Here is a 288,358-nt window from a genome sequence, read left to right as displayed (position 1 = left end):
TGCCTTTCCAAATGCATGTACATCCTGTCCCTCAGGATTCCCTCCAACAACTTGCCCACCACTGAGGTCAGGCTCATACTAATACTATTATCATATAATACTAATATCCTCAATTTTTATTTTTCAGCCAACTTCAAAGACGGTGATATGTTTAGCTTTGAAGGGTTTACTTCTTTAATGCAATTTATTTATACATACTTGGCTGAGACCCACAATGGATTTAATCCAACAGAGTTTGTTGACACAGCTGTCAAGTGGATTATGTACTTTGTTTGATTGGCAGTTTTATGATTATTCTGTAGAATCAGTTTGCTTTTAACAAGATTTCAAATGGCTGCGTGTTTATTTTAACAGATTAATGAGTAGCTTAGAAGAGTGAGTTTTTACCGGTGGAGGCTACATAACTGTGATTTATTGACAGTCTTATGTATTCCTAGAAGAACAATTTTTTCAAGTGTTTTTGGATAGGATGATTTTTATTTATTTTGAAAATATATGACATATCAAAGATCTCTTTATGTGCTTATGGAGTTTTATTCATTGTGAATAATGTGTGCATGGGTATAGAAGATGCATGGGAGTATAATAAAGGCAAGAGAAACGGGTGAAATAGGAGATTTTAACTGGCAGGAAAATATGAAGGAAATATAGGAGATAGGTGGCCATGATGGTGGATGAGGTTAGCAAGCTTAAAGGTCAAGATTAGAACTTGGCCAATGTTCCCGTGAATGAGCCTTTCAGCCTGCGGGGCTCGACATCTGCCTGCCTAAGTTCCCAAGTTCTGGCCTAACTTCAGACCAACCTCAAACCATTAGGAGAAAATAATGTGTACATTTGGATTTATAACGAGCTGAAAACGCGATGCAGGTACACAATCTTTTATCTGAAATCATCAGGGCCAGCTGCTTCTCGGAATTTGGAATTTTTCAGATTTCGGAACAAATGTAGCATTCCCTGTAGGGTCCAGGGTAGCACCCCATAATCAAACATCAATACTACAGCAAAAATGTATGAATACTGATATTACATGGGATAAATAAAGATTAGAAATACTACTTTAGTTTATTTATAGAGTAATATACTGATAAATGAAATACATAGACCATAAGTACTCAAGGACATTTTATTTCCAGAAAAAAAAATTACCAAAATTTGCTAAAACTTAAACCTACACAGCTTCAGCAGTATGGCAGACATTGTTTTTAAAGATGTCTTCAATTGTCATCTGTCTCATTAACATAGGCTTCTGTCTAAGCAATCTCTCTTTAATTGAGTAAATTGCCATAATCTCTTGCTCACTGATAACTGAACATTGTTCAATGCCAGCAATTAACTGAGCACACATTTTTGCCATATTATCTATGGGGATTTTTTCAACTGTGATCATAAAGTCATCATCATCCCTGCTATCTTCATGCTTTTCTGTAATGAACACCATTTCAGCACTTTTCCCATCACTCAACAAATGCATGACAGGTGCATCATTGTCAATGTTCAGTATTTTTTCGATGACAGCTTCCCGTAATTTATTCACACTTTCGTTCAATAAGTTTTGTGTGTAAGTTACAAGGTTTGCTATCATCTTTTTCTGACATGAAATACTTCAAAATCTTCATCTGTAAATTCATTTACATCAAACATCGTTGTAGGCCACAGTCCGTGCCAAGCATTTATTAATGTTGATTTATCAACATCCTTCCAAGCGTTAGCAACTGCACAAATGACATCCTTAACACTAAACTCTTTCAGGAAGCCTTGGATTCCTACCTCTCTGTTGACTGTAGCAAGCATACAGTTTAAAAAATAGTCTTTATACTTGCTCTTCACGGAGCGTAAAATTCCTTGGTCACAAGGCTGCAAAACAGATGTCACATTAGGCGGCAAGTAACTGCTGAAAGCATGACGTTTCACAAGAAGTTCGGCAGGGGGATGTACAGAGCTGTTGTCAAGGAACAATAAAATTTTATCGTGTTCTTCCAGTCCAGCTTGCCTGCAATGAACCCATGCTGCTGGTACAAAGTGGTTACTGAACCAGTCGAAAAACATTTCTCAGGTTACCCTTGCTTTCTTGTTAGCACAATAATGCACAGGTAAATTGTGCACACCTTTCTTGGATGTTTGCTTTTTCCGATCACAACCAACCCCACCTTGTGTGCACCTGCGGCATTGGCACACCCAAAAATAGTTAACCTGTCCTTAGTATCCTTAAAATCAATTGGTGCTCTCTCATCAGCCATTGTTAATGTTTTTCTAGGGACATAGCGCTAGTAGAGAACTGTTTCATCAGCATTGTAAATTTGTTCAGGACTAAGGCTTTCATCAGATATTATCTTGGCAAATTCATCAATATAATTTTCAGCTGCTTCATGGTTAGCAGAAGCCTTTTCACCACAGATTTTCAGTTATTTCACACCATTACACTTCTTAAATTTCTGCAGCCAACCTTCTGAACATTGACACTCGCCTTCAATGTTCAGTTCTTTATGATCTATTCTAGCTTGTTTCATGACCAACAAACCAATCAGTGGCATACGTTCGTTTCTTCATTGTCAACTCCTCTCTATCAACACACGGTTAAGATCTTCATTTTTTGCTCTATGCAGTGTTTTCCCATTTTTCATTAGTTTATGGTCATCATTGTTACCATAAAACTTCAGTAACTTGTCTTTCTGTTTCTTTAAATCATATACAGTACATACTTCAGTAAGATGCCGCACAGACACACCACGGTCAAGCTTCTGCAATAACTCCACTTTCTGCATTATTGATAATGTCAGATGCTTCCTTTTCTTTTTATTATTGTTACGCACAAGTGTATCTATAGCTCTTTTCGGCAATTTCACAGTGTAATTAAACACAGTGAAGAAAATATACAATTAATGCCTGCCAGTGCTGGGCGATTGAGTGGGTATGGACTTCAATCCAAAAAAACCTTGTTATGCAGGCAAGACTGACACTCCACATTCCACGAAAGAAACTTTGGATTTCGGAGCTTTTCAGATTTTGGAATTTCGGATAAAGGATTGTGTCCCTGTATTGGGAAATGGCTGACTTGCTGAATTCCTGACATTAATATGAACATTTTGGATGAATTTAATTTTGTAGCATTGCACTTATCACACCCTGAAATGCAGACTTCAGGCTATATACAATTTCAATCTAATTCGCAATTGACTAGCTAAATAAATGCAAAGGAAAACTTTTAGCAACACATCATTATAATGATTTGCAAATAGCAGAGTACATTTTGTGAATGAAAAGTGCAGAGCACGATAACAAGTAAAATGGCGATTGTTGTGTTATTATTTTCAGAGAGGCCGGGGATAATGGCCACTTTTACCTGGGTTGCAGTTGGAGGAGGGGTCACTCACTTCTGGTAGAACCTAACAAGTTGTAACCTAGTGAGTTGCATTAAAAATGAATGTTTTCATGAAAAATGTTTATGGGAAAGCAAGTATGCCAATGAAACCAAAAGAGTACTTTTTCCTACTTTTGTCTTGCTGGTGGAGAGTCTCTATGGCCAGTGACACAGATCTGAAATTCAGGCATAAGTGACACAATGACTTTCTGACGTTTTTTATCTACAAAGCTTCCCATCAGTAATCATAAATGAAAAATTACCCCTTGTAACTTGATGCAAATCATAATGATAATAGTATGATAGGTTTTCTTTCTCCCAAACAAAGAATTACAAACTTTTCTTTTCATAAAGACATTAGGCTTTAAAGTCAGAGAGGTAAACATCAATAATTGCAGCCTCCATCTTCTATATAAAAGGGGCAACAATTTTTGGTGTTACACCAAAGGATATCTTATAATGCCCAATACTAAATGACTTCAGAAAACCTCTGGATGCATCTTGTAAACAGCTAAAAGACTTTTAGCCTATTACCAGTGCTATAATAACATACCTAAAGAATGTGTAAAGTTTTTCCAGGTAAATAAGGCTGCCCTGAGTACAGCAGGTATGAATACAGCCAAACAGGTTTCTAGCATGAAAAAATGAAGCATATTAGTTTTAAATGTTATTGTGGAACTAGAAGAAACAAGATTCCTCCTTTCACCCTCAATATACTCTTGACTGGCAATCCATGCTAAAAGCTTCTTCAGCTTTCCTGTCCACTCCAACCCTACTCAGGCTGCTGCTGAAGAGGGAAATGGCTTAACATTTAATCTTATTGAAGGCAGCTGACTGTGGAGGCTGACAGACATCTGCAGCTCAATTAAATTATTTTGGCATGGTTGGGGACAAACTTTAAAATGGATCTGCTTTTTTTTACATATTTCTCCCCATAGTGTTTGATTTTCATTGATTGTCCAACAACATAACAAACCATCACTTCATTGCGGGAGTTAGTTAGCTTTGCTGGCTAGATGGCTAGATGGCATGACTCTGAAACAGAATGACTTCAATGGTAGGAGTTCAGTCTCTATCCTGGCTATGTTAATTCAAGGAAGACTGCCTTTCTTATTTGGCTCTGTTGTTGTGGATTGGTGTCCCTCAAGCTGAATAAAACCAATCATCTCTCTCTATAGTTGTAACTGTTGATATATAGACTATGGCTAAATAATCATTTCACTGGAAATGTATTTTTGCTGTGTGCCAATAATGGGTCTGTGATAGCTATTAATTGCTTTTCTATCCAGTTGTGAGAATTTAATAATTGCATTTAGCATTACAAGTCAAGAATTGGTGCTGGAAAAGCACAGCAGGTCAGGCAGCATCTGAGGAGCAGGAGAATTGATGTTTCAGGCATAAACCCTTCATCAGATGCTGCCTGACCTGCTATGCTTTTCCAGTACCACACTATTGAGTCTGATCTCCAGCATCTGCAGTCTGCACTTTCTCCCATTTAGCATTACAAGTGCACCAACAGTTTTTAACTCAAATGTTCCTAACCGAAGCCTAAATTGTATTGAATTTACATATTTAGCATTAAGTGTTGCTGGATTGCTGAAAAGTTACTGGAAAGGGTGTGTCTCTTAAAAGATATACTCTGGAATGCTCACTCACCACTTTTTATATGAATGACTATGTCATTGAATGTTTCTGTTTAATATACAGAGGGACAAGGTTCACCTTTCCTAATGGAATCGCCTTCTGTCCTGTATGATATCTGCTATTCAATCCTTTAGATTATTTTATCGCTAAATTTATAAACAAATAGAAATTAGACAATTTCTCATTGTGATCTATGTTATTTAACACTGTCAATATGGTAACTCTTGTCCATTTTTAGTTAATTCAATTCTGTATGTTTGTGAGTGCATGTATGCACATGACAAAGATATTTATCTTCTTTCAAAGCACTAACCAGGTGATAAGCAATATCCATACAATCTCTCTTATTGTTACCTGATTTTCATTCTCAGACGGAATCAAAACACTTCAGTACTGCTCACTTTCCTCCAGTTCACAAGATATTCTAAAATAGTTTCGCAGAGAGTCCAAAACTAATGCATATTAGGTTCCACAGTAACGTAGTACAGTATGCCTCTGCCCGCCTCATACACATTGCACAAAGTTGCTGCAGTGAGAGAAACTGTTGCACAGCAGGACAATTTACATTCTAACATATTGTAGCAATTACAGAAACATGGCTCAAGGATGGACAGAACTGGCAGTTTAATGTTCCAGGATGCAAATGCTACAGGTAGGACAGAAAGGGAGGCAAGAGAGGAAGAGGAGTGGCACAAATAGGATGAATAGACAAAGTCTTTTCCCTGGGGTGGGGGAGTCCAGAACTAGAGGGCATAGGTTTAGGGTGAGACAGGAAAGATATAAAAGAGACTTAAGAGGTAACATTTTCACACAGAGGGTGGTACGTATATGGAATGAGCTGCCAGAGGAAGTGGTGGAGGCTGGTACAATTGCAACATTTAAAAGGCATCTGGATGGTTATTTGAATAGGAAGGGCTTGGAGGAATATGGGCAGGTGGAACTAGATTGCGTTGGGATATCTGGTCGGATGAGTTGGATTGAAGGGTCTGTTTCCGTGCTATAAATTAGATTAGATTACTTACAGTGTGGAAACAGGCCCTTTGGCCCAACCAGTCCACACCAATTCTCCAGAGAACAACCCACCCAGATCCATTCCCCTACTTTTACTCCTTCACCTATCACTACGGGCAATTTAGCATGGCCAATTCACCTCACATGCATAATCTTTGGACTGTGGGAGGAAACCGGAGCACCCGGAGGAAACCCACGCAGACACGGGGAGAATGTGCAAACTCCACAGTTGCCCAAGGCAGGAGTTGAACCTGGGTCTCTGGCGCTGTGAGGCAGCATGCTAACCGCTGTGCCACCGTGCCGTACATCTCCATGACTCTATCTCTGACAGAACCTTTACTGCCTGAAAAGCAATGGGGTTAGTGGTGCGAAATGAAGCTAATCTGGTGGCTTTTCATTGGGAAGTTACCTGCCATCTTCCTGCCACCACAGGAACAACTCCAAGGCAAGAAGACCCAAGCTCAACCTATGTTTTGTTTTAAATCTAGAAATGTTGTCACACACAACTGGGTAACTTTCCAAATCACTGTGACATTTTTCTCTTTTTATTTTTAATTACCACCAGTCATAACCCGTGTCCCCAATCAAATATTTATAAGCAAAGCTCGTTATGGACAATGCAAACCATCAACCGTGAGGGGGAAGGTAGGGAGAGAGGAAGTGGCTAAATCAAAATGGAGTTCGAGGGGAAGATAAAGCAGTGTATTCCCGCAGTGCCCACATTTCTCCAAGGAGACCTGCGCACAAATTAAACTGTGGAATAGGGCCAGACAATTAGCAGGCATAAGCTCAACCTTTAAACCTTGGTGTCAAATGAGGCCTTTACTGGACAATTAACAACAATAAGGGCCTCATTTCATCTGCAATTCCTCCAGTACTAGGTGGCATGAAAAAGTGTCAGCCTATACAGCTGGTTAAACTGGGTAGGCAATTTGAGGAAGGAGTGTCCATCAATCTGCACTGATATGTACAAGATCGATGCAATTACAGCAGGGAGTTTTCTTTCACCACCACCTCTCTGGCCTCACTTCTAACTTTTAAGCTCACTTCTCTCTACAACCTCCAAATTCAGAAACCTCCCACTCCCAGAGAACACCTCCCTTCGGGCCAAGAAGTCCACACCGACCTTCCAAAGAGTAACCCACCCAGACCCATTTCCTCTGACTAACATACCTAACACTATGGGCAATTCACCCGATCTGCACATATTCGAGCTGTGGGAGGAAACCCACACAGACACGGGGAGAACATGCAAACTCCACACAGTCGTCCAAGGCTGGAATCGAACCTGGGACCTTGGTGCTGTGAGGCAGCAGTGCTAACCACTGAGCCACTGTGCCACCTCTAGGATGATCCTTCATCCTAGATGTACAGGGTCTGGTTTTCCAGATACAGCCACGGCCCAGCTGTGACAATCCCACGTTCTGAAGCTGCCTGTCTCTGATTGGCCAGCAGATTCATGTGGGTGGGGCTTGCTAACCCAGAGTCCTGATTCTGGCAGAAAGCTTGTGGACAGCCTTATTGTTGGAAAGCATGGCAGTTTCAGTTTGTTCTCGGTTTCCTTTTGGAAACTTTCCTATTTTGGAGTGTATCCAAAAATGGGAAAAAGCTGGCCCTTAGCATTTGTGCTAAGGATAAATATAATAAAGTATTTGGGTTTCTTTTTACTTGGAAGAAACACATGTATGATTCTATATAGATAGCTGATTGACCTAGTTATTGCACTTTGACCCTACTTTGCATATGATTGTACAATGCTATTTATTCTGTTTACTAAACATTGAACCCTTGGCATAAAATACTCAATAGTATATGTGATCCTTGCAATTAACAGAAAAGAAAAAGCAGGGCAAATTCCAACCATTAAGGAAACTGTTCGGTAAAAAGAGAAGGAAGGCACTTTCTGAGAAAATAAATCTAAAATCCAGTCAATCCACTGAGGATGTTCGAAATGGCTTTGAGCCAGGTGTTGAGGAGTCTGAAGATGAATTAAGGTAAAACCTCCTTCAACTTTTTATAATTAAGGATTAAACAAAATCAAGAAGTCTTGCAGAGCTTTTAAGTCATGAACCAAAAACTCTGATTTATTTACATTCAGCAATAGTCTAGAGCAGTCAGCTTGACTCAAAATAATTTAGTTTGATTCAAACTAAATGGCAAAGGTAATTTGAGGAAAACAGCTTCAGTCAGTAAAGCTAACCGCATTAACTGGAGTTGAATACTATCATTTCTGAAAACCGGAACAGAACATAGAAGTTGCAAGGAAGGTGCAATCTGAACTTGCCATCTGAAATGTACACATTGTGTTCATATGTGATCAGAACATGCCATTTTAGATATTACAATTCTGGAACTAATATTTTGAATAACTTGATCAGATAAAGCTTGCATTCATTTGCTAGCTTTTTGGATTTCCAGTTTGCACACTGAATCATAATGTACTGGTGTTTATTCTTGTTTCTCTTTAAAACCAATTCCTCATTTTGATCTTCGAAAGCCCCCAGCCTTCTACACCAGAAGATGATTTAGATTAGCTGAACTTCAGCTAGCATCCGACTTGCAACATAGAGCTATTTAACTATAACCTGATGAGTGACATCTGCACAATGAGTAATTTCAATTTAGTGGAGGCATTCCTGCAAATACGAGAAACATCTCTGTAATATAGAGTGGAGTTTTAGCAGCACTGCCGTTCTAGCTAAAACGTTTGAGGGAGCCCAGCCCAGTCAACTGCCCATTTAATGGCTGATTGACCATGCATTGGCTGAAGACAGGACTTCCACCCTTAGGGATGGGATGCCCTGCTTCAGAGAGCTACTGGTTTGTCAGCAGCGCCACTGAGACAGAGGTCAGTGCTGGTACCACACTCTGGGTTTAAGGACTTGTTCAGCATTGCATCCAGGCCAGCAAATGAGGCTGAGGTCTTCTCCGGGACCCAGAGTTTGAGATGCCATGGGGATACACTTGGAAGGGCCCTCCCATCAGCCCAAGGGCCATTCTAAGAAGAAACATTTTGGAGCTGCCTCCATCAGGCACAGGGAAATATGCCAATCTGGTTGCAGGTCATGGGCCTCTCCTTTTGCTAGTAAACCAGCACAGCTCCAGGATAAGGCCCATCTGACACCAGCCCTGCCACTGATACAATGTGAGCAGGGTTGGGCAGGTGGGTGGCAGGCAAGCAACCTGCTACTTTTTGCCCTGTCTCTATCTTCAAATCCATTGGCTGTGAAGTGTATAATCCAACTCATAAGGAATGAGTGAGAAAGCTTACTCTCCAGTTTTCTCTTGTACACTTTCCATTAACCATAGCTGAATCCCCAAATCGAAGAGTGTGAAGTTATGCTGGGCCAGGATGTCACACATTCTGGAGGAATACAATTCTGCAGTTGCTGATAGCCTCCTTTGGCACTGCTAAAGTTTTTGATATGGCCCACATAGCACTGTCTAGAGCCAAATTGAATGATCCACATTGTGAAGATGAGAGTATGATCAAAGATTCGGAACATGTGAGCTGGCTGGCCCATAATTGGTATAATTCCCATGTCAGATCAAACAGTCCCAAGCGATACCTCTGATGCAAGGCCTCAGGCCTCATTTCAATGAAGTTGATTGCTTACAGATACATGTGTGTGTCCTCAGTCAGTTTTGCACTGAATCAGTTTTGAATTTTGGACCAGTGCATCAGCACTTCTCAAAGACATTGTGAGGGACAGCGGTTTGGAATGAGAGGAAATCAAAAAAGTGATGAAAAGTACTATCAAGTACTATCAAGTGGCACCTACTCAGCAATAACCAGCTCATTAATGCTCAATTCAGGTTCCGCCAGGGCCACTCAGCTTCTGACCTCATTACAGGCTTAGTTCAAACATGGACAAAAGAGCTGAATTCAAGAGATAAAGTGGGCATGATTACCTTTGGCACCAAGTAGACATTTAGCTGAGTATGGCCTTAAGGAGCCCTGACAAATCTGGAATCATTGGTTTCGGAGAAAATTCCCTAGTGCTTTGGAGTCATGCCTGGCATATCGAAAGATGCTTGTAGTTATCGGAGGTCAGTCATCTTGGCTCCAGGATATCTCTGCAGGAGTTTCTCAGGGTAATATCCTAGGGCCAACCATCTTCAGCTACTTCATCAACGACCTTCCCTCCCTCATAAGGTCAGAAATGGGGATGCTCACTGTTCAGCATCATTTGTAACTCCTAGGTATGGAAGCAGTCCATGTCTAGATGCAGCAAGACCTGGTCTATATCCAGGCATAGGCTGAAAAGTGGCACATGTTAACACCAGACACATGCCAGTCACTGACTATCTCCAGCAAGAAGCAATTAAACCACCGTTCCTTGATATTCAGTGGCATTACTGTCAGTGAATCTCCCATTATCCAAATCCTGGAGGTTACCGTTGAACAGAAACTGAACTGGACTCACTATATAAACACAATTGTTACAAGAGCTAGTCTGAACCTAGGATCCTGTAGCAAGTAACTCATCTCCTGCCTCCCAAAGCCTGTCCACCATAAAGCACAAGTCAGGAATGTGATGGAATGCTCCACATTTGCCTGGATGTTTACAGCTCCAGCAACAGTCAAGAAGGTTGACACCATCCAGGATAAAACAGCCTAGTTCATTGGCACCGCATCCAAAAACATCCACTCCCTCCACCACTGAGGCCCAGGAGAAGCAGTGTGTACTATCTACAAGATGCATTACAGAAATTCACCAAAGATCCTTAGATATCCTTCCACAACCACTTCCATCTGGAATGAGAAGGGCAGCAGATATATGGGAACCACCACTTCACCCAATTCTCCTCCAAGACACAGTGGATGCTGTAATTCGGAAACAAAAACAAAAGTTCTTGAAAGCTCAGCGGGTCTGGAGGCATCTGTGAAGAGAAATCAAGGTTAATGTTTTAGATCCGGTGACCCTTGCTCAGAAATGTTAACTTTGATTTCTCTGCACAGATGCTGTGAGACCTGCTGAGTTTTTTTCTCGAATTCCCTCCCTTACAACCATGAGGGTCAACCTATGACACATGATCTGCAGCCGTTCAAGAAGGCAACTGAATAGAAATAATTATTAGAAACATTATAAGTCAATTTACACCTGAAAGCCATTGAAACTTTTGGTATATTTTAGCAAAGTTAATGCATTTTTGTAAGATTGCAAGACATGCTCAACAGTTAGTAAGTGACCAGATTTCAAGCTGAGTTTGATTAACAAAAAAATAAAATTCAAATCTCAAGACCTGGATACATTCGGGTACACAAAAAACTAATCTGAACACAGTCAAGGGAAATAAAATATTTAAAGGAAGCACTGATTGACAGTTGATCCTATTAATTATGTAAAGTTTTATATTTAATTGCGGATCAACTTCGAATATTTCAAATTTTATAGTTCCATCTATATCCATCAGAATTAGTATAACATACTTACAATGGTGATAATAAATTGAAAATATATTAAAATTCTGTTGTCACTAGTCAATTGGTATCATTATAACTTTAAATCAATATTTGACTTTCCAGGTTTTTGGAAAGGTGGTTAATTATATTTGGACTTTTTGGTTTCTATACAATTTTGAATTCAGAGGAACACCTTTGTTGTCAACCTATGTGTTTAGGCTGTGCAGAGACATTCTGTTGAAAGGTGGAGGAGGAGATTTCTGCTCTACAGAAAGACCCTAGAATATTTAGGGTGTAAAGTGAAGACACTAGATTACAGCTATGTAAGCATCAGCAGATAATGCGAGAAGAAATTTACCAGAATGTATAATGCATGGAGAATTCAGTATTTTTTGTTTTGACTCATAAAGATCATTTTCAGCTTCCCTGACTGCATAGTCAATGGAAGGCTATGATAAGGGGAATGTTAAGCCTTTATATTTGTAATCTATTATAATATTAGGGATCTAATATGGAACATTCCTCTTAACTGATTATTTCCAAAACTCCATAGATACTAAACTGGTTATATCTGTAATTTAATAACATTAAATGACTTCAGCGAAATTTATTATGTCAACAATTGACTACTTTAGAAAGAAAGATAATATTTTAAAATATACATAGATATAACGGATTATTTCAGGACATTAATATGTTTTACTTTTGTAACTGATGCTTATGTTGTTATGTATTAGAAAACTATTGCAGTGTATAGTTACTGTAGTGTTGTTACTGTAAAGTCAGATTTTGTTCAACCTGATTGCATTAGTTGTCCAGTTTCTATTTGAAATAAAACTTTTATTTGTTTATTTCCTAATTGTGTGAAAATTTTTAATTCATATTTTATCAGAAAGTCGAAAGTGAAGTCATATTTACCTTCATTTTATTTGTATATTGTAATGTATTTCTGATTACATTTCTGACTATAGGATGCAGTCTTCAAAAGCTCCCAGACACATTTAGTTCATGTGTCCCTGTTTAAGTCAGTTGATCTTGTCATGATCTGTACCTTCACACGGCACTTAATCTGCATTTCAAAATTGCATAACTAGTAGATTCATAGCCATGCTATCAACAAATTTTGCAAATATATCCCTTTGATTTTTTATAGTCTATGTATTTTAACAAAAAATGAACACAATTCTTAAATAATCTCTTGTAATTTTTATGCCATGTATAATTTGGTCTAAATTCTTCAGACAATTTGTTATTGTTCTGGTTGTCTGAGCTGAAGCAGTTGTTAATTTTAAATCTGAGATAGAAACATTTTTTGTTAAGCAATAGTATTAATGGAGATGGGCCAAAGAAAGGAATACGGTGGTAGGCCACAGATCAGTCATGATCTTATTGAATGGCGGAACAGGCTTGAGGGGATGAATGGTCTAGGCCTGTTCCTATGACTCCAAAGTAAATTGGTCTGTTGTCTGATTAGTAGATTTTCTAATTCTGATGAAAGCCTTGTCCTCCCATTTTAATATCAAGATGTCAATAAGACAAGATGTATTCAGTTTAAAATTTAGTTTTCAACCTAAATAAGGGTTTTCTCAAAGAATTTACTCATTGGATGACCCTATGTGTTTATTCAATTTTGGCTGATACCTCTTATATAAAAAAAGATAGAACTGCTTGTATTGCGAATTTAGGAAAAACAACTGGCAAATTTCAAACAATATAAAATGTACGTAGCTGTTAAAGGAGGCATTCTCTCCATCACTAATGGCTGAGTGATGTTTTGGAAATGTAAGGTAGAAGATTTCTGTTGGGCAGAAAATCTAAAAGTTCCTTCTCTTTAAATGAAAAAGAAGTTATTTCTGACTATATCTTCATTTGTGTGGTAATCTCCTTAGACTTCACTACAACTTTTAAGATTAGCTATTGCATCTACAAAATAATTGCCCTTCATTTACAAGAGGCACTCACTTGTAACATACAGCATCAGGTCACATGTAGATGGAATTGCTATGCAAAAAAAAACCCCAAGGCCTGCCTCCAAAGTGGCTTTTACAAAACTTGGGGTAAATGTTCAAAAATTAGTCTCATAGAGACAACTGACAAAGAATTGTAATGGGGAACCACAGTTCGACTGTTAATAAACTATTTGTTCAATCTTATTTTTGCAATATGTTTTATGGGTTAATGTTTAAATAGGTAGATATAGAGCATAGTTCTATTTCTGACAGTAGCAATTCTTAAAAATAGTCAAAATTTATAGAGAAATAATGCATTGTATAATGCTTTGCTTTATCAACTTGAATTTTCATAGAAACATAGAAAATAGGTGCAGGAGTAGGCCATTCGGCCTTTGAACCTGCACCACCATTCAAAATGATCATGGCTGATCATGTAATCTCAGTATCCCATTCCTACCCTCTCCCCATACCCTTTGATTCCTTCAATCACAAGGCCCACATCCAGCTCCCTCTTGAAGATATCTAGTGAACTGGCCCCAACTGCGTCCTGTGGGAGAGAATTTCGCAGGTTCACAACTCTCTGAGTGAAGAAATTCTTCCTCATCTCAGTCCTGAATGGCTTAGCCCTTATTCTTACATTGTGAGTCCGAGCTCTGGAGTTCCCCAACATCGGGAATATTTTTCCCCTATCTGGCCTGTGCAGTCCCATAAGGATTTTATATGTTTCTATGACCCAGCATTCTTCTAAATTCTAGCAAGTACAAGCATGGTCAATCCAGTCTTTCCTCATATGGCAGTCCTGCCATCTTCGGAATCAGTCTGGCGAATCATCACTGGACTCCTTCAATAGCAAGAATGTAGCGCGAGTCAGGAGAATTCCAGGCTCAGACCGCCTACCTCAATCGAAATTTCAGGAAAAACGGGATCTTCATTGTTAGGCTGCAGTTGGGATAGATTAGTGCAGGAAAGAGATCAGAGGTCTCTCTGAGGCAGACTTGGTGCTGTGGGATTTTGTCCTGGTAATAAAAAAAGTAAGGCCCTCTTGTCCTCACCACTCAAACATCCACACCTCTACCCATTCTCCATGCCATTCCATTACCTCTCAATCCACCCACACATCGTCCATTCATTCACTGTGAGGCAGGTTTTGACAATCTAGCCACCTCTATGCAAGCTTTAGCTGATGCATACCTATCCAGACATCACACATTGTATAGAAGCAGCGACAAACCTTATTGAGACTGTAGGCTGCATAAAAAAAAGCTTTAAAAAATGATTCATTTCTTACTTTCCTTAAGCAAAACATCTTTGGGCAGCATGGTGGCACAGTGGTTAGCACTGTTGCCTCACAGCGCCAGAGACCCGGGTTCAATTCCCGCCTCGGGCAACTGTCTGTGTGGAGTTTGCACTTTGTCTGTGTGGGTTTCCTCCCACAGTCCAAAAACTTGCAGGTTAGGTGAATTGGCCATGCTAAATTGCCCGTAGTGTTAGGTCCAGGAAAATGGTGAGTTGCTCTTCGAAGGGTCGGTGTGAACATGTTGGGCTGAAGAGCCTGTTTCCACACTATAAGTAATCTAATCTAATCTTTTTACTGCAAGTCAATAGAAGTGACAATCATTCAGACCCTTTGAAGTATCAAGAACAGGAACCAAAAAAGCTTGAAATATTTTAACCTGGCACAAGAAAATTGTGAAACCGACAGAAGTTGATTGATTGGTACGATGTCCTCCAAGGTCCACTGAACTCATTACATCACCTTACCTTCCCATAAAGTGCTATAATTTGGATTAAAAATCTCCACTATATTAATCTCAGGCAATATATACAGAATTGATACACACTATTGACATCTCACACCCTAAACCCAGGCTGAAAGACCCCACTTGTGATATTTCAGAAAGGGATTGTTTCACATTTATGATTTATATATGACTTTTGGAAAAGTAAGTTCTTCAATGATGGGAATTATTTCAAGCAACATGAAACCACTACCACAATTCCTTTCCTAGCAAATGGTAGTCTTTAGGGTTAAAGGGATAAAGGGGTTTGGGGAGAAAACTGGAACTGGATAATGGACAATGATCATGAAAAATGGTGAAGTAGGCTCAAAGAGCTGAATGTCCTACTGTAGCTCATATTTTCTCTGTTTCTATGTACCCAAACCTCTGATACTTTTTTCTGGAGGCAGTACAATTTCAGAAGTGGTGGTAATCTTCCAGTGCTACATTTAAGTTACCTTTCTTAAACTACATGTTCAGAAAGGGGATTGATTCGGAGCTGGTTCATATTTGCACAATAGTGGTAATTTTGGTGATCAAGGCAATACAAAAAGTCTAAAGAAAACTAATAATGAATTTAACCTGGCCAGTCCATTCATGCAGTGGCTTAAAAATATATAAATGTGGTTTTAATCTTCCCATAAAAATGTATACTTTCACAACATATGTGGGTAAAAGCACTGACAAAATAGCTATATAAATACTTTTCAGAATTAATTTTAAGAAGTGGGATCTCATCTTAAAAAAATATATTAACAATGAAAATGTCAAAACCAAATATGACAGGATTTTATTGCTCTGTTTTAATACGAATAAAGTTAAGCTAGGTATTAGTGCAATTTATACTTTGTAACCTATTTATAAAATGTTGACAGGTCCGCTAGCACTAACATGGGAACCAGGGCATTATCACATGACAGTATTTTTATCCCAGAGGGCTCAACAGGCGATGGAGCAATGGCAGAAGTGACATCCCAGGAAAACTTCCCAGGAAAAGTGCGAACCCTTCAGGTGAGAGGTGCTGCAAGACAGGCTGATCCCAACATTGTATTGAGTGGAAGGTTGTAATGTGGGTTGTATGGCAGTGACGAGAGCCAGCGCATGCAGCTATTATTACCTCTGTAGTAATAATGATGGCCACAAGCCAACTCCAGTTTGAGTTAGCTCAGACTCTTATTCATGAGAAATGTTTTTAATTCTCCCTTTTAGAAAGTATCTGTAAATAATAGCATGGAGTGAAATAACATTGTAAGGTGGAAATTGCTGTTCCATTGAGATTCTCACTTTCAATCTAACATTTGCGGATTACTTTTACAAATTATGCACATGAGATCACATTCTTTCTTAATTGCTTTGCTACTGCTGGCAATTGGCAAAGTGGAGAAATGAATTACTTCCTCTCTGAACCTTGGCATGAATCAGGCAGAAACTATAGCCTCTATACGTGTGGCTATAAAAATCTTGTATAAACACATGTCTCAGCTTAGTTTGAGAGTGCAGGTTTTTAAAGTATTTTCAATAATGACCATCACTGCTGTATTTCAAAGAATACCTAAGGCAGACACAAAACATGGAGCCAGAGCAAGAATTTACTACTTAGAGTCAACACATGTCCTTCTGTGGCCTTGGGTTTTAAGTGGCTTGGTGGCTCAGTGGTTAGCACTGCTGCTTCATGGCATCAGGGACTCTGGTTCGATTCCAGCCTCAGGCAACCGTATGTGTGGAGATTGCACATTCTCCCTGTGTCTGCATGGGTTTCCTTCGGATGCTCTGGTTTCCTCCCACAGTCCAAAGGTGTGCAGGTTAGGTGAATTGGCCATGCTAAATTGCCCGTGGTGTCTAGGGATGTGTGAACTAGATGGGTTAGGCATGGGAATGGCATGGTTACAGGGATGGGTCTGGTTGGGTTGCAGTACGGAGGGTTGTGTGGGCTGAAAGGCCTGTTTCCACACTGTAGGGATTCTTTGTAACAGTGTGGAGGATTCCACAATTTGTATCATTGCAGCTATGTAGCACTGTATGTGTAACTTGCAGTCTCCCATGAACTGCAGAGGTATCGGTACATGAGCGTGGATGTTCATTTTTCTACCTTTATCACCATTTGAATAAAATGTTTATTTCCTAGGCCATCCATACAGAATCTGACCTTGTAATAATCTAGGTTAAGCTGATCTTTCAATGACATGAAATATTTTTAATGTTTATATGTTGAATTAAGACAACTTGAGGATAATTTTCTGTTTAATGCTCTAACAGGCCTTGCAAGTAGGCACCCATTGTAGAAATCCCCTCTCCACTTCATCAAAATCAGCATGCAATGCCTGTCATCACAACATCAGTGTTATACACATTACAGGGTTGAAAATGACAATCTCCCACTTTACCCACCCTTACATTTATTTTGGAATTGGAACTTCATTGTTACAGCTTTTCTAGCCCCAGTCTTCCAAGTATCACAACCCATGTTGGAGATATGGCCAGTCATATAGGCCTTGGACTGTGTCAGATTCAGATTTCTGTACGCAATAATGAATAGCTGGATTATTACCAAAACTAAACTTTGTCCAGCAAAGATGTGAAGCCTATTGACAACAGTTTGAATTTTGTAAAGGTATGCAAACTTCTTACAAGCATACACAAACATGAAGAGAAACCAGTATGGCCAAGGAGAATTGTAAAAAAAAAGCTGAGAACACGCTGGGCTGTTTTTTTTCTCGAACAGGTCTCAAATTCTCTCTTAGTTAAAAATGAGTGAGAGTTATTCTGCTCGCAAACTGGGTCATGTGACCTCTCTCTGGCCATTCTCCTGGTTGTGTGACACCATCCAAGCTCCCTAATCTTTGTAGGTGCAACATGTTGTTGTTATATCAGTACCATTTCCTTAACAAAGTGTCCTTTGTTTTAAATTTCACAATATATTTATATGGGTCCATATTTTACAGATATTATTTGTATCACAGCTCTTCATAATACCTCCGCTCTTGGGAGAAATGAAATGTGGCTCAGACGCACTTTACTATAAAATCAAAATATAGGAAACATTTTCTTAAAAATCATGCCTGCATCTGTTCAATCTTGAAGTCTAAGTAATACGCCTTTGCTTGTTTTGATGCTCAGGTCATTTGGAATGAAGTTAAATTCTGGACAAAGTATCAGCTATCACCTTGTTTCACTTTGCAATATAAGCATCGCTAGGAAGTGTGTAATTCCAGAGGCAGATTGACTCTCCTTGAGTGGAGGGTCTGTAGAGCTCTGGAGGGAAACTGACAGCATTCCTGTGTGGGTGGTTTCACTAGCTAACTGTCTCCTAGCACTGCTCTATCGCCTTGTGAGAAGGACCTGGACTGGGTTGAAGATTTCCCTTGCCTTGGTTGCATGCCTTCGGTCCTGGGAACCAAGGCTGAGGCAATGGGGTACACATCAGCAGCAGCTTCTGAGGCTGCTAGTCCTCTCTCTCCATGGCAACCGCTAATCTGCCTATGGATGCAGACAGATGTGATTCACTGCAATGACAAAGAAGTTCATCACGTCGCAGATGCTGCTGATTCTTTTGCATTTGGTACATACTTATTTGGCTGGACTTGGATGTCTCTGCATCCCTGCAGGAGTGATCCTGCAAGAGGCAGGATTCTGTACTCAGAACGGGCGAAAACACTGATGTTGAGCACTGATCCACCTTACGCCTATTTATGGGTAGTCTCCTGTAATGGGAAACAAAGAGGGAGTGAGATGAAATGACAGTGAGTGTCATGGCTGTTAACATTGTTGCATGTTGGGGGGAGGTGGTTAGGTGTCCCAAAAGACTAAATGTGGTGGGCATGCAGAGTTAGTGGTGCAGGAAGCTGAGGGGTAAGAGCAGGTATGGCAACAGTGAGAGTGATGAGGCATGAGCCTTGGTGGGAGGTGTATGTATGGCGCTGACAGAGGCATCAGAGAGAACAATGTGGCACTTAACCTGGCAGGTAGGAGAAGGTCATTAACCTTTTTGTAACACAGCTGACCATTCCTCCACACTCTGGGGAACATGTTAAAGAAGCCATTCCGTACGGACAAGCCCTGTGTACACATAGGATCTGCTTATATGAGGAAGAACGTGATGGACACCTACAGACTCTGAAAGATACCCTCCTAGGAATGGGCTATGATGCTCAACTCATTGATCGACAGTTCCAACATGCCACAGCGAAAAACCACAATGATCTCCGCAGAAGACAGACAAGGGACTTGACTGATAGAGTACACTTCATCATCCCAGGAGCAGAGAAATTATGGCATGTCCCAGCTTTCAGCATACCACTGATGATAATGAACATCTCACCAAAGTCTTCCAACAGCCTCAAAGAGACCATCATTCATAGTAAACTACCCAGTGTCAGGAGAACTGTGACCACAATGCTACACAACCCTGTCACGGCACCCTCTGCAAGGCATGTCAGATCACCGACGTAGATACTGTCATTACACGTGGGAATACCATCCACCATGTACATGGCAGATAGTCATGTGACTCCGCCAATGTTGTCTACCTCATACGCTGCAGGCAAGGATACCACGAGATATGATATATTGGTGAGACCATGGAGACGCTACAGCAATGCATGAAAGCACACCACGCAACAATTGCCAGACAGGGATGTTCCCTCCCAGTCGGGGAACACTTCAGCGGTCAGGGTCATTCAGCCTCAGATCTTCAGGTAAGTGTCCTCCAAGGTGGCCTTTGAGGTACACAACAATGCAGAATCACCGAGCAGAAATCAATTGCCAATTCTGTACTCATGAGGATGGCCTCAATCGGGATCTTGTATCATGTCGCACTACATTTAACCCCCAACGTACTGTTCTGTGTTTGTAAAATCTTCCTTACTGTTCTGACACCACTACCTTGATTACTTGTTATTATCTCTATACCTTAATAGATTTGTACAGCTTTTGATTATTTGTTAGTTTGGTTAGACTAGTTTGGTGCAACTCTGATAACAATCACGTTGTTCCAGCCATTTGCTTTGTCTCAGAGCACCATCTTAATTTTAATTATTATTAATTACCGCTCTGCCTTAGTTAATCAGTTGATAGGTCATCCCTTGTTATTCAGCTGTTGACACTTTATTCATAGCCTTTGACACTTTTGATCATCTGCAGAGACTTGTTATTCAGTCTGGCGACACTCCACTCACACTATTTGTACTTATCGGTTGATGCTCTTAATTACCAGGAATTATCTTGCCATTATCTCTCCGCCAATATATTCTGTGCCTGTGTGCTTCCCTCCACTTCACTTAATTAAGATGTAGTGCTCCAAAAGTTTGTGATTTCAAATAAACCTGTTGGACTATAACCTGGCTTTGTGTGAAAGTGGAGAAGATGCTGATCCAGGTGGTGACCTCTGCTCATGTTGTCCTAGTCTGGAGATGTGATGTCCTCTGCTAGGAAGAGGATGCCTTTTCTCTGGATCTTCCCATCCACCAGGAGTGCAGGATCCCTATCAGAGAAGCTTCTTCAAGATGTTCAGATTCCAGCTTTGACCATGCAGGGCAGCTTCAATGGGTTTTTAACAGTGGTGCATGTGCAAGGAATGCCCATATTCCAGGGATATTCAGTGAAAGGTGTGGAATAAGGTGTCAGAATGGGGCACACTAACAGTAAATGAGATGAGTTTGGTAAGATATCTCAGTTCAAAAAACAATAAGAATATTTTGTATCTGTTCATTATTTCCTTTATTGAGGAAGAAGTATATATACTGAAGATCACTGTAATTATATTTTCCTTTGCAACTGCTTATGTGGTTTTATTCATTAATTTGCTCCATAGCTTGTCAATAATATTATATAATTTATAATCCTATAGCTTTTTGAAGTCTAGGAGACCCCATGAGTGTTCAGAATATATTCAGTAAACCAAATGCAATGGTTTTGTTAATACCGATATTGAGAATGACTGAGAATATTATAAAAAATTCATCAAGATACATACTCCAGTTCAGCAAGGAGCAAGAATTTGAGAATGAACATGGGAGAAATATCTAAGTCCCGAAAAAGTAATAACATGCTTCTACATTATGGCATCTTTAAAATAGAGTATATCTCAGAGCCTGTTGGCCAGTTGCCTGGCTGTTCCACAGTTCAATTATCAGGGAAAGTTTTTGAATTTATAGTTATGTAACCCTGCAACTTATTGGTCTTGTTAACCTTTCATTCAGAGTAATTAGAGATTGAATTATTGCCTACACTTATTGCCTCATGGGAACTTTCTCAAAGAATCCTGGATATCTCTTAATTGGTTTTGTAACCATTATCCCAGCAGCAACATATTAATGGCTTTTAGACACAAGAAGATACATCTTCAACTTGCACCTTGTGTATTGAACTGGCAAACTTGAACAGATGCCCAGTAAAGAAACAGCCCAGTTTATGTTTCATTGATTTCTGTTCTGGTTAACTGATCTACAACACAGGTGATAGATTTTTCTTTGATCTTTCCAATCCCTAGCCTTGCAAGTACTAGATGGGAGCGAGGTGGTTTGAAGGCAACATCAGATGTGTTTATGTTTGTAATTTGGCACATCTTATGCATTGATGTAAGGACCGTTCAATTTGAATCCTTAGCAACATTGCTTGGCCTGGTACAACCCCCTCCTCCCCAACCCCTCCACTATTGAGAAAGTTCTCTGAAAAGGATGTTTTTCACACTGGATGAAGGTGTGAGATGGAATCAGACTCCCCCACCTCAAACACAAGTTGCAAATGGCCACAGAGACCACTTGGTGCCAGGGCAGGCCGTTTGATAAAGGTTTGCTTTAGTTCTACGAGATATCATTCCCACTGCTTTGTGAGAATGATGGCACTTTCTAGTGCTCATCCCCCATATCATTTGATCTTCCACCCACTCTCAAATCCATGTTTTCCCACCTATCTCCTTGTTACTTTAGAGACCTTTTGCCAACTCAATGTCAACTCATAACAATCCATATCACACACCACCTTTGCCTTCTACCTCTCATGTCAACTCACTCAATAGCCACCCTAGGCAGACCACAGGCCCACACTGAGAGGAAATGAAATAAAGTCCTAAATATCTAAAATAGACATCACTGCATTTAAAAAAACCATGTATTCACAACCCTGCCTTAAAGGCAACTAATCTATTAATAATGTTATAATGAAAGCATTTAGGATTATGTCAACAAACAACTATTGAAATTGCTAGAACAGACTTTTTAATTCCACAAAAAATAGGCTGTTATCAATTTTTTAAGGGGCAACCCATTCAAGTATCTTCATGCTTGACAGTTCTTATAGACCTTATCTGCCTGAAAAAGCATTGAAACTTCTTTAAAGATCGAGAATTTCCACACTACTCCAGTGAAAATGTGATCTGAACACTGAGTTCAAATGGCCCTGCTGATATTGAATTTTCCACATGAGTAATGTCCTAACCCCTCCCCTTGCCCCTCCATCTGTTGTGAGTGAAAATAGGATTTGTCAGAAATGGAGACAGAACTTCCAGAGCTGCTATTTTAAAGGCCCACACAGTCTCCATGACTTAGCACAAATTTTAAACTTCAAGTTATGTTTTACTGTATTCTTTGTATGTTGATTTAAACTATACACTGAACTATGGGGATTTAGACAGTGCTGATTATAAGGAACTCATTAGTTCCATCTCATCTTATAACATGGACATTCTTGTGCAACTTGGTGTCCAGATACAAGCAAACTTGTGTACAGATGGTGATTACACTGACCAATGGCACAGCTGAGATGACCAAATTGTTATTTTAAATGTAAAGTGGTTCCACTGAACATAGTGGAGGAGCTGCATCTGCTGCAGCTTTGGCTCCTGCTTTCTACAAATGTATGAAACCTACAGAAAATTGATTAACCAAATAATTTTGATATTGTACAAGAATAGTCCTTCATTTTCTATTTAAATGTACAGCTGTTCAGTTGTATGTGCAAGATTCTATTCTGAAATAACTTTGTGTTTAACAATAATATATATACAACTTACACATATTTGTACCAAAATACAGTATTCCATGTTTTCAACTCTCCATTTTAGAACTTTCCAGGTAAGCTTCTATAGTGCAATGCTAGCTGAAGAAGGAGGATCTATTTACTTGACTGTACAATTGTTTATAATTTTGATTGTATCCTTCAGGGAAATAAGGTGGCATACAGTAGGGGATCTTGAGTATCTAAGGAGGCTTTTTGAGCTGCTGCAGTACCATCTTGTAGGTGGTACACACTGTTGTCCCCCTTGAGTCAGCTGGAGCAATTAAATGTTTAAGGTGGTGAATTGAGTGCAAATCAAACAGGCTGCATTGTCCTAGATGGTGTTGAACTTCCTGAGTGTTGCTGGAGCTGCACCAGTCTGTGCAAGTGGAGAGTATACCATCACAGTCCAGACACATACTTTGTAGATGGGTAGGATCTGGGGTGTGAGGATCTGGGTTCCTTGCTGCAGACTTCCTAGCCTACTCTCATAGTTATAATTATTATACAGCCTTTCCAATTCAGTTTCTGATCGATGTTAACCTCCAAGATGTTGACAGTGTGAATCCACATGATAGTGTTGTTGAATGTCAAGGAAAAATGATTCAATTCTCTGTTGTTGGAGATGATCACTTGTGTGGCCCTTGCTACTTACTAACCTAGCCTGAATGCTATCCAGATCTTACTGCGTGTGGTGGCACATACTTCAAACCTCTAAGACAGCATTAGTTTCTTTTCATTTGTTGATTTGCAACTGTTCACCTCTCTGAAAATTGATTCTTTAAGTCCAAAAAAAATTGAAAATCTAGAATTTCTCTTCCTGGGTAGAACAAAAAAACTGTAAATTATCAAAGTGTTTGATTTATGGTTTCAGGTAAATTTATCAAAAGGGCTGTGTACATATTGCTACAAGCAGTCTATCTGGTATATATTCCACCAAAACATCAATATTTTTATGTATAACAAGGTGAATCTGTTAAATGTATTTTGTCACATATAGTATGATACTTTAAGGGATTGATGATTGAGAAGAGTGTATCTAGGTCAAGGGCTCACCTAGCAGGTTAGGAACAGAATAATAAACATACATTGTGTGACGTTATTGAGATGAATTCTTATTTTTTAATGAATTAACAACAAGCAATTTGAAAAAGCCAAAGATTAGAAACTTATTTACTTTTTCTTCTATTTCTTAGCATCAACTAGCAAAAGATATTAAATTTGGCCAGCACCCCTTGACTCTTATTGGGAAAAGAATGGAAGATACTGGAGCTAATTCAGAGGTTGATCAATTTCTCCGCAGTCCATTGGAACAAGCTGCTCTGCAGGATACCAAATTACCAGCCTCAACACCTAAGGTGAGTTTTCAGTCATCACTAGATTTTGTCTGTAAATCTAGTGCTTTGTATAAAATTTGCTCTTTTTCTTTTGAAATTGACAGTTTCTGATAATGTGTTGGCAGAGTTTTGTCATTAAAACCCACAATAAAAGTTCTAATTAGAAAGTTTTGCATTGTTTGATTGGAGCAATGAAGCAACACTCAGGAGATGTATATTGCAGGAGGGGTAGCTGTTTAAAGTTCTGATATTAGACCTTTCCTGATTAAGGGGCCATTTGCTTCATGAGAAATAGTTTGTGATTTTTTTTCCCATTGTTTTCAAACATGGAGTGGAATTCTCCCTTCCTGGAGCAGTATGGGAAATGGAGAGAAAGTTGACAAAAGATACTGAGAATGAAAAAAGTCTCAATCACAACATTGAAAAAGATGTTTACGATTTCGCCTTTAATTTTTAAATGGCAACTTCAGCATTTTGCTACTGAACGATGACTACATTACACGTTGCTAATTGCTGAGCTTACCTTGTTTATACCTTGTCACGAGAAACTAGACAGTGCAAATTCCAAACAGGTAAGTCAGAGCAGGTAGCTAGTGGCTGCAGCTCACTGATATCTTGTCCTAACCATCATTCAGCTACGTCTTCGGCACAAATTCCATCCTTGCTCCTTGGCCACCAACCTCCTTCGGCCTTTGTCCATATAAGGTGGCAGTGGCAAACCACCAGCCTCATCATACCAGATGCACATTTACAAAAACACAGAGCTTAGGGGGAACATTCACACACGCATACCTTATGTATCCACATCTTATGGTTCTTGGCTTCCTTTCTTAGCCCTTGTACATTTTGTGTTTACTAGGAAGCAGTCAGACTCTGTGCCTTGCCCTGCTTTTTATTATACAGTCTTTAGTGCTAAGTTACAGAATGGCAGCCTCTGTAGCTTGCATCGCTTCTCAGTGTAGATAGAACGCAGCTTATCTGTGGCAGGGAACATTGAACAGTCAAGGGGATGGGCACGTCATTGTATGGTACTGGGCTATATCAGTATCACACCTGCAACACATGGCAACAGCTTATGTGGCAAATACACTGTTTATGTTTCAAGCAAATGGCCAATCAAAGAGGAGCAGACCTTACTGGGGTCAAGGGGTCTATTGTCAGCCAGTGCGTGTTGCCACAGTCAACTCCAGTCCAGGGCTGCCATAGTCAGACAGGAGCTTGGTCTTACAATCTGTGTCCTTGCAGTCCACTGATTGAGCCACTGTCACAATGGCAGGTCAAGTGCAACCAATCTGAGGATTACAAGTTGGTCTGTTGGGGTGTTGTAGAGGCATCAGTTTGGGGAGCAGTGGGCTAATTTTTCCAGCAATGAGACAACAGAGTGGATTGAGTATTATGGGAGTTGATAAAAAGTGGAGTTGGAAAGGCACAGCAGGTCTGGCAGTATTGGAGGAGTAGGAAAGTTGACGTTTCAGGTTGAGCCCCTTCATCAGGATTGGGTAATGTATAATGGATGAGTATGGAGCAGCAGTTAGTGGCAATGCATGTGGACAGTGGTGAGGTGTCTAGCATGAATTAATAGGAATGTCACAGGGCAGGAAATGTTAGTAGTTTTGGAGAATTTGGTGGCTGAGATCTGTTGAGTAGGCATTGTGATGTAAGATTTATTGTGATTTTTATATATATATATATATATCATTTATGTTTGGATTTTGAACTAGTGGTATGTGGGTTTGTTCTGTATTTCTGAAATGTCTGACCTTTTAGGTATTTCTGTAGCCACAGTGATTTTTTTTGTTGAAACAGCCTGACAAAGATAGTTCAGGGAGGCTAATGGGACTTTGTTTACATTGGGAGAATTGACAAGCAAACAAAATAAATAAGGTGGTACGTTAGGCTTTCAAGTAGAAGATTCTGGAATTGATGCTTTAGGTGTAGGAGAAGCACTCATAATTTTGGGACAGGAGGAAAACTTTTTTAGTTTCAGTAAGGCAGTTTGCAGAAGTCTTAGCTGAAACAGCATGTGTAAACAAAATGTAGTGGTCAATTTAGCAAAGTTGACTGATGGTTGGTTTGTAATAGAGAGTGACACCAACAATTTGGGCGCCATTCCCACACCAGCTGAGGTTACCATGAAGGATCCTCCTTAAGCTTTCCCTTGTCTGAGGGCTGATGACCCTCAGGTTAAATCGCTACTAATCCTCTCTCTCTCAAATGAGAGAGCAGCCTGTGATCTGGTAAGACTATAGTGACTTTACCTTTACATTTACCTAAGAAACAAAGGTAATTTTAGTACTATTAAGAAAAGGATTATGTCAGCTTAGTTTAAAAATTTCAGACCATTAATATTTCGGTAATATTGGGTTAAACCCCTGAAGCTGGGACAATCTGAGTTCAGTTCCATGAAGGCTCCAGGAAGAGGACATCAGTCTTAAATACAATAATTTATGTCACAGTTAAATTAAGTTAAATTAATGTAATCTGTACAGATATGGAAGAGAAGAGAATTCTATCTGGTGTGAGTACTGTAAAGCAGTGGATGAAAATGGAATAGTGTAGGATAGATGGGCTTCAGATTGGTTCCACAGGTCAGCGCAACATCAAGGGTTGAAGGGCCAATGCTGTGCTGTAATGTTCTATGTTCTACGTCAGTGCTTTTGGGATTAATGTAATAGCATTTACCGTGTGTTTTGAAATTTTAAAAGTGTGTTATATACAAATAATTTGGTTTATGTTATTTTATCTTCATCTCTTTTGCATACTTCTCCATTTTTTTGTTCAGGCCAAATCTTCAGCATTGTGTGTCTGTGTTACGATAAAAACAAATCAAAAACTCATCATGCCAGATTTCAGTCTGAGATCGGACTTGTTTGGTAATAACATCACCTGGGATGATAACGACATGTAGTATGTAATAGTGAGAACTGTAGTTCATGAGCTTTAGTGAGAAATGTGTGGTGACCTGGTGAAGTAGCAGAGAGAGGATGGTGACACTTATCCTTGCACAGAGCAAAGGATCGTTGACCTACTTCCTGATCTTCTCTTTAACCCATGACACAACACTGACCTGGGCCACTATCTGGGTCCAGGTTGTCTGTGTCTGATGGCATGGCTTCCTATGGCAGTCAGTCAGGAAAGGCACTGTGGTCTTTTCCAAACTAACTCCCCTGACCCCATCTCCCGGCTCCAGGTACCTGACCCTGACTTTGATGCGTCTGTGTTTTCTCCTCCCTGGGTCATGTCCTCAATAATGACAACCACAGCGTGAGGGTCAGTTTATATCTTGGATGGTGTGCAGTGGGGCTTTGTGTACGGTGCTAGCTGGGACCCCTACGGTGACCTGCACTGCCGTCTCTCCTGCTGTGAGACTCTATCAGAAGGGAGCTGAAGGGGCCATCTACATTAATGAGGTGAAGAGCGGAAGATTACGTGAGAAAATCCACTCCAGTCCATGAATCTCATTTGACAAAGCTTAACTGAAAATGGGAAAATTCCACATGTTGTATCAATACTTTGTTTTGTTGATTACATGTGGCTTCATATTGTCATGGAGTCAAAGCACTTATGCGAAATAGGAATGGGACAATTACATTGCCATTGCACATTGACTACTTTATCCAAACACTGTTGATGATTGCCATAATAAGTAAAATATCAGCCTAAATTTTAGAAAGTTAACCTCTTTATCTCAGAAAGTAAGTTTGATTTATTCTACTTGCTTGCAGCAATTTACCTTGGTTTGAAACTAAAATGGATTATTGTATGGATGGAAAGCACAAGGGGCTGGTGGGAAAGTAAATTGAGTATTACATGTGCCTGGTTGGTGCATTTTTGGCAGAGGGGCACATAAAATAGGGAAGGTGTTCAGCCCACCACTTTCCCACCCAATCCTGACCCACCCACATGATAAAGGATATGGTCAGGCACCAAAATTAGCACACTGCCCAACATATGTAAATAAATAATTAAATAATCTTGTTATGCTGACTGAAATAAGTCTTTAGTAGCTGGCATCCCATCACCAATCACCCTTTATTTACAAATGCATAGCCTTTGACAAGAGCACTGCCTCTTGCTGAGTCAGACATTCCAGGGCTCAATATCCCAGACCTTCACCTTTTTATGTCAGTCGGGTCTCCCTGATTGGACCAGATTAACAGCTCCTCTCAGAGAACCCATATTGTATGAGGTCTAGCTGGCTGACATTGCTACAAACACTACACTGACTCAATAATACTGCAGGTTTGGTTAGGCAGGCAGAAGTGAGCATATTTTAAAAGTATGTGGGAATTATGGAGGTGTACTTTCGGAGGGTGCCTCCAGTGCATGGGGGATATCCCACCAGAAGCTCATACTCTCCTTTCCAAGTCACACAGACCTTAAAAGATATCCTCCTTACCATCACCTCCCTAAGATCTCCAAGCCTTCCCCAACCTGTACCTCTGGCTCCAGTGTCCTTTCTCTTGGGACTGATTATAGTTCCATGACTCTCCATTATGGACCTCTAGCACTGTTGGCACTGTGGGAGATGGTAGCCAACGTTAGACTTTTGCTTTGCTCAGATGGCTGGTCTTCATCCCGCTCAAGGGCAGAGGTTCCAATCTGTGTTAAGTTAGCCCATTAACACCCTGTCATGGCTATGAGGAAGGCTTGTTTTGAGTCTGTCGACTGGCTGCTTATTTGCCATCAAATGAAGATGAGTCACTCACTCCCCCACTAGTCCCCCTGTGATTTCCATCCATACACTCATAGAGTCATACAGCATGGAAATTGGCTCTTCTGCCCAACTTGTTCATGCCGACCAAATTTCCTAAACTGAACTCATCCCAATTGCCTGCATATGGACCCTGAATCCCACTAAACCTTTACTATCTATGTACTTGTCCAGATGCCTTATAAATGTTGTAATTGTACCCGCCTCCACCACTTCCTCTGGCAGCTCATTCTATACATGCACTCCCTTCTGCGTGAAAAAGTTGCTCTTCAGGTCCCTTTTAATTCTTTCCCCTCTCATTTAAACCTGTGCCCTCTAGTTTTGGGCTCCCCTACCTTGGCTATTCATCTTGTCTATGCCCTTCATGAGTTTATGAACCGTTAGCCTCCTCCACCTTCTACTCTCCAGGGAAAAAGTCCCAGTCTGTCCAACTTCTCCTTATAACTCGGTACCATTCTCAGTAAATCTGTTTTTCATCCTTTCTAGTTCAATAACATCCTTCTTATAGCAGGGCGACCAGAATTGTACTCCAAATGGGGCCTTACCAATGTCTCATACAGCTGTAACATGTCCAAATCCAATGCTTTGAATGATGCAGGCACGTGTGCCAAATGCCTTCTTCACCACCTTACCTACCTTAGGGATAACAACATTCTAAGATTCTGATGTTTCCATTTGTTGTAGCTAACAGAAGAAAATCTTTAAGGTGATAATTAGAAACTAATAATTTGGAGGGAAATTACATGAGAACAGACAATTGGGTACATTTTGCAACAAATTCACACTACACAACAGTGACAAATAGGTTTAGAAAGTGGACTCTGCAGTGAAGCCTTTTACTGCACTGCAGGTGGAAATTTGTGTCCAAAATTGCAGCCACAATATGAACAATACTGAGTTTTCCAGACAGGATGTTATAAAGGCCAAATAGAGCATGTCCTTTTTGCCAATAAAATATGAGAGTTGGGGGCTTTATATATAAAATATATCTCTTGCACTTGCAGTTTTTGCCTGAGTGATCAGCGATAGTACTGATTAGCTTGATGAAAACCAACACCACACAACGTGTAGTTCAGACATGTCAAGTACTGATCATCTCAACTTCTGGTTCTGAGACCTTTGACCATGGTCCAAACCCCAAAATCTAAGAGACCACTTTTCCCAAATCCAGATCTGATGCTCAGACCTAATCCAAAAGACCTAAACCATGCCAACAACACTTCCTAACCCCAACTTGAATCTCCCAACACTTTTTCTCTGAACCACAATAAACCCTGGATCATGCATCTGAGGCCCAACCTTTCCTTATCGACATGTTTGTGATCTTATTTCATTTCTTTCCTGAGTATTGATAGACAAATCTGTGTGGTTCCTACCTGCGTGCTATCTCTCTTATATTCAGGTCTGATGTCCAAAATTCCAGGCTCCTTCGATCTCCTCATGTTCCTCCTGGTTGTTTATACTCCAGGGCAGCTGTCCAAACATGAGCAGTACTAAATTTCTAGGCTCCAATACATGTTGATATAGATTTTAAAACTGACATTGTAAATAATAATCAGTACACTAAACATTGTTTGAGTCTTTATTTCTATAGTGCATTCTTCAAATTAATTCCATATCAGTCATTCAATGTATTCTGTTCAACAGAGGTCAATTTTGAGACCACAACTATTCCCATTATGCATTAATGATCTGGAAGAAGGAACTGAAGTCATTGTTGCTAATTTTGCGGTGACAGAGAGTTAGCTGGAGGGACAGGTAGTGTTGAGGAAGCAGAAAGGCTGCGGAAGGACTTGGACAGGCCAGGAGAGTGGGCAAAGAAGTGGAATGTAATGTGGGAAAGTATGAGGTTATGTACTTTGGTAGGAAGACTAGATGCATTGACTACTTTCTAAATGTGGAAGGGCTGCAGAAATCTGAAGTACAAAAAGGAGTTAAGCGATCTAGTTCAGGAGTCTCTTAATGTTAATGTGCAGGTTCAGTTGTCAGTTAGGAAAATAAATGCAGTCTTGCAGAGGGCTAAAATAGAAGAGCAGAAATGCAGTGCTGAAGCTGTATGATGCTCTGGTCAGACCATATTTGAAATATTATGAGCAATTTTGGACCATGTATCTAAGGAAGGATAAGCTTGTATTGGAGGGGGTCCAAAGGAGGTTTACAAGAATGATCTGGGGATGAAGGGCTTGTCATATGAGGAGAATTGAGGACTCTGGAACTGGACTTGGTGGAGTTTAGAAGGAAGACGGGTAGAATCAAATTGAAACTTACAGAATACTGAGAGGCCTGGATAAAGTGGACATGGAGAAGATGTTTTCACTAGGTGGAGAGAATAAACCTCAAGGGCATAGCCTCAAAGTAAAGGAATGACCCTTTAGAACTGAGATGAGGAGACATTTCTTTGGTCAGAAGTTGGTGAATCTGTGGAACTCCTTGCCATGGAAGGCTGTGGTGGACAAGTCATTGAGTGTATTTGATACAAAGATAGGTTCTTGATTAGTAAGGGGATCCAGGACCATGGGGAGAGGGCAGGATAATGGGGTTGAGAAACCTATTAGCCATAATTGAATGGTGGAATAGACTTTTTTTAGATTACTTACAGTGTGGAAACAGGTCCTTTGGCCCAACAAGTCCACACCAATACTAACCCCCTGAAGCACAACCCACCCAGACCCATTCCGCTACATTTACCCCTTCACCTAACACTACAGGCAATTTACCATGGCCAATTCACCTAACCTGCACATATTTGGATTGTGGGAGGAAACCGGAGCACACGGAGGAAACCCACGCAGACACAGGGATAATGTGCAAACTCCACACAGAGTCGCCTGAGGCGGGAATTGAACCTGGGTCTCTTACGCTGTGCCACCGTGCCATCCATTGATGGGCAAAATGGCCTTATTCTATGTGTGTATGTTATGGACTGTATGGAATGATGGAAGGATCAGCTGAACTGAATATTGCTGCACCTTTACACATTTAACCTTAGATGTGAAGTTAGTATGTATTTCAAAGGTACAAAGGGCTTTTTGTTATATTGTTTAATGTCAACACTTTCCATTATCTTCCATAATTATTTTCACTTTTATAATCATCAACATTTTTTAATCCATCCTTCCATTTCATTTTCCCTTCTCAGTCCAATGACCCATCCAATCGGCTTAGTTCCTTGAGTTTAGATGAAACAAGAGTTGAAGCAGAAGAGCAGGTAACAAAATTTTACATCACTAAAAAAAATGGTTGGTCAGTTTATTTACAAATTGCAAGCTGAGAACTGAATGTGTAAATGAACAGTAATGACAAAATTGTCACCATTTTACAACACACATACAGTCTGTAGTCTGATATTCCAGCTAGCACTAGGATTAGTTATGTCATAATCTAGTACTGTATACCAATTCTTAATCATAAACAGTAAGTTTATGGAAACACACAGAAACTTAAACACAACAGCCTACATTTACACTGCTGTATTAGGGTAGCAGGCAACAGAAAATTTCTCAGTTTGGTACGCTCATCTTGGAAGAAAGTGTTCAAATGGCAGGCTGAATGAATTTTTGTTCTATATTCAATCACAGGGTTGTGAGTTTCTCTGACTAGGCCAGCAGTTATTGCTTATCCTTAATTGTTCAGTTAAGGAGACAGTCAAGAGTTAACCACTAATCAAAAAGAAGAGTCCACCCCATTGGATTCACATATGGGGCCAGACAAAGTAGTTTCATTCCCTAAAGAACATTGGTGAACCAGATAGTTTTTTCTGACAATTGCCGGTGGTTTTGTGGTTATCATTAGACTTCTAATTCCATATTTTATTGATTTCAAATTCCACCATCTGCCAAGCCAGGATTTGAAGCTGAGTCCCCAGAATGTTACCTGGGTTTTTGGATTAATAGTGCCATCGTACCACTGCTTAATTTCAGTGTTCATATATGTAGGATGAAGGTGTGCCCACTGTCCCCCAGACAATCTAGGAGGCCACAGTGACTGCCAAGTGCTGAGGTGGACTGTTAAAAAGGCCTTGTTTCTCTGAAAGTTTGCTCCCATTGTTCCTTGATTCTTGGCCCTTCTGTACCTCTTGAACAATCCCAGCCTTGTGCCAAGCCCATATGTGTCAAACATCCCAACATAGGTCAATCTAAGAAGCTATGCTCAGATAGCCATGGGGTCAGATAGCACGGAAACAGACCCTTCAGTCCAGTTCATCCTTGCCGTTCAGATATCCAATCTGACCTAGTCCCATTTGCCAGCATTTGGCCCATATCCCTCTAGACCCTTCCTATTCATAATTCTCATCCAGATGCCTTTTAAATGTTGTAATTGTACCAGCCTCCACCACTTCCTCTGCCAGCTTGTTCCACACATGCATCACCCTCTGTGTGAAAAAGTTACCCCTTCAGTCCTTTTTAAATCATTTCCCTTCAAACCAATGCTCTCTTGTTATGGATTCCCCCATCCCAGGAAAAAGACCTTGGCTATTCACCCTATCTATTCACCTCATGATTTTATAAATCTCCATAAGGTTAACCCTCAATCTCCAACACTCTTCAGTTTTTCCCTATAGCTCAAACTCTCCAGTCCCAGCAACATCCTTGTAAGTATTTTTTGAACCCTCTCATCTTTAACAACACCCTTCCTATAGAAGAATGACCAGAACTGTATGCAGTATTCCAAATGTGGCCTCGCCAATATCCTGTACAGCTGCAACATGACATCCCAACTCCTGTACTCAGTGCGCTGACTAATGAAGGCAAGTGTACCAAACACCTTCTTCACACCCTGTCCACCTGCTAGTCCACTTTCAAGGAATTGTGCACCTGCACCCCTAGGTCTCTTTGTTTGGCAACACTCACCAGAGCCCTACCAGTAAATGTATAAGACCTGCTCTGGTCTGCTTTACAAAAATGCAACACCTCACAATTATCTAAACTAAAATCTCTCTGCCAGTCCTTGAGGAGATGAAGTTCTAAATATCTCTGATAAAGTTCACTATTATTAAGAAAAAACTCCCATTCATCAATGCCCATTTAAACTTTTTAAATCCTCAAAAGTACGGAACCCCATTTTGAAATATCAGATGTGTATTCATAACCACACATTGGAGACATCCAATGTTTTAATAACCTCTTTGAACCTTAAACAAAACAGCAAAACAGTGCACCTGCACACTCACTACCTCCACACTCCCCACCACCAGTAGTAACTCAACTGTGAGATTTTCTTCTATTTCGTGATTGTATTTTGTAACTCTTCTCATTTTTAAAATTTAAGGTGTTCGTAATGATGACAGCTGTGTTTTTTTTAGGTTTCAACTGTTCGATCTCTGTGGCCCAGTAGATCCCTATCATTAGTGACTTCTGGTGGGACCATTGAATCGATTAACTTGGATGCTGTTCCACAGTCTGTGAGACGCCTGGACAACACAGCAGCGAAACATAAACTCTCTGTCAAGCCAAGAAATCAAAGAATCTCAAAGAAACATGGGAGACTTGCACAGGTACATGTACTGTTAACATTCATTGTGAGAATTTTGTATGTTTTTGTTCTTCAATTGGAACAGTTTTCAAATACCATGTGACCCGTGTGACATAATATCAGTGAGATAACAGTTGGGGCTCCAAAGGAAGATCACATACATTTTAGATATGCTCTGAAATATTTTATGAACTGGACAATTAAATTATTAATTCTTACAGTACTTGTATGTTAATCAGTAGCATAGAACCACAACAGGAATGGCTGAAAAAACTCAGCAAGTCTGGCAACATTTGTGAAGAGAAATCAGAGTTAACATTTCAGGTCCAATCACCCTTCCTCAGAACTGATGGTCGATAGGAAAATGTGGGTTTTTATGCAGAAGAGAGGTTAGTGAGGGGGGCAAGGAGTAAGGAGTAGACGATAGGTGGGTATAGAGCCCAAGAGAGAGAAACACAGTTAGACAGACAAAGGAGTGGATAATGATCTGGCTAGGAGGGTGAATAGCTGTTAATGGAGACTACTCGTGGCTAACAATGGCTTGGTGTAATAACAGACTATGCGATTACAAAGCCTGGTGTGTGGAAGTGGGGGCTAGGGCTTAGAAGAGTTCAAGCCCTAAAGTTATTGAAATTGATATTAAGTCCAGAAGGCTGCAAGATCCTCAAGCAAAAATGAGGTGTTGTTCTTCCAGCTTACATTGAGCTTCGCTGGAACAGTGCAGCAAGCCTGAGACAGAGATATTGGCCAGGGAACAGGCGGTGTGTTGAAGTGGCAGGCCGCTGGAAGCTCAAAGTCACTTCTGCAGGCAGAACATTGATGTTCTGTGAAGTGATCATCCAAATTACACTTTGTTTCCCCAATGTCGAGGAGACCGCATTGTGAGCAGCGAATGCAGTAGGTTAGATTGTGTGAAGTGCAGCATAGAACCATAGACACTTGTAGCACAGAAAGTAATAATTTGGCCCATCTGTGTCTACTAGCTTTATGAGAGGATTATGCAAAACTTATCCCAAGGTTGCCTTACACCAGAATCCTGTACCCTCCTTTGCTCGTTTCCCTTAACACAACTGTTTCTGCCTCATCCATTCCCAGTGGCAAAGTATTACAATCTCCAATAGCCATGCGATTTTCCTTTGGAGCCCCAACTGTTACCTCACTGCATTCTCTCCTATTCTATATCCTTGCCGTCTTACTGCTAACTCAATGAATAATTCAATATTAATAATTCACCAACAAGAGGAAATAATCTTTCCCTCTTTGCCCTATCAATATCTTTATAGTTTACATTGTTTTTCTTATCCTTGCTGCTGTTGCATTTGTCCTCAAACGTAGACATAGAAACATAGAAAATAGAAGTAGGAGCAGCCTGTTCCACCCTTCAGTATGATCATGGCTGATCATCCAACTCAGTACCATTTTCCTGCTCCCACCCCATATCCTTTGATCATTTTAGTCCTAGGAATTATATGTATGGCCTTCTTGAAAACATTCAACATTTTGGCCTCATCCATTTTCTGTGGCAGAGAATTCTAGGTGAAGAAATTTCTCCCCACCTCAGACTTAAATAGTCAACCCTGTATCCATAGACTGTGGCCTCTGGTTCTGGACTCCCTGGTCCTCGTGAGCATCCTGTCTGTCTGTCCAGTCTTGCTAGAATTTACATGCTCGTCTCGCACTCTTCACAAGGCTTGACCACCCCAGTGTCAGGCTTCACCACATCCCCACCGCCTGGGCTGCCTGCTCTCAATGCCTTGTAGCCTGTTCCTGTTCCCGCTGCTGCCTCAGGCTGCCTGCTTCTGCTCTCACACTGGCCACCTCGGGCTGCCTGACCCTGCCAATGCTGCCTTCTTTTGCTTTTTTCACTGAAAAGAAGGAAAAGATGAAGATGAAAGAGAAAAGAAGAAAGAAATGAGAAAGAAGGATGCGGTGACTTGGTGCTGGGGAGTGGATGTGCTCAGGAGCCAGAATGCTACCTTCCCCTGCCACTGCCACCATCTTATATCTAGCAGGATGACATATGACCAGGGTGAGTGCAGTGAGCAGGATGAAATGTGAGTGCAGTGAGCAGGATAAAATGTGAGTGCAGCGACATGTGTTGAGCCTCTGCTTGAGGGTTGATCTATCACTAAATGATCACTGTTGTTGAATGAAATACCGAACAATCACATTGGTGCAGACAGCCTCATCTTTTGAGGCTAAGATTAAGATAACTTTTATTTAAATTATTACTACTGTTATGTACAAACTATTTTAAAATGTTTGAAATGAATTTACATATTTGCAACTTTTAGGAAATGCGGAGTGTGACGATCCATGAATTTGACTTTGCGCTGGAAGAGAAGGAGACGATTTTTGTGGCGAAGGACCTAAAATATTACAAAAAAGAAGAGAATGAAGGACAAGGAGAGACAAGCCATCTTAAATTTGGGAGGGAAAGATGCAGAAGTGAAATAATGGTGCACAATAGGCAGGAAGCAGAATTGGAGGGCCAAAAGAGATGGGAAGAAGAACAAGAGGAAACTGAAGAACAAGTAATACAAGAGGAAGATCGGATACATTATGAAATGGAAAAACCGAAACTAAATGAGGAAGAATTAAGTGGGGAAGAACAGAAATGTGTTGAATTCGAGGAGCAGAAAGCACATGAGAAGGAACAAAAATATTATGAAATGGAACAGCAAGAAATACACGAGGAGGAGCAAAGATGTGATGAAATGGAGAAACAAAAGTTGTACACGGAAAATCAGAAAGATCACGAATTGGAAGACCAGAAATTACATGAAGAAGCAATAGGTGAAACAGAAGAGTACACACTATTTGAGGAAGAGCAAAACAATGAAGTCAAAGAACAAAGGCTGGGTGAGGAAGAAGAAAAATGTGAACTGAAGGAGAACAGATTATATCAAGGTGAAAAAAGATATGATGAAATGGACAAACCAAAAAGTGACACAGAAAAGCAAGATCATGAGTTGATGGAGTTGGAAATGAAGAAAGAGGAACAAAAGTGCTTTGAGGTAGAAGGCCTGAGGAAAGAAGATTTACATTTCCATGCTGCTGAAAACAACCAACCGAATGAAGAGCCAAGAAAACACAATTTGGAAGAACAGAAAGAAATAGAAAGACAGCATGATTTGAAGAAACAACAAAGGGAAGAACAGAGTCAAAAGGATGCTGAGCCGTTAAATCAAGAAAAGCAACAATTCCTTGAGGCACAGGAAGAGGAGCAACGTAGAGGGGAACTTAGATGGAAAGAGGTAGATCAAAGACAAACATCGTCAACTCCCTTTTCATTCCAAGTTTCTTCAGGAGAAAAGCAAATCATTTTTCAGAAAGTTAATCTGACCCCTGTGACCCATCCAAGAGAAGCTGTTCCTTCTTCAGATGTGAATGAGCTACAGGCCTTTACAAAGTCAAATAACGGCCTTTCATCTTCAATTTACGTTCCCCATACAGCCATTTTGGTCACAGGAGCGCAGCTTTGTGGTACAGCTGTTGATCTGAAACAGATCAAAGACACAGCTTGTAAGACTTTGCTTGGCTTTTCAGAGGAGAGAAAAACGATTGATTTACCACCAGTTGAAAAGCCAACTAAATCCAATCAGGGTGCCAGAAGTAGAATTGGCAAATCCAAATTCAATCCAGAACCATCAGTTGAGCAGGCAAGATCGACAGCTTTAACTGAGTGGGCTGCCATTAGGGCGAAAATTCTTAAAAGTTCGGATGAAAGGTTTCAAGAAAGAAGAGTACATGGGAGATTTAGTGATGACTGGACTACCTTCAGATCTTCCAGTATGCATAGCAGCTTGAGAAAAACTTTATCTGCGAATGCAAAATTCTCCATAACACCTGCATGGCAGAAATGGGCAGATGGCAATAAAATCAGCAATTCTGAGAAAATGAGTATCTCCCACAAAGCAGAGAAACAAACTACACCTGAGGAAACTGTATTTGCACATATTTGCGCTTTGGAGTCTTCTGAACCTTGTGGGCTATTGACGTCTGAAAACATTGGACAAGATGCAGCCAAAGACACACAAGATGACTCACACTTGGATAATCATAATATTAGGACAGGAGATGCTGCTGAAGGTTACAAATTTGCCAAAGATCTTCCATCGTTTCTAGTTCCAAGTCTTCCTGCTGTGCAAAGGAAAGAGCATTCACTCCTGCAAGCTCAACCTCCCGTTACTAACCAAACTGCTACAAATGTGATCACACAAACTGAAGGGGCAATGGATACATCCCCATTTGGTATAAAATTACGGAGGACCCACTATTCCCTTCGGTTCCACTATGAACAGCAAGGAGAACAAAAACGGAAGAAACGGTATAGTGCTGGAGATAGTATGGAAGGAATTCCAGCATTCCTGGCCTCAAAAGAAAAAGAAGGTGAATCATACACGGTTTCTGGTAAGCAATTCTCTTATAACAAAGATAATAAGGTTGGTAACATTTTGAAAGACAGCTCAAATAGCATTTCAGACATTTCACAGACTGGGATTACGCATCTAAGTAGCATTGATGTGGCAAAACATGTTAAAAATAAACTTGCTGCACGTTCAAATGAGAAAGTTTCATCAAGGCCACAACCATCTCAGAAACCTGCTTTAGCACCCAAGCCTACACGGTTCACTCCACCTCCGTCCCCCCACAATACCTTAAACAAGAGTGCAGATCACAAAAACACAAAGAATCTACTTGATTCAAATGTGAGAAAAGAAGATGAGAAGAATGACACCTCAGTTCAAACATACAGAGTAAAGAATGAAGAAGTGGAAACAAAGGATAGAAAATCTTTTTTCCCATCCATCAACATTCCATGGAGAGAGAGGGCAGACAAAAAGTCAGACTCCATTAAGAAAGGTAGGCAAAGTGTGAAGTATCTATAGGTATTTTGGTTTCAGTGTGCTTCGCTGTATATTGGTCATGCACTTTTTTGTCAATTCACTGGTGGGATTGGGCATCATTGACTTGTCCAGTTCCTGGCTGCCCTTCAGAAGGTGGTGGTGAGCTGCCTTCTTGAACCGCTGCAGTTCATGTGCTATGGGTAGACTCACAGTGTCCTTTGGGAGGAAATTCTAGGATTTTATCCCAATGATGCTGAAGAAATAGTGATATATTTCCAAGTCAGGTTGTTGAATGGCATGATGGGGAATGGTGGTGGTGTTCCCATGTATTTGCTGCATTTATTGTTCAAAATGGAAGTGGTTGTGGGTTTGGAAGGTGCTGTCTTAAGAATCTTGATGAATTTCAGATGAACTTCAATTCTTCAGGAGCAATATGAAGTTAAAAGAAATTAAAGTTTTACATTTATGTAGCACCTCTTGCATCTGTACAAAGTGCTTCCACCCAATAGAATATTACTGGAATGCAGTCACAATTGTCAGAAACTGCAATATGCACACAACTCTTATCAACATACATGTGATAATGACCAAATGGTGTCTTTATAGATGTTGGTTGATGGTTGTCTTGAAATAGGGTCATAAGTCTTGATATCAAAGGGAGTGACGTATGGACTTTTTGCTAAAACTATTCAAGACAGGAGCCTAACTACAGGCCAGCACTGAAAACAGTTTTGGGCCCCTATTTCAGAAAAGACATATTGGCATTGGAGGCAGTCCAGAGAAGGTTCACTTGGCTGATCCCGGAGGTGAAGGAGTTATCTTATGAAGAAACATTAGATTAGATAGATAGATAGATTACTTACAGTGTGGAAACAGGCCCTTCGGCCCAACAAGTCCACACCGACCCGCCGAAGCGCAACCCACCCATACCCCTACATTTACCCCTTACCTAACACTACGGGCAATTTAGCATGGCCAGTTCACCTGACCCGCACATCTTTGGACAGTGGGAGAAAACCGGAGCACCCGGAGGAAACCCACGCAGACACAGGGAGAACGTGCAAACTCCTCATAGTCAGTCGCCTGAGTCGGGAGTTGAACCCGGGTCTCTGGCGCTGTGAGGCAGTAGTGCTAACCACTGTGCCACCGTGCCGCCCATTGAGTACGTTTGACCTGTACTCACTGGAGTTTAAAAAGATGAGAGACTTATTGAAACCTATAAGATTCTTTGGGGGCTTGATAGGAGGGGTCCTGAGGGTTTCTTCCACCTTGAGGGAGAGTCTAGGTCCAGAGGGCATAACCAAAAGGGGGTTGTCCATTTAGGATAGAGCTGAGGTTAAATTTCTTCTTCAGGGGTAGTGAATGTGTGGCATTCATTACCTCAAAGGACTGCCCTTCACTAAATTGAAAGCTGAGACTGACAGATTTTAAATCAGTTGCAGAATCAAAGATTATGGTGAAAAGGCAAGAAAGTGGAATTGAGGATTATCAGATCAACCACAATTTCATCGAATGGCAGAGTAGACTCAATAGACTGAATGGCTTATTTCTGTTCCTACATCCCATCACCCAACAATCTTTCACATCCATCTAAAACACAAATGGGACCTTGGTTTAACATCACTTCCAACAGATGGCACCACTGATTGTATAGCATTCCCTCAGTACCACTGGAATATGAGCCGAGATATTGTGTTCAACTTCCTGGATTCATAAACCTAAGTGCTACCAATGTAAGACGACTGATTTTCTCACTGTAATTTCTTATTCAGCAATCCCTAACAGACATTCTGCACAAAATTCATGGGAGTAAACTTAAAATGTTTTCTAAAACTTTTGGGCAGCACGGTGGCACAGTGGTTAGCACTGCTGCCTCACAGCGCCAGAGACCCAGGTTCAATTCCCACCTCAGGCAACTGTCTGTGTGGAGTTTGCACATGCCCCCCATGTCTGTGTGGGTCTCCTCCGGGTGTTCCAGTTTCCTCCCACAGTCCAAAAAATATGCAGGTTTGGCCATGCTAAATTGCCCGTAGTGTTAGGTGAAGGGGTAAATGTCGGGGAATGGGTTGCTTTTCGGAGGGTCAGTGTGGAGTTGTTGGGCTGAAGGGCCTGTTTCCACACTGTAAGTAATCTAATCAAAATAAAGACTAAAGAACGAGTATCGATCTTAGAAAAACTATTCATTAATAATATTCATGGTGAGATACAGCCCATGATGCTATCATTCTGACAAATCGCTACTGAACAGTTAATTGTGGTAACGCAGCAGATTAACCAAGTTGTTATTGTCGGAGTTCTGTATTGGCTTGTACAGCTTTTCCCAGAGATAATCTGTGTAGATGCTTGGAACCTACTGTGGTCTTTTTATTCAGGGCTTGTCGAATATACTGATGATTAATGAAGGGGTGTGGAGAAGAAAAATCGGATATTTAGCCTTCTTACGTATCCAGAAGACCTAAGTATTTTGGATTAATCATAAAGTTAACAGAAAATAAAATCTATTAAATTAAATGATCTTATTTGGACTGTTCAGATCTTCATGTTCCATCACAGAAAAAATATATCAATCTAAGTGGAGTTCAGTCACATTTCACCAAGATGATCTCAGGATACATATGAAATGATGTCAGGAAGTTAAAAATGACACAACACCAGGTTATAGTCCTGGTTTATTTGGAAGTACTAGCTTTTGGAGTGCTGCTCCTTTGTTAGGGAGGTGGTGGGGCAGGATCCTTTCCCCCTTGCTACCTGACAAAGGGCCGGGGTTCTGAAAGCTTGTACTTCCAAATAAATCTGTTGGACTATAACCTGGTGTTGTGTCATTTTTAACCATGTTCGCCCCAGTCCGACACCAGCACCTCCACATCATTAGGAAGTTAGTTGGTGAATTGATAAAGGTGTTTCTAGAGAAACCGCTACAATGCTTCACTGTATTTTAAATGATCAACATGCCCCAAAATAATTTCCCTTATCGTGCTTAATATTACAGCAAATGTGGTAGAAAGGAGAAGTTAATTGTTTGAATTATAAAAGCAAGGATACAACGGTGAAGCATTGGTGTCAAGGGAAAGGTCCATATCCTGATAAGAGACTTGTTTCTTAAACATTACATACCACTGATAACAATTGACCTATGAACTAACACCATAACAAACAAATCTTGTAGAACTGAAACATTAGGCATAAACTTAATATTATTATTAGATAGAAATCCAAAAATGGTCTGCATTTTCCAATGTTCATTTCCGCACCTTGTATGGGAGTTGTTTGTGAAGACCCTGTGGAATCAAGAAGATTCCGATAGAATTGCCCAGGAAATTAAAGATTCAATTGGATGTTCCCCTATACCTCAAGCCTTCTGAAGGTCTGCTGCCAACCCAAAATGCCATGGTCAGTACATCAGACCTGTCCACAGAAAGTAAAGGGGTTTGGGCTCAGGGGTTTCCTCTGCCAAAGGGAGGGAATGTTCGAACATTTTTTTTGGAATTGGGGACTGCAGGCTGGAAGGAAGTAGAAATCACTGATAAGGTAAAGGGGGAGAAGGAGGATTTGCAAGAGGAGTGGATACAGTAAAGCATGGATGGGAAGGGAGTCACGTGGGAGGAGGATTCATCCACAGTCAGGAGCACCCTGGCTTCTGGGAGAACTTGGCAAGGTTACCTCATATGCCAGGATCTCGGGGGAAGGAGGGCAGTTTGAGGATCATGTTGGTGGGATGCAGAGAGAGATCCTGAGGGGTGCGACGTTTATGGGGCTCATGGGTCTTTGAATATGTGCAGAACCCAGAAGGTTCCAATAGTAGTGAGAGGTTCTACTCACCAGCCACGTAAATTCACCATTTTTAATCATTATAGAAACCAGTTAATTATGATTATGATTATGAAATAACATGAAGGAGTGGTAATGGACCAATGTGGATTGGTGCCATCTAAGACATCCACTGGCCTATTTAGACACCAAAATAGAAAATTTCAGTCCACATGTAGAGTCAGGGTTTTGAGTCATTTCAGTACGGAGACAGTCCTGTTGGCCCAAACAGGTCCCTGCCGACCAAAATGTCTGTCCACACTAACCGCATGTCCCTGCACTTGGCTAATATCCTTATAATCCTTTTCTGTCCATATATTTGTCCAAATGCCTTTTAAATGTTGTTAATGTACCCACTTCAATCACTTCCACTGGCAGCTCATTCCATATGCGTACCACCCTCTGTGGAAAAACGTTGCCCCTCAGGTTCCCTTTTAATTTTTCTCCTCTAACCTTAAACTGACACCCTCTAGTCCTTGATTCCGAACCCAGGGGAAAAGACTGAGTGCATTCACTATATCCATGCCTCTCATGATGCTATACATTTCTATAAGTCCCCCCTCGGCCTCCTATGCTCTAAGGAGAAAAGTTCTAGCCTGTCCAACTCTCCCTATAGCTCAGACTATTGAGTCCAGGCAACATCCTTGCAGCCTGTATCATCTTGTAAGTTTCTATTAAATCTCCCCTTAATCTTCTAAACTCCAATGAAAACAATCCCAGGATCCTCAGCCGTTCCTCGTATGTTAGACCAACCATTCCAGGGATCATCCCTGTGAATCTCCGCTGGACACGCTCCAGTGCCAGTATGTCCTTCCTGAGGTGTGGGGATCAAAACTGGACACAGTACTCAAAATGGGGCCTAACCAGAGCTTTATAAAGTCTCAGTAGCACAACGGTGCTTTTATATTCCAACCCTCTTGAGACAAATGACAACATTGCATTCGCTTTCTTAATCACGGACTCAACCTACATGTTTACCTTTAGAGAATCCTCAACTAGCACTCCCAGATCCCTTTGTACTTTGATTTTATGAATTTTCTCACCATTTAGAAAGTGCTTTTATTCTTTTTTCCAAAGTGCAAGATTTTGCATTTGCTCACGTTGAATTCCATCAGCCATTTCCTGGACCACTCTCCCAAACTGTCTAGATCCTTCTGCAGTCTCCCCAATTCCTCAGTACTACCTGCCTGTCCACCTAACTTCGTATCATCGGCAAACTTCGCTAGAATGCCCCCAGTCCCTTCATCCAGATCATTAATATATAATGTGAACAGTTGCGGCTCCAACACTGAACCCTGCGGGACATTGCTTGTCACCGGCTGCCATTCCGAAAAAGAACGTTTTATCCCAACTCTCTGCCTTCTGTCAGACAGCCAATCCTCAATCCATACCAGTAGCTCACCTCAAAACACCATGGCCCTCACCTTGCTCAGCAGCCTCCCGTGTGGCACCTTATCAAAGGCCTTTTGGAAGTCTAGATAGACCACATCCACTGGGTTTCCCTGGTCTAACCTACTTTTCACCTCTTCAAAGAATTCCAACAGGTTTGTCAGACACGACCTCCCCTTACTAAATCCAAGTTGACTTGTTCTAATCAGCCTCTACTCTTCCAAGAATTTAGAAACCTCATCCTTAATGATGGATTCTAGAATTTTACCAACAACCGAGGTTAGGCTAATTGGCCTATAATTTTCCATCTTTTGTCTTGATCCTTTCTTGAACCAGGGGGTTACAACAGCAATCTTCCAATCATCCAGGACTTTCCCTGACTTCAGTGACTTTTGAAAGATCTCAACCAATGCCTCTGCTATTTCCTCAGCCACCTCTCTCAGAACTCAAGGATATATCCCATCGGAGCCAGGAGATTTATCAATTTTTAGACCTTTTAGCTTTTTTTTAGATTACTTACAGTGTGGAAACAGGCCCTTCGGCCCAACAAGTCCACACCAACCCGGCAAGGCGCAACCCACCCATACCCCTATATTTACCCCTTACCTAACACTACGGGCAATTTAGCATGGCCAATTCACCTGACCTGCACATCTTTGGAATGTGGGAGGAAACCGGAGCACCCGGAGGAAACCCACGCAGACACGGGGAGAACGTGCAAACTCCACACAGTCAGTCGCCTGAGTCGGGAGTTGAACCCGGGTCTCAGGCGCTGTGAGGCAGCAGTGCTAACCACTGTGCCTTTCTCTTTTGTAGCACTTTCTCTTTTGTAATGACAACCATACTCTACTCAGCCCCCTGATTCTCTTTAATTGTTGGGATATTACTCATGTCTTCCACTGTGAAGACTGATGCAAAGTACTTATTAAGTTCTCCTGCTATTTCCTTATCTCCCATCACTAGGCTTCCAGCATCACTTTGAAGTGGCCCAATGTCTACTTTTGCCTGTCATTTATTTCTTATGTATTGAAAGAAACTTTTACTATCATTTCCAATATTACTGGCTAGCCTACCTTCATATTTGATCCTCTCCTTCCTTATTTCTCTCTTTGTTATCCTCTGTTTGTTTTTGTAGCCTTCCCAACCTTTTGATTTCCCACTTCTCTTGGCCACTTTATAGGATCTCTCTTTTTCTTTAATACTCTTTCTCTTTTTCTTTTTCTTCTAAATGAGTGAAACAAATCAAAAGCACAGGGAATATAACTTTGTTAATATTTGTTGTAGAATTTTCTTGACAATCTTTCTCTTTAATTATTAAAAATTTTATTTTACAGCCAGCATTCCAAAAGCCAATAACTTGGTTGCATTTTTTAACACTTTCAGGAAATTGCAAATATTACTTGTATAACTGAGTATTTGTAATTTCTAGAATTCCCTCTCATAGCTTATTAGAATAACTGAATTATGCATGTGCAAGTTGTATCCATAATTGAGACATCTTCTATTTGTTCAAATTGATTTGAAAAGTGAAATTTTCAAACATTACTGTCAGCTAACCTTTCGCACTTAATGCCATTTTTTAATGTATCAGATGCAAAATATGGCAGGATATGGAATCGACAATGTGAAATATTTCAGTTGGTTCTCAATTGCATCACACATTCTATTTTTCTGAAGTTTGGTTCTACAACAGATAAACAAAATTATCATATTAAGTACACAAATTTGCAAACTGGAAAAGGAAATTGAGTTATAGAGATGTAGTGCATGTAAACAGACCCTTCGAACCAACTTGTTCATGCTGATCAGATATCCAAATTAAATCTATTCCCATTTGCCAGCACTTGGACCCTCTAAATTCTTCATATTCATATACCCATCCTGATGCCTTTTAAATGTTGTTGTTATTATCTAGAGACATAGAAACATAGAACATTACAGTGCAGTACAGGCCCTTCGGCCCTCGATGACCTCTGAAACCAATGTGAAGTCCATCGAACCTACACTATTCCACTATCATTCATAAGATTATCCAATGACCAGTTAAATGCCAATAAAGTTGGTGAATCTACGACTGTTGCAGGCAGGGCGTTCCACGCCCTTACTACTCTCTGAGTAAAGAAACTATCTCTAACATCTGACCTATATCTATCACCAATCAATTCAAAGCTAAGTCCCCTTGTGCTAGCCATCACTATCTGAGGAAAAACGCTCTCACTGTCCACCCTATCTAACCCTCTGATCATCTTGTATGTCCCTATTAAGTCACCTCTCAATCTTTTTCTCTCTAATGAAAACAGCCTCAAGTTTCTCAGCCTTTTCTCATTAGACCTTCTCTCCATACCAGGCAACAATCTGGTAAATCTCCGCTGCACCCTTTCCAAAGCTTCCACATCCTTTCTATAATGCGACGGCCAGAAATGTATGCAATACTTCAAGTGTGACAGCACCAGAGTTTTGTCCAGCTGCAACATGACCTCATGGCTCCAAAACTCAATTCCTCTACCAACAAAAGCTAACACACCGTATACCTTCTTAACAATGCTATCAACCTGGGTGGCAACTTTCAGGGATCTACGTATGTGGACACTGAGATCTCTCTGCTCATCCACACTGCCAAGAATCTTACCATTAGCCCAGTACTTAGTATCTCTGTTACTCCTTCCAAAATGGAAGGAGTATAATCATCTATTCCTCACTCGTTTCTGGATTAAATTCCATTTGCTACCTCTCAGCCCAGCTCTGCAGCTTATCTATGTCCCTCTGTAACCTGCAACATCCTTTGGCACTGTCCAAAACTCCACCAATCTTAGTGCCAACTGCAAAATTACTAACTCATCCTTCTATTACCTCATCACCAGCCTCCACCACTTTCTCTGGCAGTGCATTCCATACATGCACCACCCATGGCATGAAAAGGTTGCCACTTAAATCAATTTTAAATTTTTCCCCTGTCACCTTAAACCTATGCCCTCTACTTCTGGACTCCCCCACCCCAGGGAAAGACTTTGTCTATTTACTCTAGCCATGCCCATCATGATTTTATAAACCTCTATAAACTCACCTCTCAGCCTCTGACACTCCAGGGAAAACAGTCCACCGCATTCAGCGTCTCCCCATAACTCAAACCTTCCAACCTGGCAACATCCTTGTAAATCTTTTCTGAACCCTTTCAAGTTTCACAACATCCTTCCTACAGCAGGGAGACCAGAATTGTATGCAGTATTCCAATTGTGGCCTAACCAATGTCTTGTACAGCCATAACATGACCTCCCAGCTCCTACACTCAGTAAAGGCAAGCATGCCAAACATCATCTTCACTTTCCTAACAGTCATTTCTTCTATAACATGATAGTTGTATTCTGGTGCGACCTTGGTCTATGTAAAAATGTCACCATAAGAATAGCACTTAAAGTGTTGGCAATGTAATCATGTTATAGCCGACACATGTTTTAAAAGTTTGTGTTTCACAAACTGCAACCCTTATTTATCATTCCGGTTACAGGCAATTCGTATTGATGAAATGTATGTCATAGCAGAACAACCTGTACTAGTGGCTTCACATTCAAGAAGCTGTGAACCTACACTCCAAGCTCTCTTTGTTCAGAAACACTCTTCGCAACCTTACCATTAAGTATATAAGTCCTGCCCTGATTTGCCTTTAAAAAGTGCAGCACGTCACATTTATCTAAATTATTCCTCAGCCCATTGGCCCAGCTGATCAAGATCCCATTTTACACTGAGGTAACCTTTTTTGCTGTCCACTATACTTCCAATTTTGGTGGCATCTACAAATTTACTAACCATACCTCCTGTGTTCAGTTCCAAATTATTGATATAAACAATGAAAAGCAGTGATCTCAGCACTGATCCATGCGGCACACCACTGGCCACAGGCCTTCAGTCTGAAAAGGAATCCTCCACTACCCTCTGTTTTCTACCTTCAAGCCATTTCTGTGTTCAAATGGCTAGTTTTCCCTGTATTCCATGTGATGTAACCTTGCTAACCAGCTTACTATGTGGAACCTTGTTGAGTGCCTTATTCAAGTCCTTACAGACCATATCTACTGCTCTGCCCTCATCAATCCTATTTTCTACTTCTTCAAAAAATTCAATCAAGTTAGTGAGATATGATTTTCCACGCACAAAGCCATGTTGATTATTCCTAATCAGTCCTTGGCTTTCCAAATACATGTAAATCCTGTCCTTCAGAATTCCCTCCAACAACTTGCCTACTGCGGGTGTCAGGCTCACCAGTCTACAGTTCCTTGGCTTTTCCTTACCACCTTTCTTAAATAGTGGCACACATTAGCCAACCCCCAGTCTTCCGGCATATCGCCTGTGACTATTGATGATACAAATATCTCAGCAAGGGGCCTAGCAATCACTTCCCTAGCTTCCCACAGAGTTCGAGGATACACCTGATCAGGTCCCAGGGATTTATCCCCCTTTATGCATTTTAAGACATCTAGCAATGGAATATGGAATTTTTTCGAGATGTCGCTCTTTATTTCTCCACATTCTCTATCCTCAATATCCTTCCACAATAAACGCTGATGCAAAATACTTGTTTAGTATCTGCCCCATCTCCTGTGGTTCCACAGATAGATGGCCTTGCTGATCTCTAAGGGTGTTTTATTTTTGTTATTGGTGTTCACATGAATTCTTCTTCTGGGTATATAAAAATCTCCAGCCTGCTGCTAACTCCTCTGAGCCACATCACCCTTCTGCATATCCATCCTCCACTTTCCAGGTGTGCTGTTCCGGGAGCTGTTGATTTGCTATCCTCCTTTTGGAAAAAAAGCAAGCTCTGGTGCTGACCTTTTTGAACAACGCTGCCTCTAGTTGGGTGGTGCCTGTATGTGGTTCAAATGGAAATTGAATTCCACTCTCCCCCTCTCATCATTATGCTATCATGATGTAGTTGCTAGTGTCAAATCAGAAGATGTGCTGTTTTATAAAATCGAAAGTTTTACACCATGCAAAGCATAAGTTTTCCCTCTTGAGACTTTAAATACTGATTGCTGCTCTGTGAACACTGGGTCCAAGTGGATGTTAATTGACAACTTGCTTCTGGCAACTTAGATGTGTTCATACTGATGTCAATAAACAAGAATATTAATCTCAGGATATTAATGCACACTTTATTTGCCCAGCAGGCAATTACAATGATTTCATTTATTTTGAATCTTTGCATACAGACAAAAAGCACTCATTTCAGAGAGATCATGGGATTAATTCTGGGCCCAATTGATGGTTCTAAAGCACTGAATCTTTCCTACTGTCAGATGTATCCCATTAATTGAATCCCTTGTTTGAATTACAGTGTTATGATCACCCTGGGTATCCGTTGTTCCATAATCCTTCCATTTATCTTGTACTGGAAAGGTTAACATCGAAAATGTCATTATTAACAGTACATATAAATCTGAACTAAATACATGCCCAGTATCAAAATGAGGCCCTGGAGGGATTGTAATTACATACTATCCTGAGCCATGATGCCCACGTGTCATGAACGAATAAGAAAAAAGTCCACCCACTATTGTATTAAACATTTGAAAACAAAATCAAAACACTGAAATGATCACTTATTCAAATTTGGCCATACAAAATGTGGGTTGATAATCCATATTTTGTTTGCGAAGTATGTTCTATAAATTACTTTTCTATTAGGGCCCAATCAGCTATTAAAAGAAATTAAACATGTATGATAAGAGCATAGGTGAACGAGGAACAGGCCATTCAGCCCCTCAGTCTTCCCCTACTGCTCAATAAGATCATGGCTGATCTGCCCGGGCCTCAGCTCCTCTTTTATGCCTCCTCATAGTCTTCAACTCCCCAATATTTCAAAAATCTTTCTATCTTCTCTTTAAGTATCTAAGCCCCCTCAACTCTCTGGAATAGAGAGTTCCAGACACTTATTATCCTCAGAGAGGAGAAATTTAACATTCAATGAGTGAGCCTTTTTTCTATAACTATATCCTCTTGTTAGAGATTCCCCCACTAGAGGAGAGATGTTCTCAACATCTATCCAGTCAACCTGGTCAGAATCTTGTATGCTTCAGTAAGATCGCCCCTCATTCTTCAAAACTCTAATGTGTAAAGGCCTAATCTATTTGACTATTCTTGATTAAACAACCCCAACAACCCAGGCATCCATCTCATGAATCTCTTTTGAAAAGCCTTAAGTATTAATAAAGCCTTTTTTAAAATATCTGGACCAAAACTTTACACACTAGCTCCGAGTACAGTTGTAACAAGACATCCCTATTTTTAAAGCTGAAAATGTGTTGCTGGAAAAGCACAGCAGGTCAGGCAGCATCCAAGGAACAGGAAATTCAATGTTTCGGGCATAAGCCCTTCATCAGGAATGGGGCTTATGCCCAAACGTCGAATTTCCTGTTCCTTGGATGCTGCCTGACCTGCTGCGCTTTTCCAGCAACACATTTTCAGCTCTGATCTCCAGCATCTGCAGACCTCACTTATCCCTATTTTTAAACTCCACCCTTAAGCAGTAAAGGCTAGAATTCCATTTGTTTTTTTTTACTACTTGCTACACCAGCACGCTAACTCTTTCTGTTTCATGCGCACGAACACCCAGAGCCCTCAATTTTTTGTAGTCTCACTCCATTTAAATAATAGTCTGCCTTTTGATACTTCCTACCAAAGTGCATGACCTCATAGTTTCCTAAGTTAAATTCCATCTTCAAGTTTTTGCCATTAACTCAACCAATCGATATTGCTGGGCTGATTCCTATATCCTCATCACAACATACCCTCCTCCCTATTTTTGAATCATCAGCAAATGTGGATGTGTTACACACCATCCCTGCTTCAGTGAGATATAGATAGTAAATAACTGAGGATTGATCGTTTTGGATTTCACTTTCCAACATGAAAAAAGACCCATTAATCCTAACTCTCTGTCTTATGTGTGCTAACTTATCTTCGATCCATGCTAAAATATTACCCCAAATATTGTGAGCTCCTATCTAGTGCATTAATGTTTTTATATAGTATAATATTGAATGCCTTCTGGAAATCTAAATACACTATTTGGGCAGAACAGTGGCTCAATTAGCACTGCTGACTCAACAGCGCCAGGGACATGGGTTTGATTCCAGCCTCAGGTGACTGTCTGTGTGGAGTTTGCACATTCTCCCCGTGTCTGCATGGATTTCCTCCGGGTGCTCTGGTTCCCTCCCACACTCCAATATGTACAGGTTAGGTGAATTTATCATGCTAAATTGCTCATAGTGTCCAGGGATGTGTAGGTTAGGTGCATTAGTCAAGGGCAAGTGTAGAGTAATAGGGTAGGGGAATGGGTCTGGCTGGATTACTCTTTGGAAGGTTGGTGTGGACTTGGTTAGGCCAAATGGCCTGTTCCCACACTGGAGGGATTCTATGATTCTATATCTATTTGTGCCCTTTGATCCATTCTGCTTGTTATATCATCAAAGAACTCTAGGTAATTTGTCAAACATGATTTCCCCTTCATAAAATCATGTTGATTCTTTAATAGCATTAAGCTTTTTTAAATGTCCTGTTATTGCTTCCTAGCATTTGGACTCTAACATTTCCCTAACAATAGATGTTAGGCTAACTGGACTATTCGTTTTCTGCTTTCTGTCAACTTCCTTTCTTGAACAGGAGTGTCATATTGGCAGTTTTCCAATTCACTGACTTCCTCTCAAAATGCAGTGAGTTCTGGAACATTTTGACTGATGCCTTCACTATGTCTACAGCCACTTCCTTTCAAAGCCTTAGATGTAAGCCATCAGATGACTTGTCTGCATTTAGTCCCATGACTTTGTCAAATAGTTTGTCCCTTGAACCATCATAGATTGACTTGAAACTTATTTTAGTCTGTTGTAAAAACACTTTGAGTATTTAAAACCATAATGTGATTAGAACAGCTCAACATTAGGAATTCAGCTCCTAGTTAGCAGGTGTGGATAGCATGATAAATTCTGAAATAAAATACTTGCAGCTACCACTGTTAACATAGGGTAGTGTTCATCTTAATTTAACGTTTTTATAATACTCAGTTGACCAGTTGGATGTTTATTATTTAAAAAATAGTGCCAATCAAACTCATTTTGTGTAGTGCATCAGGTCAATAGTGGTACTGCCTCTGAAACTCTCAATACAGATGCTTTCAGTAGCTTTGGGTGGAGATGAGATACTTTCCTCAGGTAGGTAGAGAAGTGGGGGGGGGGTGCGGGGGTGTGTGTGGGGAGACAGGGAAATTGAAAAGCCTGATGGCATTGCTGAACTGTGTCATTTATTGTCCACTTTATAACGATACCAGCAGCATTTTGTCAGTAGACTGCAGAATTACTCTTTAAGTTGTATATTCTCAAGATGGAGGAGTAAACTTACCCATGGAGCTGTTGTAATTGTTGTAACAGGCAATCATTGCTATTCAGCTAGCAAACGTATTACTTTTCTGACATCAAGTTGAAGGGAATTCTGAGGAACAGGATTTACATGTATTTGGAAAGGCAAGGACTGATTAGGGATAGTCAGCATGGCTTTGTGCGTGGAAAATCATGCCTCACGAACTTGATTGAGTGTTTTGAAGAAGTAGCGAAGAGGATTGATAAGGGCAGAATGGTGGATGTGATCCATATGGACTTCAGCAAGGCATTCGACAAGTTTCCCCATGGGAGACTGGTTAGCAAGGTTAGATCTCGTGGAATACAGGGAGAACTAGCCATTTGGATACAGTACTAGCTCGAAGGTAGAAGACAGAGGGTGGTGGAGGGTTGCTTTTCAGACTGGAGGCTTGTGACCAGTGGAGTGCAACAAGGAACAGAGCTGGATCCACTACTTTCGGTCATTTATATAAATGATTTGGATGTGAACATAGGAGGTATAGTTAGTAAGATTGCAGATGACACCAAAATTGCAGGTGTAATGGACAGTGAAGAAGGTTACCTGAGATTACAACAGGATCTTGATCAAATGGGCTAGTGGGCTGATGAGTGGCAGAGGGAGTTTAATTTAGATAAATGTGAGGCGCTGCATTTTGGAAAAGCAAATCAGAACAGAACCTGTACACTTAATGGTGAAGTCCTGGGGAGTGTTGCTGAACAAAGAGACCTTGGAGTGCAGGTTCATAGCTCCTTGAAAGTAGAGTCACAGGTAAATAGGATAGTGAAGAAGGCATTAGGTATTCTATCCTTTATTGGTCAGGGTATTGAGTACAGAATAGTTGGGAGGTCATGTTGCGGCCATACAGGATGTTGATTAGGTCACTTTTGGAATATTGTGTGCAGTTCTGGTCTCCTTCCTATCAGAAGGATGTCGTGAAACTTGAAAGGGATCAGAAGATATTTACAAGGATGTTGCCAGGGTTGGAGGATTTGAGCTAAAGGGCAAGGCTGAATAGACTGGGGCTGTTTTCCCTGGAGCGTTGCAGGCTGAGGAGTGACTTTTTAGAGGTTTATAAGATCATGAGGGGCATGGATAGGGTAAATAGACAAAGTCTTTTCCCTGGGGTGGGCGAGTCCAGAACTAGAGGGCATAAGTTTAGGGGGAGAGGGGAAAGATATAAAAGGGATCCAAGGGGCAACTTTTTCACACAGAGGGTGGTGCATGTATGAAATGAGCTGGCAGAAGAAGCTGGTACAATTGCCACATTTAAAAGGCATCTGGATGGGTATATGAATAGGAAGGATTTGGAGGGATATGGGCCAAGTGCTGGCAAATGGGACTTCATTAGGTTGGGATATCTGGTCGGTGTGGACAGGTTGGACCAAAAGGTCTGTTTCTGTGCTGTACTATGACTCCATGTAAAATCTTGGGCTGAATATTCCCAATTTCTGGGAGTTTCTTGGAGACTTTCCTTCGGTGAGTACGAGCAACAATTTTAATGCCGTTCACCTCATTAAGTATGTACCCCACCTCTACAGCACCACTCTGACCCTTCTTGTACTGGACCACGTTGGATGTGCTGGCTGATCTCACAGCATTCACGGTGCAAGTACTTTTTAAAACTCTAGCTGCACACCCTTTTAAACCCTGCCAGCCTGGTCTGAAATGGTCACCCGGGTCAGACAGTTGCTGCTAAGGTGTATGCCCTCAGACATTGGGGAATGTTAGCCAATAGGGATGCCTGGAGAAGAAGCTGGTGAGTGGCAGGTTATCTATTCGATTTTAAAGTTGGGAATTGGCTGGTTTCTCACCAGTACTTGGGGAAAATAGTAAACTGCATGTAACTGAGATAGGTAATAAGGAGATGTTAATAATGCAAATAATATCACTCAGTAGTGAGAGCCTCATCTAGCCAATAAAATCTTATGTGGAAAGTCCAATTTATTTTCCTCAACATCAAGAATCCATTATTTTCACTCTGGCTGTATTTTCCCAATTTTTCTGTGATTTCCTATGTCATTTAGAGACTGGAAAGATTTAACCCATCTCATTGTTCATATCTGTTCTTCGTTAAAATTGCTAGCATGTCAACATTTTAATCCTTCATGTTTTTGTTACTTGGAATTACATAGGGTAATTTCTGGATTTAGTCTTTGAACATGGAGTTTTCAAAATTTACTATTTAATACCAAAATTATTTTCATTGATATCATCTCACCCCCAAACACTAAATAGGTAAAAACAGTGACTGCAGATGCTGGAAACCAGACTCTAGATTAGAGTGGTGTGGAAAAGCACAGCAGTTCAGGCAGCATCCGAGGAGCAGGAAAATTGATGTTTCGGGCAAAAACCCTTCATCAGGAATACAGGCAGAGAGCCTGAAGGGTGGAGAGATAAGTGAGAGGAGGGTGGGGGTGGGGAGAAAGTAGCATAGAGTACAATAGGGGAGTGCGGGAGGGGATGAAGGTGATAGGTTAGGGGGGAGGGTGGAATGGATAGGTGGATAAGAAGATAAAGTCAAAAATGAGGTCTGCAGATGCTGGAGATCACAGCTGAAAATGTGTTGCTGGTCAAAGCACAGCAGGTCAGGCAGCATCTCAGGAATAGAGAATTCAACGTTTCGAGCATAAGCCCTTCATCTCGAAACATTGAATTCTCTATTCCTGAGATGCTGCCTGACCTGCTGTGCTTTGACCAGCAACACATTTTCAGCGGATAAGAAGATAAAGTCTAGTTGAAGATTTGTAGCTCGGGTGTCCGTTGTTGTGGTTCTGTTCGCCGAGCTGGAAGTTTTTGCTGCAAATGTTTCGTTCCCTGGCTAGGGAACATCATCAGTGCTATTGGAGCCTCCTGTGAGGCTCCAATAGCACTGATGATGTTCCCTAGCCAGGGAACAAAACTTTTGCAGCAAAAACTTCCAGCTCGGCGAACGGAAAAGAAGATAGGCAGGTAGGACAAGTCACGGGGACAGTATTGAGCTGGAAGTTTGGAACTGGGGTGAGGTGGGAGAAGGGGAAATGAGGAAACTGTTGAAGTCCACATTGATGCCCTGGGGTTGAAGTGTTCCGAGGTGGAAGATTAGGCGTTCTTCCTCCAGGCGTCTGGTGGTGAGGGAGCGGTGGTGAAGGAGGCCCAGGACCTCCATGTCCTTGGCAGAGTGGGAGAGGGAGTTGAAATGTTGGGCCACAGAGTGGTGTGGTTGATTGGTGCGGGTGTCCCAGAGATGTTCCCTAAAGCGCTCTGCTAGGAAGCGTCCAGTTTTCCAAATGTAGAGGAGACCGCATCGGGAGCAACGGATACAACAAATGATATTGGTGGATGTGCAGGTAAAACTTTGATGGATGTGGAAGGCTCCTTTAGGGTCTTGGTTGGAGGTGTGGGCGCAGGTTTATTTATTTTGTTACAGCTTGAGGTGAAGTGTCTATTCATTCCCAATTTCTACTTAGTTTTCACTGTGAAGTGCAATGAACAGTTTGCTGTTCATTTAAACAGAACATGGGAACAGGAACAGACCACTCAATCTGTTTGAGCCTGTTCCAACATTTGATGAGAAAATGGCTATATATCTGCCTCTGGCCTATATCCCTTAATACCTTTGTTGAACAAAAATGTATCCATCTCAGATATAAATGATCTGGCATCAACTGCCATTTGTGAAAGAGAGTTCCAAATCTAGACCAATCTTTTGTGTGTGGAAGTGCTTCCCAATATTTCTCCTGAACAGTCTGGTCCTAACTCGCAGACTGCGTACCTAATTCTAGAATTTCCAATAGTGGAATAGTTTATCTTTATCTAACCTTTCTTATCCTGTTAAAATCTCAAAAACTTCAATCAGATCGCCCCTTAACCATCTAAATTCCAGATAATCTGATTATGTATGCATTGATTTTGGTTCACCAACATCCTTTTGGAGGAAATTAAGCAGCGTTCTAATTTATTTCCAGAGAAACCTGTTCTTCAGAGCAGACATTCTCTGGACAGCTCAAGGCTTGTGGACAGGGTGGAATCTTCCCAGCCTCTGTGGATCACCCTGGCCATGCAGAAGCAGAAAGGATTCCGTGAGCAGCAGGCCAGCCGAGAAGAAAGAAGACAAGCCAGAGAAGCAAAGCTAGCGGAGAAACAGACTAAAGAAAATGTATGTAGCCACTATTATTTCACTCTTTAATATGTAGTCCATTTAATTCAGCCTAATATCTAATATGAAATTTGTGGGGGGTTTGGTACAATTTCATGATAAAGCTGTTAAGCTTGTTACTTTTGGTAGAAATTGGCAGTATTGATGGTGGCAATACTTGCTTCTTTTAATACAACTATTATTTCCACAGTGTAATTATTGAGTTTCTACTGCCAAAATCACTGGGGCTACAATGTTTGTGTTGTTTTGCCAATTCACCTTCGAAAGTCTGGCAGCATTGAGTGAATTTAAAGAAGTTAGTTTGCCAATGTGTAAATATGTTAAAGTTTTGTGACAATCTCATCTAACATAGATACTTTGCAGCTATATTTTACGAATTTTCAGTTTAAGTATACTTCACTTGCATGTTGTAGGATATTTATAACGCAAGAAAAGAAGCTGATAATCATCAGCATTACTTGCACATGTATACTGTCAGCAGAGTTGAATGAAAAGTCATAAAACATAGCAATTTGTTTCAAATCTGGAAAATCTGCGACCATCTAAACCTGTTACAGACTCCTTAAGACCTGTCCTCTACTGGAACTGACACTCCCACACACCTTAACCCTCTGCAACTGTCTATTTTACCACCTACCCCTGTACAAATGCTCTCCCAACATTAGCCACTCATAGTTTACTCATAAACATAGCACTTGCAATTAGCAACTACATTGTGGATGAGCCAAATGCAGGTAAATAGGACTAGTCTATTTTGAGAAACTTGGTTGGCGTGGGCAGGTTGAATCGAAGGGTCTGTTTCTATGCTGGTTGATTCTATGTCTCTATTACAGCTGCTGTATAAATGCAAATCTTTCCTTTTAGTTTTTTCCTCTGACTCTATACCAAGCAATATTTTGCCTTGCTTAGCATCTTCCAGTATGTAAACTCTCCTACCCCTATTTGCATCACCCTCTCAGCCATCTATCTGGACAGATCTGGTTCACCTATTTGTAGTTCTGAAATCTACAGGTCTTCAGACTACAAGTTGTCAAGTGGGATTCAGTTGGCTTGCTCTTTTTAGCCTGCCATGGATTTTCAGTGGGAAGACTTTGACCTGAAGTGGTCTTTAATATCCTTTCACCCTATGTGTTTCTCCTAATGCCAGCTGCTCCTTAGCATGAACTGGCTGGAGGTGAGACTGCCGATTCAGTTTGGGAGGAAGTCCCACCTTGGAGAATTGCTGGCAAGCGAGGGCTTTATTGCAATGACAAGGTCCTAATGCTCTCTGACAAAATTCAGCCATCAGTTCCAGTCATCTTAAATTAATATTCACTGCCCCTCCATCAATGGAAGTTACTTTCTCTTTATCTACTCTGCCAAGACCTTCCATGATTTTAAATGATTCTCTCAAATGTCTTTCAACCTTCTTTTCTCTGAAGGCAAACAATATCAGCTTCTGTGGTTATCTATGTAACAGAAGTCCTTCTCTCTCTAAACTATGCTGATATTTCTGCATCTGCTCTAAAGCCTCCAGTTTAGTATTAGATTCCCAACAGTGTGGAAACAGGGCCTTTCGGCCCAACCAGTCCACACCGACCCTCCGAAGAGTAACCCACCCAGACCCATTTCCCTCTGACTAAAGCACCTAACACTACAGGCAATTTAGCATGGTCAATTCACCTAACCTGCACATCTTTGGACTGTGGGAGGAAACCGGAGCAAACCCACGCAGACACGAGGAAAATGTGCAAACTCCGAACAGACAGTTAACCGAGGAATCGAACCTGGGACCCTTTTGCTGTGAGGCATCAGTGCTAACCACTAAGCCACTGTGCCATCCAAGTCTTTTCTGAGGCTTCAGTGCCCAAATTTGAGACAATACTCCAGTCTGATACAATAGTCCTGTGGAACCCCTGTACACATTGGGTCAATAGGGTGCAAGTTAGGTACATACTAAGGATATTAATGAGAAAATATGGAAGAATTGGGAGACTTATGATGCCTATTGGAATAATAACTGCAATAGAAATCAGGAAGAATATCTCAAATTCAGGAAAGAGGCTAGAAAAAGGAAAGCTAAGAGGAACCATGAGGAAAGGTTGGCAGGCTATGCTAAAACAAGTAGTAAAATGTTCTTTGAATTTATATCTAAACAGTTAAATTCTTCAAATTTCATTTTAACAGTGAAATATCAGTGAAGGATAGAATGGGGCCCATAAGGAACAAGCAGGGTCGGCTGCTCACTGAAGTAAAGGATATGGCAGAGTTACTAAATGAATATTGTGCTTCTGTTTTTATCAAATTAGAAAATGGTGACAATGGCCCAGTTAAAAACGTGGCTAATGAGCAACTGAGCACAATTTGTGATAACTAAAGAAGCAATGCTAAAAAGGCTGACAGCATTCCAGGTAGACAACTCACCAGGTCCGGATGGGTCCTAGATTGCTGAAAGTGTAAGAAAACAGAGTAAGAGAACAAACATTGACAGAAATTTTCCATGCCTCTCTGAACAAAGGATTTGTCCCAGGGAACTGGAGGATTGCAAATGTTTAATAAAGGGGCAAAGGAGAAGCTTGGACAGTTCAAACCTGTCAGCTTGAGATCAATAGCGGGAAAGCTGGTGGAGGCCATAATATGGGATAAAATAAATATACACTTAGAAAAAAATAAGTCAATACTAAACCATGTAGCTTTGTGAGGGGCAGGTTGTATCTGGCAAATTTAATTGAATCCTTTGATGAGGTGACAGAGACAGCGAATATTGTATATTTGGACTTTCAGAAGACATTTGATACAATGCCACATGGCAGGTTGGTCAGCAAATTAGCAATGCCTGGGATTGATGGTTCCTTGGCAGCATGGATTAGAAGTTGGCTACAAGATGGTAAACGGGTAGGTACAGATGGGTATTTCTAAGATTGGAGATGAGTTGAAAGTGGTGTTGCCAGGTATCAGTGTCGGACCCTTCTTTATCTGATTTATATAAGTGACTTGGAGATGAGTGTTGAGGGCAAATCACTAAATTTGCAGATGGTACTAAGCTGGGAGAATAGTAAATTGTGAGGATAATGTTGAACGACTTCAGAGAAACATTGACCGTATGGGCAGATACCTGATAGATGAATTACTGTGCAGAGAAATATGTGGCACTGCATTGTGGTAGAAGAAATTAGGAGAGACAAAACAGGATTAATGGTACAACTTAGGGGGGGTTAAGAAGCAGACGGACCTTGAAGTTCAGGTGCATAATTCTCTGAAAGTGGCCAAGCAAGCTGAAATAGTTAACGAAGCTTATGGGATCCTTGGGTTTATAAGTGGATAGAGTATAAAACTAAAGAAGTGATGTTATACCTTTATAAATCATTGGTCAGAGCACATTTGGTTTATTGTGTTCAGTTCCGGCACCTTATTTAAGGAAAGATGTTAAATCCCTGAACATAATGCGAAGGAGATTTCCCAAATGATACCAGGTATGACGAATATCAGATACAGAGAAAGATTAGAGAAATTGGGCTTATTCTCCTTGGAGCAGGGAAGATTCAGAGGTGACCGTATTGAGGTGTTTAAAACTATGACCAATTTGCCATGGTAAAGAAGGATATTCTTTTCCCACTAGTTGTTATGTCAGTAACTTGGGGTCACAATTTCAAGATTGTCAGCAAGACAGCTAGGAGTGAAATGTGGAGAAACTTCTTTACTCAGAGAGTTGTTAGGATCCGGAAGGTGTTACCTGAGTGGTAGAGTCAGATTCCATACAATATTTCAAAATATGGATAGATATTTGAAATTGATGATATTTTAATTTAACCTATTTTTTCTTAATCAACCTGCTCAGAGATGTTATTACACACCCCTGGAGCAGGTGGGACTTGAACCTGGGCCTTCAGGGCCAGGGGTGCCTTGGACTTTGAAGATGTCTTCAATCAAGAACACAATCATTCATTTCTACTCTCTATTTCCTGTTACTCAGTCAATTTCATATCCAGATTGTCATTCTTCTTTTTATCCTATGGGCTTCAACTTTGCTGACAAGGTATAAACAATGACTGCAGATGCTGGGAAACCAGATTCTGGATTAGTGGTGCTGGGAGAGCACAGCAGTTCAGGCAGCATCCAAGGAGCAGTAAAATCGACGTTTCAGGCAAAAGCCCTTCATCAGGAATACAGGCAGAGAGCCTGAAGGGTGGAGAGATAAGTGAGAGAGAGGAGGAAAGCTTCTTCAAGGCAGGCATCCTTGCAAGAGGATTCGCAGTAGGGTTAAAATCAACGAGGTAAAAACAATGACTGCAGATGCTGGAAATCAGATTCTGGATTAGTGGTGCGGGAAGAGCACAGCAGTTCAGGCAAGCCTGTGTCTATCCTTATGTCCTTCTTTCACAAGGGTGTGTTGTTTGCAATTTTCCAGTTCTGAGATTAACTCTATATCTAAGAAAGATTGCAACCTTACCCACTAGATTTTGATAGCACTAAACCCTCTGCTGCCAGTCATTGGGGCAGACTCCAGGGGGTCGATATTAAGTCATCCTTCCAGATGTGTTCTCAGTGGATGCGCTCATAACCTAGGCCAGATTGCCAGATCACCACCTTCACACCCACTCCCAAGCTCACCTCAATAATACAGAGGGGTGGGCAATCTGCTCACCATATGTAAATAAATAGCTAAAGTTCAATTGAGCTTCTTAATCTGCTGCCTCTGCCATAGTATAATTGACAAAGGCAATGGAAATCATCAAGATCTTCATTTAAAGATATTTGTAAATAACAGGAAGAAAATAGATGAGGGAATGGAGGGGTGCACTTTAAACATTTGAAACACCCTCCCCTTTAAAGTAGTATCTCCCCTTTACCCACTAACAAGCATAAGTTTCCAACCATCCCCACCCCAGTGGTCCAGACTTGCCTCAGTCCATAGTCCATCAAATTGGTCAGCAGCTCCAAAGTGCAAAGGGCAGACTCCCACAGTTAGGCAATATAGCCCTTGTGTGACATATGATAGTATAGACTATGCTTCCTTTTAATCCAACAACTCACCATCACCTTTTCTGCAGAGGATGGTGAGCTATCTGATCCTCCATCATCCCACTCCCTTTACTGGGCTCCAATACCCCATGCAATCGAGAACTGCCACCTACCCAGCCATAGCACCCTCTGAGGAAAGGGTATAACACCACTGCACCACTGATGAAAAGATGCCATCACTTTTTCTGACCCGTACAGCCAGGAGCTCAGATATTGACACTGCGTGAACTTCACAGGGTGTTATACGTCATTAGGATCTGCACTTAGCAAGTCAACAGCAGCCGAGATTACTGATAAACTATGGTGGGTTGGGGGGATATATGGGGTTAAATGGGCATGCTACTGAGCTGCATGCTCTCCAACTCTCACCCCCCTCCCCAATCACTGAACTCCCCAGCACTGCAGCTAGGGACTCACTGTCTTCCCTCGGTGTTCACTTGTTCAGCTTCTACCTATAGCCCATTATACTGCAGGCAGCAGTAGGCTTGCATGTAGTTTGTGAAACTCTGCTGTAAGAGAGGCAGGTTGCTTTTTAGAGCTGAAGACTAGTGAGTACACAACTCTGCCACACACAGCAGAGTTTCACAAAATACATGCAAGCCTACTGTTGCCTACAGTATAATTGGCTATAGGTAGAAGCTGAACAAATGAACATCTAGGGGAGACAGCATCTCTGTTATGCCTCCAGCCAATCAGCAGCCCAGTTACACATGGATGCATCCTACTATCATGAGAGAAAAAAGGCTTTTGTGTTGCCTGTCTCAACAGAACCTGGCATGACCATATCACTCTCACGGTCACCAAGCCCAATAATGGGACAAAATGAATTTTTATAGCAAGGAATCAAACATCAAGTCAAACCCACTAAAAATGTTACTCAGTAACCTTTCTTTTGCGTGACTCGTGATCCTGCAAACATCTGAGACATTCATGGAAGGGAAATAAAATGAAGCAATTCTCAGCCAGTACAGACAAGTCAGGTTCTCAGTGAAGGAGAATAACACAAATGGACACAATCAGGTGCCACTTACTGTCACATACCAGAAGAAAGAAGAAAAATAGCAGGAAATAATTTAAATCAAAATAAAACTGCTGGAAAACTAGCTGTTGCTCTTTCCAACAGTTTAGGAATTTGATGGTGAGTCTTACTCTTTAAAGACTAGCTGGCTGAGAATTGTTTCATTTTATTTCCCTTGCATGAATGTCTCAGATGTTTGCAGGATCATGAGTCACCAGAGTAACATTTTTAATGGGTTTGACTTAATGTTTGATTCCTTGCACTAAAAATTCATTTTGTCCCATTATTGGGCTTGGTGACCATGAGAGTGATATGGTCATGCCAGGTTCTGTTGAGACAGGCGACACAAAAACCGTTTTTCCTCATGATAGTAGGATGCATCCATGTGTAATTGTGCTGCTGATTGGCTGGAGGCATAACAGAGATGCTGTCTCCCCTAGATGTTCATTTGTTCAGCTTCTACCTATAGCCAATTATACTGTAGGCAACAGTAGGCTTGCATGTATTTTGTGAAACTCTGCTGTGTTTGACAGAGTTGTGTACTCACTAGTCTTCAGCTCTGAAAAGCAATCTGCCTCTTACAGCAGAGTTTCACAAATTCCTTCAGCACCAAAATAAAGACATTCAAGAGGTCATTTCCAAAATATGACAAAAAGTGATGCGGGTTGCAAACCTCCAAGTGTTTCCAGGAATTAACATATATCAACAGGGCACTGACTGGAGAAGTTCGGGGGAAAAAATTATAGAGGTATTAAAAAGAATGAGTATTTTTCAGCTTCTTCAAACAATTAATTATAAATATCTTGGAGATGGTGGGAAAAAAGATGTGATGAAACCTCCAGGAATACAGCTAACAGGATTGCCAATCCTAAATGAAATTCTTCCCACAACTGGACTTTTCAGCAAAAGGATTATTGTTTGATTTGATTGGGATTATCTTGAATTAGGAATAAACAAATGGAAGATGCATCAGTGAATATGATGTAGAGATGGGTTCTCATTTATACTGGTCTGTATTTTCCATTACAGACAATTGTGTCCAGCTCTGTGGACAATAAAGGAGGCAATCATTACATGAGTACACTGCAGAAATCCAGTCAGGATGAAGAAAAGAAAATTGGGAACAATATTGTGTCTAAAGTGGAACGCCGTGAACTCCTGAAAAAATCTTCCACACTTCCAAATTCTGTCACAGGTACTTGTTAATGTTCTTTAAGAGGTAAAATGACTGATGCTGTTGTTGAAATTGTTAGAATCCATCACTAAGGAAATAGTAAAGAATTGGAAGTCAAAACGCAATCCATCAGAGGCAGTGTGGTTTTATAAAGAGTGCATCATGTTTCATTAATTTCCAAGAGCTCTTCAAAGATGTAACAGATGAAGTAGATAATGGGAATCCTATAGATGTTGTATATCTGGACTTCCAGAATGCAAATGATAAAGTGCAGGGATCGAAAGGTTAATAGACAAGATAAAATGATCTGAGGTTGGGGTAATAGCTTGGATAGAGGATTAATGAACCAACAGAAAGCAGAGTCCTCATAAACGTATTTGTTCTGGTTAGCAAAGTTTAATTATTGGAGTATCACAGGGTTCAGTCCTCAACTGTTGGCAATCTATATTAATGACTTGGATGTGGTGATGAAGTGTACTTTAGCTTGGTTTGACACTGGGAAGATGTGGGTGGGAAGGTAAGTTGAGGTGAGGAGATAAGAAGTTTATAAATTGATCTGGGTCAGTTAGATTAATGGGTCAAAATTTGGCAGATGGAGTTTGACTTGGATAAGTGTGTGGTTATCCATTTTGGTTGGAAGAATAAGAAGCCAACTTATTATCTAATTGGAGAGAAAGTACAAAATGCTTCAGTTTAGAGACATCTGGGTGACTACGAGAACTAGTATGCAGATAAAAGAGGTAACAAGGAATGCATATGGAATGTTGGCATTTATTGCAAAAGAAATATACGAGAGAAGTATGGAAGTGTAGGCACAGAATTTACTCTGAGAGAGCGGGGTTATTCTCAATGCCCACTAAACCAAGAATTATCCATGGCTCAATAAACAATGAGAGTGGACATGCCAGAAGCAGCACCAGACATACCTAAAAGACAGGTGCCAACCTAGTGAAGCTACAATATAGGACTACTGGCATGCCAAACAGGAGAAAGTGTGGACTGCAGATATTGGAGAATCAGAGCCAAAAAGGGTGGTGTTGGAAAAGCACAGCAGGTCAGGCATCATCCGAGGAGCAGGAGAGTTGACTCAGCACTGCCCTCTTGACATGTCCTACCTATCCACCTTCCTTCAGATTTATATGCTCCGCTCGCCCCCAACGACCTATCAAAATTACCCCCACCTGCATCCACCTATCGCCTTACTGTCTACTTTCCCTCAGCCCCACCCCCACCCCCACCCCCTTATTTATCTCCAACCCCCTTCCCCCTCCACATTCCTGATGAAGGGCTTATGCTCGATAAATCGACTCTCCTGCTCCTCAGATGCTGCCTGACTTGCTGTACTTTTCCAGCGCCACCCTTTTCGACTCTGGCATGCCAAACAGCAGAGCGGCATGTGATGAGCTAAGTGATCTCACAATTAATGGATCAGATCTATACACTGCCTTCCCGCCACATCCAGTCGTGAATGGTGGTGACAGTTAAAGAACTCACTGGAGGAGGAGGAGGAGGCTCCACAAAAATCTCCATCCTTACTAGCTGCGGGTGGGTTAGAAGTCGGGGGGAGATACAGGGCATGAGTGCAAAAGGCTGAGGTTGCTGTGGAACTCTGTATGCAACTTCCTGACTTCCATGTTGAATTGTGTATGATCAGACTAAAAAAAACTTGCTGTCTTACTTACTGCTTAAAAAAGTGACCATCGATAGCTCACCAATATTCTTACGTAAAATCCAGGCTACTACCTTCCTGGAAACATTTGTTTTTAAACTGATATCAACTTCCTTACTTCGAGTTTTCTTTTAATTAACACAAATTCTGACACTTCCCTGGTTCCTTTAGTTAGTAATCCAGGATTGAGTTACAAATGTAGCAACTTACCAAAATTATTACATTTCCATAAGAATTCAATAAGTATTAGAGGAAGACAATTCAAAATCAAAATGACTATTATCCTCCTATTTGAAGTCATGGATTTATTCATCAAGCTGGTGTGTTTTTCTGCAAACATATCATCACCTCACTGGGTGGCATTATCAGTGCATCTTTGATAAGGTGTTGCTGGTCTGTCCCACCTGGTATTTATATGTCTCTATTTGTTGGTACTTCTGGTTCAGTGTCTGAGTGGTTTGTATATTGGGTCCAGTTCAATGTGTCTATTGATTGAGTTCCAACTGGAGTGCCAGGCTCCATGGAATTCTCTGGCGTGTCTCCATTTTGCCTGTGCTAGGACAGTTACATTGTTCCAGTTAAAATTGTGTCCTTCGTTGTCTGTGTGAGTGGAAATGAGAATGTGCTGGCAGTAGCGAGCTGATGTTCGTGTACTCGTATGGTCAGTTTTCTTCCTGTTTGTCCTGTGTTGTTTTTTTTTCACAGTCTTTGCACAAATTCAACTGGGACAATCTAACTGTCCTAGCACAGGCAAAATGGAGACACGCCAGAGAATTCCACGAAGCCTGGCGCTCCAACCAGAATTCAATCAATAGACACATTGAACCGGATCCCGAGTACAAACCACTCAGATACTGAACTGGAAGTACCAACAAACAGAGACATATAAAAACTAGGTGGGACAGACCACCAACACCTTATCAAAGACAGGCCACCTAGAGAGGTGAAAAAACATGTGCAGAAAAAACATACTGGCTCGGTGAACAAATGCACTACTTCATCCACAACATGAGCTACAAATCTTCACAAAATCCTCCTGTTTCTTAATATGCTTCAAAATCCTGATACACTCACTGGCACAGTAAACACAACGTAGTATCCAAACAAGGAGTCAACACTAAGTTGATGAGGAAAGAGAGAAGATAATGGCAGAATATGGAATCAGATTGGTAATGCATCGTTCTTTATAAAAAGAAACGCTTTCCCATTTCTTATCGTAATATTTTCTTGATACCTTATTGTTTAATAAACTCCAATTTTGGTATTTTTGTTTTTTTTTTACGAATTCCCCTTCTATAGTTGAAATATGTGATTCAGTGGGATCAAGTCCACAAGTGAAGGAATTACCGAAGAGATTCTCAACTCCTGATGCTGCACCAGTGTCTGTGGAACCTGCCTGGCTTGCACTTGCCAAAAGAAAAGCTAAAGCTTGGAGCGACTGTCCTCAGATAATTAAATGAACTCAAATGGTTTGGGAACTGCCACTATATGTTGTATAGCTTTCACTAAACAAGAAGTGCTAAAGTGTATTTTTTTCAAAATAGATTAAAATCATAAAAAAGCACTATGTTGTGCTGCATACATCACATTTCTCAGTATATCAAGAATGCAAATGACATGTAGCTTGTAATTGTAAATCTTGATCAACATTCTCTGTAGTTCCCCAATATTGTTTGTAAATTGAACATACATGAAAAGAAATTGCCACTGCATAATTTAACTATCTCAGTCCTCAACTGTGTATGGTATTGTCTCCTCCTGTTCCTACCACTTCAAACCCCAACTTGCTTTCAAACCTTATGAGAGAATATTCTTCTTACTCTAAAATAGCTCAAATTTTGACTTGTATTATAGGGTCGACTAAATGTTGTCCTAATATCCTTCAATAAAATACTAAATATTTTCATAACTTGACTGTAAATTAAACTCGATTTTAATTTTAGCATTTAGTTAAATTATATTTTTGGATTGGACTTTGGCATGATGCACATGCTTGTGATTCTAGTACAAGAAAAAGTTGTTTTTTTCAAGTAATGCTAAAAAACAAGAAACGATTATTTATTTTGAATTGTTGGTTAATATAGCCAACATTTAAAACAGGAAATATAGTAATATAGATTAAAAGACAAAATTAAAATTCCTTGGTGAAAGTTAAACCAGCTTCCATACAGTAGTTAACGAGTCATGGAAAAATAGTGTCCCACTCCATTCCACCCTAACCACTGCCCCAATCTTCTAATTTATTTTGTTTAGTTAATGTGTTTTATCTACCCTGTTGGACAGAATTTGGGTAAGACATGATATATGTACATTACCTGACATTTTCCACATTAAATGCTGTGTGAATATTTCCTCCGCCCATTGGTGGGCTGGATACTTTAATCTGTCTCAGATTGTTTGAAAATATGCTTTTCTTACTCTGTGGGACAGTCTCCTTTGAAGGAACATGATTGAAAAAGGATACAAGGGATGAATTTCTGCGGGGCTTCTTTTATAAATTTGAGTTGATAAGCCAGGAAAATCCTGTAAAAATTGCAGAAATACCAGTTGTGGATTTCCACCTCTGCTTTGCTTAGATTTCTCACTAATCAGCGGGAACTTATGTAAATTTGCTCTCATTTGTCCAAACAGTCCACTCGTCACTGTCTTGTTGTAGCTGGTGTGTTAGCCTTCAAGTTGCAGCAAAATCTGGATAAAATCTGACAAGCGGCAAGTAACATTTGTGCCACATAAGTGCTAGTAAATGATCATCTCCAACAAGGAACATTACTGTTGACCATCAGCTGATTTACTAAATTAACATCTTGGGGTTTACTATCGAGTAAGACCATAAGACATAGGAGTGGAAGTAAGGCCATTCGGCCCATCGAGTCCACTCTGCCATTCAATCATGGCTGATGGGCATTTCAACTCCACAGCCATGGAGTAGAAACTGAACTGAACTAGCCATAAAAATACTGTGATTACAAGGGGCAGGTCAGAGGCCAGGAAGCCCATATCGGATAACTCACCGCCTGACTCCCCAAATTCTGCGCAGCATCTAGAGGGCACAAGTCAAGAGTGTGGTGAAATATTCCCTATTTGCCTGATTTGAGTGTAGGTCCAACAAAAGTCAAGAAGCTGACACCATCTAGCATAGATCACTTGACTAGATCACATGTACAAACATTCACTCCTTCCACCACCAATACTTAGTAGGAACAGTGTATACCATCTACGAGATGCAATAAAGAAATTTAGCACCTTCCAAGCACTTGACAATGTGCATTTAAAAGGCTATTGGGCAGCAGATACATTGGAGCAACAGCCCTTGAAGGTTTCCCTCCAAGCCACTCACCATCCTGACTTGGAAATATATCATTTTTCCTTCAGTATTGCTAGTCAAAATCCTGGAACTCACTATTTAAGGGCAGTGTGGGTCTATCGACGCCAAATGGACAGATCGTTTGATGAGTTCTCTTTTGAATACTGACAAGAGGAAGAAGCAGCTTCAGGGCGTTTTGTCTTTTTATCTCATATTCCCATAACATTTCATCAAAGCAAATTTGTTTCTTAATCTGAATGCAGTTAAATTGGAGATTTGTAAATTGATTCATTTTTATGTGTTATATCAATTCTTAGTGGTTCTTTACCAATATCCCATCATGTTTTGGGACTTCCTGAAACATCCATAGTCCAAGTAAATTGAAATTCAATATCTATAAAATATAAACGTTAAACTGACATTAAAGTCCGCTAAACCTATATTTCTGCAGGCACAAATCAGCATAAAGTAATAATCTAATGGAAAATAACAGACATTGGAAAAATCTACATTTATAACATCTAGTGTATTATTATCCTCTGGTAGCCTTTAAGATGCCATGGAGCCATTAAAAAGAACTCTTGAAATAGGTTTGATAATAATACCATAAGACATAGGAATGAAAGTAAGACCATTCGGCCCATCAAGTCCACTCCGCCATTCAATCATGGCTGATGGGCATTTCAACTCCACTTACCCGCAATTTCCCCGTAGCCCTTAATTCCTTGTGACATCAAGAATTTATCAATCTCTGCCTTGAAGACATTTAGCATCCCAGCCTCCACTGCACTCTGCGGCAATGAATACCACAGGTCCACCACTCTCTGGCTGAAGAAATGTCTCCGCATTTCTGTTCTGAATTTACCCCCTCTAATTCTAAGGCTTCGTCCACGGGTCATAGTCTCCTCGCCTAACGGAAACAATTTCCTAGCATCCACCCTTTCCAAGCCATGTATTATCTTGTAAGTTTCTATTAGATCTCCCCTTAATCTTCTAAACTCCAATGAATACAATCCCAGGATCCTCAGCCGTTCCTCGTATGTTAGACCTACCATTCCAGGGATCATCCGTGTGAATCTCCGCTGGACATGCTCCAGTGCCAGTATGTCTTTCCTGAGGTGTGGGGACCAAAACTGGACACAATACTCCAAATGGGGCCTAACCAGAGCTTTATAAAGTCTCAGTAGCACAACGTTGCTTTAATATTCGAATCCCCTTGAGATAAGTGACAACATTGCATTCGCTTTCTTAATCACAGACTCGACCTGCATGTTTACCTTTAGAGAATCCTCGACTAGCATTCCCAGATCCCTTTGTACTTTGGCTTTCCGAATTTTCTCACCATTTAGAAAGTAGTCCATGCTTGTACTCTTTTTTCCAAAGTGCTAGTGTATAATTATTATTATTCAATTTTACTTAAACAACTATTAAGATTACAAGATTTCCCAGTCCTATTTAGGAACTGATTTACTAATTAAGGAACTGTTTACTGATTGGAACTTTTATTCTAAGTTGATTTGAGCTTTTGTGATCACTTATAACCTATCTAAGTAATTTATGCATGCCCTTAATTTATGCATAAAACTCAATGCTTTTGTTCTTACAAGCATTTTTCTTACTTTTATGTAAGCGAGGCACTTCTGCAGATTATTTTATTAGAAACAAAGCATCAATCCATAGCATTATAGTGTAACATTCTGTGTAGTAAATTTAAACATTCCTAAGCTTTGGAGCTTCTGACATGTAAATAATGTCAGCTCCTCAGCATGTTTGTAAAAAAAATCAATTTTAATCCAAATGCAAATTTCATGACAAGCATAAAAAGTTATCATGTCTGAAACTGTAATAGGAGAAAGTGAGGACTGCAGATGCTGGAGATCAGAGTCGAGAGTGTGGCGCTGAAATTCATCAGGCTTATGCACGAAACGTCGATTCTCCTGCCCCCGGATGCTGTCTGAACTGCTGGGCTTTTCCAGCACCACACTCTTGATTCTGAAACTGTAATAGCAATAGCAGTAATATTGCTCAGACTGCATTTTGGAACAGAAAATGGCAGGATGTTATAAATCCTTTGATCTGTTGTGTAATAGAAGCAGGTAACCACTTATTTGAACAATATGTGATTTTATTTAAGTTATCAATTTATGCACTTTATTTACTATAGTGTTCTTACATTTCATGAAACTGTAGGAACGAGTCAATATTTGGGAATATACTTCGTTGATTTAGGCCACCAACTTCTGACATAAAATCATGATGAATTTTGATTACTAACAGTATTAAATAATGGATGCAACATTTTCTATGGGAATTGCTTATATCTCCTGGAAGTAAAGAGTAATTGATGCTTTAACGCTGTGTGACATAATAAAAAAAACTAATGAGGCAATATGAAGATCACAGCTTTTATGTAACATATCTAAATAAAAATGAACCATTCTAATCCAATCTGTAAGCTATTGCAGTCTTCAATTATTGAAAATATTACTGTAACTCTGGGTAATATTTTGGTTTAGTTATCTTTTGAGTCATCATAATTACTTGTTCAATATGTAAAATAGTACTGAATGGATTTAAAATAATCAAATCATTCAAAGTGCAACGTTATTCAATTTCTGTAAATTTGCTGCTTCCATCAGTTCAATTTTTTTCTTAAAAAGCTAAATTATTGATGTGTCCAAGCAGTGATTTTTATATTACCTGTTTCAGGGACTGTAGGATGTTTTCAGGAGCACAGTTGTCATTGTTTCTTTCCATTTTTAATTTCCATCAAATGTTAATAAATTTGGAACTTCAATAAATTTATGTACTTTCTTTATGTTTCTTATATTTTAAATTTGTCTGGGATGGAACATATGGACAAAAAAAATGTGAACCACTTTATCAGAACAAAAAGACTCTAAAAATGTCAGTCTGTAAAAAAATTTCCACTTTAAATTCTATTCTTTTTAAACATTTACACATGACAATACCAAAAACGTGACAATAAACATTCTAATTTATATTGGGACTATTCTTTGAAATTTTAGTTTTCAGAGTTCAACAAAGTAGAACTTTGATTTGTTCTTAATAATAATTTGTCAAATTCTGATGTGTAACTAAGATTTAAAAAGGCTTAAAACACAAACAGGTTTGTCTGAATCTAGAAGGTAAACTAAAGTCATACTTATAATCCTTTGTCAAGAATGGATGCGATTATGTGTCACAATTTTCTGTATCTGCAGTCTTTACATTTCAGATTTTAACCATAAAGTTTTTTGGGCATTTGATCTATCTAACCATTAATGTTTTATTATATAGTTGTTCATTTTTAAAAAATAATGGTTTACCAGCCTTTTTTACATAGTTGTTCATTTTTAGAATTAATTGTTTATTAGTTACCAATGTGGAAGTCCTAGGACTAAATTTCTGACTTCTTTCCATCCCCACTGTATTCATCCCCCCTCTATCTCCAAGCAGTCTCTTACACAGTCTCAAATACGTTCTGTTTCCAAAACTGGGGTAAAATTGTTTTTTGTTTATTAAATCTTGGGATAGTGAAATATTAAAGGAAAGCATTCATTGTAAATAAACAAAATGCTTTCTTTTTAGGGCCGACAAATATGGGAACTTAATACATAAGCTTGTCCTAAAATGAAAATTTATTAAGAAAAATATTTTGTACAGTCTGCTAGTTCGCTTGAAGATGTTGCGCACTATTTCTTACAAATAAATCCAAACAAAATATATCTTAGAATGAGGCCTTAAAATTAACAATCTTACACTCAATGAGCAGCATTTTAACATGGAAGTAATTTTAAGTTTATGATTGAAGTAAATTTTCACAGTACTGCTCCAGGTGTGTCTCTCAAGCATCACCAAAATCTTCCAGATTTACTGATCTTTATTTGGTGATAAACATTTTTTTCTGATTTCCCACAGATTTTTAGGGAGAAGCAATTCATTGTGTATTAATAAGAGAACTACATAAAGACAGTGGTAATTTAATTGTTGCATACTGTGAACAGAATTTTATTTAAATACCTGGATTTTGATTGTGAGACCCACAACGATTTAAGTGAGCATATCTGGAGATCTGTACTTGTAGATACCATGCTGTACATCAAGTTAACATATTATCTAAATATTGTCAATATGCAGTATTTCATACATTTGATTGGCATTCTCCTGAGATACATTGATATTTATAAAAGGTGAGGATTACAAGTGTTAAAACATGACAACCAATTTATGTGCTGAGTTTGTAGGTATTTAATATGCAGACAAACCTGACACTGGAAAACTGATCAATCCCATTACTCCAATAAATAATTCTATTTGGAGTTGCAATTTATACTGATTAAAATGGAATTATGATACATGTATATTATCCATCATTTGCGCAAGATACTTTGCACTAACAAACATCAAGTACAATGATGCTGTCACTTTACTTAATCCTAAGCATTCACTCATAAAATTTGTTGAATTACACGGTGTTTCCATATATTCAGCACTGAAGGGAACAAGCAATGAGTAGTTAATGTTGACATAGAATTTATAAAAGATCAAAATGTTTACTTGAGGGCACATTTCCTAATCTTTTTGGCATACATACGTCTTTTTTATCATTGCTGAACATATTGTGTTTGTAATTTTACATTTTCTGTTATAATTTGTAAATACAAAATGTAAACAAATTCCTTCCTATAACTATATAAGTGGCTAAAAGTGACATTTAACCAAAATCCTGGTTTCTAATATGACTCTCAATGTCCAAAAGTGGTTGAGATACAATATTATTGTAACTTAGTTTAATTTTATTTTTAAAAGTGTTGCAAATTGCAATTGTTTTCTCATTTTCTTTTCAGGTTTGTATGACTTTGGAATCCAACACTGCATTTGGTCCTTTAGTGTGTAATGATAAAAAATGTTGTATGTAATAAATCCCTTTTATTAACTGGTGGAATACATGGACATGGTGCATGGGCTGGAAAATTTATTTGATTTTCAGGTTTGTCTCTTTATAATGCCTCAAGTAATTCATGCATGATAAGTCTTCACTTGTTGAATACTCACATACAGTAAATAGTCATAACATTGCCTCATCTCCTGTAAGTCTTAACAAATATGACTACGATCATAGTTCATGCAAAGACAGAGATACACTGATTTATTTTCAGCGTATGCTTGAGGTTCATGGTAGTTTCAAAGCGCAGTTAGGATTATAGCTCCCACATTACTGGAGCAATAAAAGTTTAGTTTTAATTATGCAAGGACAGGACAGGGTTAACTGAAGGATTCAAATTACAGTGGTGTAAGGGTCAAGAGTAAGGAACCATAGTTATGTTAAATGTCAGATATTAACAATGGGGGACAGGAAAGCAACGTCTTCAATGAAAGTTGTGAAGCTATGGATTGCACTTCCAGGATTAGTGATTACTTCAAAAGCTATGATGTGGAGGTGCCAGTGTTGGACTGGGCTGGACAAAGTCAGAAATCACACAGCACCAGTTGAAAGTCCAACAGGTTTATTTGAAATCAAACTTTCGGAGCGATACTTTCTGTATCCTTTATCAGGTTCAGCTGGTGTCACGTGTCTTCTGACTTTGTCTAAACAATGTCAGCATTGAAGAATGATTTGACTGGTTGTAACTAAAGAGGTTGAAGAGATATGAAATTACCATGGGTATTTAAATTAAAAATAATGTTTTCATGATGAGTTAACATTTGGTAGAATCTTATATGGGCCTGAATGATGTGGGCTATGGTGAGAAAGGTGACACAATCATGTGAAAAGCTCAGTGAAGTTTCTGTTGACACAGAGAACAACTTGGTGCATCTTTTAACCAAGTTCTGGCATTGAAGCAATATTCTAACTAGGGAGCAGTGAGTTACCTATTAAGGGGATAATTGTCTGGTTAATGATCTTAATGAACATTTAACCTCAGTAATGTGCAGATTTCTATCCCACTGTCCACTGTGAGCAACCTAGATGTTGTGAATTCTCAATACAAATTTCGGAGTGTTACCTGGCAACTTCAGCTGCCACCAGCTCCAAAGAACCTCTGTGTTTGGTACCATCATCTCACAGTACACTTCATGAGCACCAGCCATACACACCACACATCCACAAACACTGGCATCTGATATGAAACAGTCTCTTAGAAGCCCACATGGCATATCTCCAGATAACTTACAGGACGCTTCTGCACTTTAATACTGCACCTTGGGACAAAACAGCAAATCTTATAACTAAAACAAAGAACTGTGGATGCTGGAAATATGAAACAAAATCAGAAATTGCTGGAGAAACTCAGCAAGTCGGCAGTATCTGTGGAGAGAAAGCAGAATCAAAGTTTTGGTTCCAGTGACTGTTCTTCTGAATGGCCAATAAAGATCACTGAACCTGAAATGTTGACTCTGCTTTCTCTCCACAGATGCTGCCAGACCTGCTGAGTTTCTCCAGTAATTTCTGCTTTTGTAACTATAAGTATAATGCTGCTGCTGTGACACCTTGTGCTCAGGGATATGCACTCGGCTTTAAGAGCTGGACAGGGCCATTGAGGACAAAATGGATGAATTTCACGTTAGACTCACTTCCAAAAGAAATTGAGACTGCTGTGTGCTTGGTTTTACAGAGACATGGCTCACTCCTTGTGCACCTGGCTGTGCCTTACAACCAGATGGATTTTCAGTTCACCAAATGGATCAGTGTCCTCGGGTAAGGCAAGGGGCAATGGAGTTTGTTTCCCAATCACCACTTCCTGGTGTTCAGATGTGGCAACCCTGGTGAGGTTATCGCTCTCCAGACCTAGATTATCTTACAGTAAAAAGCTGTCCCCACTAGCTGCCATGTGAGCTCACTTCTGCTATCCTGACAGCACTCGACATTCCACTTCCCTGTGAATTTTTTTTTAAGTGAAGCATGCACTTAAAGTATACAATGCTAAAAACAATCTTGAGACAGGAATATCCTGAGACCTTGTTCATCATAGCCAGTGACTTCAGCCAGGCTAACCTCAAGAATGTGTTACCAAACTATCATCAACAAATCTGTCTCACCAGAAGTCAGAACATCCTCAACGATTGCCAAACAACCGAAGATGCCTACTGCTCCATCCCCACCTGCACTTTGGAAAATCGGATTCCAACACTGCTTCTCCTCCTCCTCCCAATCTGCAAACAGAAATTGAAGTGCGAGCACCCAGAAAGAAGCACAGTGTTGGTCTGAGGCAGTGGAAGGGTGAATATGTTGCAGGCTTGAGAGAGAGTGGTAGAGCATGAGCCTTGGGAGGGGAGTTCAGTAGCAGAGATAGAGTGAGGGTGAGGTATCAGAGAGATGCTGATGATAGCACTTAGGCTGGTAGTGTGGAGTATATTGACCTATTTCCTGTACATTGCTGTGCATTCCTCTAGGCAGCTGTGACTGCATTGGCCTGGGTGGCATGGTCTCGAGTCATGACTTCTGCTGGTTCTGGGGCGGGGTTGAAGAGGACCTCCTGCCTTTAGCAACACCCTGTCCATATGCTCCTCCAACTGGCTGCCATAAAGTAAGGTGCCGGATTTCCTTCCTGTGTCATATCCAAGATAAATGTCAGCAAATATGCAAGACAGCTCCCTATATGTAGTGTACATCCAGACACAAAATGGCATTTAAAAAATGACGCTTGTGCCAGGAACACCAGTCAACTCTGAGGCATCCCGCCAATGTTGAGTTTGCTCCGGGTGAGGTGAACGGCAGAAAGGGATGAGAACAAGGGCAGGAAGGGCACACCGATCGTTTAGTTAGTTAACAAAGTGATTTTGTTAAGATGCGATGAGATATTTCACTGGGTCTCTTGTTAAGATACCCTTCAAATCACCAGTGCAACTCAAACATCACCAAACCAATGCAAAATTCAGCCCACAAATACAATTGGTCTGCAGTATTTGAATAATCCCATGTTTAACTGGATTACTTTGAGCATATTAAAAAGGTTCTGTATATTCATGCGGGAGACACAAATATCATCCCATCTGCTCCAGACATGTGTGTTTATATCTTTGAACAGGTTGATTACAAATCTGTCTATGACAGCCTCAAATTTATTTAACAATGTGTCATCCTCATCACTGTGGGATGTAGAATTGTATAAATTCACAACCCTCCTTTTCCCAACTTCAGGAAAAATGTTTTATCAAATCATGAGGGGCATGGAATGGGTAAATACACAAGGTCTTTTCCTCAGGTTGGAGAGTTTAAAACTAGAAGGCATAGTTTAAGATGAGAGGGGAAAGATTTAAAAGGGACCCAAGAGGCAACTATTCCACGCAGAGGGTAGTGTTTGTATGGAATGAGGTGTCAGAGGAAGTGGTGGAGGCTGGTACAATTACAACATTTAAGAGGCATCTGGATGGATATAGGAATAGGAAGGGTTGAGAGGGATTTGGGTCAAATGCTGGCAAATGGGACTAAATTTATTTAGGATATCTGGCTGACATGAACAAATTGGACTAACAGCTCTTTGACCCTATGCGTGAACATGGAGTCTAGATTGCCATGATATTCAGCAACTTTTCAAACAAAATTATCCCCATATCACCTTATTAATTCCACAATCAGGCTCTATCATGTGTATTTCATGTGTTCTATTCCAGGAAAGGTGTAAGTACTTGTCACTGTTAATTATGCAGCATACTTAAAGCCCAGTTGCACTTCAGACACTACAAGCCAGGAACCACCCAGCACACTGTGGCATTGCACCACTAACCCCAAGGAAGTTAACACCTAAACTTGCCAACACAAATCTATAAACCTCATATCTGGTACTGGCAGTTCAAAAATTCTGGTTTGGAACCATTGGGGTCAATTTTGAGGGTCACCGAGTATTTGAATTCTACTGCATTGCGAGTACAGACATAATTTGCCTGATTTGATTTGGATTTCTGTTTCTGTCATAAATTTAGTTGTATGCTACTCCACAGACAGACAGGATAGACTGAATTTCAGCAGGAAGGAGATAAGAGCCACAGATAAAGGTTAACTAGTAGAGAATCATCTAAGGCAAGGTGGTTCAGGATCTCAGCAGGTCAATGCTGACATCTAGGAAGTCTTGGTGACTGGGCCCAGATAGCCTGTGGCCATTAAAGTGTCTGTCATTGGAGGGCTACCCACCACCCTGTCTAAACAGAGAAACAGTGTGCATGGAATCAATGTGTGCAAGGTAACTGAGGAGCATTTGTATAAGACAGCACTAAGATTATGGCAAGAATAAACATTAACTGCTCAGATTGGGAGAAGGTACCTGAAGATGGAGAAGAATGAATGGAGTTCTAAGATATGATAGGATCCATGGAATGCTACACAATTCATAATGCTGTTATACCTCTGTGTAATGCTGTGAATGTTATGCCACTCACCTTCCCCACTTTCCCCAAGTCCTGGATTCTGACTTTAGTTTGGAATGATCACACATCTGATTTCCATATATACCTGCTTAATCGAAGAGCTATTCTCTTTTCTAGTCCTTGCAAAAAAGTCAGGTTTGCAGATGTTGGAGATCAGAGTCAAGAGTACGATGCTGGAAAAGCACTGCAGGTCAGGCAGCATCCGAGGAGCAGGAGAATCGACATTTCATGCATAAGCCTTCCTGGTGAAGGGCTTAATATTGATTCTCCTGCTCCTCGGATGCTGCCTGACCTGCTGTGCTTTTCCAGCACCACACTCTTGACCCTAGTATTGCAAGAGCTCACCTCACTGAAGGCTCTCAGATGTCACAGCAAGGCTTCCAGACAAAAGAACCAGGAAGCAGCTTTGCCATATCTCCTCTATAATCCTATGATTTCTGTAGCCTCAGAAAACTAAGTGCTGGTGAGTAATTGCAGTTCACACTGTGGTCCTTTTTAATTAGAAACCCTTCCTTTGACAGGATCAAATATTTATCCTGCCCACTCTCCCTTATCAGTAGAGGACCTGAAAAGGAGGATACTAATACCATGACTCAGCTAATGCAGGCAGGCTGAAGATGTAAACAGGCTTTCAGTTCAGAAATGATATTTCACTAAGTTGGGTAAGTTTTTTTTTAAAGCATCACAATGGTTTGATCTATCACATTTTGTATGCATCATGATGTACATCCAATGAGATAGTCACATGATCATTGTTACTGACTAACAATTAAATTAGCACAAGTGTAATTCCCATCATAGTAGTTGAGGAATTTAAATTAATTAAACATGAATTTTTCAAGAAGTCACCAGGAAATCAACTATTATCCAGTTCTTAAGAGGAACAAGAGTAGATCACTTAACCCCTTGATCTTGATCTGCTATTTAATAAAATCATGGCTAGTCTGATTATGCCCTAAACACCATTTTCCAGCATTCCTCCTTCTCGTCAATCAAATATTAGTATTTTCAGCTTTGAATACGTATGATGACTGAGTCTCAGTTTCTCTCTGGGATAATAAGATTGAAGGGTCAAGTTTAAAGAAGTAATTCCATCTATTTCCATCTTAAATTCTGAAGAAGGGTCACTTGACCCGCAATGTTAACTCTGATTTCACTCCATAGATGCTGATAGACCTGCTGAGATTTTCCAGCAATTTTTGTTTCAGATTTCCAGCATTTGCAGTTCTTCCAGTATTTTTTTTTAACTGGAAGACACCTTATTTTGAAATTCTCCCCTCTAGTTCTAGATCCTCCCAAAATGAAAAACATCTCAGCATTTACCCTGTCAAGACACCACAGAATGTAGCATATTTCAACAAGTTCACCTCTCGTCATTCTCAATTTTAATGAATACAAACTTTACTTGTTTAACTTTCTTCATAAGGCTCTCCCTTCATCCTGCAGGTTAACCGAGAGAACCTTCCCTGGACTGATGCAGATGCAAGTGTAGCTCTCCTAGAGTAGGGAAACAGAAATACACATCGTGCTTTCGGTGCAGTCTCAATGTACAGTTGCAGCAAAGAGTCATACAGCATGGAAACAGACCCTTTGGTGAAATAGTCTGTATTGACCATGTTCCCAAACGATACTAGCCCCGCCTGTCTCTGCTTGGCCCATATCTCTCCAAACCTTTCCTTTTCATGTACTTATCTAAATGTCTTTTAAACGTTGTAACTGTATCTGCCTCCACCACTTCCTCTGGCAGGGAGAAGGTGAGGACTGCAGATGCTGGAGACCAGAGTTGAAAAGTGTGGTGCTGGAAAAGTGCAGCAGACCAGGCAGCATCTGAGGAGCAGGAGAATTGATGTTTCGGGCACAAGCCCTTCTTCAGGAATGAGGCTGGTGTGCCAAGCAGGCTAAGATAAAAGGTGGGGGGTGGGGTGGGGGATTTTGGGGGAAGGGTGCTGGGAATACGATAGGTGGAAGGAGGTGAGGGTGAGGGTGGTAGGCCGGAAAGAAGATTGCAGGTCAAGAGGGCGGTGCTGGGTCTGGGGGTTGGGACTGAGATAAAGTGGGCGGAGGGGAAATGAGGAAGCTGGAGAAATCTACAATCATCCCGTGTGGTTGGAGGGTTCCTAGGCGGAAGATGAGGCGCTGTTGCTCCAGACGTTGTGTGGCCAGGCGAGGGAGGAAGCCAAGGACCTGCATGTCCTGGGTGGAGTTAAAAGTGTTCAGCCACAGGGCGGTTGGGTTGGTTGGTACGGGTGTCCCAGAGGTGTTCCCTGAAACGTTCCGCAAGTAGGCGGCCAGTCTCCCCAATGTAGAGGAGACCACATCGGGTGCAGCGGATACAGTAAATGATGTGTGTGGAGGTGCAGGTGAATTTGCGACGGATATGGAAGAATCCATTGGGGCCTTGGAGGGAGGTAAGGGCGCAAGTTTTGCACTTCTGGCGGTTGCAGGGGAAGGTGCCGAGAGTGGAGATTGGGTTGGTGGGGGTAGAGTGTGTGGACCTGACGAGGGAGTCGCGGAGGGAGTGGTCTCTCTGGAACGCTGATAGGGGTGTGGAGGGAAATATATCCCTGGTGATGGGGTCTGTTTGGAGGTGACGGAAATGACGAAGGATGATACGATGTATCTGGAGGTTGGTGGGGTGGTAGGTGAGGACCAGTGGGGTTCTGTCCTGGTGGCGATTGGAGGAGCGGGGTTCAAAGGCGGAGGTGCGGGAAGTGGAGGAGATGCTGTGGAGAGCAAATGCCCTTTTTCTTCAAAAACCACAATTTCCCCTCCGACATGGTCGACGATACTCTCCACGGCATCTCCTCCACCCTCCCCACACCTTGGATGTTGCCTGGCCTGCTGCGCTTTTCCAGCACCACACTTTTCAACACTTCCTCTGGATGTTCATTTCACACATGAACCACTTTTGGTGTGAGAAATTGCCCGCGTTCTTGCTAAATCTTTCTCCTTTCACCTTAAAAAAAAAGTGTCCCATTTTTGGACTCCTCCACCTTAAGGAAATGGCGTTTGCTATTCACCTTATCTATGCCTCTCATGATTTTATAAACTTCTATAAGGTTACCCCTTAACCTCGTCCACTCCAGTAAAAAGTCCTCCCTGCTTATCCAGCCTGTTTTTATAACTAAACACTCCATTCTAAGCAACATCCTGGTAATTATTTTTCTGAACTCTCTCTAGTTTAGTATCTTTTCTATAATAGGGCAACCAGAATTGCACACACTACTCCAGACCTCATCAACATCCTGTACAACCTCAACATGACATCCCAACTCTTACACCCAAAGGGCTGAACAATGAAGACAAGTGTGCTAAATGCCTTCTTAACCACCCTGTCTACCTGTGATGCAAAATTTCAAAGAATTATGCACCTGAACTCCTAAATCTTGCTGTTTGATAATACCCCCCAGGGCCCTACCAGTAGGGGAGGCGATGGCCTCGTGGTATTATCACTCGACTGTTGATTCAGAAATCCACAATAATTTTCTGGGAACCTGGGCTCAAATCTGGGACCTGGACTCATCTGGGGAACTGGTGGAATTTGAATTCAATTAAAAAGAAATCTAGAATTAAGGGCTGACTGATGACCATAAAACCATTGTCATTTGTCAGAAAAACCCATCTGATTCACTAATGTCCTTTAGGGAAGGAAAGTGCCATCCATACCTGGTCTGGTGTACATGTGACTCCAGACTCCACAGCAATGTGGTTGACTCTCGACTGCCCTCTGAAATGGCCTAGCAAGCTTCTCAGTTGTATCAATTGCTAGAAAGTCACAACAAAGAAATGAAACCGGATGGACCACCTGGTATCGACCTTGGAACCAGAAAAGACAATGGCAAAAACAGCCCTGTTGACCATGCAAAGTTCTTCTTACCAACATCTGGGGGCTAGTGCTGAAATTAAGAGAGCTGTCTCACGGACTAGTCATGCAACAATCTGACATAGTCATTCTTAAGAGAATCATACCTTACATATAACACCCAGACACCACCATTGCCATGCCCGGATATGTCCTGTTCCACCAGCAGGACAGACCCAGCAGAGGTGGGGCACAGTGGTACACAGTCAGGAGGGAGTTGCCCTGGGAGTCCTTGACATCGACTCTGGACCCCATGACGTCTCATGGCTTCAGGTTAAACATGGGCTAGGAAACCTCTTACCGGTTACTACACACTGTCCTCTTCTGTCTGATGAATCAGTACTCCTTCGTTTTGAACAACACTTGGAGGAAACACTGAGGGTGGCAAGGGTGCAAAGTGTACCCTAGTGGGGGATTTCAATGACCATCACCAAGAATGGCTCAGCAGCAGCTTTACTGATTGAGCTGGTCAGGTCCTAAAGGATATAACTGCCAGATTGGGTCTGTGGCAGGTGGTGAAGGAATCAACAATAGGAAAAAGCTACCCGATCTCATCCTTACTAATCTGCTGGCTGCAGGCATATCTGTCCGTGATAGCAGAGGTAAAAGTGACCACCGCACTGTCTTTGTGGAGATGAAGTCCCGCCTTCACATTGAGAATAATCTCCACTGTGCTGTGTGGCATCATCACCATGCTAAATGGGACAGACTTCAAAATGATCTAGCAAGTCGAGACTGGCCATCCTTGAGGCACTGTGGGCCATCAACAGCTGAACTGTACTCCAGCACAATCTGCAACCTCATGCCCTGGCATATCCCCTGCTCAACCATTACCATCAAGCCTGGGCATCAATCTTGGTTCAATGGAGAATGCAGGAGGGCATGCCAGGAGCAGCATCAGGCATAACTAAAGATGTCAACCTTGTGAAGCTATCAAACAGGATTATATGCAAGCCAAACAGCAAGTGATAGACAGAGCTAAGCAATCTCACAACCAATGGATCAGATCTAAGCTCTGCAGTCCTTCCACATCCAGTTGTGAAGGGTGGTGGACAATTAAACAATTCACGGGAGGAGGCGGCTCCACAAGTATCTCCATCCTCAATGATGCAAGCCCCAGCTCATCAGTACAGAAGATAAGGTTGATGCATTCAGTCAGAAATGCCGAGTGGATGATCCAGCTCTGGCTCTTCAGTGGTCCCCAGCATCACAGACACCAGTCTCCAGCCAATTTAATTCACTCCACATGATATCAAGAAACTGGAAACTGCAAAGGCAATGGGCCCTGATAACATTCCAGCGATAGTACTGAAGATGTGTGCTCCAGAACTTGCCACCCCCCTAGCCAAGCTCTTCCAGTACAGTTACAACACTGGCATCTACCTGACAATGTGGAAAATTGCCCAGGTATGTCCTGTACACAAAATGCAGGACAAATCCAACCCGGAGAATTATCGCCCTATCACACTACTCTCCATCATCAGTAAAGTGATGGAAGGGGTCATCAACAGTGCTATCAAGCAGCACCTGCTCAGCAACAACCTGCTCAGTGACGCCCAGTTTGGGTTTTGCCAGGGCCACTCGGCTCCTGATCTCATTACAGCCTTGGTTCAAACATGGATAATAGAGCTGAATTCCAGATGTGAGGTGAGTGTGACAACCCTTGACATCAAGGCCATATTTGACTGAATATGGCATGAAGGAGCCCTGGCAAAACTGGAATCAGTGTGTGTCAGGGGCAAACACTCAGCTCCAGGATATCTCTGCAGGAGTCCCTCAGGGCAGTGTCCTAGGCCCAGCAATCTTCAGCTGTTTCATCAATGACCTTCCCTCTGTCATAAGGTCAGAAATGAGGATGTTTGCCGATGATTGCACAGTGCTCAGCACCATTTGCGACTCCTCAGATACTGAAGCAGTCTGTGCTTAAACGCAACAAGAGCTGGACAATATTCAGGCATGGGCCGACAAGTGGTAAGTAACATTTGCGCCACACAAATGCCAGACAATGACCATCACCAATAAAAGACATTCTACCACCGCCCCATGACATTCAACACTTTTACCATCACTGAATTCCCCCACTGTCAACATCCTTAGGTTTACCAGAAACTCAACTGGACTCACCACGTAAACACAGTGGCTATAAGAGGTCAGAGACTTAGGGATACCGTGACGAGTAACTCACCTCCTGATACCCAAAAGTCTATCTACCATCTACAAGGCACAAGTCAGGAGTGTGATGGAATACTCCCCATTTGCCCAGATGGGTGCAGCTCCAACAACACTCAAGAAGCTTGACACCATCCAGGACAAAGCAACCTGCTTGATTGGCACATCTACAAACATTCAATCCCTCCAACACTGGTGGTCGGTAGCAGCAGTGTGTATTATTTACAAGATGCACTGCAGAAATTCAAAGATCCTTAGATAGCACATTCCAAACCCACAATCACGTCCATCTAGAAGGACAAGGGCAGTAGGTACTTGGGAACATCACCACCTGCAAGTTCCCCTCCAAGCCACTCACCACCCTGAGGTGGAAATATACTGCCAGTCGTTGGGTCAAAATCCTGGAATTCCCCGCAGCCAGCATTATGAGTCAACCCACAGCAAGTGGACTGCAGTGATTCAAGAAGGTAGCACACCACCACCTTCTCAAGGACAAATAGGGATGGACTATCAATGCTGGCCAGCCAGTGATGCTCAAGTCCCACAAATGAATAACAAAAAAATTGCGTAAATCCTGCCCTTGCTTGTTTTACCAAAATGCAATACCTCACATTTATCCAAATTAAACTCTATTTGCCACTCCTCAGTCCATTGTCCCAATTAATCAAGACCTCTAATGTTAGCTAACTTCCTTCATTGTCCTGTCACTATACCACCAATTTTGATGTCATCTACAAACCTACTGACCATGCCTCCTATATTCTCATCTAAATCATTTATATCATTGACAAAGCTTTCTTATTTGCATCCTCTGCCCCCTTGCAATAAAGGCCAATATTTCATGAGGAAGACAAATTACTGCTAACTTATGTTTAACACCTAGAGTCATCTGAACTACAGCATTCTGTATTTGCCTCTATTTAACTAATATTTTGCTTTTCGTACATTTTTTATGCCAAAGTGAACTTCACATTATACACCACTTGCCCAATTTTTGTTCACTTAGTTAACATAAGTACATTCCTTTGCAGACACTTTGGTGGCTTCCTCTCAACTTGCTTTCCCACCTACCTATTGTATTATCAGCAAATCTGACTACAATACTTTTTGCATCTTTATCCAGTCTGGTCTATTTGAGGACAAGAGAATTGAAGTGTTCTGTCTTTATCCAAAAATGTTAAAACCAGCAACAGTGAGGGAGACATTTACAGAAATGATAATTTGGGACAAAATTAAAAATGAATAATTTAAAGTAAATTTTAACATGGAGTATGAAAGATATTGGCTAAAACTTTAGGAAAACAGTTGAGGAGGCATACAGAATCCTGCAAACTAAATTGAGCCAGACTACAAAAGCAAGGAAGTAATAAGACACAGTTCAGTCACAACTAGCATTTTATCTCCAATTCTGTGTACCATATTTTGGAAAGGTTGTGTCTGCTGTGCTCAGAGGCTGCAGTATTTGGCAGATTTTAATAAGGACTTAGTTTGTGAATTGAAGATATCTGACACACCGTAACTCATCAAAGTTACGAGTGAAAAGTTGCTCCTTGAACACCCTGGGCATATCTTATCCCTCTCCTCTTCTAGCTGCTGTGTGTCACCTCTACTCATTGTCCCTGGTATAATTCACAGGAATTCAGGTTTGTGTACCCATATTCATTGCTTTAAATTAGGATAAAGTCCTTTAGCACATGCCACACCTCTTCAGAACATTTAAAAAATCTTGAAACCACCAAACCAGTTCCAATGCAAGAACAGCTAATATAAAAATTAACTACCAATTGACCTTAAAGTCCCTGATGATACCTTTAAATAGTGGTAGGTGCTGCTTTCTACTACTGTATAAGCTAGTTGTAAAAGCTTTGATGGCAAAATGGTTCCGCTTTAAAATAGTATCACTGGCATCAAACCAACTTCCAGAGACCATTCTTTGGAGGTTAATTTCCTCAGCAAAATGGCCCTTGCCATGCCTAGGTGCACAGATTTGCACCACAGATCCCACTCTGAAGCCAAAGTTTGCAGCTAGTTTCTGCCACCAACAAGAGCAGGCAGCAGACCTGATATTTCTCTATGCCAATTCCTGGGAAATTCTGATCATGCTCAATTTCTTGTGAGGATTTGCCTTAACCACACAACAGTGCAACTTAAATAATCTACTCCAAGGAATATTAATATACTTATGCTACTCTCTACTGCCATCCAGTGGCATTCCACCATTGTTCTGAACACCATGCCAGTTTTTTTTCAAAGTATTGAAGTTGGAATTAACCTAAGCAGCCAAGAAGCAAGCTCTCTATCACACAGTTTTTTAAATTATTCATTTCTGGATTGTGCACATCATTAGCATTAACATTTATTGCTGGTTCCTAACTGCTCTTCAAATGGCGTGATGTGTGGGGTTGCTTCTGGAATGACTGCTGTCCATGTGGTGAACATACTCAATGCTGTTAAATAGGGACCTCTAAAATTGACAGAAGGAATTATGATCCACATCAAATTTTGGATAGTGTAACTGAGTGGAAATCAGAAAGATAGTATCTCATGCACACACTGTATGTATTCTTTGAAGCAGTGCAAGATCACCTGTTTGGAACATGCTGTTGAGGAAATCATACCAAGTTACAACAGTGCGTTCTTTAGACATCATACATTACAACTGCGCACTGCTGGAATTGGTGGATGATCTGCCAATCAAACAAACTGATTTGAACTAAGTGACTTGAATACTGTTGATTTTTTTGAGTATTGATGTAGCTGTACACATGTAGGCAAATAGAAATACCTTATTTTGATATGTTGCCCTGCACATACTGGAAAGACTTTGGGAACCTTCATGCTACAGATTATCAGCTTCTAAACACTAGTAGGTATGAAGAGTTTTCCACTGTATTTTCCTAAAATTATACATGGTATGTGTTTTAAGTTCATGATGACTATTTTAACCCACTAAGAAATCAGCAATACTCTAAATTGCTGGGCCTCTTGCTGAGATATTTGTATCATCGATAGTCACAGGTGAGGTGCTGGAAGACTGGAGGTTGGCTAACGTGGTGCCACAGTTTAAGAAGAATGGTAAGGAAAAGACAGGGAACTATAGACCAGTGAGCCTGACGTCGGTGGTGGGCAAGTTGTTGGAGGGAATCCCAAGGGACAGGATGTACATGTATTTGGAAAGGCAATAATTGATTAAAGGATAGTCAACACGGCTTTGTACGTGGGAAATCATGACTCACAAACTTGATTGAGTTTTTTGAGGAAGTAACAAAGAGGATTGATGAGGGCAGAGCGGTAGATGTGATCTATATGGACTTCGGTAAGGTGTTTAAAGGGGCGGCACGGTGGCACAGTGGTTAGCACTGCTGCCTCACAGCGCCAGGGACCTGGGTTTGATTCCCTCCTCAGGCGACTGACTGTGTGGAGTTTGCACGTTCTCCCAGTGTCTGCGTGGGTTTCCTCCGGGTGCTCCGGTTTCCTCCCACAGTCCAAAGATGTGTGGGCCAGGTGAATTGGCCGTGCTAAATTGCCCGTAGTGTTAGGTAAGGGGTATACATATGTATGTATGGGTGGGTTGCGCTTCGGCGGGTCGGTGTGGACTTGTTGGGCCGAAGGGCCTGTTTCCACACTGTAAGTAATCTAAGTGTTCGACAAGTTTCCGCATGGGAGACTGATTAACAAGGTTAGATCTCACGGAATACAGGGAGAAGTAGCCATTTGGATATAGAACTGGCTCAAAGGTAGAAGACAGAGGGTGGTGGTGGAGGGTTGTTTTTCAGACTGGAGGCCTGTGACCAGTGGAGTGCCACAAGGATCCTCTACTTTTTGTCATTTACATTTGGACGTGAGCATAAGAGGTACAGTTAGTAAGTTTGCAGATGACACCAAAATTGGAGGTGTAGTGGATAGTGAAGAGGGTTACCTCAGATTATAACAGGATCTTGAAAATTTGGAACAATGGACTGAGAAGTGTCAGATGAAGTTTAATTCAGATAAATGCGAGGTGCTGCATTTTGGGAAAGCAAATCTTAGCATGACCTATACACTTAATGGTAAGGTCCTAGGGAGTGTTGCTGAACAAAGAGACCTTGGAGCGCAGGTTCATAGCTCCTTGAAAGTGGAGTCGCAGGCAGATAAGACAGTGAAGAAGGCGTTTGGTATGCTTTCCTTTATTCGTCAGAGTTCTGAATACAGGAGTTGGGAGGTCATGTTGTGGCTGTACAGGACATTGATTGGAATATTGCGTGCAATTCTGGTCTCCTTCCTATCGGAAAGATGTTGTGAAACTTGAAAGGGTTCAGAAAAGGTTTCCAAGGATGTTGCCAGGGTTGGAGGATTTAAGCTATAGGGTGAGGCTAAACAGGCTGAGGCTGTTTTCCCTGGAGCGTCAGAGGCTGAGGGGTGACCTTACAGCGGTTTACAAGATTATGAAGGGCATGGATCGGGTAAATAGGCAAAGTCTTTTCCCTGGGGTCAGGGAGTCCAGAACTAGAGGGCATAGGTTTAGGGTGAGAGGGGAAAGATATAAAAGAGACCTACAGGGCAACATTTTCACGCTGATGGTGGTACATGTATGGAATGAGCTGCCAGAGGAAGTGATGAAGGCTAGTACAATTACAACATTTAAGAGGCAGTTGGATGGGTATATGAATAGGAGGGGTTTGGAGGGATATGGGCCGGGTGCTGGCAGGTGGGACTAGATTGTGTTGGAATATCTGGTCGGCATGGATGAGCTGAACCAAAGGGTCTGTATCCATGCTGTACATCTCTATGTCTCAATGTGAATGATCATTATTCTATAAAAATTTTCCAGTAAAACCATTGATATGATTCAATATGAATTAAAAGTGCAGAATAACTCATTTATTTGCATTCAAATAGTTTAATATCTTACTAGATTATGATGGTGATTAAAAATGATAAAATGCTGAATTCTGCCTTGTTTCAATTTAAAAACTATTCCACATTTTGTTTTTGCATTAAAATGAGCTTTGTTTCATAGTTCACTAATTACTTTACCAGTCAGATTTTTACTTGAATTTTAGGAGAGGCTATACAAAATAAGGGTGTTTCAACTGCATCAGCCTTATAACTTAATATGATCATAATAACTTGACAGATAAAGACCGGCTTCACATCTGCCTTACATTCATGACTGCTGGAACTTCAGGATTATAATCAACAATGATGGAGCTGAACAGCCTGATTGTTAAAAATGAAAGACAAAACCAGTAACCATTAAGATCTCAAAGAATCTCTTACAGCCACAAACAGTTCCAGAGTGAATAGACTTGTGCAATTCTCAGGTAGAAAATGTGGAGCCAGTTCACTTTTCAAAAGCTGATGATTAGTTGGAAATGTTTACTCTCAGATCCCATTTTTGGCAATGGTGTTCCATCCTGAATTCACCATCTACACACAATTTAACATTGCATCACTGTTACAAAACAATGGCATCATCAATTAAGATCTTATCCTAACCAAAGTTTCAAGCTGGGATTAATAAAACACACTAGGGCTAGATGAAATAATTCTTATAATTAAAAAATAACAGCACGGGAAATTAAGCTCAATAGGTCTACTGGAATTCTTCAAGAATGTACCCTGTGCAGTTAATGAGGGGGAACCAATGAAGGTTGGTCCATATGCTTTCAACAAAGTCCCTGGATAGATTAGTGCATACAACTAAAGCAAATGGAATTTGAGGTGGTGTACATAGTTGGATAGAAAAGTGGTTGACAGGCAGGAAACGAAGAATGAGAAAAAAGTTATTTTCCTGAACAACTAGTGACTAGTGGGGTACCACAGGGATTAGGGCTAGGACCTCAGCTACTCAAAAGATACATTCATGACTTGGATGAGGAGATTAAATGTAATATCTCCAAATTTGCAGATGACACAAAGATGAATGGGGAAGGTATATTGCGAGGGGGATACACATTTAAGTTTCAGTGCAATTTGGACAAGTCAGTGGGAAAATACATGATGCAGTATGATGCAATGTGGTTAAATGAGAGATTTTCCACGTTGGGAGCAAAAACAGGAAGGTGGAATATTGTCTGAATAGTTATAAATTGATGGAGGTGAATATACAAACAAATCAGAGTTTCCTTGGACACCAGTCACTGAAGATAAGCTTGTAGTTACAGCAGGCAGTGAACAAGGTGAATTGTACATCAGCCTTCAATTAGAGGATTTGAATACAGGAGCAGGAATACCTTGCTGCAATTATACAGGGCCTTGTTGTTACAACACTCAGATTAATACGCGCAGTTTTGGTCTCCTTAACTGAAAAAGGATGTTCTTGTATGGAGGAAATGCAGCAAAAATTTACCAGACTGATTCTTGGGAAGGCAGGACTGATATAGGAGGACAAGTTGAATCGATTAGGATTATGCTCGCTGGAGTTCAGAAGAATAATGGCGGATCTCAGGGAACCAATAAAATTCTAACTTGACTAGATAACCTAAATGCAGGATGTTGTTCCTGATGACAGGGGAGTCCAGTACTAAGGCACAGCCTCAAGACAAGGCTATACTATTTAAGATTGAGATTTCTTCACCCAGAAAGTGGTGAACCCCTGTGGAATTCACTACCATAAAAAGCAGTTGAAACAAATGTTGTATGATTTCAAGGAGGAGTTGGATGTAGCACCTGGGGCTAACAGGGTCAAAGGATGGGGTCCTGGGGTTGGGTTACAAAGAAGGAACAAGTTACTGAGTTGGTGGATCACCTATGATCATATTGAACAGCAGAACAGGCTCAAAGGGCCACACAACCTACTCATGCTCCTATTTCCAACATTTCTATGCAACCTTCTCTGTACAATGACTTAATATAGATGTTGTTTCTTTTACTGATAACATTTCATTTTGTTATGTTTGAAAAGTCAAAGATCCTTGGAGTTAACAATGTTACCCAAATAATCAAAACAATTGCTCCAGATAATTCAAATAATAATGTGTTTCATCAATGAAACCCTTTCCAATGGCGATTCAGGCTGAGTATTTGCAGTACCTTCATAAGCGATATTAGTTTCGACTGGAACTGCCTGGTGCCTGAATGATTATAATGAACAAATATCCAAAATTAATCAAGCATGTGATTCATAAATATGAAATTAATTATTCAGGAAAAATAATCACTTTCACTCAAGGCTATTTGTATTTGCTTGTTTTGATACAAACATCTCCAAACAATACACAAAATTATTTCTACAACCTACAACAAGTGCTTCTTTCCACAATACTGGTGAAGAGAATATCTCTCCTGGAAGGGAATACGAAGTAACCAATTCCCCTGTTGCAGCAGCTAAGATCCATAGGTTGCCATCTGTGGAGACCACAGCCACTAATGTTTGGTTATCAAGATTAGAGTTTGTGAAAACAAATGGAACTGCGTACACTTGTTTGCTGGTTTCAAATTTCCACACTAAACGTCCGACTTCATCCAAGCAGTAAACAAAACAGTCATGAGATCCACATATTATTTTTCGATTTGTTGGAGAAAAGTGGCAAACACTCGGTGAAGTAAAGATCGGGCCACCAGTTGAGAACCGCCAAAGCTAAAAAAAAACAGCCAAGTTAAAAAGAAAGAACAAGCTTGCATTAACATAATACAGATCCTTCTCGGGGCATTTTGTAGTGCTTTGGAGATCATTAACTACATTTTAGATGTATTCACTTGCACTCTGTCATCAAATGCAGCACAAGGTTTCACAAACACCAATAAAATAAGCATTTAATGTTTCAGTTAGGTTGACTGAGGGAAAACCATTGACCAGGATACAACCTTAGAACTGCACTGAAGTGCCAGCTCAGGTTATATGCTGAGATCTTTAAATCTTGAATTCTCAACCTTCCAATTTCGTGCTGCAAATATTACTACTGAATCAAAAGCGGACACCTGATCGAGTTAATTTTACATGCTTTAAAAATCCATCCAAAAATACTTCTGACAATGTGAACCGAGATAGTTTAAAATGATTGTATAAATCATACATAGCTGGCATGAAATTTGTTCACATCTTGAAGGATTATTAAAATGTTAGATAAAGCATAAAAGGTGACAAAGTTTATATAAATATGAGGCCAAGACATTTTGAGGTACTTAAATGTCAATTCAAACTGTACCTGATCACCACTGTGGCTGAAACATTGCAGACTTCCATCAACACAACCAACGTACACATTCTGTACAGTACACTGAGGTGAAGAAAATAAAGGTTTGCCGCAGAAGTGTTTCCAAACTATACTCCTTGTGTCCTGTAATAATGAAAATAAGACTAAATGCTGCTGGCTTTCTTCCACGTTCTTTAAACTCTTATGAAACAGATCTGTTATATCTAAATACATATTCAGTTTTAAAACATGTAAACATGAAAAGCATCTCATATCCTTTGTATATGTCCCTTTGTCACGCTTCGAGGATCCAAGTACAGTAACTACATAAACAAAGCTAAATACTGTAGATGCTGCATATCTCTTGTCCTCTCTCCACAGATGCTGCTGGATTTGCTGAGCTTCTCCAGCACCTCGTTTTTAAAAAAAAACAAATTATTTGGCTCTGGGACCAAATGCAACATTTCTAAATTTACAGATGATACCAAATATGATGGAAATAAAAGCTAAGAGGAAGATGCAAGGAGCCTTCAAGGGAACTTGGACAGTTGGATGGTTGAGAACATGAGAATGGAATACAATGTGAATAAGTGTGAAGTTATCCACTTTGGTTTAAAAAAAGGCAGAATATTTCTTAAATAATGAGGGGCTTGGACATGCAGGTGTCAAAAGGATCTGGATATCCTTATTCATGAGAAGGTGAGGACTGCAGATGCTGGAGATCAGAGTTGAAGAGTGTGGCGCTGGAAAAGCACAGCTGGTCAGGGAGCATCCCAGGAGCAGGAGAATCAATGTTTCGGGCATAAGCCCTTCATCAGGAATGAGGCTTGTGGGCCAAGGGGGCTGGGAGATAAATGGGAGGGGGAGTGGAGCTGGGGGGAAAGATAGCTGGGAATGCGATAGGTAGATGAAGGTGGGGGTGAAAGTGATAGGTCAGGGAGAAAGGTGGAGCGCATGGAAGATGGACACGTAGGACAGTTCAAGAGGGTGGTGCCAAGTTGGAGGATTGGGACTGGGATAAGGTGGGGCGGGGGGTAGGGGAAATGAGGAAACTGATGAAATCACATTGATCCTGTGTGTTGTATATCCTTGTTCATGAGTCTCTAAAAAGTTAGCATGCAGATGCAGCAAACAACTAGGAAGGCAAATGGTATGCTAACTCCAGTGCAAGGGAAATTTGAGGATAAAAATTACATTGTCTTGCTACAGTTTGATAGAGCCTTGGTGACACCTCATTTGGAATACTGTGTACAATTCTGGTCTCCTTATTGAAGGAAGGATATACTTGACAGTTAGGAAGTGCAACAGAGAGGCAAAGATTAATCCTTACAATGGTGGAATTGTCTGGAGGAGATGACGTGTGTATTTTTAAAGTTTCAAAAATAATGAGGGGTAATCTCACTGAAAATTAGAAAATTCTTACAGGGTGTGACACTGTGAATGTAGATAAAATGTTTCCCTGGCTGCTGAGTCCAAATTCTTCATGACCAAGGTGATAAAAGATTAAAGATTAATCAGGGGTATGCAAAAGTGTACAGTTGAAGATTAAAATCAGACAAACCACAATCTTACTGACCAGTAGAGCAGGGTCAAAAAAGGAACGTAGCCTACTCTTGATCCATGTTCATATGGATAGAAACAAAAGACATAATCTTTGGATAAGGGTCAGGTTATTTAAGTCTTCACTTCTTAGGAACCTTTAAATCAGAGAGATGTGGAAACTGAATCACTGAGCATGTTCAAGTTAGAGAGTGGCAACTGAGGTTAATCATCAGTCATGATCTTATTGATTGATGGACCAGCCTTGACAGATTGAATGGCCCACCCCTACCCTGTGTTTCTATTTATGAGAGCTGAATTTTGATACATTTGGTTATTTCTGTTCTGTTCTTTACTTTGCAAGCATAAAACATTCAATATTTACAAACAAATATAGGTCATTGTTTATACTTGTGTGGAGCCGCAGTAGATGGTGGAGATACTAAATGAGTATTTTGCATCAGTATTTACTGTGGAAAAGGGCATGGAAGATATAGAATGTAGGGAAATAGACGGTGACATCTTGCAAAATGTCCATATTACAGAGGAGAAAGTGATGGATGTCTTGAAATGCATAAAAGGGGATAAATCCCCAAGACTTGATGCGGTGTACTCTAGAACTCTATGGGAAGCTAGGTAAGTGTTTGCTGGGCCTCTTACTGAAATATGTCTAGCATTGATAGACACAGGTGAGGTGCTGGAAGACTGGAAGTTGGTTAACATAGTGCCACTGTTTAAGAAAGTTGGGAAGGACAATCCAGGGAACTAAAGACCAATGCGCCTGGTGGGCAAGTTGCTGGTGGGAATTCTGAGGGACAGGATGTACATGTACTTGGAAAGGCAAGGACTGATTAGGGATAGTCAACATGGCTTTGTGCGTGGGAAATCATGCCTCACAAACTTCATTGAGTTTTTTGAAAAGTAACAAAGAGGATTGATGAGGGCAGAATGGTGGACGTGATCTATATGGATTTTAGAAAGGCATCTGACAAGGTTCCCCACGGGAAACTGGTTAGCAAGGTTAGAGCTCATGGATTACAGGGAGAACTAGCCATTTGGATACAGAACCAGCTCAAGAGTAGAAGACAGAGGGTGATGGTGGAGGGTTGTTTGTGACCAGTGGATTACCACAAGCATCGGTGCTGGGTCCACTGCTTTTCATCATTTATATAAATTATTTGGATGTGAGCATAAGAGGCATAGTTAGTAAGTTTGCAGATGACACCAAAACTGGAGGTGTAGTGGACAGTGAAGATTATCTCAGATTACAAAGGGATTTTGACCAGATGGGCCAATGGGCTGAGAAGTGATAGTTGGAGTTTAATTTAGATAAATATGAGGTGCTGCATTTTGGGAAAGCAAATCATAGCAGGACTTATACACTTAATGGCAAGGTCCTAGTGAGTGTTGCTGAACAAAGAGACCTTGGAGTGTAGGTCAATAGCTCCTTGAAAGTGGAGTCGCAGGTAGATAGGATAGTGAAGAAGGCGTTTGGTATGCTTTCCTTTATTGGTCAGAGTATTGAGTACAGGAGCTAGGAGGTCATGTTTTGGCTGTACAGGACATTGGTTAGCCCACTGTTGGAATATTGCATGCAATACTGGTCTCCTTCCTATCAGAAATATGTTGTGAAACTTGAAAGGGTTCAGAAAAGATCTACAAGATGTCACCAGGGTTGGAGGATTTGAGCTATAGGGAGGAGGTTGAATAGGCTAGGGCAGTTTTCCCTGGAGCGTCAGAGGCTGAGGGGTGACCTTATAGGGGTCTATAAAATCATGAGGGGCATGGATAGGAGAAATAGTCAAAGTCATATCCCTAGGGTCGGGGAGTCCAGAACTAGAGGGCATAGGTTTAGGGTGAGAGGAGAAAGATATAAAAGAGACCTAAGGGGCAACTTTTTCACGCAGAGGGTGGTACGTGTATGAAATGAGCTGTCAGAAGAAGTGGTGGAGGCTGGTACAATTGCAACATTTAAAAGGGCCAGCTGCTGGCAGTTGGGATCAGATTGGGTTGGGATCTCTGGTCCACATGGACGGGTTGGACCGAAGGGTCTGTACATGTTTATGACTCATCTGTATCGTACTTTATTATAAATGGCCAATTATTTACAATGTTTACAATAATCGAAGATGAATTTATACCGAATGCATTTTACAGAATGTGTACCATTTGATAATGAATAATGATATATAGACAGACCATGGTCTTATGTTGCACATTTCCATCATCTACTGATTATTTATTACCCACTCACTGGATTGACAGCTACTAACGATTCTCCAAGGGTTGCAATATAAAGTCTTCGCGGTGATTTGTTTAAACAAGGAGTTGAGAACACAGCACCTCCTCCACAGTGCAATTTCCAGACACACACTTTACTCTGTGCGCAGAAAATAAACAATTATTAAAGTGAAGAATTCTGAGTATAATACAAAGTGATTTTTGCAACTTTAGAGTAACAACTAATTACTTATAACGGATTACATAAATTACATAATAACAATTCAGTTGAGAATTCTAATATGGTTGTCCATTGAAATCCACCATCTCAAACAGATTTTTTTTTCTGCTCATGATCCAAAGAACTGCAGATACTGGAAGTAAGAAACAAAGACTGGCAGTTCTGAAGCAGGGTCACTTTAACTGAAATATCAACTCTGCTTTGTCTCCACATTGCTGCCAGACCTGCTCAGTCTGTCCAGCAATTTCTATTTTTGTTTCTGAATCATGTGCAAATTTAGTAAACAAAACTTTATGAATCTCTCTAATCACAACTTAATCCTAAAGCCACTGATTTAAACTTAAGCTAAATGCAACAGATAATATGGAAGTTCCATCATTTACTGGAATAATGTAGTCCAAGAATAGATATTGTGCACATAGTTCCACTTCTAGTTGTACTTAATTTTGCTGCCCATGTCCTAGCTCAGCCTATCTGCTGCTGAAACCTGCCTGCAAAATCAATTACTCTAATGCTCTCATGGCTGACCTCCCACCTTCTAGCCTCTGTAAACTTCATCTCATCCAGTATTCTTATTTGCCCTAAATCTCCTTCATCTTTCTCCCTATAGGTGCTCCTGCTTCAACATGCCATAATTTTAAAATTCACATTCTTGAATTCAAGTCTCTTCATGGCCTCTAACATTACAAACAAGTGCTCCCTCCAGGCTGTGTACAGTAGCCAAAAAATGTCCCATGCAGGTCACACATGTCATCCTTAAGTTGCCACAAAAAGAAAATTCAAGGAGCTGCACAGTTAATATTACCTGTGACCTCAAAAGGCTCTACAACTCCACTAAAAAAAACACTTACAGGAAGTGTTATCTATAACCCTCAAAACTCCACATTCCTCCAATTCTTGTGCATTCCCCACACTTACAGCCCAATCTTCAGCTGTCCACACACCCGGAGCTCTGGAATTCACTCCCATAAATCTATTTGCTTTTCCCCTCTCATTTAAGATACTCCAAAGCTCTCTTGGAGCACGTACTGGCTGTGTACTTTAATATTCCCCTATATAGCAGGGTTTCAAATATTCTTTGATAAGGCTGTCCTAAATTGACTTGCTAACACATTAAAGGTGATACACTGTAGTAGCATGGGAGGATGCATTGCAATTACCATGCATCATAATAAACTGGCTTGTGGAAATTAAATTCAGTTAAATACTGGAATACAAGATTAGTCACAATAATAGTGACCAGAAAACTACCACAGAATGTCACTAAACATGTCTGCCTCATTTATGGCCAAATTTTCCACGTGTTGCACTCTCATGCAGATTACTACACAGTCCCTTTGTTTTTACAAAAAAAATGACTCCGCATTTCTGAAAGGAGATTCCAGTCTGTGCCCTTTCAAAAATGTGGAGCCAAATTTCCATTCTGACAACTCCCTTGTCACGTAGAACTGTCAGGCTAAGACAAACCATGCCTCACTTTCACAGCAGTCAGAATTCTGAAACTTAAAGGGCTAGGCTCTCAGTCCACAGCTGCTGTACAACTGTAAGTACATAAGGCAAGTTGGAGGTTCAGACGCCAGATGGGTAGAGGTTTAGGGTCAGACGCAGAAATCATGTCTGGAGCAGGGGATAAAGGAAGTAGGTCTGAAATGGGATAAGAGGTGACTGTGGTGAATCCGGAGTGGGGAGAAAGGTTGCTGGGTCTGGCGTGGGATAGGGGTGCTGGGCCCTGTGGGCAGATAGAGGCAAAAACCGGTCAGGTCAGAGTCTGGAGAGGCAGTGGTGGAAGTGTGAGAAATAAGTATGGTGCCTGCTGAATAATTACTCGGGAGTTAGACTATATATTTAATAATCTAGTTTTCCTCAGTGATTATTACTAAATTTCACTGGAACCCTCCCAATTATCTACTGTAAACAGAGTTTGAGGATTCAAAGCATGTGGAATCTTCAATTATCCAAGCATTGGAGACTATGATATTGGGCGTTTCGCAGGGTTCCAATGCACAGTTCCCATTTATGCTGAACCAATGACCGGTCATCAGGAAATGCAGGCCAATGTTCTTTAGGAAATGAAATCTGCTGACCTTACCTGGTCTGGCCTGTATATAGAGCCTAGATTCACAGTAATGTGGCTGACTCTTCTGTACAAAATGATCCAATGATTCAAGGAGAATTATGAACATGCAGAAATGCTGGCCTTGTCAGCGAAGTCCATATCCCAGAAGAGAATAAATTATGAGGGAAACTTGTAGCAAAAAAAAATTCTACATTGTTTCCCAAAATAATCTCACAATCAGCAATCTGCAGAAGAACATGGGGCCCACTGTCTCTCCACTGGCTCTTTCTCCCTATTCTAACTCTACTCATTGTCTAATCCCCTATCAAATGCCATGATCGAACTTGCTTCTACCACACCCCACTATTCATTGAGAACATTTTTCCCCATTTTCATCTCATTTGCTTTTTGTAGGAAAATTATTTTAAATCTGTCATTTTTTCTTGATTCTTTTACAAGTGGAACCTGTTTTGCCTAAACCACTTTGTCTAGACCAACCTGATTTTGAAAACTTCTATCAATTCTCCTCAAACTTTCTTTTTTAATTCATTCATGAGATTAGGGCATCGCTGGATACACCAGGATTTATTGCCCATTCTTAACTTCTCCTCAAGAGTCTCAACATCTGGTTTCTTATACATGGAATTTCAGGTCGTGAAGTGTGACACCTCGAGTACTCTTGCTGAAATTTATTTTGAAATTCATTCATGGGATGAGGATGTAGCTGGCTCAGTCGGAATTTATTGGCCATTCCTAATTGCTCAGAGGGCAGTTAAGATTCAACCAGATTGCAATGAGTTTGGAGTCACACATAGGTCAGACCAGGTAATGATTTTCCTTCTTTAAGTGACATTAGTGAACCAGAGGGTTTTTTTCCTGGCACTGATGATGGATTCTTGGACATCATTAGATGACTCTTATGTCAAATATTTTTTATGGAATTTAAATTAATAATCCCTGGCAGGATTTGAACCTGGGTCTCCAGGCGACTCTCTGTGTGGAGTTTGCACATTCTCCCCGTGTCTGCGTGGGTTTCCTCCGGGTGCTCCGGTTTCCTCCCACAGTCCAAAAATGTGCAGGTTAGGTGAACTGGCCAAGTTAAATTGCCCATAGTGTTAGGTGAAGGGGAATGGGTTTGGGTGGTTTGCGCTTCGGTGGGTTGGTGTGGACTTGTTGGGCCGAAGGGCCTGTTTCCACACTAAGCAATCTAATATTACCTGGGTTTTTGGATTAATAGTCCACTGATAGTAACACTAGGCCATCATCTCCATCATGCCCAACTAGTATCATACATGAGATTAACATAACATCCTTACTCTTTTACTCTATGCTCTTATTATTGAAGCTCAGATTATTACGTTTTTTTTAATGCGCTCTCAATCTGTCCTGCCACTTGTGGTGACTAATACAGATATAAACTCAGGCCTATCTGTGCCTACACACCCTTTAGAATAGTATCTCTTTTTTAAATGGAAAAATTCTATGTTCTACCAAAATATCATCACTTCACACTCATCCATCCACTCCACCAACTTGCCTACAGTGAAGCCTGAAAACATCTTTTAAGTATTAAATGGTTTCCTTTCCCTCGCCAATTTTAGATCTCATGGGTCAGCTGTCCCTTTCATTTCACAAGTTCCATCTTTACTCGAAAGTCTGTTGTGCAGTACTATATCAAACATCATTTGGAAGTTGAAGTTGATGTTCATCACATTAAACAGCATTACCTTAATCAATTGTTACTCTTCAAAAAAAAAGGTAGTTAAACATAATTTTCTCTTCAGAAATCCATGCAGGATCTGCTTAAATAATCAATATTTGTCCATGTGCTAATTCTACTGAGTTGAACAATTTATCAATTAAAGATATTTTAACCCAAAAACAGAAGTTTAAATTCTTACATGAATGTCTAAAGCGTAGATGTGATGGTCATGCGATCCAACAAAGACCAGTCCTAGGTCTGGATCCATAATTGGAGAACTTTTAACTGAATCCTCTGTCCAAAAAATCCAATATGTTTGCCCATCACTGACCCTTAGCACACAGATTGAACCATCATAACAACCTGAATAATAAATCACAATATGATTATCTCTAAAACTTTAAGAAAAATTCATATATGGAGAACTGAAAATTAAAAGAACCGTGCTATTAAAACAATGTTTTAAATCCCTAAATATAGCATTTTACATCAATTTGCATTCATATACCTCCAGCAATGCAGCAAAATTAAGCTGCTTCTCACGAAAGTAGTTATTGAACAAAATTTAACACCAAGTCACATGAGGTGCTTTTAGGGTGTTTTTGGGATGTGAAAGGTGCTTTTTCCAGAGATAATTTGACGATCTCCCATGGGGTCGTTTGTATTTAATGGTGACAATAGCAGCTGAGAAACAAGCGAAAAGTCACAGTTTAAACCTGTCGCAGCCATTCCCAGGAGCCCTGACACGGCTCTAAGCCTGGAAGACAATTAGCTGCCTGGTATCAGGGTTTTGAGTTACTTTAGGGCAAAAAATTGCAATTCCAGCAGCTGCCACCTAGAGGCACAGTACCCCTTCTGTTCCAGCAGTGTTATTAAGAGCAATGGTCACTGCAGGTACTGCAGCCAGCCAGGCCCAGCAATAATTTGAAATTCTTTGCACCTGCAATATCTTGCAGTTTCCCCATCCAATATTATATTGGCCGGTTTTTTTTTGGGGGGGGGGGGGGTTTGCTGGGTCACTGAAACCTTGTCTGCAAACAGAATGAAAGAAATTGCACTTTCATCTTTAAAGAAGAGCAGGTGGAGCCAGTATGTGGCTCCAGCAGAATTTCAATATCCCACAGCGCAGGTCATTTTGTGGATATGCCAATTCTAAGGTTTAATATAAAAGCAAAGATTGCCACTATTTAATATCCAGCTATTGTGTACTTTCACTGAACCCCTCAAGTCTGCTCTGCCACTCAATACAATCATGGCTCATATGATAAGGTTTCATACCTACAATAATAAAGTTGCCACATCTGGATATACATGCAGATGATTCAATCCGATCTCCAAGAATCTTCTCCCATTTTATCTTTCCAGACAGCAGGTCAATTGCCTGCATTCTGTGTGAGTGAGAGCCAATGTACACGGTCCCATCTGAGTCATTATGCCCTGATAGTACCACCAGAGGAGAAGCATCAACACATTTTGCAGTATCAGATTTCCATCTGATCTTAAATGTTACCATTCTGGAATTATCAGCATGTTCTTTTGGAATGAACATGCCCTCATTATGTGATGACTCTATAACTTGGTTTGCAATTGATTCCAAATAGCTATTTTTATCTGACATTTTCTTCTCATTTTCTAAGATTTTTGCATTCACATTTTCAGACACTGTAGAAGAATCTTTTTCTTTCCTTCTTTTTCCATTTGACTCAGTGTCCATCAACTCTTTGCCTTCTCGTAAGCCAGGACTATTTTCACAATGTTTAGCAAATTCTATCTTCATGATCTGATTCCCTCTGCTTATGGTTGTAATGTTTGAAATTGATGCAAATGGCTGATTTTCATTCCACTTTGGCAAAGATCCTTCACTTTCATCTTTAATTCTTTTCCTTTTCACTTTCCTATAATTTTTATCAATATCCTCTTTATTCCTATCTTCAAAGAACATGCTATTGGCAATATGATTGTAAATGTCCAAAACAGAACCATTTAAAATAACTTCAGTCAGTCCAAATACTGTTTGCCCTAAAAATGTTTCAATTTCTTCAGCAAGCCTCAAAGCTTTTAGGGAGTCCCCTCCATTATACAGAAACATACAATTTTCAGAAACATCCGGCTGGTCCTCTGGAAGATTGAGCACAACCTGCAAACATACATCTGCACAAATTACATCGGCCACTTTTTTAACCTACTTAGTTTGCATACTTATGACAGAAAGCAGAAGTAATACAATTTAATTTCACGTTATGCCACACAGTCTGTATCAGTTCCACTTTCAGAATTTATTGAAGAAATAATAAAAAGTGCATTTCCTTTATCTTTTCTGCAGTATTTTATTTGCCTACTTGTGTTCCTTTAGAAAAATATATCTAGTTATATACATCCCAAAATGATCAACAAAACTATTAAGACAAATATTGGTGGATTTATATATATCACCTTCTGTCTTTATTTATGCATTCAAAAAAGGTTTCAGGAATGTGGCCCAACACTTGGGGAGGGAGGGTGGGAAAGTGCCACAATGCCATAATGAGGAATGGCCAGGGTGGAGTGTGGAAAGTCCCAGTCACTGAACACTGTTTCAAGAGCATTGCCTTTCTTCCCTGCAGTATGGCCTTTGCATATGATATACATGCAAACTATATGCGGTGGCATACTGGGCCTAGATTTGTGCGCACGTGTGTTTCCACATAAGCATGCAGCTGCAGTCACTTGCAATTGTCGGTGTCAGCAAGCACCGTCAAGTATACAACTATACAAGTTTAGAACGCTAGCCAGCCCATGATATAGTAATGTAGATATTTCAAAAATAAATAATAGATTTATTACTGTTAAATATTTCTAATAAAGGCAAGATATTTTTCATAACATTGATAAATTCAAATGTCAGAACTACAGAAACTTTTTCGTGTTCTGATGATCAGTCAATTGGTACACATGACATTCTTGGTGCAGGTGAAAATTTGTAGTTATGTTTCTTTTATTACACTTATTAAATATATAATTGGTTGCCTCTCATTCTGAAGATTTATTTATCATAACTCTTGAACCAACTTGCAACAGAAACACATGTAACTACACATCTCTCGAGTTCTTCAGATTTATTAAATTCTTTATATTAACCTTCCTTAATTATTCTATTTAATAATAAAGTTGTTTTAGGGATTTGTTTTCAATTGTTTATTCAGATGGACATGGAGACAGACTTTCTATACTCCATGAAATGTTTATCAAAGTAATGCAGAATTTAGTGAATTGTTCTTCAGGTGATTTCATAATATCCTTTGAACTAATCAATGAACCGTTTTCACTGTATTTCTAGGATACCTAATGGCAACATTTCTATCTGCACTATTACTTGAAATGTTTAAAATCTCTAACTATTTTAGTGTTACATTTACCTTTAATGCATCAACACTGTATAACAAAGTAGTGCTATTCTCTACTTGCCTAAAATACAGTAGATGTCACTAAATTATACCAAAAATATCACAAAAGGCAGCATTAAAATTATTTAAATCATGTTCTCCTTAATTTGTGAGTATATTGCTCAGATAAAGTGAAGGTTAAAGAGAAAGAACGTAGGATATCCAATTTAACTTAAGTATTAATCTGTACAGCCCTTTGCTAGCTAGGAATATCCAAAGATCAACAGTCAAGGTAGCTTGAGGAGTTTAAGTCACACGTGAGCCATGATCTAATTTAATGGTGCAACAGGCTTGGAAGGCTGAATGGCCTAATCTTGTTACTCGGACAACACATGATTAAAACGTCTGAAGACTACCAATTCTTTAGTCCAATGCGGGTGTTGTTCATAAATATGATCCAGCAATAATAAAACAGAATGAAGTTACCTTCCAAAGCCGGTGAATACCTTCCCGAAGTTCTTTTGCTCCCACAAAGCAGTTTGACGTCTTTGCCTTAGCCTGTTCTTGGTATGTCTGAATCAAAGTAGCACGATCTACTTTGCCTAGTTATAGTAGGTAATGCAAATGAATATAAATACCAACTTAATGGTCCATAAAGTCCTAAAGAAAAAAGTTATTGCAGTGAGATAGTTGGTAAACATTATGTTTTTTAAGGGGTTGATGCTGGGAGGGAGGTGATTAGCTCAATTAACTGGATGGCTGATTTGTGAAGCATAATAATGCCAGTCAGAGTTCATTTCCCACTTCAGCTGATGTTACCAGGAAGGGCTCTCCTTCTCAAACTCTCTCCTCATTTGAGGTGTGGTGATCTCCAGCTTAAATCACCACTAGTCATCTCTCTTTAATGCGAGAGCAACAGACGGTCTGGTAGAACTATGCACTATGGCATTACTTTGAAATATCTCATTTGTATAAGTTTGCTACAGATAGAACCCAAGTGAAGCTCAAGTCAAACCCAGTCACATTAGCAGCGGGAGGGAAGTGGATTGAGTACAGTTGGAGCAGCAGTGGGAGATGGACAAATTGGGTAGAACCTTCAATAAACCTAGAGACAGAACTCTTGTAGTTACGCAGGATTCAAAAAGTGACGCAGGACACAAGGATTGGGTGCTTAGGAACTAGCTTTCGGGACTGACTGAGTAGTACTGGGAGGGAGACAGGGTAAAGTCCTTATACCAGTGGTCTGTAGTTTATTAAAGATAGAGAGAGATGGTGAATAGTAGGTATGGTTGATTTGCTCCTAGTTTGTTGTTTAGTGTTATAATTGGTAAGATATACAATGACTTGAGAATGCAGCTCCTTTTGAAAGGTGTGCGAAAGCAGGGACACTTCCACTGTCCATGGTAACAATATATACTTAAAGCATATTTAGCTGCAAACCCTGATTGACCACATGGAAACCCTACAGCTGCGGATGGACTCACTGTCAAGCACCCAAGATGCTGAGGACTTAGTGGATAGCACATTTAGCAAACTGGTCATGCCACAATTAAGAATTATACAGATAGAAAAGATGTGAGAAAGGTGAGAGCAATGCATTTACTGATAAATGAAACCATTACTAGGGAGGATTTCCTAGAAGAGTGTTCAAATGAGGCCGCTGACTAGTGCTCAAAAATAAAAAAGGTGCACTTATTTTGCTGGGATTACACCAAAGGCCTCCCAACAGTGAGGGAGATTGAGGAGCAGACATGTAGACAAATCATAGAAAAGTACTAGAGAAACAGGGTCATGGTTGTATGGGACTTCAACTTTGCTAACATTAACTGGGATTCCCTTCGTGTGAAAGGATTACAAGGGGCAAAACTTTTAAAGAGCATCCAGGAGAGCCTTTTGTGCCAGTTCGTAGATAGTTATACTAGAGATGGGGCCATGCTAGACCTAACCTTAGGGAATAAAGCCTGTTAAGTCGGTCAAGTTTCAGTGGGCAAGCATTTTAGGAATAGTAATCGTAACTCTGCAAGTTTCAGTCATTATGGAAAGGGGTAAATGTAGTACAGAATTTAAGTGTCAAAACAGAGGGAAGGCCAATTTCATTATCATTAGACAGGATCTGGTAAACAGACTGGGAGCTGATACTTAGAGTTATAGAAATGTACAGCGTGAAAACAGAGCCTTCAGTCCAACCTGTCCATGCCGACCAGATATCCCAACCCAATCTAGTCCCAGCTGCCAGCACCCGGCCCATATCCCTCCAAACCCTTCCTATTCATATACACATCCAAATGTTGCAATTGTACCAGCCTCCACCACTTCCTCTGGCAGCTCATTCTATACACGTACCATCCTCTGCATGAAAACGTTGCCCCTTAGGTCTCTTTTATATCTTTCCCCTCTCACCCTAAACCTATGCCCTCTAGTTCTGGACTCCCCGGCTCCAGGGAAAAGACTTTGTCTATTTACTCGATTCATGCCCCTCATAATTTTGTAAACCTCGATAAGGTCACCCCTCAGCCTCTGATGCTCCAGGGAAAACAGCCCCAGCCTGTTCAGCCTCTCCCTATAGGTCAAATCCACCAACCCTGGCAACGTCGTTGTAAATCTTTTCTGAACCCTTTCAAGTTTCACAACATCTTTCCAATAGGAAGGAGACCATAATTTCTCGCAATATTCCAACAGTAGCTTAACCAATGTCCTGTACAGCCGCAACATGACCTCCCAACTCCTGTACTCAATACTCTGACCAACGAAGGAAAGCATACCAAACGCCTTCTTCACTATTCTATCTACCTGCAACTCCACTTTCAAGGAGCTATGAACCTGCACTCCAAGGTCTCTTTGTTCAGCAACACTCCTTAGGACCTTACCATTAAGCGTATAGGTCCTGCTAGGATTTGCTTTCCCAAAATGCAGTGCCTCGCATTTATCTGAATTAAACTCCATCTGAAACTTCTAGCCCATTGGCCCATCAGGTCCAGATCCTGTTGTAATCTGAGGTAACCCTTTTCGCTGTCCACTACACCTCCAATTTTGGTGTCATCTGCAAACTTACTAACTGTACTTCTTATGGCCATTTCGTAATCCAAATCATTCATGTAAATAACAAAAAGTAGAGGGCCCAGCACCAATCCTTGTGGCACTCCACTGGTCACAGGTCTCCAATATGAAAAACAATCTTCCACCACCACCCTCTGTCTTCTATCTTTGAGCCCTTTCTGTATCCAAATGGCTGGTTCTCCCTGTATTCCATGAGATCTAACCTTGCTAATCAGTCTCCCATGGCGAACCTTGTCGAACGCCATACTGAAGTCCATATTTCCTCCTCTGTAATTTGGACATTTTGCAAGGTGTCACCCGCTTTTTCCTACAGTCTATATCTTCCATATCCTTGTTACATTTGGAAAGTGGGAGAGCTTTAAAAGTAGCACACTTAGAATTCAAGGCCAGCATGTTCCTCTAAGAGTGAACTGCAAAGGCAACAAGATTAGGGAATCTTGAATGCCAAGGAATATCCAGAGTTTGATAAAGAGAAAGGAAGCATATGTCAGGTACAGCTCATTAAAAATGGGAGACTCTTCAAAAACAGTGCATGTAGGGGATAGCTTAAAAAAGACATTAGGAGAGCAAAGAGGCACCACAAAATATCTTTGGCAGACAGGATTACAGAAAACCCCCAGGCATTTTATAATCATATTAAGAATAAGATGACGACTGGGAATGAGTCGGGCCTACTCGAGACCAAAGGGGCAATCTGTGTGTGAAGCAGGAAGACGTGGGTGAGGTCTTAAATCAATATTTCTCATCTGTATTTGGAGAAAGACATTGCAACCAGAGATTTCAGTTGGGAAGCGGAGGTTCCAAAACATGTAAAGATCAATGGGGAGGGGTGGAGTGGAATGAGGAGAGCCTAGCAGAGACATTTAATACTTGGCTTGCCACAGGTGAAATGTCAGATGACTGGAAGATAGTTATTGTGATTCCTTTGTTCAAAGAGGACAGCAGCGATAGGCCAGATAACTATAGAACAGTTAATCTGATGTCAGTGGTAGGGCAAAAATTGGAAAACATTCTGAGGGACAGTATTAATCAACACTTGGAAAATGGGATTGATCAAGGATAATCACAGATTTGTTTCAAGGAAATCCTCCATTGATTAATTTAATTATGCTTTTTGAAAAGGTAACTAAATATGTTGGTAAGGTTAGTGCAATTGATGTGATTTACCCAGAGGTCTGACAAGGCTCCAAGTGGAAAGCTGGTCAAAAGAGTAAGTGCCTATGGAATCAAAAAGGCAGTTGTGTGTTGATTGGGAGGATGGTCTCAGCCTACAGTCTGATATTAATCTGCTATTAAATTGGACAGAACAATGGCAGATTGAATTTAATCCTGATAATTACTTGGTGATGAATTTTGAGATGGCTAATAAGAGAAGAATATGCCTAATAAATGGCAGATTCCTAGGGAATTTTGAGGAACAAAGGGACCTTGGTGTATAAGTCCATAGATCCCTGAAGGTATCAAGTACAGGTAGACAGGGTGGTGAAAGCTGCATAAGGGATGTTTACCTTCATTAGCCGGGTGCAGAATACAGGAGCAAGGAAGTCTTGTTACAACTTTATAAAACATTGGTTAGGCCACAGGTAGAATCCTCTGTGCAGTTCTGATCACCACATTAATTAGAAGGACATGATTACACTGAAGAGCGTGCAGAGGAGAGTAACCAGGATGTTGCTTGGGAAGAAAACACTCAAGTTATGAAGAAATACAGGATAGGCTATATGTGTCTATCTTGGAGCAAAAGAGGCTGAGGGTTTCTGACTGAGACACACAATCATGAGAGGCATTGACTTTTCCACCCATTGCAGATGGATCTAAGATCAGACAGCATAAGTTTAAGGTGAGGAACAAATATAATATGCTGCTTGACAGGTTAATGGAGGCAGGTACTTCCACAACTTTTAAGAAACATTTGGGTGAGCAGGGCATAGTAAACGATGTACAGATAAATTAGTGTAGCCTGGTGCTTGTTGGCTGGCATAGACAAAATGGGCTGAAAGCCCTGTATCAATGTTGCATGACTGTATGACTAAGTTTAACACAAAAATATAAAATATGCAAATTTACTGATATCACATTTTAATACAAAACTAAGAGACATAATCATAAAAGGAGGAAGCCACCAACCAGATTTAGCAGAAGAAATAGTTTCATATTTGCCTCAGTTCATATACAAACAACATCTAGTTAAGTACTGAAGAAATGAACAATCCCATGAAGTGAAATGCACAACACTTAAGCAAAAATTGTCAAAAACTCTACCTAAGGGGAAAACTTTTTAAGTGGAAAATACAACGTAGGTTCTATCCTGGGTTTTGTTTTGCAGGAAATACAGTGATGCAAACATTTGGGTGGAAGGTATGTTAGAGACAAATTTGAAATGAGAACTACAAAGATACAATAGACAAAACAAAAACTGGTTTTGATTGTTGTGAAGGAGACCAAAACTCAATATCCACACGGTGGCAAAAAATGTTAATATAAAGGAAGATCAATGTTAGAATATCATATCAATGCAAATTAGAACTTTTGTCACATTTGCAACAGCAAGTACGGTACCTAAATTAAATAGAAGATTCAGAATTTTTCACTGATACTTCATGCTTACTTACCATGAGTTGTAAATGGTATTGAATTGATTTGGAAAACATGATCTGGAATTTCATGGGAAGAGAGGTACTTTTCAAGTTCAAGAAGGATATCCCTGCAGAAATTTGTGGTCTCTCCTTTACGTAACTTAGGAATGCCTTTGGGCACTACAAACAACATTAGCTTGTCTTGGTCATATTTGGCCACTACACAGGCTTCCACTTGCTTCAAACTTTCAGTTACCTAAAAATATACATAATTCACCATTTAGCTATTACTTTTTGTTTTAATTATTCATTCGCAGGATGTGGCTGTCACTGGCCAGGCCAGTATTTATCACCAATCTCCAATTCCCAGAAGGCAGTTAAGATTCAACCACATTGTTATAGGTCTGGATTCAAATCTGGGCAGTTTCCTTCCAGAAAGAACATTTTTCTGACGATTAATGATGGTTTCACAGTTAGCAATTCAGATTTTTACTGAATTCAAACTCCATCATCCAATTGAACCCAGGTCCCAAGAATGTTACCTGGGGTCCTGAGTTAATAATCTAGCAATAAAACACGAGGCCATCACCTTCCCCTAATTTGATAAACTAATTTGTCAATTCACAACAAAAGGAATCTGAATTTAGTGAAGGATCATAGTGTGTTGATGTTGTCATAGTATTTTTAATTTTTGTTTCTGACTTATTTGTAATTTCCATTGCTATAATTCTAATACTGCTCCTTAAAAAAAATCAAATAATAGATTACAGAGACATTATTTTTTATTATCCTTTATATCTCTTCCTAGAGACACAAACAGATTAATTGAGGGCTAAAGTTAAATGATTACAGTATCAGGGTTTTGGAGAAAATATCTAAGACATCAGCATAAAAAAATTATTTTCTGGCTCTTAATCATTGTCAGTGGCTGCTTTGTAATGCCTTGCTCGAGGTCTTGCATTTACGTGCCTGGGCACCTCCCTTCATCTAGCATTAATGTTTGCAGATGCCTTAGATAACTGCATTCCTGAGCAGCCAATAAATAAGAACTGCCCCACACTGCTTGTGCACTAGATGGTGTGACCTGCAGATGCACAAGCTGGTCACTTTATTTTTCTAGGTGGCAAGAGATTTTCTCAGTAGTGTCAAAGAATCTTAATAAGCTACCGCATTTTCTCTTCTAGGTTTACATACTATAGTCACTGCGCATCAGTGACAGAAAAGGTTGTTGTTTAAAGTGGTGGCCAGATTATCAGTCAAGCAGGCTGCTCTGCTCTGGATTATTTGAAAGGTTGAGTGTTTGAGCTGTACTCTTATGGACAAGTTGAAATGATTCAAACAAGCTCTTGACTTGCAACTTGTCGTTAGCGCCCCAGCATCTGCAGTACACGTTTTCACCTTGTAATTAGTGGACTGGATTTGGAGAGTCACAAGCAAAGTTGCTATTGAACTGCCAGCTCTAACCTGCTTGTGCCAGACAAGGAAGCTAATATGTGCTGTGGATAAAGGGGAACTGGTACATGTACTTAAAGTATATTGCCAGAAGGCATCAGACACAGTGTCACATCAAAAGGTTACTTGGAAAATAAAAGCTCATGCCTTAGAAGTTAGCATAATGGTAGAGAGTGGGAATTGGTTGCGTAACAGACAGCAGACAATAGAGGATGGTGGTCATTTTTCTGCTTGAAAAGATACAATAAGTAGTGTGATACAGGGAATAGTGCCAAGGCCTGAACTCCACTCAAAGAAGGTTTAGCTGCCAAATTTACTGATGATGCAAAGATAGTCAGTATGGCAGGTTTTGAAAAGGATATGAAGTTACAAAAAGATACTGATACATTTAGCAAATAGGTAAAAACCTGGCAATTGGAATAAAATCTGGGTAAATGCTAATTTACTTACTTTGTCAGGAAGATTTTTAAGAAAGCAGATTACTCGAATGGTGAGAGATTGCAGAGCTCTGAAATTCAGAGGCATCTAGGTATCCTTTGCAAGAATTGCTAAAGGTTAATAAGTTCATATAAGTAGCAATTAGGAAAGCTAATGGAATGTTAGCATTTATTACAGAAATAATGCAATATAGAAGTAGGGGCTTATGTTTCAGTTATATAGGGCATTAGTGAAACTACATGTATAATACTACAGAGACAAAAAAAACCTGCAGATGCTGGAATCCAAAACAGACCAGCAGGGGCTGCAAGAACACAGCAAACCAGGCAGCATCAGGAGGTGGAGAAGTCAATGTTTCAGGAATAACCCTTCTTTAGGACCGGGGATGGAGGTGAGGGGTGCTGCAGATAAAGAGGAGATGGGAGAGGGTTTTACTTGGGAAGAGGGGCAGAGTGGTGAGGTAGCAATAGGTGAACACAGGTAGAGGGAACAGCCTGGTTGGTCAATGGGAGGAATGAATCTGCTTGGTGGCTGGAAGGGAGGGTCAGTAAGTGGAATGGAAGGGAGTAGGAGGGACTGGAAAGGGAAATGGGGAATGGAAAGGGAGATTATTTGAAATTGTAGAACTCACTATTGAGTCCTCTGGACTGTTGGGAAATAAGGTGTTATTCCTCTAATTTACTGTCTAATTCATTGTGACAATGGAGGAGGCCGAAGATGGTCATGTCGGAGAGGGAATGGGAAGGGGAACTGAAATGGGAGGTGACTGTGAGGTCAGGTCAGCCCTTGTGGGCCCGGCTGAGATGCTCAGTGAAATGTGCCCTTAGTTTACGTTTGGTCTCGCCGATGTAGAGAAGACCACATCGGGAGCACAGGATACAGTAAACTCGGTTGGAGGAGAGGCAGGTAAATCTCTGAATCACCTAGGAGGACTGTTTGGGGCACTGGGTGGAGGAAAGCAGGGTAGTGTGCTCGAAGGTTTGAATTTTATATGGTTGCAGAGGAAGGTACTGGAGGTTCAGGGTGGGCAAGGATTGGTGGGGAGTGTGGTGTGAACTTGTGTGTGGAGTGACAAAGGGAGCGGTCCTTGCGGAAGGCAGGCAGGAATGGGGAAGGGAAGATGTTCTTTATGGTGAGGTCTAGTTAGAGTTGGCAGAAGTGATTAAGGATGATCTGTTAGATGCAGAGACTGATGGGGTGAAAGGTGAGGATAAGAAGGACCCTTCTTTATTATGATTGGATGGGGTTTATAGCAATGGAGCAGAGAATGGAGGAGGTGTGTTGAAGGACTGTTTGGATGACAGGAGGGAACGTATGCTGTTCAAAATAGGCGGACATCTGGGAGGCTTGAGAGTGGAATGTCTTCTCGTCCAAGCAGATGCAACGAAGACGGAGGAATTAGGAAAATGGGATGGAGTTCTTACAGGAAACTGAGTAGGAGGAGGTGTAGTCCAGGTAGTTATGGGCGTTTGTGTGTTTATAGCAGACATCCATCCGTAGACTATTGCCAGAGATGGAATTGAAGAGGTCAAGAAAAGGGAGGGAGTGTCCGAGAATTTAAGAGCAGGGTGGAAGTTGTTGGTGAAGTCGATAACTGCTCCATTTCAACCTGGGTGCAGGATGCAGCACCGATGCAGTCACCACTGTAATGGTGGAAGAGGTGGGGAATAGTGCCCGTTTATGTACTGAAGAGGGATTATTTGGCATAGCCGGCAAGCAGGCAGACATAGCTGGGGCTGAAGTCAGCATAAGCTACTTTATTTAAGGAAGGACATAAATGCATTTGAGGTAGTTTAGATAAGATTTACTAGACTAATACCAGGGTTAGACAGGTCATGAGGAAAGGCTGAAAGACTAGGGTTGTGTCCGCTGGAGCTTTTAAGAGTGTTATGGACCAGACCAGACCCCCTCAGAACATGTCCAGAAAGTAGCCCAGACCATAACTTTGCTAGTTGTTTTAAGCAGGTGTAGAATGGATATTCCTGGAGCAATGCAGCTGGCCCAACCACTTCATTTTAAACAAAACAGAATTGATTTGCGAGATTACTGAATGAAACACAAATAAAAAGATAACAGAACATAGAATAACTTAACCTATCTGAAAACCCAACAGATTATTCCAACTTAATGACACTGTTCCAAATTCCTGCAACAATCCCCATAAACACCCCTTGGCACAAAAGGTAAAATCAAACATAGGGTCTTACAGAAGAGATGTCAGAGGGATTTAGCATAGAACATCTTCCATGTAGTTGTTTTTTTGACCAGCAGCCTCAAAAAACCAACTGTTGCTCTGAACAACCAGACTGCCAAAACCCAAACAAAACCAGTGAGAAGTTGAGCTGGGAGAACTGGTCACTCTCCCTTCATTGTACAAGTGTTTTTTAAAAAAAACTTGAAAGCCTTTTTCCTGAGGCAGTATCTGTTCGCTATAATCAAACTGGCCCTAAAACCCATAAAAACCAGATCTCCTCTGCATTTACGACCCGCCTGACAACACAACCTTGCTAAAGGAGCAGCATCATCACAAGACTAAAAGGCAACTTGACAGAAACTTATAAAATACCCTGTCAAGACCCTTCATGATGAAGAATGAATATTTCTTACATGAGAATCTAAAACTAGGGGTTCTGAAAATCTAGAGTCACCCATTTAAAAAAGAGATGAGGTGAATTTTGTTTCCTCCTAAGTCTTTAGGACACCTGAAAAAGTAATTAAAGCAGAATATTTTTAAGGCAGAGGTAGGCTCTTATTAAGGAAAGATTGAAAGCTTTTTGGGGATAGGCAAGAATGTAGATTTAAGATTACGAGCATCTAGCCATGAAATTATTGAATGGTGGAGCAGGCTCGAGGGGCTATCCTTTTAATTATGACACATTTCTAACTTATACAATGAATCACTGTAAAGTAATGCAACTACATTTCTTTTCATTCCTCTTTTGTATCTAAGATTTATACCTGGGTACTCTGTACGATAAGAGCTGACACCATAAAACTTTTCACTGTTCTTCTGTAGTTCAGTACACGTGACTTTAAAGGATATTCTAATTCTAGTCTACGTCTGCTTTCGGGTCATATGTTTCCACCAAGACAGGACTTTAGAATAAAGACAGAAAGAACTGTGATTGCTGCAAATTAGATTCAAAAACAGAAATTGCTGTGAAAGCTCAGCAGGTCTAACAGCATATGTGGAAAGAAATCAGAGTCAATGTTTTGGGTTACGTGACCCTTCCTTTGAACTCAGGATTTTAAAATGTTGTGTGAATGGTGATAACTGTTTGCCATCAAAGCAAATACCTATTTGAAATACATGACCCATTCAATGAGATAAATAAAATTTCTCTTTAGATTGAGTTTTGATAGAAAATCAAAGAAGAAAACTAGATAATTCTGAATAGATGCCATCATGTTTTGCCAGATCTCTAATGCTGTTAAATATGAAAAAGCCCACTTCTCATACTACCTACTGATTTTAATTTTAAAAATGCATAGCTTAGTCCTAACCCAGTCCCACGTTTGTGCTCAATAAATAAGTCAGACAGATGCTTTAATTTAATGGCTTCTTCATATTCCAAATTGAATTTGTGACCTACAATTTCAGCAACTATTATTAGTTACTTTTATTACATTCATTATAATTGGGATTTAACTGCAGAATTACCTGCTGGATTCTTTCAAGATTCGCACGTTTCCCATGACGTTTAATCTGGTTGTCCTGACGTCCTAAGTAATACATGTGTCCATCTTTAATGATTACCCAGTCCCCAGTGGCTCTCATTGTACCTGGACACACAGCTTTTTCATCATCAAGAAAACATACACGCTCTTTACCACCTGTTAATGAATATTGCATATATAATAGATAATTAGTTAAAATATCTCTGTCCTATAATTATAATGGATACCAAGTGAATGGGTGAGGCAAATGTGCTCTACTCAACAATGACAGCTTTGATCTGATCAAAATTGTGAATCTGAAACTGAATTCTGTGGTCTCCTGGGGTTTACCCACAGATGTACGTCTCCCGTAACACTAATGATAACAGTTAAGTTGTTTAAAATACTTTTGGTCTATTATAAAACAGAGACTGCCATTCTGCTGACACATTCTCACTTTAGCCACTGCAGTGTTGCAACCAAAGCAAAGAAGAACCAGAAAGCCCCCTCTATTGACATAGTCATATACAGTTATAACACTCTAGATCCTATTCCACTGTTGAAGCCTGATCCTCAGAGCTTCATTTTGTCACAGCTAATAAATAAATACCTATGTGAACTAAATTTATTTTTTGTCGTCTCACTTATGAACACATCAAATACAACTTATGTCACATTTAGTAGCACTTGCTGTTCTTCAAATTTATAAGCTATTTAATGATTTGAAAAGTTGTAGTTACCTCTTTGGTTAAAAATTCAGTTAGAATTCTGAGTGCAAATTGAAACAAGGCAGCGACAGAATTGTAGCTACCTGAAACCATTCCATATATTAGTAAACCAGTTTCATCTAATGTTTCTTAATTTAGTTCATAATTTTCTATTTTTGTTGCATTTACTATTGTGGTGGCTGTTACTTCAGAAATATAAACATCAGAAGACTAAATAAACTTGCAATGTTATTTTTAAAATCAAAGCAGGAAAGTGTGTTCTCCATGAAACAGTGGGATTTCTTACAGGAGAATTCTAGATTTTGATAAACCTGGGGAACATGGAGTCAATTTACCCAAGTTTGAAAATAGATGTCTTCAGCCAGGTTAAAAAAAATACTTCTCATTCTTAAAAAGATCTTAGTCAAAGCTAGTAAACATGAAAATATAATCAAATAGGATGTTTAATTATTTAGATTTTTCAGAATTTTATTTAAAACCTCTAGCCTCCCAAAGGAAACAAAGTCAAGAACATTTTTTCTGGTGTTATGAAGCTATAAAGGAAAAATCATTACCTATGAAAACTTGTCCTTTTCCTTCTTGGATTACCTGACCAGAGTTATCCACAACATCCAAAACAGTTCCCAAAAGTGGGAGACCCAAAGGTACACACTCTTCATGTCTAAAACGTAAACATAGGTAACAGTTCATTCTCACACCAGTTAAGCTGCTAGCTATTTCCAGAATTTACCAACATTACTGACTCTTATGGATTAAACCTAGATGCAGGACTGCTTCCTCCAAAGTACAACTGATATTTGCAGTCACAATGGTGAGATAACTACTGATGCAACTGAGCAATATACAACACCCAACCAATACAACCAGAACAAATTAAGAGATTATTCACCTTTTTGCACAAAAGACAATCCTGTTTTCACAAATTGCTATGTAAGTGAAATTAGTAATGACAGCCTGAAATAAATTAGTTCACTATGAATCACAGTGAAGATTCATGAGTTTTCTTTTCATGAAGAGATTAAACAGACTTACAACTGAGTGGCATCACGCAGACATTCTTCAGGAATTTTGTAAAATGTAGCCCAACTTGATACTTCTGTAATCCCATAAATATTGAAAATTTCAGTTTTGTTGCCTTCTCCTCGCCAACTTTTGAGTACACTCAGTGAAGGAAACGCTTCACCCCCTAGTGCTAATACACGTAGTGAAGTACTGGCTGAAAGTACAACTGATGTTAAAATTTCTGATCCAAAACATTTGATCAATGTTGGGGTGGCCTAGGGAAAGAAATTAAACTGTCATATTAATCCAAGATTGACAACAAAAAGATTGAACTCTAAAATATATTTAGTTTATTTACTTATAATTATATATTTAGCCTATTTACACATAAATTCCCATAATTTTCTGTCCTTTCTTGAAAATGCAGGGTCCTGCTGAGCTTCAGCTCCAAAACTTGTAGCAACCTTCTCTTTCCTAAGTGGTTATTCCTTATGTAATCTTTGGTAATATCAGTGCACTATTTGACTGGAGTGGACATCACAGCTCAGCCTACCCTCACACTATCACTAGTTGCAAATATTATTCAATGTAGATTGAATGAGCAAATAGATTTCAAACAGCAATTGGTCAGAGATATAGAAGATAAATGATTGTAGTTTGCAGGACACAACACAGAAAGAATCTAGAGTCAGATGGATTACTGAGACCATCATCACGTAAAAGTAATAAGGACAAGCAATATCCTGAAATGCATATCCAGAGGAGAGATCACAGGTACCAGGTAGTAATTTTGAGATAACAGAGCAGTAGTGGAAGCATCTTAGTTTTAGAAAGGGTACAGGGAAGTGTTGTGAATACATCATTACAAGTTACCTTTAATTTAGCTATTTATTAAGAAATCGAACAACCAAAATAAGACCCCTCAAATAAGCAAGTTAAGGCTCCCATCTCAACTTGGTTATTACCAAATTAATGTTGGAACTTAACTATATTTCCACCAACATTGTCTGTCACTGTAAGTCTCCAGGGTTTGATCTAGTTGTTCACTGTTGTTCTTCAAAGTTCTGCTACTGAACAGATTCTTATAATTTTCTTCCTTTCAAATTTGTGCTGTGACATTATTGATGATTCAATAGATTCTTTCTTCCCAATATTTATTACAGTTCTGGAGCCCTCAAATTTGTAGCTTGCCTTCTAGTAGCTCCTATGTTCCTTATTACATTCAGCCTTAACTGTGTTTGAAACATAATTTACTTCAGGACATTAAAGCTGCCTGCAGAAATAATTGCCCATTCATCATGAAGAAGCAGGTTATGAAGGAATGTTATCTCCTCTCTCCCAGGAACCAACTTGTTCATGTTCCTGTAACTCCATCTTCCCAGAGATGGTCAATTCGCACCTGCTTTTAATTCCTTTAAAACAGCTTCTCCTTCTCCCTTTAATCTTGGGAAACAGTTCACTTTAAAAACTTTTTTTGCTATTGTTTCAATCCATTAAGTTCTGAAATCTACATTGTCATAGAAGGATAATAGGTAAGTAAAACATGCCATCTGAACCACCTTGAAATATTTTGAAAACTGCGAATTTCTAAAATTAACAGAAACATTCTGAAAGAATAGCTTTTTGAATTATGGAAAGCAGCAAAATCAAAAGACAAACTGAAGTATAATACGTTTTACATCAAACTCTGAAACCAAAGGCAACATGTGTTTAAGATCAGAAGAGGAATGGCAGCCAGATAATTTACATTCAAAATAAATTTATTTAAGGCTTAGGAATATGTTGAAAATTATCCAGAATGTAACAAGACCATTCAATGAAGGTTGTTAGCAATCGATTCAAGGGAACTGAACAGACTTCTAGCAAATAAATACTTGAAGGGTAGAAGAGAGGAATGTTATTTCATTTTCTAGACTTATGAACGTAATGGAACTTAAATGGTTTTATGACCACATTGTCCTTTAGAATCTTTAGGTCAACAATTGCATGTTCTCTTTTCCTGTCCTTAGCTCAAAACCATGATGAGGTCCTTCTCCTCTAGTACCTTTGGTCCAGAAGCCAGTGGATTCACCTTTGATGTGAATCCATTCCACTGCACCATATTATAAAGTACACATCAAAGAATAACTATCCTTAGCACCTCTGAATGCACGTACGACAATGTCCTGTCCAATTATGACACTTGCCTGCAAACAGCTGTTGTTAATATAAATGTTGGGAAACAGCCTTCAGTCAACTTCTTAATGGTTACACTTATCCCCCAAAAGCCAAGTAAAGACCTAAGGTTTGGACTAGACAAGGTGCAGTAGGTGTGAGTACCTCAGAATGAAATGACCATGGCAGCTGCTGGGGAAATATGCATGTTTATGGTCACACACTAGCTAGACATTAATTGGAGTGGAATGTTTTTCTGTTCACAGATGTTTGCAGCTGCTGCAGTGGTATCCTTATAGCCATTTGGGTTAAATCTCATATTTCTTGAATTTGTGAGAAGCTGACTATAAGAGGTAATGCTCATGGTCTTCTGCTGCCATGACATCCACCTTCTCATAAGTATGATCTGTTCTCCCACCCAAACAACAAATACATCAGCACCAGCGTGTTTCATTGTTGGGCAGCTAATTGAAATTCTCCTGCAAGGATAGGCCATATAGAAATTGATGGCAACAACGAAATTCATTACAATAGGCAGCGGCCACAAATCAGTTCAAGTGTGATACAAAATCGTCCTCCATTATGGCACACATATCTCCAATCATTCCTCTTGAAACTTGGAGCTTTCGCTAATGCTCAGGTATGTCGAGATAACTGCTTTGGAGATGGTACACCATTCCTTCAGGTTAATATTGCCTCTTCCAGGTGTTCCTTTCTGTTATGCACTGTAGTGGCTTGAAAACTACTAGCTGGTTCCCCTTCTTCTGGCCACATTTTTCTGCCACTGCTCTTTCGCAATCATTCATTTGTAGGATGATACAATATCAATTGTTTTCCCACTTTGTTCCGTCACTGCACAATTTGCAGTAAATGCTGCAGTAAAAGTAAGCCTAACAATCTGCTTCATGTCTCACTTGGTTGGGAGAAGACAAGAATAATCCAAGGCATCAAAAGTATGCCCTTCCAATTTGTAACTCAAACTTCACCTCCTACCTTAGCCTTATTTTTTAAATCATTCATGAGATGTTGATGTCACTGGCTAGGTCAACATTAATTGCCCAGTGGGATGTTTAAAACTCAACTACAGTGCAAATGTAGATCAGATCAGGTAAGGGCAACAGATTTCCTTTCTTCAAGGACATTAGTGAGGCAGATGGATGACTACGATAATTGACACCGGTTACATAGTCACCACTGGGCTAGATTTTAATTCCAGATTTTTACTGAATTCAAATTTCACATTGACCTGGCACTGTGGATTACTAATCCAGTGACTGTACCACTACTCCACCGCCTCTCTTTCTAGCCTGGCACAAACTTTCATTTGCGAAGTAAAGCTTCTGATTTTAAAACTTGCTCTAGCTGAACTCTGCACATGGAAAACAAACCTTTTGGAGCCATTCATAAGCTTTTACAACTTGCTCATAAAGTCATCACTGCCGATTCTATCCATTCGCAGCAATGAAAACTCACCTATTTAATCTTTGCAGTATTTGTCAATGTCCTAGCAGGTTACTATTCTACGTATGCATATTGAATCAGACTATACCCTATTTCTTCTACCACTGAGGATGGCTTCATCGGACGGGTGGTCAGACATCCAAATCTGGGTCCTTGCCACCATTTTAAAGACTCATGGAGTCCCCTAGTTCAGTCAAAATCTGGCCTCATGGTTCAGTTCTACACTCGGTATATGCATTACCACCTGGCAGTATTCTATTGACCTTTCTGTTTTGGTCAGCCATAAAATCTCAACTCCTTAGACAGAAAACAATTACTTTGGGAAACAGTTTATATAACTAATGGAACATTACTTTTGAAAACAATGTGCAAATCTCTAAATTGACCTTTAGCACCATACCTGCATAATAGAAACTTTGTGATGGTTAAAAAGTATGTTGGCTAATGTCTTTGGCATCCTTTTAATCACTGGGGGAACAATGAGCAGAGTAGCTCCACTGCTCAGTGCAACAAACATTTCGACAACAGAGGGGTCAAAAGTCAGAGGGGAAGCCATAAAAATTATATCATCTGATGAAACCTTGAAAATAGTCCTGTAAAGTAAAAAGAAACTTTAAATAGTACAAAAAAGCAAAGGAACAATTAGAAGTTTGCAATTCTGAAGGCATTGGCTATACAGTATTATAAGTAAAAAGGTCACAGTGAACGTTGTGAAAGTAAGTTAGGGTCGGAACAATGATTTGACTACGTAATTTGGAAGACGAAATAAATTATTAATAAAACACTGTGAATATAATTGAGCTCTTGTTCCAAACTGGTCTTATGTACCCACTTATCCAAACTATAAGCTGCTTTAGCTGCACCCATGATTTGATAAAGCTCTTCCAAACAGAAGATGAAATCTCTTAAAACTAGCAGCTTAATAATAATACAGTGACAAGATAACAAGGCAGATGAAAAAAACACCTTCAACTTGACAGTGCTCATCTTCCCAAATTCTCAAACCTACCATTTTCTTAATTCAATAGTTAACTGCACTTTAAATACACTCAATATGTTGGGCCCAACCACCTTTCCTAGCAATTCATTCAACAAGCAGGTCACCTGATGTTAGTCCGGATTATAAATATAAAACTAGGACTCAGTACCCTTTAGACCAATTCTCTTTGCATAACTGAAAATTTTGTTTGGGATTACTTTCTGTGTCTGTTAAGTATTATATACATTGTAAGGCATTCTCTAATGTGGAGGCAGACGAGCTTTACTTTACAATAAATTGTCCTGCTTGAGTCTTCCCTCGAGCAATGGAGAACTGCAGGGTAAAGAACTTCCCTCTCTCCACCAGTGACCCCAGGTCTAGACTTTGGAACATTTGAAAATGGCAACTGGTACCTGGTGGTCTCAACTGTAATTGGCACAGGGCAAGGGTGAGAACCAGAATCATGCACTTCTGACCTGGCTGGTTCTGTTGGGAGGATAGGCATCTCCAGCCCTCTAAAATTTAATGGAGTCTGGACCATGACTCATGGTTCCTCATCTCTCAAAAGCATTTGAAACATAGCCTACATGTGGGACATTTTAAAAGGCAAGTTCAAAATAGTATAATCCAATCTCTCCATACTCTCTTTTATTCCAATTCAATGTCACCTCATGATTCCCATAATCTCCAGTGCAGGGCACAAACTATTTTCTTCTAAAAGTTTTTATCATATTTACAAGGGCTACTTTTTCAACCTTGCCAGCTCACTTGTTATGTGATGAAGTCACATAATAACAAGATCTGTGCTTGTATTTACACGTGAGGTCTATGGACGCACATAACCACAATTAAAATGTTTCACCAATGTCTTCAATTCCTTCAAAGCTTAATCAAATGAGAGCGCCACAACACAAAAGTGTTAATTTACTAGATACAAAATCAAATTGGCACAACACAACAGGCGTAAATTGGAAAAGATTTTTTTAAGTAACTGACACCTCCACATCTTCCACATATTTAGAAGGTCACAACTAAATGTGTTTCTGTTGCAAATACACAAATTTTGAAGATGTTAACCTGCTAATTACTGCCCTTTTCACTGTGTGCCAGATTTAAATTTAACAATTCACAGTGTTCATTACAATAGAATTCACCACTTTTCCACATATTGGAATTCAACATATGCAGTCTTATGCTAGAGACCCAATTTGCAAGGAATGTAACTCAGAGACTGCACGCTTTTCTGGCTCCCAATTAGTTTATTTTAATTCACTTACGGGATGTAGGTATCGCTGGCTGGCCAGCAGTACTGCCCATCTCCTTCTTCAAGAGTTGAGGTCCAGAAATGCCCTTAAGAAGGGAATTCCAGAATTTTGATGCAGTGACAGTGAAGGAATGGCAAAATACTTCTACATAAGGATGCTGAACAGCTTGGAGGGGAACTTGTAAATGGTGGTTTTCCCATGATTCTGCTGTCCATGTCCTTCCAGATGGAAGTGCTCATGCATTTGGAAAGTGCTAAGAATCTTCAGCAAATTTCTGCAGAGCATCTTGTAGATAGTAACATTACTGTTACTGAGTGGTGGTGGAGTGGATATGGTACCAATCGAGCAGGCTGCTTTGTCCTAGATGGTGTTCAGAGTGCTGTTGGCACAGCACTCATCCAGGTAAGTGGGAAGTATTCCATTATGTTCCTAATTTGTGCCTTATACATGATGAAAGGATTTGGAAGTCAAGTGGTTAGTTAACTACCACTGTATTCCTTGCCTCTGACCTGCTGTGTTTATATGGCAAGTACAATTGAGTTTCTGGTCAATGGTAACTCACAGGATGTCTAGTAGGGTTGGTTGTCAGATTTAAAACTGTTCCTCAATCTTTTGTAATCATCTTCCCTTGCCAGTAACCCAAATTGGTTTGGCATGGCAGTTGATCAGCCCAACATAGTCTCAGCATGGACTTCCAGTCTTGAGATGATTTCTCGAAGTGCACTTCTGCCAATGGCCAAGCGCTTAAGAAAGACTAATGTTTGAACTTGAAACTAAGAAGGTCTGCAATATGTAACTTCTAATTTTACTTTGTATGTTTCACACTTTATTACAATTACTGTAATGCTTAACTTTTAACTTTGTTCTTTATTTCTACCTTGTTATGATGCATATACACAAAATGGCACCTTGCGTGGTAACATTCACTTTCCACTGTACTCTTGTATTTTTGTATTTGAGGACACATGACAATAAAATCAAATTGCAGCTCCCAACCTTGCAACCTGCCTCCCACTCACCTCCCAACCTTAATCACCATAAAAATGGCCATTCCTCTATACATCTTATTAGTATAGTGAGCTTTCTCCAGTGTGACTTTTGAAGAATGATCACTGCACCTGAAATGTTAACTCGGCTTTCTCTCTACAGATGTTGCCAGTCCTATTGAATTTCTCCAATTTCAGTTCTTGCTCCCTACTTTTACATTCCATTCCCAAGTGAAGGCCAACAATCCATTTGGCTTCCCTTTAAATGCTGAAGTTGGATGAACTTTTTATGATTCATGGACTAGCACTACCAAATCCTTCTGTTCCCTGTCTTCTATAGTCTTTCCCCACATAAATAAATACTCAGGCTTATACTCATCCTGCCAAAGTGCATACAGACAGTCCCCAGTTTATGAACATCTGACCTATGAACGAGATCCCATAGAGAGGTTTGTCTATCTCAAACACTGCAGCCAAGAATGTCCCAAGGCATAGTCCAATGGGGAGACCAAGCAGACGCCTCAATAATGGATGCCCGTACAACAATCAGCGGACAGCGATGCTCCCTCCCAGTTGGGAACAGTTCAGCATTCAAGGACATTCGGCCTCAGATCTTTGGGTGACCATCCTCCAAGGCGGACTTCAAAATACGCAACAACGCAGGGTTGCCAAGCAGAGGCTGAAAGCCAAGTTGGGAATGGCTCCAGTTTCCTCCCACAGTCCAAAGATGTACAAGTCAGGTGAATTGGCCATGCTAAATTGCCCATAGTGTTAGGTGAAGGGATAATTGTATGGTGGGTTGCGCTTCGGCTGGTCAGTGTGGACTTATTGGGCCGAAGGGCCTGTTTCCACACTAAGTAATCTAATCTAATCAACCGGGATCTTGGACTCATGTCACATGACAGGTGACCCCACTATTCCATAAACACACACACACACATACACCCTCTCTCATACACATGCTCTCTCTCAGATACACACGCACACCCTCTCAGACAGATACACTGTCACAATTGCGCACACATGCATACACGTTCACTCTCTCTCTCTCACACACTCACACACACTCAAATCCATGGGGTGAATTTGTATTTGCAGTTACGTTGTATTTTGTTCAAAAAGCACACGCTCTGTAGGTAGTCAGTCAGTAGTCAGGTGGTTTTATAAATTTCTACTTTGGAAACAGATATGGTCTGGTTCAAGGTTGAAATACAGAGTCCAACCTTACACCTTCAATGCATTGCCTGAGTTGAGCTGTCACTTTTTATTTTAAAATATTTGGATTTATATATTAATGAATTGAAACCTGCAAACCATTCTAAGTGGTTAGAGACTTAACAGCAATCTGTTTTTTTCAATACATTGCATCAGTTGTATGACACTTTGATGTTTTACTATAAATTGTGTCCTATGATCCTGCCTCACTAGCTACATGACAAAGGAGCAGTGCTCTGAAAACTTACACTTTTAAATAAACCTGTTCGACTATAACCTGGTGTTGTGTGATCTTTAATTTTGTCCACCCCAGTCCAACACTGGCACATGCACATCTTAATTTTAAATACCAGACATGTGAATGTTTCCTCATATTTACAAACAGCTATTTTACGTTATCCTGCACTCTGTTTTGACTTACATACAAATAGAATTGCAAATATACTCAAGGACAGAATCAGTTCACAACCTATCAACTGCCCATTAACTCATATTTCTCTATATCATAATGCATCTGATAATGTTTTTGCTCACTAACTTAATATGTCTACATCCCTCTGCAAACACTGTCATCCTCACACTTCTCTTCCCCCTTATATTTGTGTCTTTGCAAACTTGGCACCAGTACATTCATTTTCCTCAACCAAGTCATTAATTTCTATGAAACGTTTGCAGCCTCTCTCTCGCCCACCCATCATGTATGCTCCCAGTCTTGTTTCTCTGCCCCACTCCATTCCTCTTGCAGCCCAATTGTGTTCTTCCACTCCCAATATCTAATGCACTCCTGCCCATTGCACTTCTGTTGCAGACGCCTTTTCCACCCACAGCCCTCTTTAGTTCTTTCGTCCCTGAACCCCACTGCAATCTCCTGTACCCCCAACCCTTTGGTGCCAATTTGCCCCACTAACAGTAGTCATATTCAGCCTTGACAAAAAAAATGGAGTCACTGGACTTGAAACATTAACTTTGGTTCTCTCTCCAGAGGTGCTGCCAGACCAGAGTTTCTCTGGAAATTTCTGCTGGTTTCTGGAAACATGCTCATCTTCTGCAAAAGTATTCCTTGATGATTCACTCGCTTGAGTGTCCAGTAGTAGGTACAGGAATACCAGCCCATGATTCGTTGGACAATTCATGATAATTCTATACATTCAACTTAAAAGTGCTTGCTTTCTTTGACAGGTTTCCTCCTGATTGCCTTTTCACAGATGTTGATTTTTGGTGGGGGTAGGTTCCAGGAACAAATTCATCTACTGCCCCCACCTCAAATATATTTTGAATATGGGCATGATGGGCCAACTTCCCCCCTTCTGTACTGTAACAATTCTGTGATTCTGCTCCATACCTCCTTATATTCTCCAATTAAACCCATTCCCACACAGCCCTGCATACTGTCCAGGCATTGTATACATACAAAACAAATTCTTCATATGACAATATAACAACAAATATGGAACATCAGGAAGGGACTAAAACATCAATGCATAAACCTTACTTTAAAAATTAAATTATTGCAAGTACAACCTTATATTAAAAAAATCTAGTAAGATTGAACAGTGGCTTCAAATACTTCACATTTCTTAATCTTGTCCAAATAATCACAGACTTTTGACAAAAGAGGTTGCAATTAACAATTTCTATAACTGCTTAAAAAGGCAGAAAGCCAACAATTCATTTCAGTTGTCAAAACAGAAGCCCATACTAAACAGATTCTTGTATCAGTATGGGCTGATAGCAAAGCCTGCAATCTTTAGCAATAATTAATTGTAACTAAACTTACCTGAGATGCTGTATGTTTGGAACAATGCACTGATGTGGCACTCGAACAATTTTTGGAGTTCCTGTCGTACCTGATGTTTGCAATATATATGCCAAAAATCCATGCCTCTGGATATCTGTATATTTGTGCGCTTGTTTCCTATCCTCCTCAGCAGCTTCTGAGCTGCCTGGTCTTAAATCTCCTATTTTTCTGCAAATTACATATTCTTTATTTTTGGGTTCTAAATCCACATTAGTCAACCGCCACTGAATCTTCACAAGTACCACATTTAGTGTTGGTACATCATGTTCAACTTCAATATACAACCACTTTGACAGAGTCTCCTTAAATTTCTGAAATATAAAATTTTAGTATGCATTATTTATCAGCTTATAAAAATTAGTTTCTTTAAGAATTAAAAGTCAAAAATGATTACACAAATATAGGGCATGCATGGTTGCAAAAATGCAGGTACTGTAAAATATGAATAAATAAAATCTGATGTGACATTACCAAGAACACACTCCAGTTGGAATCACATTTAGAATTTGAATTTCAGTCAAAGCTCTTGATCGAAGTCATCCTGACGCTGAGTGAGAAAATTAAAATTATGTTTCTATTGAAAACAAATCTAACTGGGGTTTCTGGTATGGTCAATGTGTTAAAAGAAAGTTTCTGCCTAACCAAATATGAATACTATTATTCTTTTAAAAACATAATTTGCAATGTGAGCATACAGAATTATAGAACGGTTATAGCACTGAAGCAGGCTGTTTGAATCATCCTATCGAGGCTAGTTTTCTGTAAAAGCAACTCACTAAGTTCCACTCCTTTTCCTGTAGCCCTGAAAATGTTTTCTTTGTCAGATAACGATCTAACTCTTTCAAAGGCCTTGACTTGATTTGTTTCCTGCGATATACACTCAGGCAGCACATTCAAGATACAAACAACTTGCTGTGCTAAAAAGGTTTTTCTTCATTTGCCAGTTTATTTAACCAATTGGCTTAAATCGGTATCCTCTTACTCCTGATCCTTCAACAAGAAGAGTTTCTCACTATCCATTCTGACCTACCAATATCAATAGCTATTCTCTTATCAGGAACTGATTTTTCAATTGATTGGTTATGGATGTCATAATGTGAATTTATCCTGTGTTTAATGCAGAACAATACCATTCAACTTCAAGATATTCAAATTGTAGAGTTTACCACTTTCATTTAGAATAATATGTTCACATTCACTGAAGGTTTTCCTTTCTAAAAAGGAGAAAGACTTACATTCACACTGCTTTTCACAATCTTAGGACTTTCCTAAGGTTCAATAGTCACATGTGATCAAGTTCCACAAAATAGGTTTCTCAGACAAGTTAAAGTTCATGGAATAAAAGGAACAGTGGCTGTTAGAATCAAGAAACAAGTCCTTTTCAGATGGGAGAGAGCACATACTATGGGGAGGCAGAGGCATATTGGTATAATCTAGAATGAAAGGCCATAGGGACATGGGTTCAAATCTCATCATGGCAGTGAAATTGGAATACAGTTTTGTTTTTACAAGTCTGGAAAGAGATTTCAGAAACTAGCCTGGTGGTGACTATGAAACCATTGTCAATTGCCACAAAAACTCATCTGGTTCACTAATTTCCTTTCAGAAAGGAAACCTACTACTGTCAAGTGTGGCTGAATGCCATGTGACTTCTACAACCCAAAGCAATGCAGTTAAAACTTAGCTACCCACTGAAATGGCCTAGCAAATCTTCATATACTTCAAGAGCAATTTGGGACAGGCAACAAATGCTAGCCTAACCAGTGACACCCTCAACCCACAAACAAATAAAATAAATTCAGGTTCCCTAGGGGTTAGCATTCCGATCACTGCTTACAATTTAAATTAGTGACACGATTTGCCTACAAAGTATAATTTCAAAGTCTGCAAATTACAAATCTTAGAAGTATGTGAAATAGCAGGAGGATCGTGATAGGCTGGTAGAGTGGGTCCAAAGGGCTGAATGGCCTACTGTGCTCCCATTTTCTGTCATAGACTTCAAGATGGTAGACAGTGATATCTGATAGCATGATCAGACATATGATAGGTGAAATTTGATGCAAAGCAGTACGTTTTGGTAGGAAGAATAAGGAGACGCAATATAAAAAAAAGGTTCCATTCTAACAGAGCAGAGGTTGGCTGAAGTTATGCTGCACAATTTGTTGAAATCACAGAGCAGGTTGAGACGTGTACTGGATTTTATGAATGACAGCATAGAGTACAAAAGCAAAGAAACAGAACATAGAACAGTACAGCGCACTACAGGCCCTTCGGCCCTCGATGTTGAGCCGACCTGTCATATCAATCTGAAGCCCATCTAACCTACACTATTCCATGTACGTCCATATGCTTGTCCAATGACGACTTAAATGTACTTAAAGTTGGCGAATCTACTACTGTTGCAGGCAAAGCATTCCATACCCTTACTACTCTATAATAGTGAACCTTTATAAATCAATGGTTTAATTCTGAACCCCATGCTTTAGGAAGGTGTGAAGGCACTGAACAGTGTAAAAAGAGAGTTAAGAATACTCTGGTGGTGACAGACTCCAATTACACTATAGAATTGAGATGAAACTTTGGCAAGAAAAGGTTGGAGGCTAAGATTTCTGTGGCAAGCCATGCCCTTTCTTGACTGAATATATAGACGTTCCTTTACTATCATTTAATTAAAATCACGGCTTGTGTGTGTACTTTCACCATAAAGGACTTCAATGGCTCAAGGCAGGAATCACCATTACCATGTGAAAGGCAATTAGAAATGGGCAATAAATGCTGACCTAGCCAGTGACAGCCTCATCCCATTAATGAATAAAAGAATGAGAGTTTGGAAAAATAAAATCAAATAATTAAATGAAGCTAATAATGAATATAGTAATTTTGAAACAATTATGAAACAACTTTATTGTAGGAAAAATATATATGGCACACTAATACCCTTTTAAGGAAGGGAATCTGCTGGCATTGGCATATATATCACTTCAAGCACATAAATGTGAATGATTTATAACTGCCCTCTGCAATGGCCTGACAAACCAGCAGTATTCAAGAACGTGGTTCATCATCTTCTGAAGAGAAATAGGGATCAGCAAAAAAAACACTGGTCTGATCAGCAACGGAAAATAAAATCACATGAATTAGTAAAGGTGATCACGGCCTAAAATAAATAGTGCCAGCTTCAGCAAAATAAATTCATTTAACAACAGAGATAGCACAGAATACATAGCTTGCCACTTGGTTCATTTTTGTGGGATCTTTCCTGGATCATACTGTAATAATCCCATTTGCTTTCCCCAAATAGACCTGTACTTTATTCTGCTTGAAAGATTTATCCCATTTCTGCTTGAAAGATGCAATACCTCAACCATTCACTGTGACAGTCTGAACTCCAACAAGCATATCTAATGAAACATCTGTCTGTACAGATATTTATTTTAATGTTGCTTCTAATCCTTAACTGAACAGTTTAAATAGATGACTTATTGGTAACATAAACTAGAGGAAATGGCATAAAAACAGACTGTACAAATACTCAGCAGGTGTGTCAGCATTTGTCGACAAAGAAATAAAGCTCATGTTTAGAATTAAAATGACTCCTCTTCAAAACTTGATGACATCAAAATCTCTTTTTTTTTGGATAATTTCAAGGCTGAGACTTTTAAAAAAAGGGTGCAGTGATATCTGCTAATAGGAGAATGCTCACTTAGTGACGGCTATTATTTGATCTTTCACAGTGTAAGGGAAGGGGAAGTCCATGAGGAAACAATTATTTATATGCTTTAAATGGAGCAGCTTTGATAGGATTTCATGCACTTAATTAACTATACAAACAATATTGCATTAATAATTAAATAATTTTATCAATTTATTTTAAAACAGAAAAAATAGACTTCTTACAAAGTTAAAATACAGGAAATGTAAAATATGTCAATGTATTCGTTTTTAAGCATTAGTTCTTCATAGCTGTTACTCACCTGTATCATATCTTTCTGAATAAGGATATACATCAGTTTACACCTTTGAATAAAATTTGCTGATAAGTGAGGTGCATTTTCTGGATCAATTGGGCAAAAGGCTGCCCCAATTTGAAGAATTCTGAAAGTGTACAAAAACAGTAACACTAAACATTATTGCTGAAAAAATAACTGTCCTCTTTATATATAATAAACAGAAGGTTGAAAACGGAAATCACTCACTCTTCCAGTGTTTGTTACACACTGTTCAAATGTGGCTTTTCCTCCACATTTAAGTAATTGAACCTCATACTTAAGGCATTGAAATTGGATTAAAAGGACTGTGACAGCTTGGGAACAAAATTAGCCAAGAGACACTGAACAAAGGTTAATGAAAAATGTTTGTTAAATAATTAGGAGTTAGTATATAGTGGTGACTCCAGAAATTGGGACAAGGGCTATCTAGATTTTGGTATAAAAAGGCATGATTTTAAAATTGGCAGGTAGTACAAAACGTGGACGTGTTTTAAAATAAAGGAATGAAGTAGCAGACATCAGCAGGGCATATCCAGATTGCAGAAATGGACAAACACACAGCAGGCCAACTTAAGTGGGAAAAAAAGTGCGGTGGTGCAATTTGTAAAGAAAATGAACAGAACAAATTTAAAAAAACTGTTCACAATATAATTTTTGAAGCTGATTGTCCAAGTTGACAGGACCATGGAAAAAACATATTGGCTTTACTGGCAAACTTGTTGGCTTTACACAGACAGCCATAGTAAAGAGCAAGAACATTGCACTTAAACAAACATAAATCATTGCTTAGGCCTCAGATCCTCTAATGTGTTCAAGTATTGGCTCCATATCGCATAAAAGATGTCCAAGGCTTGGATAAAGTGCAGAAATAATTTATTAGAACCAGTTACTTCAGATTAGAAATTCCCTCAACAAAGCTTTTCTCTAATCATACCAAATCGTTGAAACACATAAATTGAATTACCTGCAAGCTTTTGAATTAAAAGGGGCACAACCCTCATCTTCTTAATTTAACATTTAAAGTCAGAGAGTCACAGAGAGGTCCAGCACAGAAACAGACCCTTCGGTCCAACTTGTCGATGCTGACCACATATCCCAACCCAATCTAGTCCCACCTGCCAGCACCCAGCCCATATCCCTCCAAACCTTTCCTATTCATATACGCATCCAAATGCCTTAAATATTGCAATTGTACCAGCCTCCATCACATCCTATGGCAGCTCATTCCATACAGGTACCACCCTCTGCGTGAAAAAGTTGCCCCTTAGATCTCTTTTATATCTTTCCCCTCTCATCCTAAACCTATGCCCTCTAGTTCTGGACTCCCCGATCCCAGGGAAAAGACTTTGTCTATTTATCCTATCCATGCCCCTCATAATTTTGTCAACCTCTATAAAGTCACCCCTCAGCCTCCGATGCTCCAGGGAAAACAGCCCCAGCCTGTTCAGCCTCTTCCTATAGCTCAAATCCTCCAACCCTGGCAACATCCTTGAAATCTTTTCTGAACCCTTTCTAGTTTCACAACATTTTTCTGATAGGAAGGAGACCAGAATTGCACACAATATTCCAACAGTGGTCTAACCAATGTCCTGTACAGCCAAAACATGACCTCCCAACTCCTGTACTCAATACTCTGACCAATAAAGGAAAGCATACCAAAAGCCTTCTTCACTATCCTATCTCTCTGCGACTCCACTTTCAAGGTGCTATGAACCTGCACTCCAAAGTCTCTTTCAGGAATAAGAGAGAGAGAGCCAAGCCGGCTGAGATAAAAGGTAGGGAGGAGGGACTAGGGGGAGGGGCGATGGAGGTGGGATAGGTGGAAGGAGGTCAAGGTGAGGGTGATAGGCCGGAGTGGGGTGGGGGCGGAGAGGTCAGGAAGAGGATTGCAGGTTAGGAGGGCGGTGCTGAGTTGAGGGAACCGACTGAGACAAGGTGGGGGGAGGGGAAATGAGGAAGCTGGAGAAATCTGAATTCATACCTTGTGGTTGGAGGGTTCCCAGGCGGAAGATGAGGCGCTCCTCCTCCAGCCGTCGTGTAGTTGTGTTCTGCCGGTGGAGGAGTCCAAGGACCTACATGTCCTCGGTGGAGTGGGAGGGGGAGTTAAAGTGTTGAGCCACGGGGTGATTGGGTTGGTTGGTTCGGGCGGCCCAGAGGTGTTCTCTGAAGCGTTCCGCAAGTAAGCGGCCTGTCTCACCAATATAGAGGAGGCCACATCGGGTGCAGCGGATGCAATAGATGATGTGTGTGGAGGTACAGGTGAACTTGTGGCGGATATGGAAGGATCCCTTGGGGCCTTGGAGGGAAGTGAGTGTGGAGGTGTGGGCGCAAGTTTTACATTTCCTGCGGTTGCAGGGGAAGGTGCCGGGGGTGGAGGTTGGGTTGGTGGGGGGTGTGGATCTGACAAGGGAGTCACGAAGGGAGTGGTCCTTGCAGAACGCTGATCGGGGAGGGGAGGGAAATATATCCTTGGTGGTGGGGTCCGTTTGGAGGTGGCGGAAATGGCGGCGGATAATACGTTGTATGCGCAGGTTGGTGGGGTGGTAGGTGAGAACCAGTGGGGTTCTGTCTTGGTGGCGGTTGGAGGAGCGGGGCTCAAGGGCGGAGGAGCGGGAAGTGGAGGAGATGCGGTGGAGGGCATCGTCGATCACGTCTGGGGGGAATCTGCGGTCCTTGAAGAAGGAGGCCATCTGGGTTGTGCGGTGTTGGAATTGGTCCTCCTGGGAGCAGATGCGGCGGAGACGAAGGAATTGGGAATATGGGATGGCGTTTTTAACGCCATCCCATATTCCCAATTCCTTCGTCTCCGCCGCATCTGCTCCCAGGAGGACCAATTCCAACACCGCACAACCCAGATGGCCTCCTTCTTCAAGGACCGCAGATTCCCCCCAGACGTGATCGACGATGCCCTCCACCGCATCTCCTCCACTTCCCGCTCCTCCGCCCTTGAGCCCCGCTCCTCCAACCGCCACCAAGACAGAACCCCACTGGTTCTCACCTACCACCCCACCAACCTGCGCATACAACGTATTATCCGCCGCCATTTCCGCCACCTCCAAACGGACCCCACCACCAAGGATATATTTCCCTCCCCTCCCCTATCAGCGTTCTGCAAGGACCACTCCCTTCGTGACTCCCTTGTCAGATCCACACCCCCCACCAACCCAACCTCCACCCCCGGCACCTTCCCCTGCAACCGCAGGAAATGTAAAACTTGCGCCCACACCTCCACACTCACTTCCCTCCAAGGCCCCAAGGGATCCTTCCATATCCGCCACAAGTTCACCTGTACCTCCACACACATCATCTATTGCATCCGCTGCACCCGATGTGGCCTCCTCTATATTGGTGAGACAGGCCGCTTACTTGCGGAACGCTTCAGAGAACACCTCTGGGCCGCCCGAACCAACCAACCCAATCACCCCGTGGCTCAACACTTTAACTCCCCCTCCCACTCCACCGAGGACATGCAGGTCCTTGGACTCCTCCACCGGCAGAACACAACTACACGACGGCTGGAGGAGGAGCGCCTCATCTTCCGCCTGGGAACCCTCCAACCACAAGGTATGAATTCAGATTTCTCCAGCTTCCTCATTTCCCCTCCCCCCACCTTGTCTCAGTCGGTTCCCTCAACTCAGCACCGCCCTCCTAACCTGCAATCCTCTTCCTGACCTCTCCGCCCCCACCCCACTCCGGCCTATCACCCTCACCTTGACCTCCTTCCACCTATCCCACCTCCATCGCCCCTCCCCCTAGTCCCTCCTCCCTACCTTTTATCTCAGCCGGCTTGGCTCTCTCTCTCTTATTCCTGATGAAGGGCTTATGCTCGAAACGTCGAATTCTCTATTCCTGAGATGCTGCCTAACCTGCTGTGCTTTGACCAGCAACACATTTGCAGCTGTGATCTCCAGCATCTGCAGACCTCATTTTTTACTCCAAAGTCTCTTTGTTCAGCAACACTCCTAGGACCTTACCATTAAGTGTATAAGTCCTGTTAAGATTTGCTTTCCCAAAATGCAGCACCTCATGTTTATCTGAATTAAACTCCATCTGCCACTTCTCAGCCCATTGGCCCATGTGATCCAGATCCTGTTGTAATCTGAGGTAACGTTGTCTCAGTTAATATTGGGAAACCTGCACTGGACACTCTAAATTCAACAAATTCTTTACAATGCATAGTGTCCTGACCCAGGTATGTTGCAACTAAAGCATCACTTGCTTCACTTTTGCATTACACGTTGCAAGAATTAAAGCTAAAATAACCTTTAGTTTTATTCAATTTAATAGTGCACATACATGGACATCTAAATATCTTTTCTCCTCTGTTACTGGTCTCCTGCTGCTTAAAAAAAATCCATTATTTTTTAACAGAACTAACAGTCTTCAGGGCTGTTGCCCAAAACATTGATTCTCCTGCTCCTTGGATGCTGGAGCTGTGGAATTCATGGTCACGGAGCGCAGTGGAGGCCAGGCCGTTGGGTGTCTTCAAGGCAGACTTTAATAAGTTCTTGATGTCTCAAAGAATTAATGACTATGGTGAGCATGCGGGTGAATTGAAATGCCCGTCAGCCATAATTTAAATGGCGGAGTGGACTCCATGGGCCAAATGGCCTTGTTTCCACTCCTATGTCTTATGCTGCCTGACCTGCTGTGCTTTTCCAGCAATGCATTCTTGGACTCTGATCTCCAGCATCTGCAGACCTCACTTTCTCCTAGTCTTTAAATATTGACATTTCAAAAAAAAACTTTGAAACAGACATCAACTCATCATAAAACTGGATAGTGGCCCAATAAACTGGAGGAAAGGGGGTGGCAACACCAAAAGAGAGTTGAGTACGATTTACCCTAAAATGCAGCTGGGCAGGTTTACTGTCGGCTGGCAGTATAAACCAATCATGTAACCGTGGGTAAAGTCACAGTGTGAGTGGAGTACTTGTTGCAGCCTATTCCCCAGGGCGAGGACCTGGCTGTAGCTGTAAGACAAGGAGCCTCCGTGCGCCTCGCGCTCACTACAAACCGCCGGCCGCGCGCCCTGCACCGCGGCTGCGCACAACACCAGCTCGTGCAGGCGGCGCGAGCTCGCCTCCTCCACCGGGATCGCTTCAGACATCACTGAACACGGCTCTGGGTCACAGACAACGGCACGGCGCCATAAACTCAGTATCCGTTGATATCCACCGCCATGACGAACGGCCGCCTTCAACCGACAAGGGGCGGTGTCATGACGTGAGTTCACGTTCGGTGGTTGGGCGCCACGTGACCGGAAGGTCTCTGTTCCTGAAGTGTTGCTGCGTCAAAGCTGATCATGAACTGTATGGCAACAGCAAAACTGTTAGCAATTAGGTTAGATAAAACTACAGCGAAGTGAGAACAGTGACGAGGACTGCAGCCGTATATAACAGCAATTATGATAATATACAAGATTTGGAGGTGCGCGTGTAGGACTGGGGTGTACATTTTCTTTTTTAAAAAAAATCACACAACACCAGGTTGTAGGAGACAGTGAGCACTAAATCAAAGTCGGGAGTGTGGCGCTGAAAAAACACAGCAGGTCAGGCAGCATCCAAGAAGCAGGAGGATCTAAGTATCAGACATGAGGCCTTAATCAGGAATGAGGCTTGTGGGCCCGGGGGTGGTGAGAGATAAGTGGGGGCTGGGCTCGGGCAAAGGTAGTTGAGAGTGCGATAGGTGGGTAGATGAAGGTAGGGGGGCTATAATTTGGAGATGCTGGTGTTGGACTGGGGTGTATAAAAGTAAAATCACACAACACCAAGTTATAGACCAACAGGTTTATTTGGAAGTACTGGATTTCGGAGAGCTTTTCCTTCATCTGATGGGTGTGAAGTATAAGATCGTAAGATACAAAATTTATAGTAAAAGTTTACAGTGTGATGTAACTGAAAGTATATATTGAAAAAGTCCTGGATTGTTTGTTAAGTCTCTCATCTTTTAGAATGAGCATCTTCTGGATCAGTGGTGCTGGAAGAGCACAGCAGTTCAGGCAGCATCCAACGAGCAGCGAAATCGACGTTTCGGGCAAAAGCCCTTCATCATGTTGGTTTCAGTTCTTTCATATGTATATCGCAGAACATTTAAAAGTTACATTCAAAACTGAACTTTAACAATTGGTGTCATGTTGGCCCAGATAATGTATTGAGGTTGTGAGCTGCCCTGTGTGAGACTGTGCCACAATGGTCAGACTTATTTTAATCAGAAAAAATGGATTTACAGAATTTTACATGGATTCATGCAGTTTTTGAGCAAAGTAAAATGTAATTCTGCAAGTACAAATTCACCCCACAAATTTATGTGTATGTGTGCATGTGGAGTATGTGTGTGGTGGGGGTGGGGGTGGGGGTGGGGGGGGGTGTTGGGAGGGGTTATGAGTGTCTGTAAGAGAGTGTGTGTATGTGTGTGAGTGTAAAGGGGTATAAATCTGTGAGGGTGCATGTGAGAGTGTGGGAGTCTATGTGTGAGCATATGTAAAAGGGTTATATGAGTGTATGGCTCTCTAGGAAGAGTGTGTGTAGGAGCGTCTGTGTCTATGTCTGTCTGATGCGTGTGCGTCTGTCTGTGAGTGTATAGTGCAATGGGAACACCTGTAGTGTGACATGAATCCAAGATCTCGGTTGAGGCCATCCCCATAGGTACTGAACTTTGCTATCAGCTTCTGCTTGGCCATTTTTTGTTGTTTTAGATTAGAGTGGTGCTGAAAAAGCACAGCAGGTCAGGCAGCATCCGAAGAGCAGGAAAATCGACATTTCAGGCAAAAGCCCTTCAGGAATGAAGGCAGGGAGCCCCCAGGGTAGAGAGATAAATGAGAGGGGTGTGGAGCTGGGGAGAAGCGAGCCAAGAGTACAATGGGTGGATGGGGGTGGGGATGAAGATGATAGGTCAGAGAGGAGGTTGGAGCGGAAAGGAAAAGAAGATTAGCAGGTAAGACAGGTCATGAGGATGGTGCTGAGCTGGAAGGTTGGAACTGGGGTGAGATGGGGATTGGGGAAATGAGGAATCTGGTGAAATCCACATTGATGCCCTGGGTTTGAAGTGTTCGGAGGCGGAAGATGAGACATTCGTCCTCCAGGTGTCGGGTTGTGAGGGAGTGGTGGTGGAGGAGGCCCAGGACCTGCATGTCCTCGGCAGAGTGGGAGGGGGAGTTGAAATGTTGGACCACGGGGCGGTGGGGTTGATTGGTGCGGGTGTCCCAGAGATGTTCCCTAAAGCGCTCTGCGAGAAGGTGTCCAGTCTCCCCAATGTAGAGAAGACTGCATCATGAGCAACGGATACAATAAATGGCATTGGATGTACAGGTGAAACATTGATGGATGTGGAAGGCTCCTTTGGGGCTTTGGTTGGAGGTGAGGGGGGTGGTGTGGGCGCAGGTTTTGCAAATCCTGCAGTGGCCTGGCAAGGTGTCAGGATGGGAGGGTGGGTTGTTGGGGGATGTGGACCTGACCAGGTAGTCACGGAGCTAACGGTCTTTGCGAAAACGGAAAGGGATGGGGAGGGAAATATACCCCTGGTGGTGGGGTCCGTCTGGAGGTGGCGGCAATGTCGGTGGATGATGCAGTTTATGCAAAGGTTGGTAGGGAGGACCAGGGGGTGTTCTGTCCTTGTTATAGTTGGAGGGGTGGGGTTTGAGGGCAGAAGTGCGGGATGTGGATGAGATGCATTGGAGGGCAACTTTAACCACGTGGGAAGAGAATTTGTGGTCTTTAAAGAAGGAGGCCATCTGGTGTGTTCTGTGGTGGAACTGGTCCTCCTGGGAGCAGATAAGGCGGAGGAATTGTCAATATAGGATAGCATTTTTGCAGGAGGTAGGGTGGAAAGAGGTGTAATCCAGGTAGCTGTGGGAGTCAGTGGGTTTGTAAAAAATGTCAGTGTCAAGTTGGTCATCATTGATGGAGATGGGAAGGGAGGGCTCAGTGTTGGGTTTGAGGCAGGATCAACAGATCCATGATGGAAAAGTCAGTGAAGGCAAGATTGAGCAGAAGAATGGCAACATTGTTCCATCTGTGGTGGCACGGCTGCGGGACATGGATACTGGGTACCTGATGGCGGAGGTTATACTTATCCTGATGCCGAAGCGTATGGGAACCCAGGGCAGCTGAATGTTCACAGACTGAGGAAAGGATTTTGTGGCTTTTTTTTGGCAGCGAGGGCTGATGGCAGCGGTAAGGGGAGTGGGAGGTGGGGGCGGAGTGATCTGGATGTTTCCTTTTGGCTGTTTCTTTTTATTTCTGCTTCTGTTTTTAATCCTATCTCTTGTATACCAAGGTGGAGCCAGAAGATGTTGACTTTGTAAAATTTTCACTGTACTCCTGTACTAAAGTACATGTGACAATAAAATCTAATCTAACATTCAGTTTCCTTTCCAATTAAAAAAAAATCTATTTGCTTTCCTTGTTGTACCTATACTCTAACATTCTGTCATCCAGACAATAACCCGCTCAGATTCCTTTGCATTTCAGGGCTTTGCAATATCTCATCATTTAGATGATTTTTAAAAACCTTTTCTGTTGAAATAGACAATTTCAAGAATGCTTTATCCTCAACATATGACTTACTCAAAGAACCCCAGTAAATTGTTTAATATGATTTTCCTTTTTAAAAACTATGCTGAATTTGCTAGTGACCTGTTGTAATGCTTCAATAATAGCTTCTAACCTTTTCCCCGTGACAGATGTTAAGCTAACCAACTTGTGGTGTCTGGCTGTCTGTCACCCTTTTTGAATAAATGAATTGTATTTGCTACTTTCATCTAATGAAATGTTCCTCAAATCTTGAGAATTTTGGAAAAATAAAGACAAATGCATCAATTATCTCTGAAGCCACTCAAGACCATAGACTAAAGTCCATTAAACCCAAGGATTTATCAGCCAACAGCTCTAGCAATTTGCTGGAAACTACTTCCCAGATGATATTAATTCTCTTGAGTTTCTCTATTCCTGACTTACAGCAACTTTTGGGGTGTTACCCATATCTTCTAAAGTGACAATCAATGCACAATACTTTTTCAATTCATTCTGCTATATGCTTATTTTTCAAAGTCAATTTAATGGACTCACTTTTTATAGGACTAATGTTCACTTGGCTAACTGCCCTCTCCTTTAAATATCTACATACACATTTAATATTTCTCACTACTTTTTTATGTTTTTTCCTTGTTAATCTTTTAGTCATTCTTTTGATTTTTAAATTATTCTAATCAATTTTCTAACCTGTCACCCACGTTTGTGCTTTTTTTCCTTCTCAAACATTAATTGTGGATCTACTGCTTGCAGTGTTGTCTTTCCTGTTGAAACATATTTATCTGCTGTATTCGGAAAAATTCCATTACTTGTCCACCACTGAATTTTTATTCACATATAACCTAATTTGCCAAGCTCACTTTATCTAGCTCTGTTGTCATGCCCTCATAATTGCCATCATTGAAGTTTCAACTATTACTTTATGTACTCATCCTCCTCTCCCTCAAATGTAAAATTCAATCATATTATGATCACTGATAACTATGAGCATGTTCTCTTACAAAATTATTAATTTTATTTCATTGCACAATACCAGGTCAAGTATTGAAAATGTGTTGCTGGAAAAGAGCAGCAGGTCAGGCAGCATCCAAGGAGCAAGAGAATCGATGTTTCGGGCATGAGCCCTGAAGAAGCCCTGACCTGCTGCGCTTTTCCAGCAACACATTTTCAGCTCTGATCTCCAGTATCTGCAGTCCTCACTTTCTCCACCAGGTCAAGTATTGCCTACTCTGTGGTTGGCTCTACAACATGCTGTTCGAAGAAAGTATCCTGTAAACATTCCACAAACTCCTCATCTAGACTATTTTGGCCCATCTGAATTTTCCAGTTTACAATTGGATTAAAATTCCTCATGATTCTTTTGAAACCTTTATGGCAAGCTCATTATTTCTTCTTGTATACTTCATCCTACTGTGTGATTATTAGGCAGCTTGTACACCACCAACCAAAATTCACTTGAAACTGTACGCACAAGCAGCTGCTCCACTGTTATCACACAGCGATCGGTGTCAGCACGGCTATCATGATGTTGACTTCTGTTTCTGGAAGTCTGCACGAGGGCCTGCATGGTCATGATTAGAGGAAACGCTGGCAACAAGGCTTCTCCTCCAAAGTGAAAAAAGTATAGCGTTGGAATAGCACAGCAGGTCAGGTAGCACCTGAGGAGCAGGAGAATCGACATTTCAGGCATAAGTCCTTTATCAGGAATGTTGGGGGAGGGGGCTTGGTGTGGAAGGGCTGAAGAAGGGCTAATGCCTGAAATGTCAAGTCTCCTGCTCCTTGGATGCTGCCTGACCTGCTGTGCTTTTCCAGCATCACACTCTTCATTCTGATCTCCAGCATTGGAATATTGTACCAATCCTTTTCCAGGACTGGTACAATATTCCATGAATGAACATCCACAACTTCATTTCTCTACACCAGTTTACCCATGGAGAAAATGAGGACTGCACATGCTGGAGACCAGAGTTGAAAAGTGTGGTGCTGGAAAAGCACAGCAGGCCAGGCAGCATCCAAGGAGCAGGAGAATCAACGTTTCGGGCATGAGCATTCCTGAAGAAGGGCTTATGCCCGAAACATCAGTTCTCATGCTCCTCGGATGCTGCACTTTTCCAGCACCACACTTTTCAACATAAATTTACCCGTGCATGAGGTAATAACCCTATGATTTATTTTGCTTTAAGAATTATTCAATGATTTCAAGTTTATTTTTTTATTCGTTGGATACACATTGCACTGGTCAGGCCAGCATTAATTGCCCATAAGAAAATGGTGGTTAGCTGTCTTAAAACACTGTAGTTCTTGGGAAGTCGGTGCACCCACAGTGCTGTTGGGAGGGGTGTTCCAGGAGCTTGATCTAGCAACAGCAGGTAGTAGTCTTCACATGTATCCATTGTCCTTGTGCTTCTAAATCAGACAGATCTGATTTAGAACATGCTGTGAAGGAGCCTTGGTGATTTGTTGCAATGCATATTTTAGATGACACACACCACTGTGCGTTGATGGATGGAGTGATGGTTGAAGATGGTGCATGATATCAATCAAACAGGCTATTTTATCCTGGATGACATCTAGCTTCTGAACTGTTGAAGCTGCACTGGTCCAGGTACGTGGAGAGTATCCCATTATGCTGGTTTCATCTTGAAATTGTCGACAGGCATGCTGCGAATAGATGAGATACTCTGCACAGAATTCCCAGCCTGACCCAGTTTTGCTAACAGGGTGTTTACATGGCTGGTTCAGTTCAGTTTCTGGTCACTAGTAACCCTAGAATGTTCATAGCGTAAGATTCAGTAATTGTAATGTTGTTGAACTATTTCTGTCTCTTTTTATTTGAGATAATTATTGCCTGACAATTCAGTGGCACAAATGTTACTTACTCCTTATCAGCCTGTTAGAATGGCAAAAATTCAAAAATACTCTGCTCTAATGCACTTTTAGAGCTTCTGGTTGTGAAAATGGCTATAAAAATTCATGATTTGGAGATGTCGGTGTTGGACTGGGATGTACAAAGTTAAAAATCACACAACACCAGGTTATAGTCCAACAGGTTTAATTGGAAGCACACTAGCTTTCGGAGCAACGCTCCTTCAACAGGTGATTGTGGAGGGCTCAATCGTAACACAGAATTTATAGCAAAAATTTGTAGTGTGATGTAACTGAAATTATACATTGAAGAATTGATTGTTAAGCCTTTCATCTGTTAGAATATAGTGATAGTTTCACTTCTTTCATGTGTAAATCACAAAACCGTTTTTTTTAAGTTGCATTCTTCAGTGAGCTGTTAACAATGGTGATAGCTAGACAATATGTTGAAGGAGTTAGCCCCCTGTGTTCTCTGTCTATGACCTGATGTTTAGATTGTTATCTCACTTTTTAGATTAGAATCAGAGTTTTACATAAATTCATGCAGTTTTTGAGCTCAGAGTTCTACATGAATGTATGCAGTTTTTGAGCAAAGTGCAATGTAACTCTGCAAGTACAAATTCACCACACAAAATATGTGTGCAGGTGGGTCTTTGTCTGTCTGTGTGTGTGTCTGTCTGGGGTGGGGGTTGTGAGTGTGAGAAAGTGTGTGTGTGTGTGTGTGTGTGTGTGTAGTGAGTGCAGAGTGTCTTAAGTCTGGGAGGGGGTGCATGTGAGAGTGTGTGTGGGTGTCTGTGTGTACCTGTGTCCGTGTGTATGTGAGTGTGTGTGGGTAGTGCAATGGTGATCACCTGTAATATGACATGAACCCAAGGTCCCGGTTAAGGCCCTCCCTATGGGTACCGAACTTAGCTATCAGCCTCTGCTCGGCCACTTTCCTCTGCTGCCTGTCCCGTAGTCTACCTTGGAGGATGGTCACCCGAAGGTCCGAGGCTGAATGTCCTGGACCACTGAAGTGATCCCTAACTGGGAGGGAACCCTCCTGTCTGTTGATTGTTGTGCGGTGCCCATTCATCTGTTGTGGCCTTTGCTCGGTTTCTCCAATGTACCCTGCCTCCGGGCAACCTTGCCTGCAACATGTAAGATAGATGACGTTGGCTGAGTCACATGAGTACCTGCCATGTACCACACGTAATAGTGGTATCTATGTCCACAATCTGACACGTCTTGCAGCGACCACCGTGACAGGGTTGTATGGAGTTGTCCTGAGAGCCGGACAGTTTGCTACGAACAATGATCTGTTTGAGGTTTGGCGGTTGTTTAAGGTAGTGGAGGTGTGGGGAAGGTCTGGGTGAGGTGCTCAACCTCATTGATAATGTGTTGCAGGTCACGAAGAACATGGCGTAATTTTTCAGCCCCTGGGAAGTACTGAACAACGAAGGCTACCCTGTCAGTTGCAGCACATTTTTGCTATAAATTCTGCGTTATGATCAAGCCCTCCACAATCACCTGATGAAGGAGCGTCACTCCGAAAGCTAATGTGCTTCCAATTAAACCTGTTGGACTATAATCTGGTTTAACTTAATAAAAATTCACCATTTGTTTTGTTGGATGTTTTTACAATCAAGTTTGATAATATCTAGGACAAAACAATGCGCTTGACTGCTTAAGGTGATGGACATGGAGCCAATAGTTTCCTTTGGCAGGAAAGGAAGGGGCATTTTCTCAGGTTCACAACCAGTGACCAGTAGAATTCCATAGGGATCAGTACCAGGACCATAACTGTTTACAATATATATTAATGACTTGGAGGAAGTAAGTGAATGTACTATAGCCAAATTTGCAGACAAAAGTGGTGGAAAAGCAAACTGTGCGACATTGGTGAGAGGGGGAGGGGATGGAGGTGATATACAGTTTACAGGGAGATATTGATAGGTTAAGTAAGTGGACAAAAAGTTGGCAAATGGAGTATTATGTGGGGAAAATGTGAAGTTAGTTCAGTTGAGTTGACAACCAAAGAGAGCATTATTTAGTCACAGGTGTACAGCATGGAAACAGACACTCAGGCCAACTTGTCCATGCTGACCAGATATCCTAAATTAATCTAGTCCCATTTGCCAGTATTTGACCCATATCCTTCTAAACCCTTCTTATTCATCTACTCATCCAGATGTCTTTTAAATGTTGTAATTGTACCAGCCTCCATCATCTCCTCTAGCAGCTCATTTAATACATGCACCACCCTCAGCGTGAAAAGGTTGTCCCTTAGGTCCATTTTAAATCTTTTCCCTCACACCTTAAACCTACGCCCTATAATTTTGGACCTCCCTACCCTGGGGAAAAGACTTTAACTATTCACCCTATTCATGCTCCTCATGATTTTATAAACTTCTATAAGGTCACCACTCAGCCTCTGATGCTCTAGGGAAACCAGCCCTAGCCTATTCAACATCTCCATATAGCTTAAATCCTCCAACCCTGGCAACATCCTTGTAAATCTTTTCTGAACCCTGTCAAGTTTCACAACATCTTTCCGAAAGGAATGAGACCAGAACTGCACGCAATATTCCAAAAGTGGCCTAACCAATGTCTTGTATAGCCACAACATGACCTCCCAACTGGTATACTCAATATTCTGACCAATAAAGGAAAGCATACCAAACACCTTCACTATACTATGCTCCTGCGACCCCACTTTCAAGGAGCTACGAACCTGCACTCTAAGGTTTCTTTGTTCAGCAACACTTCAGAGGACCTTACCATTAAATGTATAAAGTCATGCTCTTTTCCAAAATGCAGCACCTCTCATTTATCTTCTCAGCCATTTCTTAGCCCAATGGCCCATCTAATCAAGATCCCATTGTACTCTGAGGTAACCTTCTTCACTGTCCACTACAGCTCCAACTTTGGAATCATCAAACTTACTAACTATACCTCCTTTGATCGCACCTAAATCATTTATATAAAATGACAAAAATCAGTGGACTCAGCACCAACCCTTGTGGCATGCCACTGTTCACAGGCCTTCAGTCTGAAAAGCAACCTTCCACTGCCCTCTGTCTTCTACCTTCAAGCCAGTTCTGTATCCAAATGGCTCGTTCTCCTTGTATTACACGATATCTAACCTTGCTAACCATTTTACTATGAGGAACCTTGTTGAATGCCTTACTGAAGTCCATATAGATCATGTCCACCTCTCTGCCCTCATCAATCCTGTTAATTCTTCAAAAAAAACTCATTCAAGTTCATGAGAGATGATTTCCCATGCACACAGCTCCCTAACCAGTCCTTGCCTTTCCAAATACGTGTAAATCATGTCCCTTAGGATTTCCTCCAACAACCTACCCCACACCAATGTCCCTCAGGAGTTCCTCACTGGTCAATAGTTCCTGGCTTTTCCTTAGTGGCACATTAGCCAACTTTCAGTCTTCCAAAACCTCAGCAAATGGCTCAGAAATCATTTCCCTAGCTTCCCAGAATTCTGGAATATACCTGATCAGGTCTGGGGATTTATCCATCTTTATGCATTTCAGGACATCCAGCATTTCCTCCTCTGTAGTATGGACAGTTTTCAACATGTCACCATCTATTTTCTCACATTCTAAATCTCCCATATCCTCCTTCACAGTAAACACTGATTCAAAATACTCATTTAGAATCTCCCCCATCTCCTGTAACTCCACACATAGGCTGCCTTGCTGATCTTTGAGGAGTCCTATTCTATCCCTACTTACCTTTTTGTCCTTAAATGTATTTATAAAACCGCTTTGGATTCTCCTTAACCATATTTGCCAAAGCTATGTTTCCTTTTTGCCCTTCTGATTTCCTTCTTAAATATATTTCTACTGCCTTTATACTCTAAGGATTCACTCGATCTCTACTGTCTATACATGACATATGCTTCCTTCTTTTTCTTGACCGTAACCTCAATTTCTTTGGTTATCCAGCATTCCCTACACCCACCAACCTTGCCTTTAACCCTAATAGGAACATAGTGTCTCTGAACTCTTATTAATTCATTTTTGAAGGCTTCCCATTTTCTAGTTGACCTTTTATCTGCAAATATCTGCCCCAATCATGTTTTGGAAGTCCTTGCCTAATACTGTCAAAATTGGCTTTCCTCCAATTCAGAACTTCAACTTTTAGATCCGGTCTATTCTTTTCCAACACTATTTTAAATCTAGTAGAATTATGGTCGCTGGTCCCAAAGTGCTCCCCCACTGACACCTCTGTCACCTGCCTTGCTTGTTCATTTTTCAGACTTGAGGTAGATTCTTGATCAATACAGAAATTGAGGGTTATGGAGAGAAAGGCAATAAACCTTGTGAGAATCCTTGTTGCAATCATCTTCAATGACATCAGTTGCAATCATCTTCAATGACGAAACAAATTTGAAGGGTTGAACAGACTGTTCCTGTTCCATGTCTTATGGCATTACTGAACTGGTTATTTGCTGAGTATTATCTATCAGCAGTACTTCCAAAGTTGCAGCTACCCCTCCATACAGGAACAAGGGAAGATGCACAGAAAAAAGATCACTACCAAGCCCCACTATCTTGAATGTATAATCACCATTCTTTGTTATTTGATCAATACCCTTAAACCCTTATCCAACCTTGTTGTGGAAGCATCATAACATCATTGAGGACAGTGATTCAAAAAGATATCTCAACACCTTCTGAAGGCCAACAATGGGTCGTTATTAAAAATTGTAGCTGCCAGTTTGATATTTGCAAGGACAAGGAATACCAAAGTTGCAACTTTGAGTTTCTTTCAACCAAATAGCAGATGACTACTTCCACATCGTCATCTGTGGAAGTTCTGAAGATGATGTTTTCTGAAGTTGAAATTAAGATTTAAAGGAATGACTAAAGAAAACTCTTAAGAAATTGATCAGGTTTGGTTGCATCTGTGGAGAGAAAAACAATTCACCTCGAGTCCAATGACTTCGGAGCACAATGAAATGATGGTCAGGCTAATGACAATGATTTTCTGGTGGCATGTCATGAAAATGTTTAGGATCAATACTGTACATTGAGAATAAACAAAAAAGATTTTTATAATAAATGGTGGTGATTCTTGAAATTTTATATTAAAGAAATACATCGATACACCTATATATAGGATATTAAAAATCAATTATTATATTGAAATATAATTTGGAAACCCAAGTAGTTTTTCAAATTTTATGGTCCCACTACAGAACATCCACCTATTGAAACAGCAAAGTTTTGTATTAACCGGCATGTTTTTATTATAAATTATGCACGAATGTCATATACAATTAGACTGCATTTAAAATAAATGGCTAGAGAAAAAGTATTGAAACCTGGTACCTTTATGGTCATATTTTATAAAACATAATCTGTTACTACGAATTAGAGCAGTAGCTCCAGAATCTGGCATTGAGCTGAATTTAATCTCTAATATTTTGGATTATATTCTGGATACAAATAAACTTGCCTTTATACAAGTCCTTTTGCTCATCTCAAAGCACTGCACAAGCAATGATGGAATCTGAAGTGTCACATCTTTCTCACGTAAGCAAATGTGGTAGCTAATTTACTCACAGCAAGGTTCCATAAATGAAGATGAAATTAAATAAAATGGGACTAATTTAAATTTTAAAAATCTGTAACAATGTCAAAGAGAAATGCTGAAGCATTTTGTTTTGAACTCATGAAGACAAACGCAGGAGTATCAGAAATTTGACTATCACGTTCAGTTTTACAGGAGAGAAATAAGGGCTTCTCAAACTCCCAGGTAATTCAAAAAGAGACGAGGTTTCTTTGGTTTTTGGACTACAGGTCTCTGTATACGAATGTGTCACTTCTAGCAAGCTTAATGTAAGCATCAAGGTTTGACTTATCTTAAATTGGTTGCTAATACAGCTGTTAGTGCACTCAGGATTGCTTAGCAAGTGCCATCCCATCAAAGAATCACACAATAAGTCACTTTTTTTGTTTGTGCATAGCAAGCACAGTCTGCCTTGCTTTTTTTTAAAAAAGCATTCTCTCAGAGTATAAGGGGCAAGAGGTCCTCATTGTTTTCTCCACATCTCACCTTGGTCAAAGTCAGCTTGCCAGCCAATCAGCACCCTTTTCTCCTGTAGTATATAATTTTTTGCATTTTGTTCCAAAGACTGCAAAATGTAAAACTTCAGTAATGTCTCTTTTTAGTAAAGAAAATTACAATTGATACAAAAGTAAAAGTGTTACATGAGACATTAATATTAGTCAATGAGGGAGTGACAATTTAACATTAATCATTATTGTAAAATCTGGAATAAAGTCAATAGCATTACTTCTCACAAAAACAGCAATTTCAAGTCACACCCATGCATAGTTAAAATAGAAGAATCTAGAAATCAGTCATTTCATCCTTCAAAAATGTGTTTAAATCTCCCAAACTGCAAACCAACTGTAAATGAACAGACAAGAATTTCCAAACTTGCATTAAACCTCCTCAATAGTTGCACTTTGTTGCATTAAGTGTAACTTGATTTTTGAGTCAGCTTATTACATTCATAATTATTGCTGAACATTTTCACTGGAAATCATTTTATTTTGGAATGTCAAATTTCACCATTAAGCTATTTTCTCATTTTTAAACAAATACTGATACATAGATATTACAATAATACATATGCAATTACGCTGGAAACTGGATATCCCAATCTTTATTTGCATTCTGTAAATTAAATTGAAAAAGAAAAAGATAATCACTGCTTTTAACTTCTGGACTTGCTGGGAGTTGATTACATCATTGTTGCTGGATGCCTGTAGATCTCGTTTGATTTGGTTTCAGATTCAAGCTAATGTCAGGAAAGGCAAAACTGAAAGCAACCAAAAATCTTTGTTGGCAGTATGTCAGTTATAGATGGACACTGTTTCTTTGCTAATTATGACACAGGCTGGGCTTTAATTTTTTTAATGCTAATTCTTAGATGAAACTGAAGATTACTACTCAGATTCCAAAGGTCACAACTTTATAAACACAAGTGGATTAGTTACAAACTCATTTAAAACAAAAGGAAAAAAATACACTGGCAAAATGTGTGTCATTTTGGGTCAGAGACAATTTGGTTGCTACTGCCATCCAGTTATTGTATGAATAGAAGATTTAAAAAAAGAGCTAATTTCATTAATTTGTTCAAAGATCCTGGAGTTTGACCATTTTGTTACAAAATGGTCAATGTTTCAAAAGTCAGCAATAGGAAATGTCAAATAAATCGTTAAGCTACAAAGCATTAAAACAAAATAGTACACTAGTAGAAGTTCAGAAGTACAAGTTATTTATCATATTAATCCATCTTGAGAGTTTCTAGTGATCAAAGAAAGAAAAATTTCACTTCATGTCTTTTTGAAGCTTGATTATGACCAGAAGGGAATTAAAAGGAATCCATTTGGCTCTGAAACAGATCTCAACTTCTGTTGTAAAACTGGCAGAATTCCTTTCCATGCTGAACATAATTTTATTCGTTAATATTCTAAAATCAGAAGTACAGACATTTAAAATGTAGCTTCCACAATGAAAGGAAAATTCTTTTCATTTGAGAATTAAAGATATGATAACATAACAATGGGTATAAACATTCAGTAGCAGATTAAAATTAAAGGACATTTCCAATCTTGAAATGCTGTTCAATTTAAACCTTTGCAGACTAAAGTCATGAAGTTAGACAGTCAGTCCAAGATTCAGACATTCAAAAACTCTAAATGCAAGTATTTATAACTCAATAGCTTCAAGTATTGTATGTATTAAACAAAAATTATATAATTTAGTTCCAAGGTCCTGTCAGCTGATGGCAGATCATCAAACTTCTAATACAATACTAGAAACCATCATGCCCTTCAGCTAAAAAAAAGCAGTTAAAGATAGCTAAACACAAAATTTAGGAAAAACCCAAGAAAGTTTTTTTTAAAATCTCTTACACTGATGGTAGCTTATGCAGACAATTGCATGCATTAAAAAAAAACAGCTGCCTTAGGTTGATCTGAGTTTTGCTAGTTGAATATCTAAAAAACAAGTTATGCACTTTGGACCAGTTTGGGAAGGTCTTTCTCTACCAGTCTTCCTCACAGAGTTAAGTAAGTTGTTCGGAGAAGTAAGGTACCTTTTGAATATGGTCCTGGGGCACTCTTAGAAGCTGTCAGGTGCCTTTTGGGACAGGTTCAAGTTGACATAAATACGCACAAAAGGGTTTCAGGTGAAGTCAAAGGAATGTTAAGGCATGCAAAATCCATATTCTTTAAATATTTGAAAAAAAAAAACAAGCTGTAGTGTCAAATGAAAAATCAGTGGCACAAAATATCAGTGCTTACTATTTCAGTACACATACTATTTCTATGACAGAAGCCTGAGAGCTACCATAGCAAGATTAGTGGCACATGATTTGTTTCACAACTTATCGTAGTAGGTTGCTGGTCAGTTCATAGTTTTACTGACAGCCAAATGGTCATAAACCTTTTCAAGGGGAACTCTTATAAAAAACAAGCATTTAAATTCAAAGGAATACAAAAATAGTGATGGGGTTTCATCAGTTAAGAGTTTCCTTTGTGAAATGAGTTAATCAAAGTTAAACAACTTTAATTTAATTTCATCTTAGCATGAGTCTGGAGGTCTGCAAGACAGATACTGGGTGAGTTCATTTGTAAGTGTAGTGGTAAATTGAGGTGGATAGGAGGCATGAAGTACATAGGCCATGAGGTTTAGGCACTGTGGCACAGGATTGAAAAGTATGGTCCATGGAGGCAGGTGGAGCAAATGAGTTGGCATGGCAGGAATGCTGGAGTGAGGGCTGAAAAGGATATTTATTGTTTTACTCAGTTCTGTAACATCTTCAACAGAGTGCACAGATGCTGATCTTTCGTTAACCCCAGACTTAAGAGCAATCAAAAACTTTCAGTAGTTGTCCACTGTGACCTAATGTTTTAATGTGAACTTGTTACAGGTTAGGTTTTAGAGCAAGGAACAGTCCAAACACTTCAATCCCAATCCAGGAGCTAAAAGCTGGACTATGCTTAAAACTATGTACATGTAAATTATAAATCAATCATCAAAAGACAGTGCATTGCTTAGTACGCTCACATTAAAAAGGTACCTCATCAGTTATTTTTAATTCAAATTATTTCCAATATATTTTTGACAATAGTTGCAAGTGTGTTTGCCCTTTGCAGTTAAAATAGTTTCCATCAACAATAATTCATTTGACAGTTCTCAATAAACTCTATAGTTGACACATTCTTATCGCAATGTACCATGAAAAGCAAACATCATGCATGGAGATGGTGATTAGTCAATATATAGTGTACATAATGGTGGCACAAGAATGCATCCATGGGAACACCAAGCAGATACAAAAAAATACTCAATTGATTAAAAAAAAAGTCATGGGTGCTGACTAGAAAATAGCACCATGATGTCCTTACATACTGTAATCAAATCATAACAAAAAAAACCTTTAGATAAAAGCACTCAAAACTATACAAAGTAATTTTACCATTCAAGCTCCACAGGGTATTTTCCTGTAAGACAAGCTGTACAGTGACCTGTTTGCCTAGAAGATACTTTTTTCTCAATTTCACTATTATTTAGGATGGAATTTGTTTGCTGGCTGTTAATTCCCTCTTGTACAGCAGATACCAATCCATCGACAGAGAGATAAACCACGCTATTTGCTCCTATATTTAAAATAAAACCAAGAAATTTTAAAATATTTAGTAGTTAGGTCATTTAGCCTTCAGTGTTAACCAAAGCATATATACAACAATATTTTCAGAAAAACAATATTATATACTGCAAAAGCTAAATTAAATATAATTTACAAGTTAGGAGCAGGAGATGACTATTCAATGTCATTAACATGCTCCAGGCCACTGATCTCGTGATGATTGAGGCCTCAACTTTAATTTCTTGTATACCCTCTATACCCCTTGACTTTCCTTGGCAATCAAGGATGAATCTAACTTAGTCTTTAAAATGACCAAAGGCTGTACTGACACTAGTCTCTGGGGAAGGGAATTCTAGAGACTAATGACCCTGGCAGAAAACATTCTCCTCATATGTGTCTTAAAACATGTAAAGCAGGCAACAATTCATCCCAACCCCTTGAACTCAATGCATTCTACACTCATTTTGAACAGAAAGCCAGTGAAACAATGTCACCTGTTCCAACAGGGTAAAAAACAATGAGAGCAGATGCTAGAAACCAGATTCTAGATTAGAGTGGTGCTGGAAAAGCACAGCAGTTCAGGCAACAGAGGAGCAGGAAAATCGACGTTTCGGGCAAAACCCCTTCATCAGGAATAGAGGCAGAGTGCCATAGGTTGGAGAGATAAATCAGAGGCTCTCATTTATCTCTCTACCCTCCAGGCACTCTGACTCTATTCCAGATGAAGAGCTTTTATCCGAAACGTCGATTTTCCTGCTCCTCGGATGCTGCCTGAACTGCTGTGCTTTTCCAGCACCACTCTAATCTAGCACCTGTTCGAACAGCCTCAGCTGCATCTGTACCCACAGTCACTATCACAGACCTCAGATTGGAGTTCTTAAGAGTGAACACATGGAGAGCAACTGAATCACAGATGGAGTCCCTGGCTGTGTACGCGATCATGTGTGGATCATCTAGTGGGAGTATTCGCTAACATCTTGAAACAACTGCGGACTTCAGATCTTGATAAGGAAACGTTAAAGAAGACCATTACAATCCCAGTGTCAAAGAAAACTCATGTAGCATGCCTCAGTGACTACGACCCAGTGGCTATGACCTCCATAATTATGAAGTGTTTGGAGAAGTTAGTCATGGCTCAAATAAACTCCAGCGTACTAGACTGCGTTGATCCTCTGCAATTTGCCAACAGTCACTACAGGTCACAGCAGATGCCATTTCCCAAGCCCTACACTTATCACCCCGGAGCATCTGGAGAGTGAGGTAAAATACACAAACCCCGTCCATAATGACCCTCTGAATAGCATCCTACCCACTCCCCTCCCCTATCTCCGTAACCCCGCATTTCCCATAGCTAGCTCACCGTACCACACACATCCCTGGACACCAAACGCAATTTAGCATGGAGAAAATGAACAATGCAGATGCTAGAGATCAGAGTCGAACGTGTGATGCTGAAAAAGCAGCTCAGGCAACATCCGAGAAGCAGGAGAATCGACGTTTCGGGCAATGGCCTTCATCAGGGATGAGGCTTATGGGCCCGGGCCCAGAGACAGAGATAAATGGGAGGGGTTGGGGTCAGGGTCAAGGTAGCCGAGGATGTGATAGGTAGATGAAGATGGGGGAGTAGGTGATCAGCCAGAGGATGGTGGAACGGATAGATGGGAAAGGTGATGGACAGATCAAGAGGGCTGGACAGAGATGGAGGCTTGTGACTGGGATAATGTGGGAGATGGAGAAATGAGGAAACTGGTGAAATCCACATTGATCCAGTGTGGATGCAGGGTCCCAAGGCAGAACATGAGGTGTTCTTCCTCCAGGCGTCGGGTGGTATGGGTTTGGCGATGGATGAGACCCAGGACTGGCATGTCCTTAGCGGAGTGGGAGGGGGAGTTGAAGTGTTCAGCTACAGGGCGGTGGGGATTAATTGGTGCAGATGTCTCAGAGATGTTTTCTGAAACGATCCACAAGTTGGCATCCTGTCTCCCCAATGTAGAGGAGACAGGGCGCCTCTTGACCTGTCCATCACCTTTCCCATCTATCCACTCCACCCTCCTCTCCGACCTATCACCTTCTTGCCCACCTTCATTTACCTATTGCATTCTCAGCTACCTTCCCTGCAACCCCCCCCCAAATAATCTCTCAGACCCTTGGCCTACAAGCCTCATTCTTGATGAAGGGCTTATGCTCAAAATGTCAATTCTCCTGCTCCTCGGGTGCAATTTTGCGCAGCCAATCCATGGAACCAGCATATCTTTGGACTACGGAAGGAAACCCATGCAGATGCAGGGAGAGAATGTCTGTATGGGGTTGGCATAATTGTCCAAGAATTGAACCCATATCCCTGGTGCTGCGAGGCTGCTGTGCTAACCACTAAGCCACCATGCCACCCTGGTAACTTGTTAACCTTTAGATTAGATTAGATTCCCTACAGTGTGGAAACAGGCCCTTCGCCCAACCAGTTCACACCGACTCTCTGAAGAGTAACCCACCCAGACTCAACTCCCTCTGACTAATGCACCTAACACTACGGGCAATTTAGCATGGCCAATTCACCTGACCTGCACATCTTTGGACAGTGGGAGGAAACTGGAGCACCCGGAGGAAACCCATGTAGACACGGGGAGAACGTGCAAACTCCACACAGGCAGTCGCTCAAGGCTGGAGTTGAACCTGGGATCCTGGTTCTGAGGCAGCAGTACTAACCGCTCAGCCACCGTGCCTTTAGTTCTAATGGTTTTCTCAGTACACTTTCCCTGATGACTAACTGCTTCAAGTTCCTCCCTCCCTTTCAACTCAATTTATGATAATTTTGTAAGAGAATATTGGATATATTACAGCACAGGAACAGGCCCTTCAGATTGACTTGGATCCCATTTATCACCCCCTGATAAAAGGAGCAGGAAATAACATCACCACAGGAAATGATATCACCAACCCAAGGAAAACTAAACACATTGATGGAGAGTGGACCATGCCACCAGTGCTTCATTTGGAGGCTCACTGATGATGTTACCTTGTATGGTGACGAAACACCTGAAAACGAACCTTCTACATTCAGAACCATAACCTGAGCTACAAATCTTCTCAAAACTCGCTAACTGCTATTGTCCCTGCTTCTACCATCTCTCCTGGCAATGCATTCCAGGCATTGGTTTAAAAAAGGAACTTTGCTCGCACATCACCTTGAAATGTTTCTACTCTCAACTAAACCTATGTCCCCGAGCATTTGACATTTCCATCCTGGGAAAAAGACTAACTATCTACCCTATTCAAGCCTCAATTTTATATACTTCTATCACATCGCCCCTCAGCTATCATTGCTCTAGTGAAAACAAATCAAGTTGAGATGGAATCACAGATCTACAGCACAGAAAAAGGCCCTATCAAGTCTGTGCCAGTCAAAAGCAAGTACTTATATGAATCCCATTTTCCAGCACTTGCCCACAGCTTTGAATGTCTTGACATCGCAAGTGCATGTCTAGAGTTTCTGTCTGTGTTTGAGGGTCCTACTGTTCACATATTCTCATCTTGTTTATCCTACCCAAGTGCATAAAATTAAATTCCATTTGCCACTGATCAACTAAATGACCAGCATGTCTACATACTTGTAAATCTAAGGCTATATTCCTCACTATTTGCCACCATACCCATTTTGAATTATGAATTTACTAAATCAACCCTCCTACATTCAAGTCTAAAATCATTTATATATAAATCACAAACAGCAAGGGCCCCAATACTGACCCCTGTGAGACTCCAAATGGACACAGCCTTCCCATCGAGAAAGCACCCTTCAAACATCACTGCTTTCTGCCACTCAACTAGTTATGGATCTCATGAGTTCTTACCTTTGCTATCAGTCTCCCATATAGAACTTTTGAAAAAGCCTGGTTGAAGTCCAAGCAAAAACACTGTCCTCATCCACACAACTGGTCACTTTAAGAAATTCAAATCAAGAAATATGAACTACCTATGTTCCCATTTGTTTTGTTTTGACATAATCCATAAAATAGAGGTTATACATATCCATTTAACTTTCCAAGATGGGCTGCACATCGTTTTATAGACTTCCTGGTTCTATGACTGAAATATACCATGTAGTACACAATGTTTTCTTTAGTGCTGATGAGATCAGTTTGCCTTTACTTTTGCTCTTCACTCTGAATTCACTCTTCCCTCCAATTTCCCATTCTCACCCTCCGTCTCACTTTCAAAGTTCCCAGTGTCAGTTGCCATCTTTGCGCACTGCTTCAAGTGACTTCTCTGACCTGCTCCTGGCTCTCTCAGCCTCGAGTCCCAAGTCCTGGGACCTCTTCAGCTACTGTCTGCACTAAACAACTTTTGCCACCAGATGGAGCTTGCTTAATGTAAAATAGGCATCTGAGGAGTTTAATTGTCTTTACATTTACAATATTCACATTATATTTTTCAATGTATTTTGTTTTGAAGGTTATTTCATTTATGAATGTGTTAGAATTCAGCGTTTCAACTTAGTTTTTCAAACAAAACTAGAAACTTGGGAAAACTCAGGGCGTCTGGCAGCATCCGTCACTCGACCTGAAATGTTAACTCTGCTTTCTTTCCATAGATGCTCCCAGACCTGGCGAGTTTTCCAGCAATTTCTGTTTTATTACTGATTCAAGCATCTTCAGTTTTTTTTAAATTTGTTTTATAACTTTTCAAAGTTTTTTTTCCCCCCTACTGAAAAGGTCCTTAAATACCAAGAGTATTACTTTTACATTTAATGATTGATTCCTTTGGTTATTACAGCTAGAAATGGGCAATACTGAATACATATAATACAGCATTTCAGCTTGCACTTTGGTTTTCCAGGCAAGAAAACATTCAAAAGGAACCTAATTCTGACATACAATTGATTTTTGTGGGAATCTACATAGAACCACAACTTTTAAGTTAGGAATGATACTATTTGGTAATTTTTAACAAATTGATAGGCTTCACATTTATGCTGCAGTGGTCTGTATGGTTGCTCTGCAAAAATGCTTCAAAACATGAAATGTTATACATTCAGATAGTATGCTAATAAGTATTTGTCTACAATTAAAATAATCAAATAAAGGGAAGTATTCTGGTACAATTTAACCATTTGCAATTAAAAAGCTGCAGTGAAACCAAAAGAGGTCCATCAAGGCATGATTTGTCTGGTTAGCACACAAAACCTTTCACTGTATTTCAGATTGTGACAATAATTAATCAAATCAAATTTTACCATCACTAATATCAGATTGTACAATAAAATAGTAATCTTAACAAACCTATATAGCCTGCAAGATCTTCAAATTCTGGTTTGTTGGCAATCAATTCTTCTTTCGTTGGAATGTTAATTCCCATGTAACAAGGAAATCTTATTGGAGGTGAAGCCACACGGATGTGTACCTATGAAAACAATTTTCTAAAGATAAGAAATCTCATATAGTCCAAGCCCCTCAGTTGAAGAAAATCATCTAATTAAAACATATTTTGAATGATTACTTAACATACTACATCATTTGAAGAAATAAGTACAGAGAAATGGCATGTTCAAGAACACATTAAGATTTTTCTTAGAACATAGTTAATTAAATTTATCTATACATTCAATTTCATGCTAACACACAATGTTGTTTCATACCTCTTTTGCACCTGCTTCTTTCAGGACTTTAATAATTGGAGAAATTGTATTCCCACGTACAATTGAATCATCTATTAACACAATCCGCTTTCCAGCAAAGTTGTCACTCAAGGCTCCAAATTTTTGTGCTACTCCAAGTTGCCGCAGTCTTGTATTTGGAGCAATGAATGTTCGACCTACATAACGGTTTTTGCAGAGCACTTCTACATATGGAAGTCCTGCCTGTAACAGAACAGGCACAATTTGTAAATTGCCAAACAAAAGTTAACCTTGAACGATTTTAGAATGAGACTCATGGTCATTACCTGCTTTAAAGCACCTAAACTGTTAGGATAGGGTTTAAAATTCTTTCCCTTTGATTTTCAATTGCTTCTGATTCTGAACCAGCTTGCCTTTTACATCAGTGGTAGCCAATACTTATATATTGGTGGAGGGCGACTTATTTTAAATTGTTCTCACCCTTGGCAGGCCATGATAGTAAAACTGAACTCAATCATAAAAAATGCTTAAAACTATGAAATCGATAATGGGAGAGGGGAAAAGGTGGTGATAACTGGGATCAATCGAAGGAGTTACTAATGCTGACTTTACATTGTGTGGGGTACACTTCCAGCTGGCCTTTCTAAATCTTATTAGAATTTCAGCATCAGAAGTGGGTTAATTTTCAGTATAGGTTTCCTCTTCTCTCAGCCCACTTTTCTTCTTCCTTCTCCAGTATCTCTTCCATGCTCTCTCATGCCCTTCGCACTCTACATCTTCAGCTTCAAGAAAATAATCCATGGCACTTTTATAAAAAGCAAATCTTACCAGTGAAATAAACAGCCATTAAACAACAAAACTGCTTCTCAAAAGTTGTTGAAAATGAAGTTAACACAGCTCTGTACCAAGGCAGTGTTGCAAGTCTCAGTCTTAACAGTCTACTACAAAAACATTAGCGTAAACCCAAAAAGTTCCCAGGAGCCACCAGCCCTTACTGATGACTCAACAGGGCTGGTGTTGGTGGACTTGCACACACTTTACCTACATATCCAGAACCCAGGCCTTTACGTGCTGCCTTCCTATAGCAGACAGCAATTCCTACTCCCCTCCCCTTGCTTTTTAGCAGCAGCTGAATGACTATTTCAAGGTGGTATCCTGGGTTGAGGAGGATCCAGATGAGAGTTCTCTCCACAGCAGATCCTATTCCTTTCCTTCTGTGAAATACTGTGGTTTTTGGAGTTCTGGAATTGAAGCAGAAAGCCTCCTATTCCCAGAATTTGTCTTGCAGTTTCATGACCAAATCTCCAGGCTGTTCACTGCTCCTTCCACAAATGCAACTGATGCACTCACCAGCAAACGTGCAACAGCACAATGAAGAGAGAAAGGGCCTCTGGTTGGAGGAGCAGCTCCTTGCCAAATTTATGAATGAGCTGTAATTTAAAACAGATGTTATAGAATCACAGAATCCCTACAGTGCAGGAAGAGACCATTTGGCCCATTGCGTCCGTACTGATCCTTCAAAGAGCTCTTCACCCAGACCCAGCCACCTACCGTATCTCCATAACCCTGCTTTATCACAGCTAATCCACCTAGCCTGCACATCGCTAATCACTATGGACAAACCAGAGTAACCAGCGGAAACCCACACAGAAGGTGCAAACTCTACACACGCACACAGTCACCCAAGGTTAGAAATGAACCTATTGTGAGGCAGCAGTGCTAATCACAGAGCCACCATGCTGCCCGAATGTTGGGCTGTAAAGTAATGCTGTAGTGTATCATGTGTGGTCTGTGAGCCGTAGGTTAGGCACCACTAACATATATTACTGGTACAACATTCATAACACTGCATTGCTACTTAGTTGATGTTTAGAAATTCAAATGATTTAACTCTCTTGATGAGTAATGAGGTGCTACTGAGGTAGTGAGGTTGACCATGTACATCTCAGCTTGCCAGACACATTCGACAAAGTACCACAAAGAATATACTCAAAAAATTAAAGTCTATGCATTTAAAAAGGGACAGCTGCACTCAGGATATCAAAATTGGCCACAGGACAGAAAGAGGGGTGTTGAGCCTTTTATTAAGACTCAACAGAAACAATGTAGTGTTCCCCAGAGGCTACTAGAAATAGGGACAAGTAGAAGTGGTGAGCTATTCAGCCTGTTGAACCCACTTGGTATTCGATGAGATCATGGCTGACCTGATATACTTCAAATCTACATTCCCATCTACACTATTCTTCTCGAATAAGGGGTTGTACATTTAAGACAGAGGAGGAGGAATTTCTTCTCTCAGATGGTTATGAATCTGTGGAAACATCCTCTCCATATCCAACTGGTTAAGACTCCTCAGGTTTCTATTAAGTTGATTCTATGATTCTATAAATCTTCTCAATGCCAGTGGATACAAGCTGCGCACATTCTATCTTTCCTCATAAGGACAACCTGTCCATTTCAAGAATTAGTTCAGTAAAGCTTTGCTGAGCTGGTTCTATTTACATCCTTCCTTCAATAAGGTGTTCAAAACTGAAAACAGTACTCTGGATGCAGACTCTCCAATGCTCTGAAATCTCTCACCATTTAGATACTTTTTTTCTTCTTCTGCCAAAGTTGACAATTTCACATTTTCCAATATTATACATCATTTGCCAGATGTATGTCCACTCATCTATCTCTATTTGTAGCCTCCTTATATACATAGGAAGGTAAGTTATGTATCAACAAATTTGGCAACACTACTTTCTATCCCTTACAAATATAGAAACTGTAAACGATTCAGTGGAGCATCCTTTGTTCTCTGAAGTGGAGAATTGCAAAAATTGAGAAACTCTGATTCTGAAAACTAAACACCCTTCTTCTAGACTCTAGCCAGAAAAATCAATTTCTCTGTATCTATCCTGTCAAGTTTGCTTAGAATCTTGCAATAACACTTGTTCTTCAAATCATCAGGGAATATAAATCCAAATTTCCCAGCCTCTCATAGGTCAAACTTCTAATCCAAGGAATCATTCTTGTGAACATGTATTGAACTTCGAAGGAATTATATCCTTTCTTATATAAGGAACTGTATGCAGTACTCCTGATAGAAATATAGTCTCAGCAAAGAGATATACAATTGTATCATGATAGCCTTTCTACTGTACTACAACTCCCTTGCAATACAAAAAATGCCAGATACCTTCCTAACTGCTTGTTAAACCTGCTTGTTAATTTTTTTGGACAACGATACCCACATCTCTGAATATCAGCATTTTAAAACTTTGCACATTTTATATATATATAAAAAAACTTTTTCGGTCTTCCTACCAAAATGAATAATGTCTCATTTATCCACATTACATTCCATCTGCCACATGACCACTCAATGATCTGTAGCGCTGTATTTGCAGCCTCTATCCTCCTCATACCTTACAGACCCATCCAACTTTGTATTATCAATAAACTCGGCTAGATCACTCCAAGTATCTTAAACTAAATAACTAACGGTGTTGGCAAATATCAGAGAACCCACTTGTCATAACATACCAACTTGAAAATACAGGCAGTCCTCAGGTTACAAATACACCCAGTTTACAAAATAGCACAAAACAGTTAATAAATGTCTCACATTTTTGTAATGAATAACTCTGGGCTAGTGAATAGTTGAGTCAATGAGTAAATGTTTGGGGATAGTAATCAGCAGTTAGACCAAGTATTAAACTGAGTAATAGTTACATGGCTGGTCGAGGGATAAGTCCTGTGTATCTGATCAGAGATTTTCACTAAGGGTCTCAGACTACAGGGAATCAGCCAATTTGAAAGTTAAAATTCTCAGGCAATTTCAGTGTATGTTGGTCTGTTACAGATTCTGTGGGATCCTGATGTGCATCTCCAAATTTCTGTTCTCTCTCCTATTATCTGAAAAATTTGGTCCATCACACCAAACCAACAAGGCCTAATTTTATGTAGTAACCTTTTAAGTGACAGCTTGTTAATTTTGAAAATTCAAACACAACACAACACATTTACTATTTTACTGTTTATCTACCTACAGTTACATCCTCAAAAAGCTAATAAGATTGTCAGTCATGATTTTCCTTTCATAAAAGCATGCTGATGCTTCTAAATGGTTTGTTGCCAGTTCCTTAACAATAGCTTCCAACAGTATCCTAAGAACTGATATCAAGCTAACCAGCCTGCAGGTTGCCTATGTTCTCTCTTCATTTCTTAAAACAGTGTTACAAAAAAAACCTGCCAATTAATTAATTGAGATGATTTTAGAAGAAAACAAACAGTGCATCTTTTTGTTTCTTTATTTCTTCTCCTCTACAGCCATTAGAGTACCTAAAAAAAGTTCTCACTTTTATTAGCTATTTAGTTCTTTTTTTTTTAAAAAGTCTTTTCTGCTGTGAAGAACAAAAAAATTTGATGGTTTTTAACCAATTCCTTATTCCCCATTATAATTTCTCCTCTGGAAAGCACTTGCTTTTGCTACTCTCTTCCTTTTTACATAGCTGTAGAAGCTCTGACAATCTGTTTCATATTTTTTGCTAATTTATGCTTTTTTAAAAAACTATATTGGTCCATTGTTCTTTTTGATATATATTTACAACCTAGATTTGGGTATAAAGATGGAATTTCAAAGTTTGCAAATGACACAAAGCCTAAACATAGTAAACAATGATCAGGATTTTAACAGACTTCAGGGATCTATCAAATTATGAAATGGGAAGTAAAGTAACTTTTACACAGAAGTGGTAGTTTGGAGGAAGGATGAAGACAGACAACTTCAACTAAACAGTTGTAAAAGGGTGCAGCAATCTGGGCTGTGTGTACACTAATTGTTTGAAGGTGAAAAGAAAAGTTGGGAAGACTTCAAAAAGAATAGGATTCTTGATCTTATTAATAGCAAGAAATTTATATTAAGTTAAAATACTAGTTAAATCTCAGCTTAATTGAATAATGTTAATTCCAGACACCATACTTTCATCGGTTATCAAGGCCTTGAGATAGGCAGACAAAAAGGATTTAGATGAATGGTACCAACAGTGAGAAACTTTAATCTTGTTGAGAGACTGGAGAAGTTTTTTTCCTCCTGAAAAGTTTAAAAAGACAGGTGTTCAATACTATGGCTTAACACAGTAAAATAAGGAAAAACTGTATTAAATTACACAAAAGTCAACAACCAGAAAACATACTAAAAATCTACTTTCTGTTAAAAAGAACTTAGGTTGTTGCGATCTTGAATACGTTGGCTAAGGTAGTGGTGGAAGGAGACGCAATAATAATTTCAAAAAAACACAAATGCTAAAAAGAAGAAAAATTATAGGAATATGGGAAGTGAGCAAGGCAGTGGGCAATTCTACCAAAGAGCCAGCACAAGCAAAATATGCCAAAGAGCCTCCTATTCTGTACTGTTTTATGATACTACATTATTGCATTGCATTATTACGTTTTATGAGTTTATTACGTACCTCTTGTGCATAACCAAGTGCTGCTGGAGTAGCAGATTCAGGAACCGTACTAACCAAGTCTGCATCAACAGGTGCTTCAATAGCAAGCTGCCGCCCACAACGCTGCCTGACTGTATATACCATCTGTCCTTATAAATTGAAGGAAAATAAGATAGGAGTGAATATAGTCCTGCTACATTAAAAAGTAGAGATTCAAGCGATTACATGAAATGCAAATATGGAATCGTGTCTTTTTTGCTTAATTATAGGGGCACCTTTTTTTTCTCAGAGGCAATTTCATTTTGAAATAAAATTTAATAAGATTGCATGTATAATCAAAGTACCATAACAAGTGTCCCCAGTCAGCACAGCGAAGTATGCTAGAAAGCGTGCCCACAGTCAGCATTATAGCAAAGCACTCTGGGGACAATGTCAAAAATTTATGTGGCAAGAAGCAAATAATTAGATGAGTAAGATTTGATGAGTATTTATACTTTTTTAAAAACCATTTATGCAGTTTGCAAGGTCTTTATTTTGGGTTTATAGTTTGGAAGGGCGATAGTGCAGAAACCCAAAGAAGGGCCCCAGAGTAGTTAGTACTATTTGATTTTAAACAAAACGTAAGAGCTTAATTTAAGCTGTGAAAGGAGTGCTCAAGACTGGGCTATGTTCTTGCTCTCTAAATGAAGTAGAGCACAGTTCCAGTGCCCAGGACCAAATGTGTACAAGAAATTGCTCCAGCTGCAGATCCTGGGACCCTGAGTTTTGGAATATCACCAGTGGTTGAGGTAACTGTGAGGGTGACAGTACCATGGATCACACATTCAGAGATGGTCTTTCCACAGGCAGGGATGGAACGAATGACCATTAAGCAGAGAAACAGTGCAAAAATCCTGTGGCCATTCCATTTCAAATCAAATAATCGACTTTAGATACTGTTGGGGAGGTAAGGGGAATGGCCTCTTGGGGGATGGAGGGGGGTAACAACAGCCAGATTCACTGCATCACGGTTGGCTCTGCTGTACAGAGGAAGAGGAATGTGTGAAACACCAATTGCAATACGGTATTCAAATGGAAGAGTAGAGACATTTCAGTGGCTGCAAACAAGGCTCTAGGATTGTACATGCTCCCAGCTATTAAGGTCAAGGAAATCTCAGTGGCTGCAGGACATTCTAGAATGGGAGGATGAATAGCCAGTGTCATGGTATATATCTGTACCAAGGACACAGGACTTTTTTTTTTAAAAAATGAAGTCCTAAAAGCAGAATATCAGGAGCTGGGAAGCAAATAAAAAAAAAGTAGGACCTCAAAAGTTGTGACCTCAGGATTGCTATCAGTATAACGTACTAGTTCAGGTAGAAATGGCAGGATACATCAGATGAAAACATGGCTGGAGAGAAGGTGCAAGGAGAAGGTTTCAGCTTTGAGGTGTGAGACTGATTCTAGGCAAGATGGTTTCAATACATGGAGAACGGGTTGTTCCTGGGCAGGACCGGAACAAATGTTTGAAGGAGACAGTGACAGGATTTGGCAGAGTCAGCATGTATTTACAAAAGGGAAATCACATTTGACAAATCTACTGGAATTTTTCAAGGATGTAACCAGGAAAGTTGTTAAGTCAGAGCCAGTATATGTGGTTGATATTTTCTGAGCAAACTGTTCAAAGAGGTCATTATACATTTCTGGAGCATTGGGACTGGAACCTAGGCCTCCGGCTCAGAGGTAAAATATTACTTAGACTTTGGGAATAGTGTATTGATATGGACAGGGAGCTAGGTGGCAGACAGAAAACAGTGTAGGAATATTAAAAAAAAGTCATTTTCTGAACGGCAGCCAGTGACTAATGGGTTGCCACAAGCCTGCTTGGACGATATATCAATGATTTAGATGAAGGGACAGAATGTAACATCTCCAATTTTGCAGACAACATAAGTTTGTGTGAGAGGGTCAACTTTCAGGAGGAATCAGAGATACTTTAGTGTGTTTTGGACAAGGTGAATGAATGGAAAATGAACGGCAAATTAAATGTAATGTGGATAAATGTGAGATTATCCACTCTGGTAGTAAAACCTGAAGGCAGATAATTACCTCAATGGTGATAGATTGAAAAAGGGGGAGGTGCAACAAGTCATAGGTGTTCTTGTACACTAATTGCTAAATGTAAGCATGCAGGTGCAGCAAGCAGTGGAGAAGGTAAGTGCTGTACAGGCCTTCACAGTGAGTGGATGCAGGTACAGGAGTAGGGATGTCTTGTGGAGTTTGAGAGAGCACATGTATGCAATTTTAGTCCTCTTATCTGGGGGAGGTTGTTCTGCCTATGAAGGAAGGGCAATGAAAGTTTACCAGACTGTTTCCTGGCATAACAGGACTGACACGTGAAGAAAGACTGATCAGTTAGGGCTATATTCACTGGAGCCAAGAAGAATGAAGAGGGATGTCACAGAAACCTATAAAATTCTAAGAGCACTGAATAAAGTAAACACAGGAAGGATGATCCTGATGAATGGGGAATGCAGAACCAGAGGTCACAAAGTAAGGAGAACTGGTAAGCTACTTAAAACCAAGAAGAAAAAAGATTTCTTCACCCAGTGGAATTCTCTGCTACAAAATGCAGTTGAGCCCAAAACACATGTTTTTCAAGAATAAGTTAGATATAGTTCTTAGGGCTAAAGGGATTGAATGGTATGAGGAGAAAGCAGGGACAGGGTACTGTGTTGGATGATTAGCAACAATTAGATTGAACAACAAGGCAGCTCGAAGAGTTGAATGGCCTATTCCTGTTCCTACTTAATTTCTATGCAGAGTCAGAGATTTTATTCAAAGCTACATTTTGACATCCAAACTCTATAGCTACATTTTGAGTATAAATGCAGTGAGTATAAATACTCACCCTTCGACGCCAAGTGCCATTTTGAGTACAAGTAGCAGCGGAGGTAAGACGAACCCGGAAGACTGCAGCTAAGGTAAGGCAGTTTTTTAAAAAAATTACTTACCGGTAGCGGACAGCGGTGTTTTCCCTTTCACAGAAGGAGCGGGAGCAGCGGGGCAAGTGACAAGGACCAGAGGGGCATCCGGGAAGGAAAGCAGTGACCATATATATCAGCAAGGCGGTAGAGTCTCCCACCCGCCCTCCTCCTCTAACCTAGTTTTATAAGGTAAGGTTCATTCTAAACTTCCTCTATTGAATATAAGTTTGTTATTGATTTTATAGCAACTTGAACTAAGCTTTCTACTTTCGTACTGAGTGCATGTTCAGATAAGTTGGGTATGGATGCTCGGGCAGTTGCTTACTCCTCCTGCAGAATGTGGCAGGTGGAAGACATGGCACACGTCTCCACTAGCTACATCTGTGGGAAGTGCACCCAATTTCAGCTCCTTGAAAACTGTTAGGGAATTGGAGCTGGAGCTGGATGAACTACGGATCATTCGGGAGGCTGAGGGGGTAATTGAGAGGAGTTACCGGGAGTTGGCCACTCCTAAGGATCAGGACAAGGATAAATGGGTTTGAGTTAGGGGGAGGAAAGGGGACAGTCAGACAGTGCAGCGATCCCCTGTGGACATTCCCCTCAGCAATAAGTATACCGTTTTGTATACTGCTGGGGTGGAGGGAAATGACCTACCAGAGGAAAACCATAGCAGTCAGTTATTTGGCACTGAACCTGACACTGTGGCAAAGAAGGGAAGGCGGCAGAATAGAAAAATACTTGTGGTAGGAGACTCAATAGTTAAGGGAATCGACAGGAGATTTTGTGGTCAGGATCAGGATTCCCGGAAGGTATGTTGCCTCCCTGGTGCCAGGGTCCGGAATGTCTCCGATCGGGTGTATAAGGTTCTAAAAGGGGAGAGCGAACAGCCAGAAATCTTGTTACATATTGGCACTAATGATATAGCCAGGAAAAGGATCAAAGATATAAAAAGTGATTTCAGGGAGTTAGGATTGAAGCTGCAAATCAGGACAAACAGAGTAGTGTTCTCTAGTTTACTACCGATGCCACGAGATAGCAAGGCGAGGAACAGAGAGCGGTCGCAGCTTAAGACATGGCTGCGTAGCTGGTGTAGGAGGGAGGGCTTCAGATATGTAGATAATTGGGATGCCTTCTGGGGAAGGTGGGACCTGTACAAGAAGGACACGTTGCATCTGAACTGGAGGGGGACCAATGTCCTGGGTAGAAGGTTTGCTTGAGTAGTTCGAGAGGGTTTAAACTAGTATGGCAGGGGGGTGGGAACCTGAGCTGTATACTGGAGGTGAGAGTTGATGCAGATGAGGCAATAGCAAGAGGTAGACCAGCTAGTGGGAAGGATTTTCCTGGCAAGGAACCAACGTATCAGTTAAAGTGTGTTTGCTTTAACGCAAGGAGTATCAGGAATAAAAAGTGACGAACTTAGAGCATGGATCAGTACCTGGTGCTGTCATGTTCTGGCCATAACAGAGACATGGGTTTCTCAGGGGCAGAAATGGTTGCTGGATGTTCCAGGGTTTAGAGCATTTAAAAAGAATAGGGAGGGGAGAAAAAGAAGAGGGGGTGTAGCACTACTAATCCGAGAGGGTATCACAGCTACAGAGGCTTCCATTGTTGAGGAAGATCTGCCTACCGAGTCAGTATGGGTAGAAATTAGGAACAGCAACGGAGCAGTCACCTTTTTAGGGGTTCACTACAGATCCCCCAGTAGCAGCAGGGAGATGGAAGCAAGCATAGGTTGGCAGATTTTGGAAAAGTGTGGACGTAGTAGAGCTGTTGTAATGGGCGACTTTAACTTTCCCAATATTGACTGGAACCTCCTTCGAGCAGAAGATTTGAATGGAACTGTTTTTGTAAGGTGTGTTCAGGAGGGTTTCCTAACTCAGTACGTTGACAGGCCGACGAGGGGACAGGCCATTCTAGACTTAGTGCTCAGAAACGAGTCGGGGAAGGTATCAGATCTTGTGGTGGGAGAGCATTTTGGTGACGGTGACCACAACTGCCTCACACTCCACATAGCTATGGAGAAGGAGAGGATTAGGCAAAAATGGGAGGATATTTAATTGGGGAAGAGGAAACTATGATGCGATTAGACAGGAGTTAGGAAGTATGGATTGGGAGCAATTGTTCCATGATAAAGGCACTATAGACATGTGGAGACTGTTTAAGGAACAGTTGTTGCAAGTGATGAATAAATATGTCCCTCTGAGACAGGCAAGAAGTGGTAAGATAAAGGAACCCTGAATGACGAGAGCAGTGGAGCTTCTCGTCAAAAGGAAGAAGATAGCTTACATAAAGTGCAAGCTCAGCCCTACAGGATTACATGCAGGCGAGGAAGGAGCTTAAAAATGGTTTGAGGAGAGCCAGGAGGGGGCACGAGAAAGGCTTGGAAGAATGCATTAGGGAGAACACAAAGGCATTTTACACTTTTGTGAGGAATAAAAGAATGGTCAAAGAAAGAGTAGGGCCGATCAGGGATAGCATAGGGAATGTGTGTGGAGTCTGAGGAGGTAGGGGAAGCCCTAAATGAGTTTTTTACTTCTGTCTTTATGAAAGAAACAAACTTTGTAGTGAATGAAACCTTTGAAGAGCAGGTGTGTATGCTGAAATGGATAGAGATAGAGGAAGCTGATGTGCTGAAATTTTTGTCAAACATTAAGATTGACAAGTCGCCAGGCCGGACCAGATTTGTCCTCGGCTGCTTTGGGAAATGAGAAAAGCAATTGCTTCGCCATTTGCGAAGCTCTTTTCATCCTCGCTCTCCACTGGAGTCGTACCTGAGGACTGGAGAGAGGCAAATGTAATTCCTCTCTTCAAGAAAGGAAATAGGGAAATCCTCGGCAACTACAGACCCGTAAGTCTCATGTCTGTCGTCTGCAAGGTGTTAGAAAGGATTCTGAAGGATAGGATTTATGACCATCTGGAGGAGCATGGCTTGATTAAATGCAGTCAACACGGCTTTGTGAGGGGCAGGTCATGCCTCACAAACCTTATCGAGTTCTTTGAGGATGTGGCAAGAAAAGTTGATGAGGGTTGAGCTGTGGATGTGGTGTATATGGACTTCAGCAAGGCATTTGATAAGGTTCCTCATGGTAGGCTCATTTCAGAAAGTCAGGAGGAATGGGATTCAGGGGAACATAGCTGTTTGGATACAGAATTGGCTGGCCAACAGAAGACAGCGAGTGATAGTAGAAGGAAAATATTCTGCCTGGAAGTCTATGGTGAGTGGTGTTCCACAGGGCTCTCTTCTTGGGCCTCTATTGTTTGTAATTTTTATTAATGACTTGGATGAGGGGATTGAAGGATGGGTCAGCAAGTTTGCAGATGACACAAAGGTTGGAGGTGTCATTGACAGTATAGAGGGCTGTTGTAGGCTGCAGTGGGACATTGACACGATGCAGAGATGGGCTAAGAGGTGGCAGATGGAGTTCAACCTGGATAAATGCGAGGTGATGCATTTTGGAAGGTCGAATTTGAAAGCTGAGTACAGGATTAAGGATAGGATTCTTGGCAGTGTAGAGGAACAGGGGGATCTTGGGGTGCAGGTACATCAATCCCTTAAAATGGCCACCCAAGTGGACAGGGTTGATAAGAAAGCATATGGTGTTTTGGCTTTCATTAACAGGGGTATTGAGTTTAAGAGTTGTGAGATCTTGTTGCAGCTCTATAAACTTTGGTTAGACCACACTTGGAATACTGTGTCCAGTTCTGGTCGCCCTATTATAACAAAGATGTGGATGCTTTCTAACGGGTTCAGAGGAGGTTTACCAGGATGCTGCCTGGACTGGAGGGCTTATCTTATGGAGGAGAGGTTGACTGAGCTCGGACTTTTTTCATTGGAGAAAAGGAGGAGAAGAGGGGACCTAACTGAGGTATTCAAGATAATGAGAGGCACAGATAGAGTCAATAGCCAGAGACTATTTCCCAGGGCAGAAATTACTAACACGAGGGGTCATAGTTTTAAGCTGGTTGGAGGAAAGTATAGAGGGGATGTCAGAGGCAGGTTCTTTATACAGAGAGAGTTGAGAGACCATGGAATGTGTTGCCAGCAGCAGTTGAGGAGGCAGAGTCATTGGGGACATTTAAGAGACTCCTGGACATGCATATGGTCACAGAAATTTGAGGGTGCATACATGAGGATGGTGGTCGGCACAATATCGTGGGCTGAAGGGCCTGTTCTGTGCTGTATTGTTCTATGTAGAACATACTACGTACATGGCCCAACAAAATCAGTATTGCCAATAGACCTAATTTATTTTTGGATCTTTCACCGGATAGCCTTTAAAATTAAAGTACATTCTACCTCACAAAAAGTTTAAAAACCATTTGTTTTACAATTATGTTAGGCTTTCAGCTGAGTATTTAGTAGGGAAGAACAATTTATAATTTATAACAGGATCCAGAAAATTAAAAATGATTGCAGGAACATCCCCCCCCAAATTTTAGAATTACCTTCAAATATAGAGTCAGGTCTAGCAAAATAAACATATTCAAAGATACAGAAAGCAGGTGGATCTCCTCCAGCCCTTGGGACAACGTCAAGTGTCTGGACACCATTCTTGGAGATCTGTACAATTTCTCCTGGTAATATTTCACGATAATATCTACAAAAATGGAAGAGGGAGAACACTAAGAAGAAGTTCTATACAAGAATTACTGACTTCCAAGTTAGCCACTCAAAATTACACCAAGAAAGAAATTAAACACTTTCTAACAGATGTTGGAATGGAAAATAACAACAGTAATTTTTTTTCTGAAATTCAGTCTCAAAATGACTGTTCAACTCAGCAACTTTGAGCATGCAACCCTGTATGGTGTACATATGTTTCATGCCACTCCTACTCAAGTACAGGGCATGACACAAAGAAAGACTTGCATTTATATCATACTTTTCATGACTGGGTGAAACAAAGCACTGTAGCCAATTAAGTAATTTTGAAGCACAGTTACTGATGTAAAGTAGGAAAGGCAGCAATTTATATACAACATGCTCCCATGAACTGCAATGAAATAATATACAGACAATCTGCTCTTTTCTGATGTTGAGGCCAATACAAATGGGATAACTCCCCTTGCTCTTCTTTGAAGCAGAGTCATAAGATCTTTGATATCTATCCAAGCTGGAGACAGGGGCTCAATTTTACATCTGCAAACTAAATGTCCAACAGTGCAGTGCTCTCTCAATATGTAGGAGAAAGTGAGGACTGCAGATGCTGGAGATCAGAGCTGAAAATGTGTTGCTGGAAAAGCGCAGGTCAGGCAGCATCCAAGGAGCAGGAGAATCGACGTTTCGGCATGAGCCCTTCTTCAGGAATCCTGAAGGAGGGCTCATGCCTGAAACGTCGATTCTCCTGCTCCTTGGATGCTGCCTGACCTGCTGCGCTCTCTCAATATGTACTGTAGTACCAGGCTTGATTTTTGTGCTCAAGCCCTGGAATGGGACTTGAACCAAACCTTATGACTCAACAGCATTAATACTAGTTGCTACATGACAGCTCATCACAGGCACATTCCCCACTAAAATGAATCTACTTACCATCTTTTTTCATTTATAAAAGGTGATGTCGCCAAATAATTGCGTACCGTTTTCTCACATTCATGTAGTTTGCAGATTAAAAAAAAGAAGAGAATTGATCTTTGTGGTTCTCAACTGATTGGTTCCCCAATCAGAATTGCTGTCATTAAAAATTCTGGAGAAGTCAAAAGTTATTAGTGAGGCTGAGTAGCTTTTTTTTAAATCCCCAAGAAACCACTTCAATGCATCTTCATCTGAGGGTTGCAAGACAAAGTACCTACAATAATCTTTTCCAACATTTTTTTTTTAGATTAGATTAGACTTACAGTGTGGAAACAGGCCCTTCGGCCCAACAAGTCCACACCGACCCGCCGAAGCGCAACCCACCCATTACCCTACATTTACCCCTTGCCTAACACTACGGGCAATTTAGCATGGCCAATTCACCTGACCCGCACATCTTTGTGACTGTGGGAGGAAACCGGAGCACCCGGAGGAAACCCACGCAGACACGGGGAGAACATGCAAACTCCACACAGTCAGTCGCCTGAGTCGGGAATTGAACCCGGGTCTACAGGCGCTGTGAGGCAGCAGTGCTAACCACTGTGCCACCGTGCCGCACATAATTAACTATAATTAAGTTAAGCAAAGAGACATGCAATTTCCTGATTCTAACTTAGACCACTAGTTCATAAGACCATAAAATGCAGAAGTTATGCTATTCAGCCTGCTCCACCATTGAGATCATGGCTGATCTGATAATCCTCAACTCCACTTAATTGTCTTTTCCTCTTAACCTTTTGATTCCATTACTATTTTGAAAATGTGTATCTCAGCTTTCAATATACGTAACTGTCCAGCCTTGACACCCCTCTGGTAACTGATTACACAAATTCATTACCCTAGAAGAAATTCCTCTTCATTTCTACTTTAAATATGTAACTCCTTGATGAAACCTGGTCCTAAACTTTCCCATAAGGGGAAAAAAACCCTTTCTACATCTATCTGTCAAGTTGCTCATATTCTTCTACATTCCAATGAGCATAGGCCCAACCTACTGAACCTCTCACAATTACAGAATACCCAAGTGTAGAAAGAAGTATTCGGCCCATTGGGTTAGCACTGACCCTCCGAACAGTATCCCACCCACACTCCATAATTCTGTATGGAGTTTTACTATAGTTAACCCACATAACCTGCACATCCCCGAATAACGATGGGGCAATGTTTATCCACCCAACCTGCAGATCTTTGGATTGTGGGAGGAATCTGGAACACTCAGAAGAAACCCACATAGAGATGGGAAGAACATGCAAACGTCTTACAGATAGTTGCCCAAGGCTGGATTTGAAACTAGGCCCCTGGTGCCGAGAGTCTGCAATGAAAACTACTACCGCCACGCTGCCCACTCTTCTCAAAAGAAAAACATACCTGGGTGAACCTTCTCTGGATTGCCAATGCCAGTATATCATTCCTCAAATAAGGGGCCCAAAATGGTTCACAGAATCCCAGCTGTGATCTGACTAGTGCCTTGTTCTATTTGTCTTTCCTATTGCCTGCTGAATTTGGATGGTAGCTTTTGTGATTCATGGACAAGGATTCTCAAATTCCTCTGTTCTGTAGCTCTCTGCAGTCTTTCTCCAGTTAAATAATATTCAGTTCCTTTATTCTTCCTGCCTAAGTACGTAACCTCATATTATTGACAATGTATTTCATTTGCCAAGCTTTTGCCTACCCACTTCATCTGTTTAAATCCTCTAGAGACTCGATCATCCTCACTACTGGGCAAAAGTGAGGACTGCAGATGCTGGACATTAGAGTCAAGATTAGAGTGTGGTACTGGAAATGCACAGCAGGTCAGGCAGCATCAGATGAGCAGGAAAATCAACGTTTCAAACAAGAGCCCTTCATCAGGGGATTCCTGATGAAGGGCGCCTGTCCGAAACATCGATTTTCTTGCTCCTCGGATGATATCTGACCTGCTGTGCATTTCCAGTACCACTCTCATCACCCTCACTACTGCCTTGCCACTCATTTGGAGTCATCTGCAAACTTGGCTATAGTACATTCACTTTCCTCATCCAAATCAGTAACATACATTTTGTAAATAATTGTGACCATAGCAATAGTCCCTGTGACTTACCACTAGTAAAAGGTTACCATCCTGAAAATGCCTTCCTTATTCTAACTGTGTTAATTTGTTCGGGCCGAAGAGTGTAATGCTGGAAAAGCACAGCTGGTCAGACAGCATCCGAGAAGCAGGAAAATCAACGTTTCATGCCCTTCATCATTCCTGAAGGGGAGCTTAAGCTCAAAACATCAATTCTTCTGCTCCTCAGATGCTGCCTGACCGGCTGTTCTTTTCCAGCATCACAACTTTCGACTCTGATCTGCAGTGCTCACTTTCTCCCTCCTTTTATTGGTTAGCCAATCCTTTATCCATGCTGCCAATACCATGAGCTCTTATTTTATTAAATAGTTGTGTGATTTCTTATCAAACACTATGAAAATTCAAATATATTACATCCCCTTTATCCTGCTTGTTAACTCAAAAGAATTCTCATTAAATTTGTCAGGCATAACATCCTCTTCATGAATCCTTGTCAACTATGTATTTCAAAATATTCTGCTGTTACATCCTTTATTGCAGATTAATATTGTACACATAACATATTAAGCTAACTAACCTGTAGTCATTTATTATACAACAAAGAACTGTGGATGCTGGAGATCTGAAACAAAAATAGAAATTGCTGAAGAAACTCAGCATCAGGGAAGAAAGCAGAGTTAATGTTAACTTTGGTGACTGTACAGCTCTGATGATGCTAACTCTGCTTTTTTCCTACAGATGCTACAAAACATGCTTAGTTTCTCCAACAATTTATATTTTTGCTATACTCCCCTGTTATTTGTTTCCTTTTTCTTTTGAATAAGGGTGTTTCCAATTCTCTGGGACCCCTGGAAAATTACTACCAGTGCATCACAATCTCTATAGCTACTTTCCTTAATATCAGAGAATGCATCCGATCAGGTCCAGGAGACTTATTGATCTTTAGCCCAAGTTTTTCTCTAGTGACAGTTATTTATTTCCACTCCTCTTTGTGCCCCTAGATTATTTAGTAATGTTGAAATGCCAATAGTGTCTTCTTCTATAGAAACTAATGCAAGTACTTATTCAAGTCTTCTACATTTCCTGGTTCCTCATTATTCTTTTCCCAGCCTCCAAGGGGCCTATAATTCACTTTGGTCCATCTCTTCCTTTTTAAAAATTTCTTTCTGTCCATGTTGATATGACTATTTACACTCAATAGTTTATTTTCTCCCTTTATTACTTCTTTGGTCACCATTTGCTGATTTTTAAAACTTTCCAAATCCTCTGACTTATCAGTAATCTTTGCTACAGTGTATGTTTTGTCTTTCAATGTGATGATTTACTTAATGTCCCTGGCTAACCATACTTGGTTTATCCCCTTCATAGGATCCTTCTTCCATACTAGGATACATCTTTGCTGTGAGCCATTAACTACTTTCTCAAACATCTACCACTGTTCCTAAACCATCTTAGTTGATAAAACTCCTTTCTCAGTCCACCCAAGGCAGCTCACCCCTCATTCCTCATACCCCTACGTAAGCTTAGAACAGTTGTTATCAAACCAAGTTCTTCCCTCTAAAACTGAATACTAAATTCTACCATGTTATGGTCACTGTTCCCTATGGAACCTTTCATTCTGACATAAATTATTAAACTTCTCTCATCATACATCACCAGATCCAAAACAGCCTGATCCCTGCTTGAATCCACATGCTATTCTAGGAAGCTATCCAATGTGCACCGAAGGAATTACTCCTCATGGTTTTCTTTGCCACTATGACTATCTAATCTACACAAGTCTTAAAGTCGCCCATAATTAATGTATTGCAATTGTTACATGCCCTCAATATCTCTGGATATTCTCTTATCTCATTGGATAGCTAGTTGGGGGACCTATAAACCACTACCTTTTTGGTTCCTAGCTCCACCAATACGGATTGTACATCTTCCGGTTCAAGATAATCTTGCTATCGTATTTCGTCCATTCTACATGAACAATGCTACCCTACCAGTCTTTCCTTCTTGTCAGTCCAGAGACCATGTGATATAACAACAGAATTAGGTTATTCGACCATGCTGCACTTTCCTATTTCACATTGGGAATCATTTTCTAAATAGCTATCCTGTATTGCTGGCATACCTTATTGCTTATTAAGCTTATATTTCCCCATCCTAACATTCCCACCATCACCGCTCCCCGACAACTCTCTACCCGCAATTACTTTGAAGCTCTCTCTATAGCGTTAGTTGTTTGATTTGCCTGGACATTGATCCCAGCAGAGTTCAAGTGAAGCCCCTTCTACCAAAAACAGCTTCCTTCTATCCCAGTACAGATGCCAGTGCTCCATGAACTGAAACCGATTCCACCACCACCAATCTCTAAGCCATGCATTTAACCTGACTTTATTTACCCTATGTCAATTTGTCTATGGCTCAGCTCCTTTAGTAAAAAAGGCAGCAAAGAAATAAGACTGAATGGATCATCTGGCATTGACCTAGACATTTAAAAAGACAAAAGCAGAAACAGCCCAGTTGATCTTGCAATGTCTTCCTTACTAATGTCCTTACTAATACCAACACACCAGTCCAAAATGATAAGGCTGAAGCATTCGTAGCATGTCTGGCTGAAAATTGCTGAGTGTATAATCCATCTTGATATCCTCCAGTGGTCCCCAGACAATAGCTAGTGACAAAATTGGGAGAGCTGTCTCAGACTAGTCAAACAACAACACAGTCATACTCTCAGAATCACACCTGACTGACAATAACCCAGACATTACATTGCTGGATATGTCCTATCCTATTGGCACAGTGTTATACAGTTGGAAAAGAGTTGCTCTGGGAATCCTCAACACTTACTTGTCCCCATGAAGTCTCATGGCTTCAGGTTAAACATGGGCAAGGAAACTTCCTGCCAATTACCATCTGCCGCCCTCCCTAGGTTGATGAATCAGTACTTCTCCATGTCGAACAACACTTGCAGAAAGCATGGAGGGTGGAACGTCCACTAACAAGAGTAAGTATGCAGCAACATTACTGCTTGGGCCCTGAAAGGGCACAGTTGATGGATAGGGCCTGTGGCAGGTGAAGGAAAACATACTTTACTTGGTTGTAGATGAATCTGGTCAAGATTGTAATCAGTACCAGTAATAGTGACCACTGCACAGCCATCGTAGAGACAAAATCCTGCATTCGTATTAAGAATACTCTACCTTGTGACACTGTCAGTGTTAAATGGAACAGGCTTCAAACAGATTTAGCAACTCAAAGCTGGGCATTCGTGAGGTGCTGTGGGCCATCAGCAGCAGAAATGTACTCCAGCATAATATATAATCCTATGGCCCAGTATACTCCCCACTCAACTATTACCATCAAGCCAATGGATCAACCCTAGTTCAATGGAAACTGCAGGAGGGCATGCCAGGAGTAGCACCGGGCATACCTAAAAATGAGATGTCAACAGAGTGAAGCTACCAAACTTGCCAAACAGCATAAGCAGCAAGTGACAGAGAATTAAGCAATTCCACAAATAACAGATCATGTCTTGCTCTGCAGTTCTGCCACATCCAGTTGTGATGAATGGGCAATTAAACAACTGACTTGAGGAGGCAACTCCACAAACATCCCCAAATCACTGATGGAACAGCCCAACACATCAGTCCAAAATGATAAGGCTGAAGCATTCGTAGCATGTCTAGCTGAAAATTGCTGAGTGTATAATCTCGACATCCTCCAGTGGTCCCCAGCAATACAGATGCCAGTCTTCAGCCAATATGAATCACTCCACACGATACCAAGAAATGGTTTAAGGCATTGGATAGTCCAAAGGTTTTGGGATCTGACAACATTCCGATAATAGTTCCGAAAACCTGTGCTCCAGAACTTGCCACTGTCTTAGCCATCACAGTTACAACTCTAATCTGCTGGTCAATGTGGAAAATTGCCTAGGTGTTTCCTGTACACAGAACAGGACAAATACAACCAAGCCAATTAACCCCCATCACTATGAATCATCAGTAAAATGATGGAAGGTGTCATTAACAATGCTATCAAGCTGCTCCTGCTCAGTGACGCCCAGTTTATGTCACCCCAAAGCCATTCAGTCCTTAAACCTAATTACAGCCTTAGCCCAAACACAGACAAAAAAAAAAGTTGATTTCTGGGAGAGAAGTGGAAGTGATAGCCCTTGATGTCAAAGTCACATTCAAACAAGTGTGGCATCAAGGAGCCCTCGCAAAACTGGAATCAATGGGTATAAGGGACAAACTTTCCACTGGTTGGAGTCGTAACTGATACACAGGACGATATTGTGGCTGTTGGAGGCCAGTCATCTTAGTTACAGGACATCTCTGCAGGAGTTCCTGAGGGCAGTGTCCTAGGCCCAACCATGTTCACCTGCTTCATCAATGACCTTCCCTCTAAATTAAGATGAGAAATGGGGATGTTCGCTAATGATTGCGCAACGTTCAGCACCATTTCAGGAGTCCCCAAATACTGAAGGAATCCTCATTCAAATGCAGAAAGATCTGGACAATATCCAGGCTTGGGCTGACAATTAGCAAGTAACATGCATACCACACAAATGCAAGATACTGACCATTTCCAAGAAGACACAATTCCACTACTGTCCCTTGATATTCAATAGTGTTACTTTCATTGAATCCCACTATCAACATTCTTTGGGGGGGTGGGGTGGGGGGGAAGAAAGAAAGCGGTTACCATTGACCAGAAACTCAACTGCACTCACCTAATAAACACTCTGGCTTCAACAACAGGTCAGAGGCTCGGAATACAGTACTGAGTAACTCATAGCCTGACTCCTCAAAGCCTATTCATCATCTACTAGGCACAAGTCAGGAGTGCACCTCCAACAACACTGAAGAAACTTTACACCATCCAAGACAAAATAGCTCACATGATTGGCACCACATCCATTCCCTTCACCACAGACACTCCGTAGCAGCTGTGTGTCCCATCAGCAAAATGCACTGCAGAAAGTCACAGATCCTTAAACAGTACCTTCCAAACCAATGACAACTTGTACCTACTGCCCTTGTCCTTTTAGACACAGGAATACCAACACCTGCAAGTTTCCCTCTAAATCACTAGCCATCCTGATTTGGAAATATAATCGCTGATGCTTCACTTTTACTGGGCCAAAATCCTGCGATTTCCTCCCTAATGCTATTGTGAAGCAATCTACAGCACGTGTACTGCAAAGTTTCAAGGCAGCAGCTCACCACCATCTTCTCAAGGACAACAAAGGAGGGGCAATAAATGCTGGCCAGCCAGCAGTACTAATGTCCCACAAGTGAATTTTTTAAAATTCATAGATCATTGGAAGTTCTGCTTTCTAACCTAGCTTTTGACTGTTTGAAGTCTTTCAGCAAAACCTCCTTTCTAGTCCTACCAATGTCATTGGTACGAATGTTAATGATGATCACTCAATCTCACCCCTTCCTCTAAGTTCTTTTCTAGCTCCAATGACATGTCTTCAACCCTGGTGTTGTGGAGGCAACACCACCTTCAGGATTCCTGCTCATGGCTGCAGCAAACAGAATCCTAATTTTACTATCCCCATCACAGCTATGATCCTATTTTCTTCCTTCCCCCACTTGAATGGCACCTTGTATCAAGGTGTCATGTTCGGTTTACTCATCCTCCTGCAGTCCCCATTCTCATCCACACAGCTTGCAAGAACCTGGTTACTACTGGATAATTGCAGGAGCTAAGGCACCTCAATTTTGACACTGTGTCATCACATCTGCCTTACCTGTAATCACACCTTCCTGTTTCTGATCAAAGATTAATTTTGAACTCCTTAATCTGAGGGATGTGACCACCTTTTGGAGTAATGTGTCCTTCCCTGATGTGGTGCAATGTCTGCAGCTCAGATTCCAGTCATTGTTGAATATTGACATCGCACAATTGCTTACAAAATAGCTGAAGACCAAAAAGAGTATTAGTATCTTGGAATGGGGGTGAGGGGAAGAGAAGGGTAGGCCAGTGGGTGAGTCACAGTCAAAGATAACCAACACACATCTGGAGACAAACAATCCCCTCTGTGCTACAACCATTATCTAGGCCAATATAATACTGAATGAATGCCATGTTGTTATAAGTACTACTTAAGGATGAGGTATTAAACTAAGAGCTCAACAACTGAGGTGAACATAAACCATTTCATGATAATATTCAAAGATGACTGAACGTTCTTCCTTCAAGCTATCTTGGGTTATAGACCAAAAGATAAATCGGACCATAGGACATATGAGCATAAATTAGGCCATTTAGCCCATCAAGTCTGCTCTGCTATTCAATCATGGATGATAAGTTTTCTACCCCATTCTCTTGCTTTTTCACCATAACCCATGATACTCAAGAACCTATCTCATTCTTAAATAAACTCAATGACCTGGCCTCCACAGCTTTCTGTGAATTCCATCGTGCATTCCATAGAATCATTCATTCAACACTGCTGTTTGCAATTTGATTCCTGCAGAATAACAATTACCGCACAGTTATTTATTTTGAAAAGCACGCGTGGACATCATGAAGTTGAGAGACATACTTTGGAAATGCAAAATCAGTATTTTGTCTTTTCTAGTTCCCTCATTTATTAAATTAATTACTTCAATTGGGGTGCAGAGTAGGACAAATAAAGGAGCTCTATACAATTTATACTGAAACGTGTTAAGATTTTCATGCACGGTGATATTTGTGTACACTGTCAGCAAATCTAACATTTCAAAGTATTTTTTATCAGTATATGTTTACACACTAGCACCATTTTCATTTATATCCAGAGGGATTGGATCACATGCAGGCAAATATGATGAGCTTAAGACAGCATCACAGTTGATACAAATTTTCAACCTTTCTTGTACTGTACTGTTCTAAGTACTCTTACACACAACTCTACATTTTTATTTCCCCATCATCTATTTCTGTGGAGGAGTGTTTTACTGACTGGAGGTCTTGTTCTTACAAGGATCAGTGCATGGACTTCTGTTATTTGTAATATATACAGAAATGACTTAGTTGAAAATGTAGATGATTTGATTAGTAAGTTGACAGATGGCACAAGTATTGGTGGAGCTGTGGATAGTGAAGCTATGAAAAGGGTACAGTAGGACATAGATATGTTGGAAAGCTGTATGGAAAAATGTACGTCAGCAAAGTATGAAGTGATGCATTTTGGGAGGTCAAATGGAAGAGAAAAGGATACAGTTAGTGGCAGGATTCTTAGCAGCAATTACATACAGAGGTTCTTGGAATATAAGTTCATAGCTCCCTGTAAGTGGCAACACCAGTAAATAAGATGGTAAAGGTAATATAGGATGCTTGCTTTCATTGTTCGTGGCACTAAGTAAAAACGGTGGCAACTCATGTTGTCCTTGTTTAAAACTTTGGTTAGGCCACATTTACAGTTGTGTTCCCACACTATATAAAAGGATGTAGAGGCTTTGGAGAGGGTGCAAAACAGGATTGCCAGGATTGGAGTGTATAAGCTTTAAAAGGAGGCTGGACAAACATGGATTGTTGTTGTTAGTGTCGGAGGCTAAGAGGTGACCTGAGACAAGTACATAAAATTAGGAGAGATATAGATAGTCAGAATCTTCTTCCTAGGGTGGAAATATCAAATATTAAGAGGCACAGAGTCACAAGTCATACAGCATGGAAACAGATCCAACTCATCAACGCCAATCAGTTTTCCCAAACCATATCCCTCTCAACCTTCCACGACTGTAGTTTTCCACCCAGTGGTTGACAGAGCCCTCAACCACATCTGACTCATCACCCACGCTTCCGCCCTTGCCCGTCACTCAATAGCATGATTGGGTTCCCCTTGTCCTCACTTTTCATCCCACTAGTCTCCGCAGTCAAAGGATTATTCTCCACTGTTTCAGATAACTCCAGCAGAATGCCACCACCAAACATTTCCCCATATATCCCCAGTCTGCATTTCGGAGGGATTGTTCCCTCCGGCACCCCAGAGTCCATTCCATAACCACCAACACTAACCCCCTTTCCATGGCACCTTGCCATATACCTGCAGAAAGTACAACATCAGCCCCTTCACCTCCTACCTGCTCACCCTCCAAAAGCGTAAACAGTCTTTCCAGGTGAGGCATTTCACCTGTAACCCCACTAATTTTTTTAATATATCCGCTGCACCCAATGTGGCCTACTCTACATAAGAGAAACCAAACTGGGTGACTGCTTTGCAGAACACCTTCAGTCTGTGTGCAAGCAGGACTCTGACCTTCCCATAGCTGGTCATTTTAACACAGCATCTTGCTTGCATGACCACATGTCTATCCTTGGCATACTGCAGTGTTCCAATGAAACATAGCACAAACTGGAGAAACAACATATCTTCAGACTAGGCACTTTACGACCTTCTGGACTTAATATTGGAGTTTAGATTAGAGTGGTGCTGGAAAAGCACAGCAGTTCAGGCACCATCTGAGGAGCAGTAAAATCAACGTTTTGGGCAAAAGCCCTTCAACACCTTTAAATTGTGAACCATTTCTTTACTGTCTTTTAGGTTGTTATCGTGTCTCCCCTCCACTCCTCCCGCCTCCCTCCTGCCCCCAACCCACCTGTCTTTTCAAGTCTGGCATGTGATATACCATTTTTATGCCATTCTCAGATTCCAATCACTTGGGTAAACTACTAATACCTTTTCTCACCAGCACTCTACATCCACCACTCCTACCACCACCCGAACAATAGAATAATTGCTGCCCCCTCCACATTTTACTTCAGCTCTTATGATCTAGATTCAAAATGCCAGCTTGCTGTCTCTCCATGGATGCTGCCTGACTTGGTGTGATCTCGAGCATTTGTTGTTTTCAGTACAAATTCCAGCATCAGGAGTAATTTATTCCCTCTAAATCTTTCTTGTCCATATACCTGTCCAAATGTCAGGGTGGCACGGTGGCACAGTGGTTAGCACTGCTGCCTCACAGCACCAGAGACCTGGGTTCAATTCCCGCCTCAGGCGACTGACTGTGTGGAGTTTGCACGTTCTCCCCGTGTCTGCGTGGGTTTCCTCCGGGTGCTCCGGTTTCCTCCCACAGTCCAAAGATGTGCGGGTCAGGTGAATTGGCCATGCTAAATTGCCCGTAGTGTTAGGCAAGGGGTATGGGTGGGTTGTGCTTCGGCGGGTCGGTGTGGACTTGTTGGGCCGAAGGGCCTGTTTCCACACTGTAGGGAGTCTAATCTAAAAATCTAATCTAAATGTTGTAATTGCACCTGCACCTACCATTTCCTTTGGCAGTTCATTCCACATACGTACTACTCTGTGTGGAACAAGTTACCCTTCTGGTCCCTTTTAAATCTTCCCCTCTCATCTTAGACCAATACCCCTCAAATCTCCACAAGGTCATCCCATCACCTCCTATGCTCCTGGAAAACAAATCTCAGCCTATCCAGCCTCTATTTATAACTCAAACCCTCCAGTCCCCATAAAGGTCCTTGTAAATCATTTCTGTACTTTTTCCAATTTAATAAGATTCCTCCTTGCGAAGGGTGGCCAGAATTGTGTGCAGTACTCCAAAACAGGGCTCACCAATTTCCTGTACAGCCATAACATGACATCCTAACTCCTATACTCAATGCTTTGACCAAGGATTTAAGATGAGAGGGAAAACATTTAAGGGAGATGTGCGAGCTAAGTTTTTTATTGAAACAGACAGTGGTAGGTGCCTGGAATGCACTACCAGGGGAGGATTGTTTTGATAGAAGCAGATATGTTAGCAAAGTTCAGCAGCATTTAGACAGAAAAATGAGCAGGCAGAGAATAGATAGATACAGACCATTTGCAGCTAAAACAGGATTAATTTAGTATTGAATCATGGGCAGCAGAGAGAAATTGTTTCTGTGCTGTTCTGTTCTATTAACTATTACCAGTAAATCACTAGTGTTTTCCTAAGTGATTTATTTACATGTCAACTCGACAAGGGCAATGCAAACCATCAAAAGCTGAGGGAGATGGTGCTGGAGATAACTTAAAAATGCAGTTTGAAGGGGACACTGCCACCATTCGTAAATGTAGAAGAGTTGGTGTTGGACTGGGTTGGGCAAAGTTAAAAATCACACCACCAGGTCATAGAACGTCAGATTTATTTGGAAGCACGAGTTCATCATGCGTTACCTGATGAAGGAGCAGTGCTCTGAAAGTTAGTGCTTCCAAATAAACCAGTTGGACTATAACCTGGTGTTGTGAGATTTTTAATACCATTAACCTCACCTGGCTCCAATTGACTGGAAACTGCACGATTCAGAAGAAACCACCCATCCTTCAGTTTCTGTTTCATTGTATGCCTCTCCTGTATTCAAAAGAAAAAGTGAAAAAACATAAATAAAAATATATAAAGCATGCAAATATACTTTGCAATAATCCTAAATTCCACTGTCAAACTCTCTGATCAGAAATGAATGTAATGCGATAAGACTATTAAATAATTTGTTAAAACTAATTCTGAATTCTCTGCCTTTATAATTACAAAAACACATGTGCCAACATTCTCTTTTTGCTTTTCAAAATTAATATCAAAAGGAAAACTGAACTTATCTATCCTCTGCAACTACCCCTTCTTTATTCATGGGATGTGGGCATTACTGGCTCAGCCAGAATTTACTGCCCAACTCTAATAGCTCCCAGAAGGCAGCTAAGAGCCAACCATGTTGCTGCTGGTCCAAAGTCACAGTAGGCCAAATAAGGCAAGGATGGCAGATGATGTCTCTAAAAGGCATCAGGGAACCAGATTTGTTGCCATTACACTAACTTCTTGTCCCAGTCTTTTTAAATTCAAATTTCACAATGTGCCAGGGTGGCATTCAAACCCATGTCCATAACCATAAATATATAGTGGTGTAATGGTAATGTTTATATTTTCATAATGCAAATTATGTTAACAAATTCTGCATCCTCATTGAGTGGGTTTTGTTTTAACAGAAATTGATAACTGTGTTACTTAATCTAACATACAGAAAGCAAAGAATTAGCCACATCAGAACTGACGTATATTATTTTATGTTGTGACCAGTACAGAGAATGAAAATGCATTTATCCCAACTTAGTTATATAAAAGTTTATTGACTGAACCCCTTCTCTGTCCCACTAATGCTATTCATTTATTATCCCATTCTATGAAAATGTCCTTGCACATTTCTATTTCTTTTAAACTATGTGCAAACACAGCTCTGTTCCTCATCTCATTGCCATCATTTCTGAATTTAAAGCAGGTCTTGGTTGTAGCTTTTCTCTTGATACAGAAAGAGTTGTATACACTTGATATACAGCTCCAGTATTCCATTATTTCTCTCAAATCTATCCCTCCTGCCAGACCACTTGTCTGATATCAAATCCTAAATGAAACAAAGCTTCCTCCTGCTCAACACCAACAAGAGAGTGATGTAACCATCTCTTGCATTGATCACAAACTCTGCCACATTCCCAGATCACGTACTCAGACATAACCTTCCGCTGCTAGAACATGTAATTTATCTTCACTACTGACAAGCATGATTACTTCTTAAATATTTTCCTCTCTGGCCTCCCATTTCCCACCCTCCATAACTTTAATCAATTCCAAGCAACCATCATAGTTGCCCTCAATAGTATCCACATTTCTGTCAAATCTCTGACACCCGTCCTCCCCTCATAAAGTGATGATAGGACTCCCCTTTGTCCTTATCTAGTACCAGAAAGGGTTCAGAAAAGCTTTACAAGGATGTTGGTGCCAGGGTTAGAGGATTAGGCTGGGGTTATTTTCCCTGAACTGTCAGAGGCTGAGGGGTGACCTTACAGAAGTTTATAAAATCACGAGGAGCCTGGATAGGGTGAAGAGTCAAGGTCTTTCCCCCAAGAGTAGGAGGGTACAGAACTAGAGAACATAGGTTTATGGGGAGGATTTAAAAGGGAGGCAAGGGGCAACTTTTCTTGCAGAGGTTGGTGTGTGTACAGAATGAACTGCCAGAGGAAGTGGTGGAGATGTATACAATTACAATATTTAAAAAGCGTCTGGATGGGTACATGAAAAGGAAGGATTGAGGGATATGGGCTAAATGCTGGTAAATGGGACTAGATTAATTTAGAATATTTGATCGGCATGGATGAGTTGGACCGAAGAGTCTGTTTCTGTGCTGTACAACTCTATCTGTATAAAATAGATCATTTATGCCCCCTCCAGCATGATACCATCAAACAGATCTTCCCCTTCCTACTCTTTTTAAGTATACCCTCCCCAAATCACCCCATCCATGTTCTCCTCCCATAGCATCTTTGCACACAATGTAATACATCCCCTCTCCTTACTGTTCAAGGCCTCAAACCTCTTCTGGTGAAGCAGCAATTTATATATATTTTCAGTCCTCTATGTAGTACTTGCTTCACAATTTGGAGTCGAAAAATGTGGCGTTGGGAAAGCACAGCAGGTCAGGCAGCATTCAAGGAGCATGAGAATCGCTGTTTCGGGCATAAGTACTGGACCCTCTAAACCAAGTGCAGAATGAGTGACTGACTGTGAAACATCTCCATTCAGTATGCAAGGTTGACAGCAATCTTCCAGAGGTCTGCCGTTTTCATTCTCCACCTTGCTCTGACATTAGTTTTTGGCTCATTGCATGGTTTCACTTAGGTTCAAACACAAGCTCAAGGAACACTACCTTATACTTCTGGTCACTTTAGGACTCAAAAGGCGAGTTCAACAATTTCAGAACATAAACCTTGTTTTCCCATTTTGTTTATTTTCCTTGCACATTTTGGTTGTGCTTTTTTTTGCTATCAGGCAATAGCCCATCTGTTTCCCTAGGTACATTTTTTATCTCTTTATTTACTTTCTTACTTCATTACCATTTAATACAATCACACAGTAGAGAAAAGGCCTCTGTCAATCGAGCCTGCATTGATAAAAACCTTCTATAAATCTACAGTAGTCAATCACTTTCCAGAACGTGACCTGTAGCCTTTAATGTAATGACATTCAAATGCTCATTCAAAAATTTTATAAAAGGTTCTGAGGTTTCCCATCTCAATTACCATCCTAGCTGTGTTCCACATTCCCACCACTGTCTGAGTGAAGAGGATATTTCCTCAAATCCTCTCTAAACCTCCTGCCTTTCAACTTAAAATTATGCCCTCTTATTGATCCATCAAGTAAGGGGACCAGCTGCTTCCTATCCAACCTGTTGTGCCCTCATAATCTTATGTACCACAATCAGACCGCATCCCCGCCCTCAGCTTTCTCTACTCTAAGGTTCCTAGTGTCCTGCCATTCATTGAATATTCCTTTGTCTTGTTAATTCTTCCAAAGTGCATCACCTCACACTTATCAGGGTCAAGTTCCATTTGCCACCTATCTGTCCACCTGACCAATTCATTTATGTCCTCCTGTAACCCACGACCTTCTTCCTCATTATCAACTACCCAGCCAACCTGGTGTTATCCATAAGCTTATGAGCTCCCTTCATTTTCTTTTGTATGTAATATATACAATATATAATCAAACAAAAAGGAGCCCAATACCTATCCCTGTGGTATACAGTGAACACCAGCAGCCTTTACCAGCATCCTCCATCTCCCCTACTACTGAGCCAATTTTGCATACAATCTGCCAAGCTATCCTGGATCCCATGTGCTTTTACATTCTTTATCAGTGTCCCCGTGGTACCTTGTCAAAGGCTTTGCTGAAATCCAAATAAGCTACATCAACTGCACTACCCCCATCTACATGTGGAGGTTAATGGTAGAGTTTTGTTTACTCGGGTCAAGTTGGCATAAGGAGGGAGGAAGTTTTTAAGATTAGATTAGATTCCCTATAGTGTGGAAGTAGGCTCTTCTGCCCAATAAGCCCACACTGACCCTCCAAAGAGTAATCCACACAGGCCCATTTCTCTAACACTATTGGCAATTTAGCATGGCCAATTCACCTGACCTGCTCATCTTTGGACTGTGGGAGGAAACTGGAGCAACCAGAGAAAACCCATGTAGACATGGGGAGAAGGTCTGTGTGGAGTTTGCAGTCACCGGAGGCTGGAATTGAACCCAGGTCCCTGCGCTGTGAGGCAATAGTACTAATTACTGAGTCACCGTGTTGTTGTGTATTCTAAAAGGCATTAAAGGTGGACAAGTCCTCAGATCCGGAGAGGATCTATCCCAGGTTACTGAGGGAAGCGAGAGTGAAAATAACTGGGGCTTTAACACATATCTTTGCAGGATCCTTGAAAACAAGTTAAGTCCCAGTGGACTGGAGAATTGCTAACATTGCCCCCTTGTTTAAGGAGGGACCACGGATAATCAGTAATTACAGACCTATGTGCCTGACGTCAATGGTGGGAAGTTACTGGAGACGATACTAAGGGGTAGGATATATACCCATTTGGGAGAAGGTGAGCTTAACAGTGATAGGCAGCATAGTTTTGTGCAAGAAAGGTTATGTCTTACAAACCTAATAGAAATCTTTGAAGAGGTGACAAAGTTCATTGATGAGGGAAGGGATGTAGAGGAATTATACATGGATTTTAGTAATGCGTTTGATAAGGTCCCTCATGGTAGGGTGATGGAGTTGCATGGGGTCCATGCTGTTCTAGATAGATGGATAAAGAATTGGTTAGGCAACAGAAGACAGAGTAGTAGTGGAAGGGAACTTCTCAAAATGAAGACCGTGACCAGTGGGATCTGTGCTCAGACTACAGTTATTTGTGATATACATAAATGATTGAGGAAGGTATAGGTTGCCTCATTAGCAAGTTTTCAGATAACACTAAGATTGGTGAAGTAGCAGATATTGAAGGGGACTGTCAGAGAATACAGAATATAGATAGATTGGAGAGTTGGGCAGAGAAATGGAAGATGGAGATCAGTCTGGACAAATGCGAGGTGATGCATTTTGGAAGATGCAATTCCAGAATGAACTATACAGTAAATGGAAAAGTCCTGAAGAAAACTTATGTACGGAGAGATACAGGTGTCAGGTTCATTGTTCCCTGAAGGTCACAACACAGGTCAGTAGAGTGGTCAAGGAGGCATGCGGCATGCTTTCCTTCATTGGACAGGGTATTGATTACAACAGTTGGTAGGACATGTTACAATTGTATGAGACTTTAGTTTGGCCACATTTGGAATACTGTGTACTGTTCTAGTCGTCACATTACCAAAGGATGTGAATGCTTTGGAGAGGGTGCAAAGAAGGCGCACCAGGATGTTGCCTGGTATGGAGGGTGCTAACTCTGAGGAGAGATTGAGCAGATTAAGATTATTTTCATTGGAAAGTAAGTTGAGGGGGTACCTGATTGAGGCCTACAAAATCATGAGAGGGGTAGACAGGGCATTTAGCAAGAAACCCACCCCCTCAATCAAAGAGTGGATAACTCATTTGCTGGGGTCACGAGTTCAAAGTGAGAGGGAAAAATTTAAGGGAGACATACATGGAAAGGTTCTTCATGCAGAGGGTGGTGGTGCCTGGAATGCATTGCCAGCGGAGATGGTAGAAGCAGGAACGATAGTGTCATTTAAGATGTATCTAAACAGTCACATGAATGGGCAGGGAGCAAAGCGATACAGATTTTTAAAAACAGTGGCAGGTTTAGATAGAGGATATGGGTCAGCACAGGCTTGGAGGGCTGAAGGGCCTGTTCCTGTGCTATAATGTTCTTTGTTCTTACACACCTGGTCGTCACCTTGAAAAATTCAAATTTGTTAGACCTGACCTCTGAAATGGTCAGAGATAGTCCTATCTCCAATCAAATTTCACCACTTCAAGTGAAGATCAATTCTTTCCTTCAGAATTTTCTCCAATTGCTTCCTTACCACAGATATGAGACACACGAGTTTGTAATTTCTTGGTTTCTCTCTCACACCTTATTGAAAAGTGGAACAATGACAGTTCTTCAGTCCAATGTTCTTCATTCAGGTGGCTGGACAGAAATTTAAAAATTTGGGTAGTTTCTTCTCATCTCTCAAAGCAACCTGAGGTACAACTCTCTGGACCTGAAGATTTCTCCATTTTTAAGCCCAACAAATACCTACTCAGTCCTTATGTCAAACTGCTCAAAAATCTCAGTCCCCACTCCCCAAATTCTCTATCTACATCCTCTTTCTTCATTTTGAAGTATTCATTTAACACTCTACCAACATCCTCTGGCTCCAAGCACAGATTGCCCCCTTGGTTCCTAATGGGCCCTATTCTTTCTTTGGTTATCCTCTTCACTTTGATATACAATTAGAATATCTTAGAATTCTCCTTAAATCTTCCTCAACAACGTCCCCTCTTTATTTTGGTCTTATAAGACTAACTTTCAGTCATTCGGTTTCTTGCCTTCCACGTTATCAGAGATGTTCCTTTATTCCAACCATTGCTCAAAGCCTGTTACATCCCTAAGTTTTTGAGATGTGATGGAAGATCGTGACCTGAAACAGTAACTCCAGTGCACTTTGTGGTTTTAGGGGCTACTTTTTCATTCTAACTCAGTAATTTGTTAGGTGACAATCATGTCCTAAAACTACCTTCTATGTTTGTATTGATATTTGGCATATGTGGACTCCTACAGAAGCACAATTTGAAGAGAATTGATCAACACCCCAATAATTATTAACTCTCCATCAAACATGAAAGCCATAACATACAAGCAAAACATTGATATCCTAACTACCACACTATCAAACTTGGCATAAGGCCACAGTTTGAATTAATAAGACAAATGTTTCTTTACAAAATCACTGACATTCATTCACGCACGCAAAAATTCATACCATCCATACCTGAAGAGCTCACATTCAATGTCTTCCATTGCATATTGACAAACCCGGATTTTTAATGAGGCAGTTACTACCCTTTTTATTGCATGTGATTGAAATTCCACAATTGACACAGGTTTCATTACAATAGCACCCACAGCCACTTCTGCTCCCTGTATTCCTGAACATATGCAACATTAAGCTAGATTCCAAATTAATTTGTGAGTAACTTAATACCACAGTGATTTAAAGTATTTATTTCTCACCAGTTAGGTTAGTCCTCCTTTGTTAACAGGTCTAAAACTGTTCTTGTTTTCCTTTGTATCTACCCCCCTACCCTCCCACATCTTGTAGCATTCCTCTCAGTCCGACTGTCACAGCCTCCCTCCCTTTTTCCTTTTCATCCCCTCGCAGCATCCTTTTCTCCCACCTCACCCCAATAACCATCTTTCTCTACTACCATAATCCCCTTGCATTTTCCCTGCCTCCTGAAGGCGGGCATAAACCGCCCCGTGTTTACCGTGGAGCAAGGCCCACAATCGGGAAAACCAGCAGTATCCATTTTAAACCAGCAGTATCCATTTTAAGCCAGCAGTATCCATTTTAAAGCAAACAGTATTGGGAGAAGGGACCCAAAGACAGATCCAAATACACATCAGACCAGACACTAGTCAGGACTCCAGGCAATGGTCATGACTCACAGATCGAAACCCACCTTATAATCTCGTCAAGACTCCAACTGACACACACCCATAACCTGATCATGTAAAACAGTCATACACAAAAGGATGAACCTAACACTTTGGAAGTAACAAAGGGGGGTGCTAGCCTCCAGCCTTCACAGAGAGACAAGCAGATAGCATCCGGACCCATTCACATAAAAATGAACAACACACCTTTTGTGTATGCTGCCGACTCTCCGAGGACGGCAGGAAGCTTGACATTCACACATACTCCAGCCATGATTACCACCATTCACACTCATTCATACCCAATCTCCTACATCCTGACTCATGAAGTATATAACTTGTAACATTGCACAGGAAACGTTAGAGCAATCGAGATTCAAACCTCGATTGTTCTCCGCCGGCGTTACATACTTTAATAAAGTTACTGATTGTGGAACCGCACTCTGGGCTCGGACTGAAGATCATTTCATCCGCGCTAACACTCCTTACAAACCCCTTTTAGCCTGTCACACCACACACCTTCCTTGTAGCGTTCCTCCAACTACCCCATTCCCAAACTGAAAAATGGGTGAGGAACAGCCACTTATAATCCAAAATGTTCTTTCTATAATTAATATAGAAAAGCAAGATGGTCATGATTTTTCCCACCATTAACCTGAATTTACTCTTGCCCATTCACCAATTGGGGGCACAAAACCAATTTTCTACAGGTAAAATTCTAGATCATTTCAGAAGTATACAACAAACTTTTTTTTTAAATACAACAGGCTTTAGAAAAGCATTATTTAAAAATTAGGTTATTTCTCACCTGAACTATTCAACTTGGAAACTGGTACAAGGCGGCCAAGGCATAGAGGACGATTCCCATAAGGATCACGGACAGCATAAATTACATCTTTGTACATAAGTAGCATTGAATAAGAGGTAGATGTTGCAGTCATCAAAGTTCTAATCCTAGAAATTAAGATTAAAACTCAATAATGTTTAAACCAATTTATAAATCATAATGCATTACTTACCAAATTCACCTGGTTTTATAGTTTTTAAGTAGATTTAACCAACTAGTTTTATTGGATAATTTACATCTGTGTAATTTAGAGCTCAAATGATGGTCAACTGTTCTTGCTGAAGCACCAGGCCAATTGTGGTCAACCACTCAGCACCCTGTTATCATGTTGCATAAGATGTTTGTTTTTCAAGGTCTGCTTCTTGCATCCTAGTTCTTAAGAGTGCAACATTTTAGCAATGCAATTTAGTGTTATTAATGAGACCCTTTGTGCTAAATTGTCAAAGATTTTGCAAAGATACTACTGTATCAGCATAAGGTACAAATAACAATACATCATAACTTCTGTTATCTAGAAGTGTATCCCATTTTTGAGGGATTTAGAATGCTATGATTACCAATTTCTGCACTAATCCAATTTACCGTGCCAGTTTTGACTATTTACATTCTTAATCACAGTCATTATAATATATAGAAAGGCAGGCAGATTTACATTTATAAATTGCTTTGCATGACAACTAGACACTCCAAAGCACTTTATGCCAATAATAGTATCTTTTAAAAGTATGGTCACTGTTATAAGAAGGGTAACAACCAACTTGCACACAGTGTACTTCCACAAAAACATGTTAATGACCAGATAATCTTTTTTTCTGCAATGGTAGCAGTGGGGTAAACATGAACCAGAATACCTCACAAAAGGCCTCTTTGAAATAGTGCCAAGGGATGTTTTACATCCGCCTAAGCCGGCAAACAGGGTCTTGATTTAACATTTTGTTCAAAAGATTGCACCTGATACAATTACGATATTTAAAAGGCACCTGGATGGGTATATGAATAGGAAGGGTTTAGAGTGATATGGGCCAAGTGCAGGCAAATGGAACTAGATTAGATTAGGACACTTGGACTGAAGGATGGTGGAGGCTGGTACAATTGCAACATTTAAGAGGCATTTGGATGGGTATATGAATAGGAAGGGTTTGCAGGGATTTGGGCCGGGTGCTGGCAGGTGGGACTAGATTGGGTTGGGATGTCTGGTTGGCATGGATGGGTTAGACCGAAGGGTCTGTTTCTGTGCTGTACATCTCTATGACTAACAGTACAGTACTTTCAGTACAGCACTGGAATGTCAAACTTGACTTTTGCGTTCAAGAGCCTAGAGTGGGGCTTGAACCCAGAATCTTGTAACTCAGAGGCAAGAGTGCTGCTACCAACTGAGCCACGACTGGCAAAGGAATTGTTTTTACGTCATACTATATCTAAACTACTGTTCAACATGCAAAATGAAAATATGTCCATCTTTTCACTTCAGTTAGTATTGGCTTCAGTTGGCTCACATACTTTCTGATCAACACCTAGATACGGTCCAGGTGCTAATTCACAGCAGTTTCCATCGAATTATTTGCTGATGTTCGAAATCCACGAATGAAGAAAATAATGATTTGTCACAAAACCAAATCAGGATCTTAAGTAAATTCTAAACCTTTTCTGTAATGCTTAGAGGTGCTGTGCTCTCCACGACTGGAGGTGGAAGTTTTAACAGTTTCCCTGTTCTGAGGAAGGGTCATTAGACCCGAAACGTTAACTTTGATTTTGCTTCACAGATGCTGGCAGACTTGCTGAGCTTTTCCAACAACTTCCGTTTTTGTAGCAGTTTCCCTTACCTGGCCACCCAGTCAGGTAAGTCAGCTTCCTCCTTAGGAGGAGTTAAAGCCAAAAGTTGTATAATAAGTTCACTGTCAGAGCTAGTTGATAATCCAACACCATGTCGTAATACCTATAAAAATGGAAAAATGTTTTCAATATGAGAAACGCATCACTGTCACATCTTAATTCAATGTACACACATAATTCATCATTCTGTATTAAGCTTCAAATTATACCATAATGAAAAAATGCATTCAACATTAGGCATAATATGCCTTTTGTGCAGATGCTTTAGTGTTAAGGAGGAAGCAGCAGTCTCCAAACGGCATTTTAAATAGAATGCTAAGGCTGAACAAAAGGAACGGAGATAGCAACAACATCAGAACAGGAGGTACTTAGATCAGGCCCTCTCATTTCCAACCTTTTTATAAAAATCTGGGTTTTTCATGAAATCCCAACAGTGAAGATCAAGGCCATTTGGCGCATTAAGCATGCACTAACCCTCCAGACCTATCCCTCCACCCGAATTCCAGATCCTTCTAAAATAGTTGCCAGGTTTTGTTTCCATGCTGTACCACTATGACTCTAGACAGAGGATCTAGATCGGCGTAGGCTTGGAGGGACAAAGGCCTTGTTCCTGTGCTGTAAGTTTCTTTGTTCTAACCTAGTTTTTACCATGGCTAATTCACCTAGTCTACACATCCCTTGACACTGTAGGCCAATTTTGCATGGCCAATCTGGACGATGGGAGAAAACCCCTGAGCACCCAGCAGAAATCCATGCAGACATAGGGAGAAGATTCAAACTCTAGAGAGAGTCACCCAAGACTAAAATCAAATCCAGGTCCCTGGCAATGTGAGGCACTGTGCTGCATTTTATTTCCTGAGTTTTTTTTGCTCAGCAAGAAAAGATACTGGATAAAGTCTTACGTGGCCACAGATTACAGATTCTGATGTACAGTGGATGTATGAGCCATATATCAGATATTATTAAATTTTAACCAGAAAATTAAACCTTGAATCTATTCTCAATTACCTATCCTAGTCATTTGCCCAGACAGGATTCATTATTTGTTGAGAATTAATTCACTTTTCAAAATACATTTTTCCTGTGCTGTTAAATTAAATACTATGGAAATGCCATAACGCACCTTCATTTTTAATTTTTTTGCATTTACTAATTCTCCATTGTGAGCTACAGCGATCTTTCCATGAAGAGTTTCCACTACAAATGGTTGACAATTCTGCAATTCAGAAATACCCGATGTAGAATATCGAGTGTGTCCTATTCCCAGGTTTCCATTGCGAAGTTTTTGTATTTGTTCTTCACGGAATGTACTATTTATGAGACCCATTCCCTGTAAAAAGAAATATTTGAATATAAAACTAATTGATAATCTCTATAATTCTTTTCATTTGTTCATGGACTGTGATTTTGCAAGTTACATCAGCATTTTTCACCCATCCTCAAATGTACTTGAAAAGGTTGTGTAAGCTGTCTCCTTCAGCTGCTGCAATCCTTAGAACATAGTGACACCTACAGTGATGTCAGAAACATAAATCTAGGATCTTGAGCCAGTGACAGTGAAGGAACGGCAATAATAATATAGTTCCGAGTCAGGATGGTGTGTGGCTTGGAGAAGCATTTATAGATATTGGTGCTCCAATGCACCTGCTGTGTTTGTACTACCAGGTGGTAGAGGTCATGGGTTTGGAAGGTGCTGTCAAAAAAAGGAGTGAATTACTGCAATGCATCCTGTAGATGGCACACACTGGTGTCTCTGTGTTGGTGGTGAAGAAAGTGAATGCTGAAGGAGAATGATGTGTTAATCACACAAATTGCTTTGTCCTGAATGTTGTTAAGATGCTGACAGATATGCACCTATCCAGGCAAGCAGAAAGCCTTCCATAACACTCCTAAATTGTTTTTTTTATCAATGGTGGATAGGTGTTAAGGAGACAAGTTACTCGCCACAAAAATCTTAGCTTCTTACTTACTCTTATATCTTTAGTATTTATATTACGGATTCAGTTCAGTTTCTCAGCAATACTAATGCCCAAGATGTGATAGTGCAGACTCAGCAATGGCTAGGTTTTCTCCTTTTGGAGATGATCATTGCATGTGTGGCACATGCATTATATGCCACTTCTCAGTTCAAGCCTGGATGTGGCCCAGGTCTTGATGCATATAGTAATGGACTGCTTCAGTACCGGAGGAGTTTTGAGTGGTGCTAAACATGACCATTCCCACTTCTGACTTTATGATGGAAGAGATGTCATTGACAAAGCAGCTGAAAATGGTTGGGCCAAGGACACTACCCTGAAGAACTCCTACAGTAATGTCCTCCGATGAGATGATTGACCTCCTGAAGTTATAATCATCTTCCTTTGTGCTAGGTAGCCAGATAAAAATTAAGCTTAAAGTTTTGAAAGGAAACAAAGTAACTAACTGCCTTTCAATTAAACAAAAGTCTTTATCTCCAATTTTTGGAGATCTTATATCACGTTATCAGGTAACTTGTCAGATTTTATGTACATTTATGCATTCTACACCTAGAACTGCCGAATAACTATTCTGAGACTTTACTTCAGCTGTACTTAAAAAGTGAAAACAAGTAGGAAATTATATTTTTATAATCTGTTGTTTAAACACCATGAGTTGTTGACTATTGCAGCATTTCCTTTGGGGAAATGAAAAAGACTGTTGTACAATACTATAACAAGAATTTAGATCCTGCCTAAAATCACCAGTTATTTGAAAACTCAGTAAGTCATCACAGTTTTCTAACCAAAGAGGCATAGCACAAAGTTCACATTGAAGTATCTTATCTTGTATTTTGAAATTATAACCTCAGGACTTAAAATATTTGTTTAGATCCTATATCAAACCTCAAAGAAGAGTTGCACAAGTTTTTGTCCTGAAGGTTAAAAGGCCTCTGAACTGCAAGACAATGCGTGAAAATCAACAATCAGAGAAACTAGCTCCAAAATTAAAATGCAAGTCTAATCATACTTGTATAATTAAATGGAAAATCCAATGAATTTAATTTGAAGTAATCACAGCTTATAAAACACAATAAGCACAGTTTATGTTCTGTTAAAAAGTATAAGTGATTGCTTCATTAGCAGAATCTCTGAACAATATTATTGCAAATAACTATGCTTCAGCACGTTAAAGTATAGCTGAGCAACAATTTTGATATATCTTTAATAACAATTTGCATTTATATTATAAATTTATTATTTAAAAATCCCATGGAGTAGAATCAGACAAAGGTAATACTGAAGCTAAGACAGCAAGATTTAAATCATATTTTCTTTAATCATTTGATTCCAGAAACCACAGTTAGTGCACAGCTTTCACAACTGGATGCTGCATTCAAGAGCAGAAGTTAATTTGGAGAGTCTGTGTTTAAAATGCAACTTGGTCCCACAGTTCAGCATACAATAAAACACTAGAGTCTACTTTTATCTCTGAACTTTGACTTTAAAAGGTTATTTATCTAGTCATTTGAAATAAGCAATTTAAACACAGTTGTATAGGTAATTTAAATCAACAGTAAGCAATTTCTAATCAATGGATGACTAAAATGATCTGTAAGAAAATTCGCTCTGGTGCAGAAGGGGATGGTCTCCGGACATTTGGACAAGAGCATAGGGCTTTATTTTGCAAATGACTGCAGTATTTACAGGCACTGAATTCATACAAAATATGTCCCCTGCTTCAAATGGATACAAAAACCACCGAAATTATAAGGAAAACTACCTATTATCTTCAAACATATTTGCAAAAACACACATTCAATCAAAATGCAATCTTGGCTTTAGCAGAATCAATTGGCTATTGGATTATGAAAAAGGCTTAATGCAGGAAATTCAAATGGAAGCTAATATTGTAGAAGTACTGACACTTTCATTTTCTGACAAATACGGAATAATGCAAAAGGAGATGATCTGACAAAAGATTTTTGAAGTCAGTGAAGTTTATAGGTGATAATACTCCATTGCATAATGAAAAGTATACCTTATGCATCATATATGATGGTGGAGAGCCTCCATTACTTGTCACAATTCCAGCACTTTCTTGACCTCTGTAAAAACATATTTTCAAAAGTTTCAAAAACAACTAGCAATAATGACGGTTTTGAAATGACAGTTTCCTTAATGGAAAAAGTAACAATCCTAAGCTGCTCCATAGCTTTTGAATCTTATGGTATATTTTCCTATTGATTTGTTCTGCCACTTCAGTGCATAAGTAAAAAAAAAGTGCAGAAGTAATAGTTATCATATTTATTCTGCCAAAGAAAATCCAATATCACAGAGATAAAGCTATTGCTCAAATGGGATAGAGTGATCTCCTGTCAGAGGATTGTGAGGCACTTCTTCCATGTTTAGTCAGAATATAGGGGCAAGATTCCACACTAGATGCAAGTTTCTAGTTTGTTTCAAAGCACCTAGAAGAGTGCTCAGGGAAAAGTGACAACAACATAATTCAAATCAGTTATGAGTTTAGCAGCAAAACAACTGATATTTGGTTATTAATGCAGAGCTCGACTTCACTTGTCCTTTGAAATTACATCCTCAGAATTTACAAATGTTTATTTCGCCTCAAAGAAAAAAGTTTCTCAAGTTTTTGGCCTAAATGTTAAAAGGCTTCTGAAATGTAAGGAACAGAAGCATCCCTGAAATGTATTCAAGGGGATTTCCATGATCTGCAAGTTCTTGACCCAACCAGAAAAATTTGATTTGGTGCTGCGAAATGAAATAGTCCAAGTGGACCAAGTGTTAGAGAACACTTAGCTAGCAGTGATCAGCACATCTTGACATTTTAAATCAGTAATGAGGAAAAGCAAGAAAAGAGTTAAAGCAGAATGTTTCGAATGGAAGACAGTTTAGTTCAATGTGACGAGAAGGAATTTAGCCAGAATAAAATGGATTCAAAGTCTGGTTTGAAGAACTGCAATGAAACAACAAGTGAGCTTTAATAAAGAGCTGCTTTGGGTACAAGGTAGGTACTTTTAAACAAAAGTGATAGGTAGGGCAAATAAAAACAGGTCTTCATGGTCGATAGGGGAGATAATTAAAAAAGTCTGAGAAAGGTGCAAGTTGTATTTCAGAGAGCGGCGCGAGCTGGGCGGAGTTGGAGCGCAGAGCTGGTCGGGAAGGTAAGTGATTGATATTTGAGTGGGTGCGTTCTAGACCCCAGGCCCTACTTCGTAGGGCCTCCCTCCCATCCTCCTCTAACCTAACTTTAAAGTCCACAGGTAAGCGACTCAATGTTATTGACTCAGTGTTCTTGTTTTGGAGACAAAGTGTACAGTCATGGCAGCGCAGGCAGTGGAATGTTCCTCCTGCAGGATGTTTGAGGTAGGGGTGACCACCGATACTCCTGCCGACTTCGTCTGCAGGAAATGCAGTCAGATCCTGCTCCTCACCGAACGAGTTAGGGAACTGGAACTGGAGTTGGATGAACTGAGAATTATTCGAGAGGCTGAGAGGGTGATTGATAGAAGCTACAGGGACATAGTTACGCCGGAGAACAGAGGTAGCTGGGTAACAGAGGTGGGAAGGGGAAGAAGCAGGCAGTGCAGGGTTTCCCTGTGGTCGTTCCCCTAAACAATAGGTATACAGCTTTGGAAACCGTTGGGGGGGGACAGCCTTGCAGGTGTAAGCTGCAGTGACGGGGTCTGTGGCGTGAGGTCTGGCTCGGAGACTCAGAAGGGAAAGGGGGAGAGGAGGAGAGCGCTAGTTATAGGAGACTCTCTAGTTAGAGGGACGGACAGGCGGTTCTGTGGACATGGGCGAGACTCTCGGATGGTTTGTTGCCTCCCGGGTGCCAGGGTCCGTGATGTCTCGGACCGTGTCTTCAGAATCCTTAAGGGGGAGGGTGTGCAGCCAGAAGTCGTGGTACACGTTGGCACCAACGACATAGGTAGGAAGAGGGGTGGGGAGGTCATTCAAGAGATCAGGGAGTTAGGCTGGAAGCTAAAAACTAGGACAGAGTCGCCATCTCTGGGTTGTTGCCGGTGCCACGTGACAGTGAGGCAAGGAATAGGGAGAGAGTGCAGTTGAACACATGGCTGCAAGGATGGTGTAGGAGGGAGGGCTTCAGGTATTTGGACAATTGGACTGCATTCTGGGGAAGGTGGGACCTGTACAAACAGGACGGGTTGCACCTGAACCAGAAGAGCACCAATATCCTGGGGGGTAGGTTTGCTAGCACTCTTCGGGGGGGGGGTTTAAACTAATTTGGCAGGGGGATGGGATCCGGACTTGTAGTCCAGCAAGTAAGCTAGCTGTTTGTCAGGATGTCCAAGAATGTAGGGAGGCTGTGGAGAAGGTAGCACTGACAGGGAATACTTGCGGACACAGATGAGCTCAAGTGCGTATACTTCAACGCAAGGAGTATCAGAAATAAGGTGGGTGAACTTAAGGCGTGGATCGGTACCTGGGACTACGACGTTGTGGCCATCACGGAAACATGGATAGATGAGGGACAGGAATGGTTGTTGGAGGTTCCTGGTTACAGATGTTTCAGTAAGATTAGGGAGGGAGGTAAAAAAGGAGGGGGGGGTGGCATTGCTAATTAGAAAATGGTATAACGGCTGCAGAAAGGAAGTTTGAGGGGGATCTGCCTTTGGAGGTAGTATGGGCTGAAGTCAGAAATAGGAAAGGTGCAGTCACCTTGTTGGGTGTTGACTATAGGCCCCCCAATAGCAGCAGAGATGTGGAGAAACAGATTGGGAAACAGATTTTGGAAAGGTGCAGAAGTCACAGGGTCGTAGTCATGGGCGACTTCAACTTCCCAAATATTGATTGGAAGCTCTTTAGATCAAGTAGATTGGATGGGGCGGTGTTTGTGCAGTGTGTCCAGGAAGCTTTTCTAACTCAGTATGTAGATTTTCCAACCAGAGGGGAGGCCATATTGGATTTGGTACTCGGTAATGAACCGGGACAAGTGATGGGCTTGTTAGTGGGTGAACATTTTGGTGATGGTGACCACAATTCTGTGACTTTCACCTTGGTTATGGAGAGAGATAGGTGCGCACAACAGGGTAGATTTTACAATTGGGGGGGGGGGGGGGGAAGTGAAATTACGATGCTGTAAGACAGGATTTGAGGAGCATAAGTTGGGAGCATAGGCTGTCAGGGAAGGATGTGGTGGAAATGTGGAACTTTTTCAAGGAGCAGATACGACGTGTCCTTGATATGTATGTACCTATCAGGCAGGAAAGAAATGGTCGTGTGAGGGAGCCTTGGTTGACGAGGGAGGTTGAATGTCTAGTAAAGAGGAAGAAGGAGGCTTACATAAGGTTGAGGAAACAGGGTTCGGACAGGGCAGTGGAGGGATACAGGATAGCCAGAAGGGACCTGAAGAAAGGGATTAGGAGAGCTAAGAGAGGGCATGAAAAATCCTTGGCGGATAGGATCAAGGATAACCCCAAAGCATTTTATGCGTATGTGAGAAACATGAGAATGACGAGAACGAAAGTAGGTCCGATCAAGGACAGTAGTGGGAGATCGTGTATTGAGTCGGAAGAGATAGGAGAGGTCTTGAATGAGTACTTTTCTTCAGTATTTACGAACGAGAGGGACCGTATTGTTGAAGAGGAGAGTGTGAAACGGACTGGTAAGCTAGAAGAGATATTTGTTAGGAAGGAAGATGTGTTGGACATTTTGAGCAACTTGAGGATAGACAAGTCCCCCGGGCCTGATGGGATATATCCTAGGATTATGTGGGAAGCAAGAGAGGAAATTGCAGTACCGTTGGCAATGATCTTTTCGTCTTCACTGTCAACGGGGGTGGTACCAGGGGACTGGAGAGTAGCGAATGTTGTGCCCCTGTTCAAAAAAGGGAACAGGGATAACCCCGGGAATTACAGGCCAGTTAGTCTTACTTCAGTGGTAGGCAAAGTAATGGAAAGGGTACTGAGGGATAGGATTTATGAGTATCTGGAAAGACACTGCTTGATTAGGGACAGCCAGCACGGATTTGTGAAGGGTAGGTCTTGCCTTACAAGTCTTATTGAATTCTTTGAGGAGGTGACCAAGCATGTGGATGAGGGTAGAGCAGTGGATGTAGTGTACATGGATTTTAGTAAGGCATTTGATAAGGTTCCCCATGGTAGGCTTATGCGGAAAGTCAGGGGGCATGGGATAGAGGGAAATTTGGCCAATTGGATAGAAAACTGGCTAACCGGTCGAAGTCAGAGAGTGGTGGTAGATGGTAAATATTCAGCCTGGAGCCCAGTTACAAGTGGAGTTCCGCAGGGATCAGTTCTGGGTCCTCTGCTGTTTGTAATTTTTATTAATGACTTGGATGAGGGAGTCGAAGGGTGGGTCAGTAAATTTGCAGATGATACGAAGATTGGTGGAGTTGTGGACAGTGAGGAGGGCTATTGTCGGCTGCAAAGGGACTTAGATATGATGCAGAGCTGGGCTGAGGAGTGGCAGATGGAGTTCAACCCTGCCAAGTGTGAGGTTGTCCATTTTGGAAGAACAAACAAGAATGCGGAATACAGGGTTAACGGTAGGGTTCTTAGTCAGGTGGAGAAACAGAGGGATCTTGGGGTCTATGTACATAGATCTTTGAAAGTTGCCACTCAGGTGGATAGAGCTTGTAAGAAGGCCTATGGTGTATTCGTGTTCATTAGCGGAGGGATTGAATTCAAGAGTCGTGAAGTGATGTTGCAGCTGTACAGGACTTTGGTTAGGCCACATTTGGAGTACTGTGTGCAGTTCTGGTCGCCTCACTTTAGGAAAGATGTGGAAGCTTTGGAGAGGGTGCAAAGAAGATTTACCAGGATGTTGCCTGGAATGGAGAATAGGTCGTACGAGGATAGGTTGAGAGTTCTCGGCCTTTTCTCGTTGGAACGGCGAAGGATGAGAGGTGACTTGATAGAGGTTTATAAGATGATCAGAGGAATAGATAGAGTAGACAGTCAGAAACTTTTTCCCCGGGTACAACAGAGTGTTACAAGGGGACATAAATTTAAGGTGAAGGATGGAAGGTATAGGGGAGATGTCAGGGGTGGGTTCTTTACCCAGAGAGTGGTGGGGGCATGGAATGCGCTGCCCATGGGAGTGGTAGAGTCAGAATCATTGGCGACCTTTAAGCGGCAATTGGATAGGTATACGGATGGGTGCTTAATCTAGGATAGATGTTCGGCACAACATCGTGGGCCGAAGGGCCTGTTCTGTGCTGTATTGTTCTACGTTCTATGTGATTGCTTAGAGTGTGAACTAAGTCAAATGTAATATTTTATAGGTAAAAAGAAAATACCACTGGCAAAGAGAATGAGACACGAGCATGCCTAAAGTGGAATCTAAACATTTCTACCCATATGTAAATAATAAACAGACAGCAACAAGTGGAGGTAGGCATATTAGAGACAAAGATAATACGTATTTTTGCACAGGACAAGGCTATAACACCTACTGAGTGCTCTGGATTGGTGCTTACTGAAAAAAAGAGGAATCTAACAAAATACCGATAGTAGTATTCATGGGAATGGACAGGGTGAAAATTAAGGGAGAAGATACTGGAACAACCAAAAATACTTCAGCGGAAAAGTCATCAGTCCAGTTGGTTTTCAATCCAAATTTCTGAAGGAAATAGGAATGTGCTAAAATGTCCAATTTTAAACAAAAATCGAAGTGATCAATGGAGTCAGTTAGAAATTGTAAGTAAACGTCTGCGTCAGGTGTACAAAAGATTGCTTGGTGGTACAGAACTTAAATATTGCTGAAGAGTGACATTTTGCTGAAGCTTTAGGCCTTGCAAGAACATCAATTTTCTTCCAATTTATACTATTGGAAGAAAGGGCTGCTAATCGGTTGGCAAGTTATACAGTCAGAGATGTACAGCAAGGGAACAAGCCTTTGGTTCAACTTGTCCTTGCCAACCAGATATTCTGCATTAATCTAACCCCATCTGTCAGCATTTGGCTAATATCCCTCTAAACCCTTCCTATTCACATACTCTTCCAGGTGCCTTTTAAAATGTTGTATTTGCACCAGTCTCCACCACTTCGTCTGGCAGCTTATTCCATACACGCACCACCATCTGCATGAAAGGGTTACCCCTTAGGTCCCTTTCAAATCTTTCCCTTCTCACCTTAAACCTATGCCCTCTTGTTTTGGACTTCCCTATCTAGGGGCAGAGATAGGTGGCTATCATGGATGGCTAGTCAACCCATCCATGACTCTCAAAATTTAATGAACTTCTATACGGTCACCATCATCCTCTGACACTCGAGAAAATAGGCCTAGCATATTCAGCCTCTCCTTATAGCTTGAATCCTCTGTGCCTAATAACATTCTTGTAAGTCTTTTTTGAACCCTTTCAAGTTTTGCAACACCCTTCCTATAGGGAGGGAGGCCAGAATTGAATACAGTATTCCAAAAGCAGCCAAACCAATATCCTATACAGCCACAACATGAGCTCTCAAGGCATATCTTCAGGAGTGGTGCTGAGTGGGAACACTCTGAAGTGCAGCCTGGGTAACAGCTTCTGATTCTGAATGTTTCGACTGAGGAGAAACTAAAAAGTGATGTCAGAGGAAGGCTAATTTGATTGGTTAATACGGAATCACTGTTAAAATTTGAAACTTTGATAAATTATTGGTTAAAACTTGCATCCAGATTGAGATAATAAGCAGAGATATAAAAAGTTTTTAAAAAAATTTAAAAGACCACATTCAAAACTACTTAAATAAAACAAGGACAAAATGTCAGGTAATGTGTTGTTTCTGCATGATGTGGGAGCTGGTTAAACCTATTGTGGTTCCCAGTGACCACATCTGTAGTAAATGTTGGTTGCTTGAGGAACTCTGGAGTTCAGAGTTGATGAGCTGGATTTTGAGCTTCAGACATTGTGACATCTCAGGGAGGAGGAAGAGTTACCTGGATACTGTGTTTCAGGAGACAATCACACCCCTTAGACTAACTAACTTGAATTCAGTCAGTGGTCAGAGGCAGGAGGCATCCAAGAAGTAGAGTTGCAGGAGCCTCAGCTCTTGTCCACCAGGTTCGAGTAACTTGCTCCTTGCATAGACAGGATTGGGGACTGCAGGGAGAATGAGCTGACAGCAGCGACATGATGCAGGGAACAATTCAAGTTGAGGCTGGGTGGAAGGAAAGAGAAGAGATATGTAGTTGTAATTGTGCATAGTATGGTTGAGGGCATAGACACTGTTCGGTGACCAGGATTCAGTGTTGCCTGCCTGCTGCTCACGTTCAGGATACCTCATTTGGGCTGCAGACAAACTTAGAATTGGAGGGTAAGATACAGTGATAGAGTCATACAGATGTACAGCATGGAAACAGACCCTTCCGTCCAACCCATCCATGCTGACCAATTATCCCAACCCAATCTAGTCCCACCTGCCAGCACCCGGCCTATATCCCTCCAAACTCTTCCTATTCATATACCCATCCAAATACCTCAAATGCTGCAATTGTACCAGACTCCACCACTTCCTCTGGCAGCTCATTCCATACACGGACCACCGGCTGTGAGAAAAAGTTGCCCCTAAGGTGTCTTTTATATCTTTCCCCTTTCACCCTAAATCTATGTCCTCTAGTTCTGGACTCCCTGACCCTACGGAAAAGACTTTGCCTATTTACTCTATCCATGCCCCCTATAATTTTGTAAACCTCTATAAAAGGTCACCCCTCAGCCTCCGACGCTCCAAGGAAAACTGTCCCAGCCTGTTCAACTTCTCCCTGTAGCTTTAATCCTCCAACCCTGGCAACATCCTTGTAAATCATTTCTGAACCCTTTCAAGTTTCACAACATCTTTCTAATAGGAAGGAGACCAGAACTGCACACAATATTCCAAAAGTGACCTAACCAATGTCCTGTACAGCAGCAACATGACCTCCCAACTCCTGTACTCAATACTCTGACCAATAAAGAATTGCATACCAAATGCCTTCTTCACTATCCCATCTACCTGCGACTCCCACTTTCAAGAAGCTATGAACCTGCACTCCAAGATCTCTTTGTTCAGCAACACTCCCTAGGACCTTATCATTAAGTGTATAAGTCCTGCTAAGATTTGCTCTCCCAAAATGCAGCACCTCGCATTTATCTGAATTAAACTCCATCTGCCACTCCTCAGCCCATTGGCCCATCTGGTCAATATCCTGTTACAATCTGAGGTAACCCTCTTCACTATCCACTACACCTCCAATTTTGGTGTCATCTGCAAACTCACTAACTGTACCTCTTATGCTCAAATCCAAATCATTTGCGTAAGTGACAAAACGTAGAGGGCCCAGTACGGATCCTTGTGGCACTCCACTGGTCACAAGCTTCCAGTCTGAAAAACAACACTCCACCACCACCCTCTGTCTTCTGCCTTTGAGCCAGTTCTGTATCCAAACGGACAGTTCTCCCTTTATTCTGTGAGATCTAACCTTGCTAGTCAGTATCCCATGGGAAACCTTGTCGAACACCTTACTGATGTCCATATAGATCACATCTACTGCTCTGCCTTCATCAATCCTCTTTTAACTTTTTGAGGAAGTAACAAATCAAGTTTGAGAGACATGATTTCCCATGCACAAAGCCCTGTTGACTATCCCTAATCAGTCCTTGCCTTTCCAAATACATGCACATCCTGTCCCTCACTATTCCCTCCAACAACGTGCTCACCATCGCGTCAAGCTCATTGGTCTATAGATCCCTGGCTTGTCCTTACCACCCTTCTTAAACAGTGGCACCACATTAGCCAATCTCCAGTCTTCAGCACCTCACCTGTGACTACTGATGATACAAATGTCTCAGCAAGAGGCCCAGCAATCACTTCTCCAGCTTCCCACAGAGTTCGAGTACATATGATCAGGTCCTGAGGATTTATCCACCTTTACCCGTTTCAAGACATCCAGCACTTCCTCCTTTGTAATAGGGACATTCTGCAATCTATTTCCCTACAGTTTACATCTTTCATATCCTTTTCCACAGTAAATACTGATGCAAAATACTCATTTAGTATCTCCCCCATTTTGTGCAGCTCCACACAAAGGCCACCTTGCTGATCTATGAGGGACCCTATTCTCTCCCTAGTTACCCTTTGTCCTTAATGTACTTGTCATGGTCCACGTAGGTACCAATGACATAGATGAAACAAGGGAAGAGGTTCTGTTAAGGGAGTATGAACGGGCAGGAGCTAAGTTAAAAATCAAAATGAAAAAGGGTAATAATCTCTGGATGAATACCTGAGCCATAAGCTAACTGGCACAGGGTCAATAAGATTAAGCAGCTAAATGCATGGCTTAAAGATTGGTGTAGGAGAAATGCATTTGAATTCAGGGGACATTGGCACCAGTACTGAGGAAGGAGGAACGTGTTCTGATGGGACGGTATTCATCTGAATTGACAGGGTGGCACAGTGGTTAGCACTGCTGCCTCACAGCACCAGAGACCTGGGTTCAATTCCCACCTCAGGCGACTGTCTGTGTGGAGTTTGCACATTCTCCCCATGTCTGCGTGGATTTCCTTCCACAGTCCAAAAATGTGCAGGTTAGGTGAATTGACTAAACTGCCCGTAGTGTTAGGTGAAGGGGTAAATGTAGGGGAATGGGTCTGGGTGGGTTGCACTTCGGTGGGTTGGTGTGGACTCGTTGGGCCGAAGGGCCTGTTTCTACACTAAGTAATCTAATAAACCCTGTTCACTGTCCATAACACCATTTTGTGTCATTTGAAAAAGTTACAGACCTTCCCTCCTATATTCACATTCAAATCATATATATGGATGACAAAAAGAGTGGACCCTTGTGCCACACTGCTGGTCACAGGCCTCCGGTCTGAAACCTTTCATCACCATCCTTGGTCTCCTACCTTCAAGACAATTTTGTACCCACATGGCTAGCTCTTCTGAATTTCATGTGTGCTTACCTTGCCAACCAATCTACCAACACCTTGTTGAAGTCCACAGACAACATCCACCACTCTACTTTCATCACCCTCCAGTCTTCCAGCACCTCACCTGTGGCTATTGAGGATACAAATATCTCAGTGAGGACCCAAGTAATCACTTCCCTAGCTTCCCCACAAAGTACTGAGATACACTTATCAGGTCCTGGGAATTTATCCACCTTTATGTGTTTTAAGATGTCCAGCACCACCTATGTAATATGCACATTTCTCTGGGACTTCTCCACCAACAACACCAGGCCAAATGCAAACTTGAAGAAGAACACCTCATTTTCTACCTCATGAGCTTACAACCATTTCGCCTTAACACAGATTTCGCCAGTTTTCAAATCCCCCCCCCCCCGCATCTCGTCTCAGGCCCAGTCTGCCCTCTCCACATCGCTCCCTTAACCAGATACTACCTGTCCATCTTCCTTCCCACCTAACCCCTCCACCCTTCCGACTGACCAATCACAGCCACCTCCTACCGCCAGTCCATCTCCTACCCCCAGCCAGGTTGTTTCAGGTTGGAACTTTCGACTCCCCTTCTCCTCTGATGCTGCCTGACCTGCTGTCCTACCCACGATGTGGATTCCAGAATTATACACAATACTTTAGCTGTTGCCTAACCAATGCTTTATACACTTCCATCATAAACTCCTTTCTCTTAGACTCTAAGTCCTGAATAATAAAGGCAAGTATCCCATATGCCTTCTTTGACTCTATCTCCATGTCTTGCAAATGTAAGGAATCGGTGAACATGTATATCAAGGTCCTTCTGATCCGCAGTGCTTCCAATCTATTATCCCACTCACCATTTACCATCTATTCCCTTGTCTCGTTTGTCCTGCCCAAGTGAATGCCCTCATACATACCTAGATTGAATTCCACTTCCCACTGATCAGCCCATCTGACCAGCTAGCCTATATCCTTTTCTAATACAATGTTATCCTCCTCACTATTTGCCAACTCAATTTTCCTATCATCTGCAAATTTACTTATCAATCCTCTTTCATTCAAGTTTAAATCATTTCTATATGTTACGTATTAGTTTTAGATCAGAGTATGGTTTCTAATTTTTAAAAGAACCTACCCAACAGCAATCTAAACCTCCTCGTGGTTCATGTATTGTTTTAATGCAGCAAATTCACTGCAACAGTACATCCACCACATACAAATATTGCAGTTTTCTGATATTGAAAGATACAATGATATCTGCAAAGCATAATATTTATCTACCAGATTAGAAAGTTGCTCAAGATGTAAAGTTGTCCCTCTTATTCCCAGACATATTTTTTGCTCTACCTCCAGCAGTAGATTGGAGTTGCTTACTCTCCCCCTCCTCAGGTGATTTTTATTTGCTTACATGGTTCAAATGCTTTCCTCCTTAACTTTGTGCAGTATATTTGCATTTCTTGGTAAACAGTTATTTATATACAATGAGCCCTACTGTCAAATGTGCAAAAAAGTTGACATTCATCATGGTTCAATTGTTTGACTGACTGGAAGTAAATAGAAATAACTCCTCTAGCACCAGTGCAAATATCATGATCCATAGTAACAAGAAAAAACTTACTGCACATACCATTAGATCCAAATATTTATTTTGTGATACCAGATAAACAAATATAATCACTCTTCTGGCCTTGGTGTAAATATCTGTTTCCTTAGTAATAATAAAACATACCTCAGATACCATTAGTTCCAAACAGTTATTTAATACCAATCATAAAATGTTCCTATTAGCCCTTTTACCTGAAAATGATTTTTAAGCATCCTGACAAAAGTGTAATCTTCATCTTATACAATACAATAACAATACAACACAGCACAAGAATAGGCCCTTTAGCCCACCAAGCCTGCACTGATTCCTAGTCCTTATTTATACCTACTACATATTGCCCATGCACAGTTTCTATCCCTCTAATTGCCTCCTGTTCATGTGTTTATCAAGATATACCTTAAACGTTGCTAACGTGCCTGCTTCCACCATTTCCACAGGCAGTGCATTCCAAGCACCCATCATCCTCTACACAAAAAAATCTTCCCTGTACTTCTCCCCTCTCACCTTGAACCTGTGCCCACTTGTAGTTGATCTTTCCATCCTGGGAAAAAACCTCGATCTACCCTATCTATTCCAGTCATAATTTTGAAGATATCTATATGGTCACCGCTCAGCCTCCATCTTTCCAGTGAAGACAATCTGAATTTATTCAAACTCCCTCCTAACTAAAACCCTCCAGACCAGGCAATAACCTAGTAAACCTTTTCTGCACCCTCATCCTCATCCTTCTAGTGATGTGACGGCCAGAACTGTACACAATATTCCAACTGCACCCTAACTAAAGTTTTGTGCAGCTGAAACATAACTTTTATATTCGATGCTCAATCGAAGAAGGCAAGCGAGCTGTATGCCTTCTTGACCACTTTATCCACCTTCGTTGCACTTTCAGGGATCGGTGGACCTGTGCACTCAGATCCCTTGTATGTCAATGCTATTCCAGGATAGTATGTTGCCTCCCTGGTACCAGGGTCATGGATATCTCTGAGTGGGTAGAGGGCATCCTGAAACTGGAGGGACAAGGTCCCGCAACAACAATTCAGAGAGTTAGGTGGTAAACTAGAAAGCAGTACCTCTAAAGATAGTAATCTTAGGATTACTCCCCATGCCACGTGATACTGAGGTGAGGAACGGAGACAAAGTATAACTGAAGATGTGTCTAAAGAGCTGGTGTAACGAGGAGGGCTTCAGATATGTGGATTACTAAAGTGTCTTCCAGGGAAGGTGGGACCTGTACAAGAAGGACTGGTTGCACTTAGATTGCAGGGGCACCAACAGCCTGGCAGGAGGTTCCATAGTGCCACTTGGGAGGCTAGGGTTTTTGGGGAGGTGGTGGCGGTGTTTTAGTTATTGGAGCAGAAATTAAGCATAGAGACTGGGGGAAGAGCTTGAATGTAGGGCAAATATAGCCAAGAGGAGCAGTCAGGGAGAGGTTGCTGAGGTCAGTGGAAGTGGCGCCTTAGACTGTATTTATTTCAATGCAAGTAGAAGAACAGGCAAGACGAAGAATTTAAAACCTTGATTAAGGCATGCAATTATATTGTTGCTGTCACACAGACATGGTTGAAAGAGAGACAGGTTTGGGGACTTAACACCCTGGGGTACCAATGCTTTAGACAAGTAAGAGGAGGAAGCAAAAGAGGTAAGGGAAGTTGCATTACTAGTTAGTGAGCATATCATAGCTGTGCTGAGGGAGGATACCCTGGAGGGATCTTGCAGTGAGGCATTATGGGCAGATCTCAAGAATAGGAAGGGTGCAACCATAATGCTGGAATTGTACTACAGACCTCCCAGCTGCCAGCAGGAGATCAGGAAGATTTATGTAGATAGATTTGGGAAAGATGAGAAAATAACAGGACTGTTGTGTGGATGACTTGGTATTTAATTTCCACCTGCTTTTTTATATTAATCTTATGACATAATTTCTCCAAGGTCATTTCACTGTAAACAGAAGGATGTATCGTGGCTGTTACAATTTTCATCCTGGTCCTATCCACATTAACCTCCAATGTGCACAAAGAGTGCCCACCTAAGTAGATATCTTTACTATTCTTAGCAGTGTAGAAGCAAATTACTGCAGATGCTGTGCGAATCTGGAATAAACAGAAAATGCTAATAATAACGAGCACCTCAGACATTATTTGTGGAGACAGAAAGCTGGAACATCATTAGGTCCAGCTAAAAAATAAAAATTTGTATTGCGACTTTCACATTCTCAGAACTTTCAAAAATATTTCAGATAATAGCTTGCTCATGCAGCCGCCAATGTCCACAGCAATATAAACATAAATAAGCAACTTATTCTTCCCTCAACCAATACTGGGATTAAAGTTGGCAGCTAGGAATTGATGCCATAACTATCATTAGGCAGCCCATCTGAAATAAGTCTCTTGGAAGTACATAATGAAACTATTTTCAAGAGAGGTTCTGAGATTTTCCAAGAGGTTACTGAAAAGCAAGTTGGTGTCTCCACTTGTCTCTCTCAAAAGAAACTCCCAAATCTCACAGAGAAGCATCATCCAATAAAGCATCTAAGCTCCAGAAACAGAAACAGAAACAGAGAACTTCAAAATAAGTAGAACATTCATTACTTCTGACTGCATCAAAAAAAGTTAAGCAACCTCAACTTAAGGTTTAAATCTTATACTTCAAAGGCAACCTAAACCATACGTTCTTCCATCTTTCTTTGTACTTGACAGCATCCCATTTCTTTTTCTGCTGATGGATGGGTGGGAACGCAGGAGCTCAATTGACTGCATACAGGCCATGACTCAATGCCTTGCCATTGCTGTTCTACTCAGGTTCAGAAAAGTAATGCATTTTCTTCCTTTAACTCAAGAAAATCTTCTGATGTTTGATCCTTATTGCAAAAAGTAATTAGTTGCAACGTTATTGGCGCAAGTTATAACCTTGCAATAAGAACAAATCTTTGATGTGGTAATCAAGAAGGGTGAACAGAAGTGAGCCACTTTCCCCCCCTTCTCATCTAGAGATAAGTTTAATGCCGCATTGGAGTGATAGTACTTCACACTCTCAATGCAATGCTGAAATATCAGCTTTGATCATGTGTTCAAAATTGTTGTATGGACTGGTGCTTCAGTTCACAACCACTGCCTCAAAAGTGAGCATCCCACTCAGCTAATTAACTCTCAAATGGATTCCAAATGATGCTCCAACATAGTCAAGGGCAAAGAATCTGTAATCATTTTCAACTTTGAAGGATAGTTACTGGCCAAAGTACTATGAAGAAACTATTTGAATAACTTAATTTGCTGGATTTACTAGTTTATAAATGATGGTGTCGAAAAAAATTGCACCTTCATGATGTTTATTCATTCCTTGTCACTTTTGATTTTTTAAAAAACTTCTAATCAAGTATCCAGCTGACTAAGTTAAATGTTTAAACAGTTAATTTGGTATTGCAGCTCAAAAACACACCCCTTTGGAAATACTGCTCCTATGAATGGTAATCTGCTATAAGTTTGCACTTGACATAACTTCTAATATAGCTGTACAGTATAAATGAGATAAAAATCATTTATCTTAGAGATTGATTCTACATCCTGAGTTATGTATTTGTAAAAAAAACAGTTGCAACAAGATGTTTTGAAAATGAACATAACTGAGATTTTAAAAACTAAGTTAAATAAATCATAAAGCTACATTCAGCTACTGTATTTTTGTTCATTTCCTGTGCCCACAATACTTCCTTCCAAAATAACCAACCAACATATGAGCACATCAGGGGCAATCTTAACCCCCACACAAAAAAAAAAAGAGGTGGAAAATTGAAATTATTAAACTCTAATACATATCCCCAATCTACTACCCACTTCTGAATTGAATGGAGGGACACTTGATTACCTGCGAATAACCCGATCACTGGCAGCACGTCAAAATCATTATTACATGATAATACTTCAACTAAACAGATTTCACCGGAGTTTTGAACTTAAACATCTCCGGCATAAGATTCCCAGGCACAAATATACGTATTAGTGAAACATGGGAGATGAAAGTGATCCGAGTTCCAATTGCCCAATACAACTAGACTCAGTGCTTAAAACTACTTTTTCAATCCCTGAAATAAATGTTTCATAACAGTTCTTAACATTGTAGCGGTTTCTTAGAAGTTTTAAGGCTTTCAAATGGGCATTAGGATAAGGAAGGGCACCATGGATATTTTAGAACTATAATCAACTAAACATAAAGATTCCTTCTCAGAAGGGCCACTCCACTTGAAAGGTTAACTGATTTCTCTCCACAGATACTGCCAGACCTACTGAGCTTTTCCAGCAATTTCTATTTTTGTCTCTGATTTACAGCATCTGCAGTTCTTGCAGTTTTTATAAAGAATCCTTTCTAGATGTTGGTCCCCCCAAGCATCCAATATAGTACTCAAACTATTACCCAATATCCAAATCAGCTGTATAAATGACCATGGAGGAGAAAGTGAGGATTGCAGATGCTGGAAATCAGAATCAGAAAGTGTGGTGCTGGAAAAGCACAGCCGGCAGCACCTGAGGAGCAGAAGAGTTGACATTTTGCACATAAGCTCTTTATCAGGAGTATGTGTGTGTGTGGAACAGATAGGTGGGAAGGAAGACAGACAGGTAGACAATTCAAGAATTGGGGCCTTGGATGGAGGTGAGGAAGACGGTGAGTGCAGGTTTTACAGCTCTTGCTGTGGCAAGGAAAGATGCCAGGAGTGGAGGGTGGGTTGGTGGGGGACATGGACCTAAATCCCTTGTTAGGTTGATGTCCCCTCTACATCCGGCAGAGATTTTCCTGCACCTCCACACGTCATCTACGGTGTCCGTTGCTCCCAATGTTGTCTCCTCGACACTGCAGAGACAGGCCGCCGACTTGCCGAACGTTTCAGAGAACATGACTGGAACGCACGCACCAAACAACCCGCTGCCCTGTGGCCGAACACTTCAACTCCCCCTCCCACTCCACCAAGGACATGCAAGTCCTGGGCCTCCTCCACCACTGGATTCTAGCTACCCATGCCTGGAGGAAGAACGCCTCTTCTTCTGCCTTAGGAACCCTCCAACCACACGGGATCAATGTCGATTTCACCAGTTTCCTCATCTCCCCTCCCCAATCTTATCCCAGATCCAATCCTCCAACTCAGCACCACGCACTTGGGCAGCTAGGACAATTCATCTTCCATCCTACCTATCCGCTCCGACCTATCATCACCATCACCTTCTTCCAGCTATTGCATACTAGCTACCTTTACCCCCGACTCACACCCATCCCATATATCTCAGCCCCCTTGTGTTTCCCCCCCCCCCCCAATTCCCAATGTTATGCTCGAAATGTTGACTCTCCTATTCCTGAACAGCATTTCCAGCATCACACTTTGACTATAAATGACCATGTTACATATGTAACTGAACTAGCAATCCAGACTCCCTAGACTCAGGTTCTGGGAACATAGGTTTGAATCACACCATAGCAGATGCCAAAATTCAAATTCAATTACAAAAATCAAGAACTAGTCAAATGGCAATCATGTAACAATCGTTGTTTGTCATAAATACCTATCTGATTCACTAAATGGAAATTTGCCATCATCCATTCTAGTTTACTTGAGAATCCACATCCACAAAAATGTGGATGACTCTTAATTGTCCACTGAACTTGGCTAGCAAGCCAGTCAGTTCAAGGGCAATTAGGAATGGGCAAAAAGTGCTGGTCGAGCCAGTGATGCCCAAGTACTTTATATTGATAAATAAAACAGCGAAGTCTCTTTCTTATATTAATAAAATAACAAATGTGTCCTTACTGCTGATGATGGTGTTTTTCTATTGCATATAATGTTTAAAGTGTTTATTGGAGGAACACTGCAAAGGATTTTATTTAATGAGTATCCCATACATTGTAAACTAAATATCAGATAAGAGTCAGTGTTATTTGTTTCAAATAGTATAGTTTCTGCAGCATATAACAGCAAACATTACTCGTGACGCACTCTGGAATACTGGCCAAGTACAATTGCTAGCCAACATTTGTCTCTAATTGCATTGACATTAATAGCCTTCCAAATGTTCATTGATTTTACAGTGAGCTTGAAAAGAAAGCAAAATAAAATCAGATTTAAATAAATTACTTTCATTGGTGGTATGCTACATTTAAGTTTTCAAGGACAACTAGAAAATGTATTTCATGCATTAGGCACTTAACAGTAATTCGAGAGAGAACATTTTTGAATCGTCCTTGTGTTTTTGATATTTAAGACTCTGCTTCTGTATCAGCTAATTCTCAGTGCCAACTTGATCAAATCTGCTTCTCTTTGACATATATTCTAGTCAACTTGTTTTCAGGACAGAATTACATAAAAATGCAGCAGAAACCTGGGAATGGTAAGGAGTAATTAGGAGAATTTACAGAGAATTAGGAGAATTTACTAGAGTAATTTATGCAAACAGGAGAAAAAGTGAGGACTGCAGATGCTGGAGATCAGAGCTGAAAATGTGTTGCTGGAAAAGCGCAGCAGGTCAGGCAGCATCCAAGGAGCAGGAGAATCGACGTTTCGGGCATGAGCCCTTCTTCAGGAATCCTGAAGAAGGGCTCATGCCCAAAACATCAATTCTCCTGTTCCTTGGATGCTGCCTGACCTGCTGCGCTTTTCCAGCAACACATTTTCAGCTCTAATTTATGCAAACAGTAAAGATCAATTTGAGGAGAAATTAGTTGGGTGTAAATAAAAGATTCATGGAAAGGGTTAAAAGAAGTCGTGGGGGTGTGGGAAGGAGTTTGTAAGCAATATAAAGACCAGCATGGACTGTTTGAGCTAAATGAACCTAGGAGCTATACATTCTGTAGTTTTAGAGTCATAAAGATGAACAACATGACAACCAACCCTTTGGTCCAACTCGTCCATGCCAACCACTTATCCTAAATTAATCTAGTCCCATTTGCCAGCACTTGGCCCATATCCCTCTAAACCGTTCCTACTCATCTCCATCCAAATGCCTTTTAAAATGCTGTAATTGTACCAGCCTCCACCATCTCTTCTGGCAGTTCATTCCATACAAGCGCCACTGTGTGTGTAAAAGTTGCTCCTTCAATCCCTTTTAAATCTTTCCCCTTTCATCTTAAAACTATGCCCTCCAATTCTGGACTCCCCACCCCAGGGAAAAGACCTTGTCTATTTAGCATATCCGTGCCCCTCATGATTTTATAAACCTTAATAAGGTCACCCCTAAGCCTCAGATGCTCCAGGGAAAACAGCACAGGCCTATTCAGCGTATCCCTATAACTGAAACCCTCCAATCCTGATTCTAGAATGGTTGGGGATTTCAACAGAAGATATGGCCAGAAATGAACAGATATGTCTTCACAGATGCTGCTAGACCTGTGGCTTTTGTTTTTGTTTTATTTGGTCAGAACATTATTCTGCAAAGTTACAAAAATTAGTTATAACTACATGTCATCTCAGCATAGAACAATAACAACTTCTCATCAATAACATTTCATTCATTTATTTTTCATAAAACTTCATCTTGATCAACTGGGCCAATAGCTGAGGAGTGGCAGATGGAGCTTAAATTAGATAATTGCGAGATACTGAATTTTGGGAAAACAAATCAGGGCATGACTTATACACTTAATGGTAAGGTCCTGGGGAGTGTTGCTGAACAAAGAGACCTTGGAGTGCAAGTTCATAGCTCCTTGAAAGTAGAGTTGCAGGTAGACAGGATACTGAAGAAGGCGCTGGATATGTTTTATTTTAGATATTAGATTCCCTACAGTATGGGAGCAGGTCCTTTGGCCCAACAAGTCCACACCAACCTTCCAAACAGTAACCCACCCAGACCCAATCCCCTACCCTCTATTTATTCCCAACTAATGCACCTGACACTATGGGCAATTTAGCACAGCCAATTCACCTGACCTGCACATCTTTTGGTTTGTAGAAAGAAACCGGAGTACCCAAAGGAAACCCACGGAGAAACAGGGAGAATGTGCAAACTCCACACAGACAGTTGCCCAAGGCAGGAATCAAACCAGTGTCCTTGGCACAGTGAGGTAGCAGTGCTAACTGCTGAGCCACCATTCTATCCATTTAAAATTGAATTTGCATTCCACCATCTGCCATTGGTAGTATTTGAACCTGGGTCCACAGAATATTATGTGGGTCCCTGAATTAATAGTCCAGTGATAATACCACTAGGTCATTGCCTTTTATTGGTAAAAGTATTGAGTACAGGAGTTGGCAGGTCATGTTGCAGTTGTGGTTAGGCCACGTGCAATTTGGTCTCCAATCGGAAGGATGTTGTGAAACTTGAAAGGGTTAAGAAAAGATTTACAAGGATGTTGCCAGGTTGGAGGATTGAGCTACAGGGAGAGGTTGAATAAAATGGAGCTGTTTTCCCTGGAGCATCAGAGGCTGAGTGACCTTATAGAGGTTTATAAAATCACAAGGTCAATGGATAGGATAAATAGACAAAGTTTTTTCCCTGGGGTAGGGGAGTCCAGAACTGGAGGGCATAGGTTGACAGGGGAATAATATGAGAGACCTAAGCAGCAACTTTTTCATGCAGGGGGCAGTGCATATATGGAATTAGCTGCCAGAGGAAGTGGTGGAGGCTGGTAAATTTGCAACATTTAAAAGGCATCGAGATGGGTATATGAATAGGAAGGGTTTGGAGGGATACGGGCTGGGTGGTGACAGGTGGACTAGATTGAGTTGGGATATCTGGTCGGTGTAGGCAATTTAGACCGAAGTATTCCTGATGAAGGGCTTTTGCCTGAAACTTCAATTTCGCTGCTCCTTGGATGCTGCCTGAACTCCTGTGCTCTTCCAGCACCACTAATCCAGAATCTGGTTTCCAGCATCTGCAGTCATTGTTTTTACCAATTTGGACCAAAGGGTCTGTTTCTATACATCTCTATATTTCTGTAACTTACTGGCATACTAAAATGCAAAGCACTGATCAGATAAGGAAGAAAATCCCAGATGTATTTTAGATCTTAATATTGAATAAAACAAATGTATTGACAAAAATGCAAAGGTTGATACTTCAGCCAAACGTTTCCTGTGCGACGTAAATAATTCGAGGGTAATGATGATACTAAAGTGTTGGGATCACTTTAATTTCCCCTGAAGAACAAGCAGGAAAACAAAACAGCTGCGCGTCTCGATATATATAGCATTATAAACCAAGATTTTTGATGAAACGCACCGAACTCCACAGAAGTTACAATAGGGTTGGGTTTTAAAGTAGAAACTACTCAATGTTTCCAGTATTATATTAAATCTTTGCCTCTTTGCTGCATTTTTACAGTTAAACAGCGTCATTGGAAAACATTCAGTCAATACAAGTGTTCTGTCTTTGTTCAATTTAGTGCATTCCCAACCCATAAGTAAACAGCAGAATTTCAATTATCACGATGTTTCTGTATTTGGGGGTGGAATCTAGCTGCAGCAGGAGATCCTCCTATCTCGGTATTACCTGTGCTGAAGTGCCACCAGCCCGAGGGCGATAACATGAGGCACGTCCAAGTGAGTCGGCCACTCACCCGCAGCGACGCAGCCGAACACGCCACACTCCTCCCGGATCCCCGACTCCTCAAACTCCATGCCGGCTCCACTGGGAACCCCGCAAATCTCTCCGCACTATCTTACTCAACGATAAATAAGGGAACAAACCCCCTTACCCACTCACTCACTACCAGGTTAACTATATTAAAGTTGTACATTAACCCCCCCTCACTAACCAACCCTCACTTGTACTTGTCCTGTCCCACAGCCGCGCACGTGCTTCACGATCCCTCCCCCGCCCCCATACGGACCGCTCCAAAACATCGTAGGGTGTGCAAAATTAGTCAAATAAAAACATAATTTGTCGATGTTTTTAAAACGTATCGTGTGTGGAATGTGGAAAAATGATCACAGATTCCGAACAAACATGAGTATGCCGTCCTTTCTTTATATAAACTTGTTCCTTTTGTCGATGACTCTCCGCCACCCCTTCTCTCCCTCTTGTTTTGGTATATCTCATTCAAACTTTGGAACATTCTAAAAGCGAACGCGCGGCGGTTGGGAGCGTGAGATTCGGAGAGGGGCCTACAGCGGGAGATTCTGGTGTGTTTGGGCTCATAAAGCATGAGAATCGTGGGGGTGGGGAAGCACACACACACACGGTGGTAGTGTGTGAGGAAGAGGGTCACCCACCCGGGGAAAGGGGTCTATGAGGCGCGATCTAGGGTCGGCGGGAAGGAGTCCATTCCCGAGACAGCACGCTGCTTCTTGTTGCCTGTTCGTGAATTATAGCTTGTGTGCTGAATTATCACCAAAATCTGAGTGTGCCGTTCTCGCTTAACAGTATCGAGCTAATAATGCAATAGCGCGGTTTATAAGAGTTCTCGTACAAATGCAATGCCAGGATCGGAGGGTTTTTGTTTCGTCAATTGTGAAGTAAAATGAAACAGGAGTTTGTTCTGTGTATAATTTGATTGGGATGCCTTATGTTTTCTTTTAAAGAATTTAAACTTTTTTTAACTTTACGGATTTGCAAAGTTTTCCGAAGATGGAGAAGTTTGGAGGTGAGTGAAGTTTCGAGTTCTTAAATTAACTAATAGTATCTCGTCGTGTAACCGTGACCATTTTTTTTGTTCGAAGCTGTACCGTTGTAGTTATGGTGCTAAAATCTCGTAAGGAGATGTATGGAACATTTTGAGTGTTTTGAAGCTGCATTCTATAAAATAAAATCGTGCGGAGGTGCCTCGGGTGGACAAAGCTTTTTTTAAAAAAAACCACACCACCAGGTTATAAGCCAACAGGTTTATTTGGTAGTAAAGGCTTTTGGAGCGCTGCTGCTTTTTGTAGCTAGTGGATCATAAGGTGTAAGCACGTTCTCTCTCTCTCCGTCAGGGATGTTCAGCCTCGGATCTTCGGGTGACTGCCTTAAAAAAGGGCAGACTTTTGAGATACACAATAGGTGGTGCTGGAGCCCTTCCAGCCTCAATCCTGATGGAAGCTTTGGAGGTGGAGGGATAAATGGGAGGGGGTGGAGTTGGGCAGAAGGCCGCTGGGAGTGCAATGGGTGGGAAGGAAGATTGGCAGATGGGACAGGTCAGGAGGATGGTGCTGACCTGGAAGGTTGGAACTGGGATAAAGTGGTGAGGGAAGGGAAAATGGTGAAGTCCAAATTGATGCTCTGGGGTTTAAGTGTTCCGAGGTGGAAAAGGAGGCATTCTCCCTCCAGGTGTTGGTCGGTGAGGAAGTGGTAGTGGAGGAGGCCCAGGACTTGCATGTCCCTGGCAGAGCGAGAGGGGGAGTTGAACTGTTTGGCCACGAGGCAGTGAAGTTGATTGGTGCAGGTGTCATGGAGATGTTCCTTGAAGTGCTCCTCCTTGCAGAGTGCTTCAGGGAACATCTGTGATGCCCACACTAATCAACCCCACTGCCCCATAGCTGAACATTTCAACTCCCCCTCCCACTCTGATAAGGATGTGCAGATCCTGGGCCTCCTGCACTGCTGCTCCCCTCACCACCTGATGTCTGGAGGAAGAACGCCTCATCATCTGCCTTGATGCCCTGGGATTGAAGGGTTCCAATGAGGACTTCACTAGTTTCCACACTTCCCCTCTCCCCACCTTACCCCAGTTCTAAACTTCCAGCTCAGCACCATCCTTGTGACTCTTCCTTCTGCTCCACCTTCCTCTCTGACCTATAACCTTCATCCCCACCTCCATCCACCTATTGTACTCCCAGCCCGACCCCCTGTGTCCTGTGATCCTGGTCCACTAGCTACCTGATGAAGGAGCACTGCTCTGAAAGCTTGTACAAATAAACCTGTTGGATTGTAACCTGGTATTGTGATTTTTAACAAAAATAAAATGACCAGAGTGGACCCTCTGCTTTAATTGCATTATTGCTGTTCATTTGATTGTGCTTCCTGGATGAATTTCTCTTTGGACCCTCCGTAACATGCTACTATGTTCAGCCTTGTGTTGACAGCATTTTTTTTCTGCACAGTCAACAATTTTAAAATTTTCATCATTTTGAGAAGAAAATGCTTTCCCTTTTGAACATTCCTTTTAGAAATGAAAATTGGGAAAAAACTGAATGAAGGAAAGACCAAGGAAATATATGAACTTCTGGATTGTCCAGGGCAAGTATTGATTCAGTCCAAGGACCAAATTACAGCTGGTAATGCAGTCAGGAAAGATCAGATGGTGGGCAAGGCTGCAATATCTACTAAAACCACTGTTTCTATCTTCAAATTGCTGCAGGATGCTGGTAAGACTTTGCTACTAAAGTTTTTTTTTAGGTGTGCAACCTCTGTGATATTTATATTAATGTTTTTGTTTTAAGGCATAAAAACTGCATTTGAGAAGCAGTATGGGGAAACAGCATTTGTGGCGGCAAACTGTCAAATGATTCCTATTGAGTGGGTCTGTCGAAGAATTGCCACTGGCTCTTTTCTGAAGAGAAATCCTGGTGTAAAGGAAGGATACAAATTCTGTCCTCCCAAGTTGGAGATGTTCTTTAAGGTAGGTAACATTTTTGACCCATCAGTTTTGATGTTAGATTTGAGGTGTTTATTGCCACTTTGTATTTGTATGAAGAAAACTTTGCTGTTTTTCCATCGATCCAATATCCCTTTGAAATCACTGATCACTTCTGTTTCTGCACTTTTTTTTTGGGAGCAAGGCATCTGGGGGCATGTACCATGTGACAGACTAGTCAAGGACCACCATCACCATTCTGACTACGTCCTGCCCACTACCAGGACAAACCCATCAGAAATGGTTGCACGGTGATAGAGCTGGAGAGAGTTGCCTTTTGGAATCTGAATATTGGCTCTGAACTCAGGAAGTCTCGTAACATTGGACAAACACTGACTAGAAAACCTTCTGATGACAAGCATGTGGAGCTCCTCCCTTATTCAGTGGCTCAATCTATGTTCCTAAATGTTGAACACCATTTGAAAGAAGTGGTGAGGGTGGTAAAGGCAGAGAACATATTCTGGATAGGAGAGTTTGTATCCAACATCAAGACTTAGTCTGCAGCTTAATGAACTTATTGAGGGGGGGAGAATACAATTTTAACCACTTCATCACAAGTTGATCTTGTCACAGCTGTACCGATTCATGGTGGTATTTTGAGCAACCATCAAACTCCTCTTAGAAAAAGTTGAGGATACCCTGTGTAATGTTGCTTGGCACCAGCACTATGCTACAAGGGACAGACTCAGTAGGTTGAGCAGATCTGAACTGAGCAAACATTAGGTGTTAACAACAGGAGAATTGTGGTTTAATGCAATGCATTACTGTAATGTACCTGCATCCTACAATTTCCATTAAACATCTTTTCAGTGAAGAGTACAGGTGCACTTTTTGTTTTAAGAGGTTTTGACCTGGTGAAGCTGCAACTTCACGCAGGATGCAGTAAACGCAGCTAAGCGTCTTTAGTAACCAGCTGATCTGGTCTAAGTTTTGTTCCTACCAATCCAGTCACAAATGATGGACATGTGAAACTTTTAACAGGAGAAGAAAGCTCCACAAATATCCCAGTTCTCGATGAAAGATGGAACATTTGCACCCATCTTCAGCCAGAAGTACTGAGTGGATGATTCATCTGCTTCTGGTGTCTTCAACATCACAGATGCTAATCTTCTGCAATGGGCAAATGGCAGAGAAGAGCATTCTCCATTAGTGGAGGCATACCTGGCACAAAAGAGGATGGTTGTGGTTGTATGAGGCTAATCATTTAGGTTCAAGAACATGACTAAATTGCTCAGTGTGACTAACCCAACTATCTTCAGCTGCTCCATCAGCAAAAGTCCCTCAAGCATAAAATCAGATGTGAAATGTTTGCTTAATGTTTAAAGCCATTCACAACTTCTCTGAGTGCTGAAAGTTAATGTTTACCTGCATCACAAACTGGACAACCTCTCAGGCTTTAGTTGAAAAGTGGCAAGTAACATTTCCACCATGCATGCCCATCAACAAGAGGGAATCTGGCTATTGATCCTTGACATTCAACAGCGTTACCATTGACCAGAAACTAAATTGCACCAGATACTGTTCTAAGAACAGGCGAGTGGCTATTCTATGGTGTGTAACTCCACTTCTGACACTATGCGTGGCTACCATCTTCTTCAAGGCAGAAATAGAGAGCATGATGGAAAACTTGCATAGCTAAATGCAGCTCCAGTGACACTTAAGGTTGGTGTCCTATCTACCAAATTCCATGCTCATTTTCTGGACCACTGATGCAGAGTGGCAGCAGTATGTAGCATATGCAAGATGCATTGCCTAGAGTAACACTCCATAGATATTCCAAGCCCTTGAGCTCCACTCCTGGAATAAGTCAACACACCAGAGCAACATCACCTAAGTTCTAAATTGCGCACTATTTTGACTTGGATCATATTGCCATACTTTCACTATTGCTGTGTTAATATCCTGGAACCCTCTCTCTCTCTAACTGTGCTGGGGTCTTTCTACAATGTTTCAAAAAGGCAATTTACTTCCACCTTTTAGAAGCAACCGATAGGCAGTATATTCCCTGAAATTCTTGAACAAAATGCAAGTCATCAGATAATACACACTTCGAGCTTTGTGCTAGGATCACAGTATTGTCACCCTAGTTCCTATATCATCAGCTATTGGGAACAGCTCTTTCATTTATCTTGCCTAAGCTTGTTAATGGGATGTTGTTCTTCAGTGGGGTCTGAAGGTTCTGGAATGGAACTTGAACCCATGATCTGATTCATCTGGGCACGCTGCCAACTGAATCATAAGATTCTTTTGAGCAAAATTATTTTGGATAGACCCCTTATTTCCTTGCAAGATAAAATTTTTCAAATGACTGAAATATAAAATTTCCTTCTAGGATGATGCTAACAATGATCCACAGTGGTCTGAAGAACAATTGATTCAAGCGCAATTTAACTGTGGGGGATTACAGATTGAACAGTGTGAAATAGACATCATGACTCGTACCACTTTGGCTGTGTTTGAGATATTAGAGAAGGCATGGGCCACTCAAGACTGTACTCTTGTGGATATGAAAGTAAGTCATTATCTTTTTTACAGCTGAAGAAATAGTGATTTCTTTTAGTGAACTAATAATTTGGTTTGCATTTATTTTTTTTTAAACTAGGTAGAATTTGGAGTTTGTGCTTGTACCAAGGAGATTTTACTTGCAGATGTCATTGACAATGACTCATGGAGACTGTGGCCTCAGGGAGATCGAAAACTGCAAAAGGACAAACAGGTGTGCTTTAGTGTGAGGGTGGAATGTGGGTTGACTTCAAATTTAATTTTTAACTTCCCCCTCCTCTCTCTTTCCCCCCCCCCCCACCCCCCAAAGTTAGGAAGGAAAGCCTCCAAAAACAGTTGAATGCAAAATCTTGGCATCTAATGTCCGACTGAGTTATCAGGCTTGGCATAAAGTTAGTGTGTCATGAAAAGTATTTTAAGTGAGTTTGGGCTTGGCCCCTTCAGACAACCTGACGATGACAGGAATCAGATTTGCACCCAGAGGTAAAATTTATTATACTGGATATTGAGCTTTTTAGCCTGCAACTTGGTTATGAAGGTACTCTTGTCTTTCTAGGATGGATCTTTATTATGATTTCTGTAGTGACAGTTAGCATTTTGAAGTTCCAGTTGTTAGCTGAAATAATGATGGGGCAACATTTCTGATTTTTAAAAAAAAATCTTTTTATCCAACCTACAGAACAAACATTTCTTTTCTTCAATTACTTATCTTGTGTCACTCTCCACAGAGCTACAGTTCATTACAGTAAACAATCAGCAGTTGTTACCAGTTTTCAATGGGGTTGCTTCCTTTTTTTTTCCCAGTCAGGAATTTCACTGGTTACATTATGTATATTCCTTCCAACTACCTCCAGACTAGGTTAGTCTTCTGTAAATTCTCACGAACCCAGACTCCTTTTTTTTTCTCTTTCGGAGCATGAGCTATTGCCCGCATTCTGCATGTTGGAACATAACATTTTCTCTGCTGTGGACAATATTAACAGCTTTGATCTCTTGATCTCCAACTCTACAGCTCTCAGATGGCTGTCGACCAAACCAACCAACCAACAACTGCTGTCTCTGAGATATGTGGATTTGTGCAAGGAAATCTGTAACCTCCCCTCAAACACTGATTTCGCTGCCTTTTTTTCCCATAGCAGCTTGATAATGCATTAGCTGTAACCAGTTGGAAATGATAATTAGCTATGTTAGTTTCCAACTCCCCATTCCTGTAAGTGGATTGTGATTATGATTTTTGACAATGAATGGGGTCGTTTGAAGGGAAAAATGTTGGGAATCACTTCTCTTGCAAATATTTTGTAAACTTGAGTTTTCTACAGAGAATATCTGAGTTTGCATTCATACAACTTGTGAACAATATCTGACTTTAAAAACGTTTTCAGGTAATAGTTGCCTACAACTTTGAAACTCAAGTGATATGATTTTGACACCATTTGTAGCTGCCAAGATATGAATCAAGTATTCAAAGTATGGCTCTATGTATTACAACATAATGAAACCTTTTTGTTTTCTGAGCACAACCTTTATTGTTTTGCAGTAATATTCAGCAATAATACTGTTTTCTAAAAGTTTGTATGGCTGAAATTGGAGGGTATTTTTCCACAATAATAGATATTTCCCTTCTGTCAATGTTTTTCAGGTTTATCGTGATCTCAAAGAAGTGACACCTGAAGCTATGCAAATGGTTAAGAGAAACTTTGAGTGGGTGGCAGAAAGAGTGCAGGTATTGTCAAAAGTCGTCTGAAACTAGCTCTATTACTGCTGTCAATTTGACTAATTTAGAGTCAGATGTACAGCATGGAAACAGACCCTTCAGTCCAACCCGTCCATGCCGACCAGATATCCCAACCCAATCTAGTCCCACCTGCCAGCATCCGGCCCATATCTCTCCAAACCCTTCCTATTCATATACCCATCCAAATGCCTCTGAAATGTTGCAATTGTACCAGCCTCCACCACTTCCTCTGGCAGCTCACTCCATACATGTACCACCCTCTGCGTGAAAACGTTGCCTCTTGGGTCTCTTTTATAGCTTTCCCCTCTCACCCTAAACCTATGCCCTCTAGTTCTGGACTCCCTGACCCCAGGGAAAAGACTTTGCCTATTTACTCTCCATGCCCTCCATAATTTTGTAAACCTGTAGGTCACCCCTCAGCTTCCGACGCTCTGGGGAAAACAGCCCCAGTCTGTTCAGCCTCTCCCTATAGCTCAAATCCTCCAACCCTGGCAACATCCTTGTAAATCTCCAAGTTTCACAACATCTTTCTGATAGGAAGGAGACCAGAATTGCAATATTCCAACAGTGGCCTAACCAATGTCCTGTACAGCCACAACATGACCTCCCAACTCCTGTACTCAATACTCTGACCAACAAAGGAAAGTATACCAAACGCCACCTTTTTATTATTCGATCTACCTGTAACTCCACTTTCAAGGAGCAATGAACCTGAACTCCAAGGTCTCTTTGTTCAGCAACACTTCCTAGGACCTTACCATTGAGTGTATACGTCCTGCTAAGATTTGCTTTCCCAAAATGCAGCACCTCACATTTATCTGACTTAAACTCCATCATCTGCTACTTCTCAGCCCACTGGCCCATCTGGTCCAGATCCTGTAGTAATTGGAAGTAACTTCTTCGCTGTCCACTGGTGTCAGCTGCAAACTTACTAACTGTACCTCTTATGCTCTCATACAAATCATTTATGTAAATGACAAAAAGTAGAGGACCCAGGACCGACCCTTGTGGCACTCCACTGATCACAGGCCTCCAATCTGAAAAACAACCCACCACCACCGTCCTCTGGCTCAAAAAAGGTAGAAGACAGTTCTGTATCCAAATGGCTAGTTCTCACTGTATTCAGTGAGATCTAGCCTGAGTGAACCAAATTATTCTTCACCTTTTTGTTATCCTGCTTGATGTTGAGCCTTCAACTCACTTCTACAAGATTGCCTCCACCTAGTTCTGTGGCTGATTTTCTCTTTTGACCCAAGTTTCTAAACACATTAAAGGTACAAAAAAGTAACAATGCAAATCACCTGCTGAGAGATGGGAAAGGTCGCCATTTGAACATCTGAAAACAACTGAAATGATTTTAAAAACTGAAAGAGCTGCAGATGCTGGAAATCTAACACCAGAATGGAAATTGCTGGAATAATTCAGCACATCTGTGGAGAAAAATCATCAGTTAATGTTTTTGGTCCAGGGATCCTCCTTCAGAACTGATCGTGGCCAGGAAAACCTTTGTTTGTTTTAATACAGAAGATGGAAGGATAAGATGTAAAAGTTATGGATTGATTTTTGAAATTATTTACTTTTTTGTAAAATTGTCCTTGCTTTTTTTTCATACTCCTACCCAAAAGTTTGTTTATTTCTTACCTGGCACCATTGTTTTTTTTTAAACCATTCCTATTAAAGTCCTATCTTGCTCTGCTGTTGTAGGCTGCAAACCCACTCTTGAATACAGTGTATAACATTCTTTATGCCAAACTATCATACTTCAAAAGAACTATTTAATCATAATTCAAATCCACACTTTTTTCGATTAAAATCTTTATTTCACTTAGCCACAGTCCATAAAACACTCTCTCAGCCCACTGATTTATAGCTCCCCATATTAATACAACCACTTCATAACGCTAAATTAATCAGTTCCCTTAATGTCTCGGGCATTCATTCGGGCCATATTACATGGTAATTCACATTGTGACTCAAAATGTCGTCTGTATTGAAATGGTAGGGTTGTCTTGTTGTACATGACTGACTAAAATCTGGGATTATTCATAAGATCAGATTCACTTGATTCATTTTTGTCTCTGACTCTAAAATTGACTTTACCATTTGTTTTAAATATCTGTCTAGGACTTGCTGGTTGCACAGACTTCTGGAAGAGTGGTAGTGATCATGGGATCCCGTAGTGATCTTGACCACAGTCAAAAAATTAAACAAGCTTGTGCAAATTATGGTATACCATGTGAATTGCGTGTTTCCTCTGCTCACAAAGGCACTGATGAGACACTAAGGATTAAAGCAGAATATGAAGGTAAGCAGAGAGAGAAAAGCTGAAGAAGGGCTATTGGACCCGAAACATTAACACTGCTTTTTCTCCACAGATGCTTCCCTATCTGCTGAATTTTCCCAGCAGTTTTTGTTTCTGATTTTCAGCATCTGCAATTCTTGGATTTCTTTAGTTAATTTTTGATGATTTTATATTGGTTGGGAACCTGCTGTATGCATACTGACTGAGATTTCGAAGTACAACATAGTTCGCAACAAATTTTTAAGAAAACATTTTGGAGTGTTATGTTGTCACAAAAGGTACGATAAATCTCCCATGACCATTGTAAGTTACTGCTATTTGCATTTGGGTTGCAGCCTTTAAGAAGGCTGTTAAGGTGAATGTTTGTTTGTTTTTTGGATGCATGAATGAAGCCTTTAAGTTTTGGAAAACTGACTACTGTACACTATAGAATCTACCTGTGCATTGTAAGTAACTGAAAAAGACTGAACAGTTGGGTTGACTAGACAATCCTGGATTTTTTAAATGCTTATTTTTTTTCTTTCTTTGCTTCCAATTATATTGTCACAAATTTGCACAAATATATCCAGACCTTTACTGCTGAAAGGTAGTACTGAAATACTGCAGTTGTACTGGTTTTTAGAAGATCATACAAACACATTAAGAACAGGACTAGGCCACTCATTCACACCATTTGATAAGATTGCGCTTGATCTGATTTGACTACAATACAACTTGAACAATAACAAAACAATCTGCACACTTGCATGTTTTTCAACAATTTGTAGATTGTGCCCATGTTTGAGCTCAACCACCATGTTTGTAAAATCTGAAATAAGGGAACTAACTGAATCTTGAATATTTCAATGACATCACCCTTCAGCATTTGCTAGTTTAAGTTTCCCAACTTGTGCATCCTCTTAAAGCAAACACTGGGGAACTCTAGTTCACTGTGCTCACTTTGAACTTGACTTTTATGTTGCTCTTTTTGTTGAATTTTATTCCTATAGCATTTACAAGTATGATGTAAAACATTTACATGGTGCCTGAAATACTGATTTTTTTTTTAAGTTAATACTGAGCATCTCTGATTTTAACATGTGTGGATCTCTTCAAAGTGCCTTCATCTTTTCAACTTGATCTGGTTGAACTCAATTTTTATTTGTCAAGGTGGCTAACTTAGCTGAAATATTTGAACAGAAGACAACTTGTATAGTACCAAAAAAACACATACAGCACGCATGTGATCTTCTGGGATCACATGTGGTTTAGTGTCTATAATTTGATTTAGATTTGTATAAAGAGGAGTATTATCTTTTTTTGGCATTTTCCATTAATGTGATTAGCAAAATTTAATTAGATTTAAATACTTTAAAAGTGATTTTGTTTAGTTTTATAAGAGGGCCTCATTACTTGCATAGTTACAGAAAGCATTTGGCCTCCATCAGTGTCAGTATTGCTGTGATGTAGAATTAGTGCTTAAACTGTACTTCTGTCCCTTAGGGTGGTTATGTAATTTTGCATATTTTGATCTACTTTTTCTGGACAGTCCTCTGTTAAATAAACTGCCTAGATAGAGCGGGTGAAGATATCTTTCTATTCCTTTATAGTACTAATGGAAATGTGCAGCATGGTTTCAGCACACCTGCAAGTAGATTGTGTTTTTTTAATTGTTTTTCACACCTTGTTGTCTGGACCTGAAATGTCTGGGAGACGGACAGTAACGGGGGTTGTTGGTGCTAATTGCAGATTAGATTGATTCTTTAGCTCTGTGCACATTTAAGCAGATAAACAAATAAGAGATAATGTTGCATTTGAATTGAAATTTCGAGCAGAACTTAAATTGTTTTTTTTTGTCTGAATCAGCGGTTTTAATTCTTTTAAACATTTTAGGTGATGGAGTTCAGACTGTATTCATTGCAGTTGCTGGTAGAAGTAATGGTTTAGGACCAGTGCTGTCTGGAAACTCCACTTGTCCTGTCATAAACTGTCCTCCCATTTCTGCTGATTGGGGTGCTGAAGATGTTTGGTCATCTCTTCGCATGCCTAGTGGTAAGTTGTTAGGATTCCACAACACAATGACTGACTATAATCATTTTAAATGCATCTGTCTGATATGTGCTTTCCATTTAGTAAACAGAATCTATTTAACCTTTTTTTGTTGCCGCCATACATATCCGATTTGTCTGTCCATGATTGTTCAATATTTATCAAGTAGTCAGCTCCTGACAAGAAAAGATCTATGCTCTCCATGTAGAGACAAGGCTGAGGATTTAACCTGAGGGTCACCTTTTTTTTTGAGATCTTGAAAAGGAGGGTGCTTCATCATAACCTCAGTCAGTGTGGGAATTGAACCAGCTTTCCAGCCAACTGAGCAAACTTGTGTAGTTATTACAGATATACTAAATCTGATTGATAGATTGAAGAGCAGTTATATTCTGCAAAATTGAATATTTTCAGTCCTTTCTGTGGCATAGTTATACCATCACTGAGTGCTGCTTACTCCCTATTTCCTGCTTGTTCCCTGCACAACACATGTTTCCAATTGCTTATGAATTTGCACCTTAGAGAAAAGTTTGTCAAAATCAGATGTTGCTTTGTCATGAAAGTGTCTTTTTTTTTTGCCCAAAAATACAAATGTTACCCCCACTACAATTTTAAGTTGTCTGATGCAAAAGAAACTGGTTGCATTTTGGAGACCAATGGTCACAACTTGCCTCACGGTGATGTCTTCAGCTGTTTTATCAACTTTTTTTCCCCTAAACAGTGGAATGCTCCCTTTTGTTTTTCGATAGTTGCTTTGAACAGCTTTGTAACCGCTAGTATCCTGGGATGGGTGGAGCTGTAAGAATTGTCAGATTTAAGAATATCCAGGCCAAATCACTTCATTCTAGCCCACCCCCAAGCTTCTAAGTGTAACTCCATATGCATCATTAGCCAGAGCTTGAATCAAACATTTGGGATTTTTAATCACCATTATTGATCCAACTATTTCGAGTGGATAACTTTCAGTATTGTTTGAGTGCTGCTCACTCCCTATGAAAGGCACAAAGATATATGCAGAAGTAAATCTGTATTGAAGCAGGTTGAATCTTTTGGTATGCTGCCATTTCTTTTTCAACATAGCAAACTACCCTTTTGGAAAAAGAATAAAATTCCACACTTTGTTTTCTTAATTTATACCTTGCATTACTTTTTTAAAAATTCTAGGTCTTGGCTGCTCCACTGTGCTTTTTCCAGAAGCAGCTGCTCTTTTTGCTGCTCAGATCTTTGGTCAGTTCAATCACTTGGTGTGGGCAAAGTTGCGAGCAAACATGTTGAGCACTTGGATTTCCTTAAAGCAAGCTGACAAGCAGTTGAGAAACCTGTGATTAAATGAACAATTACTTGAAGACCCTTTCAACATGTATCCCATTTTGGAGTGAAGATGTAATTCTTTGAATTAAAGTTTGTAACCAGTTATCTAATGTGAATCCTTTCACTATTGAATAATACAATTGACATGAATCTAGTAAGCTATCAATGCTACAATGGAGTAGTGTATAGTTCACTTCTCCACATGTGATCTTTATTACAACAACCTTTTGTTACTCTATATTGTGACCATGTTGTTACAGCAACAATTTATGGACTGCTGCTACAAAATCAGTTTGACTTTACTGTTATTCTTTTGATCTAAAAATTGCAGTTGGAAAAAATCCATTGTAATGAGTGCTTTAAATTTGCTTAATAAAGCATATGTTCGGAGAACTAAAACTAGTGTGGGCATTTTCTGTATCATGTTGAAGAGCTGTTCAGATGCTATTTATTTTAATTATTCATTTTGAGAGGAGGGTGTTGGTGAGGCTAGCATTTATTGCAGCATACTGGTTGTGGTTAGCACTGCTGCCTCACAGCACCAGGGACCCAAGTTCAATTCCAGCCTCCTGAGTACAAACTCCACACATTCTCCCGTCTGCAAGAGTTTTCTTCAGGTGCTCCAGTTTCTTCCCATAATACAAAAATGGACAGGTTAGGTGAATTGGCCATGCTAAATTGCCCATAGTGTTCAGGGATGTGTAGGTTAGGGACATTCCTTACAAGTTAAAATTATAAGGAAATGGGTCTGAGTTGATTCCTCTTCTGAAGGTCAGTTTCCACAATGTATTAATTTCAAAAATTACAGTATTGTGTAACCAACAGCCATTGTAGGTTTGTGAGCATTAGAGATGTGTTAACAGAACTTTGGGTGAGTTTAAATGCAGACCATAGACACCACCATCTTCCCCAAGTTCCCTTTCGAGCCCCAAACGATCCAGATCTGAAACTACGTTATTTTCAGAAAGTGACCAAGTCCTGCAGAAGAGATTATTGTGCGAGCTTAAAGTTAAGATCGTTAGAAAACTGGATAACAAAGAAATAGGAATTAATTACTGCCTGCTAATTTGTAGCGTGCCACAGGGTTTGGTGCTAGGACCCCAGCTTTTCACAATACATATTGGAGGAGGGAGCAAAATGTTAACACTGCAGAAGTTTGCAGATGATACCAAGTTGGGTGGGAGGGTGAATTGTGATAGGGATGCAGAGATCCTTCAGCATGAGTTGGATAGGCTGGGTGAATGGGCAAATCAATGGCAGATACAGTATAATTTGAATAAATGTAAGAGTATTCGCTTTGGAAGCAAAATCAAAGCAGATTACTGCCTGAATGGCTGTAAGACAAAAGGTAACTAGAGAGAATAGGGCCCCTCAAAGATCAGCAAGGTGGCCTTTGTGTGGAGCTGCAAGAAATGGGAGCAATACTAAGAGTATTTTGCATCAGTATTTACTGTGGAAAAGGATATGGAAGATACAGGACTATAGGGAAATAGATGGTGACACCTTGCAAAATGTCCCTATTACAGAGGAGGAAGTGCTGGATGTCTTGAAACAGTTAAAGGTGGATAAATCCCCAAGACCTGATCAGGTGTACCCTAGAACTCTGGGAAGCTGGAGAAGTGATTGCTAGGCCTCTTGCTGAGACATTTATATCATTGATAGGCACAGTTGAGATACTGGATGACGGGAGGTTGGCTAACATGGTGTCACTGTTTAAGAAGGGTGGTAAGGACAAGCTAGGCAATTATAGACCAGTGAGCCTGATATAGGTGGTGGGCAAGTTGTTGGAGGGAAGCCTGAGGGACCGGATGTACATGTATTTGGAAAGGCAAGGAATGATTAAGGATAGTCATTGCTTTGTGTAGGAAATCATGTCTCACAACTTGATTGAGTTTTTGAAGAAGTAAAGAGGATTGAAGAGGGCAGAGCGATACATGTGATCTATGTGGACTTCAGTGAGGCATTCAACAAGGTTCCTCATAGGAAACTGACTAGCAAGGTTATATCTCACGGAATAAAGGGAGAACTAGCCATTTGGATACAGAACTGGCTCAAAGGAAGAAGACAGAGGGTGGTGGTGGAGGGTTGTTTTTCAGATGGAGGCCTATGACCAGTGGAGTGCCACAAGGATCGGTGCTGGGTCCTGGGTCCTGTACTTTTTATCACTTAAATGATTTGGATGCGAGCATAAGAGGTACAGATAGTAATTTTACAGATGACACAACATTGGAGGGTTACCTTGGATTGCAACAGGATCTTGACCAGATGGAGTTTAATTTAGATAAATGCAAGGTGCTGCATTTGGGAAAGCAAATCTTAGCAGGACTTGTATGCTTAATGGTTAGGTCCTAAGGAATGTTGCTGAACAAAGAGACCTTGGAGTGCAGGTTCATAGCTCCTTGAAAGTGGAGGCGCAGGTAGATAGAATAGTAAAGGTGGCGTTTGGTATACTTTCCTTTATTGGTCAGAGTATTGAGTACAGGAGTTGGGAGGTCATGTTGCGGCTGTACAGAACATTGGTTAGGCCACTGTTAGGAAGGAGACCAGAATTGCACGCAATATCCTATCAGAAAGATGTTGTGAAACTTGAAAAGATTTACAAGGATGTTGCCAAGCTTGGAGGATTTGAACTATAGAGAGAGGCTGAACAGTCTGGGGCTGTTTCCCCTGAGGTTGAGGGGTGACCGTATAAGGTTTACAAAATTATGCAGGAGTAGGGATAGGGTAAATAGGCGAAGTCTTTTCCCTAGGGTCAGGGAGTCCAGAACTAGAGGGCATAGGTTTAGGGTGAGTGGAAAGATATAAAAGAGACCTACAGGGCAATCTTTTCCACAGAGGGTGGTAGATATATGGAATGAGCTGCCAGAGGAAGTGGAGGAGGCTGGTACAATTGCAACATTTAAGAGGTATTTGGATGGGTATATGAATAGGAAGGGTTTGGAGGATATGGGCCAGGTGCTGGCAGGTGGGTCGAGATTGGGTTGGGATATCTGGTCAGCATGGATAGGTTGGACCGAAGGATCTGTTCCCATGCTGTACATCTCTAGGACTCTAAATTGGGGGAAGAGGACTGTGCAGTGGGACTGGATGTCGTTATGCACCAGTTGCTGAAGGTAGATAGCAGGTAAGGATACATTGTTGTAGTTAAAAAGGGTCTTGGCCAGGCCACACCTCGTGTGCAGTTTGTTCTCCTTTTCTGAGGAAGGATGTTGTTGGTATACAGCGTAGGTTTACCAGGCTGATTCTGGGGATGGCAAGACTGATGTAGGAGAGATCAGACGAGTGAGGGGGGAATCTCAGACTTAAATTCTAACAGGACTAGACAGGGTAGATGCAGGAAGGATGTTCCTGATGGTGGGTGCATTCAGAACCAGGAGTCACTGTCTGAGGATTCAAGATGGACCATTTAGAAGGGAGATGAGGAGACATTTCTTCACCCGAAGAGTGATGAGTCATTAGCACATTAAGTAGCTGACACCAAAACATTGAATATATTCAAGAGGCAGCTAGGTATAGCACTTGGGCCAAAGATTATGGAAAGAAAGCAGGATTAGGTTATTGAGTTGCTGATTGACCATGATTGTGATGCATAGCAGAGCAGGGCTGAATGGACTCCTGCTCCCATATTCGCTGTCAGTGGATCAACTCAAACTTCTTAATAGCACTATGGATGCCCTTACACCCATGGATTTGTGAGATTCAAGACAGCTCACCCTAATCTTCTCCAGGGATGGGCAGTAAATATTGGCCTAGCCAGTGATAACTGCATGCTGAGAAATAAACTCTCAAAGTGGATGTTAAACATAGCCATGGTCTTCAATTCAAGTATAGCAGCACTAAATTGTTAATGAAAGTAAAATGTAATTCATTGATTTTACTCTAACAACATTAGACTACAGATTTTCATTTCGGATCTTTATTTTATTCAAAAAAATAAATTAAATACAATTCAAAGCTGAACATTTGTATAAACCTTGTACAAATTTACAGATCAGAAAGGCAATGCCTGGCATAATTACACACTGCCAGCACATAATCGCAAAGAAAATACAAGTCATTGGAACAAAGATAGAAACCATTACAACACTAAATGTTGAGATTTTTGCTTTTTCAAACAAAAACAGACTTACATATTCATAACTTATTGCTCAAACAGATTAGCAAAATGTAATCTGGAACTGAGCTGAGATTTAAGTCTAAAAACAGTTGTATTAAGGTTGGCCTCTTATTAGGATTATAATTTTATGATATATAATTAATGCACAGGACAGGTATGCCATTTCACAGAATTGGAGAATCTTGCCTGATAGATATGCAACATATGTCTGATGTGATAATATGCCACATATACAAGAAAGTCCTAGTTTTGTTAATTGTTTTTATGTAGAGTTGGTCAGTTTTGACCATTAAAAAAATTGTGAAGTGTTGAGGAAGGTGAAAACTGCTTGTCTGCTATCTAGTTGCCATTGCTGGGAAGTGAATGTATATTGCCAGTAAGTGAGGACATATGATGCACAGATTAGCCATAGTCAAATAACTTGCTGCATGTCAGTTTCTCTCACTATGGGTCACAGATTTGGAGACGCTGGTGTTGGACTGGGGTGTACAAAGTTAAAAATCACAACACCAGGTTTATTTGGAAGCACTCCACAACCACCTGAAGGGGCAGCTCTCCGAAAGTTAGTGCTTCCAAATAAACCTGTTGGACTATAACCTGGTTTTGTGTGATTTTTAACTATGGGTCACAGGGTTGTCAGCACCCATACCACAGCAAAAGTTTGCCAATTCAGGATAGGTAATGGCAAACTCAAAATTATTTGTGGTAATCGAACCGAAGTTTGCAAATTTCTATTATATTGCTGAAAGAACACATCTATAATGCTCTGAATTGTGCATCAAATGCTGCTAATTCAAATAATCAGTACAACTTCAAAACTTAGTACAAAAATCATTGATTTTCTGTTTATTCAAAATTTCATAGAAATGGAGTAGAGGATGGTCTGTCACAAAGCCTTCTTTGTAACTTTTCACAAAGCCTAAATACAGTCAGGTTTTCTTTCTGTTATCAGCATATTTTGCAATTCCTTTCAAGACTATGTCTGCTACTTGCAACTTACTGAAACCAGCACTGCAAATGAAAAAAATAGCAAATAATCTATCCCCGATTAGAAAGAGGATTTCATGATCCTTGAAGCAAGTCCAGGCTGATTGTCACTTGGATTGATCTCTTGCATTCGAGAAGTATGTCAAAATCTTCTGAATTTTGATTAAGCGGTTCATCAAAGATGTCATAGACAACACAGAAAGCTGATATTTTGGATCCACAGGAAGAACAGCAAGAAGCCACCAACACCAAGCAGGTCCATTTGGGGGGCCCTAAATACAAATATTGTTCAGGGAAAAAAAACACTTGCTTTCACAATCTCCAAACAATCTAGTATTTTACAGCCAAGTGAGTAACTTCAGTGTGGTAACTATTATAAGACAATAAACGTCTCCAGAACAGCAAGATAAATTGCCAAATAATAGTCCGGGAGATGGTAAAGGGATATTGTATGGAGCCGCAGGAGATGGGGGAAGATACTAAACGAGTATTTTGCAATCAGTATTTAGAAGATATAGAATGTAGTGAAATAGACGGTGACATCTTGAAAAAATGTCCCTATTATAGAAGAGGAAGTGCTGGATGTCTTGAAACACATGAAGGTGGATAAATCCCCAGGACCTGATTAGGTGTGCCCTAGAACTCTGTGGGAAGCTAGGGAACCGATTGCTGGGCCTCTTGCTGAGATATTTGTATCAACGATAGTCACAGGTGAGGTGCCAGAAGACTGGAGGTTGACTAACGTGGTTCCACAGTTTAAGAAAGGTTTTTTTGAAGTAACAGAGGATTGATGAGGGCAGAGCAGTAGATGTGATCTATGTGGACTACAGTAAGGTGTTCAACAAGGTTCCCCATTGGAGACCGATTAGCAAGGTTAGATCTCAAGGAATACAGGGAGAACTAGCCATTTGGATATAGAACTGGCTCAAAGGTAGAAGATAGAGGGTGGTGATGGAGGGTTGTATACCAGACTGGAGGCCTGTGACCAGTGGAGTGCCACAAGGATCAGTGCTGGGTCCAATACTTATCATTTACATAAATGATTTGGATGTGAGCATAAGAGGTACAGTTAGTAAGTTTGCAGATGACACCAAAATTGGAGGTGTAGAGGACAACGAAGAAGGTTACCTCAGATTACAACGGGATGTTGATCAGATGGACCAATGGGCTGAGAAGTGGCAGGTGGAGTTTAATTCAAATAAATGCTAGGTGCTACATTTTGGGAAAGCAAATCTTAGTAGGACTATACACTTAATGGTAAGGTCCTAGGGAGTGTTGCTGCACAAAGAGACCTCGGAGTGCAGGTTCATAGCTCCTTGAATGTGGAGTCGCAGGTAGATACAATAGTGAAGGTGGCGTTTGGTATGCTTTTCTTTGTTGGTCAGAGTATTGAGTACAAGAGTTGGGAGGTCATGTTGTGTTTGTACAAGACATCGGTTAGGTTGCTGTTGGAATATTGCATGCAATTCTGATCTCCTTCCTATCGGAATGATGTTGGGAAACTTGAAAGGGTTCAGAAAAGATTTACAAGGATGTTGCCAGGGTTGGAGATTTGAGCTATAGGGAGAGGCCGAACAGACTGGGGCTATTTTCCCTGGAGCGTCGGAGGCTGAGGAGTGACCTTATAGATGTTTAAAAAATCACGAGGGACATGAATAGGATAAATAGACAAAGTCTTTCCCCTGGGGTGTGAGAGTCCAGGACTATAGGGCAATGGTTTAGGGTGAGAGGAAGAAGATATAAATGAAACCTAAGGGGCAACTTTTTCATACAGAGGGTGGTGCGTGTATGGAATGAGCTGCCAGAGGAAGTGGTGGAGGCTGGTACAATTGCAACATTTAAAAGATATTTGGATGCGTATATGAATAGGAAGGATTTAGTGGGATATGGACCAGGTGTTGGCAGGTGGAACTAGACTGGATTGGGATATCTGGTTGGAGCAAAGTGTCTGTTTCTGTGCTGTACATCTCGATGACTCTATTACTGCATTGCATGATTGTTCAAAACCCTAAATTTTAAATTTTAAGACAAAAGCTTACAATATGTCCCAGTAGTTCCAAAAATTAGAGACAGTGTACTTAAAATAAACGTACGTTAGTACTGTTCAGAGCATTGTGACAAAAAATTTTTAAATCCCTCAGCAATTTAACTCGCATCATCTACTCTAATCTGGAGTACTGTTTATTTCCCTCCTTTCCCGCTAACTTCATCACTATTAGTTATCACACATTTGGCAACTCGGACTTTTTTTCCTAAACTCCTCCACCTTGCTTCATCTGTACTGCACCTTCAAGTCTCCTTAAAGTTACATATTTACTTTGCCTTTTGTCACCCAAGACTTTAGCACATGTAATTCCCATCACTCGTATATATTATGGTGCTAAACAGTTGGTTCTATTTTTATGATGATTTGTATCAATGTGAAAAAAAGTTGAGATGCCCATTTTCATATTGTGGCTTACTGATTTCAAATAAGGTGGACAGTACCCAAGTGCAATATTATTCACTATGGCAACCACAAACAAAATTAAATAATTGAGAGTCACAATACCTGTAAATCGGTTTCTCTCTCTGGAATTGGACCAAAATGCTGAAGGATTTGACTGTGGAATCGACTTTTCAAGTTTTGAAACCATTTACAAGCTTGTGCATACACCTTATCATGAAGATCTATAAGTTCATCCAATTCCTCTCCTATAACCTGCAAACAAATACGGATTTATATTTAAATACAAACTTCTAAAGAACAAATGGTGACAAAAACTGACATTGAAATACAGCGTATATGAAATCTGAGAACTCTGAAGTGTTACTACATTTGCAGTAATAACCATTTGAGCCAAACTGTACTGAAATTATGACACTATATCATAACTACATGCAAGACAAAATTAAGTTCAAATTAACTGTTTGAATCTTAACACAAAAACGGAAATGGTGTACAAAAATATTGATAATTCTGCATTAATATCAAAATCATATAGTTGGGATACAAGAAATTAATTATGAAAGAATTTGTTTTAATAAGCTAGCTTAATAAAAAGGATGACCAAAACCTTAAAGGCTAGTTACCATAACAAAACAAACGACATTCTTGCCAAAACCACCCATTCTGGAATCGAGTCTCGTTTTCAGTTTTGTTTCATTTTAAAATAAGATAACAGGCAACTAACACTTTTTAATAAAATGTTTTCTTGGAATGTGGAATTTTAAATTGACACCCTCTTACTTTTAAACAGGGACCTCTAGTTACACATTCCCTCAAAACAGGAAACATCCTCTCCAGATCCAAGCCATCAAGAGCTCTCATATCTTATATGTTTAAATCAAGTAGTCGCTCACTCTTCTAAACTCCAGCGGATACAAACCTAACCTGTCCAATATTTCCTATCAAGATAACCCCACCATTCTAAGAGTTAAAGTGGTACAATATTCTCAGTCACTTCCAAGCATTTGCAGTCTTCCTTAAATGGGAAGGCGTACTTCAGCTTTAGGGTCACTAGTGCCCTGGAACACAACCTCCTTATTTTTGTATTTAATTCCTCTTGCAATAAATATTAACATTCTTAATTTGCTGTACTATACACTAGCCTTATGCGATTCAGTAAGGGGGCATCCAGATTCCTCAATCAGATTTCTGTAATTTCTCACCATTTAGATTTTTTTTTAAAAAGTTTCTTGCCAAATGGATAGTTTCACATTTTTTACGTTATACTCTATTTGTCAGACCTCTGCCCACTCACTTAACCTATATCTTCTTGTCCCTCTGGTCTTTTCACAGTTCACATTTCTAACTATCTTTTTGTCACCAGCAAATTTGATCATTTCATCCAACTCATTTACATAAATTGCAAACAGTTGAGGTTCCTGCACTGACCCCGTGACATCACGAGCTTGCCAGCTTGAAAAAGACCTATTTATGTCTACTGTGCTTCCCAGAGCAAACCAATCCTCTATTCATGTCAATACACTGCTCCCTACAACAAAATTAATAGCAAATGCCTTCTGAAAATCCAAGTTGAGCACATTCATTATCCAATTAATGAATAATCCATCCTCATTCTTTATCCCTTTTATAGAGATCTTTAAAGGGATAGTCTTTCTCCACAGGACACGCTACTTCCTCAAAAGAACTACAACAGATTCATGATTTACCTTTCAGAAAGCCATGGGAAAAAGGTGAAGGATGCAGGTGGTGATGATGAGAAGCGAGACTGTAGTGCTGGAAAAACACAGGTCAGGCAGCATCCGAGGAGCAGGAGAATCGACTATTCGTGCATTAAAAGAGTTTATGCCCAAAACGTCAATTCTCCTCCTCCTTGGATGCTGCCTGACCTGCTGTGCTTTTCCAGCACCACACTCTCGACTTTCAGAAAGCCATATTAACTCATGAACCAGAGCTCACTTCTCCCACTTCAAGGACTAATGTCTCTAATCTGATTTATCCAATGCCAATTTGGACATGATTCAGGGAATGTTCCACACGTTATGACGGTTGAGTTTCTGCTTCTTAATGTGGTATTCAGCTTCTTATACTGACTGCGCAGAATAGCCTTTTCTTGTCGACATCATTGGTATCTACATCAAGCATGACTTATGGATGCTGCCCCTCCTATTCCAAATTTTTGTCCAGTTGCCAATCAGATATCCTCAACCCTGAAAAGGGGCGGGCGACAGCCATCTGGAACACATTTGGCTACAGGGCATGTGTCAATCCCTCTCATGTTGTAACTATAACGCTTTTTGTTTCTCCCACTTGTATGGTTTCCTGCATCAATGTGGCATGGTCAGGTAGCTCATCCATCGTGCAGCCCTTACTCTCATCCAAACATGCTGAAAGAACTTCAGACTTCTTGGGCAACTTCTAAGGCCAGGTTTTCTCCTGTCCCCAAACACTGACCATAATTAGGAGACCTTATTCCAAGAGATATGACTGTCGCCTGGTGCACAGAATCAAAGCAGCACCTGCATTTCAGCCTCCAGCTCAAGTTCCAAGTGGAAGCTGTTTAAACTTTACTTACAGCGGGTGGGTTTGTCCTGAATTGAACAGACTTCAGGAATCCTCCCCATGCTGCAGGTGTGCCACATCACCCTACCATATTTAATGTGTTCTAATCTGTTCCTTAGTTTTGTTTTTATATGTTTATAAACCTTACCTCAAGTTTCTACAACATTTTGAATCTTAGAAACAGAATAAATCTCAGTCACCTACCACATAATAACTTCCTATTCTGTACAACAAAGTAACTAATTCTTTGAGAGTTAAATAAAGAAGTGAAAGCAAAGGAACACCTCCTTTCCTTCCTTTTAAACACAACTCCCAGCACACTATTTTCAGTTGTATTATTATGTAAAACTAGACAAAAGACTCAAATGACCCAGTAAGGGAACTGGTTTCAGCTGCTGCTTCAGTTAACTAAGCCCAACTGTTCATCCAGTGGACACCATATTAAAACAGCTCAAGGCTCATACCTTTAGTGAGCTAGGGTCCAATGTAACCAAGTGCAAGGTCATCTATTTTGGACCAAAAAAAGGATAGATCAGGGTACTTTAAAATGCACAGATCTTTAAAATGTCACAAATAGGTGTTGAAAAGGATCAAAAAAAAGTTTACAGAATGCTGGCAGGCCCTCTTGTGGTACAGAGGTAGAGTCCCTACCCTTGAATTGGGAGGCCCAGGTTTCAGTCCCACCTGCTCCAGAGGTACGTAATTACATCTCTGAACAAGTTGATGAGGAAAAATTGGATGAATTTAAAAAAATACTGACCTTTATATCTAGAGGATTAGAATTCAAGTATGCAGAAGTTATGCTGCATTTATACAAAACCCTGATTAGACCCCACTTGGGGTACTGAGAGCAGGTCTTGGTGCCACACCTTAGGAAGAGCATACTGGCCTTGGAGAAGGTACAATGTAAATTTACAAGGATGATATCTGGGTTCAAGGGCTAAGTTATGAGGACAGATTATACAAATTAGGCCTATTTAATCTAGAATTTACAAGGTTAAAGGAGTGCTCTGACAGAAGTCATCAAAATATTAACAGGAACAGACAGGGTGGATCAAGACAAACTATTTCCACTGATTGAGATTCTAGAACTTGGGTGCAAAGACCAAAAGTTCGGACCAGACTATTCAACAAGAGATGTTAGGAAGCACTTCTGCACACAAAATGTAGAAGAGGTCTGGGCTCTCTCCCAAAAATGGCCGTGGAGACAGAACCAGTTGTGAACTTTAAATCGGAGATAGATAATCTTTTGTTAAGCAAAGATATTAAGGGATATGGATGAAAGGCAAGTATGTGGAGTTAGGCCACACATCAGCCTTGATCTCACTGAATGGATGAATAGGCTTGAGAGGCTGAATGAGCTACTCCTGCTCCTATGTATTTAAACTGTAGATTTCAGTTAAATGTTAACTGAAAACAAAATTAGATTTTTACAAAAAGATTAAAGCTTTTACCTGAGGGCCAGGTCTGGGGAAGGTGGGACCAGTACAAGCATGAAAAATGTGTTGCTGGAAAAGCGAAGCAGGTCAGGCAGCATCCAAGGAGCAGGAGAATCGACATTTTGGGCAAAAGTCCTTCTTCAGGAATGAGGAAGGTGTGCCAAGCAGGCTAAGATAAAAGATAGGGAGGAGGAACTTGGGATGGGATGTTGGGAATGCGATAGGTGGAAGGAGGTTAAGGTGAGGGTGATAGGCCGGAGAGGTGGTGGGGTGCGGAGAAGTCGGGAAGAAAATTGCAGGTCAAGAAAGTGGCGCTGACTCCGAGGGTTGGGACTGAGATAAGGTGGGGAGAGGGGAAATGAGGAAGCTGGAGAAATCTGCATTCATCCCTTGTGGTTGAAGAATTCCTAGGTGGAAGATGAGGTGCTCTTCCTCCAGGCGTCATGTTGCATGGTCTGGCAATGGAGAAGGCCAAGGACCTGCATTTTCTTGGTGGAGTGGGAGGGGGAGTTGAAGTGTTGGGCCACGGGGCGGTTGGGTTGGCTGGTGCAGATGTCTCAGAGGTGTTCTCTGAAACATTCCGCAAGTAGGCGGCCTGTCTCCCCAATGTAGAGGCGGCCACATTGGGTGCAGCGGATGCAGTAAATGATGTGTGTGGAGGTGCAGGTGAATTTGTGATGGATATGGAAGGATCCCTTGCAGCCTTGGAGAGAAGTGAGGGGAGATGTGTGGATGCAAGGTTTGCATTTCTTGCGGTTGCAGGGGAAGGTGCCGGGAGTGGAGGTTGGGTTGGTGGGGTGTGTGGACGTGACAAGGGAGTCGTGGAGGGAGTGGTCTTTCCAGAACGCTGATAGGGGAGGGGAGGGAAATATATCCTTGGTGGTGGCGGAAATGACGAAGGATGACACGATGTATCTGGAGGTTGGTGGGTTGGTAGGTGAGAACCAATGGGGTTCTGTCCTGGTAGCGATTGGAGGGACGGGGTTCAAGAGTGGAGGATCAGGAAGTGGAGGAGATGCGGTGGAGAGCATCGTCAACCACGTCTGAGGGGAAAATTGCGGTCTTTGAAGAAGGAGGCCAGCTGGGTTGTTCGGTAATGGAATTAGTCCTCGTGGGAGCAGATGCAGCGGAGGCGAAGGAATTGGGAATATGGGATGGCGTTTTTACAGGGGGCAGGGTGGGAGGAGGTGTAATCTAGGTAGCTGTGGGAGTCAGTCGGTTTATAGTAAATGTCCGTGTTGAGTCAGTCGCCCGAGATAGAAATGGAGGGGTCTAGAAAGGGGAGGGAGGAGTCTGATACAGTCCAGGTACATTTGAGGTCGGGGTGAAAGGTGTTAGTAAAGTGGATGAACTGTTCAATCTCCTCGTGGGAGCACGAGGCAGCGCCAATACAGTCATCGATGTAGCGGAGGAAAAGGTGGGGGATGGTGCAAGTGTAGCTGCGGAAGATGGACTGTTCCACATATCCGACGAAGAGGCCTAGCAGGGGCCCACGTGGGTTCCCATGGTACTCCTTTGGTTTGGAGTAAGTGGGAGGATTGGAAAGAGAAGTTGTTCAGAGTGAGGACCAGTTCAGTCAGTCGAAGCAGGGTGTTAGTGGAAGGGTACTGGTTGGGTTGGTGGGAAAGGAAGAAGCGGAGGGCTTTGAGGCCTTCGTGATGGGGGACGGAGGTGAATATGGTGAAGATAAGGCGTTGGAGGCCAGGGAAACGAAAATCATGGAGGAGGTGGAGGGCGTGGGTGGTGGCCCGATCGTAGATGGGGAGTTCTTGGACTAAAGAGTTCTTGGACTATCGAGGTACGCAGAGATGAGTTTGGTGGGACAAGAACAGGCGGGATGGGGCAGGAGCAGGCGGGGTGGGGCGGGGCAGGGCAGGGCAGAAACACATGCGGTGTGGTCGTTGTGCAGATGAGTGATGTCACTGGGGGCAGTAGATGCGGCAATGGCAACTCCGGGGGTGGAAGTGGCTGCGGCGACAGCAGAAATGGTGTTGTTCCAGGTGGCTGTGGACCCCGCGGAGGCTGCGAATCTGTCCGCCCGTTGCTGAACACTTTAACTCCCCCTCCCACTCCACCAAGGACATGCAGGTCCTTGGCCTCCTCCATCGCCAGACCATGGCAACAAGACGCCTGGAGGTAGAGCGCCTCATCTTCCGCCTAGAACCCTCCAACCATACGGGATGAGTGCAGATTTCTCCAGATTCCCCATTTCCCCTCCCCCCACCTTATCTCAGTCCCAACCCTCGGACTCAGCACCGCCTTCTTGACCTGTAATCTTCTTCCCGACCTCTCCGCCCTATCACCCTCACCTTAGCCTCCTTCCACCTATCACATTCCCAACACCCCTCCCCCAGTCCCTCCTCCCTACCTTTTATCTTAGCCTGCTTGGCACACCTTCTTCACTCCTGAAGAAGGGCTTACGCCCGAAATGTCGATTCTCCTGCTCCTTGGATGCTGCCTGACCTGCTATGCTTTTCCAGCAACACATTTTTCAGCTCTGATCTCCAGCATCTGCAGTTCTCACTTTCTACCAGTAGAAGCATAACAGGTTGCATCTGGAAATAACCGGGACCAATGTCCTCGGTGGAGTGTTTGCTTGTGATGTTGTAGAGTGTTTAAAATTGAATAGGAAAATGGAATCTGAGTAGGGAAACAGAGGAGAGAGAAATAAGTATAGAAACAAAAGACAGAAAGGTAAGAGCAAATATAGAATGCAGAAAAAAGATCAAGGATGACAAATAAATGAGGTCATAGTGCAAACTAAAGTCAAGATAATGGCCAAAGATCATGTCTTAATATGCAGAGCATTCACAATAGGATAGATGAATAATCTGTGCAAATTGATATGAACAGTTTTGATACAATTGATATTACAGAGTTATGGCTGTAGCCTTACAAACGTAGAGAGCTATTCATTATTGAAGAAAGACAGACCAAAAGGTGAGGGAGTTGAGGTAGAATTGTTAGCAAATGAAAAGAAAATAGCTGGGTAGACCAGACAATTTCCTTGGCTGAGGAATCTAGAGTCAAAAAGGGTGGTGCTGGAAAAGCGCAGCAGGTCAGGCAGCATCCAAGGAGCAGGAGATTCGACGTTATGGGCATAAGCCCTTCATTAAGAATGCATTCCTGATGAAGAGCTTATGCCTGAAACGTCAACTTGCCTGCTCCTCGGATACTGCCTGACCTGCTGCACTTTTGCAACAACACTTTTTGACTCTGAGTCTCCAGCATCTGCAGTGCTCACGTTTTCAGAGTTGAGGAATCTAGAACCAGATGATAGTCCCAGGATACAGGGTAGACCGTTTAGGACTAAGACAAGGAAAAATTTCTTTATTCAAAAGTATATAGTGAACCTGTGGAATTCACTGCCACAGACGGTTGTGGAGAAGTCATTAAACATATTCAAGAAAGTGACAGATACAATTTTAGATTTTAAAGACAAAGGATAAGGGGGAAGCAGGAATACATCGAGATAGAGGATCAGATATAATCGTGTTGAATGGTGCAGCAGGTTCAAAGAGCTGAATGATCTACTAGTGCTGATTGGTTCTGTTACCCAATCAACTAGTTGCATTCACTCCTTACTACAGTCTGTAAACCTTTAAGTGCTTCAAATTATCTTTACCTTAACATCTTTCAAGTATTCGATATTGGCAATGTAATATCCATCCCTCTGCCTTCTTTCCAAAACCTTGAAACAATTTCCTCCAACAGTATCAACAATAGATCGCCCATCAGGAAGGAAGTGAATGTTTCTTATATGCAGCACACAGCCATAATCCGCAAATCTGTAAATAATAGACATCAATTTCATGAAATCAAAGAATACAACTTTAACAGAAGAACCTTCAATTATACGCCTTTATTCGAACAAGCTAACGATTAATCACCTGCAGCTACATCATCTTGCACCAATCTTATATCCTTGGAGGTACTCAATTACTCAACATGCACAATTTCTTGCTAAAGAATTCTAAAGGCTCAAACACTCTCATAGAAGAAATTTACCCCGTCCTTTTGTTCTATGGCTCTGACCTAGTTGTAACCAGGGAAAATACTGTTCCCGATATCTATCTTGTGAAGTCCATTAGGGAGTGCATATTTTTCAAAGAGATCACCACTTTTTTTCTCCAAAATGAGAGAAATTTATCAAATTTGTGAAATAGGACAAATCTACTCAAACTGTCCTAATAGGACAATCTCTATCAGTCTAATGAATCATCTTCACATCTGTTGTGGTTCTGCTCGCCGAGCTGGAAGTTTTTGCTGCAAACGTTTCGTTCCCTGGCTAGGGAACATCATCAGTGCGGTGGGAGCCTCGTGTGAAGCGCTGCTTTGATGTTTCTTCCGGTATTTATATTGGTTTGTTCTTGCCGCTTCCGGGTGTCAGTTTCAGCTGCAGTGATTTGTATCTGGGGTCCAGGTCGATGTGTCTGTTGATGGATGTTCTTGCCGTTTCCGGGTGTCAGTTTCAGCTGTAGTGGTTTGTATATGGTGTCCAGGTCAATGTGTCTATTGATGGAGTTTGGGGATGAATGCCATGCTTCTAGGAATTCTCTGGCTGTTCTCTGTCTGGCTTGTCCTATGATAGTGGTGTTTTCCCAGTCAAATTCATGTTGCTGGTTGTCTGAGTGTATGGCTACTAGAGATAGCTGGTCGTGTCGTTTTGTGGCAGAACCACAACAACGGATACCCGAGCTACAAATCTTCAATCAGATTTTAAACATCTTCACATCTTTCAAGGTAAATACATATCTCTTTGGGTAAAAACAGCAGAACTGTCAACAGTTCTTCAGGTGTTGCCTAGGTAGCATACAATGGAGTGGGATTTTAATCCAATTCCTTTGCAATAAAAAGATTAACATACTACTTGCACGCAGCTCTAGTTATAATCCAAGAACTATTATCTTGTGGTTCCATTTTTAAAAGGAGGGTGTAGTAGATCATAATCCCACAAAAGAACCCCTTTCTTAATTCTACCCATGTCGTTGGTACCCATTTGAATGAGAATTTGGATTCTTCCACTCCCATTTTCTCCTCTATTGATGTCCTTTATCACTGTAGGGTAGATTAGATTCCCTCCAGTGCGGAAACAGGCCCTTTGGCCCAACAAGTCCACACCGACCCTCCGAAGGGTAACCCACACCAACCCATTTCCCTCTGACTAATGCACCTAGCATTATGGGCAATATAGCTTGGCCAATTCACCTAACCTGCACATCTTTGGACTGTGGGGGGAAACCGGAGCACCTGGAGGAAACCCACGCAGACACGGGGAGAATGTACAAACTCCACACAGACAATCGCCAGAGGCTGGAATTTAACCTGGGACCCTGGTGCTGTGAGGCAGCAGTGCTAACTACTGAGCCACTGCGCCACCTATGTACAAGGTAGACACGATAGCCTTCCGCATTCACGCTCTTGGCTGGAGAGAAGCATACCTATTTCCCTGTAACTACACTATCACTGCTATAACTATCTTCCTTTTTACCCCACCCGTTTGAATGGACCATACACCACTGTGCAATGATCAGTTGTTCATCTGTTTTACTCCACTCCACACGAGCTGCATGATCTTTGAACCTGTTAGATCACTGTAGGGCCTGAGGCTCCTCCACTACTGACGTCTAAACAACATTCAATCTAAGTTGCACAGCCATACTAGGATATTCCAGCACACCGTTATACTTGCACCCACATAGGGACATTTCAGTCACACAGACTTCAGAGATCTGTGGAAAAATACAAAAAAAATGGTCTTTCTTGGTCCCCATAGCTGCCTCACTCTCAGTCATGGCCTGTTCCTGACGACAGATGAAAGTGAAGTACCTAGCTTAGGATGTAACTGCCTTCTCCAAAGCTCAGGTGCCAGCATATCAAATCTGAATTCAAGTTCCTCAACTGCATGGGTCGTTGCCATGGATTACATTAATGCCCAATAGTTTCGAATCCTAAAGCTGCAACACAACTGTATTTCCATTTTCATGGTTCATTTAACAAATCAGGTTCCAAATTTAGAAATATCATGAACATTGTATGTTGTTAAATCAGTTTAACAAGTATTAACTACCTTATCATACCAACATACAAAAACAGATGACCAATCAGACTCTCAAGCTCCACTATCAATTAAGATCATGACAGAGTCTTTTAAAACTCCGTATTTTCAGCTACTCTCGTTAAATTTAACTGCAATGATCTTGATTCTGCCATCTTCCAAGGCAGGACAGTGTTCCAAAGTCTCACAATCCTTGAAAGAGGATGATGCTCATTTATGAAGTAAAAGGGAACACTTTGATTTAAAAACGGTGCCCAAGTTCTGGGTACACCCACATCTCTTCCATGTTCATCCAGTCAAGACCATTGAGGGTCTTTTATACTTCATTCAAATCACCCTTTATTCTTCAACTCCACTGGAAACAAGGCCATCTTGAGAAACCTGCCCTCTTAACATAATGCACTCATTTCAGGTATTAATCGAAAAACCTCCTCTGGATCACTTCCCACTCACTTACATCCTTCCTTAAATATTTAGGCCAAAGTTGCACAGTAGTCAAGATGGAAAATGTAGTGGGCGATGGGTTTGCAGGGGAATATAACATGAACAGCCAAGTTTCTGGTAACAAGACTGGCTGTAATGCAATGAGAGGTACGTTGGGTTCCAAGAAATCAATTGTGTTAGGGAACTCTCTAGTTTGAGGCACAGACAGACGTTTCTGTGGCCAGCAGCAAAAAATCAGAATGGCGTGTTGCTTTCTTGGTGCCAGGATCAAGGATGTCTCAGAGGGGGTGCAGAATGTTCTCAAGGTGGAGAGGGGCCAGCAAGTGGTCATTGTTCACATTTGAACCAACGACATAGGAAGGGAAAATATAGAGAGTTGAGATTCTGAAGAGAAAATATAGAGAGTTAAGCAGGAATTTAAAAAGGAGGCCCTCAAGGATCGAAGGATCTGGATTACTGCCGGTGCTTCGAACTAGTGAGGGTAGGAATAGGAAGACAGAGCAGATGAATGTGTGGCTAAGAATCTGGTGTATGGGAGAAGGATTCATATTTTTGGATCATTGGAATCTCTTCTGGGGTAGAAGTGACCTGTACAAGAAGAATGGATTGCATCTGAATTGGAAGGGAACTAATATACTGGCAGGGAGATTTGCTAGAGCTGCTCAAATGGTTTTAAATTAGTACGGTTGTTGGGGTGGGGGGGGGGGGGGGGGGGAAGCAGACGGGGAGGGGAAGCAGACAGATAGTAAGGAAATGAGATCAATCTGAGACGGGTACAATTGAGAAAAGTAGTGAGTCAAACAGTCAGGGACAAAGCAGAGATCAAGATAGGACTGATAGAGTTAAACTGCACTTATTTCAATGCAAGAGGCCTAACAGGGAAGGCAGGTGAACTCACGGCATGGTTAGGAACATGGGTCTGGGACATCGTAGCAATTACAGAAATGTGGTTCAGGAATGGCAGCTTTATGTTCCAGGACACAAATGCTACAGGAAGAATACAAAGGGAGGCAAAGGAGGAGGGGGAGTGGGTTTTTGATAAGGGATGCCATTACAGCTGTACTGAGGGAGGATGTTCCTGGAAATACACCCAGGGAAGTTATTTGGGTAGAACTGAAATAAGAAATGGAAGATCACCTTATTGGGATTGTATACTACACCCCCTAATAGTCAGAGGGAAATCGAGAAACAAATTTGTAAGGAGATCTCAGCTATCTGTAAGGATAATAGGGGTTTATGGCAGGCGATTTTAACTTTCCAAACATAGACTGGGCCTGCCATTGTGTTAAGAGTTTAGATGGAGAGGAATTTGTTAAGAGTGTACAAGAAAATTTTCTGATTCAGGATGTGAATGTACCTACTAGAGAAGGTGCTGAAAATGTGTTGCTGGAAAAGCGCAGATCAGACAGCATCCAAGGAGCAGGAGAATCGATGTTTCGGGCATGAGCCCTTCTTCAGGAATCTCATGCCCGAAACGCCGATTCTCCTGCTCCTTGGATGCTGCCTGACCTGCTGTGCTTTTCCAGCTCTAATTTCCAGCATCTACAGTCCTCACTTTCTCCTACTAGAGAAGGTGCAAAGCTTGACCTGCTCTTGGGAAATAAGGCAGGGCAGGTGACTGAGGTGTCAGTGGGGGAGCACTTTGGGGCCAGTGACCATAATTCTATTCATTTTAAAATAGTGATGGAAAAGGATAGATCAGATCTAAAAGTTGAAGTTTTAAATTGGAGGAAGGCTCATTTTGACGTATAAGGCAAGAACTTTCAAAAGCTGATTGGGGACAGATGTTTGCAGGTAAAGGGACGGCTGGAAAGTGGGAAGCCTACAGAAATGAGATAACGAGAGTTCAGAGACAGTATATTCCTGTTAGGGTGAAAGGAAAGGTTGATAGATGTAGGGAATGCTGGATGACTAAAGAAATTGAGTGTTTGGTTAAGCAAAAGAAGGAAGCATATGTCAGGTATAGACAGCAGAGATCAAGAGAATCCTTAGAAAAAGTATAAAGCAGTAAGAGTATACTTAAGAGGGAAATCAGGTGGGCAAAAGGGGACATGAGATAGCTTTAAAATACATCAAGGACAAAAGGGTAACTAGGAGAGAATAGGGCCCCTCAAAAGATCAGCGAGACAGATTTTGCGTGGAGCCACAGGAGATGGGGGAGATTTAAACAAGTATTTTGCATCAGTATTTACTGTGAAAAAGGACAAAGATATAAGCTGTAGGGAAATACATGGTAACATTTTTAAAAATGTCCATATTAAAAGGAGGAAGTGCTGGATGTCTTGAAACACAAAAATGGATAAACTCTCAGGACCTGATCAGGTGTATCCCAGAACACTGTGGGAAACTAGAAAAGTGATTGCTGGGCCTCTTGCTGAGATATTTGTATCATTGATAGTCACAGGTGAGGTGCCAGAGACTGGAGATGGACTCACGTGGTGCCACTGTTTAAGAAGGGTGGTAAGGACAAGATAGAGAACTATAGACTAGTGAGCCTGATGTCAGTGGTGGGCAAGTTGTCAGAGGGAATCCTGAGGGACAGGATGTACATGTATTTGGAAAGGCAAGGGTTGATTAGGGATAGTCAACATGGCTTTGTGCATGGACATTCATGTCTCACAAACTTGACTGAGTTTTTTGAAGAAGTAACAGAGGATTGAGGAGGGCAGAGCAGTGGACATAATCTATACGGACTTCAGTAAGGTGTTCGACACGGTTCCCCAGGGAAGACTGATTGGCAAGGTTAGATCTCATGGAATACAGGGAGAACTAGCCATTTGGATACAGAATTCGCTCAAAGGTAGATGACAGAGGATGATGGTGGAGGGCTGTTTCTCAACTGAAGTCCTGTGACCAGTAGAGTGTCACACGGATCGGCATTGGGTCCATTACTTTTTGTCATTTACATAAATGATTTGGATGCAAGCATAAGAGGTACAGTTAGTAAGTTTGCAGATGACACTAAAACTGGAAGTGTAGTGGACAGCGAAGGAGGTTACTTCAGATTGCAACAGGTGATCAGATGGGCCAATGGAGTTTAATTTAGATAAATGCGAGATGCTGCATTTTGGGAAAGCAAATCTTAGCAGGACTTATACCCTTAATGGTAAGGTCCTAGGGAGTGTTATTGAATGAAGAGACCTTGCAGTGCAGGTTCACAGCTCCTTGAAAGTGGAGTTGTAGGTAGATAGGATAGTGAAGGCGGCATTTGGTATGCTTTCCTTTATTGGTCAGAGCATTGAGTACAGGAGTTAGGAGGTCATGTTGTGGCTGTGCAGGACATTAGTTAGGCCACTTTTGGAATGCTGCGTGCAATTGTGGTCTCCTTATCGGAAGGATGTTGTGAAACTTGAAAGGGTTCAGAAAAGATTTAAGGACGTTGCCAGGTTGGAATACGAAGGTTTTGGAGGGTATGGGTTGGCTGCTGGCAGGTGGGACAAGATTGGGCTGGGATGTCTCGTCGGCATGGACAAGTTGGACCGAAGGGTCTGTTTCCGTGTGTATATCTCTACGAGTCTGAGGCCTCATTAATGGTTATAAAGCTGAAGCACAACATTCTTATTTTTATGTTCAATTCCTCTTGTAATGAAGTATCGCATTCCATTAGCCTTTTTTGACTAAATGCTGTACCTGTACACAGCACTGATTCACATATGCAAATCCATGGGCACCTTAAATTTCAGCAGTCATTCTATACTGAAGTAATAACTTATTTCATTCTTCCAGAATAATTAACTTTACATTTGCCCATGTTACTTCCACTACCAGATTTTGACGACTCATTTAACTAATCTATATCCATCTGCAGCCTCATTGAAGACAACACCAAGATATACAGAAACTATTGTGAAGAAGACAAATTTAACTGCAAACCTTTGCTTCCCTTCATCTAAGTTATTGATATAAATTGTAAAAAACATGAACACCAGTAGGAGTATATCTGCTAAAAGACCTATTTATGCATATTATTTGCAGCCAGCCAATAATCAATTGAGCCTATTAGTTTCTGCAACAGCATTTGATAAGGCACCTCATCAAATACACTCTAATTCCAAGTACTATACACCCTTCAAAAAAGTCTAATAAATTTGTGAAATATGATTTCCCCTTCACATAAAATACTGACTGTTTTGTTATATTGGAGATTTTATTAACTGCCTTGCTACACATTCTTCAATGATTGCTTCTCACACTTCTGCATGACATATACCAAGCTAGGTTGCTTTTAGTATACTGTCTGTCTGTCTTAAATAGAGGGATTATATGTGCTGCTTTTTAATCTAATGGAAACATGGAATCCAGGGGAAAAAAAATTGTAAAATTAATGGATCTACTTCATTAGCAACTTCATTTAAGCCTTAAGATGGAAGTCTGTCTGGACCGGGAAAACTACAAGCTCCAGTTTGCTTAGTATCTCTTCCCTCATTAATATAGTTTTAATATTCCCTTTGCCCTTCCTCTGCCTGATTTACAACAGCTATTGGAAGGTTTCCATATCCGCTATCATGAAGAAACAGGCAAATATTTTACCATTGCATCTGATATTTCCTTATTATCTACTGTTAACTTCACATTTTCACTTTCTAGACTACCAACTTTACATACTCATTTCCTTCTTAAGCACCTGTAGAAACTCTCATTATCAAGCAATTGCTTCTTCAGCCTGATTAATCTTTTAATAAATCTGTGCTTTTTATATTCTGACCCACACTGCATCTTTGCACAGTTATTTGCTTTCACTTCAAGTTTGATATTTTCCTTAACTTGATTTAACTGCAGATGGCAAGTCTTCTCTTTAAAATTTCTCATTATAATAAAAATATACTTGAGTATTCTGAAATATTGTCTTAAAATATCTGCCACTGTCTCCATTGATCTATTAAGAATTTTTAAATAATATTTTATAATCTACAGTAATAAGTTATATTTTGTGATATGACAATTCTGCAATTCTGCTGAACTTTACATTAACTTTTTTTGAAACATTGGGCCACTGCATGAACAATTTAATAGCATTATAGATTCTACGGTAATTAGATTAGATTACTTACAGTATGGAAACAGGCCATTCAGCCCAACAAGTCCACACCGACCCGCTGAAGCGCAACCCACCCATACCCCTACATTTACCCCTTATCTAACACTACGGGCAATTTAGCATGGCCAATTCACCTGACCTGCACATCTTTGGACTGTGGGAGGAACCTGGAGCACCCGGAGGAAACCCACGCAGACACGGGGAGAACGTGCAAACTCCACACACTGTCAGTCGCCTGAGGCAGGAATTGAACCCGGGTCTCTGGCGCTGTGAGGCAGCAGTGCTAACCACTGTGCCACCATGCCGCCCACAATACCAACTGATGCATCTACACTAGTAGACAAACAGGAGGCTGGAAGAACACAGCAAGCTAGACAGCATCAGGAAGTGGAGAAGTCAACATTTTGGGTACTAACCCTTCTTCAGGATCACAGGAGGGGGAGCTGCAGATATCCGTATAAGCATCGATCTTTTGTTAGCCACTAAGTATGTGTGTGACATAACAATGTTAGAATTAGTTAGGGCTTTATTCCAAAATGCTTTGCTCTAAATGACACTGAGCCAACCTCCATTCAGATTATGGGTACTATTGATTTTAAGAAAACAAAATTGTTTCACATTAGATTTGGAGACACTTGAGCCCAAACCCCCAGCAGATCAAAGATCCCTCAACCTTTCTAGCCTCATAACAGTATTAGGTATCCTCTAATTTTCGCATAATCTGGAAACTTTTATAGGCCTACGATTTCATTTCTCTCCAAAGAAGGAGTTTTCACCACCACTAGAAAAGACTATGTTCACTTAAGTGCTTTAATGTTTGTGACATTCCTTGATGAATTACATTTTTTAAATGATCATATCCTGAAATGCAAGCTTGTTTTTCTCAATCCAAGAAATGTTCATTTACAATTAAATACTGTTATAATTTGCACAGTGAAAATTTCTCACAATACTAGCTCCTTTTATTTGTAGATTTTCCTACAGAATTCTTTAGAATCAAAAATACAATCATACACAACATAACACTAAGCTTCAATTACATTATTGGCTGGTATTTTGACTTAAGATCCTGTTACAAGGGCTGATTGGAAATAACTTGAAAACACTAGTCACAATGAGTTTACAACATACCCATTATGTGCGTCACTGGTGCACATTCCAAATTGTTTTGTACCAGTCTCAATACATCTTCGAATCATAAGCCTATACCGTGGCTCAAAAATATGAAGAGGACAAGGCACAGTAGGGTACGCCATAGTGCACACAAAGATGGGAACATTTTTGGTCAAACTGGAAAAGAAAAAAGAAGTAGGACTCAATATTTCACAACGTCTTAAATTCTTTCAGATCCTTTCTTCAGAACCTACTTTCCCATGAAAGAATTTGATATTGCAACCACACTATAATTACATGAGAAAAAGTTAAAAATATCTACAAATGAAAAACTGGCAAATTCTATGAATTAACATTATAGGATCTTTATTTTCGGACAAAGTTGAATATAAATGATAATCAATACCAAAATATACTTTCATGTTTTCTCTGCTTCTAGAAGAAAACTGATTAACAACAAAACCTTAATGGACACTTGCATTTCATATGTTACAGAGATAATCAGTTGTGTCTTCATTTTCCATAGGAAAGAGATGCAATTAGGTTACAGAAGGCTTTCAGCAATATTACAGAAGGACCACCTCCTGAAATAAAACAGGAACTGCAAGGACATCAGGTATAAAACTAAATTCCTTATTCCAAATACAAGACGCGCTGTATAACTTTAATCCCATATTATACAAATCTGTTATACAATTTACACAGCTAATAATAGTGGGCAGCATGGCAGCACACTGGTTAGCACTGCTGCCTCACAGCGCCAGAGACCCGGGTTCAATTCCCGCCGCAGGCAGAAGCTTCAATTACATTATTGTCTCAGGCAGACTGCCTGCGTGGAGTTTGCACATTCTGCCCGTGTCTGCGTGGGTTTCCTCCATCCGGCTGCTCTGGTTTCCTCCCATAGTCCAAAGATGTGCTGGCTAGGTGATTTGGCCATGCTAAGTTGCCCGTACTAAACTTCCCAGAGTATTAGATGAAGGGGTACATGTAGGGGAATGGGTCTAAGTGGGTTGCTCTTCGGAGGGTCGGTGTGGCCTTGTTGGGCCGTAGGGCCTGTTTCCACACTAAGTAATCTAATGTAAACCATGCATTGAAAGGTTAATATCCCCATGCAAGTAAATATATTAAAATATAATCTGATCCCTTACTAAACTTACATTTCCATTGTCATTGACACTTCTAAACAGTCTTTGTTCACAACATAATACGACATCTGGTACATTCAAATGATTTTACAAGGAAAATGGTAAACAAGAGCAGAGCTAAACAGACTGAAGAATAAATGATAAAGAAATGTAACCTTTAATTATTCAATGACAATATGCTACAATAAATTGAACATGTTTAACCCTCACATAACAATGCTAATAAATAACCAAAAGACCTAATGACACCTGCTTTAGTTCAGTGGTAGCACTCTCGTAACAGAGAGAAAGGTGTGGGTTGAGGTCCTGTTCCAGAGACTTAAGCTCAAAGTTTAGACAGAAACTCCAGTATCGGGGGGAGCGCTGTATTCACTCATGGCACAAGGCTGAAGGTCTTGTCTTAGACATTTATTCTCTGACCACCAGCACTAAAATAGATCATTTGGTTGTTATCACATTGCTCCTATTAGAACCATTCCAACATTGATTGTACCATAAAATGCGTAAACAGAAGCAAAACATTCAAATCATCAAATCCACTCCAACATTCAATGTGATAATAGATTATCTGAATTCCTCATGGCATTTTCACCTTTTCCAAGTAACTCAATTCCACTCACTGAAAATATGTTCATCTCAGCTTTAAATATGACAATCTCTGGTTAGCTGTGGTAAAGAATTCCACAGATTCACTATCCTCAGAAAGGTTGTTCCATCTCATGTATTAATGGGTATTACTTCCTTACTCCAAATACACTCTCTTGTCCTAGAAGAAGGGGAAACAACTGCTCACACCTCCACTGTCAAGCACCTTAAAAAATTTAAAAATATATAAAGTGCTAGAGAAATTCAACTAGTCTAGCAGCATGTGTGGAGAGAAAGCAGAATTAACATTTTGGGTCCAGCGACTCTTCAGATAGAACATAGAACATAACAGTGCAGTACAATTCCTTTGGCCCTCGATGGTGTGCTGACCTGTGAAACCAATCTGATGCCCAACTAACCTACACTATTGCATTCTCATCCATATACCTAACTGTTTAAATGCTCTAATAGTTGGCGAATCTACTACTGTTGCAGGCAATGCATTCCACACATCATCTACTCCGAGTAAAGAAATTACCTCTGAAATCTGTCCTACATCTATCACCTCTCAATTTAAAGCTATGTTCCCTCGTGCTAGCCATCACCTACTGAGGAATCTATCTAACCCTCTGATGAACTTATATGTCTCAATTAAGTCACCTATCAACCTTCTACTCTCTAATGAAAACAGCCTCAAATCCCTCAGCCTTTCCACATAAGACCTTCCCGCCATACCAGGCAACATCCTAGTAAATCTCCTCCAAACCCTTTCCAAAGCTTCCACATCCTTCCAATAGTGCAGTGACTAGAACTGTCCGCAATACTCTGAATGCGGCTGCACCAAATTGAGTTCCGAACTCAATCCCTCTACCGATAAAAGCAAACACACCATATGCCTTCTTAACAACCCTATCAACGTGGGTGGCAACTTTCAGGGATCGATGTATCTGGACACAGAGGTCTCTCTGCTCACCTACATTACGAAGAATCTTATCATTAACCGTGTACTCTGTATTCCTGTTACTCCTTCCAAAATAATGGATAACCAAGAATCTAGCAAGGACAAAGAACTGAAAATAATCAATAGAAGAAATAGCACTAAAACTGATGGATCCAAACTGTAACATTTCCTGAGCCCAATAAATAACATGTAACATAAGATTTCAATATTCAGAGTTCCAGAAATAACAGATACATCCGTTTTGATTTGCCAGAATCCCTTCGTTTGTCAAACAGTTTCCAAGGATTACAAGATAACAAACATATTCTGTTATTTGAGATGAGGCTGAAAATAGGAGGTCAATTATCCTATTAGTAGTAGGCAAAATGCTAAGTCCATGCATGGAGACTTTAACCTCAAAGCTGAAGCAGAGTTAACATGGACTTTTGAAAGAGAATGGTCAGATTTGTGGAGTCAGAACAATAGGGGGGAGCAAACTTTATGACGAAGTGCATTTGAATAAACAAAGCACTGGATGAAGGGGCCATTCACAGGTTATACAAAATTAGGACTCAGGATTGGGAATAACATACCAGCAGCAACAAAGGATTGATTAACAGACAGAAAACACTTGGAATAAATGGGATATTGCAGAGTTGGAAGGTGGTAACTTGTACAAATTAAATGTGCATCACAGAAGGTTGTTGCGAAACTCAACAGGATTCAGAAAAGATTTACAAGAATGTTGCCAGCATTGGCAGGTTTGAGCTATAGGGAGAGGCTGTATAGGCTGGGGCTTTTTTTCCCTAGAGTGCCAGATGCTGAGGGGTGACCTTAAAGAGGTTTATAAAGTCATGGATGGGCAAAGATAGGGTAAATAGACATTGCCACTAGTACCCTTCCACTGACACTCATTCGTTTGGCTGAACTGGTCCTCACCCTCAACGGTTTCTCCTTCAAATCCTCCCACTTCCTCCAGACGAAAGGGGTAGCCATGGGCACCCGCACGGGCCTCAGCTACACCCGTCTCTTTGTTAGCAACGTAGAACTGTCCATCTTCTGTAGTAACACTGGCACCACTTCCCATCTCTTTCTCCGCTACATTGATGACTGCGTCAGTGCCACCTCATGCTGAGCAGTTCATCAACTTCACCAGCACATTCCACTCCGACCATCTCCATCTCCAATGATGAGCAACTCAACACTAACATTTTTTACAAACCCACGGACTCCCATAGCTACCTGGATTACACCTCTTCCCACCCTACCTCCTGTAAAATTGCTATCCCGTATTCCCAATTCCTTCGCCTCCACTGTATCTGCTCCGAGGACCAGTTCCACCACAGAACACACCAGATGGCCTCCTTCTTTAGAGACCGTAATTTCCCTTCCCACGTGGTTGAAGGTGCCCTCCAACACATCTCATCCACAGCCCGCACATCTGCCCTCAAACCCCACCCCTCCAACCGTAACAAGGACAGAACGCCCCTGGTGCTCACCTTCCACCCTACCAACCTTCGCATAAACCACATCATGCGCCGACACTTTAGCCACCTACAAACAGACCCCCCACTACCACCACAGGAATTGCAAAACCTGCGTCAACACCTCCCCTCCTCACCTCCATCCAAGGCCCCAAAGGAACCTTCCACATCCAAAGTTTCATCTGCACTTCGACAAATGTCACTTACTGTATCCATTGCTCCTGATGCTGTCTCCTCCATATTGGGGAGACTGGACACCTTCTCACAGAGCGCTTTAGTGAACATCTCCAGGACACCCGCATCAATCAACCCCACCACCTGTGGCCCAACATTTCAACTCCCCCTCCCAATCTGCTAAGAACATGCAAGTCCTGGGCCTCCTCCAACACCACTTCCTCACCACCTGACGCCTGGAGGGAGAATGCCTCATTTTCAGCCACGGAACACTTCAATCCCAGGGCATCAGTGTGGACTTCACCAGTTTCATTTCCCCTCCCCCCACCTTACCCCAGTTCCAATCTTCCACCTCAGCACCATTCTCCTGACCTGTCCTACCTGCCAATTTTCCATCCCACCTATCTGCTCCACCCTCCTCTCCGACCTATCACCGTCATCCCCACCTCCTTCCACCTATTGCACTCTTAGCTACCTTCTCCCCAGCACCATCCCCTCCCATTTATCTCCACCCCAGAGGCTCCCAGCCTCATTCCTGGTGAAGGGCACCTGCCCGAAATGTCGATTTTTCTGCTCCTCGGATGCTGTCTGACCTGCTGCGCTTTTCCAGCACCACTCTAATCTAGAGTTTGATCTCCAGCATCTGCAGTCCTCACTTTCGCCTAAATAGACAAGGTATCTACCCTAGAGTTGGGGAGACCAAAACTGGAGAGCATAGGTTTATGGTAAGAGGGGAAAAGATTTAAAAAGGACCTAAGGGGCAACTTTTTAAACAGAGTTGGCGTGTGCATGGAATGAGCTGCCAGAGGAAGTGGTAGCAACTGATACAATTGCAACATTTAAAAGACATCTGAATGGGAACATAGTAGGAAGGGTTTGGAGTGATGTGGTCAAATGCTGGCAAATGGGACTAGATTAATTCAGGATATCTGGTCAGTATGGATGAGTTGGACTGAAGGGTGTTTCCATGCTGTACATCTGTGATATTCCACATTAACTTATAAACATACAATTGACTTAAATGAGAAGACTGACAGCAACATATTCAAGGCCATTAATGATACAAAGTTAGATGGGAATACTAGTAGTGAGGATGAAAAGAAATTAAAGTATAATCTGTTCTGCTGTAACGTAGTAATTGTGTTCTCATGCAACCTCATGTTATAGAAAATTGTACAATAGAAATTTTGAGGCCTATGGGAAAAACAGGTTTAGGAGCGCACCACCAAAAATATCAGTAAAGATCAAAACAAAAATACTAGTTAGCCTAAAACAAACAATAACACAGTCTAGATAAATGTTAGTCATAAATTTATTGTATTATTTCATTAAAATATAACACTAAAGGGTTTCTGAGTTTGCTGAGTTACCATACTGTTTAAGACAGGGCTGAAGGTCATCATCGGCATCATCATTACTTTCAGGAGCAGTTGAGTGCAAGCTTATGACAAAATAAAGTATTTTGTCCAGAAGTGGACTGCTGTGGTTCATTGTTCCTTGGAGGTTGGCTTAAAAAAGGTATCTAGGTTTTGGTGCTTTACTATCTTTCTTCTTTCAAGAAGTTGTTTACAGAGTGCCAGATAAGACTTTATGCCACAAACTGTTATCCTGCTGAATTCTAGTCATTGTCATCTCAGAGCTGTAACCACTTCTCAACTTCTTCAGAATAGAAGACATAAGAGAAGTGGAAAGTTCTTGTGTTACTGCATTCTGGGCCTCATCATCTTCATCCCGAGCCTCAATTTCCCCTGCAGCAACAAGTTGTTAAAAGTCAGCTATTTGACATCCTTAGTCTCCACTTCTTCAAATCCAATTTGCTTTGCAAGAGCATCACAACGTCCTTTGATTGCTCCTCTGATTGTTCAGTGCCTTTAAAATCATGAAGAAAATCTAGGAGAAGCTTCCACAAAACTGCATGTAAGCAGTCCTTACTGACATAACTGCAGGCTTCCACAATGATATCATTTGCATTCTTAATATTAAAGCTCTTCCAAAATTGAAGAACACTTACCTCATTATCCCCCTCAGTAGCTGCAATCAGCTTCTTGAATGTCCCCCTTAAAAAATAAGCTTTAAAAGTTGCTATTGCACCCTGGCTCATGGGTTGAATGAGAGAGGTTGTGTTCAGAGGTAGAAATAGACTTTGATGTTTTCAGAAAGCTCACGTTTGGTGGGAGGACGACTTGGTGCATTGTCCAGAATGAGCAGAATCTTAAAATCCAAATGTTTTCTCCTGCAATAATTTCAAAAAACATCCTCGAAAATATCAACAATAAGTTTAGAAAAAAAATTCCCTGTCATCCAACCTCTTTTGCTTGGCCTGAAGTAGACACCCAGAGTGGCCTGAAGGTAACTTTTCAAGGCTCGCAGCTTAGCACAGTGATACACCACTGCAGGCTTAAGCTCTAGGTCTCCACTAGCATTAGCACCCAACAGTCATCTGATCCTTTGCAACGTTATAGCCTGGAGAGTGTGCTTCATTCTTGGCAATGTAGGTTCTGGATGGCATTCACTTCTGGTACAAACCGGTCTTGTCCAAATTGAAGATTTGATCTAAGGTGTAGCCATCTTCCTCAATCAATTTTTTCACCACCAAAGGAAATGACAATGCAATTCTTCATTTATACTGGCAGCTTAACTGTGTTATGAAAAGCATAGTGTTCTTAAATCAGCAAACTCACTACTGGCGCTGAAGTCAGGCACATCTGCAGGATTTTCAGTTTTTGCCCTTACGTCCTCATAAATTGATAAGGCTTTCTGTTTTACAGTGAGAAAGGTAGTTCCAGATTGCTTTTTTGATTGACCTTCTATCCACACACTTAGAAGCTGCTCCATCTCAAGTTCCTTTGTTGGTTTTCTCATTAAGTTGCTAGCACTCAGACTTGTTCCAGCAATGCAGCTTGTTTTAATCCTTTCCGCGTTTTCTCTGATGGTGCAGAGCATAGATTTCTTCATTCCTATTGCAGGAACAATATTACATGCTCTTTCATTACACTCAAAACACTTTATAACATTTAGCTTCTGTTCAAATGTTAGAGGCTGTCTTTTACGGTGACCAACTGTAATTTTATTCTCATGGATGCTCCCCTGTCGACATTCTTGCAACTTTGTTCTTCCATTTTCTTCATGGAAGATTTGTCAACGAAGGAACCTAAAATTACTAAGTGCAATACTGCACCTTTTACGAAGTCCTTCATCACAAAAAAGGGAGAGCAGACTGAGAAGATGATATTGATGTGGAATCCATTCCTCTGCACAGCACGACACCTTGAGTCGGGATGGAATCGCATCATAGCCAACAGGAGTTTGCGATTTCAAAATATTCCCCAATTCACCAATCGCATTAAAGCCAAACCATGTTGATGAAACATGCGCTATTGGAGAACAACCTGTATATAGACAAGTTGGGCAAGTGGGGAGACAGAATAGATACAGACTAAGCCTACAGCTCCCTAACTTCAGAAGAATGGAGATGATCATACTGAATTTATTGTTTTAAAGATGATTATGTAGAAAGTAGATGTTGAGAAAATGCTACCACGGTTATGGAATCTAGGATGCAGGGGACAGTTAAAAATAGTTGATAATTTAGTGCCAATACAGGAGATTATTCAAATTGTTATACATCATCAAGGGCTGCAGGGCCTATTCTGTGCTGTATTATATATTTGGCATTCTTTACCCAAGAGAATGGTGGATAATCTGTTAATGATCAAGTACCAAATTAAATATACTTACTTTTTGGATACTAAGGAAATTAAAGGCTATGGTAATACTGCATAAAACAAAAGTTCAGATAAATCAGCAATGTTCTTTGTAATGGTACAACAAGCATGAAGTTAAATGGCCTATTCTTACTGTGAACTCTTAGGCCACCATTTCTCAACAATTCCATAACTATATTTGTTTTGCTTCATTACAAATGTGTTGAAAGCGTCTTTTTTTCTTTAAAAATTGACCATGGACATCTCATCGCATCCTGATTTTTGGATATTTAAAAATCTCCTATGATAATGACATCAATAGAAATAATCCACTGACTTCTCAACAAATTTTAGTCTTAATTGATTTTATAAATATATCCTGCAGTTCACAATAAATTCGGTAATAATGATCCCCTGCTATCCTTAGGTCAATCCATGCTCAATAGGATTATCGGTTTTTCAAAATCCCATCTCTAGCAGTATGACATTTTTGATTAATAACTTACTTTGAAAGTTCTGCAGTTTCTTCATTATGAATCCTTTGCCTTTCACACAGTTCTTCAGAAAGATACCTTGCAATTATTTCTTCCAACAAATAGGTGACAGCATATTTCCTATTTTCAAGATACTGAAGAGAAAAAAACTTTTTAAAAATACTTGGTTTCTTATGTAAAGCATTCCCATCATCAAGGTAAAGATGTCAACAACCAAAGGAGTATACAATTTAAATTGGTCCATGGCTACATTACAAGTACTTCTGAGAGTTTTTTGTGGGGTTGAGGGGAGTGAAGAGAGAGAAAGAGATGCACAGGAGAGGATGGCTAAGTAATCAAATAGATTTCGCACTGTGTAAAAGAGAAATTTCATTATGTGCCACTTGAAAAATACATTTCATATTGTAGTTACAATACTGGTAGCAATTGCGGTAATGTTACTAATCTAGTAATCCAGAGGCGTAGATTAATGCCTGGAGACATTTACAATTGGGTGAACTTCAATTCAATTATCTGAAAAAACATGGAGAAAATGTGAGTCTCATTAATCAAGACGTGTGAGACAAAGTCTTGATTTCTTTCTTCCATTGCATGGATGGAACCTTGCACAGCAAGTAGAGGAACCCACCAACTGTCATTCAAAATTCTCCACAATTCCCAGGAATATTAGTTTTGCTGATTAAGCAGAACACCTGCTATCCTGCAAATTCCCAATGCTGAGCCAACAGGATTTCCCATGAAGTCCAATATCACCTTACAGAAAGAATCTAGTACACGGAACACAGTAGCACAATTCTTACCAAGCTCTGGAGTTGTACTACTGTGATGCTAAACTATATTACCAATTTGCCAGAGCTTCTTGTCGGCAATCTTGACTCACATTTTTATTAAATGTTCATTGCTGTTTAGTATCGCTGAGATCGAACTACAGAAAGCAAACTTGTCTATTTATGACATAGATAACAACTAGCTCTTAACAGGTTAAAACAGAATGTCATAAAACGCCTCCTATGAGCAGATCCCATGTGAAATGCCTGAGTAAATTCAAGTCAGCTCAATGGTTTACAAGTCCACAATACAAAAATACCAATCTTATTGAGGTGCTGAGATCAAAAACAAAACATACTGATGAAATTACAAAACAAGGGGCACATACTTTATATTGTGATGCAAAGAATTTTTTTCCAGGTAATACTGAATGTCTGGCATTTTCAATTGAGTGTTATGGAAGATAGATTACTGAAAGTATTTATAGAGGACGTAGATAAATCTTTGAAATAAAGGAGTTGAATACTCTGAAGAGGAGGCATAAAAGAGTGGAGACCTGGGATAGATCTGCCAAGATCGTATTCACTGGCATGCTCTTACTCCTCTATTTGTGATGAAGATATACTGACAGCTAGTCCTGATCTTGAAGTGCTAGATTCCATCTTACATGAGAATCTGAGCATAAGTTTTAATAACATTAATGCCAGTTTTGCTGACATCATGACAATATAGGCCTGACCAAATCAAACTACTGCATTCAGAGTTTGACATTCCAAATCATCTAATGGAGAAAACAAAAACAACTTTCATTGACCATTAGATAGAGCTTAAAAAGATCAGCTTTCTACTGTCATGAAAGGTTTAAAATAAATACCAGATCGTCAAGGGGATGTAAATTGGTGAAACTTAATAAAGAAGTTTTCTCATGTCACAATTGCATGCACAAGTCTTTTTTAATGGAACTTGTGTGTAAATATCAGATAGTGACCATTATAAAACAATAAGACAATCAGTATGGTCTACAACTTACTACTTTTAGGCTGTCTTTACAAAGTGGGCATAGTGGACTGTGGTCTAAACTTCGTTCCAAACAACATTTACAGAAGGTGTGTCCACAAGGTGTCGTGATGGGCTCCAAGAACAATCTGAAAAAAAAAGTCCTGAATTCAGAAAATTACAATATTGCAGTTGCCCCCATATTATGGAAGTAAACATATTATATCATAGACACAGAATGCAAGGATGTGTTGGGTTGCATTAAGATGATTTCAATGGCAATGGAATGGAATAAAGGAAATGGTATTATTGTGAAAACTGCACACCCAAGAGTGAAACAGAGGTAGAGATCTTCAAAATAATCAAAGATGCACAGCAGGTCAACAATAATGGATAATTTTAACTTTACTAATTTCAGTCTGTCCTGGCAGTGTGTGTTTTCTTTTAAATTCGTGATGAGGGTGTTGCTGGCTAGGCCAGCATTTATTGCCTGTACCTAACTGCTCACCACGGTGCCACCGTGCCGCCCAACAAACCCTTGTAGCTCTGTGAAATAGAGACAATAGAGACAAATAATTGACATGAGGTTTAGAGAATAATCACAGAAGTTTTTTTTATTATTTATTTATTTATATTCATATTCATTAAAGAGATGTAGACTTTGATGCTTGGACCAGTACTTCCCGGGTTGTCCTCAAGGTGGCAATGAGCTGGCTTCTTGACCTGTTGCAGTCCATTTGTGTAAATATATCTTGTTAAGGGAGAAAGTTACAGGATTTTGACCTAGTGACCACTGAAGGGTGATATATTACAAAGTGAGTGGCCTGGAGTGGAACGTGAAGGCGGTGACATTCTCTTGTGTCTACCACCCTTGACATTCTAATATGGTAGGTGCCACGGATTCAGAAGGCACTGTTTAAGCAACCATGGTGAATTGCTGCAGTGCATTTGCAGATGGTATACACTGCTGGATATATTTGTGGTGCAAATCAAGAGTGCTGCTTTTATAATAAAAGGAAGATCATAGCTGAAAGAGTTTAAGACAGTTGACTCTATGTTATTATCCTGAGGAATTCTTTGAGAGATGTGAAATAAATACTGGAGAAGCTCAGTCAATCTAGCAGCATCTTTCGAGAGAAACACTTAATATATCAGGTGCAATTATTTTTCTTCAGGAGTGAAGTATGTTCTTTAAGCAGATGACAAAGTAGGAGGAGAATTAAGTCGAACATAAAGTCATGGTGCCCAAAGCAAATGGCAAAGCGAGTGCTAATAGTAAGAGAGGAAAGATGTCTTAGAGCTGAGATGAAATGACCTCCAAAAACCACAATCATTATCCTTTGTGCAGGATATGACTCCGACCAGTGGATTGCTAGTCCAGCAAAAATACCAGTACACCAAAGAAGTCTTGTCAAAAACAAAGTTCTGGACTGCAAAATAGGACTGGACGGAAAAAGTTCAGTGAGACAAGACAGGAATTGGTTCAAATTAACATATTAAAATAATTAGTCAGTGAGTTGACCAAGTAGCTATAAGGATCTTCACAGCAGAGATGAATAGAGTACAAAAAAAGTTATAATTTAAAGGAAAAGCATGCAATGAATAAACAGCTTTAATATTAGAGTAATAGAGATGTACAGTATGGAAACAGACGCTTCGGTCCAACCCATCCATGCCGACCAGATGTCCCAACCCAATCTAGTCCCAACAGTAATATAAAAAGTGATAAAGTACACTTGGGGGGCTAAGAGAAAATTTGATAAAGGTTAGCAGGCAAAGAAACAAAATGCAAGAGCAAGGGCATCTTTAAAAAAGAAAAGATTGGGCAAAATCTGAAATAATTTTAAACTATGTTGTACAAGCCCTCTTAAAATTGCAATTCAGAAAAACTGTCTAGTCAAGTCAATCCACAGAAAAAAGCATTATTTTAAAAATAAATGTTTTAGTCTGGTGTTTACTTAATGAAGTTACCTCTCTTTTTAGTACTGATGCTGGACTTGAAATTTAGAATTATTGCGGCAAGATAGATCTCCGAGGTGCTGCAGTCTAAAAGGTTAATTCTGACATACACTTGTCATTTCAAATGAACGTTTTCCTACCTCATACAAAGAGAACACTCAAAATCTCCTGCATCTACTACATCCTTAGTTAACGTTCTCTCAAAATGTAGTGCATGGAACAGTTGTTCAGTATCTGAATAAAAGCACATTTCAAATAAGAAAAGTTAAAAATAAAATGATAGTTCACAACTAAATATTCTCAATTCAGTCACAGGAATAGATAATTTGACTACCGAAGAGGACTACTTTGACAACAAAGTGGATTTAAAAAAGCTTTGCAAACCATTCTCTTTTATAAACATTCAAGTTTTCACTTCAAAAGAAATGGTGATGGAGGTATTAATGGTGTATAAATTAGTTTTACTGGTTTCCTTAAATAATTGAAAGTTAGGCTTAGAGTTACCAAATTATCTTAAAGTGGTGATATGAACTTGCATTACAAGATTGAAACAATAACTGACCCCTCTTTTGGTGTTTAATCTTTGCATTGCCAGTTTCCTTTATTTCTTGATCGCTAAAAGGCAACTTTCTTTTCAGTAGAACTGCCTTTTCTTTGCATGAAAGCAGTGGGACTGAAGAAATCTTTTTCAAACCAACAAGGTTCTCCACCCTACGCAATAACTGAACAGATCGAGTCCAACTCAGATATGCTAATTCTCCCTCTGAGTTTTTTGGCATGTTTGATATCTGCTGATTCACAACAAAAATCTATTAGTATAAAAATGCTAAAACATTCAACATCACTTAAAGCAACTGACATCAGTAAAAATGCGTGAAAACTTCAATCTCTTCCAATCACACATTGCTCCGATCAGTTTTCACTATCTCACCGGCAGCATACAGTAATTACTCATAATACTGAATGTTAGTCACAAACAACAATGTAAGAGGAATTAGCTTTATAGCTATCTAATTCACCAAACAGCATAAAAATACTTGGGTACCATTACATTAGATTTTACTATAGCTCTTTAGGAGATTCTGTTTGGGATGTGAGTATTACTACAATGATATTGGTTAGTCAGTAATTATCCATAAAGAGTTGCCTCAAGGCCTTCAAAGTAAATCATAATTTAGAATCAACTGTAGCCCAGACGTCATGGTGGCAGATTCCCTTCTATGAAGAATTTTTTAAAAATTAATATATTAGCTTCCTTGGTAATTTTCTGTGCTAAACAATTACAAGTTCATTTTCATGTTCTGGCAGAACGTGAACTGAACCTTCGAGTTAATCCATTGGCATAACCAGTAGATCAGTACATTCAATAATGAAATAAGAACGCATTTTAAAAATTAACCTTACGTTACTTGTTAAAAACAATTATTCATGTCACTTTTTTTGATTTGTCTCATGATACAAGATGTTGTGCTTTTTGAGGTCTTTCGAAATGCATTCAGGGGTGTAAAAACTCAGATCGTGACAAATCGCATTTTGTCACTTCTTTCCAGCAAAGATGCCTGGTATTTTTACAGCTGTGGAACTTATGTCCTATTTTTCAATGTATGCTTCCACATCAATTTAGTCACCAAAACAATACATTTTGATTTCTACTGCATCGATAACCAGTTCTCATTTCAATCACATATAGTCTGTATATGAGTGACATTGGTGTGGTACTGATGCACATGAAACAATAATAGATCCTCAATATTTTAAAAAGTTGAGATATAAAAATTAATTTGTTTAAATGAAGTAAAAATATTAAGAAAGTGGCTGAATGTAATTTAGTGTCTAGTAATCTTAGGCAACAAACTTGAATGCAAATATGGTGACACTGCTGCCTCTCAGCTCCAGTGACCAGAGTTCGATTTCCACCTCAGGTGACTGTGTGGAGTTTGCACATTCTCCCAGTGTCTGCGTGGGTTTCCTCCGGGTGCTCCGGTTTCCTCCCTTAGTCCAAAGGTATGCAGGTCAGGCGAATTGACCATGCTAAATTGCCCATAGGGCTGAGGGGCGTGTAGGCTAGGTGTATTAGTCATGGGAAATATAGTGTAATAGAGTAGGAGAATAGGTCTGGGTGGGTTACTCTTTAGAAGGTCAGTGTGGAATTGTTGGGCTAAATGGCCTGTTTCCACACTATAGGGATTCGATGAAATATTGAGTTAGTCATTCGACTGCTTCATATTGTTTACTTCAATAACTTTGCTCTGTGCCAACTGAGTCAAGCTAATGGCATCAAAATTCATAACATTCAAATTATATGCTTAACAGCATGTTTGTAGTTTTATACACAAAATAGTGAACTGCAACTAAAGTATTGCATTAAGAACTAATGAGTCCTGTATTTATATACTTTAAATACTGTTTGCACAGTTGCTTAAACTGACACTAAATTAGAGCATAACAATAAAAAAAGAAAAATGAGAATATATTGCTATCACTTACCTCATCATTTATGAATTCTGAGGCATTAGATGTCTTTCGAAAACAGCCTACAGTGGTGTGTGAGTGAACTGGCAAATCTTTATTTCTAATGTGCTGCAATCCTTCTTTGATACTCTCAGGACCCGGTGACAATAAATCACACAAAATCTATACACAGTAAAAATATGATATTGCAATATTACTAAATATGTTGTGAATAATCAGTACCTTTATAAAAGGTTACATAGATTCTTAACACATCTATACACTTTGTAAAGTTTTATATATTAGTAAATTAGCTAGAAATTAAATGCCCAGAAACATGAAGCAAACAAATTACAAAACAAAAAGCTGGGTAAGTGATATCATTTCCTACAACAATTCTTACTTATGCCAATCCAGTCCTCAGCATTTAATCAATCAACAATGTGTTCTGTTTTAATAGTTGAATAGAATTTAAGATCCGTACCATAAAGAGATAATGGATGTAAGTTTGCTTGCTGAGCTGGAAGGTTAGTTTTGAGATGTTTCGTCACCATACCAGGTAACATTATCAGTGAAGCATTGGTGGGATGACCCGCTTTTTGTGTGTGTTTAGGTTTCCTTCGGTTGGTGATGTCATTTCCTGTTCTTTTTCTCAGAGGGTGGTAAATAGGATCCAAGTCAATGTGTTTGTTGATAGAGTTCCAGTTGGAGTGCCATGCTTTTAGGAATTCTCGCACGTCTGATTGTACAAACACTATTTTGGACAAACAGGCAGAAAACTAGCCACTAGAATACATGAACATCAACCAGCCACAAAACGATATGACCCACTCTCATGTATCTTTACATACAGATGAGGAAGGACACCACTTTAACTGTGACAACACATTCATCCTAGGACAAGCCAAACAGAGACACAAGCGAGGGTTCCTAGAAGCATGGCACCCCAACTAGAACTCTATCAACAAACACACTGACTTGGATTCTATTTACCACCCCCTGAGAAAAAGAACCGGAAATGACATCACCAACCCAAGGAAACCTAAACACACTAACAGAAAGCAGGCTATACCACCAGTGCTTCACTGGAAGCTTACTGACCTAGTAAGTTACCTAACATGGTGACGAAATGTCTGAAAATGAACCTTCCAGCTCAACAAGTAAACTTACATCCAGAACCTCAACCTGAGCTACAAGTCTTCTTAAAGCTCACTAAGAAAGAAAGAAATAACATAGCTCTTATTTGTCATCTTACATTAGTGGAAGGATGAAATATTTGAGGTGATACATGGAATGCAGATCAGATGACTCTTTGTCCTGAATGGAGCTGCACACAAACAGTGATGCCTCATCACATTTCTGACCCATGGACGGGCTCTGGAAGCTAGCATGAAAGTTACTCACACCAAAGAATTTTCCATCTCTGACATATTATACAGTATATGGGATACCAGTATATGGATGGGACAGATTCAGTGATGGTAATGCTGTTGAATGGCAATGAGATGAAACATCTGAAGTATTGCTGGAGCCATGCTATTTATAGTAATGGTAAATATGTTGAATTTTAATGGGGAGATGATTAGATTCTCTGATTAATCTCTATTTCTTGTACTTGTGCTGTGCATTTGGTACTTGTCAGTCCAAGCTTGAAGAGAGTATTTGGGTCTTGCTGCAGACACTAACCACTTCTATATTTGAAAAGTTGTAAGTGAATGTTGTACACTAATTGCAACTCCATTTGTTCATCATTCCACAACTATTATTGCAACATTATTACAAATAAACATAATTTTTGGCCTATAAATCAACTGTTCAACCTCTATCATAATTTGTGCAGGGAGAATAGTTTCATGAAATGGTTCATGGAGGGACAAAAAAAACATAATGCAATTTCAGTCGACGTTCAAAACTACAAGATCTACTAGTTATTGGAAATACTTCATATCATTTCTAATTCTCAAAGAATAATTACTAAATGCTGCAACAATTCTTTAAAGATTTTTAGAGAGCGTAAGAATTGCTATGATGAGCCATTAATATCATACACAATTTCTGAATAGCAGCATGGAGTTCATAGTGAACAATGTGTTCCATTGCCAAGTAGAGTTTGACCACAATGTCACAAAACATACATATGGATTCGTGCACCGACCAGGTCAAATACTAATATCCTCGTAGATCTAAATGCCATCTTATATAAAAATATCAAGCTGTTTTAAAGTTAATCACAAGAACTTCAAGTTAAATGTTCCAAACTGATTCAGTTTGGAAATGTTAAGTATTTGCAGGCTACTTAGCTATTGTAATAATGAAAAAGCAATTTGGTAGTAGTGAGCAGGTTAATCAGCAACTTCCGAGAGACATCTTTCAGGAAGACCAGTTCTGATGTAAAGTCACTGACCTGAAACAATAGCTTAAAATCTTCCGGGGTCAGAATTGCCATTCCACTCATACTTTTGCACTACAATTTACTTCCCATTTACTTTCTGGCTGAGATTTCCAATCCCCATTTCTTCAGAAATGTTGAAAGCACCCAAAAACAACTTCTGAATTACAGTCAATATCAGTGAAGAAAGTCAAATCAAGTAAAGCAGCAGTTGCCATGCCCTGATAAGAATTTAAATATCCCAAAGCTTGAGCTAGTTCTGCTTCAACTTAGTAATTTGTTTTCCTCAAAAAGTATCTATGATGATTTATTATGGTATTAAAGTTCATACAAACCTCATTGCTGACCATGTTGATAATCCCTTATTCTCTTTCTCATCAAATGCTATCCCCCCTGAAAATGCTCAACCTCCACTGACTCTACATCTGGAATTTCAAAAGCTAACAAATTTACTACCATGTTGATTGTTGTTAAAACCCACCTAGTTCACTAATGTGCTTAAAGGGAAGGAAACCTGAAATTCTTAGTCTGGCCAACTCTAGACCCTCACCAATGTGGTTGACACTCAATTGGAGATGGGCAATGAAGGCTGGCCTGGTCAGCGATGCCAGTACTCCATGACAAAACAGAGCGAGTATACAAACTCACAGCGTTGTTTTGACCAATTACAAAACAATCCGGGGAGGGTAAAATTGAAAATCAGTAGTTTAAATTTCCTATACAAGTACTGCAGATTCATTCCCATGGGAACTTCCTTAGAGTTCGAAAGCACATCAGCAATCTAAATGGAGTCAGAGGGTTCTCGCAAATTGGAATACTTGGGCAACTAATTCGGTTTCCCTCTGCTCAGATGTTGCCTGGCCTGGAAGTACTTCTAGCATTCTTTTTATTTCAAGTTCTAGCATTCACATTACATTGTTTCAGTACTTAAATGTACTACCCAAGTCTCAAAAGGTCCTTATCGAGAGGTAGTCACATGAGCAAGACTTAGCTTTTAACCACCATCTGAAATGTAACTTCTGTCTCAAACTCAAAACAGTATCATACATATTTAGATATTTTAGTAAAATGATTGTATGTCCAAATGAATAACTTATCCCACGTGATTTCAAGAATCAGCTATAGGTACTAGATAAACCAGAGACCCTGACAACATTCTGAAAATAGCACGGAAGGCTTCTACTCCAGAATTCACTGTGCCCCAAACCAACCTGTTCCAGAACAGCTACAATACTAACATGGGAATAATGGTGTTGTAATGGTTGTCAGTGGACAAGTATTCCAGAGGCACAGGCTAATGCCCTGGTTCAAATTCTACAATGTTAGCAGATAGAACTTAAATTCAATTAATAAATCTGGAACTGGACGTAATCATAAAACCATTGATAAGTGAACCAATTTCTTTTTAAACACTAATGTCTTTCAGGATTACTTGTTGCACTTAACTGAATGTTGACTTAATATCAAAGGACAATGTCTCTCACCTCAACTTGAGTTCAGCTCTTTAATCCATGTTTGGACCAAGTTTGCTTTGAGGTCACAAGCTACATTGCCCTCAGAGCCCAAACTGAGCATCAGTGTGCAGATGCCACTTGATAACATGGTCAATTATCACCTGGGTTACCCCACACATGACTGCACACCCACAAATGTGGTCAACTCTCAACTACTTTCTGAAATGAGCTAGCAAGCCACCAGTTTAGGGTCAATTAAGGATGGGTGATAAATACTGCCATGCCAATGATGCCCATATCCGATGAATGAATAAAGGAATAAATCTATCTGGCAAAATGGGGTGGTACATGTACGGAATGAGCTGCCAGAGGAAGTGGAGGTTGGTACAGTTGCAACATTCAAAAGGCATTCGGATGGATATATGAATAGGAAGGGTATGGAGGGATATGGGCTGGATGCTGGCAGGTGGGACTAGATTAGGTTGGGATATCTAGTCAGCATGGACAGTTTGGACTGAAGGGTCTATTTCCATGCTGTACATCTCTATGACTCTAAATAAGAGGCAGGACAAATACAAATCTGTCAATTATTGCCTTAGTTTGACTTCACTTTGTATAAACTAAGCAGAACGAAAAAAACATTATAATTGCTGAAGATTACTCATCTCAGTGCTGAGACATCACTGCACAAATCCTTCATGACATTGTCCTGGATCCAACCATATTTATCCATCCAAGTTTAGTTTGGTAAGTGAAAAATAAAAGTACCACACAAGAATCAGAAAATGACCATCCCCAACAAGACAGAATATAATCTTTTCTCCATGATGTTCGAAGGCATCATTACTGCTGAATTCCCCACCATTAGCATGCTAGGGGTTATCACTGATCAGAAACTAAATTGGACTAGCCATATAAATACTGACTACAATAGCAGATCAGAAGTCAGGAATTCTGGATAGTCAGGTGGTGAGTATTTACATCCCAAAAAACTGTCAACCTTCATTAAGGTGTATGTCAGCAGTGTGATCGAATACTTGCCTGGATGAAGCCAACTCCAATAATACGCAAAGTCCACACTATCCAGGACGAAGCAACCCATTTGACTGGAATCCCTCCATCACCAAAACCTCACTAATAGTCTGTACCATTTACAAGATGCAATACAGTTAAAACCCATGACTGCCACCATCTCAGAGAAAGGCAACCGATTCACGGTAGCACCATCACCTGAAAGTTTCCTTTGAAGCCACATACCAACCTGACTTGGATCTATACAGCTGTACTTTCATCGTCACTGGACAAAAATCTAGAACTTCCCAACAGCAGTATTGTTAAATCCACTACACTTCCAAGGAATGAAGATGATCAAGAAGGTATCTCACCAGCAGCTTCAAGGGAACTGGGAAGTGGCAATAAATATTACCTTACCCATGGATGCCCACATCCTGTGAACAAGGGTTTTTAAAATATAGCCCAGGAACAAATCTGAGATGGTCAATATTCCGTGTTCCTCCAAATACAAACATATGGAGTTTAGTTTAAAATAAAACCACCTGCATAGACTGAAATGAAATAAACCTGAATATTCAGATCATTTTTAATATAACAGAAACACTATTTGGTATTAGTTATTTGGTAGGTCAGAACGTCACTAATACTGAAAATGTCATTCTGTCAGAAGTTTTTCATATTGCACTCAGGACAATTAGCAAAAATACCAATTTAAAAGAAGAACCAACATCAAAGCTGTATGAGAGGGGAGTGCTGATTGGTTGACAAGTGGACTCTGATTGGTAACACTGATGTCTGGTTTAAAAGTTAAACAAAGCTTTCAGTTAACTGTCACAGAGTCATACAACATGGAAAGAGACTCTTCAGTCCAACTTTTCCATGCTGACCAAGTTTCCCAAACAAAACTAGTCCCATCTGCCTGTGTTTGGCCCACAGGTCTAAACCTTTTCTATTTAAGTACTTATCTAAACATCTTTTAAATGGCATAACTGTACCTCCATCTACCACTTCCCATGGCAGTTCATTCCACATACAAACCACTCCGTGATAAAAGTTGTCCCTCTGGTCCTTTTTAAATCTTTCTCCTCTTAACTTAAAATTATACCCTCTAATTTTGAACTTTCCTATCCCTAGGTCTGGCTTATGCCCGAAACTTTGATTTTCCTGCTCCTCGGATGCTGCCTGACCTGCTGTGCTTTTCCAGCACCACTCTAATCTAGGCTCTATCCTAAGTAAAAGACCTTTGTTATTCACCTGATCTACATTCCTTATGATTTTATAGATTTCTAAGGTCACCCCTCAACTTTCTACACTCGAGTGAAAAAAGTTCCAGTATATCCAGGCTCTTCCAGCACCACTGATCCAGAATCCCAATATATCCAGTCTCTCCTTATAACTCAAAACCTCCAGCCCAGTTACAACCTCGTAAATCTTTTCTGCACATTCTCCAATTTAATAATATCTTAGTATAGCAAGGCGACCAGAACTCTACTGTACTCCAAAAGTGGCCTCAATGTCCTGAACACAACATAACATGCCAACTCTGGTGCACGGCAATAACCTTGGTTCTCTTACAGTGCTATTAGCATGAATTGCCTTGATAATTTCAAGATGAAAAGCTGCAACAAAACATGTATTTTGTCAGGACTACTCAACTTATGTTGTAAATGAATATCTATTCTGTGATGCTCAGCCAACTAGCATAAGCTCTACAGATATGTAAAAACATTACCTTTTCCACTTCAACTTTTGCTGGAGTAAAATCTTCATCCAAAGCCAAACACTGAAGAAATGATTGTACGGCTTCATCGATCAGACCCATAGTATAGAGGACTCTAGCTTTTCTAAAATATCCCTGAAGAAATTAAATAATTTTTTAAAACACTGAAGTATAGGGGTCAAAACACAATGTACTTATTGTAAACTGTCTGACATATTCAATAACAACCTTTGTTTTAATTTCAAATCTACCCTTTGAAATGACTGGAAAGGAAAGTGTGCTAAGGTCAAATCCAAATGTATTTATGTTATTGAAATACAGAACACCACCTCCATGTTGAGTACAAATTATCAAATTCTGATTATCTGCTTTGTTTTAACATTCTCAGGCTAATTAAATCACATATTATCCAAATAAACAATAACTTTCTTGACACAGAAAGTGTGATCAACTGAAGTGTGAAACGCTCAATAACGAAAACAGTTTTTTAAAACAAGTCATTTGTTAGACAGTAGAAACCACCCTTGGAACTACAAAAAGCAGAGCAATCATGGACTTAACCATGCATTGCTCAAAAAGAAAAAGTCCAATAAAACGAGCAGGTATTACGACATCAGTGATGGATTTAAAAAAAAATACTTTGGTAATGATGAAGATGGACATGGCAGTGTTAAAAGCAATTCAAGACACATTTACAGGAGAGCCGGAGCAAACAGCTTTACGGTAGCTTGTCCAGATTAAAATTTCAATAGAAACAGTAATTCTTCAGGATAAACCAAAATATTCAGCAGGTCTGGCATATTTTGTGAAACTGAATGACTTCCCATTTGGTACACAAATGTCAGTAAGGGAAGGACATCTGCCATCCTTACCTGGTCTGACCTTTACGGTTCCTTTTGGACTGCAAACGAAACATGGTACTTCGACTGCTCCTGCTCTTTCCTCCTCATCCAATACCTTTTGTTTTTCTTACCAAAGCCCTCTTTTCACCTGCTCAAGATCTACCACTTCTAACTTTTCCCAGTTCTGATAAGAGATCATTGAACTGAAACATCAACTCTCTTTCTCTATCTTTAGATGTTGTGAGACCTGCTCAGTATTTCCATCAATTTTGGTTATTGCAGATTTTCAGCATCCGTAATATTTCACTCTTGTACTAGCACAATCTTTTAAGGGGACTTAAATAGCTTTTTTTAAAAAAAAGTTACATGATAAGGAACAATTATTTCAGGGTCTATATTGCTATTAACCTTTATGCACAATGTATATACTTGATTCCTAGATTACTTGTGAAACAAATCCCAAAGGATTTGATAGAGCTAGTAAACATATTAGCACTGAATGCTGTGCTTTAATTTTGTTTTGCAGTTTAAAACTGGCTAATGAAGACTTCAAAAGCTTAAATCTAAGCTTTACTAATGCCAAGAAAGAATTTTTTGTAATAATTGAAGACAATGACATTCAACATCAAAAAGATAAAATCATTTCCAATCTGGCACACAATGGAGCACGAGGGCGATAGAGAAATAATAAACTTGCATTGCACTTAGCATCAAGTCTCAGGAATATTCCAAATGGACTACAATGGAGTTGCTACTCTTCTGTATAAAAGCACACATCAACACATACACAGGACACCAAAAGAACTTGGCAGTCTTCTTTCAATTGTACAGTGTACACAAACCAGGCAGGCAATGGCTAACACAAAAGGAAGCTCTGACAATGCAGTACTTCAATAATGAAGCTTAGTATCCTGTTAAAATTTGGATTTGCTGCAATGGAAGTAAAAAAAAGAGTCAAACTACAGGATGCAATGATTTATGGTAAAATTATAAGAGGGTTGATAGGATAAATTGGGTTAATCACTAAACTAATTAGGATTGGACAAAATTGCTGTTTCTATTTAGATATGACATACATAATGATAAACTGCAGAAAATAGTCACCTCTGGCCAAGCAGGCCTTCTTGAACACACTGCTTCCATATCTTCCCTTGCTTCTTTGAACTGTTGAAGACCAGCATACGATTCAGCCCTGTAGCTCTGTAGGGCAACATCACTGGGTTCTAAATAGTTAGACATCAAATACAAATAAACAACAGACATTCTGTATCAAACTATAGGTTTAGTCACAGAACATCAGTCATCCAATACAGAAGTGGCCTGAGTCTGTACCACTGAAATTAGGTTATAACTGACACTAGCCCCACTTTCCCACATTAGGCCCATAGTTTTGAATGCTGAAACTTTGAGTGCTCATCCAAGTGCTTTTTAAAAGATTGTGAGATTCCTCATCTCAACCACCCGCCATTCAGCACATTCCAGATCCCCACCATCCTCTGGGTGAAAATGCTTTTCCTTAATCCCTTCTAAACTCACTGCCTTTCACTTTAAAGTTATGCTCCCTAGTCATTCACTGATGGGAACAGATGCTTTCTATTCATCCTATCCACTTTCCTCATAATCTGACACACATTTATTAGGATCCCCCATCAACCTTCTCTGCTCTAAATACAAAACACAACCTGAGATTCACCAGCTTCTCTTCGTACCTGAAATGCTCCATTCAAGGCAATACTCTGGTGAACCTTCTTTGTTTCCACTCTAGTGCAATCACATCCTTTCTATTATATGGAGACTGATAATGCACATAGCACTCCAGCTGTGGTCTAACCAAAGTCCTGCATAGCTTCAACATGACTTTGTTGTTCTTTTAAATTATGCCTCGACTGATGAAGGCAAGCATCAGTAGGCCTTCCGAACAACCATATTAACCTGCTCTGCCACCTTCAGGAATTTGTGAACAAGGACCCCAAGATTCCTCTGAGCTTCCCCGTGCGCCACCATTCACTGAGTACTTCCTTGCCAGTAACCACCTTTCTTCCAAATCCTTAAGAACAGGCAGAGTTCTGAGACCGCAGACTCATGAAGGATACGCTATCTTCCTGGTGCTACAGTCCCAGGTGTCACAGAGCAAGACATTCTTCTGGGGGAAGGTGTTCAGCCATAAGATGTGGTCCATGCTAGTACCAATTAGTAATTTTGTGGAGGGCAGGCCTAAAATAGACGATGAGGTCCAGAAAGTGGATTTTAGGGAGCTAGGAAGGAAATTGAAAAGCAGTAGTGCCTCAAAATTAGAGTCTTTACAGCAAAGAAAAAAGGCCTTGGCTCATTGTGTTCACAACGATCAAGTATTATAGAGTCACAGAGATGTATTCATCTACTCTAATCTTGTTTATCAGCACCCTTCAACTTCCCAGTAATTTTGTGATTACTCCCAGTTCCATATATTAGGAAACATGGGAACAATAGAATTAACTGATTCAACATGTCCTCCCTCCTCATCACTTCTTTAGATACATCAGGCATCGGGACCAGCTCTAGGGCAAGGTATATCTCAATAAGATGGTGGATCTAAGTGAGGCCAGGACTAATACCCTGGCAGGAAAAAATGCTAGTGCTGGTGGAGAGGATTTAGATGAGACCGATAGAAGAATAGGAATCAGTGCGGATACTCAGATTGGAGGAAAAGACTGCAATGGAAATAGAGAGGTAATATGCAAAATTACAGGATAGAAACAAAGGCATGTATCAAATATCATCATCAGACTACAGAATAATGTTTAAAAGACAGAAATAAAGGTTCTTACCAATGTACATACCATTCAAACAAGGTTGGTGTTTTGAAGACATAAGATTCAAGTAAACAGGTACAATGTATTTATTATTACAGGGAGTAACTAAGGGGTGACTAAGATTGGGAACTGAAATTATTCATCATTTCAGAGGCATAATGAAAAGGAAGATGAGGTGGAATCGTGCTCTTCAAGGAATGTGATCTGTACATTATTTGGGAGGATCCTAGATTGAAGGATAATGATGTAGAAAAGAGCTGATGAACAGAAAGGGACAGCAATCACTGATGCAAGTTTTTTTCAAATGAGCCATTAAACAGTAGTAGTAATGTTGGACATAGTACAAATCAGGAAATTAGAGATGTATTTAAAGGAGAGTAACCTAGTAAAAATTAGGTGAATTCAATTTACATATTGGCTGGGTAAACCTAATCTGCAATAATATTGGTTCCTCAATGTGCTGGTAGAAAACTGCATACTCTGCAATAATATTGCAGAGTATGCAGTTTTCTACCAGCACATTGAGGAACCAACCAGGAGTTAGCACATCTTAAGATTTAGTATTATGTGATGAGGAAGGGCTAATTAATAACTTCGCTGTTAAGAAGCCTTGGGCAAATATGGACCAAAATATGACAGATTTCACATCAAGTTTGAATATGGTATAGTTAATCATAAAACTAAGGCCTTAAATCTCAGCTTGAGAAACTAATGGTTGAGGTTCAAGAGAGCAATGATAAATTGGAAAACTACATAAAACAATGAGGGGGTGGATCTGCAATGGTTAATAGAAGAAAGAAAATTTACAGCCCAGGAACATGTCCTTCGGCCCTCCAAGCCTGAGCTGATCCAAATGTACTGTTCAAACCTGTCGGTCAATTCCTAAGCATCTGTATCCCTCTGCTCCCCACCTACTCATGCATTTGTCCAGACACATCTTAAATTAATTTACCGTGCCTGCTTCTACCACCTCTACAGACAACACGTTCCAAATGCCCACCACCCTGTGTGTGTGAAATATTTGCCGCGTGTATCCCCCTTAAACTTTCCACCTCTCACCTTGAAAGCGTGACCTCTCATCTTTGAATCCTTCACCCTGGGAAAAAGCTTGTCTCTATCTACCCCGTCCAAACCCTTCGTGATTTTGTAAACTTCAATCAGATTCCCCCTCAATCTCCTTTTTTCTAATGAAAATAAACCTAACCTACTCAACCTCTCTTCATAGCTAGCACCTTCCATACCAGGCAACATCCTCGTAAACCTTCTCTGCAGCCTCTCCAAAGCGTCCACATCCTTTTGGTAATGTGGCAACCAGAACTGTACACAGTATTCTAAATGCGCCCAAACCAATGTCTTACACAATTTTAACATGACTTGCCAACTCTTATACTCAATGCCCTGTCCAATGAAGGCTAGCTTACTATATGCCTTCTTGACCACTCTATCCACCTGTGCAGCAACCTTCAGGGTACAATGGACCTGCACTCCCAGATCTCTCTGCCCATCAACTTTTCCCAAGGCTCTTCCGTTCATTGCATAATTCACTCTAGAATTAGACTTGCCTAGATGCATCACCTCTCATTTGTCTGCATTGAAAACCATCTGCCACTTTTCCGCCCAACTCTCCAGTCTACCTATATCCCCTGACAGTCCCTTATGCTTTCTGCTACTCCACCAATCTTCATGTCATCTGCAGACTTGCTGATCATTCCAACAGTGCCCTCTTCCAGATCATTTATGTATATCACAAACAAGTGGCCCCAATACTGACCGCTGTGGAACACCACTGGTCACCTTTCTCCATTTCGAGAAACTCCCTTCAACTACTACACACTGTCTCCTGTTGCTCAACCAGTTCTTTATCCACCTAGCTACAACACCCTGCACACCATGTGACTTCACTTTCTCCATTAGTCTACCATGGGGAATCTTATCAAACGCCTTACTAAAGACTTCAACAGCCCTTCATCTATCAACTTAGTCACTTCCTTGAAGAACTCTAAGTTTGTAAGTCACGATCTCTCCCACACAAAACCATGTTGCCTATCACTGATAAGCCCATTCTTTTCTAAATATAAATAGATCCTATCCCTTCTCCAGTAACTTTCCCACCACTGACGTCAGGCTCACTGGTCTGTAGTTACCTGAAATATCTCTACTACTCTTCTTGTTAAGGGGGACAACATGAGCAACCCTCCAGTCTTCTGGCACCTCACCTGCATTTAAGGATGCTACAAAGATATCTGTCAGGGCCCCAGCTATTTCCTCTCTCACCTCCCTCAGCAACCTGGAATAGATCCCATCCAGTCTTGGGATTTGTCCACCTTAATAACCTCTAGCCTACCCAACACATCTTCCCTACCTATGTCAACGTGATCCAGACTAATCAAACTTTTATCTCTAATCTCAACATTCACCATGTTCCTCTCCTCAGTGAGCACTGATGCAAAGTAATCATTCAGAATTTCACCCATTCTCTCAGGTTTGACACACAGTCTTCCTTAGTTATTCTTTAGTGGACTAATCCTTTCTCTCGTTACTTGCTTGCTTCTTTTATCAGAATAAAATCCTTTGGGATTCTTTAATTAAAGTATTCTCTCATCTGTCACTAAAAAAAATTAAAGACAGCATTAGATCAAAAACTATAAAAATTCCAAAAGAGGTACCAAACTTGGGGTTTGGATGCAATTTTGAACATAGTAAAGTATGACCAAGAAACTGATAAAAGGAAGGAAGGGAGGAGGAGTGGTAGAGGAAGAGATAGAATGCAAACTAGAATGCAAATTTACAGGCATATGTGGAATGTGAAATGGATATGTGAAAAGGAAGCGATGACTAGGACAAATATAGGCCCAAACAGGCAGAGACAGAATTTATAGTGAATAACAGGAAAAAGGCACAAAAGCTGAACAATTACTTTGTGTCTTTCGGCATAGAATAGAATATATGAGAAATTGTTTTATTAGAAGAGATTGAAGAATCTGGTTCTGTATTCACTGCAGTTTTGAAAAATAAGATGCGATCTTAGGAACAAAAAAGTCCTTACAGGGCTTGACAGATTGGACACAAATAGAATGTTTCCCCAGTTGAGTGTAGAATCAGGCGATGATTTCATGATTGGGGGTGCGGGGTGATGGAGAAAGAGGGGAGGAATAGCAGTAAGGTCATTGAAGGCTGAGGTGAGAAGGAATTTCACCACTCAGTCAATCTTTGAAATTCTCTACCCCAGGGAACTATGGAAACTCAAGCATTAGATAATGTTAAAAATCACACATTAGGTCCAACAGGTTTAATTGGAAGCACACTAGCTTTCAGAGCGACGCTCTTTCATCGGGTGATAGTGCTGAATTAGATAATAACATTGAGATACACATCCTGTAGAATCTTCTAAACCCTTGACCTCCACCAATTGGAAAGATAAGGAAAGCAGATCTCATCAGCCCTAACAGTATCTCTCCCCATTTTCAACTGTCTGATTGAACACTGGTATTTTCATAAAATGTCTGAGAATGCAAGTGTGAGCCAATCTAAGACTGGATTGCCAATCAGACTCATTGCAAACTAGAAGCAGTCATGTTTCACAATTAACAGAAGCAACTTGTATTGCCCACTGGATTATGTACACGTATACGACTTGATATTTTAATCACTGAACCACATTTTTCACCTCATGCCCTACAAACTCCACTTTAACCTATTTGATCGCTCGCTCGCACGTCTCACAATATGGGGGGGGGGCGGGGAAGAGCTGCTGGAAACGTCTTGGTGAACAAACGGTTCACAGCGCAACGAGAGTTTATGCAAGTGTCACAGTCACTCTTGAGTAACCAACTGGAAGTAGTGTTTACATAACAAGAACACCGCCCTCTCAGGAGGGCTGCATGCCCACAGAGAACACAAGTTATCACTGCTTCAACAATACCATCCGAGAACAGAAATTAAAGTGCCAAGACCTTAAAAGTGAAGAAAACGCCAACCAACCGACCAACCTCCTGGAGGAGGAATAGTTTATAAAACTCACACAAGAGTTGTTGTACAACTCGCGTTACACAACAGGAGCAGTCACAGGGAGACAGAGACAGACTGAACCTTAAACATAGATCTGAAGGCACACCAAGTGTCCCGCACTCACTCAGTTCCAGTTGCTCGAGCAGGGTCAGTGCCTCTGGGAAGCGGCACTGTGACAGCAGCTCCTCCAGTTTGATTTTATCCCGGGCCCGGCTGACCTCCGCCGGGAACCATTTCGCCATCAGGTGGCTCAGAATGACATTGGGGCGCAGAGACTGAGGGCCGGCCGCCGCCTCCTCCCCACAGGCCGGGCAGCGCGGGCTCCTCCGCAGGCAGCGGCGACACCAGGTGTGCCCGCAGCGCAGGGTGACCGGCTCGGCCAGCAGCTCCCCGCAGCCGCCGCCGCCACACTCCAGGAACCCTCCCACAATCCGCTGCCCGCCCGGGACGCCGGCTCCGTTTGGCCCGCCAGTTCTTCTCTTGAAGCGGTGCAGGAGACACTGCACCAGGCCACCCAGCTGATCGGGACGCAGTGACCCTCGGCTCCCGACCGTAGGCCCTGCCTTCTCCCCGGGATGGACAACGTCGGTGGGTCCAGGATCTGGTGCTCCGCTCGGAACCGCCGACATCGCTCAACTGACACGCGCATGCGTACTCCACAGTGCCAACGACTGGCACGTGATTCAGAGCGCAGCTGTCATTGGAGGTGACACAGGGAGGGGCGGAGCCTGGAAAACGGTACAAAACAACTGCGGCAGGTTTCATAACAGGGCGGGGCGGAACCTGACTGAAGGCGGGGCAGGCAGGGCGGAGCCTGACTGGGGGTGGGGCCTGACTGGGGGTGGGGCCTGACTGGGGGTGGGGCCTGACTGAGGGTGGGGCCTGACTGAGGGCGGGGTCGGCAGGGCAGAGCTTGACTGGGGGTGGGGCCTGACTGGGGGTGGGGCCTGACTGAGGGCGGGGTCGGCAGGGCAGAGCTTGACTGGGGGTGGGGCCTGACTGGGGGTGGGGCCTGACTGAGGGCGGGGTCGGCAGGGGAGAAGGTAGCTGGGAGTGCAATAGATAGATGGAGGTGGGGGTAATGGTGATAGATCGGAAAGGAGGGTGGAGCGGATTGGTGAGAAGGAAGATTGGTAGGCAGGATAGGTCATGAGGATGGTGCTGAGCTGACAGGTTGGAACTGGGGTAAGGTGGGGGGAAAGGAAATGAGGAAACTCGTGAAGTCCACATTGATGCTCTGGGGTTGAAGTGTTCTGAGGCGGAAGATGAGGCATTCTTCCTCCAGGCGTCGAATGGTGAGGGAGTGGCGGTGGAAGAGGCCCAGGACCTGCATGTCCTCGGCAGAGTGGGATGAGGAGCTGAAATGTTCGGCCACAGGGCAGTGGGGTTGATTGGTGAGGGTGTCTGGACATGTTTCCCAAAGTGCTCTGCGAGAAGGGAACATCTCCGGGACACCTGCACCAATCAACCCCACCATCCTGACTCTCCAGAGCTTGTTCATCAAGATAGTGACAAAGCCATCTGGTAAATTTGCCTTTTTTGGTCAGTGCATTGAGTATAGGGGTTGGGAGGTCATATTATGGTTATACAAGGCATTGTTAGGTCACTTTTTGGAATATTGCATTCTGTTCTAGTCTTTTTGCTATATGAAAGATGTTGTTAAACTTGAAAGGGTACTGAAAATGTTTCCAAGGATGTTGTCAGGGTTGAAGTGTTTGAATTATAATGAGAGGCCAAATAGGCAAGGGTTATTTTCCCAGGAGTGTCGGAGGCTGAAGGGTGATTTTATAGAAGTTTATAAAGTCATGAGGGGCATCGCTAAGGTGAACAGCCAACGTCTTTTTCCCAAGGTATTTAAATCAAAACTAGCTGGCATAGGTTAAAGATGAGATGGGAAGGGTACAAAAGGACATAAGGTGCAACTTTTTCATGCAGAGGGTGTGTGTGTATGGAATGACCTACTAAAACAAGTGGTGGTGGCTGGTACAATTACAACATTTAAAAGGCGTCTGATTAGGTACATAATTAGGAAGGGTTTTGCAAGATATGGGCCAAATGCTGGCAAATAGAACTAGAATAATTTAGGAAAGCTGCTTGGCATGGACGTGTTGGGTCGAAGAGTCTATTTCCATGCTGTAGAACTCCATGACTCCATTTGCAAGGAACAAGTCAGGAATATTCCCCATTTGCCTGGATGAGGGCAACTCTACCAACACTCAACAAGATTGTTTTGAAGATATGATTTGATTTATTATTGCTACATGTACTGAAATATAATGAAAAGTTGTGTTTTGCATGTTATCCAGTTAAAATATACCTTACAAAGTACATTAGGGTAACAGAACGAATGCTGAATATAGTGTTACAGCTACAGAGAAGGTGCAGGGAAAGATTAACTTTAATATATAAGATTCTGGATTAGTGGTGATGGAAGAGCACAGCAGTTCAGGCAGCATCCGAGGAGCAGTAAAATCGACGTTTCGGGCAAAAGCCCTTCATCAGGAATAAAGGCAGAGAGCCTGAAGGGTGGAGAGATGAGTCAAAAGTGTGGTGCTGGAAAAGCACAGCAGGTCAGCCAGCATCCAATGAGCAGATGAATCAACGTTTCGGGCAAAAGCCCTTCATCAGGAATGAGGCTGTGAGCCAAGGGGGTGGTAAGAAAAATGGGAGGGGGGTTGGGGCTGAGGAAAGGTATCTGAGACTGCAATAGGTAGATGGAGGTGGGGGTAATGGTGATAGGTTGGAAAGGTGGGTGGAGCGGATAGGTGGGAAGAAGATGGACAGGTAGGACAGGTCATGAGGATGGTACCGTGTTGGAAGGTTGGAACTGGGATAAGGTGGGGTGAGGGGAAATGAGAAAACTGGTGAAATCCACATTGATGCTGTGAGGTCTGTAGAAAAGTCTGATAACAGCGTGGAGGAAACTGTTCTTTAATTTGCTCATACGTGTTTTCAAACTTTTGCATCCGACACCACCCAGGACAAAGGAGCCTAGATCGTTGGCACCACATCCACAAACATCCACTCACTCCACCACCAAGCCTCAGTAGAGCAGTGTGTACTATCTGCAAGAACCACCTGCAAGTTTCCCTCAAAGCCATTCATCACCCTGATTTGGAAATACATCAATGCAACAATTCACCAAGGGTCCTTTGACAGCAACTCTAACTCCATGACCATTTCCATCTAGAAGGCGAATGTTAGCAGCTGTTGTATCAGAAGGTGTTTGATAAGTTACTGCAAGTTGTGCAAAGGTAAGAACCCATAAAACCATAGGCTTAGAAGCAGAATTAGGCCATTTTGCCCATTGAGTCTGCTCCACCATGCTGAACCAATTCTCCTGCCTTCTCCCCATAACCCTTGATCCCCTTATCAATTAAGAGCCTATCTGCCTCTGTCTTAAATAGATTCAATGACTTGGCCTCTACAGCCCTCTGCGGCAAAGTGTTCCATAGGTTCGTGAACCTCTGGGTGAAGGAATTCCTCCATATCTCAGTTCTAAAGGGTCATTGCTTCTCCCTGAATCTGTGCCCTCAGGTCCTAGGCTTTCCTACTAATGGAAACATCCATGTCCACTTTATCTAGGCTTCCCAATATCTCGTAAATTTCAAACAGATCCCTCATCTTCCTTCTAAACTGATCAAGTAATGACCCAAAGTCCTCAACTGTTCTTCACATGACCAGCCCTTCACCCTGGGATCATTCTTCTAAACCTCCTCTCAATCCCTCCAATGCCACCACATCCTTCCTTAAATACTGAACACAAAACTGCAGAATATTCCAAATATGACC

At 40.8% G+C, this 288,358-nt stretch overlaps 5 protein-coding genes across 10 annotated transcripts; 2 read left to right on the top strand and 3 right to left on the bottom strand.

The window, feature by feature from the left end:
* Nucleotides 1-16,041: 16,041 nt before the first annotated feature.
* On the top strand, nucleotides 16,042-67,550 carry cracd (capping protein inhibiting regulator of actin dynamics). Its single transcript, XM_060823989.1, has 9 exons — nucleotides 16,042-16,161; nucleotides 24,339-24,500; nucleotides 27,262-27,383; nucleotides 30,309-30,349; nucleotides 34,545-34,693; nucleotides 36,960-39,531; nucleotides 57,038-57,228; nucleotides 64,277-64,442; nucleotides 67,390-67,550. The coding sequence occupies exons 1-9, from the start codon at nucleotides 16,042-16,044 to the stop codon at nucleotides 67,548-67,550; spliced, it is 3,684 nt and encodes a 1,227-aa protein (XP_060679972.1).
* A 22,198-nt stretch (nucleotides 67,551-89,748) lies between these two features.
* On the bottom strand, nucleotides 89,749-136,009 carry aasdh (aminoadipate-semialdehyde dehydrogenase). Of its 4 annotated transcripts, XM_060824078.1 has the most exons (15): nucleotides 135,633-136,009; nucleotides 130,774-130,894; nucleotides 126,779-127,110; nucleotides 120,957-121,149; nucleotides 116,972-117,216; nucleotides 116,494-116,600; nucleotides 115,216-115,388; nucleotides 109,701-109,920; nucleotides 104,518-104,633; nucleotides 101,948-102,806; nucleotides 100,869-101,032; nucleotides 96,705-96,830; nucleotides 92,924-93,055; nucleotides 92,195-92,355; nucleotides 89,749-91,849 (listed from the first exon to the last, which is right to left on the bottom strand). In XM_060824078.1, exons 1-15 carry the CDS (start codon nucleotides 135,896-135,898, stop codon nucleotides 91,741-91,743), a joined length of 3,324 nt encoding a protein of 1,107 aa, XP_060680061.1. In that variant the 5' UTR covers nucleotides 135,899-136,009; the 3' UTR covers nucleotides 89,749-91,740. The 4 variants fall into 4 exon arrangements, with proteins under 4 accessions (XP_060680061.1, XP_060680054.1, XP_060680071.1 ...); XM_060824071.1 differs by lacking the exon at nucleotides 89,749-91,849 and having other exon boundaries at nucleotides 91,933-92,355; XM_060824088.1 differs by lacking the exon at nucleotides 89,749-91,849 and having other exon boundaries at nucleotides 91,933-92,355; nucleotides 135,085-135,718.
* A 13,704-nt stretch (nucleotides 136,010-149,713) lies between these two features.
* ppat (phosphoribosyl pyrophosphate amidotransferase) lies at nucleotides 149,714-218,792 on the bottom strand. Its single transcript, XM_060830681.1, has 11 exons — nucleotides 218,508-218,792; nucleotides 197,583-197,649; nucleotides 194,710-194,916; nucleotides 193,577-193,689; nucleotides 191,715-191,860; nucleotides 183,729-183,807; nucleotides 170,316-170,467; nucleotides 162,925-163,052; nucleotides 157,490-157,711; nucleotides 157,134-157,254; nucleotides 149,714-151,867 (listed from the first exon to the last, which is right to left on the bottom strand). The coding sequence occupies exons 1-11, from the start codon at nucleotides 218,633-218,635 to the stop codon at nucleotides 151,683-151,685; spliced, it is 1,548 nt and encodes a 515-aa protein (XP_060686664.1). The 5' UTR covers nucleotides 218,636-218,792; the 3' UTR covers nucleotides 149,714-151,682.
* Nucleotides 218,793-219,063: 271 nt separating this feature from the next.
* Nucleotides 219,064-231,842, top strand: paics (phosphoribosylaminoimidazole carboxylase, phosphoribosylaminoimidazole succinocarboxamide synthetase). 3 transcript variants are annotated; one of them, XM_060830670.1, is made up of 10 exons: nucleotides 219,064-219,139; nucleotides 219,539-219,600; nucleotides 221,102-221,299; nucleotides 221,375-221,553; nucleotides 223,901-224,080; nucleotides 224,171-224,284; nucleotides 225,710-225,793; nucleotides 227,930-228,110; nucleotides 229,980-230,138; nucleotides 231,297-231,842. In XM_060830670.1, exons 2-10 carry the CDS (start codon nucleotides 219,585-219,587, stop codon nucleotides 231,455-231,457), a joined length of 1,272 nt encoding a protein of 423 aa, XP_060686653.1. In that variant the 5' UTR covers nucleotides 219,064-219,139; nucleotides 219,539-219,584; the 3' UTR covers nucleotides 231,458-231,842. The 3 variants fall into 3 exon arrangements, with proteins under 3 accessions (XP_060686653.1, XP_060686663.1, XP_060686661.1); XM_060830680.1 differs by having other exon boundaries at nucleotides 219,070-219,139; nucleotides 219,575-219,600; XM_060830678.1 differs by lacking the exon at nucleotides 219,064-219,139 and adding an exon at nucleotides 219,227-219,313.
* A 3,521-nt stretch (nucleotides 231,843-235,363) lies between these two features.
* Nucleotides 235,364-285,195, bottom strand: LOC132819200 (LON peptidase N-terminal domain and RING finger protein 1-like). Its single transcript, XM_060830655.1, has 12 exons — nucleotides 284,691-285,195; nucleotides 278,871-278,989; nucleotides 276,937-277,059; nucleotides 270,384-270,530; nucleotides 268,459-268,687; nucleotides 268,037-268,130; nucleotides 265,972-266,086; nucleotides 264,186-264,307; nucleotides 255,666-255,824; nucleotides 246,620-246,782; nucleotides 239,099-239,248; nucleotides 235,364-236,819 (listed from the first exon to the last, which is right to left on the bottom strand). Exons 1-12 carry the CDS (start codon nucleotides 285,193-285,195, stop codon nucleotides 236,655-236,657), a joined length of 2,091 nt encoding a protein of 696 aa, XP_060686638.1. The 3' UTR covers nucleotides 235,364-236,654.
* Between the last annotated feature and the right edge of the window lie 3,163 nt (nucleotides 285,196-288,358).

This window comes from Hemiscyllium ocellatum, chromosome 1 (assembly GCF_020745735.1).
Source record: "Hemiscyllium ocellatum isolate sHemOce1 chromosome 1, sHemOce1.pat.X.cur, whole genome shotgun sequence".
NCBI lineage: Eukaryota > Metazoa > Chordata > Chondrichthyes > Orectolobiformes > Hemiscylliidae > Hemiscyllium > Hemiscyllium ocellatum.
Note: the sequence above shows the minus strand (reverse complement) of the source record. Positions and strands in the feature narration are given on the sequence as shown.

What these genes read in the sequence shown, in the direction of transcription:
- cracd (XM_060823989.1), top strand. Translation starts at nt 16,042, where the DNA reads ATGGGAACCAGGGCATTATCACATGACAGTATTTTTATCCCAGAGGGC. An exon ending in GGAGACTTGCACAGGTACAT is followed by an intron (nt 34,694 to 36,959) that starts GTACTGTTAACA and finishes TGCAACTTTTAG; the next exon opens with GAAATGCGGAGTGTGACGAT. An exon ending in AGAAACAGACTAAAGAAAAT is followed by an intron (nt 57,229 to 64,276) that starts GTATGTAGCCAC and finishes TTTCCATTACAG; the next exon opens with ACAATTGTGTCCAGCTCTGT.
- aasdh (XM_060824071.1), bottom strand. Translation starts at nt 135,898, where the DNA reads ATGTCTGAAGCGATCCCGGTGGAGGAGGCGAGCTCGCGCCGCCTGCAC. An exon ending in CTGCGTGATGCCACTCAGTT is followed by an intron (nt 116,601 to 116,971) that starts GTAAGTCTGTTT and finishes TTTACGTTTTAG; the next exon opens with ACATGAAGAGTGTGTACCTT. An exon ending in AAAAGGACAAGTTTTCATAG is followed by an intron (nt 115,389 to 116,493) that starts GTAATGATTTTT and finishes ATTCATTAACAG; the next exon opens with GTGGTAAAGAGCGTGTATGT.
- ppat (XM_060830681.1), bottom strand. Translation starts at nt 218,635, where the DNA reads ATGGAGTTTGAGGAGTCGGGGATCCGGGAGGAGTGTGGCGTGTTCGGC. An exon ending in CTGGTGGCACTTCAGCACAG is followed by an intron (nt 197,650 to 218,507) that starts GTAATACCGAGA and finishes ATGTTTTTACAG; the next exon opens with AGGTCAAGAAAGTGCTGGAA. An exon ending in CATCATATATGATGCATAAG is followed by an intron (nt 194,917 to 197,582) that starts GTATACTTTTCA and finishes TTCTTTTTACAG; the next exon opens with GGAATGGGTCTCATAAATAG.
- paics (XM_060830670.1), top strand. An exon ending in GTACTCTTGTGGATATGAAA is followed by an intron (nt 224,081 to 224,170) that starts GTAAGTCATTAT and finishes TTTTTAAACTAG; the next exon opens with GTAGAATTTGGAGTTTGTGC. An exon ending in GGGTGGCAGAAAGAGTGCAG is followed by an intron (nt 225,794 to 227,929) that starts GTATTGTCAAAA and finishes ATATCTGTCTAG; the next exon opens with GACTTGCTGGTTGCACAGAC.
- LOC132819200 (XM_060830655.1), bottom strand. Translation starts at nt 285,195, where the DNA reads ATGTCGGCGGTTCCGAGCGGAGCACCAGATCCTGGACCCACCGACGTT. An exon ending in GATTAAACACCAAAAGAGGG is followed by an intron (nt 268,131 to 268,458) that starts GTCAGTTATTGT and finishes GCTTTTATTCAG; the next exon opens with ATACTGAACAACTGTTCCAT. An exon ending in GTAAAGACAGCCTAAAAGTA is followed by an intron (nt 264,308 to 265,971) that starts GTAAGTTGTAGA and finishes TTTTCTCTTCAG; the next exon opens with TATCTTGAAAATAGGAAATA.